Source organism: Kogia breviceps, chromosome 12 (assembly GCF_026419965.1).
Source record: "Kogia breviceps isolate mKogBre1 chromosome 12, mKogBre1 haplotype 1, whole genome shotgun sequence".
Classification (NCBI taxonomy): Eukaryota; Metazoa; Chordata; class Mammalia; order Artiodactyla; family Physeteridae; genus Kogia; species Kogia breviceps.
Window position 1 is genome coordinate 83532360 of NC_081321.1, and position 216349 is coordinate 83748708.

General features: G+C 39.5%; 3 protein-coding genes across 10 annotated transcripts; 2 read left to right on the forward strand and 1 right to left on the reverse strand.

The window, feature by feature from the left end:
* Nucleotides 1–51444: 51444 nt before the first annotated feature.
* UTP20 (UTP20 small subunit processome component) lies at nt 51445–148238 on the forward strand. The gene is made up of 62 exons (XM_059081891.2): nt 51445–51659; nt 52556–52636; nt 54624–54690; nt 54806–54938; nt 55398–55586; nt 59059–59140; nt 59808–59945; nt 60786–60941; nt 61498–61644; nt 61729–61863; nt 63649–63726; nt 65650–65828; nt 70929–71084; nt 71230–71318; nt 73254–73359; nt 76718–76868; nt 77531–77593; nt 78701–78859; nt 79974–80050; nt 80802–80881; nt 81344–81587; nt 88737–88922; nt 92220–92310; nt 93392–93477; nt 94060–94185; nt 98715–98881; nt 100556–100764; nt 105505–105648; nt 106252–106331; nt 109229–109446; nt 109961–110105; nt 111324–111411; nt 112509–112652; nt 112853–112903; nt 113008–113160; nt 114481–114636; nt 114972–115112; nt 115697–115834; nt 119554–119693; nt 119950–120032; nt 122895–123184; nt 124648–124787; nt 124999–125155; nt 128843–128941; nt 129893–130060; nt 131598–131764; nt 132462–132603; nt 133410–133526; nt 134792–134962; nt 135198–135329; nt 135748–135858; nt 137674–137753; nt 138186–138255; nt 138390–138572; nt 139288–139419; nt 140124–140256; nt 141838–142025; nt 142785–142856; nt 145645–145908; nt 146111–146237; nt 147488–147633; nt 147913–148238. The coding sequence occupies exons 1-62, from the start codon at nt 51615–51617 to the stop codon at nt 148066–148068; spliced, it is 8346 nt and encodes a 2781-aa protein (XP_058937874.1). The 5' UTR covers nt 51445–51614; the 3' UTR covers nt 148069–148238.
* A 1637-nt stretch (nt 148239–149875) lies between these two features.
* On the reverse strand, nt 149876–162752 carry ARL1 (ADP ribosylation factor like GTPase 1). 2 transcript variants are annotated; one of them, XM_059081987.2, is made up of 6 exons: nt 162180–162752; nt 160423–160560; nt 158412–158493; nt 157262–157373; nt 153684–153862; nt 149876–152346 (listed from the first exon to the last, which is right to left on the reverse strand). In XM_059081987.2, the coding sequence occupies exons 1-6, from the start codon at nt 162181–162183 to the stop codon at nt 152316–152318; spliced, it is 546 nt and encodes a 181-aa protein (XP_058937970.1). In that variant the 5' UTR covers nt 162184–162752; the 3' UTR covers nt 149876–152315. The 2 variants fall into 2 exon arrangements, with proteins under 2 accessions (XP_058937970.1, XP_066866075.1); XM_067009974.1 differs by having other exon boundaries at nt 161951–162400.
* On the forward strand, nt 161949–214819 carry SPIC (Spi-C transcription factor). Of its 7 annotated transcripts, XM_067009969.1 has the most exons (10): nt 161955–162037; nt 164264–164433; nt 168102–168295; nt 192237–192339; nt 199509–199762; nt 203586–203611; nt 204195–204288; nt 206038–206150; nt 207647–207755; nt 213174–214819. In XM_067009969.1, the coding sequence occupies exons 6-10, from the start codon at nt 203609–203611 to the stop codon at nt 213599–213601; spliced, it is 747 nt and encodes a 248-aa protein (XP_066866070.1). In that variant the 5' UTR covers nt 161955–162037; nt 164264–164433; nt 168102–168295; nt 192237–192339; nt 199509–199762; nt 203586–203608; the 3' UTR covers nt 213602–214819. The 7 variants fall into 7 exon arrangements, 5 of the variants coding, with proteins under 5 accessions (XP_066866073.1, XP_066866070.1, XP_066866072.1 ...); XM_067009972.1 differs by lacking the exon at nt 164264–164433 and having other exon boundaries at nt 161949–162037; XM_067009971.1 differs by lacking the exons at nt 161955–162037; nt 168102–168295; nt 199509–199762 and adding an exon at nt 162672–162949.
* Nucleotides 214820–216349: the final 1530 nt, after the last annotated feature.

Genomic DNA, 216349 nt, shown 5'->3' on the forward strand with positions numbered 1-216349 from the left:
TCATCCCAGCTTACCCTTCCCCCTCCCCGTGTCCTCAGGTCCATTCTCTATGTCTGCGTCTTTATTCCTGTCCTGCCCCTAGGGTCTTCATAAGCATTTTTTTAAATTCCATATTTATGTGTTAGCATAAGGTATTTGTTTTTCTCTTTCTGACTTACTTCACCCTGTATGACAGACTCTAGGTCAAACAACCTCATAACAAATAACTCAATTTCGTTTATTTTTATGGCAGAGTAATATTCCATTGTATATGTGTGCCACATCTTCTTATCCATTCATCTGTCGATGGACACGTAGGTTGCTTCCATTCCTGGCTATTGTAAATACAGCTGCAGTGAACATTGTAGTAAATGACTCTTTTTGAATTATAGTTTTCTCAGGGTATATGCCCAGTAGTGGGATTGCTGGGTCAAATGGTAGTTCTATTTTTAGTTTTTTAAGGAGCCTCCATACTGTTCTCCATAGTGGCTGTATCAAATTGCATTCCCACCAACAGTGCAAGAGGATTCCCTTTTCTCCACACCCTCTCCAGCATTTATTGTTTGTAGATTTTTTGATTATGGCCATTCTGACTGGTGTGAGGTGGTACCTCATTGTAGTTTTGATTTGCATTTCTCTAATGATTAGCGATGTTGAGCATTCTTTCATATGTTTGTTGGCAATCTGTATATCTTCTTTGGAGAAATGTCTGTTTAGGACGTCTGCCCATTTATGGATTGTGTTTTTTGTGTTTTTGATATTGAGCTGCATCAGCTTCTTGTACTTTCTGGAGATTAATCCCTTCTCTGTTGCTTCGTTTGCAAATATTTTCTCCCATACTGAGGGTTGTCTTTTTGTCTTCTTTATGGTTTCCTTTGCTGTGCAACAGCTTTTAAGTTTCATTAGCTCCCATTTTTTTAGTTTTGTTTTTTATTTCCATTTCTCTAGAAGGTGGGTCAAAAAGGATCTTATTGTGATTTATGTCATAGAGTGTTCTGCCTATGTTTTCCTCTAAGAGTTTTATAGTGTCTGGCCTAACATTTAGGTCTTTAATCCATTTTAAGTTTATTTTTGTGCATGGTGTTAGGAAGTGTTCTAATTTCATTGTTTTACATGTAGCTGCCCAGATTTCCCAGCACCACTTACTGAAGAGAGGCTGTCTTTTCTCCATTGTATATTCTAGCCTCCTTTATCAAGGATAAGTGACCATAGGTGTGTGGGTTTATCTCTGGGCTTCCTACCCTGTTCCATTGATCTATGTTTCTGTTTTTATGCCAGTACCATACTGTCTTGATTACTGTGGCTTTGTAGTATAGTCTGAACTCAGGGAGCCTGATTCCTGCAGCTCCATTTTTCTGTCTCAAGATTGCTTTGGCTATTTGAGATCTTTTGTGTTTCCATACAAACTGTGAGATTTTTTGTTCTAGATCAGTGAAAAATGCCATTGGTAGTTTGATAGGGATTTCAATGAATCTGTACATTGCTTTGGGTAGTAAAGTCATTTTCACAATGTTGATTCCTCCAAACCAAGAACATGGTATCTCTCTCCATCTGTTTGTACCATCTTTAATTTCTTTCATCAGTGTCTTACAGTTTTCTGCATACCAGTCTTTGTCTCCTTAGGTAGTTTTATGCCTAGGTATTTTATTCTTTTTGTTGCAATGGTAAATGGGAGTGTTTCCTTAATTTCTCTTTCAGATTTTTCATTATTAGTGTATAGGAATGCAAGAGATTTCGGTGCATTAATTTTGTATTCTGCTACCTAACCAAATTCATTGATTAGCTCTAGTAGTTTTCTGGTAGCATCTTTAGGATTCTCTATGTATTGTGTCATGTCATCTGCAAACAGTGACAGTTTTACTTCTTTTCTGATTTGGATTCCTTTTATTTCTTTTTCTTCTCTGATTGCTGTGGCTAAAACTTCCAAAACTATGTTGAATAATAGTGGTGAGAGTGGGCAACCTTGTCTTGTTCCTGATCTTAGTGGAAATAGTTTCAGTTTTTCACCATTGAGAACAATATTGGCTATGGGTTTGTCATATATGGTCTTTATTATGTTGAGGTAAGTTCCCTCTATTCCTACTTTCTGGGGGTTTTTATCATAAATGGGTGTTAAATTTTGTCAAACGCTTTATCTGCATCAATTGAGATGATCATACGGTTTTTATCCTTCAATTTGTTAACATGGTGTATCACATTGATTGATTTGCGTCTATTGAAGAATCTTTGCATTCCTGGGATAAACCCCACTTGATCATGGTGTATGATCCTTTTAGTGTGCTGTTGGATTCTGTTTGCTAGTATTTTATTGAGGATTTTTGCGTCTATGTTTATCAGTGGTATTGGCCTGTGGGTTTTTTTTTGTGACATCTTTATCTGGTTTTGGTATCAGGGTGATGGTGGCCTCGTAGAATGAGTTTCAGAGTCTTGCTCCCTCTGCTATGTGTTGGAAGAGTTTGAGAAGGATAGGTGTTAGCTCTTCTCTAAATGTTTGATAGAATTCGCTTGTGAAGCCATCTGGTCCTGGGCTTTTGTTTGTTGGAAGATTTGTCATCAGTTTCAATTTCAGTGCTTGTGATTGGTCTGTTTATATCAGAAGGTTGTGCTTTTCTAAGAACTTGTTCCTTTCTTCCAGGTAGTCCATTTTATTGGCATATAGTTGCTTGTAGTAATCTCTCATGATCCTTTTTATTTCTGCAGTGTCAGTTGTTACTTCCTCTTTTTCATTTCTAATTCTGTTGATTTTAGTCTTCTTCCTTTTTTTCTTGATGAGTCTGGCTAATGGTTTATCAATTTTGTTTATCTTCTCAAAGAACCAGCTTTTAGTTTTACTGATCTTTGCTATCATTTCCCTCATCTCTTTTTCATTTATTTCTGATCTGATCTTTGTGATTTCCTTCCTTCTGCTAACTTGGGGGATCTTTTGTTCTTCTTTCTTTAATTGCTTTAGGTGTAAGATTAGGTTGTTTATTTGAGATTTTTCTTTTTTCTTAAGGTAGGATTGTATTGCTATAAACTTCCCTCTTCCCTGTTCATCCCACAGGCTTTGGGTCATCGTGTTTTCATTGTTCCTTGTTTCTAGGTATTTTTTCATTTCCTCTTTGATTTCTTCGGTGATCTCTTGGTTATTGAGTAGTGTATTGTTTAGCCTCCATGTGTCTGTATTTTTTAAAGATTTTTTTTCCATTAATTGATATCTAGTCTCATAGCATTGTGGTTGGAAAAGATACTTGATATGATTTCAATTTTCTTATATTTACCAAGGCTTGATTTGTGACCCAAGATATGATCTATCCTGGAGAATGTTCCATGAGAACTTTCAAGTGTAGAAGAACTTGTTCTTCTCAAGTTTTTCTCCACCTGAGAAGAAAGCGGATTCTGTTGTTTTTGGATGGAATGTCCTATAAATATCAATTAAGTCCATCTTGTTTAATATGTCACTTAAAGCCTGTGTTTCCTTATTTATTTTCATTTTGGATGATCTGTCCATTGATGAAAGTGGGGGGTTACAGTCCCCTAGTATGATTGTGTTACTGTCGATTTCTCCTTTTATGGCTGTTAGCATTTGCCTTATGTATTGAGGTGCTCCCATGTTGGGTGCATAAATATTTACAACTGTTAAATCTTCTTGGATTGATCCCTTGATCATTATGCAGTGTCCTTCTCTGTCTGTTGTAATAAAGTCTTTATTTTAAAGTCTATTTTGTCTGATATGAGAATTGCTATTCCAGTTTTCTTTTGATTTCCATTTGCATGGAATATCTTTTTCCATCCCCTCACTTTCAGTCTGTAAGTGTCCCTAAGTCTGAAGTGGATCTGTTGTAGACAGCATATATATGGGTCTTGGTTTTGTATCAGTTCAGCCAGTCTATGTCTTTTGGTTGGAGCATTTAATCCATTTACATTTAAAGTAATTATCGATATGTATGTTCCTATTACCACTTTCTTAATTGTTTTGGGTTTGTTTTGGTAGGTCATTCCCTTCTCTTGTGTTTCCTGCCTAGAAGTTCCTTTAGCATTTGTTGTAAAGCTGGTTTGGTGGTGCTGAATTCTCATAGCTTTTGCTTGTCTGGAAAGGTTTTAATTTCTCTATTGAATCTGAATGAGATCCTTACTGGGTAGAGTAATCTTGGTTGTACCTTTTTCGTTCTCATCACTTTAAATATGTCCTGCTACTCCCTTCTGGCTTGCAGAGTTTCTGCTCTAAGATCTGCTGCTAACCTTATGGGGATTCTCTTGTATGTTATTTGTTGCTTTTCCCTTGCTGCTTTTAATATTTTTTCTTTGTATTTAATTTTTTACAGTTTGATTAATATGTGTCTTCCGTGTTTCTCCTTGGATTTATCCTGTATGGGACTCTCTGTGCTTCCTGGACTTGATTGACTATTTCCTTTCCCATATTAGGGACGTTTTCAACTATAATCTCTTCAAATATTTTCTCAGTCCCCTTTTTTTCTCTTCTTCTTCTGGGACCCCTATAATTCAAATGTTGGTGCATTTAATGTTGTCCCAGAGGTCTGAGACTGTCCTCAATTCTTCTCATTCTTTTTCTTTATTCTGCTCTGTGGTAGTTATTTCCACTATTTTATCTCTCTGGTCACCTATCCGTTCTTCTATTTCAGTTATTCTGCTATTGATTCCTTCTAGAGAATTTTAAAATTTCATTTATTGTGCTGTTCATCATTGTTTGTTTGCTCTTTAGTTCTTCTAGGTCCTTATTAAACGTTTGTTGTACTTTCCCCATTCTATTTCCAAGATTTTGGATCATCTTTACTATCATTACTCTGAATTCTTTTTCAGGTAGACTACCTATTTCCTCTTCATTTGTTTGGTCTGGTGGGATTTTACCTTGCTCTTTCATATGCTGTGTACTTCTCTGTCTTCCTGTTTTGCTTAACTTACTGTGTTTGGGGTCTCCTTTTCACAGTCTGCAGGTTCGTAGTTCCCATTATTTTTGGTGTCTGCCCCCAGTGGATAAGGTTGGGTCAGTGTGTTGTGTAAGCTTCCTGGTAGAGGGGACTGGTGCCTGTGTTCTGGTGAATGAAGCTGGATGTTGTCTTTCTGCTGGGCAGGACCACATCTGGTGGTGTGTTTTGGGGTATCTGTGAACTTATCATGATTTTAGGAAGCCTCTCTGCTAATAGGTGGGGTTGTGTTCCTGTCTTGCTAGTTGTTTGGCATGGGTTGTCCAGCACTGGAGCTTGCTGGTCGTTGAGTGGAGAGGGGTCTTAGTGTTGAGACGGAGATCTATGGGAGAGGTCTTTCCGATTGTTATTAAGTGGGGTTGGGATGTCTCTGGTGGACCAATGTCCTGAACTTGGCTTTCCCAGCTTAGAGGCTCAGCATTGACACATGGCTGGAGCACCAAGACCCTATAGAGCTACACAGCTCTATAACTCTGTCCAGTGCATTTTTTGCTTTGATAATTCCTATCCACATGGAAAATGAATTATGTCCCATAGGATTCCACTGGAGGTGCCACTCGTTCCAGTCACAGGTAGAGAGACTTAATCAGTTTTATTTAATACCTCCACTTTAGCTTATGAGTCATTCTTCACATTTAGGAGGACGGATTTGGATTTCTGGGGTTTAGGAAGCTTCTGAGCACATTTAGCAGATGCACCCATGTATCATCCTTGCAGTCTTGAAAATGATGAGGGGTGCCCTAAGTTTCTCCTTTTAAAGGATGGACCTAGAGTCTGTCATACAGGGTGAAGTAAGTCAGAAAGAGAAAAATAAATACTGTATGCCAACACATATATATGGAATCTAAGAAAAAAAAAAAAAGGTCACGAAGAACCTAGGGGTAAGATGGGAATAAAGACACAGACCTACTAGAGAATGGACTTGAGGATATGGGGAGGGGGAAGGGTAAGCTGTGACAAAGTGAGAGAGTGTCATAGACATATATACACTACCAAACGTAAAATAGATAGCTAGTGGGAAGCAGCCGCATAGTACAAGGAGATCAGCTCAGTGGTTTGTGACCACCTGGTGGGGGGGATAGGGAGGGTGGGAGGGAGACACAAGAGAGAGGGGATATGGGGATACATGTCTATGTATAACTGATTCACTTTGTTATAAAGCAGAAACTAACACACCATTGTAAAGCAATTATACTCCAATAAAGATGTTAAAAGAAAAAGGACTCATGGAGGTATTCATTTTGTGCATCATTTCATCCACATTTTTAGTCTTTATTACTCATCTTTTCTTTTTTTGCATTAAACACATCTAATTACATAAACTCTGGGTATCACATGGATGCTTTGTGAACACAGACATAAGTTCTATGATATTTATTTATGAGATCCTTGTGTCTATTTTGATGGGTTTGGTGTTGTTTTTAACATAAAAGGGGGGCTCAAGAAAAAATGTTTTTCCTGTTGAAATTAATGTTAATTACATTTTCAGCCTATGAGAATTCACCCCACAATTCACCCCATTTCAGGAACAAATTATCATCATTGGTTGGGGAATGCAATACATTACTTGTTTATATTTTCTTTGTGCACCCCACTAAAATGTTAGTTCTGTGGCACAGGGACATTGTTTTATTTAGAACAGTACCAGGTGCATGTAGACATTCAATAAAGAAATAGGAATGAACAAAAAAATTACCGAAATTGTAAGAAAATGTTTTTTCTTTTGTTTTAAAAAATGGAAATATGTATGGTTAATGATTATGGTAATGTTAAACATATGAAAATAAAGACATATGGGAAGAAAATATACAGAAAGGATAATAGTTATTGGAAAGTTGTGATTATGGGTGATTTTTTTGTTGTTGCTAAAATTTCCAAGTTTTTTGAAATGTTTCATTGTTTTATTTAAAAAAGAAAAATAAATAAATAAAAAAGGAATATCCCTGGTGAAAGCACACTGAACCAGAAGTCCAGTGTGCTTTGGACTTCTAGATTCCAATAGTACTGACTATGCTGTGTGATCTTAGGTAAGTCCTTGAGTCTCTCTGTGCCTCTGTTTCCTCTTCGGGAAATGGAAGATCTTAAGACTTCTCAGCTCCAAAATTCCAATTCTCCTTTCTGTCAACATTAGTCACTCCCACTCCTTCCCTCTTTAGTGTCTGTTCTTCACTCTGGACCTGACGGCAGAAATGTCCTAGAATGTCAGGAGGCTGATCTACGGTAAATAAGTGTAATGGTTTTCAGTACTAGCACTCTTTATCATCATTATTTTCTTCAACATAATAAATTCTGTTGTACTGCAGTGACTGCAGTTTATGACAGTGATGGTCTGACCTGTTCTCCCAATACCATGAGTTCCAGGAACATATCAGGAAGTCCTGCATCCAGCTGGTGGCTGGTGGGAGGGAGAGGCACAGCACATTCCATGGCATTAGGCTCCTGATTTTCTGGTTTGGGTGGGGTGATGGGTTGGCCCTAGATTTGCATGGACTTCTCTTTGCTTTCATTATGCATGGTTTTTGCTTCCCTGGAAACACTAGAGAACTGTGGGTAGGGGAAACTAGCTTCCACTACCCATCTGATGGGGGAATTCTCAGGGCTAGAAGACCAACCTCAAAAACTCTGTATACTACAGGCTGTATTTTACTTTAAATAGAATCATTTTAAATGCATGTGTGATCAATCCATGCCTTATAAGATGAATTAGTCAGGGTGGTACTCGGAGAATTCTCATCTAGTGAGCCAGTCCTCTTTATGCCACAAGGCAGTGATGTGAGACCCAGTAGACTCTCAGTTTCAAAATCTCTACTCATAAAAAACAATTTCAGGACTTCCCAGGTGGTGCAGTGGTTAAGAATGTGCCTGCCAATGCAGGGGACATGGGTTCGATCCCTGGTCTGGGAAGATCCCACATGCCACGGAGCAAATAAGCCCGTGTGCCACAACTACTGAACCTGCGCTCTAGAGCCTACGAGTCACAACTACTGAGCCCATGCACCACAACTACTGAAGCCCATGTATCTAGAGCCCGTGCTCCACAACGAGAGAAGCCACCACAATGAGAAACCCACAGACAGCAACGAAGAGCAGTGCTCGCTCGCCACAAGTAGAAAAAGCCTGCGCACAACACAGCCAAAAATAACCAAAAAAAAAAACCACCAAAAACAGATTCTTAGTTCGTTTGCACCTCTACTTATAACATATAATGTGGTGATGAATAGGATTGTACAGGAAGTATGTTACTCTGCTTGCATAAAATCAGGAAATAACCCAGTTTTTGAGCACAGGATGTTTCTTAAGATGATGTTGAGATGGCTGTGATTAGCTGAATCATTTTTAGGATTAAATGAGCTAACATATTTAAAAAGCTTAAAGCAGTTCCTGACATACAGTAAGTGCTCAATAATTAGCTTTGATTATTTTTATTTATGTTTTATTATTATATTCAAATATATTTGAATTTGCCCATTTGCCCTCATAGGGGAAAGAATGTTGTTGAGGGCAGAGATTCTCACCCACCCCCAGTCATTGTAGAAAAATTAGAATATGCACAAAAGAAAAAAAAGACCTAATATACTCTTAATCTAAATCATATTTTTTTGATGGCTAATCCTCAATATTTTGTATAAATAAAAGAACGTATTTGTAAATGTCATTATCACCACACAGAATATGAGAATGAGAATTTAGTATGTGTAAGATCTAGGTCAGGAATTGAGATAAAAAGAAATGTGTCATGTAGTCCTTGACTTCAAGGATCTTATATTCTAGTTGTGGAGATAGGATTTATGAGGAAAGTTAACAAAGTATTATTTCTATAACAGCAGAAAATCATCCATAAAAATAGTTGAGGGCATTTTTTAATTTAGCATTTATACCCAGCCCTAGCACTACTGTGCTATACATGTCTGAAAAAGATATATTTTAAGTAGAATTTTAATCAGTCTAATAGCCCAAGTTCCATGGTGAAGCTTTTTATAAAGAGACCTATCTCAAAATAGATACCCATTCTCTAATTTACTAGGTAATTCAACTTTTGCATTTCAGGCTTAAGTGAAGATGTGCTTCTACTGTTCCTGAGACCTGGAAATGTCTAAGGGAAATGTCTTATGAATGTGGCACCAGAGAAACAAGGTTGTCCTTGACTCTCAAGCTCTACGTGGCATGGGCTGCTGTCACTGGAGATTCAGGCAAAGGTCCCAGTCCAGTCCTCTCTGTGATGGAACTAGCAGAGAACGATCCTTCTACTGCAGTGGATGGGCCCAGAGCTTCTAAGATGAGGAGAAGGGCCCATAGCAGAGAACAAACACACCAGAATTTCCCTTCTTGTAAAGGTAGAAGGGAAGGAGTGTCTCCCTACATTGCAAGAGCCCTGCTCACTGGCTCTGTGAGTGTCCCCTCTGCTCCTTTCTTCTCCTCAGGGCAGCCAACTGGATCAGGTGATATGTTGGAACTTTCTCTGACCAATGGGTGTTTGATGCCAAAGGATAACTGGCTCCTGGGGGAAGCCTGGCCCAGCACAAACATGAGAAATGTTCCCAGCTCAGCCCTGGCTGCTTTTCAAATTCTAGCAGTTGGAGGGATTTTGCTAGCCAAGTGGAAAGCACCTGCAACCTAACCTAAACCCAAGTATAAACCTAGTAGACTAAGAACTTTCTCTTTTCCACAGAGATTTGAAGTCTGATTGAACAATTCTGGAAGTTTGCAAAGTCCCACTAAGCTGAAGGTATTGTCGACTTTTTATTTTCCATGGCACCCCATTTGCTTAATCTGGAAAAACTCCTCCCCCTTAAGCATCATCACAAGTCCCTTTACCTCCTTGAAAAGAGCAAAAAAAGGAAGGAGGTTTGAGTTTCCCAGATCATTCTCAGATCCAAAAAGGGCCGTTGGGCCTCAAAAGTTCAGTCCCATGTTCACTTCTAGGAAAACTGAGTTTGATGGACCTAGAAACGTTAGCTTTGTTAAGGCTGGTGATTTGCAATCCTCCAAGAGGTAATACTGTTCACTCCCAACATGAAACAGGAAAGAATTGAACAAGGGGACAAGGTGGGGGAAGCCAGGCTGTATGTAGAACCTCCCAAGGCAGATCTCATACCATTGTTAGTCTGAAATGTAGAAAGGCCCATCCTTATAAACAGGTTATGTTCCTGAATCCTTATTTATTTGTGGAACTTATTTGAAACTAAGAATATATTCCATATCCTGCCCCCAAACAGTTATCTCCTCCTTTTGTTTTATTATTATTAAAAATTTTGATATTAGTTTAGTTTTAGGAGAGGTCCTTGATTTTATGAAAGTTTTAATTTTGTTAAGCTAATACGTGTACATGGGTAAAAAACTCAAATGGTATCAAAAGGCTTATCACCAAACCAGCAATACCCGCTCCCACAAGTGTCCTCACCCTTGATTCTCACTCTCCAGAAAAAACACTATGTTTTTTAGGCTGTTTGTTCTAGTATTGACCTCCAGATTTCTAAGTAGCTATGTACTATAACTATTTCCTGATGTTTTATAGTTTAAGTATGTTCTATTACCTTCCTGCCGGGGAAACTGAAGACTTAGTGCCCTTATCAAGTCCCTCCTTTCCCCACCTTCACACACATATACACACACATCTTGTCTCCAGTTTTCCTGGTAGAACTATATCATGATTTGTGTTAGAGAAAATTCAGCATGTATTTTGTATAAATATCATTCACAGCCAGGCACATAGTGTACTGAGAAGAAATTGACTTTCTTATGTAACCTGTTGCTTTTCTTAGAGTTAATAATTGTTTCCTTCTCTTTTCTTTTTCATTTGTTTTCTTTGAACCTCTTAGCAATTCTTTCATCTTTAACATCTCAGTTACTTTCTACCCTTAAGCCAAGACTCAGATTTGGCAAAGCAGTAACAATTCTCAACTTTCTTCCAACTTTAGGCATCTCACTTTGTAATAAGTAAGATACGATTGTTGAAAAACAGTAATTGGCTAATTAAAGAAAGTCTAAGTTTTTAAAAGACATTTCCTTTCGACAGAATGAGAAAAGATGCCTTATTGCCTTTCCTGATTTCTGGCCAAATTCTTCTACTGACTGCCTTCTACAGAAAAGTAACTTTTCGGGACTTCCCTGGCAGCACAGTGGTTAAGACTCTGCGCTCCCAATGCAGGGTTCAATCCCTGGTCAGAGAACTGGATCCCACATGCATGCCACAACTGAGAGTTTGCAGGTCACAACTAAGGAGCCCGTGAGCTGCAACTAAGGAGCCTGCCTGCCACAACTGAGGAGCCCATGTGCCTCAACTAAGAAGCTGGCAAGCCACAACTAGGGAGCCTCTGCAACTAAGACCTGGTGCAACCAAATAAATAAATATTCAAAAAAAGAAAAGTAACTTTTTGCTTTTAAAAACAAAACTGGAAACTACTGTAAGCACAAAGAAAATGATTCAAAGCAAATTCATGTTGAGTATAGAAGGTATACTATGTCAGGAAGCACTGACTATATTTTAATAAGCTTTATTAAAATACTTGAAAGTATACAAAACACCTGGCCATATGCCTCGTACCTCACAGCCTCAGACCTCTCATTTCTATAAGCTGGTGGTGTTTTACTGCTTGGGTTCTTAATGACAAGTTGCCATCACTAGATGATGGGTAAACAAAGGTATGAGTCACTGGGGTACTCCCTTAGACATTCTCATGCTTCTTCACCACTGAAGTTAGAGGAAACAGAGTTAAGACCAGGAACTGGTCAAACTTAAGGCCAATCTCTAATGCGGAATTCCCCTTTTCATTTGTTGTTACAGTAATATAACTTTTCTGTTTGTTTTATTCATTGTTCCCTAAGATACTTTAATAAAACTAGTTCATCTGACCAAACTCATTGAGTTGTATGCATTAAATATGTACAGCTTTTTACTTCCAATCTTACCTCAATAGAATGGTTTCTTTAAAAAAAAACAGTTGATCTGACTCATTAAACAAGCATAGGTTGATTTTAGAGAGGTTGCCAGGAAGTAGTTTGTTTTACAATATAAGAAATTGGACAAGGTATAATAAACAACGTATACTAATGAAATCCACATGCTTTTTGTAGCTTGTTACCTCCTAATGTGAGCTTTCTTGGCTATAATGTTATGAAGTCTAACAATAAGATAAGGTGAACCTTAAAAATAATCTCATAATCTAGATGTGTAAATGAGGATTATCCTCTTTAAGGTAGTTGCCTTCAGAGACTGTATTTTAGTCCTGTAATGCCACCACTACACAAAGCAGTTATAGAAACTCCTCTTCTAGAATTATCTTCAATACCTGGGTAGGGATGCCAACTAAAATACAGGTGCCCAGTTAAATCTGAATTTAGTATAAGCATGGTACATACTTATACTAAAAAAGTGTTCGTTATTTATTTGAAATCCAAATTTAACTGGGGATCCTGTATTCTTATTTGTTAACTCTGATAGCCCTACCCTGGGTATGTCTATGAAAACAACTAGTTGATGACAGTCTTCTGTGGAAGGTGGTTGTGATTTCGGACATGGTCTAAAGTCTTTCAAAGTGAAGTCTGATGCCAAGAAGGGTAATGTCACTTTTAGTTAAAATAACATCAATAAACAGACAGGTTTTCTGATAGGCCTTGTAAACTGGCTTTCACGGAAGTGCTTAGAGTTTTCCAAAATGGTTATTTTTTTTTTTGTGGCCACGCCACGCAGCATGTGGGATCTAAGTTCCCTGACCAGGGATCAAGCCTGTGCCCCCTGCATTGGAAGCACAGAGCCTTAACCACTGGATCACCAGGGAAGTCCCCCAAAATGGTTTTAATCAATGGCAAGCTTTGAAACAGTATTTTGTCTTCCAAAATAAAGAAATAGCTGAGCAGGAACTAACAAAACAGAGCCACAGATATGTACATAGTATCAAGTGTTAGTGTCAGATTAAAGATTTGCATTCAACTACTGAAAATTTTATGTATTTGGTTTTATAAGTCCTATATTACTTTTATCATTTGCATTTAACTCTATAAAGTCTTTTGCTGTTGGGAAGAGCTGTACAAAAAAAGAACATTTCTCCAGAGAAAATCAAATGAGTTTACTCCCTGGTGCATTAACTTTCTGCATTAAAAATTTCAATCATTTCTGATACTGTTCTGTCACTCGTGGTAGACAGTAAGCCTGAGATTCTATGTCGAGGATCCCACATGCCACTGAGCCTGCATGTCCAGAGCCTGCGCTCCGCAATGGGAGAGGCCACAACAGTGAGAGGCCTGCGTACCGAGAAAAACAAAAACAAAACATATGATCATCTCAATAGATGCAGAAAAAGCTTCGACCAAATTCAACACCCATTTTTGATAAAATCCCTCCAGAAAGTAGGCACAAAGGGAACTTACCTCAAAATAATAAAGGCCATATATGACAAACCCATAGCCAACATCGTTCTCAATGGTGAAAAACTGAAACTATTTCCACCAAGATCAGGAACAAGACAAGGTTGCCCACTCTCACCACTGTTATTCAACATAGTTTTGGAAGTTGTAGCCACAGCAATCAGAGAAGAAAAAGAAATAACAGTAATCCAAATCGGAATTTGGATTGTGATAGTATGCTACCTAGGGAAACAAAAGACCTGTATACAGAAAACTGTAAGACACTGATGAAAGAAATTAAAGTTGATACCAACAAATGGAGAGATATACCATGTTGTTGGATTGGAAGAATCAATATTGTGAAAATGACTATACTACCCAAAGCAATCTACAGATTCAATGTAATCCCTATCAAATTACCAATGGCATATTTTACAGAACTAGAACAAAAAATCTTAAAATCTGTATGGAGACACAAAAGACCCTGAATAGTCACAGCAGTCTTGAGAGAAATAAATGGAGCTGGAGGAATCAGACTCCCTGACTTCAGACTATACTACAAAGCTACAGTAATCAAGACAGTATGGTACTGGCACAAAAACAGAAATATAGATCAATGGAACAAGATAGAAAGCCCAGAGGTAAACCCACGCACCTATGGTCAACTAATCTATGACAAAGGAGGCAAGGATATACAATGGAGAAAGACAGTCTCTTCAATAAGTGGTGTTGGGAAAACTGGACAGCTACATGTTATAGAATGCAATTAGAAAACTCCCTCACACCATACACAAAAATAAACTCAAAATGGATTAAAACGTAAATGTAAGGCCAGACACTATAAAGCTCTTAGAGGAAAACATAGGCAGAACACTATGACATTTCTCCTAGAGAAATGGAAATAAAAACAAAACTAAACAAATGGGACCTAATGAAACTTAAAAGCTTTTGCACAGCAAAGTAAACCATAAACAAGATGAAAAGAAAACCCTCAGAAGGGGAGAAAATATTTGCAAACAAAGCAACAGACAAAGGATTAATCTCCAAAATTTACAAGCAGCTCATGCAGCTCAATATCAAAAAAAACAAACAACCCAAACCAAAAATGGGCCAAAGACCTAAATAGACATTTCTCCAAAGAAGATATACAGATTGCCAGCAAACACATGAAAGGATGCTCAACATCACTAATTATTAGAGAAATGCAAATCAAAACTACAATGTGGTATCACCTCACAACGGTCAGAATGGCCATATGAAAAAGTCTACAAACAATAAATGCTGGAGAGGGTGTGGAGAAAAGGGAACCCTCTGGCACTGTTGGTGGGAATGTAAATTGATACAGCCACTATGGAGAACAGTTTGAAGATTCCTCAAAAAACTAAAAATAGAGTTACAATACGACCCAGCAATGCCACTAGTGGGCATAATTCAAAAGGAGTCATGTACCACTATGTTCACTGCACCTCTATTTACAGTAGCCAGGACATGGAAGCAACCTAAGTGTCCAGCGACAGATGAATGGATAAAGAAGATGTGGCACATATATACAATGGAATATTTTACTTAGCCATAAAAAGAAATGAAATTGAGTTATTTCTAATGAGATGGATGGACCTAGAGTCTGTCATACAGAGTGAAGTAAGTCAGAAAGAGGAAAACAGATACCATATGCTAACACACATATATGGAATCTAAAAAAAAAAAAAAAAAATGGTTCTGAAGAACCTAGGGGCAGGACAGGAATAAAGATGCAGACATAGAGAATGGACTGGAGGACATGGGGAAGGGGAAGGGTATGCTGGGACGAAGTGAGAGAGTAGCACTGACATATATACACTACCAAATGTAAAATAGATAGCTAGTGGGTAGCAGCTGCATAGCACAGGGAGATTAGCTTGGTGCTTTGTGACCACCTAGAAGGGTGGGATAGGGAGGGTGGGAGGGAGACGGAAGAGGCAGGGGATATGGGGACATATGTATATGTATAGCTGATTCACTTTGTTGTACAGCAGAAACTAACACAACATTGTAAAGCAATTATACTCCAATAAAGATGTTAAAAAAAACAAAGATAAAATTTAAGAAATTAAAATGTCAAGAAAAAGAAAAAGAGGGAAATGTGAAAGACTTTAAAAAAAAATAAAACTATTCATCTTTATAAGTCAGCAGGGAATTACAAATTAAAGCCCTAATTTAACATTAGTACTCTCCCACCAGAATGGCTAAAATGAAAAAGATGGAAAATACCAAGGCTTGGAAAGGACGTGCAGCAACCAGAATCCACATACAACACTGGTGGGAGTGTAAATTGGTACAACCTCTTACAAAACTGTTGTACCAAACAAAAGCTGAACGTACGCAATCCCTAAGGTGCAGCAATTCTGTTCCTAGGTATATACCCAAGGGAAATGGATCCATGTGTTCACCAAAAGACATGCACTAGCATGTTTGTAGCAGCACGGCAAATAGTAGCCCCCAAATGGAAATGTCCCAAATACCCATCAACAGCAGAATGGATAAGTACATTGTGATATTTCACACAGTGAAATTCTATGCAGAAATGTGAATGAATAATTTACGACTGCAGCAATATGGATGAAACTTAGAAACATAATGTTGGGCAAAGAACCGAACAGAAAAAACAGTGTATAGTATTGTTCCCTTTATATAAAAGATTAAAATAGGCAAAACTAATCAATGTTGTTAGAAGTGAGGACAGTGGTTGTCTTTGACAGGGGGAGGGGAATAGGGACAATGACTGAAAGGGAGCATGCAGCAGGGCTTCTGTGGTGTTGGTAATGTTTCAGGATCTGGGTGCTGGGTATAAGGGTGCATTTAGTTTATGAAAATTCATCTATCTGTACTCTTATGATATGTGTATGTTATATATTATAGTTTGATCAAAATTCTCGCTGGAATTATAAAGAGATCCAATATTCCATATTTACCAGAATTTTCTTGGAAACCAAACCAAAAAGGGTCACTCAGATTCCTTTTTAGTAGCTCTGAGGTTGAGGGTGCTTGGTACACCCTTAGATTTTCAGGTATGTCAGCCAATAAATTCTATTTTTACATAAGCTAGTTAGAGTGGGTTCCTGTTACTTGCAGCCCAAAATGTCCTTTTGGAGGAAATTTTATATATATATAAAATTTCTATAATTATTATATTTATAATTTTTATATTTTATATAGTACATATAGTACATTATATATGATAGATAAATAGATAGGACACATTGTTTTCCTGTTAGTTTATAAATTCATTCTTTATCTCTACCTTACCTCCAGTTCAAATTTCACCCTTTTGAGATTATGGGAAGGAATGGAAGAAAAAGATTGCTGTATCTACAGTTGAGTGGTTTAGCACAAGGGAATTTGTGTCAGTCAAACACAGGGATAAAAAAATAAAACCCTGTTGGCTCATGTCCAATATAGCATGTCCAGTCAGTTCAATGCTGGCACACATTCCCAAATTCACAGGCAATTTCCAACTTATAAATAGGCAATGTTTCAAAAGCTCATTTGTAAGCATTCATTAGATGGTGCCTACTGTTATGATCAGAGGTACACATGACCTGTGATAAATATGGAACAATTCTGAAGAGATAGTTGTAACAGTTTTCTGTCACAGAGAAAGCCTGTATATGTTCTGGAAGGTCTGATAGCATGGAGATCTTGGCACTAGGTTCTAAATGCTGGGACTCATCAATAGTGAGACTTATGTGAAGTCCCAGTATCTCTGTGGAAACCTGTGCTTTGAGTCCTACGGTCATTCCATCTACTGAGACCCTAATAAGACCAGCATATAAAGGAACACTGGTAGCAAGGAGAAAGGGGGAAAATAAAGAACTGCAAAAATCCAGTGTCTCCATTCCCATCAAAGTATAAGTGAATGTCACCTTTGGGGCAGACCCTAAGTTCCCCACAGTTAGAAATATATGAAAAGTAACAGAATGAGGTCCCTTTTGCAGGAGACCTGTAATGAACATCTGTGGCTTTGCTTGCTCAGTGTCACCTCCTCACTCTTTTTTAAAAAAAATAGATCTTTATTGGAGTGCAGTTGCTTCACAATACTGTGCTAGTTTCTGTTGTACAACAAAGTGCATCAGTCATATGCATACATATGTCCCCATATCTCCTCCCTCTTGCATCTCCCTCCCATCCTCACTATCCCACCCCTCTAGGTGGTCACAAAGCACCGAGCTGATCTCCCTGTGCTATGCTGCTGCTTCCCACTAGCTGTTTATTTTACATTGCGTAGTGTATATATGTTGATGCTACTCTCACTTCGTCCCAGCTTGCCCCTCCCACCCGTGTCTTCAAGTCCGTTCTCTATGTCTACATCTTTATTCCTGCCCTGCAACTAGGTTCATCAGTACCAATTTTTTTTTGTTTTGTTTCCTGGGTATATATTCTCCCACACTCTCAGTCCATGCAGTTCAGGTAACTGACTACAACACGCCAGGATGTACAGATGAGTGACTCAGACCTAACAAATCAGAGTCACAGTGACTAGTTCATGGCTTGGAATGTGGGCACGTGACCCAACTTAGATCAATGAGTCGGCCCTGAGACTTTTGCCAAAACAATTCCAAAAGAGGCATTCACTTTGGGGCTTGTAAAAACGGTAGGATGTAGAACCAGCCTGAGAATTAAACTCTCCTGGGACAGGGTTGAAGCGATATTTGAGGAGCAAACCCCAGTGTTGTACAAAAATTACTGCCTGTAATGAATGAATGGCCTAGGCACTTCAACATTCTCCTCACTTAGGGTAGTGTCCTTTGGGTTCCCCCAAAGGCTGAGGATGACCTTCATCTCACCTTTGCTAAGGAGCTGGGCCTTACGTCCCTGGATCTAATCTCTACTTTCCAAAGTCCTTTTCAATATTTTTTCCGGATGGCCAGTTGTGTCTTTGTACTCCAGAATTCCTGATAACCTGCCTTGATATTGCCATTGTTCAGAGAAACAAACTTAGCGTAGTGAAATCCACTATCTAAGAAACAATTTCCAACAGAGCTCCCCAAAATGCAATGGGATGTCTCATAAAGTTCACATCACTAGAGATGTTCTGATGTTCTGTTTCACTAAACTCAAAAAGGCTAAGTAAGTTGCCCAAGATCCACAAGTAGTAAGTGGTAAAGCTAAATAATAAGCAATCACCTCTGAAGGAGATAGAAGGAGGATGAGACATTGTGGCCAACGTACTTTTAACTGGAAAATTTCTACCAGACACATTAAATTGAAACATCTAAACCTCTACATGGAAGACTACTTCTTCCATTTTTCATGACTGGTGTTTCTAACAAAAAAACTTGTGTATATGCAGCAAACGTCAAAATTGTGAGAAGTTTCTTCTGTGATAAAACGTTTTGCAATGTGTGGGATGATGTATATTACTGGAGATAATTTTAGGTATGGCTCAGATAGGCATTAAAATTTTTAATTAAGTTAAAATTTAATTTAACTTAATTAAATTAAGTTATTCCTTTCAAAATTCTCCTCATTCCTTCTGATTACTTCCAGGGTAAACTCTCAGCTTGCTGCTGGCCTTTTAGCAGCTCTCTAAATAAGGGGCAAGCCTCGGGCTTAGAGAACAGGAAAGACAGGTTTAGTTAGAATTTTTTCTAACGTTTTGTTTTCATTAGATTTAATTTTATAGTTACATTCAATTTTCAGCAAGTGATGCCTGTCTTCAATTTAATGGTAACAATATGAAGTCCCCTTTCCAAAAAAAATTTAATTTTAAGTGAGTTGATTTAAAAATCAAATCAATACACATACAGGTAATAGAAAGGTATAGCAAATGTGAATTTAGTCATCCTGCAGTGCAGAATGACTAAACTTTGGGAATCAATCACTGACCTAATATATTTAAAGTATTATAAGACATAAAGAATTCCCAGAATGATGTCTCCAATTAGTTCATCTTAATTCTAAATTGTGACTGAAATATCTAAGAAGTGTAGGGAGGGGTGAAAGCTGAGCCTATTTGCTCCCTCCTGTGACTCCACTTTCTCTCTCCCTCCCCATTCAACTTTCCAATATGAATCCTTCATCTTCAACTGCTCTTAATGCCAAAATTTCACCGTAAGAAGACTGGAGAGTCCTGTTTTATGCATAATGAAACTAAGGTCAATGTAACCATTTTTAATTAAAAAGTAATAGTTTCGTCAAACCCACAGATGTATTCAATTTACACTTCTGAAAACATCTTCAGGTTCAAAAGACTATAATAATAAGTTAATTAGCTCTGCAGTTACATGAAATTCAGTATAAAATCAACTATTGCATAAAGAAATAATGGGAGGGTCTTCAACTCAGACCGAAGTGCAAACTAAAGAATGTCGCTCGCCATCTCGTTCTAAAAGAATGAAGCCACCAGCCACTGCAGTTGCTGACCTTCAACGCACCCTGAAAGGAGTTCAGGGCAGAGATCAGGAATGAGGCCCTCTGTGCTTTGGGAAAGACGACAGAACAGGGCTTCAGAGAGTTAGATATTTTCAGGAGAAAATTTCATGAATCCAATTTCTTGCATCTTCGCATTCCCAGAAAGGCACTAAAATCATTAATGGAGACGTCTGCTCCTTGTGACTAGCAGCAACCTTCTACCAAGACGTATGCTTGATTGCATAGACCCACTTCACCAAAGTCATCTATACATACTGACCTCCCCCTCTCCAGACCTCTTTGTGCAGCAGTTCCCAGAACTATCTGCGAGGCTGTCTCTCGGGCTATATTCCTCAGTAAGCCCCAAATAAAACGGAACTCACAGCTCTTGTTGTGCACCTTTTCTTCAGTTGACAAAGGTCAATGTAATTTTAAATGACCTGAGCTTTGGCAAAGATTAGATAGACAGATAGCTAGATAGGCAGATAGACAGACAGACAGACATGGGTGCATAACATATACATATACATATATTCATTTCATTCAATAACATGAGACACCTGCTACAGATAAGGCACTGTGCTAGCAGATAAGTAAGGCATGGCCCCTGGCCTTGCAGACCTCAGTCGAGTCTAGGTTCCCCAAAAGACAACATATATAAACTTCCTGGCATAGAGCAAGTGCTAAAATAAATGCTAGTTCTCTTACCCACTCTCCTCTTTCTACATTCTCATCCTTAATGCAAAGTGAAAGGGCCCCATGAATTCCTCTTAAATAAAATTAAAAGAAATGCACTGCTGAGAGAGTGGCATGGACTTATATATACTACCAAATGTAAAATAGATAGCTAGTGGGAAGCAGCCACATAGCACAGGGAGATCAGCTCCTGTTTTGTGACCACCTAGAGGGGTGAGATAGGGAGAGTGGGAGGGAGATGCAAGAAGGAGGGGATATGGGGATATATGTATACATACAGCTGATTCACTTTGTTATACAGCAGAAACTAACACACCACTGTAAAGTAATTATACTCCAATAAAGATGTTTAAAAAATTAAAACATAAAAACTGTTCTAAAAAAAACAAATGCACTGCTAGAGTCCCTTGGCTCTCCTAATAATGCAAATCATTTAACATGTACTAAAGATTTAACTGTAAGAGAGTCAGAATTTTCAGAGTAAATAATTTGTAGCCTCATTATCCCAGCTTTAGACTAGCTGGAGGAGAGTTTTGGGAAAGTAGGACAGAGGCCACCTCATGGGAGGCCAACAGGGCAAATTCCAGGAACTGTGTGTCCTGTCCCCACACACCAAGCCCCAACATGATGTCGCCACATACTGCCGGCGTGGGCAGCTCGGGCTGCGGCAGGGCTGGTACAGATGCAGATTTAGGAGGAGCTGGCATTGGGCAATCCCAATACAATCCCCACATGACCGATTCCTGCTAAATGACAGAGTTCTCTGCAGGTGAGCCACAGAGCATGGTCACATTCCCAGGATTCCCACTCTAGTTACAGGGAATTCCTAGACACAAAGGCTCTTGAGAAAACGGGAAGGGTCAGCTTTTCTTTTTTAAGGAAATGGAATATGGGCATTTTCTAGCTGCCCAGGGCCTATCGTAGTACCTGACATATCTAGCAGAAGCCCTTCTTACAAAGAGACACTTGAACATATGTATGGCCATGTGTGTTTCAGTAAACACACACCCACATCCCTGTGAAGGTGGCAGAGTCTGAAATCCTCAACTCTCTTCAATCCAGTGAGGGTTGCAGAACTTACAAATATATAGTCTCTTTCAACTGGATTAGGAAGAAAAACCTCACAGTCCAAACTAAGTAATAGTTTGCAAACACACACCTTTGCATACTAACCACACACTGAAATTCACGAACCAGACTTTGGTTTGAGATCCTACTGTGAAGAATAATCATATATTTAACTTACGGAAGCCCCCAGACTGCCTTCCTGAGTGCAGTCGTTAGCTCCAAACAGGTCAGGGCTGATAACAGAGCCACACAGAAAGAAGTCCGGGTTACTACAATACATAGTGAAGCTCCCGACAGTATAAAAAAGTAAAGAAATGCAAACACATGGTTACCTGATGTGGAGGTTTTCTTAAATATTTATAAGTTAATAAGTTAACACGTTAATTTTTAAACAGAACATAATATGGAGTACAAATGGTGCTATTTAAAAGGTAGTTAGGGGACTTCCCTGGTGGTCCAGTGACTAAGAATCCGCCTTCCAATGCAGGGGACTCGGTTCGATCCCTGCTCGGGGAACTAGGATCCCACATGCCGCAGGGCAACTAAGCCCACGTGCTGCAACTACTGAGCCCACGTGCTCTGGAGCCAGAGCACCACAGCTAGAGAAAGCCCGCACACCACAGCTAGAGAAGCCCGCACGCCGCAACAAAGAAGAAAATGAAGACCCAGTACAGCCAAAAAAAAGAAAAAAAAAGAAAGTAGTTGCAGTTTATAAAAACATTAATTCAAAATATACTACAGAAGATGTGACTTGGTAACGAGGCACAGTTTAAAGTTGCTGGTAAATGCAGTCTTTGTGAATGGGCATAAAAATCTCATTTGGAGGTAGAATTCTGAGACCCTTTTTGAATGTCATGCCCTGAGCCAAATGGCCTTCCTAGTACCACGTAGTAGACCCTGCTGGAATCTACGCATGGCTCTTTCTTCCTGCCTTCTATTCATTTAACATTTCAAAGAGATTATATATCATTATGTGTTCACCTGAACAAAAAATTTAAAAGTCTAAAAATCATTACAGTCAAAATTCTCTCTCCCTCATCCAGCCAGCTCCCACCTTCCCCCAATAAATACCACTCTCATTAGTTCCCTGAATAACATTCCAGAGATTGTTTTTCTATATATACAAGTGAATACCAATATGTATCTCCCCTCCTTTATACCTAAATTCACAACATACTATAGACATCCCTCTATACCTTGCTTTCTTCACTTAATATGTCTCTGAGTTTCCTCCATGTCAGTACATAAAAAGCTTCCTCATTGAACAGCTGGAAAGTATTCCATTGTATGCTTGTTGGAAAATATATTTGGCCAGTGCCCTATTGATGAATATTTGTCTATCCCATAATTTTCTTATTTCCTACAATGTTACAACGTACAAACATGCCAATCATCATTTTACTTGTGTAAGGAAACCTTATGGAAGAATATTAGTGGCTAATAGACAAAGACCTCCATTCAAAAAAAGAATTATATTTGATAACGCATAGGAAACATACTGAAAGAACTTTGTGATTCAAGTACCCGTCTAGAATGGCCTTATCTTTCTCTACCTTCCTTTCTGTTCAACTCCCCCCAAGGCTGAGGGTCTACTGCCATCTGTTTCTTAAAATGTGCTCTGTGGCTTATCTCTATCAGAATCTCATGGGGGTAAGGATAACAAAATGTGGCTTGCTGGAGCCCATTCCAGGCCTGATGAATCAAAATATGCAGGAATGGGGCCTTGGAACCTGCATTCCAGACAAGTGCCTCCCACTCAAGTCATAATTCATATGCACACAAAGTGCCCACTGTGGCTAGTCCCGCCTGTATCCTTGAAGCCCCTTTGAGGGCATGAGCTCCCTCCTCTGGATCCCTGAAAGGTAGTTATTTTCCATCGATTCACTTAGAGCACTGCCTTACCTCTCACTATTTTGCTGTGACTTAGAAGTGAAATACAGATCTGAACTCTGAGCCATATTCCATAAGTCTTAGGATGTGGCATTTACTAAAGGTTTTAATTTCACATTAACTGATTTACAATTTGGCCAGTTTCCAAGTTCCAAGTTAATGTATGAGGACTAGCTCACAAATGATCATTGGATAAATAAATGACCAACTTACCTTCAAAATGTTACTGGTTTTGTTTTCCTCAATTTCACATTGGTTTCAATTTATGTTCTTTATTCTTATCCACCTCTTGTGGTTCTGAGAGCAACACTTGTTGCTCTAAGCCTTTGGCTAAATAAAGTTCATACCGATTAACCCTCGTTCTTAAAAAACATCAGTATCAATCAATGACAATCACCACTGATTGGGATGCCTAATATTTTGCCACAAGCATTTCTATTAATAATGGTTTCTGAGGCCCTTTACGCTGTTAAAAAAAGAAAAGCCAATTTTTGTTGAGTGTCTATTATTGCAAGGTGTTTATTATGAGAGGTGGTGTAACATAGTTAAGGGTATAGACCAGAGATAGACTACCTGAGTTCATATCCTGGATCTGCCACTTTGGAGCCCTGTGAGCATAGCAAGTTACTTAAATTCTCTGTGCTTCAGTTTTCCCTTCTATAAAATGGAGGTAATAAAACCATCTTGTAGACTGTAAAGATGGCCACGAATTCTTCCCCTTCCTCCATCTATGTATGCCTTTACACAGATGTGGAACCTGTTTCTCCACGCCTCAAGTCTAGGTTGGCTTTGTGACTTACTTTGGCCAATGCAACAAAGGCAAACGTGACACAACATCAAACGTGACAGATGATTGTAAAGCACTTGCAGAATTAAAGCAGCTGACTGCAGCTGACTGCAGATGCAATAAGCCCAGGTGAGGCCAGGAAAAGCACCACCCCACAGAACCCAGTGCAAATTGCTGACTCTTGACTCATTTACTTCCTAACCATGTCTGTTTCCTTGCTGGATTCCTTCCACTCTTCACCTTTAAATATTGGTCTTCCACGGGGTTTTATTTTCTTTTACTACTATTGTTTCTCTTTAGGAAGTCCCAACTACTTTCATATCTCAACTACTACCCACATGATTATAGCTCTGAATTTACATCTTCAGCTCCTACCTCTTTACTGAGCATCACATATCCAACCATCTAAAGGACATCCCAAACCCAGCATGTCTAAGTACAAAGCTACTACTTTCCCCTTTCCTCCTGTATTCTTATTTCAGTCACTGGTTTTATTTGATAGCCCAGGTTGTAAAACTAGAGTCATTCAAACAGATACCAAATACTTCTGCATGCTATCAGCCCTCAAATCCATCCCTCTCCTCTTCTATGTTTTTGCTTTAGTTCAGTCTCTGGTCATCTTTCACCTGACTTTCAACCTTCTAACTGGCCTCCAACTCCAGAATAGGTGTTACAAACTGAAATGCCTACAGGCGCCAGGCACATAACTAAATGAAATAGGTCAGGTGTAGATATTTCAGTGTGGTGGTAAACTGGAGAACACATGCCTCATCTAAAGAACTTCCAGATCTTTAAGACAGATGCAGGAGCTTGGGTTGCCAGATTTAGCAAATAAAAATTCAGGACATCATGCAATATTTAGGAAATACACTACAAATTTATTGTTTATCTGAAATTCAAATTTAAACACGTGTCCTATATTTTATCTGACAATCCTATCCAGACATTTCTTCCAAGATAAGAAGGAGGAAGGTAGAGGTGACTGACAACACATAACAGACAGTGGAGTTATGAAAAGTTAGGCTGCTGACTCACGAAGGTCCCTGGTGAATCTCAGGAGGTAGAAAAGTCGAAGCAGGAAGAGAACTAGTAAAATTGTTAGAAGTTTGTGTAGTGGATGCTGACAGGTTGTGGGTTGAATTGTGTCCTACCCACCTCCCACCTCCCGCAAAAGATATGCTCAAGTCCTAAGCCTCAGAACCTGTGAATGTGACCTTATTAGGAAATAGGGTTTTTGCAGATGTAACCAAGTTAAGATTAAGTGATACTGGATTAGGGTAAACCCTAATCCAATGACTGGTATCCTTATAAGGAGAAGGAAATTTGAACACAGAGACACAGAGGAGAATGCCACGTAAAGATATAGGCAAAGATTAGAGTGCTGCAGCTACAAGGCAAAGAATGCCAGGATTGCTGGCCACCAGCAGAAGCTAGGAAAAGGTAATGAAGGATTCTTCTCTAGAACATTCAGAGGGAGCATGGCCCTGCGGACACCTTGATCTTGGACTTCTAGCCTCCAGAACTGTGAAAGAATAAATTTCTGTTTGTGATCATTTGTTACAGCAGCCCTAGGAAATTACACCATAGTAAACTAATTGGCCTAACTCTTTCCCTCCATGATCTATACATGGTTACAGAGGATGCTTTCTGGAGAGATGCTGGTATATGATTGCCCTGAGGCAGGGACACCAGGAGTAAAGCCAGCAATGGCAGCTGAGCCAATGTCCCTTCCCCCAGTTTGTTTTGGTCATTTGCAAGTAACTGGACCTCAACTATGTAAACTTGGGAACCTGTCTGTCCTACTATAAGGTCTGGAGACTCAAAGCCAGTCCATCTGCAGAGATATGACCAGCTCTGATAGTAAATGAGTCCCTGGTTCCAATTTGGCCCTGGTTGAGGCCCAGCCCATACCTTTGCCCTTGGGTTTCTAAGATGACCATCTGCCATTACAACAGACTCCCACTTTTCACTTAAGTTCTATTACCTGCTACCAGAAGACCCCTCCCATACAGTCTATAATTGCCTCTGTGGGGACTAGGAAAGTCCGTCTAGGTAGGTATACTAGTTTGTTACGGCTGCTGTAACAAAGTACCACAAACCGGGTGAAGCTAGCAGTCCAAAATCAAAATGTTGGCAGGGACGGTCCTTCTGAGGGCTGTGAGGGAAGATCTGTTCCAGGTCTCTCTCCTTGGCTTGTAGATGGCCATTTTCATGTGCATTTGGTGTTCTCTCTGTATACATGTCTGTCTCCAAATCTCCGAACTTTATACAAGGACATCAGTCATATTGGATTAGGGTCCACCTTAATGACCTCACTTTGACATGATCCCCTCTGTAAAGACCCGATCTCCATATGAGGTCACATTCTGAGACACTGAGGATTAGAACTTCAACACATTCAACAGAGACATTTTTAGGGGGACACAATTCAACCTATAACAGTAGGAGGCCCATCTGAGACTAGAAGTCCTGTGACTTCTAAAATCTATTAAGTTACCTTATATGCAACGGTCAAACAAAGGGCAGGTTATTTTTGGCAATGTCCCCCACCTTGTTTTCAGAATATAGCTGGGACTCAGGGCCAAAGAAAACTGTGCCGACTCTAATTTCATTAAAGAGCTAAGCACAGAAACTTGGTTTAAACCTCCCTGCTTCTCTCAACCCACTGAAACATCAGTGGTCTTCAAATACCCCCTCAGACCTCCGAGGCTCCATTTCTAAATTCACAAAGTTTCACTTTGTTTAGGTCACCATCTTTGATTTTACAACTATTTTAGATATCAATTATTTTAAAACTATTGAATATTATCAATGAAGGAGAGGCTGCTTGTTGTTCAGGCAGGACTTTGGCAGTTACTTTAGGGCCAGGGGTAGAAGGGGGTCCTTAGTCTAGGATCTACTTTGCAGGGGTTGAAATAACAAAACTTGCAACCTCAGATTTTTGCATATTCATTTAAAATTTTCTCTGCAGATAACTACGTTTCTAAGAAATTTCTATTGCTCAGGAAATGCCAAATTTCTAAAGAGACAGTTGAATGGAGAGCCTTTCCAAGGGCTTCTAAATACCTTGGCAGGCTCTCTAAGATTCCAGTCTTGTCCTTCATTAATTTTAGGTTCAGAAATCTACCTAGACAAAACTCATGCTCACCAAGCTAGTGAAAACTGATGTATAAACCGGAATGTCGAGCTCTTTACCCATGTTGGTGTACAGACCTTTTAGGACAGACTGTGCTCACATTTGCTACTCAGGAGAACCCCTTTATACGAAGCAGGTGAATCCAAACACAAAGCAGCCAGGTGTGGACGATGATAGACACGGCATGCCCCAGTCAATCTCAGGACTGAAGCACACATTCCCTCAGCTGTGGAGGCCAAGATGCCCAGCAGCTCACACTGTCCTCAGCTGAAGAGAGCCTCTTTATCAAAGATCATGCCCCCTTCTCAGGGGCAGCCTGCATGTTTTGACTGATTGATACTGTGGTGAAAAGGCTTGGTCCTTTGCTCCAATTCGAGACAACTCAGAACCACTCTGCAGGGCCTTTCTTGTTCCAAAGGGATTAGCTTAGGCATTCGTTGTGGCACCTTGTAGCCCAACTTTTTCCTCTGCCACATCTTGCTTCATTCATTACTCTAGAGGTGTTGATCCAGACAGCCCTCCCCAGGAAATTTCTTACACACAAAACTCCATCTCAGAGCTGGCTTCCCAGGGAACTCAATCTGCAAATATGCATAGTTGGAGGTGCTTCTACTATCATTTTGGACCAAAGATAAGAGGGGTAATAAAAACCAAAATCATAACAGCTACTATTTGTTAGGCAGGGCCTGGACTAGATCCTGGAGATAAAAGACGAATAAGACCATTCCTCCAGTTCAAGGAGCCTAACATACTCACACAGTCATAGGGCAGGGATGTCTTATGGAAGCTCAAGGTAGGGTCAGGGAAGGTTTTCTGGAGATGATGTCCCATCTGACTTTAGAGGGATTAGTAAGAGCTCACCAAGAAAAGAAGGATAAGAAAACACTCCAGGTAAAGGAAAGCATGTGCAGGGCAGTCATAATTATTACCAAATGTACCAGAACATGGCACTGGCTAGAAGTCTTATGCCACTAAATTCAGCTCATTCAGTAACCCAATCACAGTTACAGAAGCTGTAGGCAGGTGGGTGGTGTGGCACCCTAGCATTCTCAGTGCTTAGGTCTTAAACCTTTAAGAAGGGAGATGAGAGTGGAGAGGGAGGGGGTTAGTAGTACCATCCACCTCTTCACCGGGTTCTTCACTTGGGGTACTCTCCACCGAGCAGGCACAGAGGTCTTCCCTTGAGCCATCTATTAGCCCACACCACATCCTTGTGAACCGGGATCAGGGAATCCCTTCCTTCTGGACGCCTTCTCTCCTCCTTCTCCCAAAGTCTCATCAATGTGTCTGTCCCTCTGTTCTACTTCAAGGCCTCACTTTCTAGACTATGACTGAGGCGAATAGTAAATTGGAGCCATCCAGTTTCCCTCTGGCAGAGCCAGGGGCAGTCTTCGGGTGAGGAAGAAAAGGGGCTTCAAGACCTCTGCTTAGGGCTTCCCTGGTGGCGCAGTGGTTGAGAATCCGCCTGCCGATGCAGGGGACACGGGTTCGTGCCCCAGTCCGGGAAGATCCCACATGCCGCGGAGCGGCTGGGCCCGTGAGCCATGGCCGCTGAGCCTGCGCGTCCGGAGCCTGTGCTCCGCAAAGGGAGAGGCCACAACAGTGAGAGGCCCGCGTACCGAAAAAAAAAAAAAAAAAAAAAGACCTCTGCTTAGGTGATGAGGATGAAGGAAACATCCCCAGCCTCAGAGAGAAACATTCACAAACAAATCAATTGCCTGCTCATATTGGCCTACTCAGTTGCTCTGGTATGCAAATGGTCTTAATTTTTTTTCCTCTTCTTTTTTTTTTTAAATTTTTATTTTTATTTTTATTTTTTATTTTTGGTGGTACGTGGGCCTCTCACTGTTGTGGCCTCTCCCGTTGCAGAGCACAGGCTCCGGACGCGCAGGCTCAGCGGCCATGGCTCACGGGCCCAGCCGCTCTGCTGCACGTGGGATCTTCCCGGACGGGGGCACGAACCTGTGTCCCCTGCATCGGCAGGCGGACTCTCAACCACTGCGCCACCAGGGAAGCCCTTCTCCTCTTCTTAACAACAACTTGCTTGCTCGCTCACTCTCTCTGTCCCTCCTCCCTCTTCTAAATCCTAGAGGTAGGAACCAGAACCCTAAAAGAAGTGTGGATAGGCACCCTATCCCAGGAAAGGACATCCTCATACATAAAATGAGGCTTGGAGATGCTCCAACAAATAAGTGATAAGCCAGTGTTCAAACCCTTGTCTGTCTGACTCCAAGCCTGTGGATGGATGTTTCTTATCACTGTCGTGAGGAACGAGGGCAGTGACTCTAACACGCGTGGAGCATTTTCTAAGTGCTCACTAAGTGTTAGGCATCTCACATGCTCTCAACAACTCGATGAAGGAGATAAACGCTGAAGAGCAATTCTTCTCAAGCAATTCCACCAAAATGCCGTTAACGTGCAGAGGAGAGCCAGCTCTCAACCCTGTGTGATCGGGGCTGTAGGTGTGAGCAGATGCTGCAAAGCAGAAATATTCGTGCAGCTTCATGTTTCCTCTATAATTTCGTTAAAAATGTAGGCTTCAACTTCACAAAATGTTTAAGGTTCGTTTTCATTTTAAAAAGTGATGTTCTTTCCCCTTTAAATTCTCAAGTGAAATTGACATTCTGATGCATCACCAAGTGGAAGTCTTAGAGTCATCAGCAATAAGTTTATAGATGTTTTTTATGGTGGCTTACGTCAGCAAACAGCAGGATATAAGTTGCATGGGAAGACAAACCCTGCCTGTCTTGTTTTTTTTTTTTTATTCCTTTGGCCACGTGGCGTGGCACGTGGGACCTTAGTTCCCTGACCAGAGATCAAACCCATGCCCCCTGCAGTGGAAGCGCCCAGTCTTAACCACGGGACCACCAGGGAAGTCCTGTCTTGTTTACCATAGTACCCCTAGCACAGAAAACAGTGCCTTGAACACAGTAGGAGCTCAAACAATATTTGTTGAATGATAGTAAGAGGTAATACCTGGAGTAGGCCTTTTATAAATAGTTGGATCTGTCTCTTAATCCCCAACTCCATCTGACAAATTGAGAAACAATGTATACAACTGCATACTCTGCAAATATTATATTGTATCTATTGTTATAGAAAGAGGGTCTGGATTAGTCTAAGGCTTGCCCAAATTAGGGATATAGCCCCTCTCTTAGCAAGATTTTATTCTGACTCTTGTTTTCTTTAATAAGAAAGATATTGAGGATACAAGAGATAGTAGGTGGACCACTAGGCACCCTTCTACCTTGGTTCCCTACAAAATGCTTCTCTAGTACACAGATGTAACCTGTACTGCTTCTATCTCTCAGACAGGGGTGAGATTCCTCAACCATCTAAATAGTAGCCTGGTTGCCTGTTCAATTATTTTTTCCAACAAGATGGATCATGGAAGGTAGTGGTATCTTGCCCCCTTTTATTATCTTTTCTAGGGCAGACATTATGGGCCTGTAACAATATTTGTTATGGTCTGAATGTTTCTACCCTCCCTCCATTATTCACATGTTGAAGGTGGCCTTGGGAGGTAATTAAGTTTAGATGAGGTCATGAGGCTAGAGCCTCATGATAGATTAATGTCCTTATAAGTAGAATAGACCAGAGCTCACTCTCTCTCCACCATGTAGGGACACAGCTGTAAGATAGCCAGCCATCTGCAAGCCAGGAATGGCGTTCTCACCAGGAACCAAATCTGCTGGTACCCTGAACTCAGACCTCCATCCTCCAGAACTGTGAGAAAATAAGTGTCTGTTGTTTAAATCTCCTAGTCCATGGTATTTTCTTATAGAAGCTCAATCTAAGACAACATCCAATCACAAATCTCTTTTTGCCTTGTTTTGAATACAAAGGGATGTTTCTTTCTAGTTTTTATAAAACTTTTAAAAGAAAACAAACATGATTTCTAAACAAAGGAGCTTCAAAAATGGTATCTGTAACTGTCATTTGTTTTTCTTTCTTTATAGCAGCTATCTGGCCTTTCTCTGGGAAAAAGTCACTGAAGTTTTGGTATAACTTATTTAATAACAATAGACAATTGTAACAGTGTGTTAATCTCAACTGCTTCCCATGACAAGGAAGAGTTGTTGCCTGGCTTGTCAGGAAAGAGATTTTTTCCCAAGGGTTCCTATAAATAAGATCTACTGTCTTTTTAAAAAGCAGGTTATAAAATAATATGTATCATATAATTATATTTTAATAATAAAAGTATTTATAAAAAAATGTTCTGGAAGGATACCTCCAAGGGTTTTAACATAAGCTATAACTACATATTGGAATTATGTGTAATCTTTTTAGTTTTTTTCTTTTTGCTTATCTAAATATTCTAATTCTTGTGCTACAAAAATACATTGCTTTTGTGGGACTTCCCGGGTGGTGCAGTGGTTAAGAATCCTCCTGCCAATGCAGGGGACACAGGTTTGAGCCCTGATCTGGGAAGATCCCACATGCCAGGCAGCAACTAAGCCCGTGCGCCACAACTACTGAGGCTGTGCTCTAGAGCCCGTGAGCCACAACTACTGAAGCCCACATGTCGCAATTACTGAAGCCCGTGTGCCTAAAGCCTGTGCTACACAATAAGAGAAGCCCCCACAATGAGAAGTCCGTGCACTGCAACGAAGAGTAGCCCCCGCTCGCCACAACTACAGAAAGCCCACACACAGCAAGGAAAACCGAGTGCAGCCAAAAATAAATAAATAAATTTATTTTTTAAAATATTGCTTTTGTAATAAGACAAAATGTTTCAACTACTAAAATAACGCAAGATTCAGAAAAGCTACATAAACAGTTTCTAAGAATACCAGAATTGCACTTGGATTCTATGCTTTCAGAATATCTAAGAAAATGAACACATATTACGTACGTGCTATGTTTCTGCAATCCTGCAGGTGAGTGGTATTATTCCCATTTTATAGATGAGGACACGTGAGGATCAGAGGTTGCATAAATAGTCTAAGTCATATACCAGTACAAAGCAGAGCCGCGATTAAATCAGATTCATCTGATCCCAATGGCCTTACTGCTTCCACCTGACTGGACAGCTTCCAGCATTGCGTAATAGAAAGCACCAGAGATGCTATGTGACCGCCTAGAGGGGTGGGATAGGGAGGGTGGGAGGGAGACGCAAGAGGGAGGGGCTATGGGGATATATGTATATGTACAGCTGATTTACTTTGTTATACAGCAGAAACGAACACAACATTATAAAGCAATTATACTCCAATAAAGATGTTTAAAAAATGAAAAATAAATAAAAAGAAAGCACCAGAGAAATGGTTTAACTCATCACCACTCAGGGTGCCTTGTATACAACATTCTGTCAGTGAGGGCTGCACCCAAGCTGCATCTGAGTCAGGTCTTTTCCTACAGCTCAGGGAAGGAGTGCACGTCAGGCTCCCAGGTATGCCATTCACTCCCTTAACTCACCCTGAGTAAAGACGAATGGCTCTGAAATTCTTGTTACCACTTCAGTGCCAAGTGCACTAAATGTGGCTTACATTCCCTCTGTCTGTGGTAAAAACCCATCATTAGGGTGACTTAGAGCCTTTTGATAATTCTGAGATACATACGCTCTTAAGGGAAGTATCTCTACATCATGGTTGACGGACAATTGGCCTTTTCTTTTGACAACTGGCAAAGCATCACATTGTTGCCTCAACTGCCCTTTGTTTTCCTGCCCTGTTGGATGTTTTGTTAAGTGTTAACATGACTTTGATTCCCCGTCACACCAAGGAGCTTAGGGCAATTTATTTACAGTCTCTCCTTGCTGTCACATCACAAGGAGATGAAGAACATAATTGCTATACACTGTTTTCCCATCATGAAAATCAAGGCAGTGAGGCACTGCATGCTGCACCCCTTGGAATAAATTTGGCCAAGTGGCAAGTGATTGGCAAGAAGCCAGTGTGGTAGGTGGAGGAGAAGCAAACTATGAACAGAGCATGGACAAGTGCTGACACTTAGGGAGTGGAGGAAAATGATGTGGGACCTGTGGTGAGGGAGGGAAATTACCTGCATTACAACAGGTAATTTGTTATTTATGAAGCTCTTACAATGGGCCAGACCCTGGACTAAGCGTTTTGCACGTGTTATATGATTCATTCCCGCAAGCAGGAGCTGATCCAAGTTGTCTGAGTCTCTGAAGATTGTGGTGGGGGTGAGGGGTGAAGTTTAGATTATAAGATTAGAAACGAAACATGCCTAAGCACCCCCACCAGGAGGGGCTCATACAAGTGAGGTGCCTTAATGCTTAAATTTCCTTAGCTTCTGGTTAAACCCAGAAGTTAAACTCAAGTAGGTATTATTCAGTCTACATATAAGGAAGCTCAGTGAGGTTAGGTAACTTGCCCAGTGACAGAGCTATCAAGTGACACAGCAAGGATTCCAACCAGGCTTCCAAAATCCTTCCAGAATTGCCCAAAGTCCCCAGAGAGGCAATTCATGAGGACAAACTCCCTTGAAACAGCAGCGTGACATCTTGATGTGGTTCTGAGAGCTTCTGGGCAGGGCCCAGCCCCTGGTAGAACCTGCAGGACTTCGAGGTGTGTAATCCTGCCAAAGATCTCTACAGATATTTACATCTTTCAGATTCATAGAATCTGTAAAGAAAACCTCTGTGGAGGGAGAGAGAAAGACAGGTTTTAATGACTGATTGTTGTGTCCACAATCCAAAAAGCAGGGGAGGAAAAAAAAATTCTTTTTAAGACACACATACTTAATTTAGCCACAGTCCTGGATAAGAAGCTACCAGTGATCAAATCTGGATGTAGTAATGGGCTGGAAACCAGCTCTGGCGGTAGAGGGAGCCCCAATTTCAGCATTTTCCAATTTCTATGGTGTCAGTGCTCTTCCCAAGGCTGGTTTCAGGCTACCAATGGTTGTTTGGCTTGCAAAATTCCTGAATATTTAGAAATCAGCTCTCACAAGCAGGCACAAGGCAGTCTAGCACACCACTGGCTGTCATGTCATGGCTTCAAGTTCTTCAGTTTTTATGAAGATCTTTCTTAAAAGTTAAAGGCAAATCTTCTTGGCCCTGAAATCTTGTCTAGTTGGTACTATGGATACATTTCCTGATAATACCTTTAAATGATACTATATCTTCCAGATTAATTTTGTAGCAACATCAGGAAAGTGATAATTTGGCTATTTGGGGCCCTGACTCATTTCCTCTGCCTCTGCGTTTTTTAGTTTTCTAGAGCTGGAAACACTCATCACTGCACAGGGAAGCTCAGAGCTTCCCAATTCAAAGACCAACAGAAGGCAGAGCCTGAGACAGGGGTTTGCGTGGAAGTAGGTAGGGAAAGGCAATCCTGGTGTGTTATTAAGCTCTGGGCATCTGGGACTTGACCCCCACTGGAACCTCATGAGAAGTCTTGTAAAATGCCTTTCAGAATTTAGGGGCTTCCTGCAATGTGGGACTCTCGGCGTAAAAACCAGGAAAGCCCCAGGAAAACCAGGATGGGTTGGTCACCCTAGCAGAATCATCTACCCAAGAGCTGGATAAAAGGAACTTTTATCCACTAACTCCTGTCCTTCACTGGTTCAGCTTCCCCAGAAGATGCCAACTCCTTGCACTCTCGTGTTTGCATATGTGAAAGTCAAAACACATTTCTGCAGGTGTCCAAAGAAGTGGAGTGAGAGCAGCCCCAGGACAGAATGAGATGCGGGCACCTGAGGTAAGGGGCCATAGGCGCACACCTCTGGCAGCCAGAGGCTGCAGCAATGGCTGGAGTAAAGCTAGGCTGAGAGGATGTGAGGCGGTGCACAAGGGCAGCCAATGCAGGGTGTGAAGGGCATGCAAACAGCCTGGGCCCCTGAGCTGGGAGGAGCTCAGACCCTCTGGGAGCTGGGCTATGGTGATGACTGAAGCCACTATGCAGTTTCCCAGGTGGCCCTTTCATGAATCTACCCATGACAAGATGTTGACCCTTACATGGTTTTCCTTCCTCCCTCCCTCCCTCCTTTCTTCCTTCCTTCCTTCCTCCATAGACTTTTTTTTTTTTTTTAATGACACGCAGAACTTCCCCGACCAGGGATCGAACCCATGCCCCCTGCATTGGAAGTGCGGAGTCTTAACCACTGGACCACCAGGGAAGTCCCCTTCTTTCCTCCATAACTATGCTAGGCACTTGAGATACAAAAATAATTAAACGCACTCCTTGCCCTCAAGTAGCATGAAGAAGAGGGACCAATCATACAACAGTTATAATACAATATAACTGTGGGAGAGAAATGGGCAGAAGGGGAAAGGGAGAACCGAGGCTTTACGTAGGAAGTAATCCTTAAGCTGAGTCTCTAAGGATGATGATGATGTAATGATAATAACAACAACAGATAACTTTGATGGTTATGGATGGATGCTGATTATGTGCCAGGCCATGTTCTAAGGTTGGTTTATAGTACAGTACATTTAATCTTTATAACAGCCCTAAGGAGATGCTATTATTATCCTTAATTTACAAGTGACAAAGCTAAACTGTTGCATAATTAAGTTTTCCAAGGTTTAAGGCACAACGGCACAGACTGATATTCACCAAAACCCATTTTTTTCCTTCCTCCTGGGCACATAGCTAGACTACATTTCCCAACCTCCTTTGCAGTTAGATGTAGCCGCGTGACTGAATTCTAGCTAATGGAATGGGAGCAGAAAAGACATTTCTAGGCCTGACCCATAAAAACCCTCTATGTATATCCCCCATATGCTTTTCCCCTCCTGGATGCCTGGAAAGGTGACCTTGGAAAGCACATGTTGAAAACGGTTGGGTCTCCATCAATCTGGGTCCCTAAAAAGAGGAGGGCTTGCCCCATTGATTATTCACCTGTCCAGCACTGTTCTTTGAGCAAGAAATAAACTTTGATTGTGTTTGAGCCACCATAGATTTTGGGGTTTTTTGTTACAGCAACATTTCCACCTTTTTTATTTATCAAGGCAGTTAGTTTACTGTAATTAGTACAGTAACATATGAGGAAGTGGCAGAAAATTAGGTTGAAAAGGTAAATAAAAGGTGTCATGTACCACATGAAAACATCTTATCTTCTTTTTTTTCTAGAAGTACAGAAGAATTCTTTTAAGATGGAGCAGAAGGAAACTAAAAGGGTAGCTATAGCTCCAGTTGGGTAGAGAGGATAGCTGAGGGAGGTCATACCCGCGTATTCTTTTTTCTGAGCAATAAGAAGCAGAGTCGTCTTCCTAGGGGCATGCTGGGTGTGTGGGCATGTGGGTGGGCTGTGGGGGAGCAGGCTGGGAGCATAAGAAAAGTGGTGAAGGTTAATAATGTGAGAGACAGTAGTTAAGAGAGCAGACTTTGACGTGTGTATCAGTCAGATTCCTATAAGGAAAACAGATATCACTCTAGGTATTTCAGGTAGAAGGGTATTTAATACAGGAAATGAGGTGCTCACAGAACTGGTACAAAGACCTGAGAAGCAAAATTCAGGGCGACCCCCACTAGATTTCAGCTTCATTGCCTCTGAGCCAGAGATCTGCTGCCATCCAACTCAGAAGTGTGCAAGAAACCAATGCCAACTTCAGAGGCCTCCACAGTCCAAGGCAGGTGAAACGCAGTGGCTACCGAAAAACACTCATGTTTGGGAAGTCCAGTCCATTTTTAAGAATGTAACTACAAATTCTTTGAAATTCTTTCTACCAAGGCATGTGATCCCTTCCCTTGAGTCTAGGTAAGCTTCTGACTGCTTCAACCAAAGGAGCATGGCAAAATGAAGCTATGTGACTTCTAAGGTTAGCTCATAAATGGTCTTGAAGATTCTGTCTTGCTTGCTGAGAACACTCATCTAGGAGCTCGGAGCCGCCATGTAAGAACTCCGTCTACTCTAGGCTACCATGCTGTATGGAAGCACAAGCCACATGGAGAGATCTGAAGGGGAGGCAGGAGGTTCAGAGAAGGCAATGAGACAATGGAAGCAGAGGGACAGAAGGAGATGTGATGATAGAAGCAGAGGGTGGAGTGGTGCAGCCCACGAGCCAAGGAATGCTGGGAGCCTCATGAAACTGGAAAAGGCAAGGAAACAGATTGTCCCTAGAGCCTCCAGAAAGAATGCAGCCTGGAGGTCCTTGTGATCTCCAGGACTGAACTGTTTTACCATACTGCTTTAAGGCACTACGTTTGTGGTAATATGTTGCAGCAATAGCAAATGAATACAATGCCTGACTCTGAGTACACCCTCAGGAAATGTTTGTTAGTAAATAAGCAGATGAACTAGGCTACAAGCATCTCTTCTTATAAGAAAATGTGGAATTGTAATCTAGTATAATTTTAAAAGATTAATTTACTCCCTGATATCTAAATATTAGGAGTTGTGATAAGTTCAGTTCCCCTAAACTCCTAAACCCAGACTAAACGTAGACAGGAGTAAGCCAAATAGAAAAATGCTGTGTTTTAAGAAACAATGACAGGCAAAATTTATTGAACACTTACTATGTGCTTTATTTACCTTCTCTCATTGAACCCTCACAACAAACCTATGTGATAAGTGCTACTGTCATCATCCAGAGAGGGGTTAAATAATTTGTCCAAAGTCTCATAGCTCATAAGTGATAAGGCCTGGACTAGAACCCAGGCTGACTGACTCCAAAGTTCAAGCATGTACTGCCTTGGCATGGGAAGGGAACAGCACAAGATGATGGAAAGCCTGCTGTCACCAGGTAAGGGTCCAGATCCACCTCTGCATGGCCCTGGGAAAGTTCCCTAACTTTGGAGTCTGGTCTCTTCTTCTGAAAAATGTGGCAGTTGGGCCAGATGACCTTCAAAGTCTCTTTTTGGAACAGTTTCTATAACTCTTTCCAACTTAAAAAATCACAAATGTCAAATGGGTGAAATAAGGACAGGTAAGCATCATATCCTGCACTGAAGGAATGCTACCTTTGGTAAGCAACTGGCAATTTCCAGTATCCATTTGCTTATTTTAACTCTTTACCACCACTGTTTTATAAATGTAACAAGGAGGAGTGTGGTGGACTGATTACAAAATGGTTCTAATTCTCCACTCCTCCCTGTAGCTATGCCCTTTGCAACGAGAACTTGCAGCTCTTCCCATCAAGAGATGGAGACCATTTCCCCACCCACTGAATACGGGCTATTCTTGTAACTTGCTTTGCCAAATAGAATAAGGTCAAAGTGGTGTGTGACAGTCCTGAGCCTAGATCTTGCACTCTTCCAGGCTGTCTCAGGCCTCTACCTGTCCATGAGAAAAGCGCAGGCTAGCTTGCTGGATGATGAGAGACCACACAAAGCAGAGCTATGTAGCCAAGTAATCCAAGCTAAGGCCATGCTAGATTAGCTAGCCCCCAACCACTTGGTCAGCAAACCACAGATGCCAGCAAGCCCAGCCAAGATCAACCAAGACAAACCCAGAACATCAGAACCACCCAGCCATAGACTCGTTGCATGTCACTGTGGTTGTTTTTTATGCAGCTTTATTGTGGTGATAACTGATACAGTTCACTATCAGGCAAAGCAGAAAGTCTGGCATATGAATTATGCCTGTATTAATCAGAACAATTAATTAATCAATCAGGAAAATTAATCTAGGTTGCAAGCAACAGAAATCTGACTCAGATTTGCTTAAATACACAAGGGAATTTATTGGTTCATATTATTGAAAAGTCCAAGGGTAGACACAGCTAGATTTAGATGCTCCAAATTTTTCATTAGGAACCTGATTCTATCTCTTCATTCTATTTTTATCTGTCTTAGCTTCATTCTAATGCAAATATTCCCTCACAGGTCAAGATAGCCACCAGTAGCCTCCAGTTTACCTCTACTGTATTTAACCATTACATAGAAAGAGGGTTTCTGTTTCCCAACAGTTCAAGTAAAAGTCCTAGGGACAACATTCACTGGACTGACTAGGATCACAGACCTATCCCCAAACCAATCACTTTGTTTTTTCAGGCAGATACACTGGGCCTGGGTCTGGATCATGCATCCAACCCTGGAGATAGGAGATGGGTTGGAATTAAAACCACATGCACTGAGAATAAATAAAGAGGGGATTCCCTAAAAGAAAATAAAAGTAGTGCTACCAAAAGAATATATGGAAACTATGCATGTCTTCTATACTCCTCCATATTACTAATGAATTAAAGAAAAAGAGAGTGACGCAATGACTTCTCAGCATTGATTCTTCTGAAGAACAGTAGGCCGTTCACTGTTACCTGTAAAAACTTTTCAACATTCATGCCAAAGTAACTATTGTTATACACAATTTTCTTCCACCCCACCCAGATGAATGTCTAAAAATCAAATCTTGATCACATCTCTGTATCATGTAAGTAGATAATATCAAGTGGCCATACACATTAAGGTAGGTCTTAGGATAGTCATTAGAACTATGAGGCATCTGAACTCGATCTCAAATACTCTTGATGTGTGCCCATGAATCGTAAAATTGCTTGCAAGTCCTAACTGGAAAGGTAGCATAGTGCAGTGGCCAAAAGCACAGGTTCTGGATACAGTCTATGTATATTTGGGTTCCAGCTCTGACTGCTTTATGAAACTATGTGACTTTGGGTAACTTTGTCTCAGTTTTCCCATCAGTAAATGGGGATAATAATAGAATTTACCTTGTAGAAAGAGTAAATGAGTCATAATATGCAAAGTGCTTAGAACAGTATCTGGTACACAGTAAGAACTATAAAGTGTCAGCTATTAATCATCTGGGCAGACACGTGTGGCAACAAGTCTTTTGAACCTGGAGTAAGAAAGTCTAGCACCATCAATCAAAGATGCATGACCTCAGCGGAGTCGCTTCTTGCCTCTGGGATTACTTTATTTCATCTATAATGTGACAGAAATTATATCTACCCCGCTTACCTTGCAGGGATGCCATAAGGATCAGAGGAGTTGATGGATGCTAAATTCTTTAGAAATTTCCAAGTCCTTTATAAATAAAAGGCCTTATTAACACTAATTACCTCCATCTAGGTGATCTGACTGTGTGCAACCAACGCAGTTTTTCATCCCACACTGCTTTGCGCAAAGAGTCATTAGGGAAAAAAACCTGCTGCTGACAAATAATGGATACCCCAACCAAACCCAGTGCAAATGTCCTAAGGGATTGTTTTGTGACTTAATATTCACCATCACCTTTTATACCTAGCTTGAAGTAAAGTTAATTGTAATGGAAAGGGTATTAAATTGGTGGTCAGGACACCTGGATTCTAGTTCCCAATTCTGCTGTTAACTTACTGTGCCATCTCAAGTGAGTCATTTGATTTCTCTGGGTTTCCCTAGTCTGTAAAATGGGGAATACTTATAACGTTGTGAGTGCACAGCTCTTGTGACAGAGATGTTCCTGGGCATAGGGATGTGGTCATTCTTGGTGGAGGATTACTCATAACTTAGGTGAAATCCCCACTGAAATTCTGGAAAACACATCTGCCCAGACAGTATTTTATTACAAACACAGTATTTGCTTAAGAGAATACATCCAAGAGTATATGTTGAAATCACAATGTCTTTGTCTCTAGAATTTCCCATGAATATAAGCAAAAATCATCTTACAGATGACCAAGAGAGGATAGCAATCTTCCTTCCTCTGGTCCCACAAGGCATCTGGTGATGTCCTCTTCCATGGACCTTCTTCCACTATCCTTGCCTTGGGACCACAGCAGCTCTTTCTAAGAGGCTGTTTCAGCAATTTCCTAGTATGGTCTATTAAGCCCTATGTGATCTGCTCCCCAACCCTCTGACTTCCCCTCCTACTTGCTGTGTTCCTGATATGCTGGGCTCCTGGCTATTCCTGGACCAGACTGAAGCTCAATCCTGTCGCAGGGCCTTTGCACTTGCTGTTCTTCTACCTGGAATTACCTTCATCTCCAGAGGTCCCTCCCTCCCTTCCTTCATGTTTCTGCTTCCCTGATTATCTTATATAACATAGCAAACCCTTCTCACTTTGCTCTGGTGCTCCCTGAATTAAGTACCAGCTAAGCTGCAATAATAAAGAAATCCAAACCCAAAGTGGCTTATATTAGATAGACGTTTATTTCCCTCTTGTGTGACTGTCAAGAATTGAGCAGTCCAAAGCTGGGGGCTCTGCCGTCTTCCACACTTGGCTTTCAAGGATGCTCCAGTCAATGCCATCTCTTAGCGAGTTGGAAGGAGAAAGAAAGGGTATAAAGCAAGTGGCTTTATCCTTCAGCTAATGACCTGACTGAAAGTTACACAAAACATTTCCACTCATATCCCCTTGGCCTGAACTTGGTCACAACACTATATCCAGGTGCAAAATGGAGGGTCGGGGGGAAATGTAGTCTCTAATGCATGGTCATGTTACCAGCTAAAAGTTGAGATAGGAGTTCTTTTTTAAAAAATTTTTTACACAATTTTTAAAGGTTACACTCCATTTACAGTTATTACAAAATATTGGCTATATTCCCTGTGTTGTACAATACATCCTTGTAACCTATATTACACCCAAGTGTTTGTACCTACCACTCTCCCTCCTATATTACCTCTCCCTGCCTCTCCTCACTGGTAGCCACTAGTCTGTTCGCTGTATTTGTGACTCTGCTTCTTTTTTGTTATATTTGCTAGTTTGTTGTATTTTTTATTAAGTGATATGATCATTATTTGTCTTTCTGTGTCTGACTTATTTCACTTAGCATAATGCCCCCCAAGTCCATCCATATTGCTGCAAATGGCAAAATTTCATTCTTTTTTATGGCTGAGTAGTATTCCACTGTGTGTGTGTGTGTGTGTGTGTGTGTGTGTGTGTGTGTGTACACACACACACACAGTGGAATACTATTACACTACATATGTGTGTATGTATAGATACATACACGTACACGTATATATATCACATCTTCTTTATCCATTAGTCTGTTGATGGATACTTAGGTTGCTTCCATATTTTAGCAACTGTAAATAATGCTGCTATGAACACTGGGATGCATGTATCTTTTCAAATTAGTGCTTTTGGTTTTTATTGGTTATATACCCAGGAGTGGGATTGCTGGGTCATATGGTAGTTCTATTTTTTGTTTTTTGAGCAACCTCCATACTGTTTTCCATAGTGACTGCACCAATTTACATACCCACCAACAGTGTACGAGGGTTCCCTTTTCTCCATATCCTCACAAACATGTTTTATTTGTGTTCTTTTTGTTGATCGCTATTCTGACAGGAGTTGGGTGATATCTCATTGGGGTCTTGATTTGTGTTTTCCTGAAGCTGAGCATCTTTTCATGTGCCTGTTGGCCACCTGCATTTCCACTTTGGAAAAATGTCTTTTCAGTTCTTCTGCCAAGTTTTTGATTGGGTTGTTTATTTTTTTGATGTTGACTTGTATAAGCAGTTGAGATATGGGTTCTTTTTCTAAAAAATGAAAAGGGGAATGAATTCTGTGGAATAATTAAGTTTCTGTCACACTCTCTATCTACCTGCTGTATTTATCTCCATAGCACTTATTGCCATCTGATGGTCTACTAGAGATTTACATATTTATTTTTTGTTTCCCCACACTGGAATATGAGCCCCAAGAAGGCAGGGAATTCATTTGTTTACTGTTGTCTCTTAAGCCTTTAGAGCAGTGCCTGACACATAGTAGGCACTCAATAAAAATTCATTAAGTATGTAAATAAATCTTCTTTTTTCCTAGCTGGTGTTTTGAGTCACTCACTTCTCTTTCTGATTCACTCTGAATCACACAGATCCAAATTTTCTTGGTTTCTAGTGTTAATGAGATTCTGGTCCTACTTCCTCTTGGAGCTCCCAGGATTCAAGAGCAGGGTGTTGTCTTTCTAGATCCCATCTCAAGTAGCCATGATGTTCTCCAAAGAACTTTTGGGTTTAAAAGGAGAAGGAGTTAGGAGGAGATGTAATTTTTAAAAATTAATAGGCTTTATTTTTGGAGCAGTTTTAAGTTTACAGAAGAATTGAACAGAAAGTATAGTGAATTCCTGTATACCCCCTTCCCCTTCCCATACCATTTCCCTCATTATTAATATCTTGCATTACTGTGGTATACTTGTTACAATGGATGGACCAATGTTGATACAGTATTACTAACTAAAGTCTGTGTTTAAATTATGGTTTACTCTTTGTGTTGTACTGTTTTATAAGTACTGACAAACGCATAAAATCATGTATCCACCATTACACAAACTATCACACAGAATAGTTTCACTGCCCTAAAAACCCCCTGTGCTTTACCTATTTGTCCCCTCCTCCCAGCCCCTGGCCACCACTGATCTTTTTGTTGTCTCTACAGTTTTGCCTCTTCCAAAATGTCATAAAGTTGGAGTCTACAGTATGTAGCTTTTTCAGATGGGCTTCTTTCACTTAGTGATATGCATTTAAGCTTCTTCTATGTTTTTCTGAAACTTGATAGCTCATTTCACTTTTTTTAATTTAATTTTTATTTTATATTGGGATATAGTTGATTTACAATATTGTGTTAGTTTCAGGTGTACAGCAAGGTGGTTCAGTTATACATATACATACATCCATTTCTTTTTCAGATTCATTTCATTTTATCAATGAATAATATTCTATTGTATGGATGTACCACAGTTTATCCATTCACCTATTGAAGGACATCCTGGTTGCTTCCAAGTTTTGGCAATTATGAGTAAAGCTGTTATAAACATCCATGTGCAGGTTTTTGTGTGGACATAAGTTTTCAATTCATTTAGATAAATACCTAGGAGAGTGACGGGCGGCTCATATGATAAGCCAATGTTTCGCTTTATGAGAAATAGGTAACTGTCTTCCAAAGTGGCTGTACCATTTTGCATTCCCACCAGCAATGAATGAGAGTTTCTGTTGTTCCACACCCTCTCCAGCATTTAGTGTTGTCAGTATTTTAGAGCTTAGTCATTCTAACATGTATGTAGTGGTATCTTAATGTTTTTCAATTTGCAACTCTCTAATGACATACAATGTTGAGCATCTCATATTCTCATTTGCCATCTGTATATCCTCTTTGGTGAGGTGTCTGTTCAGATCTTTTGCCCTTTTTAAACTGAGTTCTTTTTATTGTTGAATTTTAAGAGTTCTTCACACGTTTTGGATACACACCTTTTATCAGATATGTGTTTTGCAAGTATCTTTTCCAGTCTGTGGCTTCTTTCCATTCTCTTAAGATGTATTTTTAAAAATAAATTTATTTATTTATTTATTTATTTTTTTGGCTGCATTGGGTCTTCATTGCTGCGTGCAGGCTTTCTCTAGTTGCGGCGAGTGGGGGCTACTCTTCGTTGCAGTGCACGGGCTTCTCATTGCGGTGGCTTCTCTTGTTGCAGAGCACGAGCTGTAGGCGCATGGACTTCAGTAGTTGTGGCTCATGGGCTCTAGAGGGCAGGCTCAGTAGTTGTGGCGTATGGGCTTAGTTGCTCTGTGGCATGTGGGATCTTTCCGGACCAGGGCTCGAACCCATGTCCCCTGCATTGGCAGGTGGATTCTTAACCACCGCGCCATGAGGGAAGCCCTTACAATGCATTTTTAAGTGTATCTTTAAAGGTATTCTATCACCCAGATCAAAGAGTGATATATAAGAAACTGAGAAGCATCCCCTTCTCGGCCTCCCCAGCTGATACTGAAAACATACCATTGTATATACATAAGAAGTTTTGGGAGCAACTCATAACTACGTGACTTCACATAATGCAATATTCAAAGCATATATGTATACATTACTTCTTTCGGTGCAGGGTTAATTTTACAAAGTCACACAGCTGAGTGAACCTCCTAGGATTAGAACCCAGGTTTTATAACTCCTGGTCTGGTATTCTTTCCAATCCATCACATTGACTCCTATTATCAAGATTTTGTCTTTGATTCTTTTGACTCTTAATCACCATATAAATGTTTATGTTGAGAGGAAGGCTTAAGTTTCCAGTCTTGTTTATTAGCAACACAAAAATTTTATTTTATTTTTTTATAAATTTATTTATTTTTAATTTTATTTATTTTTGGCTGCGTTGGGTCTTCATTGCTGTGCATGGGCTTTCTCTAGTTGCGGCAAGCAGGGGCTACTCTTCGTTGCGGTGAGCAGACTTCTCATTGAGGTGGCTTCTCTTGTTGCAGAGCGTGGGCTCTAGGCGCACGGGCTTCAGTAGTTGTGGCACATGGGCTTCAGTAGTTGTGATTCGCGGGTTCTAGAGTGCAGGCTCAGTAGTTGTGGTGCACAGGCCCAGCTGCTCCATGGCATATGGATCTTCCTGGACCAGGGCTCAAACCCATATCCCCTGCATTGGCAGGCAGATTCTTAACCACTGTGCCACTAGGAAAGCTCCAACACAAAAATTTTAAGTCAGCTGTATAAGTATTATTTTGGATGAAAGTGACAGAACCCAATTAAAATTGGCTTAAGCATACAAAAGTGGAATTAGTGAACTAAGGTAACTGAAAAGTCCAAGGACTGGGTGGATGGATCCATTGATTCACATAAGCTCATCTCATTCAATCTCTCTCCCTCCCTGTCTCTCATCTACTTTACACAGAGTTCATTCTCAGGCACACCTCTCCATGAAGTGACACAATGAACACCAACAGCTTCAGGCTCCTATCATCTTGCAAAAATTCAAGAAAAAGAAACACCTCTTTCCCAATAGCTCTCACAAAACTTCCAGATAGGGTCCCTGGCCCAGCTTGGGACACATGCTTACCTCTGAGCCAGTTAGTTGGCCAAAGAAATACAACTTAGGACACGGGCCCTCCTAGGTGTCTAGTCTGAACTTCAGACACTAAGAATGAGGGAAGAGTGATTCCTCAAAGGAAAATAAGGATGCTGCTTCCAGAGGAAGAGAGAACACACAATGTCAAGAAATCAACAAATGTCTACCATAACATCAAGCATGTATTTCTCTAAACCTGTCCCTTCTAGTTCACACTCTTAAGCTGTGGGGTGGCAAAAAGGCAAACTGAAATTAGAAGACCTGAATTCAAGTCCTTCCACCACTTAGAAGTTCTCCGAATTTCAGATCCCTCATCTTTAAAGTGAGGATAATACAACCTACCTTGCAGATGTGGATAGGAGAACAAAATAATGATAATAGCAAATACTTATAAAAGACTAAACAGTAATAATAGTAAACACATTCTATAGCACATGGGATGTGCCAGATAACGTTCTAACTGCTTTAACATACAGGAGGTCAGTGATTCCCAAACTGGAGCCTGCAGCGGAATCACCTGGAAGGCTTGTGAAAGTACAGATTACGGGGCCCCATCCCCAGAGTTTCTGATTCAACAGGCTTGGGGTGCAGCCTGAGAATTCACATGTCTAACAAGTTCCCATCGGGTGCTGCTGCTGCTGCTTGGGGACCACACTTTGATAACCAAAGTATTAGGTTAGTGACTCTTTGGAACAGCTCCATGAGGGGCACCAGTATTACCCCTAATTTGGGGGTGAGTAAACTGATGTTCACACAGCAGTGACAAGGGTGTGAGCCTGGGACACCTGGCAGCAGGGTCCAAGCTCTCCTCTCCTTCAAAGAAGCAACTAAGATATAATAGGACAAAAGCCAATTCGGATGCAAAGATATAACCAAGGGGAGGGTGGGAAAATGGAGAAGGGGAGATAAATCCAAACTGTGAGACCCTTATCCTTCCTACAGAAGATGTCAAGTTGAGGATAAAAATAAAGAGTAGAAATCGTGAAAGTGGGTACGTAAAAATGTGTAGGTGTTTAAATTGCTCAAAAAGCAGGTTAATTTAGGTTATCCTCTGACATCTCTTAAAAGAAAATAAGGAATGTAAAGTTCACGACAGAAAGGCCAATGGAGTGAAAGTGGGGAAGGAAAACAAGCTGAACACAGAAGGCAGTAGCGTGTGTGCATGTCTGTATGTGTGTTTCAGGAGGTGGGGAAGGGTGTTCCAAATATTTTAACACCAACGGAAAAACTGCACCAGCTCCCTTGTAAAATGCCGAGTCACTCACTGTAATAAATAGTAAAAATGGCAGCAGCGTCAATGATCTGCTCTCTGGAAGAGACATCTTTAAAACCGAAGACAACAACAGCCTTCTTCTTGAGCAGATGCTGCAAAATGAAATGCCTAAGGGGGCCAGGTGGGTACCTCAGACACAAACCAGCGAGGGGGTCAGGGCTTGGACTACAGGGAGTGATTGCTGCTCTTCCAAGTGTGGGCCCAGTGTTGTGGATTTTTAAAATTTTTCAAGAGAAGCTAGAAATCTGGATTTTCACTTGAAATCTCCAGATTTTTTACAAATTAAAATATTTCAAGAAATTTTTGGTAAGCAAAATATATCTGGGTGCTACACTGGGCTGGTGAAGCCTACCACTTTGCCATTGCTGGTCTCTGATGTCTCTGATGCCTGAGGCATAAACCAGGAAAGGAGACTAGAAGCTCAATGGTCTCAGTGCTAAAAAGCGATAGATCGGATGGTTGAAAAAGAAACAATGAAAATAAGAAAGACTGTTCATATAGGCATGTATAAGTTACAAGAGACTTTGATCTGCTTTATGTCAAAGGATCTCCTTACTAACCAGCAAGTAAAAAGGCAGACTTGGTTATTACTTAAAGGTGAGGAAACAGGCTCAGAGATTAAGTCACTGGTCCAATTATCAGCTAATACATGGAAAATCCTAGAATTGGGATCCAAATGTTCATCTGAATCCAAACTCCATGCCCTCGCTGCCTCCTGATTTATACACAACAGTGAACATGGTTCTCACGAGAAGGGAACGATCTTTGGGTCAGCCTCTCTTAACTACCGTAATTAAGAGTTACTAAAATATCTTCCTTGGCCACACTTTCTTCTCTTCCCTTCACTCCCCTCTATTGGTTTGAGATCTCACTTCCTTGGTCCCTTGTTCTGAGTCAGAATCATTTCCCGTTTGATATATTGCATCTTTTGAGCCCTGCCACGCAGACCTGCCCCCTTCCTGACATCACATACAATATCTTACTCATCTTTCAAGAGCCTTGGATTACTGTTGTCCCCTCTTTACAGTTAAGGAAACGGAGGCTCTCCCTACCTCTGAGTTTCACCCTGTTCTTTGTTTTACTTTTTATTAGCCCAAGGATACTAAGGGTGTTACCAATGTCCAGTGCTAACTTGAGAGGATGTGGCTTTGGATTAAGAGCTAAAAATAACCAAATTTGTACTCAACTACTTTGAACCCTTGCATATACTGCTCCTTCCCTTGTTCCCTCTACCTAGATAACACCATTTGTGTCCATGCTCCTCCCTTGCCTGGTTTTCTTCTATCCATCTTCCAGATCTCAGCTTAGGTGTCACCTCCAGCTAGAAGCCTTCCAAGTCTAGGCTAGGCAAACTTCTCATATGTTCTTGTAGTCCCTTGGGCTTTAAGTTAGAGTGTGCACTAAGGAAACAAAGATGAAAAAGCAAAACTTCCCAATCAAGCTTAAGAAGGAAGGAATGAAAGAATTATGTGTCTAAGTGAACTAGCTGTAATGGATGGGGCAGGCAGAACCACTGCAGTAAAAAGAAACAGAGGATTGCTAGGGGTATTTAAGGCCTTGGCATGGAGGGCAAAAGCTGGGGGGGGGGTAAAGATTCATAAGTAAACAGTGGTGTTTTTCATGGCTACTTTGGATATTCCACAGAACCTCAGAAACAGCTTTGGGAGAAACTTTAAAAATCCTGTGGCACAACCTGCATCCAGTGCAGGAGTTACATTAGTCTTGAGTTTGTCAGGGTTAAACAAAGTACTGTATGCTTTGTTAATTCAACAAACATTCATTAAACTCTTAAGTTCACGGGATACACTGGTGATACAAAGTTGAAAAAGTACATGGTTTCTTCCCTTAAGGAACTTGTCAGGTAGCCAGACAGTCGACCACTTATCCATTCAGCAAACATCTCTGTGTGCCAATACAATTCCTTGAAATGCTGGTATTATTATCACTTCCTTTTAATAGATCAGGAAGTTGGGTCTCAGAAAGGTTAGGTAACTTGTCAAAGGTGCAGTTATGGTACCTGGCACCTTTCATCCATTAGCTTCTTTACTCTGCACAACAACGCCCTATAAGGTAGGTGCTTTCATTAGCTCCATTTTGCATAAAAGGAATTGAGGCTCAGAGAGGGTAAGTAACTTCCCCAAGACTACACCAGTAATAAATGGCAGAGGTAGGATTCAAACCCAGGCAATCTGGTTCTAGCATCTATGCTCTTAACCACCATGTTGTATTGATAAATTGTTCAACCAGAGCTGTCAATATTATAAGGATCATATAATGAGTAACAATGCAATATATAACTTGTGTCAGTTTTTTGATTTTCATGTTTCTCTCTACACTTTATTGTCCCATTAACTCCATTACCAAAAATAAATAACAGAGAAGCAAAAGGACACAATTATCTGGGGGTAATTTTAGCAATAGGTTGGGAACATTGCTTAGAGTAGGGGCTCTTACCCTCAGGTAACTGCAGACTTCTCTTTGAAATCATCTATACATTTTAGTGTGAATGAGCTTATTAATATTTTTCTGAAGAGAAGGTCTACAGCTTTCTTAGACTCCTTGAAGGCTCTGTGACCCAACAAGGTGAAGAACCACCTAAAGAAAAAAAAAAAGCCAATTAGCTTACTGGAAGCCAGTCAAATATTGGGCACTTCTATATTTTATTATTAAAAAATAAAATCCATAAATGCTATGAATCCATTAAAAATATATACAGCAACCCTGTGACAACATAAAAAGGTGATGTTGATGTTGTAATGCCAATAACAATATGAAAGTGTTTTATCTACTTTACTTCTTCTCCTGATTCCCTCCTCAATCCACACATATTTCGCTTCCTTTCCTCTGCGCCGGACCATACTTGTCAAGGTCATCAGTGACCATCACCTTGACAGGTTCAGCAGCTACTTCTCTCTCCTCAGTTTTCACTATAGTTGGCCACTGGCTCTGCTTCCAGGCCAGGACTAGTCTGTTTCTACCTCACTGGCTCTCTTTCCCAGTCACCTTTCTGGTCACTGCTAAATGCTGGAGTATTCCAACGTTCAACTTGGGTCCTCTTCTCTTCTTTGTCCTCCTTTTCATCACTCTCTCCCTAAAACATCTCATCCAGTTCCATGGCTTTAAATAAGTTCACACTTTCTGTAAAGTGTATTTAAGTCACACCTCCAGCCCTGACCTCTACACTGAGCTCTAGGCAGGAATATATTCAATTTGTCTACTGAATATCTCTTCTTGGCTATCTAAGATGTAAGCACCTCAGACTAAACATTTCCAAACAAAATTCTGATTAATATTATTAGTCTCTTTTTCAGCTCACAGAACAGAGCATGGCCCATAGCAGACTGTCAAGAAATATTTGTTGAATGAGTTAAGCGAAAAAACATATATACACACACACCTGTTTGTATAATTACGTTTAACAACAGGACATAAGAATGGTAGGAAAATACCAAAACGTTAACTGGTTGTGCATGAAACCATGAGTTTTCTTTAAAAGTCCTTTCCAATTTTTTTTTTTTTTTTTTTTTTTGTGGTACACGGGCTTCTCACTTTTGAGGCCTCTCCCGTTGCGGAGCACAGGCTCCGGACGCGCAGGCTCAGCGGCCACGGCTCACGGGCCCAGCCGCTCCGCGGCATGTGGGATCCTCCCGGACCGGAGCACGAACCCGTGTCGCCTGCATTGGCAGGCGGATTCTCAACCACTGCGCCACCAGGAAGCCCAAGTCTTTTCCAATTTTAAATGGAAAAATAGTGGTTAAGAATATCAGACATTGCAGGGGTGGGATAGGGAGGGTGGGAGGGAGGGAGACGCAAGAGGGAAGAGATATGGAAACATATGTATATGTATAACTGATTCACTTTGTTATAAAGCAGAAACTAACACACCATTGTAAAGCAATTATACTCCAATAAAGATGTTTAAAAAAAAAAAGAATATCAGACATTGGAACTCGGTGACCTCTGCCAAACTGCCACTTACCGGCTGCACATCCTTACTTTCTCCGTATGCCAAAGGGACTTAGAAATATATACCTCAACTGTAGTCATGCAACGTTCACAATGCGCTTTACTGTGAAATTATGAATGTAAAGAGCTTTGACTGGTGCAGTATACATAGTGACAGGTAGTAGTCGTTGGCTGTTAACGATGACAGGCATGTTTTCTTTTATGATAAAAATACACATTTTTCTCATAAACCTTTACTGAAGAGACTTGAAAACACTCCGTACCCACACACCCACTCAGCCAGAGCCTCCCAATCTCCAGCCGGCTGCAGGGGGCGGGCGCGCCTGCTCCGTCCGCTTCTTCCGCCCACGTGATCCGCTCAGCCGGCTACCCGTCTTCAACATGGCGGCGCCCAGGGGCTCAAGCTGCACGTGAGAAAGAGTCTGCGTACGTGGGAGTGCAAGTGTGGGACCCAGTTTCCCTTGTCTACAGTCAGTAGCATCCCTTCAACCTTTTCCGAGATCCTCGCGGGCCGCCGCCCCTCTGCAGCCATGAAGGCAAAGCCAGTTTCCCACAAGATCGAGAACACTTACCGGGTGAGTGAAGAAACTTGGCCGTGGGACTAGTTCTGAGCGGGATTCCCGGGGCTACAGTGCTCCGGGCCGAGCGGAAGTCGTTTGTCCGGAGGCTCTAGCAAAAGAGCCTCTCTCTCTCCGGGTGTAGTAAATATGGGATGGGGAAGGAAGCTTCAACTGAAGATTTCGCCCATGTTTTGTGGCTTCTGGCCTGGCTACTTCTCTTCAGGCCAGGGTTAAATTCAGTGTCACAAACTAACTGCTTAGGAATTCTTTCCTGCTCTTTCATCCTTGAAGACCGAATGGGGGGCGGGCCGGTGGGAGGAGGTAAGTGATTTCCACCTACTGGCTACTACACCACTTTCCCGGTTTGCTCCGTGAGGGTGTATTTGTTACTCTACAGCCGTAGGTATGTATATGTTTAAAAACACTGTTGTTGCCACGACTTAGCCAGATCCTGTACTTGCAGCAGGGTATGAAACCTAGCAGTAGATCTGGCGAGGCCACGTTGCTAACTTTTACCCAGGTCAGTCCACCAGTCTAGCATGGAAATTTTGTTTGAAATGACATTTTGCAAATACATCCATAGAAATATTTCATTATCTCCGTACAGTAGTGCAGTGCATTTGTCTTTCAGTTTGTTTTTAAAGTTATCGTTTGTGATTTATCAGTGATGTCTACTTCTAGTTGTAAAACTCAGTTATACATTTTATGATTGAAAATACAACTCTGAAATTGAAAGCGAAGCATAACATTATTTCTAATGATAGAATGTAAGGAGGCACATTGAACCTTTAAACTTTATACTTTCACAAGGAAAGTTTCCACATATGATTGTTATACAGCACTCAAACAGATATTCAAGATATGATAAGTATAAAATGTGGATGTATTGTAAATATACTTCTCCCCCTCAGTTTCTTACGTTTGCTGAACGATTGGGAAATGTGAATATCGATATTATTCACCGGATTGATAGAACTGCAAGCTATGATGAGGTAAGAGAATGTTAAATGAGCTGATCTTCAAGTGTTCATAGTTGGTTTTTTAGATTCTCTTTGAAGTGAATTGTTTCTCAAGCCATTCTTTTATGAACATGAAATGCATTAGACTTGTGCTGTCTCAAACAGTAGCCACACATAACAAATTAGATTTAAAGTAAAGTAAATTAAAAATTCTAATGCTCAGTAGCCATATGTGGCTAGTTGCTACCATACTGACCAAGTGCAGATATGGAACATTTTCCATCATTGCTGAAAGTTCTATTGGGTGATGTGGTGTTAGAAAATTTACTTGATTCTCAGGTGGCTTCTGATTCCAGCCACTGCCTTACCATGCGTATTCCGAGTACTGCTACAAATCCATATTTCTGAAACTACAATTTTAAAGAGGTTTTGAGCAAGTCACTTTGCTGGGGCTCAGTTTCCTCCTTTATTAAAAAACATGGAGGAGCTAAACCACATAATTTTTTCTAGTTCTATCCATGCTGTAACTCAGTCACACCTCTACTCAAAAATCTTGATTTTCACTGCATCAAGTCATTATTTCTCTGCCAGCCTTTTAAGGTTCTGTATAACGTGCCTTTCAATTAGGGATTCAACGTCAGTTTTGACTAGTTTTCACTTGACTCTAGTCAGACTCCACTCACTATCTCTTTGAATGCCTTGTCTCCAATATTTGAATTCAGTGTGTTAATGATGTTATCTAGGTAGGCACATAATGCTTTGGGAACTCACCGTGAAGGGATCCTAACCTAGATTCTGTGAGGGTGTAAGGTGAGGTGTCAAAAAAGGTGAAGTAGACAAGGTGATACCTGAATTGAGTCTTGTTTGTATAGGTTTTAGCATGGTAAGGAACAGGAAAGGCTGTTTCAGGCTGAGGAAGAAGCCTTTATAAAGGAACAGAGGCTAAAGAAATCATGTCACATTCAAGAATCTCCAGAGCATTTCAGTATGCTTATAAGTGCATGTGGGATGTTTGTTTATGTTGATGGAGACTGCAGATGGGCGAAGGGGGTAGCTGGTGAGAGATAAAGCTGAAGAGATAATCAAGGACCATGAAGGGCTTCGTATGTCAAGCTAAGTTTGGATTCATCTGAAGCTATGGGAAGTCATTCTGGGATTATAAGGCAGGGGGATGTGTGACATGATCAGTTGTAAATTTTAGATCTCTCTGGCTTTAATGTGGAGGAAAGAACAACCAGTTGCGCTGGAGTCAGGGTAACCAGTTGTGATGATTTGGTAGTCATCTAAGTAAGAACTTTTCTATCATATAAATATGTGCAAACACTTACAGAGGTCTTTTTTTTTTTTTTTTAAGAAAAATTGGTTCCTACCATATACTTCACTATGAAACTTGCTTTTCTCACTTTGAAAGTATACTATCAACATTCTTCTAATTTAATAATAGATATAATTCTTTTTAATAGCCACATAATATACCTTATTATGTACAAACCATAGTATGTATACCAACCATTTTCCTTTTGTTGGATATTTAGGCTTTTTTATGTTCCCCCCCCCCACTACAATAAAGCTGAATGAATGTCTTTATACTTGTATATTTACAAATTTTAGAAGAAATATCTCCAAAAAGGGAATTGCTGGATCAAAGGACATACTTGTTTTTAATTTTAATAGAAATGCCAGATTACTTCTCTATAAGGTTGTAGCAATTCATATTTCCAAAAGCAGAATGAAAGAACTGTAAGAGTCAACATTTTTCTTGGCCTAAAATTGTGAAAAACAGAAAAAAAAGTTTTTTAGTGTGACTATTACATAGTTTTAAATGTTCTGCCCATATTTTACACCTGATTGCTTTTTTAGGTATGTTAGTTAATGCCCTGTTTAAAAAAAAACTAAGAGGAATTTTTCAGCTCTTGACTATCATCACTGTTTTAAGGTATTAATGTATCATTATTCTTATTTACTTTGATTATAGTTTTCTTTGAGTTGTCTGATTAATGGACTGCTTTAATCTTGGCAGGAAGTTGAAACCTACTTTTTTGAGGGTCTACTGAAGTGGAGAGAACTGAACCTTACGGAGCACTTTGGTATTTTTGTTTCTATTTTATTCACCCATCATTTGTACTGTATATGGTCAAAACAGCTAAATATTGGTATTATGGAAAAGCAGAACTTATTCTTTTTTTTTTTTTCCCCATCCAGGGAAATTTTACAAAGAAGTTATTGACAAATGCCAGTCTTTCAATCAGCTAGTCTATCATCAAAATGAGATAGTTCAGAGTTTGAAGACTCACCTGCAAGTCAAGAACAGTTATGCCTATCAACCCCTTTTGGAGTAAGTAGCATGTTGAAAGAAAGGCAACGACATTTATCTGAATTTTAAGAAAGGTTGTTTTATAGCTACATATGCTTTAGATGTGGTGTTTGTAATTTAGAAACAAGAATTTACCTTTTTTTGTTAGATGAAAATATCAGTACATTACTGTAAAGCAGAATCTTAGGGGTATACTTTTTTGCTTTTTATCCTTTTATAAAAAGAACCTGATTTTTCTTTGACACTATAGGGATGATTGACTATAACTTGTGATGGAAGGTACAAGCTCTAGCCTGATTTCTTTGCTCAACTCTTAAAACGTGAAAAATTTTATACCTCTCTTGAGACTTCGTTTAGTAGCTTTAATTAATCCTTTCATCATAGGCGATAGGTTATCATTTGTGAAACAGATCTGTAGTATTTGGTTTTTGATCTACGTGTATCAGAATCAGTTACCTCTCCTTATTTTCTTTCATCCAGTTTAGTTGTACAGTTGGCACGAGATCTGCAGACGGACTTCTATCCCCATTTTCAGGATTTTTTCCTGACTATCACTTCAATCCTGGAGACTCAGGACACGGAATTGTTAGAATGGGCTTTCACCTCGCTGTCCTATCTGTACAAGTACCTGTGGAGACTAATGGTGAAGGACATGTCCAGTATATACAGGTGACCTTTTCTCTCTCACACATGGGTTTTTCTTTTCTTCTTTTTTTTTTTTTTTTGTGCTTTAAAATTTTATTTTATTTTATATATGATTCAGTGCTGTTTAGTAAATTTATAAAGTTATGCAACCATCACCACAATCCAATTTAAGAACATTTCCATCATCTCCAAGACATTTCTCATGCCCATTTGCAGTCACTTCTGCTCCCCATCTGCATCAGTTGTGAAAGCCAAAGCAATATACATATGTCAAATAGTCAAGATTGCCTCTGTGGAAATAACTGTGTGCTTGAAGCCCCTAAGTAGAATGATCCTCTTCTACAGTGATATTTTTTAGCATTTAAGGTTTTAACTTTTAATTTTTTGGTCAAGGGCAGTTTTTATTGACACTGACAACCAGCAGAGACTTTCTGACTCCCATCTGTATTTAATGAAAACATGCATAATACCTGTCACTTGCACCTGCTAACATGGCTACCTAACTTTAATATGTTCTTTAATTGCCTTTTCCCTGTCTTCAGTTGGATGCCAAACTTCCTTTCCAGCTCAGTCTCTAATTACTTTCTTATAAAAAGTTGGTTCTCCAGCCAAAGTGGTCCATAGTCTGTTCCATCAGTCCGCATTGACCTGACCTTCTCTTATGCCCAGCTATCGAAATCAAAGCCCCCACCATCAAAGCCTGACTTGAATCCATAGCTTCCACATACATACCCAGGCACCTTGTCCAGAAATCAGAGCTTTGTACTCCGAACACGTCTGGCATTCTATACCACTTATGTCACACTACTTCTGTTATAATCGTTTGTTCTAATGTAATGGTGGTCTCTACAAACCTATAAACTCTTCAACAACCCCATCTTAAATATTTGCATTTTCTTAGCCCCTAAAATACTGATTAAGCCAAAAGAGACACTCAGTATTTGTAAGTGTGGACAGGGAAAGAGAATGAATTCTGTACCAGCTTTTTGTTTAAAGCAAGGCAAAGATTGTTTGTAATCTATTTCAATCTGGGACTTAATGGAATTTTCTACTTGGTGTCCTGATTACTTCTACATACTTCATTTGGCACAGGAACTCGTACAATTAACCTTTTACCCCAACCCAGTATAAGTATGGATATGGGATAGGACTGTCGATTTTGTTTTTGTACCACCTCCCTTCACTCTACCCTCCTTTGAACACGGAATGAGGAAGAAATATTTTTCTGACCTTCACTAGTTCTCTATGAAGATTTTGGTAAAACGTATTAGAAACTGAGATTACTTCATTAAAGACCAGCAAGATCTTGGGGGATATATAGTCTACTTGGTTTCGTGACTTCTGCTGTTACTTTTATATCTCCTGAGTCAGGCTCTCCAGTTATAAATTTATTTGCTTTCAGTATGACATCTTCAACAGCCCGGATAGTTTCACTTGACTGTTGTTGAAATCAGAGTCTACACATTCCTGTTCAAGCCAGCTCTTCTCATTCATTCGTGTGTTCAGTAAATATGTACTCAATGCCAGGCCTTGTTTGGTCGTCCAGTTTCTAACGGTGATACCATCTTTCTTCCCATCACTGAGATTTGGCCACTTAGAGGCATCTTTGACCCAGTTGTCTTCAAGGACTTCACATCTTCTTGATTCTGCTATTCACGTACACAATCCAGTGACTATTTAATGTACACTGTGTATCAGGCTTGAGATGCACTCACAAACAAACCAGATAAAAATCCCTCTTCTCATGAAGTTCACAGTTTATCAGGGGGAGAACATCTTGGGCCTGGGGCTGGCATGAGCGAGGAACAGTGAGGAAGCCTGGGTGGTGCAGCAGCATGTATAGGGGGAGAGTAATCAGGCGATGGCGGAGATGTGGTGGTAGGGGGCCTGACCCTTAAGGGCCTTGTGGATACTGTAAGGTCTTTGTTTCATTGCAGGGACTCTTGAAATGTCTCTTGGGTTCATCCATTGCCATTTCCCTCTGCCACTGGCCCTCTTTCGTGCCCTTGTTTGCCCAAGCTTTTTTTTTTTTTTTTTTTTTTTTTTTTTCTGTACGCGGGCCTCTCATTGCTGTGGCCTTTCCCGCTGCGGAGCACAGGCTCCGGACGCGCAGGCCCAGCGGCCATGGCTCATGGGCCCAGCCGCTCCGCGGCACGAACCCGCGTCTCCTGTATCGGCAGGCGGACTCTCAACCACTGCGCCACCACGGAAGCCCTGCCCAAGCTTTTATGACTTGAATAACTTACTAGTTGGACTGCCAGCCTCTTCTTTCTTCCTTTATATCATCCTATACTGGTGCCCAGTTTCTCTTTCTGAAATTATTCATTTCTTATTCAGCCAACACTTGTTTGTACCTGCTATGACCAAGGAACAATTAGGTGCTGGGGATATGGCAGAAATAGGAGAGATATATTCCATGCTCTTCTTTCATTTGGGAGACCAGTTTAAACAGTGTGATTATAGGAGTCATCATTTAGTTATAGCTGCATGGCTGTATGACTTTGAGTCTGTTGCGTAGCCTTTCTGCCCCTATTTCGTTATCTATAGGATGGGGATAATAGTTCCTACCCCACAGAGTCGTTGTGCTGATTAGATGAAGTAACGTAGTAAGTGCTTACTTAAATGTAAGCTAGAGTCCCCACTCCTTTGCTTAGTGTTCAAAGCCACCTGTTGACTTGAGCAGCTTTATGTGGAGCTGCCTTCCCCACCCATATCATCCTTCTTCCTTTAGACAGACCAGCCTCTCTGATATCTCTCTCTTTTTTAAAAAAAAATTTATTTATTTATTTATTTTTTTTTTGGCTGTGTTGGGTCTTCGTTGCCATGCACGAGCTTTCTTAGTTGCAGCGGGCGGGGGCTACTCTTCATTGTGGTGCCTGGGCTTCTCCTTGCGGTGCTTCTCTTGTTGCAGAGCACGGGCTCCAGGCGCGGGTCTGAGTAGTTGTGGCACTTGGGCTCAGTAGTTGTGGCTCGCGGGCTCTAGAGTGCAGGCTCAGTAGTTGTGGTGCACGGGCTTAGTTGCTCCGTGGCACGTGGGATCTTCCCGGACCGGGGCTCGAACCCATGTCCCCTGCATTGGCAGGTGGATTCTTAACCACTGCGCTACCAGGGAAGTCCCTCTCTGTTATCCCTTGACTGTGATCACTTCTGCTCACCCCGTGTTGTCTCTTGCTCTGATCTCTGGTAATATGCCCTCCAGTCCCCACCTGGATTCTTCCTGTCTTTCAGGGATCACTACAAGTTTCAACTTTTCATAGTCTTTCCTATAAGACCAGTGCCACCAATCCTAGGATTCTTAATGTCTGTGACCTTCAGTCTTCTGTTTGACATGTGGGTGTCGTGGTAATCGAATGAGATTTTAAACTGCTTATGTTATTATACCTGCTACGTCTTTCTTGCATACCTTGCACAGTGTTAAGCATATAGTTAACATGCAGTACATCTTTATTAAAATGATTAATGATTAATTGAACATGTCTTATTTTTTCATTTATAGCATGTATAGTACACTCCTGGCTCATAGAAAACTACATATAAGAAATTTTGCTGCTGAAAGCTTTACTTTTTTGATGAGAAAGGTTAGTTTGATCATTTATGTGTTTATTGCTCATTAATCCTCAAGAATCTGATGAATGGAAGCAGATATCTTTTATAATATAGTTATTATGGACTAATATTTTTTATATAAAGAGAAACCTGTTACTGTTTTGAGTTTATCTCACCATAAGGTGGTTTTTGCTCACTAATGTGAAATAATTGGGGTCACTCTTTTATTCTTACTTAGTGTATATACATATTCTCTAATTCAAGTCAGTCTATGCATGAACAGTGAGATAAACAGAAATTTTTATAAAAATTTCCTGGAAGGAACTGATTGTATAGTGTCATTTGTGTTTGTTTTTAATAGCATTTTTGTAATAAAACAAAAACATTGCTATTAAATTTCTTTTATACCGTAAAATATAAGCATACTATTTACTTTAAAAGATAGAATGTTGCCTTATGTAGTTTTTCTTGGTACATACCTTCATATTATACCAATGAATTAATCACTCTTTTGTGTGATATTACAAGTGATAATATACTCTTGCAGCAGTTTGAAATCATTGCAAGTGTCACTATTCCTTTCAGAATTTTTATCCTAATTATGTTTAAATATGAATCTTTAGAATAGCAAATAATAATTATTCATTAGTATATGTTTATGTTGTAAATACAGTTTTCCATTTGCATTTTGTGTTTTAGGTTTCTGATAAAAATGCACTTTTCAATTTAATGTTTCTTGATCTTGATGAACATCCGGAAAAAGTAGAAGGAGTTGGACAGTTGCTCTTTGAAATGTGCAAAGGAGTTAGAAATATGTTTCACTCCTGTACAGAGACGGTAAATAACTGGGAGGAGTTCCTTGAATCGATGTGAAAGGGATTAAAAGAAAATAAATAAGATTTACACAGACGACTTGGAGAGAGGATTGCCTAGAATAAATAGAAAACATTCAATGGGGCGTGTTAGGGCTTTAAAAACAATGCTTACCTACTGTAGGCCCTGGGTTATTAGGTAAAAAAATCACTGCTCAGGACTTCCCTGGTGGTCCAGTGGTTAAGACTCTGCCCTTGGACTTCCCTGGTGGCGCAGTGGTTGAGAGTCCACCTGCCGATGCAGGGGATACGCGTTCGTGTCCCGGTCCGGGAAGATCCCACATGCTGTGGAGCGGCTGGGCCCGTGAGCCATGGCCGCTGGGCCTGCGCGTCTGGAGCCTGTGCTCCGCAGCGGAAGAGGCCACAGCAGTGAGAGGCCCCCGTACAGCACAAAAAAAAAAAAAAAAAAAAAAAGACTGCACTTCCACTGCAGGGGGCATGGGTTTAATCCCTGGTTGGGGAACTAAGATCTCACGTGCCGTGCAGCACAGCCAAAAAATCAGTCAGTCAATCAAAAAATTTTTTAAATCACTGCTCTCTTCTTCATCCTGGATGCTAGAAGGTGACATAAATTGATCGATGGGGGGCAGGGGTGGGGTACTGTGTGATAAAATTCCCCGTCCTAGTTTGGAAAGTCTTTTGGGACACGTAGTTAACCACCAGAGCTGCCATATCCTTGATTATCCTGGGTCAGATTTTAAGGTAGCTTGAGCAGAGTGGGGAATAATCGGAGAGGGAAATACCAATGTAATACTTGAGAGTAAGAGTGTGCATGTGCATTTTCTCGATTCTTGCATTCCCACAGGCAGTGAAGCTAATTTTGCAAAAGCTAGGACCAGTTACTGAAACAGAAACTCAACTTCCATGGATTTTAGTTGGAGAAACACTCAAAAACATGGTCAAATCCACAGCGTTCTATGTCTACAAGGAACATTTTGGTATATTTTTTGAATGTTTGCAAGTGAGTTCTGATTTTTAAGTATTTGTGTGTAATTAGGAGTCTAAGAGTTGATTGTTGTTCTTAATTTAGCAGATCACTCCTGGAGATTGTATTTTATAATCGTTGTCATCATATTTTTATACATTTACTAGGATTCTCCTTCCCTCTATCCCCTGTACTATTTTTACGTGCTTTGATATCCTGAGATGTAGTAGAGCATAGTGGCTAAGAGCACAGGCTTTGGAGCCAGAGGCCTCTGAATCCTGGCTTTGTCACTTACTGCTAGTGTGACTTGGGAAAATTTAAGTCTCTGGTCCTCAGTTTTTTCATCTGGGAAATGGGGATAATAGTATTCCCTGCCAGTGACAATTATGAGGGAATACTTGTAAAGAACTTAAAACAGTGCATTCAGAAATGTTAGCGGTTATCATTACTGACTCCCAGTAAATGTGTCTTTTTCTTTCACAGAAAAAGAATGTGAAAATTTGAACTGCTTCACACAATATTTTCACTATTAAATTAACAGATGAGTTTGATCTTTGGTAGTTATTCTTTCTTATAAATTCTTCATTTGCAGGAATCACTCCTGGATCTACACACAAAAGTAACCAAGACTAACTGTGGGGAAAGTTCTGAACAGTTTAAAAGGTTGTTAGAAACATATCTGATACTTGTAAAACATGGAAATGGATCAAAGATAACCAAACCCGTTGACGTTTGTAAAGTGAGTTCCCAACTTAATTTGCTTAGAGCCTATTCATTAGAAGCTGATTGCTAAGTGTGCATTGTTTTTCCTTTTATTTTACAGGTATTGTCTCAAACATTACAAATAGCCCATCTCTCCACATCTTGCCGGGAGACCCTCTTGGATGTAATTTCTGCTTTGATCCTAGGTGAAAATGTTTCCTTGCCAGAGACCCTCATCAAAGAAACCATAGAAAAAGTAATTTACTTTTGCAAATATTAACTGAGTAGTTAACTGAGTAGTTAGCTTTGAGTAAGCCTTCTGGGGAATAAGAATGAAGCTTGTCAAAGGCTCTGTCTTCAGGGAATTTATAATCTTGTTGAGGAGATGTGAATCACGTGCCCTAATGGAAATAAGCAAAACGAAATGTGATAAAAGCTAAATCTGTTCAGCAGATATTCACCAAACAAATATTTACTTAACCAAGTTCAGGCTATGGACTAGATATTGTAGAGTGGACACTTTTATTTATTTATTTACTTATTTATTTATTTATTGCCTGTGAGTGTTTTTTTAATTTATTTATTTATTTTTATTTTTGGCTGTGTTGGGTCTTTGTTGTGGCGTGCAGGCTTTCTCTAGTTATGGCGAGCGGGGACTGCTCTTCATTGCGGTGCGGTGGCTTCCCGTCGCGGAGCATGGGTTCTAGGCACGTGGGCTTCAGTAGTTGTGGCTCACGGGCTCTAGAGCACAGGCTCAGTAGTAGTTGTGGTGCACGGGCTTAGTTGCTCTGCGGCACGTGGGATCTTCCCAGACCAGGGCTCGAACCCATGTCCCCTGCATTGGCAGGTGGATTCTTAACCACTACACCACCAGGGAAGCCCTGCCTGTGATTTTTTATTGTTAGGGAAGTGGGGCCCTGGGAGTATGTAGTTAAAATCTGTTGAATCAATCTATTTATGTCACGTCGAAACATAAAGTGAATTCTGTCTGGGGTTGAGGGACAGAGAAAGCTTTTCAAAGGACTAATATTTTGGATAGTCCTTGAAGGTTGAAGAGCAGTCTGCCAGTCAGAGAAGGTGTTGAAAACTCTAGGAGAGATATTGGCAAAAATGTGTTCAAAAATCTATGCTGCTGGGCACATGGACACCTGAAGTGTGATGTATATTATCAAGGCTTTGCTTGGCTTTGAAAAGTTCGGTTGGATTTTATCCACCAAGTAGTGGAGGGCCCTGGAAAAATGTTAAGCAGGGAAATGATTTAATGAGATTGGCATTCTAGTGCGTTTAGAAGATGAATTGGGGCTTCCCTGGTGGCGCAGTGGTTGAGAGTCCGCCTGCCGATGCAGGGGACGTGGGTTCGTGCCCTGCTCCGGGAAGATCCCACATGCCGCGGAGCGGCTGGGCCCGTGAGCCATGGCCGCTGAGCCTGCACGTCCGGAGCCTGTGCTCCGCAACGGGAGAGGCCCCAACAGTGAGAGGCCCGCGTACCACAAAAAAAAATAAAAATAAAAATAAAAATAGAAGATGAATTGGAGGGAAGTGGAATTGAAAATAGATCAGTTAGGTTCTTCCTAGCTTCATGTAGTGCAACAGTATAAAGTTTAGAGGAAGGTGTAAAGTTGTGCTACTTGCCCTTTTGTAATTCTCTGTAGCTGGGAAAGAACGGAGCAGCTCTTAGGCAAAGCCCTGGGTAATCACTAGAATCACAGTACCCTTTGCATTCATAAGTCCCTTTGGAGAAGGCTGAGCACTTAGAATACTGGTTGAAGTGCGCCCACCATACCTTTACTCTAGTAGCTTCTTTCCCGAGGAGGAAGGCCCGGTGCCTGTGTCTCGCACCTGGTGTGTCCATCTGCACAGTGGCAAATTCAACAATCCAGTTCTTTTTGCCTTCCATGACTATTTTAACTTGTATCCAGCCTCCCACACTTCCTGCTTTTGCAAGTTAGAGGACCTTGGAGGTTTCGGATGTTTTTATTTTCAGGAATGGGAAAGTACTCTCTTTGTATTTACATTACTATTCTTTGCCTGTGGTCCACAGATTTTTGAGAGCAGATTTGAAAGATGCTTAATTTTGGGATTTTCGGAAGTCATGTTTGCTATGAAGCAGTTTGAGCAGGTGAGTGAGATATTAAGTCTTGGATTTGTTTTGTTTTAAATCTGTCAGGATAAAATAATCAGTTTAAAAATCCTGTGAGTTTGGGCTTCCCTGGTGGCGCAGTGGTTGAGAATCCGCCTGCCGATGCAGGGGACGCGGGTTCGTGCCCCGGTCCGGGAAGATCCCACATACCACGGAGCGGCTGGGCCCGCGAGCCATGGCCGCTGAGCCTGCACATCTGGAGCCTGTGCTCCGCAATGGGAGAGGCCACAACAGTGAGAGGCCCGCATACAGGAAAAAAAAAAAAAAAAAAATCCTGTGATTTTGTTTGTTTTTTGAAAGGAACAGAATAAGTATTTGATGTTTTAGTTCATGTATTTTTTTTTACAGCAATTATATTCCAGTTCTAGGTCATATGTGAAACTGTATTCCACATGCTAAGCACTTTAAATGATACTAGGTAACCAATTTGTTTTTTTTAAATAATCTTTTTGGAAGTTATAGAACCATGTGATAAATTTGGGGAAAAAATGGTTTAAGGAACTTAAACTGAATTTGAAGCATAGAAAATAGTTTCTGAAACAGTTTGCATAGGAGGAGGGTTATGAATTCATTTCATTGCTACAGAATGAATTGCTACCTGATAGAATGAGGTAGAAATCTTTCTCATCAAATCCTGAGTTTATTCTATCCTTGCCCCTCACCCTCCTCAAAACATTTGCCAATCCTTCTAACTGGTGATTCTACAATATACTTCATGGAAATCTCTGTATCTCTTCTCTCATTTTCCACTTTAGTCTTTAATAATATATATTTTCATTTGTCTCAGAAAAACACTTCTTTATACATGTCCTAGCCCTGTTGCTTCCTGCCCAGTGAGGGCTCTTTATTTCTCTCTGGTTTTCTTAGCAGCTGCATCTTTGCTGTCTCCCCTGTTCCCTGTGGTCTTTTTTAAAAATACTTGTTTTTCTCAGAGTACTCTATGTATGTTGTTTAAAAGGTTGCACAGGGCTAAAAGGCACTCCCTTGATTCCGACTCCCATCTTCCTCACCAGGAACAAGCACATCTAATGATTTTTAGCTATTTTTTTCTAGTATTTACTTTTATATTTTTAAATCATCTGAACATACAGCTTTTCCTTGACTCATTAGTTTTAGTCCTCATCTGTAGGCTTCCTCCTGGGTAGGTGGATTTCTAGTTCTTTTACGCTTCTCATCTTCTCAACAGAGTTACATCATAAATTTTGGTTGAATTCATATTCATCAAATACTTAATCTCTGTAATCAAGGAGTATTTTATAATTACATTTCCTTTTTTGTATACCCTTTCATTTTTCCTGAAGTTACCAATTGCCTCATTCTTTAAAAACTTGAAATTGCTGGTGAGTCTGCCAACAGCCTCATAGAATGTCTTTCACGTGGCAAGCTGGCAGATCATTTGGCAGCTCTTTGTTTTTCTTTTTTCTTTTTTGGAGACATTCCTCCTAGAGCCATTCAAGTCTGAACAGGTTGCTTTCTCTGCCCACTGCACAGATGTCATACTAGGACTTGGCCTCTCTCCTGTTTCCTGGGTCCCGTGTCTTTCTCTTATTATAGTTTCCTCTCTTATTTTGATGAAACACATTCTCCAGAGGTTCCTGAGAAAGGGTGAATGGAAGTAAAATTTTGAGATTTAGTGCATCTGTAAGTGTGTTTATTCTCTCCTCAAACTACATCACCAGTACCCTGGGTACAGCATTCTAGATTCTGTCATTTTTCAGGCATTGCTCCATTGTCTTCTGGCCTCCACTGTTCCTTTGCAGAGGTCTGATGTCATTACGATTCCTGAGCCTTTATTTATGACATCTTTTTCTTCTCTGTGGAAGTGTTAGAATCTTCTCTTCATTAGGTGTTCTGAAATTTATATCTGTTGTTAATAAGTGTGATTTTCTTTCTTATTTTTAGCTTTTTCTACCCAGCTTTCTCTTGTATATTGAGAATTGCTTCTTGACTGATGACACTGCGGTCAAAGATGAAGCTCTGGCCATCTTGGCCAAACTCATTCTGAACAAAGCAGCACCTCCCACCACTGGCTCCATGGCGATTGAGAAGTACCCTCTGTTTTTCTCAGAACAGACAGTGGGGTAAGTTCTAAGTCTTTATTCCCTGTATTCTTGGTAGGATTACCCATTTAAAAATAATGCATTCAGAATACTGTAAAAACTGAAGATCTACATGTATTAACTGGAAAGATGTCCGTGATAACATTGTTATGTAAAAAAAGCAAGTTGTAGGACTTCCCTGGTGGCACAGTGGTTAAGAATCCGCCTGCCAATGCAGGGGACATGGGTTCAAGCCCTGGTCCGGGAAGATCCCACATGCCGCAGAACAACTAAGCCCGTGCACTACAACTACTGAGCCTGCTCTCTAGAGCCCACGAGCTACAACTACTGAGCCCGCAAGCCACAACTACCGAAGCCCGCGTGCCTAGAGCCCGTGCTCCACAACAAGAGAAGCCTGCGCACTGCAACGAAGAGTAGCCCCCGCTTGCCGCAGCTAGAGGAAGCCCACGCACGGCAACAAAGACCCAGTGCAGCCAAAATTAGATAGATAAATAAATTTTGAAAAATAAATAAACCAAGTTGTAGAAGAGTACACGATCCCATTTTGCAAAGTTAAAACCAAAAGTATATATAAGCATAGGAACACGTGTGGAAGGATACAGAAACAGGTTATTTAACTTCAAGAGGGTGGTAAGTGAAAGAGGTCACTATTAATTTTCTTAACCTTTTATTTTAAAATAATTGTATATTCATGTGTGGTTATAAGAAATAGGACAGAGAGTTTCCATATACCTTTCACTTAATTTCCCCCGGTGACAACATCTTTTTTGGCCAACCCAATACACAAGCTTAGTGCAATATCACAACCAGAAAATTGACATTGGTACAATCCACCAACCTTATTCAGATTTACCAGTTTTACATCACTCATCTCTGTGTTTGTATGTATATGGATATACGGTTCTGTGCAATTTTATCTCATGTCTATTCACAACTACCACCAAAGTCAAGATACAGAGCTATACTGTCGCTGCAAGGATCTCTTGTGCTGCTTTTTTTTTTTTTTTTGTGGTATGCGGGCCTCTCACTGCTGTGGCCTCTCCCCTTGCGGAGCACAGGCTCCGGACGCGCAGGCTCAGCAGCCATGGCTCACGGGCTTAGTTGCTCCGCGGCATGTGGGATCTTCCCGGACCAGGGCACGAACCCGTGACCCCTGCATCGGCAGGCGGATTCTCAACCACTGCGCCACCAGGGAAGCCCTCTTGTGCTGCTTTTTAATAGCCACACTTACCCTGCCACTCCGCACTCCATCCCTAACTCCTGGCAACCACTCATCTTATTCTCCATTTTTACAATTTTGTCATTTCAAGAATATTATATAAATTGTGCAGTACAGCTTTTGAGATTGGCCTTTTCACTCAACACAATTCCCTTGAGACCCATGTAAGTTGTTGTGTGCACCAGTAATCCATTCCTTTTTACGTTGAGCATCTTTGTGTGCTTTTCCTGAGTAGTATTCCATGGTAATGGATGTAGCAGTCTGTTTAAACATTCACTTGTTGAAAGGAATAACTAGGTCATTCCTAGTTTTTGGCTATCATGAATAAAGCTGTTATAAACATTCATGTGCATAGCTTTCCATTTCTCTGAGCTAAATGCCCCAAAGTGGACTTACTGGGTTATAGGGTAAGGGCATGTTCAGTTTTGGGGGTTTGGTTTTTGTTTCTCGTTTTTTTGTTGTTGTTGTTGTTGTAGTTTTGTCTGTTGCTTCGTTTTATTTTTCATGTTCAGTTTTATAAGAAACTGCCAGATGGTTTTCCAGAGTGACTGTGCCATTTTACATTCCCAGCAGCAGCATGAGTGATCCAGTTTCTCTGCATCCTCACCAGCATTTGTTACTTTCACTGTTTTTTGTTTTTGCCAGTCTGATAGGATATAGTGATATCTATCTCACTGTGGTTTTAATTTGCATTTCCCTAATGGCTAAGGATGTTGAACATCTTTTCACGTGTTTATTTGCCATCTGCATATCATCTTTAGTGAAATATCTGTTCATTTCCTTGGCCCATTTTCTAATTTGATTGTTTCTTTGCTGTTGAGTTTTGAGAGTGCTTTATATATTCTAATACAAGTCCTTTTGTCTGCTTCATGATGGTGCAAATATTTTCTCCCAGTCTGTAGCTTGTCTTCCGTTGCTTAACAAGATTTTTCACTGATCAGTTTTAAATTTTGATGAGGTCCAATGTATCAACTTTTCCTTTTATGGATAATGCTTTTGATGTCAAGTCTAAGAACTATTTGCCTAACTACAGGTCCCAAGTATTTTCTCCTATTTTTTGAAGTTTTATTATTTTATGTTTTATATTTAAGTCCATGATCCATTTTGAGTTAATTTTTATGTAAGGTGTGAAGTTTAGGTCAAGCTTCCTTTTTTGCCTCTGAATGTCCACTGCTCCAGCAACATTTGTTGAAAAGGCTGTTCTTCTTCATTGAACTGCTTTTGCTTTTGTGTCAAAAAACAGCTGGGCATAAATATGTGGGACTGTTTCTGGCTCTCTATTCTGTTTTCATTGATCTATGTGTCTGTCCTCCTCTAATGCCACAATCTTGTTACTATAGCATAAAATAAATCTGGAAATCTTAAAAAAAAATCCTTTCACTGTATTCTTTTTCAAGATTGTTTCATCTATTCCTGGTCCTTTGCCCTTTTGTATAAATTTTAGAAGAAACTTGTCTATGTCTACCAAAAAAAAAAAACCTTTCTGGGATTTTGTTTTGAATTGCATTAAATCTATAGGTCAATTTGGGGAGAATTGACAACTCCCTAAAGAGACACAAAACTGTTACCTTTGTTTATGACAAGAGGTTGGTAAAGAGAAGAAAGAAGTGACTATTAGCGTTTAGATTATAAACCTTTGCATTGTTTGAATTGTTAAAAGGTCTATGGATTACTTTCTCAATTTCATTAAAAACAGTACATACTCTTTGGAAGTCGAAACAAAGTTTATGTAAATGTTTGAGAGGATTCTGCTTACTATTTTTCAAGTAGTTGAGTGGGTATGCCTCTAGAAATTATAGATCAGGAAACCAGTTCCCTTATCATTCCTAATAAATGTAAGCATATTAACTTAAGGCGAGTGCCACAGGTTCTGTGTTTCTTTCTCTAAGAAAACTTCCATCACCCCGTAGAATAATACGTGAATGGTCACCTTTGTCTGAATATTCCTGATCACACTCCATCCACTCATCTCACAGATTTATTGTGAGAATAAAAGGAGATAATAGATGTGAAAAGACTCTTGAGAAGATAAATTTATTCTGTCATTTGACAGATATTTATTGTATCAGACACTGTTCTAGGCACTGGGTTATAATAATGAAAAAGAAAAAGGTTTCTTCTTTGGGGGAGATGACAGAATTGGGGGACAGGCATGTGAGGCAGATAAACAGACAAGTTAATTTTAGATAGTGATAAAAAGAAAACTAAAACAGGGCTTTGAGACAGAGTAGATAGAGAGGCAGCACTACTCCTGTCTAGAAAGGGGACCTTTGGTCCGACTGTAATGGTGGAAGGATCCCACCTGGCAAAGAAAGGCTGGGTGAAAGGCTTTCCAGGCAGAGTGAAGCATTCTTGCAAAGGCTCTGGGGTGGGAATAAGCCCAGTATGTTCGAGGAACAAAAGGAAAGCCTGTGTGGTTAAAGAGCATTGAGTAAGGAGGAGAGTGGAATGAGAGGAAGGGAGTGAAGGAGGAGAGGGTCAGATCACCCAAGGCCTTACAGGTTGAGGTGAGTATGGATTTTATTGGAGGAGCTCATTGGCAGCTGTGACGAAGCAGTGGGATGACATGGCAACTAATGACTCATCTTTATAAAGCATCTCAATATTTTATTTGTAAGATTTTTGCCGATTATTGAGTCATGGTTAATACTAGAAAGACTGTATATCAAGGTATAGTGACTTTTAGAAATGACCAGTAAAATTAACTTAGTCATCTCTCATAATTTCCAAGCCTTCAGTATCCTGGTAAGTATGAAACAAAAGAGAATGCAACTTTTTTGGTTAACTTTAATGATAAAGAGGTATAGGAATAAAAACCTGATATTCTACTTCTATTCCATAATAAGTTAATCAAACTGGACATAGAGGATTAATTATAAAAACAGATCAGTTTACTTATTGTTTCTATCACTTTTCTTTCCAATGGATTTCTGTCTTTTAAATAGGACTGAGGCGTGGTTCACTGGCAAAAATAGAGGCAAACAAGAATACCGCCAGAGTAACAGATACCTAAAACTGAATGTCATATTAGAAAGTAGTGTTTTTTGTTTGTTTTTTTGCGGTACGCGGGCCTCTCACTGCTGTGGCCTCTCCCGTTGCGGAGCACAGGCTCCGGACGCGCAGGCTCAGCGGCCATGGCTCAAAGGCCCAGCCGCTCCGCGGCATGTGGGATCTTCGCGGACCGGGGCACGAACCCGTGTCCCCTGCATCGGCAGGCAGACTCACAACCACTGCGCCACCAGGGAAGCCCTAGAAAGTATTGTTGAGTAACCACTTATCAGATTAAAGCCTCAGAGAAAGTTGCTTCTTGCTTTTTTTTTGGCTGCATGGCATGCGGGATCTTAGTTCCCCAACGAGGGATCGAACCCACGCTCCCTACAGTGGAAGAGTGGAGTCTTAACCACTGGACTGCCAGGGAAGTCCAAAAGTTACTTCTAAGTCATAATCATTTTAGCGACATTTGTCAAATTCACTGTGATTCCTCTGCAACATCATTCTACACATTTGTGAAGCAGTAAAATTCATGTCAGAAAGGAAAGGGGGGATGGAGGAAGTCAGTTCATGCCAATAAATTACTTCTCCAGTTCTTAAACACATGTCCATCAGCACAGAATTCAGAAATAATACCTAAAACTGGAAGAGAGTTGCTTTAAGTTATGAAGCAAATTAAAATAGAAAATAAAAGAAAGTAGAACCAGTGGGGTTGAAAAAGTCTGTCACTGAAAAATCAGTAAAGGAGTCACTTTTGTTTAGTTATTTGTATTCAGCTGTCACTGCCAGTTGCTTCCTTCCCGCTAATGCTCCATGCATGGAAAGGAACCAATTTTATTTCAAACTTCAGAGGGCAAGAGCGATTATATCCTCTCTTATTTTAAATATTTGTTTATCTTTTCTTTCTTCAGATCCAATATAAGGCAGAAGAAGACCAGATCCAAGGGAGGAAAGGAACCGATCTCAGTGTTAGATCACCTTTTATCTATAATTCAGTTACCCCCAAATAAAGAGACTACTTACCTTTCATGGTCTTGGGCGGCCCTTGTCGTGTTACCTCATATTAGGTGAGAAAATCAACTGTGTTTAATTGTGTAAAGGTGCTTTAGCAAGCTGATGAAAAGATTTTATTAGCCATTTTTTGCCATTTCATGAAAAAGCCATTGAATGCTAGTTTGAGCATTTCCCTTTTTCTCCCCACTTCTTGGACAGACCCCTGGAGAAAGAGAAAGTGATACCCCTAGTCACCTGCTTCATAGAGTCACTCTTCATGACTATTGACAGAGGGAGCTTTGGAAAAGGTCAGTTACAATCACCATTTGTTCTCTTGTCTGTCTTTTCTGGCAAACACATGGATACCAGAGAATAGTACTGCCATTGTGTTCTGGCAGAACCCCCTGTATGTAAACAGGGAAAAAAGAGACTGAGCTGGAGGCGTTACCCTTGTACCTCATAATGTGGTGACAAAGTCAGGACAGCTTGAACATTTGCTGAGTCCAAAGGTGAAGTAGTCGAAGGGTGCCATGGTCAAGGAAATCAGACTCAACTTCAAGTCCCAGCTTGTGTCTTGTTCCTGTCTTCCACGCCCAGTCTAGTCCTGGTATACACTTGTGCTCCAGGCATTTGCTTACCTAGAGCAAGACACTTTCTTGTATGTCCCCCTGGCTACCATTGCACATGTGTCGCTTCTGCCTGGAGTCCTTTCTAGGTCTTTCATCATTTGGTGAACTCATACTTAGCTTTCAAAACTCAGCTCAGGGCTTCCCTGGTGGCGCAGTGGTTAAGAATCAGCCTGCCAACGCAGGGGACACGGGTTCGAGCCTTGATCCGGGAAGATCCCACACGCCGCGGAGCAAATAAGCCCATGCACCACAACTACTGAGCCTGTGCTCTAGAGCCCACGAGCCACAACTACTGAAGGCTGCGTGCCTAGAGCCCATGCTCCGTGACAAGAGAAGCCACTGCAATGAGAAGCCCGCGCACTGCAACAGAGAGTAGCCCCCACTCGCTGCAACTAGAGAAAGCCTGCGCGCAGCAACAAAGACCCAAGGCAGCCAAAAATAAATAAATAAAATTAAAAAAGAAAAAAAACTCGGCTCAAACCCAGTACCTCTAGAAAGGTCTTCATGACTCATCCAAGCAGAATTAGACTGCCCTGCCCCAAACACCATTTCCTGTTGTATACTTGTCCATCTCCCCCAACTAGCTGAGAACAGCAATTTAAAAGTAGGTATTTTGATCAAAATAAGATTAAAAAAATTGTGCTACAGAAATAAACAAATAATAGTAGGTATTTTGTTTTATTCTAGCATGGTATTTTTTTTTCCGAATACGTGTATAGTAGTCGTTCATTTAAATATTAATTGCTAGGTTCTCTGTTAGATACTAAGCAGACATGTTAGAGAATAAAGTAGACCTGCCGCATTTCCAGTGCTCAGTAACCACACGTGGTTAGTGGCTACCGTACTGGATTGTGAGTACATTTGGCAGAAGTATAGAGCCTTTCTACCACTGCAGAAAGGAAGTTCTGTTGGATAGCCCTTCTCTAACTAGAGCAGGTGTTGGCAAAATATTTGTGTGAAGGACAATACAGTAAATATTTTAGCTTTTGTGGGCCACATTCAGTCTTCAGTCTTTGTGGCATATTCTGTTTGTTTGTTTTTTGTTTTAAACAACCCTTTAAAAATGTGAAAAGCATTCTTAGTTTGCCGGCCATATAAAAACAGGCTACCCGCAAGATTTGACTCGTGGGCCATAGTTTGCCAACCTCTGGCCTAGGATTAAATGATTATCTAATTCATATAAATTGAGTCAATTATAGGTAGTAGCCATTGGATATGTGATTTCTTATAAATTGGAGTCATAAAATCAACATGAGTTTTACACAAAGATAATTTCTTAGCTTTTGAAAAGTCTAAGTCTATTCTCAAAAGTTCTAATTTTGATAATACCAGTTGGTAGAACCATTGAATTTTCTCCTCATCTCAGTTGAAGGGAGCATACATTTTTATTCTCTATTTCTAAATATATTTTTCTCTTACGAAAGTTAAAATATAAGACTTGGAACCTCTTTTCAGTTCCTTTCTGTTATATTCTGACATTTGACAGATAATCCTTTAGAAGGCACAGATTCCCTTTAAGTACTCTGTATAAATACCAAGTGGTAGATAAAATGAGATGTCTGTAGTTATTGTGTCAAAGAAATAATGTGGTTTCTCCTGTTTTTCTGCCTTAAGGAAACTTATTTGTTCTTTGTCAAGCTGTAAATACTCTGCTAAGTTTGGAAGACTCTTCTGAACTTCTTCATCTGGTTTCTGTGGAGCGTGTGAAGAATTTAGTATTGTGAGTACACATATCTTACATTCAGCTTAATAATGAATGAAATATAAAGGCTTCTGTGATGGCAAAATCTTGGATCTATTTTTTACCTGAGTTGTATTCCTGTAGGAAATTTATTATTGATTTAAATCCTCCAGTTAAAATAAGAACATTTTTGGATACAGTCTTTAAATACAGATTCATCTTTGTGAAAGGGTATTTTACTGTGTATGTAAATTAGTGTTGCAGAGTGAAGTGGGTGTATAATGCTGGTCATATGACATTGCACCGTGGCTCCAACAGACACGTTTCTGCTTCTTTCACAGTGTTTCTCAGCTTGGCACACTTAGCACTTCAGAAAACTTTCCTGTGGTCCTTTTACTACATACCAAAACAATCCAGTTTCTGGTTTTTTTTAAGTTTCTTTTGATTTGGGTCATAGCACAGGGCTGTTACTGGGAGCCGTTCATTGCTCGGCATAGGACCCTTTCTAAAGATCAGGCGTTTTAAAAATCTTGTAAAGTAGTTTGCCTTCTGTTTCTGGAGTCTAGTCTGTTTTATTTACATGCTTTTAACAACAGATTTGCTCATTTACTTCATTCAATAAGTATTCATTGCTTTTCTCATGTACCAGGCCCTATTCTTGGCACTGGGAGACACAGTAAATGAAACACACAATTCCCTGCCTTCGTGGAGCTAACACGCTAGCAAGAAGATAAACTAAAGAAAATAAACAAGTAAAATATATGGCATGTTAGACAGTAGTAAAGTCGGGACAGGGAGAGTCTGGAGGCTGGGGACAAATAGGAGTTTTAACTAGGGAAGGCCTCACCAAGGAGATATTTGAGCAGAAACCCAGAAGCAGCAAGGGAGTAAGCCCTGGGGATGGGATATCTGGGACCTGGGGCACTCTGTCCCAAGCCCAGGGAAGATATGAGCGCCGCGGCTCTGTGTGGGTGCCTTGCTTGAGCAGCAAGGAACTATTGTAGCTGAGTAGAGCGAGGAGAGGGTAGTAGGAGAGGAGGACATAGGGGGCATGGTGGCAGGCAGTATTTGACCTTTGGCCATTGTAGGGCCTTGGCTTTTACTGTGAGTGAAAGGGGAAGCCACAGGAGGTGTTTTGGGCAGGAGCGTGACGTAGGCCAAAGTAGGATCACTCAAGCTGCTATATAGAGAAGAGACTGAAGGAGGATAAAGGAGACCAGTTAGGAGACTTAGTGCAGTAATCCAGAATCTCTGTACATTCCCCAATCTGGGCAAGGCTACTGTCTTTCTATCGTTAATTGAATTGCTTTAAATTTTTTTAAGGAGGAGTTTTTCTTTGTTGTCATCCTACTTACCGTATTCCGTATGTTCCCTTTTTTTTTTTTTTTTTAAAGTCATTCTGTTTAAACGTCTCACACTGTATTCTTTTGTGGGAACAATTTAAGGCATCTGTGGAGGTTTTAAAACAGAAAAGCATGCATAAAAGAGTGGGATTTGTCTGTCTGTGGAAGGCCAGTTGGCCTCCCGGGCAGGTGCTTTTAACCTAGGAGGCCCAGAAACCTCTAATAGGAGCGAATCGGCTTGGAGGGTGGCAGTGCACATTTTCATTTGTGAAAGTTGTAGATGGAGGCCTGGCGGCCTCAGCGCTGGGTGCTGCACTAGCTACTGGTTACGCCAGAGGTTTCACAGCCAAGACAACCTGGATTTGAACCTTGTCTTCATCACTTAGTAGCTAGATAGCCTCGAGTAAGTTAGTTACTCTCAACTTTCTTCTCTCTCAAAAGGGAGAAGCAGTACTTCCCTCGTGGAGATTGAATTAGACTGTGCGTGCAGTAGTAACAATACACAAATGCATTTATTGTGTTTTTATTATGTGCCGGTCACTCTTCTGAGTACTCTCCGTACATTATTATTACATTATTATTGTAATCCTCACAGCAACTCCCTGAGGCATAGGTACTGTTAACATTGTAGAAGGGGGAACTCGAGTTCTTAAATAAATCCAGAACCCCAGCTGTGCTCAGCACCCGCCGCCACCCTGGTCTCAACCTCCATCTGTCATCCGGATGACTGCAGTAGCCTCCTAACGAGTTTCCTTGCCTCCATCCTTGCCCCGCTGCTGTCTGTTTTGTACCCAACAACAAGGATGATTCTCTGCCGTGAAAGAGAACATGTCACTCTTTTGCCAACAACCCTCGGAGATAGTGATTTTCAACCACGGGCCATTCTGGAGACATTTTTGGTCATCACAGCCGGGGGCTGCTACTGGAGTGCGGTGGGTAAGGAGCGCCCTGCTGTGCACTGGACAGCCTCAGAGCAGAGTCACCTGGCCCGCGTGAGCAGAGCCGCTGCTGAGACGCCCTGCTCTCGTGGCACCCAGCCTACTCGGGATAAAGCCCGCGGGTCCTCATCGTGTCCCTCGGGGCTCTGTGTGATCTAGGCCCTGGCTTCTGGCCTCATCCCCAGCCACTCCTCCTTGTTCACCCGGTTCCAGCTGCACTGGTCTCCTCGATTCTCCTCACATCGACAAGCACACCTGTCTGGGACTTGGCATTGCGGCCCGCTCTGCCAGGAATGCTTTTCCTCCAGGTGCCTTTGGGCTCACCGCTTGACTTCCTTCAGTCTCTGCCTTCCGTGACCACCCCCATATCCAACAGCACTCCTCTTCACCCCTTCGCCCCCCTCCCCCCTCCCCCACGCACCAGTCTCTCAGTCCAGCCTCCTTTTCCTGATTCACTTCTCTCCTTTGTCCTCGTCACTGTCATACTTGTTATTTATGGTTTATTTGTGGGTGACGTTCCCCTATTAGAATATAAGCTCCAGGAGGATAGGGACTTTTTCCTTGGTTTCCTGCTATAGCCAGTATCTAGAAAAGTCACTGGCACATGGTAGATACGCAGTAAATATTTGTTGGAGGACAGCACATAGTGGTTAAGTGGCTTGTCCAGGGTTACATGGATGACGGGGGTGATGGGCTGGCTTCAAGCCTGGGCTGCCCTACCCCAGAGCTGATGTGCTGGCCCCCTGCTCTGTACTGCTTCCCTCATAGCTCAGTACCGGGCACGTGGAAAGCACTCAGTGAATATTATATATCCCCCCTTATGTCACTGTCACTTATGAGTATGCAGATTGAAAAGACAGCATTTGACTTCAGTCAAAATACCATATTATAATCCTGCCCCTGCCTCTGGCTGTGTGTCTGTCCTTGAGTATGTGGCCCACTGTTGGTGGACCTCAGATTCTTCATGTCTCAAGTGATGCTGAATGTCCATGTAAAACTTTCACCTGTTCCCTCTTACACTTCCTTCATCAGTGATAATTTTCTGTGGTTTCTGGTATAGCCTAAGTTCTCTGTGGTGTATGGTACAGTTTGGGTCTAATAAATATCTCATTGCAGAGCATTTCCTTTGGAGCCGTCTGTGCTGCTGTTGGCTGATCTCTACTATCAGAGATTATCCTTATGTGGCTGCAGGGGGCCGCTTTCAGAGGAAGCTTTAATGGAATTATTTCCCAGGTTACGAGCAAACATTTCAACTGGCATATCCAAGGTACTAGGGTTTTGTGGTGTGTTCTCTGCCTCTCATCTTTTGTTTTATACGTGTATTGCCAGAGGTTCTCAGAGCTCCTTAATCAGAAAATGCTGCTTTGGGGTGGTTTCTATTTAAAGCAGTGATTCCGAAACACTGACCTCCAAACTGATTGCAGCAGGATTAATTGGGGCGCTTACTGTAAATAGAAATTCTGGGCCCCCACACCCCCCAATTCTGATTCTGCAGGCATAGGGTGGGAGTGACGCATCTGCGTGAGTTTTCAAAGCTCTGTAGGTGGTTCTGCTGCTCATTCAGGTGTATAGAAATACCTGGACATGTTACTTAGAAATAAAATCATTCCTCTCAGTGGAATTGTAAGCTTAATCAGATTCTTTGCGCGCATGTACAGAGATGCTTATAGTGTCATAGCTCAAAGAAGCAACACCATTTTATGAGCAACCTTATCTTCTCAGTCTGGTCGGGTCATTAATTGTTCCAAGGACCATTTGAATAAGGTGTTGGTTGGTGTTGAATGTGAAATAAGGAATAGAATAAACATGGATTGCTCTGACAAGTGGTATATCTTTCATAATTCCATGAAACTTAGGTCTCATTGACTCTTGATCAGTTTCTTATGTTTAAACGTTGGGAGTTTGAAACATGCCTTTTAATTTCTCTAGATTCGGCTTTTGACAATAAGGATCCTAAACCACTTTGAGGTTCGGCTTCCGGAATTAATGGAGGTATTTGAACTGTTCCTTTTGGATAAGTTTTTTAAAATGTAACTTGACATATTGTTTTCCAAAATGATAATTCTGCAGAAAATTCAAATACCGTGTAAATATCTATCACAAAGTTGGAAAAAACCTTTTTGCAATTTTTATCCCCATGCCCTCGGCAAGGCCACCACTGAAAATCCACAGTTAGTTGGTGACTATTCTTTCAGACTTTTTCTATATACACACATAATTTAAACAAATGGTGTCAGGCAAGTTTTTCCATATCCGTACCTCTAGCCCTACCTCATTTCTTTTGAAGTTTAAATAGTGCCCCACAGTTTAAAATATTGTATTTAACCACTTCCCTCTTGATGGATGCTTAGGTAGGTTGTTGGTAGTTTTTCAGCATTTCTAATAATACTGCCATGAACATCTTTACACAGATATCTTTGTTCAGGGAAACATTTCAATAATGCAAATGACTACTTCCAGAAGTAGAAATAACTTCTACTTAGAAGTAGAGTTGTACAATGAAAGTATATATACATTTTCTTTATTTCAAGAAATATTGCCAATCAGCTTGAGTGATTTTGAGAATTACTTTCCTGTTTTTTACTTGTCATGTCTATGCTAGACACTAAACCTAAATTATCTACCAAAAAGTAAATGATGTGAGGAAGAATGAATCATTTACTCAAAAAATGTGTTGCTTATTGGGCTTTCCTGGTAGCGCAGTGGTTGAGAGTCTGCCTGCCAATGCAGGGGACACGGGTTCGAGCCCTGGTCTGGGGAGATCGCACATGCCGCGGAGCAACTGGGCCCGTGAGCCACAGCTACTGAGCCTGTGCGTCTGGAGCCTGTGCTCTGCAACAAGAGAGGCCGCGACAGTGAGAGGCCCGCGCACCGCGATGAAGAGTGGCCCCCGCTCTCCGCAACTAGAGAAAGCCCTCGCACAGAAATGAAGACCCAACACAGCCCCAAAAATTAATTAACTAATTTTTAAAAAACGTGTTGCTTATTTAAAACATTAATATATGCCAGTTTTTCTTTTTTAGACTTCTGTTCACATTTAATATTCTTTTTGGAAAATCAAAATACTGACCTGCCTCCTGGTTTCCTCTGGTTGTTCAGGATGACGGGCTCTCAGAGCGTCAGTCTGTCTTTGCTATATTACGCCAGGCAGAACTTGTGCCAGCAACTGTGAATGATTACAGAGAGAAGCTTCTTCATTTGAGAAAACTAAGGCATGATGTGGTACAGACTGCAGTCCCTGATGGGCCGTTACAGGAGGTAAAAACAGTGTTTTTTGTTTTTTTTTTTTAAACTCAGTTTATACTTTAAGATCTATTTAGCTGGCATTTGAAAAAAGAGAAGCATACTAAATAGTCACCAAAAAAAAGAGAGAGAGAGAGAAAGAATTTTTAAAAGCAAGAATTATAAAAAAAAATCTAAAACTAAGTAAGTACCCAGTTCTGTTCAATGCTTTGAGTTAAATGGCTCTAAAGCCTTTTCAACAGTAGAAATAATTTACTATCCTCCCTTCTCCTGAGTATGTGTGTAGTATGTGAGGGTAGGTAGTAGGTGGCAGCAGGAGGAACAAGGTCAAGTTGACAGCCTGATACTCTTCTCCATATTTGTTCACTGCTGCAGGACGTCAGCCCTCCACTTTTTGTATCAGAGATTTTCCGTCCGTGACCCTTGAGGATACATCACTGTCCCCTTGGGAAGAAGGCCAAGTGGAGGCATTCCCTTTTCAAGCAGAGCAGTTCTGTTCTTGACCTGTTCTGTATATTAGCGTCCTGTGTTATGTTTCATTTGGAAAAGGGCTCTGCTGCTAAAGTAGACACAAGCACCCCACCCCCCAATAATAATAGAACTACAACTTTACAGGATGTTTCCTGAGCGCCCGGCGATGCTAGTAACAGTGACTGTCCTTTCAAAAGGCGACTGTGAAAACTTCAGACCCTCTGAACTGAACTCTTTTAATGCCTAGTTTTGAGAACTCACACATCTGCTTATAAAGCCTCAGCTGCCATTCACATAGTGCTTTGCTGGGTTCTTTGGCACCTGTGCTTTACTGATTACCGTTCAAGTTTTGTCTTGTCAGGTAGTGGCAGTATTTGTTAGGAGTGAATTTAATCATGAGTCAAATCTGTTTATTCAAATACATCCTTTATTCGTGAACATCTGGAGTGAGTTTGAATACTATGTTTTCTTAAGTGATTCTTCTCTGTTAAATAGCGAGTGACATTTTGGGGAGAGGAGGAAAATTACTGTACCTGAATTTTGGATTGACACCTGCAAGTTTTTTCTTAAAGCAGAAGCTTCTTTCCAAACCTCAGGTTGTCCGAGTCAGGTTCCTTGCATTTTGGTGCTGATCTAAACTAATTTCCTATGCTTGCAGATGCCACTTCGTTATCTCTTAGGCATGTTATATGTTAACTTCAGTGCTCTCTGGGATCCTGTTATTGAACTCATAAGGTAAGCGTGGGTGAAATGGATGAAGCTGTTGTGCTTTCACTACTGCAGAATGATGATGGAGCCAGTATTATACTCTGGGGTGTGATGTAAGTGAATGGGTGTGTATGGTATTTAGAGCTACCTTAAAGCCTTTGTGGGACAAGGTGAAGAAAAAGTAAACATTAATTATTCTATCTGATGCCAAGTTTTTGACAATTCAGGTGTTTTATATATGTTTCTGTGTACTTTGAAGTAACTTTGGAGAACTTTCTCTTTTTACTTTATATTATACACCTGTATTATTGAATTTTTTACAGTAATAAATACTGTATAATAATCGTATAATTTTATTTATATATATTGAGCTAAACTTTAATTTAAAAATTAAAAATTTAATTCAAAAATTTAAAACCCTTGCTGTCTAGTATCCAAAACCCTTTAGCTCTAAAAAGGACCTTCATAATCACATAAGAAATACATATGTTGTACCTCATTTATAGAAATCTGTCCTTCTGCAGGCATTTGTCTTCAGAGGGCCTACTCTGGCTTTTTGTCAGATTGGAAATATATTATGTGTGGCCTCTCAAAACCCTAAATATTAGACCTTAGCAGAACAGGCATTTTGAAAAATAAAGTACAAAAGTTGTTTATGACCCCACATTCAAGGATAACTTAATTAGTATTTTAGTTATATCCTTTCACTTTTTTTTGTATGAGATATCTCAAAATAAGGTCCATACGACATGTTTTGTTTTATGATCTTTACTCTTAGTTCTCATGCACATGAAATGGAAAATAAGCAATTTTGGAAAGTCTACTATGAACATCTAGAAAAAGCAGCTACACATGCTGGTATGTAAAGGGATATGAAGGAGGGGGCTGTGGGGGAAAATGGTTGTTTAACTATTTAATTTCTGTTGCTTAATTACACATGAAATTGGGAAACGGAAATGAGAAATGTATTATCTTTTTTTTTTTTTTTTTTTTTTTTTTTTTTTTTGTGGTACGCGGGCCTCTCACTGTTGTGGCCTCTCCCGTTGCGGAGCAGAGGCTCCGGACGCGCAGGCCCAGCCACTCCGCGGCATGTGGGATCTTCCCAGACCGGGTCACGAACCCGTGTCCCCTGCATCGGCAGGCGGACTCTCAACTACTGCGCCACCAGGGAAGCCCTGAGAAATGTATTATCTTTGATAACCTTTGGATACTGTTATCGTTTGCTTGTATTACTAGAGAAAGGAATGCTGTTACTGGCAGAAACACATAGGGTGGTTGTTAACACTTCTCTAGTGGTTACAATGAACTTTTTTCTTTCAGAGAAAGAACTGCAAAATGACACAAGAGATGAGGAGAGGTCCATTGGAGATGCAAGTTGGGAGCAGACTCAGGAAGGAAACGTTGGAACTCTTTATCATGAGCAGTTCGCATTGAAAACTGACCTTCAGGAAAGACTGGACCATACCAATTTTCGGTTTTTGCTCTGGCGAGCTCTGGCAAAATTCCCAGACAGGGTAGAGCCACGGTCCAGGGAACTTTCCCCGCTTTTCTTGAGATTTATCAAGTAAGTGTTCTTGCCTAGGAATATGTCTCTGGTAGGGTGTGAGGAAGAGAAAGTGAAAAGTATTAAATTCCCAGATCGGCTGAGTTCTTTTCTTACATCTGTCATCTTTTCAAATCACTGGCACCTCTCTAAAGCACTGGCTCCATCAGATAACAACTAAACTACTTTTGTTTACCACTTAATCTTACGTGAATCAAAATTTAACCAGCCCGCAAATGCTGTTAATAAAAAATTGCAGGTTTCAAAGTAAGAAAGGCTGTACTGAGTTAGATCAGTGGACAGTGGCCTTGTTATTTCTTTCCCTATTGTTGTTTTCTTGCCTGCCTGGGGCTTTAAAGTACTTTCCAGTAACTCAACCTCAGCCACTCTGTTTTGAACCTCTTGACTGTTTCCCATGATGCCGAGGAATATGCTCTCAAAGAATAACAAGAACTTTCTGGAGCGCTGTTTTATTTTGACTAGGTATGCTGTGTGAGAGTCAGATTGCTTTAAAACTCTGAAGGTAAGGGATGCGGTATATAGAAGAGTACTAGTCAATCAATAAAAGTTATGTTTTCTGGAATCATTTCATTACATGGGAAAATGCTGTAGGGTTAGGTTAGGCAGGGTACAGACCACAGCCTGCCAGGCTTGTTCAAGGAACAACTAGGGAGTCTCGTGGCTACAGCAGGGTGATCCAGGAAGAAAGTAGTTGGAGGTGAGGGCAAAAAATTAACAGGAGACTGAATATGTGTAGGGCCTTTAAGTGATAGTGAGGACTTTGGTTTTTACTGTCGGTGAAATGGAAAGCCATTGGGAGGTTTAAGCAGAAGAATGACATGACTTAAGTTTTCTTTAGGATTTTTCTGCCTGCCATGTTGAGAATGGACTGTGGGACAGCAGTGGTGAGAGCAGAGGGACTGCAGAGTAGTGTTGGGAGGAGATTGCAAAAATCTGGGCAAGACGTGATGGTGACCAAGGTGGAAATAGTGTAGATGATGAGAGATAGTTGAATCCTGGACACCTTTTGAAGGATTTAAATTCAAAAAGATATATTTTTGAAGAATTGCAACTAGATTTGCCTGTGGGACTTGCTAACAGATCACTCGTGGGATGGGGGTTTGGGGGGTGCACGAAGGAGAAAGGGGAGGAATCAAAGATGTCAGTAAGGTTTTGGCCTGAGCAACTGGAAGAACAGAGTTACCATTTACTGAGATTGGCAGAAATGCAGAAGTTTGCTGACTTGTGAGGAAGATCAAGAGTTCATTTTTTAAAGACACGTTAAGTTTGGGATACTGAATACACATCTAAGCAGAGATCTCAAGTAGGCGGTTGAATGTAGAGTTTAAAGTTCAGGGGAAAGGTTTGGTTTAAAGATAGTAAATTTGAGACTCATCAATATATGGATGGTTTTGAAAATTATGAGACAGGGAGTGAAATCACACCTGGGGGTGTAAATGTAGGGAGGAAAAATTTCCAAGGACTGACAGCAATATTCAGAGGTTGGAAGACAAGGAATGAGCCAAGGAGGCCAGGAAAGAGTGATAGAAGAACCAAGACCACTTAATATCCATTGAAGGAAGTATTTCAAGGAGGGAGTAATCAGTGGAATCAAATGTGTCTGAGACATCAGTCAGATGAAGAATAAGAACTGACCAACACAGAAAGATAGACAAGATGAAAAGGCACAGGGCTATGTACCAGATGAAGGAACAAGGTGAAACCCCAGAAAAACAACTAAATGAAGTGGAGATAGGCAACTTTCCAGAAAAAGAATTCAGAATACTGATAGTGAAGATGATCTAGGACCTCAGAAAAACAATGGAGGCAAAGATCAAGAAGATGCAATATGTTTAACAAAGACCTAGAAGAATTAAAGAAAAACAAAGATGACCAGTACAAAAATTGAAATGATGAAAACTACACTAGAAGGAATCAATAGCAGAATAACTGAGGCAGAAGAACAGATAAGTGACCTGGAAGACAGAATGGTGGAATTCACTGCTGTGGAACAGAATAAAGAAAAAAGAATGGAAAGAAATGAAGACAGGGCTTCCCTGGTGGCACAGTGGTTGAGAATCTGCTAGCCAATGCAGGGGACACGGGTTCGAGCCCTGGTCTGGGGAGATCCCACATGCCGCGGAGCAACTGGGCCCCTGAGCCACAGCTACTGAGCCTGCGCGTCTGGAACCTGTTCTCCGCAACAAGAGAGGCCACGACAGTAAGAGGCTCGCGCACCGCCATGAAGAGTGGTCCCCACTCGCCGCAACTAGAGAAAGCCCTCGCACAGAAATGAAGACCCAACACAGCCAAAATGAATAAATAAATAAATTTATTTATTTTTTTTAAAAAAAGAAAGAAATGAAGACAGCCTAAGAGACCTCTGGGACAACATTAAACACAACAACATTGTCACTGTACAAGTCCCAGAAGGAGAAGAGAGAGAGAAGTTTTGGAAGTCCTAGCTTTGACATTCAGAGAAGAAAAAAAAATAAAAGGAATCCAAATCAGAAAAGAAGACGTAAAACTGTCACTGTTTGCAGATGACATGATACTATACATAAAGAATCCTAAAGATGCCACCAGAATACTACTAGAGCTCATCAATGAATTAGGTAAAGTTGCAGGATACAAAATTAATGCACAGAAACCTCTTGCATTCCTAAACACTAATGATGAAAAATCTGAAAGTGAAATTAAGGAAACACTCCCATTTACCATTGCAACAAAAAGAATAAAATACCCAGGAATAAACCTACCAAGGGAGACAAAAGACCTGTATGCAGAAAACTATAAGACACTGATGAAAGAAATTAAAGATGATACCAACAGATGGAGAGATATACCATGTTGTTGGATTGGAAGAATCAATATTGTGAAAATGACTATACTACCCAAAGCGATCTACAGATTCAATGCAATCCCTATCAAATTACCAATGGCATTTTTTACAGAACTAGAACAAATCATCTTAAAATTTGTATGGAGACACAAAGACACCGAATAGCCAAAGCAGTCTTGAGGGAAAAAAACGGAGCTGGAGGAATCAGACTCTCTGACTTCAGAGTCTACTACAAAGCTACTGTAATCAAGACAATATCGTACTGGCACAAAAACAGAAACATACATCAATGGAACAAGATAGAAAGCCCAGAGGTGAACTCACGCACCTATGATCAACTAATCTATGACAAAGGAGGCAAGGATATAGAATGGAGAAAAGATGGTCTCTTCAATAAGTGGTGCTGGGAAAACTGGGCAGCTACATGTAAAAGAATGAAATTAGAACCCTCCCTAACACCATACACAAGAATAAATTCAAAATGGATTTGCGACCTAAATGTAAGACTGGACACTGTAGAACTCTTAGAGGAAAACATAGGAAGAACACTCTTTGACATAAATCACAGCAAGGTCTTTTTTGATCCACCTCCTAGAGTAATGGAAATAAATACAAAAATAAACAAATGGGACCTAATGAAACTTCAAAGCTTTTGCACAGCAAAGGAAACCGTAAACAAGACGAAAAGACAAGCCTCAGAATGGGAGAAAATATTTGCAAATGAATCAACGGACAAAGGATTAATCTCCAAAGTATATAAACAGCTCATGCAGCTCAATATTTAAAAAACAAACAACCCAATCCAAAATGGGCTGAAGACCTAAATAGACATTTCTCCGAAGAAGACATACGGATGGCCAAGAAGCACATGAAAAGCTGCTTAACGTCACTAAGTATTAGAGAAATGCAAATCAAAACTACCATGAGGTATCACCTCACACCAGTTAGAATGGGCTTCATCAAAATCTACAAACAACAAATGCTGGAAAGGGTTTGGAGAAAAGGGAACCCTCTTGCACTGTTGGTGAGAATGTAAATTGATACAGCCACTATGGAGAACAGTATGGAGGTTCCTTAAAAAACTAAAAATAAAATTACAGTATGATCCAGCAATCCCACTGCTGGGCATATACCCAGAGAAAACCATAATTCAAAAAGATACATGCACCCCAATGTTCATTGCAGCACTATTTACAATAGCCAGGTCATGGAAGCAACCTAAATGCCCAACGACAGACAAATGGATAAAGAAGATGTGGTACATATATACAATGGACTATTACTCAGCCATAATAAGGAATGAAATTGGGTTACTTGTTGAGACGTGGATGGATCTAGACACTGTCATACAGAGTGAAGTAAGTCAGAAAGAGAAAAACAAATATTGTATATTAACGCATATAAGTGGAACCTAGAAAAATGCTACAGATGAACCAGTTTGCAGGGCAGAAATTGAGACACAGATGTAGGGAACAAACGTATGGACACCAAGGGGGGAAAGCCGCAGGGGGGTGGGAGTGGTGATGTGATGAATTGGGCCATTGGGATTGACATGTATACACTAATGTGTATAAAATTGGTGACTAATAAGAACCTACTGTATAAAAAAAATGGTTATCATTAATTTGCGAGAACATTTTCACATTACTTTCCTGTACCTAATAAGTTAATTGTATGCTTTTTTCTTCTTTATTCTCTTAATGTAACTAACTATACTGATTGACTTTAGAAAGTTAAACCTTTCTTGTATCGTTGGAATAAACCTCACTTGCCATGATAGATTTAAAAAAAAAAAAAAAAAAAGAATTGACCATTGGCTTTGGAAGTGACCTTAACAAGAGTTGTTTTGGTTGACCTGATAGGGATGAAATTCTGATTAAAATGGCTTAAGAGAAAATGGAGAAGAAAAATGGAAACAGCAAGTATGGGCAGTTCTTGAAAAATGGAAGTAGACATAGGTGGAAGGAGGTGTGGGAGCAGAAGGGGAGCCGTTGTGGTCTGGGTTGACGTTGAGCTTAAACAGCCTGTGTGTAGGCGATGCTAGCATGAATGATCCAGAAGGGAGGGGAAATGGGTAATGCAAGAGAAGGGATAAAATCACGAGAGCCCTGCCTTTGAATAGGCAGGAGGAGACAGGATTCCGTGCATAAGTGAAGAGGTTTGCATGGATAATTCATTCTGGGAAAGGTTACAAGCAAAGATGGGCACAGGTCAGTAGATACGGTGGTGGAAGAGTAATGATTTTCTCTTTTCTTCACATAGCTCTTCGGGCTTTATGTCTAAACAAGAGCAGTGACGTTCAGCTTCCTTGCCTTGTTTTGAAGATCATGTAGTGTTTATCAGTTGTTTTGTGAATTGCAAGGGGCTGTACATATGCAAGCCGGTATTAAAGGTGTTAGTAGGATATGAAGTTCCTATCATGTTAATTTTTCAAGTGTTTCCCCAAAGAAATAAATTACTCCTTAGCTTGATGTAAAGACCTTCCTCTAGTAGCACAAGGTGCTGTGAGGTGGAGGTGGAGAGTGGAGCCTGTAACAGGAAGTGAGTCTCTGAGTTTAAGAAAACTTAAAGACTGTAAAGACACAATTTTTAAAAAATGTTGAAGATTAATTGGCATTGATTACCTATAACTAATACTTTTGTAAATGATCCAAACTAATGAAAAACCCAAAGGTCACCTTTAATTCTGACTTTGAAATATATTATGGGCTTTTCATTTGGGGGGTTATAAATTTATACTTCTAAATATGTTTCAAATAATTTGATATTAAGACTAATTGTGAATCCCTTGTAGACATTCTCTGAGAAGAATCAAACCAGAAGCAGAAATGAATGACTAACAATAGCAATAGTATTTCAATGATAGGTGACATTTAATGAGCACTTGCTGTGTGTTAGACACTCTTATAAGTGCTTTGTATGAATTATGTAATAAATGAATGAGTGAACATGCTGTGCATGGAGGTAAAGGTTAATATGTCATGTGGTTAATTGAGGGCTGAGAGTATCGTACACACGTTTTTAAATGGATAATGGTGCCATTTGTAAAGGACAACTTTGCTCATTTCATTCATTCATTTATTTTTTATTTATTAAGGGTAAGATCCTGCTAGCTAAGAGTACAGCATTGAGTATGGTAGTGTCTCAGCCCTCTAGGTGTAGTGTTGTGTATTAACCTATAGTGTATTTCTTCCAGGTGTGCTGGTAGGATGCTATCCTCAAATATGTATTGTATCAGTGTATTTATTTATTTATTCATTTATTTATTTATTTATGGCTCTGTTGGGTCTTAGTTGCTGCGTGCGGGCTTTAGTTGTGGTGAGCGGGGGCTCTTCTTTGTTGTGGTGCACAGGCTTCTCATTGCGGTGGCTTCTCGTCGTGGAGCACGGGCTCCAGGCACGCAGGCTTCAGTAGTTGTAGCACGACGGCTCAGTTGTTGTGGCTCACGAGCTCTAGAGTGCAGGCTCAGTAGTTGTGGCACACGGGCTTAGTTGCTCCGCGGCATGTGGGAACTTCCCGGCCCAGGGTTCGAACCCATGTCCCCTGCATTGGCAGGCGGATTCTTAACCACTGTGCCACCAGGCAAGTCCCTATCAGTGTATTTTTGAGTGAGGACTTTAAAGTCTATTTGATCGGTTTCCTTATATCTATAGCCCAGTGTCATGCACAAAACAGACAACAAAGTAATAATTGTTGGACGAATGAACCAAAGTGACACAAAACTAATGCACTGAATGATAGCCTTCAAAATAACAAGTTACCTACAAGCCTTCAAGATAATTAGTTACCTACAGCAATGGACCAAAAGTAAAAGGATGCAATTCAGTAAGAACAAATGTGAATACCAACTGCCCAAGCTCAGTTTAGAGGAGCCAAAACATAAAGCCTTACTGATCTTCATTGCCTGGACATTTAGTCTGAGTCTGTGTCATGTTGTGACTTCCCTCAAAAGCAATGAATTGATAGTCCCACCTGTCTTACCAAGTCACACCTGGAGGACTGACTACTATAATATAATCCACCTCGAGTCCGTCCTCCCCAAGTTGTGGTTCCAGAGCCAGGGAGGCTGATATCAGCTTAGTCCAAAGTAGACATTTCACGTATTTTCAACAGTGTAACAATGAAGTGGCTGTCTTCTGCAGTTAGTGATTGACGTGTCAAATTAGGTACTTAAGAGGGGCTGAGTTTAAGTGTTGTAGAAGATGCTTGACTAAGGTGCCTCTGATGTCTCTTCTGTGTGTGAGTCTGTGAACCGGGGACATACGTCTGTCATAAACATTTAGGGTATTTACCTTCATCTGTTTCATAGCACTCTCTTTCCACTGTAGCAATGAGTATTACCCAGCAGACCTCCAAGTTGCACCAACCCAGGATCTGCGAAGAAAAGGCAGAGGGCTGGGGGCAGAGGAAATGGAAGAGGAACCTGTTGCCAGAGAGGATGAAGAGCTGGGGGAAGAGCTGGCACCCCAAGATGAACCCTCACAAAAGAAAAAGACAAGAAGAGCTGCGGCCAAGTAAGTTCAGCGTTGCTGAAAGATTACAGATCCAGGGATCCAGGAGGAGTGGGAAGAGACCTTTTGTGACCTCCTGTGAAATAGTCTGGGACAAGATGAATTACTCAGATAATTATTTACCAAAGTGCTGAATCTTCCTGAGATTTTCTTTTACAACCTGGAGAAAACTGCCAGTGTTCTGAGTTTTTTTCTTCGCTTGTTTATTATTTATTTTTTCTTGTTTAGCCACAGAATGTTAGAGTTTGGGGACTTTGGAGTCATCTATCTGATCGTAGCGCCTTTTTATAGATGAGAGCACTGGGGCCTGGAGCAGTTAAATGCCCTTGACCTTTGTCGTTCACTTTCATAGCATTGGGACATTATGTTCGTGTGCTGGGGCAACACAGAATGGAACATCTTTTCCCTTATAAATAAGCGCATCAGCACTCTTAACTTTGCCTTTTGACTTCTTTCCTGGTTACTTTTGGCTTTCTTTTTTTCCATGCTGTTACATTCTCTTTCTGACTCTCTGGATTATTCATTTACCTGAATTGTTAGAAACGTTAGAAAAAAGAAGTGACTCTGCTTTCAGAAGGTGCTCCAGCTTACTTGAATATTGTCTGAATTGGGGTGTCAGAGATCCACCAGACTGGCGCTGCAGTGTTATTTTAACACTTCAAATCTCAATCTGATATGCACATTTGTTGAGTCTTTCCCATGAGCCATTTGTTAGCTCATCATTCAGCAACTGTATCGAGGTCCTTTTGCTGAGTGCTGGGCAACAGAGATGAATGGTACCTAGCTTCTGCAGAGCTAGAAGCTCAGTCTAATGCCTGGTGAAATATTTTAACGGAAGTATTTTTAAAGGAGTTACAGGAGCACAGTAAAAAAAAAAAAATGACTTAATTTTATCACAAAGGGAAGACTTTTACAAAGGGGAGGGCACCTTTGAAGCTGCAAGACAAAAGTTTGCCAAGCACAGAAGGGCTTGCCAGCTAATGGAAATAGTGTATAAAGCACAGGAGTTTATGTACTAAGATCATGGCTGAGCTTCATGGAACCATAGTTCCTTCTCTGCTCCTACCTTCTCACAACTCTGAGCCTTCTATCCCCTACTACTTCCTCTAAGACAGAGAGTGCTGTTTTCGTCTTTGTATCCTTCAGCATAACAGCTATCCAGAGGTTTGTCCTTGTGTTTATTTGTTGAATAAACGAATAAGCTATTCATGCATTCATACCTCTTCCATTCTCACCCCTGGACCTTTGCTATGTCCTTCTTTCTGGACCTTTCCCTTGCCTCATTGCTGCCAAGTGAAATTCTGGTCATACTTCAAGGCACAGTTCTCATTCTGCTTCTTCACTGAAGCTCTTCCTGTCTTTTAAACTAGAAGTTATCTTACCCACCTTCAAACTTTGATAACAACTGTTCATACCTCTAATCAGGTGCTGCTCCTTGCCTTGGGTACTAATTTTTTTATAAATCATCAATGTAAATTAAAAACTCTTTAAAAATAACTTCCATGTCTTAATTAATGTTCCTGCCCCCTGTAGCCAAACCTAGAATGTTGCTAGCGTTCCCCATCATTGAAAATGTAAGTAAATGGAGAATCACATTCTTAGGGCCATCTCAGTATATTCATAGCCCAGTTTTATAATCCATGGAACACGTTCCTCACTAGCGAGTATTTAATGAGAACGTGAAAATTAGCTCCTGTTCTCTTTGTCCCCTGAAGGCTACATGGCACATAAAAATTAATAAATGTTGAGGGAAGGAGTGTATGTTTCAATAGAAGATTTTAAAAATTTATTTGTAAAACTGCAAAGGCTCAGTGATAAGTAATTACAGAGACACTGTATCAGTCAGAGCTTTCCAGAGAAACAGAACCAGTAGAATAGAGCTATATATGGGTGTGTGTGTTTGTGTGTGTGTGTGTGTGTGTGTGTGTAGAGATTTGTTTTAAGGAATTGGCTCACGTGATTATAGGAGCCAGCAAGTCCAGAATTTGTTGGGCAGATAGCAGGTTGGAAACTCAGGCAGGATTTGATGCTTGTAGTCTTGAATGTGAAGTTCGAAGGGTAGTATTTCTGTGTGACAGTCTTACGGCAGAATTCCTTTTCTGAGAAACATCAGTTTTTGTCTTATAGCTTTCAATTGATTGGATGAGGCCCATCCACATTATTGAGGATAAGCTCCTTTATTTAAAGTCCACTAGTTGTAGATGTTAACGACATGTACAAAATATTTTCATTGCAACACCTAGATTAGGGTTTTACATAACTGGGTACTGCAACTTAGGTTGACACATAAGACTAATCATCACAGGCATTTAAGCTAAATATAAATAATAGTGCCTCCCTTACCCCTATTTCTCTACAATATCTTAAAGGTCATAATTTCCAACCATTTTTCTCTATATTAACTAGTAGGGCTTTCACAGTTTTGCTTTCTTGTGCCTAAAACAGAGAAATGCGTTGTTTGCTAAACCCTTAGGAGCTGAAGCACCACAACTTGTGGTCTTTCATTCATTCCTCGCAGAAAATCTGGGAGGTCTTGTCTTTGTCGAGATGAGGAACCTGAGACTCTGAGACATTCAGTGACTTCCCAAAGAGTCAGCAGCTCAGAATGGCAGAACCACACATGCAGCTTGGTTTCCACCTCTCTTCACTTCTCCCTGCTTAAGTATTTTTAAAGCCTTGTAGAGTCCATGGATTAGAAAGTTGAGCGTGTAAATGCAGTAGAAGCGCTCTTCTCGTTCTGTCTTGGTAGATGCTGTGGTTTGTTCGAGGCAACCCCATCTTGAGATTTAACTTTTACCACAGAACATTGCTCTTTCTTCCTCTTTCTTGGTAAGCAAGAGCCATGGTTACCCAAACTTGGACCTCTGTTGCCTGACATCAGTTTTTATGTTTATGAAAGTGAGGAACTGTATTATTTTTCCACTTTCCTGTCTACTGCATAGGAACTAGATAAGGAATGGTTCCAAAAATTGTCTGTGTTTAATTTTGGAATGTATTACCATTTTGATTACTTTCTTTCTACATATGGTTTAAATTATGGTTTATTCTGAGGACATCCTGAATGATTTTTCTGGGATGGGGAGCTTGGATTTCAGGGGAGGACCTGCCTGAGATTTGGAATTCCTGGAGAATGATTTCCTAAATGCAAATAATTAAAACTTGTCTGTGTAATTAACAGTGAAACTATAGTCAAGGTGTTCAGAGTACCTGTCAGAGACTAAAATTAGTGGGTACTATCATCTCAAGAAAATAACGTCTGTTCTTTAATTCTGGTTTTCTCGGGGTTTTTTTGTTTTTTAGGCAGTTAATTGCTCATTTGCAAGTTTTCTCTAAGTTTTCGAATCCACGAGCCTTATATCTGGAATCCAAATTATATGAGCTGTATCTTCAGGTAAGTAAAATAAATGCTTGCCACTACAGTTACTTGTGAACTTTCCTCTCCCTTTTTCTTTGCCAAGATAACTTTTAGGTTTCCGATAATTGTTGGAATAGGGCCCATATCTACACTTTAAGTCTAATTTTTTTTTTAATTAACAGATATTTTCTGTATCTTGAGAAACAGTTTTAGACAGTACTAACTTAGCGGATTTTTAAAGAAATTTGGGGTGACTAAACATTGATTGGCTGTATTAACAGTGAGTATAACAAAGCGTTAGTTGTCTTGTGAGAATTCGTTTTTAGAAGGGAGTGAGGGTTTGTGCTGAGAGAGCTGCTACTTTTCACTGCTAGGCAAGTTAGCCTTATGGAGCGCCAGGGTTTCAGGATCTTTTCGACTGAATGAAAAAAGATAGAATAATGGTCCGTGGAAATCACAATATATGACCTTGAATTCCAAAAAACGTTGCAGAAAAAAATTAACGTCAGAAGCAGAGTAAGCATTGGATGTCATTCTAAACCATCTGGGGAAACGAGATTTTTCTCTTTGCATTTGGATGTTTTTTAAATGAAACATATTATTTCATCAGAATTTGTCCTTGTTTTGCCCGTAATTCAGATGTAACTTGTTTATAGAGCCAGAGCTCAAAACTCTCAGTTGTCCACAGGAAACAAAATTCTAAACTGACTGATCAGCGAGGCTTCAGAGCCAGGTCTTCTATCCTGGCATCTTCCTGACTGCTCTTACCTTCACAGTATTAGAAGAGCTCTGTCTCATCACAGGACCAGCCCAGTTGGTGTAAACCTAGATTCATGTAGGGAATTGGTCTTGGCCAAAAGACAGATAGACCTGAGAATCTGGCATGTGGGAGGCAGGTGTCAGAGTTGTGTTTCTGTTTTGTTCTTTGCATATATTCTGTTCATCTTCCTTTACCTTCAGGAAAATGTAAAGCTATTATCAGGAATCATCCTTAACCCACGTCTAAGAATTTAGATTCTAAGTATTTTAATTGAGCAAATTAGTACAAGTAAATTATGACCCCATGGTATGTGTATATCTGACTTCATTAATTTATTCTATAAAATATCATTCCTAGTTGTTGCTACACCAAGATCAAATGGTGCAAAAAATAACACTGGATTGCATAATGACATATAAACATCCACATATCCTCCCTTACAGGTAAGTTATTTGAAGCTAAAGAAATATTTGGGGGGCTGATTTTTAATCTTTCTACCAAACATCATCTTATAAAGTAATTTTATAAAGGCCTAGGAAATTTCCCTCTTTTCTACGGTGATCATAATGCTATTTTCAGGTAAGAAATGAAAACTAGAAGTATATTTGTTTGTTAAGAGTGCTTCTCCATAGATAATAAGATAGGAGAGAGAATATGAATTGAAAAGTATGTGTTGAGGTGGCTATATCATTTCTTCTTGCTTATACAATGTCATAAAATCTTGGTGATTACTTAGGGAGTCATCATAATCACACCCTAAGAACTGAAGAAAGCTTTCATATTATGCTTTTTTAAACAGCTGAATTATTGACTAACCCCTTATAATCCCTTTTACCTTTTAAAATTTGAAAACTTGCCATTTTGGAAGGTATTTGTGTGAAGACTTTCCTTTATGGATGTCAAGTACAGTATAAACTATTCTTAATACCTATTTCATTTATATATGTATAGTACTCTATTAATTATATATTTTTTAAAAGTATTATTGATTAAGTGATGATTTGTGCTGAATTCTATTCTTAAAGGGAAAACTTACAAAGATTGCTTGAAGACAGAAGCTTTAAGGAAGAGATAGTGCATTTTAGCATTTCTGAAGATAATACAGTAGTGAAAGCTGCCCACCGAGCAGATCTGTTTCCTATTCTGATGAGGTATTTATACACTTTCAACACTGGTTTTTTAAAAGTTGATCACAGAAACAATTGTGAGTATCGTATTATGATTCTTTCAGCAATTGTAATGGAATATTTCATTTTGAATTTTATTTAATTACTTTTAAAATTGGTCTTTTGGGGAAGTCAAATTGTTATAGAGACTTATTTTAAATATTTTGTCCCTAACAATGAGGAAGGATCTTGCCATGGTGTTATTTTAATGATACTGTTAAAATTAAATCCAGTATTTCTCTAAGGTTTGCTATTGAGAAATAGTATAAATAATTCATTCGTTTGGTATGTAACTAATTATGAGATATAAAAACTATTGATGGGGCTTCCCTGGTGGCTCAGTGGTTGAGAGTCCGCCTGCCGATGCAGGGGACACGGGTTCGTGCCCCGGTCCGGGAAGATCCCACGTGCCGCGGAGCGGCTGGGCCCGTGAGCCATGGCCTCTGAGCCTGCGCGTCCGGAGCCTGTGCTCCGCAACGGGAGAGGCCACCGCAGTGAGAGGCCCGCGTACCGCAAAAAAAAACTGTTCGAATCTGCTCTTTGGAACTCACGGAAGGTCATGGAGGCTGGAGTCTTGCCTACAAGGAATGGGGGACAAGGGCTTCCCTGGTGGCGCAGTGGTTGAGAGTCCGCCTGCCGATGCAGGGGACACAGGTTCGTGCCCCGGTCCGGGAAGATCCCACGTGCCGTGGAGTGGCTGGGCCCGTGAGCCATGGCCGCTGAGCCTGCGCGTCCGGAGCCTGTGCTCCGCAACGGAAGAGGCCACAACAGTGAGAGGCCCGCGTACCGCAGAAAAAAAATAACTATTGATTTGTGTTATTTAACCATCCATGTTACAAAACTTTATTACTAGTTGTCATAGTTTTCATTGGATTTTCTGGTCAAAAAATAATAGTGAATAACAGTCATCGGTCAGGTTGTTAGTGCCCTGTTTCAAAACTCTTTGAGACCCCATTTTACTGAGAGTAGCAAAGGGAATCCTTACTACACCTTTAAGGGCCTGGTATGACCTAGGCCAGAACCAGCTCTCTAATGACATCTCTTTCATTTACCACCCCACTCAGAGCCCGTTGCACAACCTTGCTTCACAATACTTAGTCATCCAGCATAGCCCCTTTTCTTATTGTGTATCTCCCCTGCTAGAAGGCAAACTCCGTGGCTCTTAGTAAATAGTGGTCAAATGAATTTTGTGTTCTCTTTTATGATATAAATCCCTCTTTTTCCGTTTTTTAATTTACGTATTCCTTACAGAGCCTAGAAGAATTAACTGTGGTAGTAGTGGTTGTGGTTATCCTTATCTTGCTGCTGGTTTTAACAGTAATGTTTCTAAAGCAGTCGTTCTTAAAGTGTGGTCTGCTCCTTCTTGGTGGAGGCTGTCCCAGAGATGTTCTCAGGAGGTCCACGAGGTTAAAACTTTTTTCATGATACTACTAAGACATTACCTTTTCCATTGTGCTAACCTTTGTTGCTCACCAGGCAAAAGCAATGATGCGTAAAACTCCGGGTGCCTTCGCATGAATCAGGACAGTGGCTCCTGACTGTGCTAGCCATTCTTCATTGCCACAGACCTGGAGTTAAAAAAAATAAAATAAAAAGCTGCTTTCATTCAGTGCCCTTAGACGAATCTTGAGCCTTGAGTACTTGTCTTGTTATTATTCTATGTGCAAAAATGGGAGGAATGCATCAGACACTTATGCTGCTCACTTGTTCCCATGGAGTTTTTTTCATGTTTTCCAAGTAACTGATGCGTGTTACAGGATCATTCATGGGTAAAGATCTGTTCAAAGTGCAAGATAGACAGATGGATTTTTTTTTTTTTTTTGCGGTACACGGGCCTCTCACCATTGTGGCCTCTCCCGTTGCAGAGCACAGGCTCTGGACGCGCAGGGTCAGCGGCCATGGCTCACGGGCCCAGCCGCTCCGGGGCGTGTGGGATCTTCCCGGACCGGGGCATGAACCCGCGTCCCCTGCATCGGCAGGCGGACTCTCAACCACTGTGCCACCAGGGAAACCTGACAGATGGATTTTAATGTAACAGAGTTCACAAAGTTCACTGATATGGCTTCAGATTCCACCTTGCAACCAGCCTTTAAGAAACTGCTTCCTGTTGAGGTTTGGTGTAGTATCAAAGTGGAATATCCACAATTATCTGAAACTTTACAAAACATTTTTCCCTTCTCCAACTACATATCTGTGTAAGGCTGGATTTTCTTCACAATATATTGCAACAGATTGAATGTGGAAGCATATATGAGAAGTCATTTATCTTCTAATAAGCCAGGCAGTAAAGAAATTCGGAGGAAAAAAAAAGTGAAACAATGCCTCTAGTCTCACTAATTTTAGGAGGGACAGGTTTGGAATATATAAGTAATTTTTATTAGAAATGTTACTTTTGCTAACTTGTTTTAACCTGTGCTGTGATAAATATCAATAGATAAAACTCACGTATACAAAAGCTCTCCAATAATTTTTAAGATTGAAAAGGGATCCTAATATTGAAGAGTTTGAAAACCATTGTCTTTAAATTTTGAATGTTAAGTCAGTAGTTTTTCATGCTAAGAAAGTAGCTTTTATTACTATGTTATTTAGTATTTCTGCTAAATGGATGTTGAATTTTATTAGAATGACTATTAACCATGTATTAAAATGATCATATTAACTTTCTTCTATGAGCTATTGATCTGTATGAATCTAATAGATTTTACTAATGATTCTTTCTTGCATTCCTGGGATAATCCTTATTCAGCTTTAATATCGTTTTAATGCAGCACTGGGTACTGTTTTCAGAAATGTCGTGGGGTTTTTTTCCCCCAGTTATTTATTTATTTATTATTACTGAAGTATTTGTAATATTGTGTTAGTTTCAGATGTACAGCAAAGTGATTCAGTTATATAGTTTCCTGTGCTATATAGTAAATCCTTGTTGCTTATCTATTTTATGTATAGTGGTTTGTATCTGTTAATCCCCAACTCCTAATTTATCCTCCTCCCCCTCCCTTTCCCCTTTGGTAATCATAAGTTTGTTTTCTATGCCTGTGAGTCTGTTTGTTTTGTATATAGATTCATTTATATTATTTTTTAGATTCCACATATAAGTGATATCATTTAATATTTGTCTTTGTCTGTCTTTACTTCGCTTGGTATGATAATCTCTAGGTCCATCCATGTTGCTGCCAGTGGTATTATTTCATTCATTTTTATGGCTGAGTAATATTCATATACACACACACACACACACACACACACTATATATATATATATGTATATATATATATATATATATATACACACACACACACCACATTTTCTTAAACCAGTCATCTGTCACTGGACACTTAGGTTTCTTCCATGCCTTGGCTCCTGTAAATAGTGCTGCTATCAACATTGGGGTGCATGTGTATTTTCAGAAAAACTAGAGTTTTCTCCGGATATATGCCCAGGAGTAGGATTGCTGAATCATAAGTTAGCTCTATTTTTAGTTTTTAAGGAACCTCCATACTGTTCTCCACAGTGGCTGCACCAATCTACATTCCTACCAACAGTGTAGGAGGGTTCCCTGTTCTCTACACCATCTCCAGAATTGATTATTTGTAGACCCTTTGATGATAGTCATTCTAACAGGTGTGAGGTGATACCTCATTGTGGTTTTGATGTGCTAGAAATGTTGTGTTTTTTGTTTTTAGGCAATATTGGTATGTAGTTTATTTCTCTTCCTTACTCTGTCTTGATATCACAACTATACCACCTTCATAAATGAAAAAGGACTGTTTCCTTCTTTCTGCTATGAAAGTATATCACAGGGATTGTTTTTCCTTGAAAGTTTTAAAAATTCATCTGTAAAACTATGTGAGCTCCAAGTTTTACTGATTCATTCAGGGCTTCTTAAGTTCCTTTTGCTTATTTATATGTGTTTTTTTTCCAGAAAATTACCCATTTAATTGAAATCTTTCCAGTTTCCTTATTTTACTTATAGTTATGCTCTTATTTTACTTCCTTTTACGCTATATATTCTTTTTTTTTTTAACATCTTTATTGGAGTATAATTGTTTTACAATAGTGTGTTAGTTTTTCCTTTACAACAAACTGAATCAGTTATACATATACATATGTTCCCATATCTCTTCCCTCTTGCATCACCCTCTCTCCCACCCTCCCTATCCCACCCCTAAGCTATATATTCTTGTTTTCACTTTTCCTTGATTAGACTTACCCCTGGCTGGCCAATTTTATTGCTGCTTTTCTCTTCCAAAGACCCACCTTCTGGCCGTTGTCTTTACTTCCTTCTTCCTGCTTCCCCTAGCCTTGTGTTTGTTGTTGTTATTTTAAAATTTCCATATTAAATATCTAATTTTTATTTTCATTCTTCCTTGTTTTAGAATGTATCCCTTTAAATCTGCTGAGTTACTATTCTAGCCTTTTAGGAAAACGCAACAACTGTGTTTTAGGGTTCACGTGCGGATAAATAATGTTTTAGGATGAACGTGCAAACCAATAACGTTCTTTGGACTTTTTAGAATTTTGTACGGCCGGATGAAGAATAAGACTGGGAGTAAAACTCAGGGGAAGTCCGCTTCTGGCACCCGCATGTCCATCATTCTGAGGTTCCTTGCGGGGACCCAGCCTGAAGAGATCCAGATATTCTTAGACCTGCTATTCGAGCCTGTGAAGCACTTCAAGAATGGTAGCTATCAACTAGCTGCTGCTCTGCATGCATATGTTGTCTGCTCAGACCTCTGCTGTCTCAGGCTCTTGCCCTCGCTCTTGGGCATCTTTCTAAGGGGGTCAATTCTTCCTAATCTCGAAGGTGCTCTTTTTGCTGGCATGCAGTTTATTTTAAACTTTGATTGAATTAGGTGGAGCTCACAACTGATCCTGGGGATTATCAGCATCCCTGTGCTAATAATAAGCCCCGGATTAGAAAATGTGTATTTTTTTGTTGTTATTGTACATTTAGGCCATTTGAAAAATGATACTTATCCATATACGATGAATACGTTTCTCCTTAGAAACTTAAAGCATGCTGCAAAATTACTCTCAGTTGTCTTGGCGCGTATTCACTCACTGAGTCGTTCATCTGTTGCGTAATGATTTGTTGAATACCTCCTGCACCCCAGACACTCTGTTGAATATAGAATAATGAGCGTTTATAATCTCTGCTCACAACCTCACGGTCTAAACAGAGTGGATTAGTAAGTGTATACGGTGAGCTGTGATGCTCTGTGGCATGTTCTCCAGTATGTGATGTTAGTAATTAATAGTAATAATAACGGCTCACATTTACTGAGTTCCTACTTCATGCCAGACATCATGACAGGCCGTTTACGTATAACTCAGTTGACTGTTAAAAGAGCCACATTAGGTTTCAATATTTGATTGTCCCCATTTTGTGCATAAGGGAACTGAGGCTTAGAGAGGTGTTTCGCCCGTGGTGAACCTGGTATTTGAACACACATCTTCCTGACCATAGTACTTCTGCTCCAGTCTTAAAATTGCTTTGTTTCGGGTAAACATAGATATTTATGTATAGGGTACTGTGTTGCTTTCCCCACCCCCCGAGGGGGGTGGGGGAGGGGAGGGGATAATAGATATAGCTGTTAAAAGGTTTTCATTCATTGTAATATGGTCCCGTGAAGGAAGCTGGCTGTAATGAATAGAAGAGTTTTTGTTCAGTGTAATAGCCTCTGTTGTAAGAGGGTAGCTATTAATGGTACCCTTATGGATAGACTGTTTTGGTGTATGAATCAGTAAGCTCATGATCTCATACCAGTTGGTTTGAAGTAAAGCTCAAGCAATAACAAGTCAGGTCTTTTAAATAAATTATGAAATCAGTATGGTACCTGTTTATAAAGGACCATTGTTTTATTTATTTATCAGGGGCTGCAAGAGAAATAAAACACTTGATTCTCAGCCTTAAAGGAGCTTATAATGTAACAAGACATTTTCCTTGAAACTGCTGAAGATAGCATATAGTCCATGAAAGCCGAGAGGGAGAAAATGTGTGGAAAGTTGATAGATGGAATAAAATGGAATTCCTTAGGTTTTGAGGAATAGTATGAATAGGGTGAGAAGTGGGCTTAGAGGCTCAGTTCTGTCACAAGTTTCTTACTTTCCTTTACTCCTCAGTTTCCTCATCTATAAAATGATAGTAGTAAAAGCTATCACACCTAGTTCATTGAATGTTGGGTAAGAATCAAAAGGAGAAAAATACAAGTAAAGTACATTATCATCTGTCAATCATTAGAACAGTAGAAAATGCTGTGTTATTGAGGGAAAGTGAAAGGAAGCTATAAATATAAATAGTAACAAACTAACATTTCCCTTCACATGCTGTCTCTGCTCCTCTCTGTTTCACTAGGAGAATGCCATTCTGCTGTCATTCAGGCAGTAGAAGATTTGGATTTGTCGACAGTTCTTCCTTTGGGTCGTCAGCACGGTATCTTAAATAGCCTTGAGATAGTATTAAAGAACATTAGTCATCTGATCAGTGCATACTTACCAAAGATTTTGCAGATACTGCTCTGCATGACCGCAACTGTATCCCACATCCTTGATCAACGAGAAAAGGTGAGAGAGATCCGCTTTACATGCTTTCTTCTTGGGTAAAAGTCTGTGTCTTAACTTGGGAAATTGTTTGGGGCCCGAATATCTAACATCCTTCGAGGTTAATTCTTTCTTATGTAAAGTATCTCTTTATTTATTTAGTACTCTTTATTTAGTATTCTTCTTTCTTTCTTTCTTTTAATTTTATTTATTTATTTGTTTGTTTTTGGCTGTGTTGGGTCCTTGTTGCTGCACATGGGCTTTCTCCAGTTGCGGCGAGAGGGGGCTACTCTTCATTGCAGTGCGTGGGCTTCTCACTGCAGTGGTTTCTCTTGCTGCGGAGCACGGGCTCTAGACGCGTGGGCTTCAGTAGTTGTGGTGCGTGGGCTCAGTAGTTGTGACTCGTGGGCTCGAGAGCGCAGGCTCAGTAGTTGTGGCTCACGGGCTTAGTTGCTCTGCGGCATATGGGATCTTCCCAGACCAGGGCTCGAACCTGTATTCCCCTGCATTGGCAGGCGGATTCTTAACCACTGCACCACCAAGGAAGCCCAAGCATCTCTTTAAAATGGCCTTCCCTACAATGGGAATCTTCACTGTTACAAATATTTATGAATAGCTAGAAAATGCAGATTATAGCAAGCATCTATTTAAAAAGAAGGTGAAATGGTAGGGAGGGAGTTAGTTCTGTATACATCTCAGAACAAAGTCAGAGGTAGTTGAGCTGATGTTTCTTAGATCTTAATTTCAGGAACCTAAAAGTGTAGGACATCTTCTAACTCTCATTTAATTCAAAGTGGTTGGAGAATGAATAGAATACTGTTAGCACTGTCCTTGTTATTTTGAGACAGAGTTTCCCAGACCTCTTTTAAAGGTAAATGCTTGCCTATTATAAGTGCAATGTCTTTAATAAAGGTAAGTAGCAAGGTCGGGCAAGACAAGTCGGCTAGCTACCTGCCGGGAGGCTTCGTGAGTTGGTGCTTAGGAAATGTTTTCTGAATTATATTCAAGACAACATATTTATGTTTTGTTGAAACGGGTATGTGGACATAAGTATACTCATTGGAGTTTAGGGAAACTTAAATGTTTGTATGGACTGACTGAAGGCTTGTTGGAGAAAATGGGACTTGAAGTGAAAACCCAGACTCAGATGTCTGCTGTTGATTCTCAATTAATGACAAATAGGCACAGTTTAAATTTGGCTAAAATTCATTTCATTTGTTTTAGGGGTATGCCTGATGAACTGCCTCTCAAATACAGTCATAACTAAAAATTGACAGCCAAAGTATTACACTGCTTTTTCAGGCTATGCATGGATATAAATCTGCTTTAGTAATTAAATAATATTCTCTGGTTAACAAGATCTACAGATTTAGAATATACCTTCCATTTTGGTAGGCGCTATTTTATTTTCACCATTCTTTCATTCATTCCTTCAACAAATGTTACTTGAGGCCCTACTGTTTGTCAGCCACTATACTAAGCATTGAGATGAAGCAGCAAACAAAAGTTCCCGTCCATTTAATTGTACAGTAAATACTTATTTCACACCTACTATCTGCCAGACATTGTTGTAGGTGGATAACGAGATGGTAAGGACTCCGTATCTTGGGGAGAATATTATAGATAAATACAAAAATAATCAGAATAATGCCCGATGGTAAGTTCTAAGAGGAAAATAAACTCAGGAGGCTCCTCTGCAAATCTCTTAAAATCCTTCTCTGTGTCGCTGTCTCTTCTCCAGCACTCTGCCCTGTGACTTCCAGCCACCTTGGCCTCCCCAAGTCGCACAGCTGTCTCCTTATTTTAAGAAGATTGTTGGATTCTCCCTGGGCTCTTCCTTTCCACACCAAGGCCTGAAACTCTGCAGGCAGGAAGCCGGGGAATGTGTAGGATTCATCTCATCTGTTTCCCCTCTCTCAGGGATTACTGTCCTCTGTTGCCTGCTGTCCAGTGTCCAGAAATCATTGTTTCGTATTTTCTGTTCAGCTTTTTAGTGTCTTGAGAGGGGAGGATAAAATCTGGCCCCTGTCACCCCATCTTGACTAGAAGCAGGAAAACCATGCGAAAGGAGCAGGCAGAACAGTCCTCTGACTAACACAGGGCTGGGAACAGCTCATGTTCCCAACAGCCAGAGCAGAAACCTCATGAGACCTGGGGCATCAGGGAGAGTCCTTGGAAGGAGATTGCCTCAGTAGTGGAGCCAGATTAGCCCAAGCATAAAGGCTGCTATGACACCAGCTAACAAAGCTTAAGAAGATCAAACCTTTTCCTAATAAATTAACTGCATCCCTGTTCAGAAACTTTTAGATGATTTAAATGAAACTAGAATTCACAGTGTCTGACATCCAGTCAGGTATTACCAGGCATGCAAAAAAAAAAGGAAGATTTTGCCCATAATGAAGAGAAAAACCAATGGATAGAAGCAGACCCAGAAATGACACAGGTAGTAGAATCAGACAAGGACATTAAAACAGCTGTTAGAAATACACTCCATACATTCACAAAAGTAGAGGAAAGCATGAGCATGTTAGGGAAAGACATGAAGATGTAAAGAATTTAAAATAAAATGAGGGAATGTGGTAGGAAGTGAGCCGTCTGGAGGTGGATGGGTGCTGCTTTTACCAGGGTGTTCAGGGCCATCTCTAAAGAGGTGATATTTGAGCTTACACCTCCCCAGCCACTGGAAGACCATTTCAGGCAGAGAAAATGACTAGTAGTACAGAGTCCTGAGGTGGAACATTCTTGACGCATCCTGAGAAGAGACAGAAGGCTGAGGTGGCTGGAGCACAAGGAGCAAGATGTGTAAGATGAGGTCAGGAGGTGGGCAGGGCCTTGTAGGCTGTGCCGAGGAGGTGGATTTACTATGAAGTGTACTCGGAGACCTCTGAGAGGTCTGAAAGCAAGGGAATGATAAGATCAGTCTGACGTTCCAAAACTATTGCTTTGCTTGCTGGAAAGAGGCTGTGTAGGGCCAGGAGTAGAAGCTGAAAAGGGGTCTTAGAAGTTTTTTTGTCTGTGTTACATGAGAGCCTCAGGGCCATAGGGAGAACTGTGTGAGAATTTTAGTTTTTACCTTATAGTGAGGGATAGTGACTACCTATACATGGCTATGTTAAGTCATGAAACGTTACAGGTTGTATATAAACCCTCTGTAAGTCCTCTGACTTTCTGGTTAACTTAGAAGACATTACTCAGGAATGCAGCCTTTCTCCTGAGTCAACAATCAGTAACTCAAAGGATCATTTATGCAATTTCACTGTTCATTAGACAGTGAGGTGCTAGCCTTCCAGACACGTAGGAGCTTTCTTTTCTGTTCTGTTCTTTTTTTTTTTTTTTAATTCTTGGACAAGTCCAAGGAATTCCTTGAAGTTCTGTAATGAATTATTGCAGGGTAATATGCTCAAGTGAGTTAAAGTTTTACATTTGTGTGTTTGAGCTAAGTTACACATTTACATTTTTGTATCTTTCAGATCCTCCAGGGCATTGACTGACACTGAAATAGGTGTCTTGAGGGTTCTTGAGGGTCGTTTTGGTTTGGGTTGGTTTCTGTTTTGTTTTGTTCTTGTACATTTAAGCAATTAAGTAATTGGTAAATGTCCATAAACTCAGTCATATGGACTGTTCCTCTAGGAATTAAAAGTCTCCAGTTGCTCATTTTCAGGATTTTTCTCCAGTTTACTCAGCAATTACTGGGAAGTCTGGGCAGCCGATTACAAAAGAGAAGAGTACATGCAGATCCTACTTGATTGGATGGGAATAGGGGAAAGGGAGGGGTCTGATTTGGTGTCATGTTTGCCAAGGTTAGTTTCTTACTACTCTGGGGGATCATGATACCATGCTTTTTCAAATATCAGCAATAGTTTCTATTTTTCACCAAACATGATCTAGCAGAGAATGAAAATATTGCCAGTAGAACTGAAGCAGAACAGAATGACTTGTAATTGTGTCACCTTCTTATGCTTGCCTGTCATCTCCTCTCTGTAACTTGTATAATGAGATAATTAGCAAAAAGTGAATGGTAGAGGGCTTCCCTGGTGGCGCAGTGGTTGAGAGTCCGCCTGCCGATGCAGGGGACACGGGTTCGTGGCCCGGTCCGGGAAGATCCCACATAGTGCCGAGCGGCTGGGCCCGTGAGCCATGGCCGCTGAGCCTGCACGTCCGGAGCCTGTGCTCTGAGCCTGCGCGTCCCGAGCCTGTGCTGTGAGCCTGCGCGTCCGGAGCCTGTGCTCTGAGCCTGCGCGTGCGGAGCCTGTGCTCTGAGCCTGCGCGTCCGGAGCCTGTGCTCTGCAGAGGGAGAGGCCGCAACAGTGAGAGGCCCGCGTACTGGAATAAAAAAAAAAAAAGTGAATGGTAGAAACTTGATGGGTATGTGAACTATCATGATTCCTCAGAGTTTTGCATAGCAAAGTAATGGCATCCTTGTTCATATTTTCTTGAATTTAGAATGTACAGTTTCAGAAAAGTAAAACAATGTAGAATACAAAACAGCTGTTCCCACTGAGATTTTGCTTTTCCCTAAGGACACAGTGTGATTTTACTGGGCCTGATAATAGAACACATCTCACCACTTGGTTTTTTTTGAGAATGCTTTCCCCTCTTGTTCAATGAGAAAAGCAATATGACTTATTCAGTTGGTGTTTCCGTGTGGATCAGAGCTTCGTAACAGGATCCCAGCTTGATTCTTCACCATCTGAGCAGGAGTGCCTCCCTGAGGAGTCAGGAATAAAAGTGATATCTTTTTAATAGAAGATCTTTATTTTACAGATACAGCTGAGGTTTATTAACCCACTGAAAAATTTAAGACGTCTTGGAATCAAAATGTTAACTGATATCTTTTTGGATTGGGAGTCCTATCAGTTCAGAACAGAAGAAATTGATGCTGTATTTCATGGTGCAGTTTGGCCCCAGGTAAAGCTTGATTTCTGTGTTCTGCCTGGATACCTTCTGCTTTTTCCTTTAATACTGCTTCACCAGCACAGTCTGCACCCAGCCACGAATGCTAATCCGGGTCTTTTCTTTCACATCAAGCCTTTCTTTGCTTCTGCAAGTTTTAGAACACTTTTCTTTGCCTCCACTACCACCTAAAGCTCCAGAGCTAGTTTCTCCAATACCATAGCATTTATACTTAAGGCTAATTTGAATATGACTGCTGTCTCTTAAGCAAATGTAACCTAACTTTTGTAGCACCTCACATTGTATGCCTCTGGGTTTTGACAAGCGTGAGGGAAAATACACAGGGTTTTTTGTTACTTATTTCCTTGTTTGATATCTCCGGTTGTCCCCACTTGGTGGTGATAACTGGTGTAGTTATAGCTAAGACTGTAGGAGAGACTTGATTTTAGGAAAGATTTCTCACTACTCTCACTACTCACTACCTTTAAATGTTTAGCTCTTGGCTCTTTTATCCTCTGGTGTGATTTTTGTTCTTGTTCTGCTTTTTAGTTGTTTAGTTTTTTTCTACAATTTTGTGTATGTTCTTATTTTGTATTCTGTTTTTATTTTGTGTCCTAGATCAGCAGGCTTGGATCTGAGAGTCAGTATTCTCCTACTCCTCTGCTGAAACTAATTAGTATCTGGTGCAGAAATGCAAGGTATAGTCTTTTTTTTTTTTTTTTTTTTGCCTTTAAAAAGGGCAGTGTTTTAGACTAACTGGTCAAGGAAACTAATAATGTAATTTATGCTCTTTCCACACAGTGACCTACTTTCAGTGCAGTTAAAAAGAATAAGGCAGTTGAATCTCAAAATACATAGTTTGAAGAAAAATATAGGTTGCTGAATAATAGGTGTAGTGTGTTCTAGGAAAAATGCTTTTATATGTGTATGTATGTTTGTATAAATACAAAATGAAATAGAAAATGGATCAAGGCTACATGAGAAACAATGTCACCATAGCATGTGGAGGTTTGGTGAGCTGGCGTAGGGAAGGGAGACTTTTCATGATATATCTTTGGAGTGTTTGAATTACTTATAACAATTTAAAAAAAGGAAAAAATAGATAAAACAACATTTTGCAATTTAATATAAATTAAAATTGTAGAGTGTATATTATATCAAGACTTATACATTTTTTGCTATTTTTACAATTTCATTAAAACTTGAAAATTAGGGATTTCCCTGGCGGTCCAATGGTTAGGACTCTGTGCTTCCACTACAGCGGGCCCAGGTTCCATCCCTGGTTGGGGAACTAAGATCCCTCAAGCTGTGTGGCATGGCTACAAAAAAAAAATTGAAAATTGAAAATCAGTAGTATTGGGGGGCTTCCCTGGTGGTGCAGTGGTTAAGAATCCACCTGCCAAAGCAGGGGACACAGGTTCAATCTCTGGTCCTGGAAGATCCCACATGCTGCAGAGCAGCTGGGCCCATGCGCCACAACTACTGAGCCTGCGCTCTAGAGCCTGTAAGCCACAACTACTGAGCCAATGCGCTGCAGCTACTGAAGCCTGTGCGCCTAGAGCCCGTGCTCCTTAACGAGAAGCCACTGCAGTGAGAAGCCCGCACACTGCAACAAAGAGTAGCCCCCGCTCGCCGCAACTAGAGAAAGCCCTCATGCAGCAACAAAGACCCAGAGCAGCCAAAACTAAATAAATTTTTTAAAAAAGAAGAAAATTAGTAGTATTAGGATTGATATGGCTGTTCTTCCAATGTGTAGCAATTGTATCAGCAGTTTGATTTGACCTGGCAAAGGGAAAAACAGATGTGAAGCACACTAGGTAGTTATATCATCACCCAAATATTACAATTTTGCATGTATGCTTAAAAGCTGATTTGTAATTCTCATTCTGTCTTTTTCCCGGTTCCCACTTAAAAATTTCACAAGCTCTCTGGATTTTCTAGGTCATTGTTTTCTATTCTTTGTAAAACTCCATCTAAATATGCATACAGCGCTCATGGTCACAAATCAGCATCCTTTTGTGGACATTATGAGCCATTTACAGAACCTTCATCTACTGCTGGTTCAGAGATGCCGCGTTACAGACCAAATGCATATTTACTGAAGAATGTGGGAACTTTCAGTAAAGTGGGAATGTGAGAAACCTATGTTGTTTTTCTCAGTGATGGAAACAGACTTAAGTTTGCCCTGATCTATTTTGAAGAATGAAAGATAGAATAAAAGAAAATGTGTTTATTATTGATTCAATGATGTTAAAATCTTGACGTCAGTTTTTACAAAATTGGGATCATACCTTATAGCTAGCTTTTGATTTTGTTTTTTTTTTTTTCATGTAAATTATGTCATGAACGTTTCCCCGTGTCATTAAATAGTCTTCGAAAACAATACCTTGCCATTGTCTTCCTCAGGAAAGCCTGTTTTATTTTTACTGTCATAAGGGCTCTTTTCATTTATTTCCCAATTTGAGAAGCAATTTCATATCTTGTTTTTTCATTGGACATTTATAAGCAGCACTTCATAGGCATACTTGAGAAATGTTTTATAGTTGTGTCATTGTTATACAAATAAGCCATGAAGGACTTTCATCCAAGAAGACTTTACAGTAGTGACTTGGTTTATATATTAGTTGGGTCCTTACTCAAGTGTAGATCCACATGATTGGATGCCACCTCATTCTCTTCTACAATTTCTCTCTCGTTGACAATGGAGATATAACATGTAAAGTATCTTGCTTGGTGCCTGCGCATACTATCCCCAGTATCTGTTGGACAAAGATGTATGAGTATAACCTCTTAGAACTTTTCTTTCAGTCTGTCAGGACTAAGTATGTTAAAGTGCTTGAGCTCTTTTTCTAGTGATGATGAATTGGTAAAGCCAAACTATTTGAACTTTTTCAGTTTGGCCTTCCTACTGATTGTCAGGATTGCATCTCTGGCTGTAAAACAATTGCTAGTTTGCCCGTGGCTGGAAAGCTTTTGTGTTCTTTACCTTTTTGGGTATCCTTCGTGTGAGTCTTTCATTCCTGGGGATGGATTCATCTCCCTCCCTTGACAAATGATCCTAACCTGAATGTTGCATATCCTAATTCAGCAAATATTTGTTTGGTCTGTGGTCTGTACTCCTAATTTTCATGTTGTAGTACATGGTTTTTATGTGAGCATGTAAACATTCATATTCTAGAAGGCTTATAATTGAAAAATGGCCTCCTTTAATACATTTCTTTTAGAACTAGGGCTTAGACTGCGGTTCACAGCTGAGCTCTATGACTTACTAGCTCATTGGCTTTAGAGAATTCTCAACTTCTTCATCTGTAATGTGGAGATAAGGATACCACCTTAACACAGAGATGTTGTGAGGATTAAATGAGAAATATACATAAAGTGTGTAGATAATATAATGTTTGTATGGTGCCTAGAATTATTATCCATCAAATTTTAGATTTTAAAGTAATTTCCCTTCTGAGTAATCTTATTAACATTCATATGCACACATACACATATATAATTCATTAAACTGTATGACAGTTCATATGGAACATGTTTTTAGAATTAGACGTATTAAAAAAGAAGATGACTATTTTAGTGTTTTTTCTTGCAGATATTTCCCTTTCCTGGCTAAACAGAAACCTGGGCACCCGGAATGTGATATCCTGACCAATGTTTTTGCGATTCTCTCAGCAAAGAACCTCTCTGAAGCCACAGCTAGTATTGTGATGGAAATAGCTGATGACCTTCTTAGCCTTCCAGATTTTGAACCCACAGAAACAGTTTTGAGCTTACCGGTGACAGGATGTGTATACACAGAAAGTGCAGATGGTATGTAAGCTGTACAGAGCAAACGATTCTTATACTTCTGAGGTATCATTTGTGCCCTCAGAATGGAAAAGTTGATAGAATCTGACTCTTTTTATAACTTACGCTATTAAAAGAGTTTCTTTTCTCTAGGAGTTAATTCCAATTTATATAAGCTGAATTTGCTCTGCAGTAGGTAGAAATTCGGATTATTTATGCTCCAGAAAGCTCAGCTATCCTTCAGGACATTAGCAGATGATCTCAACTGTCATTTCTCTGAATTCTTACCATATTATCCTAACAGTTCTCTTACTACTACCCAAAATGGTTTAAATACTCAAGGGTCTCATATAAAATTTTAATTTAGCTAATGATATAGATGTTTGACTAAGAAGAAAGTTATTTAATATTTAGGGTTGAAATTTATTAAATTATCATGGTAATTGAGTGCTTTCCTTTTCTGTCATTAGGAAGATATTGTACAGTTATCTTTTAAGAGCGTAGTTAATTAAAATCAGTACATTTATCACTATTTCAGAGTCTATCACGACAGGAGGACGATTAATTCTACCTCGTGTACCTGCAATTCTCCAGTATCTCAGCAAAACCACAATAAGTGCAGAAAAGGTGAAAAAGAAGAAGAATAGAGCACAAGTCAGTAAGGAACTGGGCATTCTTTCAAAGTAAGTGATACATTGGTCCTCAAAAGATAACATTACCACCTGTAGTTTTAATTTTTTTTAATTATGCTTGGTTTTTCATTTGTTTTAACAAGGTAATAAGCTAAAAAAGTTTTCAGTATTTTAAATGCCCTCCATTTTTAAGTTAATGTAGAATTCTCTTTTTCTGCTGGAATAAACCTTTTATGACATTTGCCTTTATTTAATTATAAAAGATAACAGACTTCAAAATTCTAAGGTAAACTAATAGATTTGCTTGTTTATTAGCCTTTACATATTTTGTTCAATTAAAATTTTGAGTTATGTGAGATCACATAGTTGTCATTTTATTTTTAAAGTGTGATTGATAAAAATAATTTAAAAGAGCAGGTTGCTGTATTTGTTCTTTTAAGAATCAAGAAGATCTTGCAAGGGTTTTTCAAGATTCTCTACATACTACTAGACCTGGTAATATACAATTGTGATTTCTATAAAGTGCCTTGTTAGTAAATCTGAGTGCACAAAATGATTCTATCTTAAAATCTAAATTGTTACAGGACTTAGTTGTTGAAAGTTTATTTTTTCTGTTACTTTCAGCAACAATAAAAAATGATATATTAGAACCTTCCAGGAACTTCTTTTAAATGTTTTATTTATACTAGTGTATTTCTAAGTTTTACAGAACGGGAAACCATGGGAAATATACTTAACTAAATTTTATCATAGGCTACGTGACAGTGAGAAGATGATGAGTGATTAGGCACCAGAAAGACTAGGTTTGAAAGACCTGCTCTACCACTTCCTTGCTGTGGGACATCAACTTCTCTGAGCCACAGTTTTCTCTGGGCAAAGTGGGGTTAATAATTCCTACATTATAGGGCTGTTTTGGGAGTTATATGGAAACGTTGTATATAAAGCCTAAAACAAGTCTCAGCACTTAAAATGTTGTTTCCTTGCAAAATAACTAATTATCAATTATTAATTATAGGATTGGAGTTTACTATAACCCACCTACACAATCAGATGTTACAAAAGCAATAGAATAGTAGCCACCAACCTGAAGTTGGAGGGAAATAAGAGTGGGCACTGCTAAATAACTGAGTTAAGCTTTTTACACATACAGACATACTTAAAAGCCACCTGGGTCTTTCGTCACTGATGTTTTTTTACAAAAAGTTTAACTTCTTGGAAAAATGCTCTTATATATCTTCCTTACATATCGCATTTTTTTTCCTTCTCCAGGATCAGCAAGTTTATGAAAGAAAAAGAACAGAGTTCTCTGCTGATTACGCTGCTCCTGCCTTTCCTCCACCGCGGCAATATTGCTCAGGCATGAATTCACAGCACATTTGTCTGTCTTTGAAGTGGCACTTTATTATTAGGTTTATTTGTAAACAATAATTTTATTGGTTAGATTCTGTGATGTATTTATACCAGAGTATTTGTTGAAAGACTTCATACAGAAACATAAAATTGAAAACAGAGGAGAAAAACTGGGACAGAAAGAGGAATGGGGGCAGGCGAGAAGGTGGAGACCTCATCATCTACCATTACAGTCAAAGTCTTAAACCCTTTATTTTCCTTTGTTTAGCTTCTAGTCCATTTCAGGATTTTTTTTTCCCCTCTCTGACTTTGATCAATAACAAATCTGCAACCTGAGACATGCATTGATCTTAAATATGGTGACAGTGGCAAACTGAATGAAAAGTCAGACTGTTTTAATATTCAGGCATAGTTTTAGAGTTTCTGATACGATTTTCAAACCGTAGTTCAGTCTTGATTAAAAGAGTCTTCCCATTTTACACACTCATTTATAAGGCCTTAGGAGTTATACTGAATGACTCCTACTCTATAGTAATTCAGTTTAGAAGACCACAGATTTGTGAACAGCCAGAAGTGTGTCTTTTTCCTCAGCAAGTTCATTTTTCTTGGCTCTTTAACTAGAAAATAGAAGAAATTGTTTTTCAAAACCATGCATATTTCCTATTAGAATTAAAGGAAGAAACTGTTAATGGACACTATTATAGGTTTTTGGTTAAGTTAAAATGCTAAGAACTTTTAAAAGACAGGGCCTCCCTGGTGGCGCAGTGATTGGGAGTCCGCCTGCCGATGCAGGGGACACGGGTTTGTGCCCCGGTCTGGGAGGATCCCACATGCCACGGAGCGGCTGGGCCCGTGAGCCATGGCCGCTGAGCCTTTGCATCCGGAGCCTGTGCTCCGCAACGGGAGAGGCCACGACAGTGAGAGGCCTGTGTACAGCAAAAAAAAAAAAAAAAAAAAAAAAAAAGACTGTGAAATAACTTTTCTAAGTACTACTTTTACTTCTTATTTATACTTATTTGTTTTCTGTGCTGTAATATATTAAAGCCAATTTGACCAGTCTTATAAATTACTGAAATATGATTTCTCTCAATATTTTTTCTTAAGGATACAGAGGTTGATATTCTGGTGACAGTACAAAACCTGTTGAAACATTGTCTGGAGCCTACGAGCTTCCTCAAGCCTCTAGCAAAACTCTTCTCAGTTATTAAGAACAAGTTGTCAAGACAGTTGCTTTGTACAGTTTTCCAGGTCTGTAATATTCATTTTTACCCCCAAATCACCCCTTTTTCAAAAGATAACTGTGATGTGGAATATGCATATTAGCAGCTCGCTTGGTGCTGATATGATGCTTCCATGTATATATTGGAGTGCGGCAGGTAGTCAGAGGGAGGCGGGCAGACAAGTTAAGGTTTTACTCACCAGTAATATACTGCTCTCATTCCTTTTAGACTCTTTCTGATTTTGATAGTGGATTAAAATATATTACTGATGTTGTCAAGGTAAGAAAGAAAATCTTATGTCTCTTTTGCTTCCAAAGTATTATTATTCCTTATTTAAGATTTATATACCTTCATTTATATGGTTTCAATGGCATTTCTCGTAGCTTAACGCCTTTGATCAAAGACATCTTGATGATATCAACTTTGATGTTCGCTTCTCAGCATTCCAGACCATCACCTCTTATATTAAAGAGATGCAAACCATGGACGTTAACTACCTAATTCCTGTTATGCATAATTGTTTCTATAACATGGAGGTAGGTTTTTATAGCAAAAATGTATGAATTTTTTTATTGTTTTGATAATATGACTAAACGACCTAATTTCTTAATTTGGCTTGGAGGGGGATGGGATTTTTAATATAAAATTTCTTTTAGTTGTAGAATATTTTGCTTGGCAGAGACCATACTGTTATGCTCATGATTTGAAAGGCAGATATTTTGAATAAAATAATATATGTGGAAGCACTTTGAAAAGTCAAAAAGCTGTGTATTAGAACAGGAAAATCCGCAAAGACAGAAAGTAAATTGGTTACCAGGAGCTGTGAGGGGCAGGAGGAACGGGGAGAGTGACTTCTAATGGATTTCCTTTGGGGGTGATGAAAATGTTCTGAAATTAGATAGTGGTGACAGTTGTAAAGCCTTCTGAATATACTGAAAACCATTGACTTGTACAATAAAAGGGTGAATTTCATGGTGTATCAGTTAAATATCAACTTTTTAAGTTATGTAACTATATTATTTAACAGTTTGCCCTCTTTTATTGATATAGTAGAAATAAAAGGGGTTTGCAACTATATTAAGTGCCATGTTGCTAAAATGAATTAAAACTCAAAAATGTGGAAAATGAAACCCTTGGTTAATAGTTAACTATGTAGTGGCATCAGTAATCTTTCTGTGGCATTTTATAGTTGTTCACCTGATATTAAGGATTAAGTAATATAGGAAAAAGTAATCTCCCCATTTGGGCTCATTCTTCATATATCTTATCAAATTTCAACATGAGGGATCCAGAATCACTGCCTGGTTGGCTGAGTTGGGAATACTTTCTCTACACTCACAACCTACATTCCTTAAACCAGGAACTCTGAAGCAGCTAACCAGAATTATACCAGCCAACTGTGTCGTTGTAAGTGATCACCTGATTTTGAACACTGAAAACGGGCTTTATTGAACCTCTTGTTCTGTTTGCTTTGAGAAATAAAGCTATTTAAAAAGTACATCGCTACATCAACTATACTTCAATAAAAAAATGAAAAATGAAAAAAAAATCCATGACGGATAAAATACCAAATTTCTAAATAAAGGCAAAATCAGTAATAAAAAAAATAGTACATCTCATAGTATTTTCTGAAATAACTGACACTTCTCAGTAAGCATGACTTTTCAAAGTCGCTTACTGTATTCCTTACAACCCTATGGTTTGTTCTTCCTTAAGTATGAAGTACCTGTGGGACATTTCTTAGTAGAGAGTTTTATACAGAACAGTGGCTAAATATTATAAACTCTTTCATTGGAAAATAATATTCAACATTAGAGCTATTATACAGAATAATTTGGGTTTTTTCCTGTGTCCAGCTAGGAGACATGTCTTTAAGTGATAATGCAAGCATGTGCTTGATGAATATCATCAAAAAGCTTGCTGCTTTGAATGTCACAGAGAAAGAATATAGAGAAGTCATTCATCGTTCACTTCTGGAGAAATTGAGGAAAGGATTGAAGAGCCAGACAGAGGTATTGGGGTTTGCAATTAAGTACTACTATCTGTGGGTTTTGTTTTTGTTTTTGTTTTTCCCTACTTCTGCTATAGTTGTGTAGAAAAGCAGTCAGGCTTAGTACACTTAATTAAAATACTTGATTGTATAAATATTCAGCAAACTTTTAACAGGGGAGTAGGAACAGAGAAGAGGGCAGTCACTTCTGATTTTATATAGTTTGTTGTTTCAGTGGGAATGTTTTACTTTTTAAAAAATTGTAATGACTTTTTTGATGTTTCTTTGTATTACCTAAAAAGCAAATTCTTTTTAAAATTTAAAAAAAAATTTTTTTTCTCAACTCAATGTTTGCAGAGTATTCAACAAGATTATACCACGCTGCTTTCCTGTTTAATTCAAACCTTTCCAGATCAACCAGAATTTAAAGACTTGGTACAGCTAACTGATTGCCATGATCCAGAAATGGACTTCTTTGAGAATATGAAGCACATTCAGGTAGAAGACAATTCTGCTTTTTTTTTTCTTGTCTATAAACAAGTGTTTCAAACCGTTCTGTCTCATTTTAAAAGATATATTTTAGGGAATTCCCCAGCTGTCCGGTGGTTAGGACTCCACGCTTTCACCACCAAGGGCCCGGTTCAATCCCTGTTCTGGGATCTAAGACTCCACAAGCCGCACGGTGTGGCCAAAGAACAAAAGGAAAAAAAAGAAAAAGATATATTTTAATTTTCCAGAAAGTTCTGAGCTTCTCATTCCTTGGTCTTTGTGATCATCAAATTTGCATAGGAGATGATTGTTTCCTGGGGTCTGATTTCCTTGGTGGTATCAGAAACCACAATAATAGTGTCACCTTTCCCTGCCATTTCCTAAGCAGTTTAAATGCTCTAGGATCCATTGGTAAAGAAATACTATGGATTATGTCTCTGAAAGCAAATCAAGGCACAAGTGTTTGCTCATGTAACACATGGACTGTATTTCACTCTTTTAGTCTTTTCATGGAAGAGGAACTTGATACTGAAATGGAGCTGGTTGTAGGTGAGATTATTCAATAACTAATTCATATTTTATCTGACTCATAGATCCACAGAAGAGCAAGAGCCTTGAAGAAATTGGCAAAACAACTAATGGAAGGCAAAATTGTGCTGTCTTCTAAATCTCTTCAGAATTACATCATGCCTTATGCCATGGCTCCAATTTTTGATGAGAAAATGATCAAGGTAGGGCATTAGATCTAAAAACCAGTAAGCTTCTCCTTGTACCATGACACACTCTTCCAAAATGTAAATGGGGTTGGTGGCATCCATACTGATGTTGTCACCATAATTACAGGCCTAGAATAGTTCTAAAGCCCTTAAAATTGTGCCTGGCACTTGCTCTAAATATGGTGGCTATTGTTTTATTTTCGCTATTATTAGCTCATAAAGGCCAACCACAAAATATTTCCTCACTTAGAAATGATCACATTACTAAGATGGCATACTATTATTTTTGTATCATAGGCCTTAATTCTCATTGTTTTCCCAAATGGCTCATAAGAAATGAAATAAAACAACAGCTGCCTTTTCTTTAGCTCTATACCAGGTACAGACACAATACTAAGTACTTTAATAATGTAATCTGATTTTATCCTCACAACAACACAACCCTATGGGGTAGGGACTTATCATTGTTTTATAGGGGAGTAAACTGAGAATATGTGAGGTTATAGAACTTTCTCATAAACATACAGAGTCAGAACTGGTATTTGAACTCAGAATGTCTTCACTTTTATACCTCATAGTGTGTAAGAACAGTGCCTGGCACATGGTAAAGACTTGATAAATATTTAAGTCTAACTGAGATAATATCAGGATTTGTGACTTGAATTTATACTGTTGATTATATGATCTTGTTCAAGGATAGGTTTCCTCTATTATTTCAGGATATTCAAAAAATTTTTAAGAATTTCTTAAGTGGATAAAAGAATGCATCCCTAAATTCCAGTTTGAAGAGCCAGTAAGCAGCTCAGAGTTAGATGTCAGTAAAATAGGAAAGAGGTGTAGATGAAAAAAATTAATTATATTTAGCTTTTGTTGGTGTTGTTATGGTATACCTTTCTACAGTCTTTTATTTTTAACCTATTTGTGATTTTACTTTTAAAGTTTGTTTCTTGTAGGTAGCATATAGCTGAATCTTGCTAGTTTTCATCCAATCTGACAGTTTCTGCCTTTTAATTGGTTTTAGACCATTTGCATTTAATACGATTATTAATATGGTTGGGTTTAAATCTATGATCTTGTTATTTATTTTGCATTTTTTCTGTTGTTTTCCCTCTTTCCTCCTTTTCTTCTTCTATTGGATTAATTGGATATCCTTTAATGATTTTATTTTATCTCTGTTGGCTTATTAGTTATCCTTGTACTATTATTTTTCGTAAGTTTTACCTGTATGTTAGTTTTAAACCACACAATACACTGTTGTTGTTTTTGCTTCAAACCATCAATTATCTTTTAAAGAGATCCTTAAAACTAAAGAAAAGATCTTTTGTATTTGCTTCCATGTTATATCAGTAATTTCCAGTGCTCTGCATTCCTTTGTGTAGATGCAAATACTCATCCTGTATCATTTTACTTTTGACAGGAAGACTTTCTTTAAATTTTTTGGAGTGCAGGTCTACTGGTAATGGACCCCTTCAGCTTTTGTTTGTCCTTTCTCATCTTTGTTTTTGAAAGATAATACTTCTAGGTATGGAATTCTAATTTCACAGGTTTTAAGTTTTTTCCCAGTACTTTAAAGATACTACTCTACTGATTTCTGGTTTATATTGTTTCTAAAGGAAGTCATTCTTTGTTCCTCTCAGCAGAATATATCTTTTTTTTTTTTCCTGGCTGGCTTTAAAATTTTCTCTTTATCACTGACTTTAAGCCATTAAATTATGATGTGCCTTAGTGTCTTGTGCTTGAGGTTTGTTGAGCTTCTTGGATCTATAGATTTATAGTGTTTGTCAAACTTTGAAATTTTTGGCCATTACTTCTTCAAAGATATTTTTGGTTCCCATTCTTGCCTTTGGAGATTCCACTGTATTCCATTCCAAGTTGTCCCATAACTCACTGACACTTTTTTTTTTTTTTTAATAGTCTTTTTTTTTCCCCTTCTGGGTTTCATTTTGTTTCATTTTTCTATTACCATGTCTTCAACTTCACTAATCTTTTCTTCTGTTCTGTCTAATCTACTGTTAATCCCATCCAGTGTATCTTCCTTCAGAATTGTCTCTTCCATCTCTAAAAGTTCAATTTGGGCCTTTTTCTTACATGTCTCTCCTTAACATGCCCATGCTTTCCTTTCCCTTCTTGATCAAATGGAATATATCAATAATTATGTCAATTGTTTTAATATCTATATCTACTGTTAAGTCTGTGTTATCTGTGTCATTTCTGTGTCCATTTCAATGGGTTGATTTTTCTTCTCATTAGAGTTATTTTCTGCTTCTTTGTATGCCTTGTAGCTCTCTTTCAAATGCCAGACATTGTGAATGTGACTTTGCTGGGTGCTGGATGTTTTTGTATCTAAGTGTTCCTGAGAATTTTTTTCAGATGCAGTTGGGCTACTTGTGAGTAGTCTGGTCCTTTCACTTTTTAAAATTTATTTATTTATTTTTGGCTGTGTTGGGTCTTCCTTGCTGCACGCGGGCTTTCTCTAGTTGTGGTGAGCGGGGGCTACTCTTTGTTGTGGTGTGCTGGCTTCTGATTATGGTGGCTTTTCTTGTTGCAGAGCATGGGCTCTAGGCAAGGGGACTTCAGTAGTTGTGGCATGTGGGCTCAGTAGTTGTGGCTCACAGGCTCTAGAGCGCAGGCTCAGTAGTTGTGGTGCACAGGCTTAGTTGCTCCACAGCATGTGGGATCTTCCTGGACCAGGACTCGAACCATGTCCCCTGCATTGGCAGGCGGATTCTTAATCGCTGTGCCATGAGGGAAGTCCAGTCTGGCCCTTTTGAGGCTCGCTTTTAAGCTCCGTTAGGCATTAGCAGCCTTTAGTCTGGTGCTTATTTGAACCCACCACCGAGGCATTAACTTTCTGAGTACCTGAATACCTAATGCTTCATGTATTATGAGGTTTTTTTACTCTGGCTGATAGGAACATGATCTCTTCTCATCCCTGTGTGGTCTTAGATGAGTGTTTCATCTTTTCCTTTTTGGTGGTTCTTTCCCTGTCTCTTCCTTACTCGTGTGTACTGATCAGTTCTCAGCTGAAGCTTAAGGAGCTCTTTCTCTGGGCAGCTTTTCTCTGTGTAGCTCTCTTCTGTCTGGTTCTCTGCCCTGAGGACTCTAGCTCCACAGCCTCAACTCTGCCCCCTTAACTCAGGGAGACATGGGGCCCTTTTTGGGTTTCTTCTCATGTGCTATGACCTGACAGTTATCCCCACATAATGAATTGGGGTAACTATATGGCTCATTTCATTTGTTTCCTTTCTCTCAGGAGTCACTGTCCTGTACTCTTTGATGTCCAAAGTCTGAAAACTGTTTCATATATTTTTGTCTACTTTTCTGGTTTAATGTGTGAGGGTAAATCCAGCTCCTGTTCTCCATTGTGCTCTGAAAGAGCTATCTCCGTTGCATCGTACTTACGAATGCTCAGCGGTGCAATCTGTAGTTGATTCTGACATTTGTCAACTTTTACACATTGGATTTACTTCATTCAGTCTGTAGGCTTGAACCAGTCAGGGAGGTCTGAGTGGAATAGAAAACAAAATGTGTTAATATCCTTTAATAAGAGGATGATGTCATTCCTTTCATTGACAGCATCTTTTCCTAGAGCTAGGGGAAAACAATGGAGTATAGTTGGGCATTCTTTCCTTTCTATAATTGTTGATCACCTACTGTCTAAGCTTTTTAATGCACCAAGTTAGCTGTGTACTTTATTTGCAAATACTTATTGATGCTCTTGATTTGTTTTACAGCATGAAAATATAACCATTGCTGCCACAGAGGTTATTGGAGCTATTTGCAAACATTTCTCTTGGTCGGCATATATATATTACTTGAAACATTTCATTCATGTCTTACAGGCGGGACAGATCAATCAAAAGTTGGGTGTTAGGTATGGTCAAACTGCTTATTTCTATTTTGTTTTTAAAATGTAACTTTTGGATTATTTTCTGAAACAGCCTTTGTACAATCTCAGTTTACTTTTACCTTGTATCAATGAGGTGATACTAAGACTTGTTAAACTGAAAAAATACCTAAAACTGGTAAAAATAATTTTAATGTTTATAAGTCTTTAACTTTCCTCTCTTTTTAATAGTCAAGTGATATTATTAATCAAATGAACATTTCTGTGAAAATTTTTTTAACAGTTTGCTAGTGATAGTGTTAGAAGCATTCCACTTCGACCACAAAACTCTGGAAGAACGAATGAGAAAACTTCAAAGTGAAGAGAGTAAGTTTTTTAAACTTTCTTAAAGTAGATTTCCTTCCTATCCTTGGATACTTTATGATCATGAATTAAAGATAGCAAAATTCAATTTACTCCCTTTTTCTGCTCTTGTAGCAGTGACCAGTGAATGAGTCAGGAGGAAGTTAAAATGAATGGTTTGAGTATTTTTGTAAAAAAGTTATTTAACAGTACAGAAGTCCAGACTAAATTGTATGGGCGAAAAAATCTGACCTGTAGATTATTTACACAGAAATTCAATTATATCACTTTAATGTGTGGAAAGCACGTTAAGCAGTGAATGCAAAGAAAGTCGAAGAATTAAAAATTAGAGCAACAGTTAATGAAATATAAAGTAGATACAACAGAAAGGATCGTCAAAAATAAAAATCAGTCTTTGAAAAGATCATAAATTGGCAAACCTCTGACAAGATTGACCAATGACGATAGAAGGCATAATAAATATTAGGAATTTTAAAAGATCACAATTAAATGAAAAAGGTAAAATAACATTTGTGATCTTTGCACTTACAAATTTGATACTTGGGTGAAATGTTCAAATTCTTAGAAAAATAAAATACAAAAACTGATTTTAGAAGAAATAGAAAATCTGAATAGATCTCTAATGATTAAAGAAATTGAATCTGTAGTTAAAAATTTCCTTCTGATGAAAATGCCAGGTCTAGACTGTTTTATAGGCAAGTTTTACAAACACTCAAGGAATAGATCATTTCAACCTTATATCAGCTATTTCAGGTGACTGCAAAAGAGGAAGCCCCCACTAACTCATGAAGTTGGTGACTGGTTAATGGAACTTAACATTAGCAAACAAAAAAATGTGATCATCTGTATAGACACAGGGGGAACATTTGATTAAATTCAATATCCATTCATAATAAAAGCAATTATCAAACAAGGAATAGATAGAAATTTCCTTAACCTATTAAAAGATGTGTTTTTAAAACCTAATGATGGGGGACTTCCCCAGTGGTCCAGTGGTAAAGAATCCACCTTCCAACGCAGGTTGCGCAGGTTTGATCCCTGGTCGGGGAACTAGGATCTCATATGCCACGGGGCAACTAAGCCCATGTGCCACACCTACTGAGCTTGTGTGCCTCAACAAGAGAGCTTGTGTGCCACAAACTGCAGAGCCCACGCGCTCTGGAGCCCATGCCACAACTAGAGAGAGAAAAAACCCGTGCACCACACTAGAGAGAAGCCCACGCCACAACTAGAGAGAGGAAAAAACCCGCATACCACAACTAGAGAGAAGCCCGCACGCCACAACTAAAGATCCCACGTGTCACAACTAAGACCTATCTATAGATAGATAGACCTATCTATCTATAAATAGATAGATAGATAGACCTATCAATAGATAGATAGATAGATAGATAGATAGATAGATAACCAACCAACCAAATAAATGATGGCACTTCCCTGGTGGTCCAATGGTTAAGACTCCATGCTTCCACTGCAGGGGGCGCCAGTTCCATCCCTGGTCAGGGAACTAAGATCTTGCGTGCCGTGTGGCGTGGCCAAAAAAAAAAACCTAGTGAAACATCATACTCAGTGGTAAAACATTAAAAGCCTTTGCTTTAAAACCAGAATGAGGTAAGGATACCTACCACTACTGCTTATATTGAACATCAGACTCTAAAGGATTTAGCCATCACAGAAAAATAAGGAAAAGAATAAACACTTAAGCAGGCCAAGGTATTTATTCTAATTGTTTTGGCTAAAGACACTGAAATATCTTGGCCCTTAGTTTGCATTACTGCAGTATTCCTACTGAAAATTTTCTGATTCTTTGATTCATTATCAAATCACTCTAGAGCCACACTGATGAAGAGAAAAACTGTTCTGAATTTGTAGAAACCATTTGTGTTTTAAATAATTAATGTACTAAAGCCCCTTAGTTTATCTTCAGTCAATTGAATCTGCATTTTGAAATTTTGCATAAACAGAAACATTAAAAAATTAAAATATTAATTCACTTCACTGTTTTCTTCTTAGGTATGAATGAAGTTTGAAACAGTTAGTGAGCGTCTACTATGAAATGTGTTTTTATAGACATTATCTCATTTGTCCTCATAAGAACCTTACAAGAACCTTAGGTGTTAGTTACTGCATATTTTTGATACAAGAAATTGAGATTCAGAAGTAAAGTAACTTTCCCAAAGCTACATGGCCAGTAAAAAAAAAAAAATGAAGACTAATAGCTATCATTTTTTTGAAAGTCAATGAAGTGTCAGAAATATACTTTAGGCACAGTATAGACTTTGTCACATTTAATCCTAACAATAGCCTTGCAAGTAGGTGCCATCTACAGTTTACTGGTGAAGAATCCAAAGCCCACGAGGGTTAAGGTAATTGACTATAGTCACATGGCTTGTTAGCAGAGCCAAGTCTGGACTTTCTCTACAATACTGCCCAGTTTTCTTTAATAAATTGAATCCTATAATAAGGTACGTTTCTGCATGAGACTTGTTGGCTGCCATTTTCATGTTCATGCATGTAGGTTTTTGCTTTTGGAAACCTCCATCCACAGTACTTTGGAAGCTTTCTTTTGGTTAAGAGCCCTCCTCCCCCCAGCCTCTCCATGTGATCCCAAAGTACCCTGTACTTGCTTACTATTCCACACTTTTTAAAAATAATTATCAGTTTACTTGTCTCTATTCCTCATTAGGCTAACTGTAAGAAAATGAAGGACCATAACACTCTCATTTACTGCTGTTTCCTCAGCCCTCATCTTGCCCTTATAGTCAGTGATATTTTTTATTAGATGTTAGTAGAAAAGACTACTTAACACAACTGTGTTGTTTCCTTATTTAATCTAAAGTGATTTTTGTTGTTTACTAAACATAGACACCATAGAAGAGGTTGAGTTGCCAGAGCAGGAAGCCATGGAATTAGAGCACATGGATGGGGATGAGAAGGAAGATGGATGTAAGACTTTGTCAGACAAGAAAGAAGAGCTCGAAGACCCTGACCCAGATGATTGTGAAGGGACAGCAGCTAAGGAATCCGAGTGTATCACAAAGTCCATCTCTTTCCTTCCTTGGAATAAGGAAGAATTGGAGAAAACAATTAAAAATATCCAAGGAACCATAACTGGGGACATCCTACCCAGGCTCCATAAATGTCTGGCATCTACGGTAATCATTCTGTTTGGGGCCCAGCAGGTCTGTGTGACCCTGTGGGGTGTCCGTGGGGCCCTGTCACACTGAGGCTCCTAACTATGTGGATTGACATCAGCTTTTGGATTTTCTTTTATCTCTGCATTTCACAGTTCACCTTCCTTCTCTTATCTCATCATCTTCAGGTTCATCTCATACAGCTAAGGTAGTAATGTTTCTTCTTCATTATGATTTTGATACTGGTAGATATATGCTTTTCTATCTCCAAAGTAGATATTAAGATGACTCCCGTTTCCAAAAAAGGTTATTAAAAATTAGAGTATGTTTCCCTTTTCTACTTCTTAGCCACTTCTCTGCTATTCAAAAATACATCTTTTTCAGTACTTCCCTGGCAGTCCAGTGGTTAAGACTCTATGCTTCCAGTTCAGGGGGCATGGGTTCGATCCCTGGTCGGGGAACTAAGATTCCCACATGCCACGCAGCATGACCAAAAAGTTTTTAAAAAGAAAAAAAAGGAAGAAAACAAAAATACATCTTTTTCTTGTTTAATAGGGGTAACATTTTAGGAGTGCATTCTCATGAAGCCAGAGCCTTTCCTTCTCGTTGTAGAACTTGAGCTGGTAAACTGTGGCCCATGGGCTGAATCTAGCTTGCAGCCTGTTTTTGTAAATAAAGTTTTTTTGGAACACAGTTACACCCCATTCATTTACATATTGTCTAATACTGCTTTTGCCTTACAATAGCAAAATTGAGTAGCTTCAATAGTGGCCATAAAGTCAAAATTACTTACTATCTGACCCTTTACAGAAAGTTTTCCAACCCCTGATGTAAAATACTGACTTCATCATTTTGTATATTTGTAAATAAAGTTTATTGGGGGCACCATATTTTTTTATGTACCAACGATGTCACTTAAACACCTAAAAGTCCCAATTAACACAAATTTTATGTGACTTTTTATTTTTTTTATTTTTTATTTATTTATTTTTTTTGTGGTACGCGGGCCTCTCACTGTTGTGGCCTCTCCTGTTGCAGAGCAGAGGCTCCGAACGCGCAGGCTCAGTGGCCACGGCTCACGGGCCCAGCCGCTCCGCGGCATGTGAGATCTTCCCAGACCGGGGCACGAACCCGTGTCCCCTGCATCGGCAGGCGGATTCTCAACCACTGCGCCACCAGGGAAGCCCTATGTGACTTTTTAAATATTACACAGCAGTCTTAACCCCACATCAGGGAATACTTGGTTTTATTTAGTTATTGATTGGTTGATTGCTCCTTTGAAAAGAATATTCTCATTCATATTATTTTTATAATTTTTGGAAGGTTATCAAATTGCATAATTGAGTTTGTTTTTTAAGACATTAAATTTAGAAATGGATATAAGATATATCAAAAGAGCTTATCTTTCAACTGCAAGGTTGTAGTGTTGGTAGGCCCCTAATCCATTTATTTTTGTTTTAGTTTAATCTAAATTTTTCTTACAGAGTAAAAGAGAAGAAGAACACAAACTCATAAAATCAAAGATTGTGAATGATGAGGAAGTAGTTCGAGTTCCTTTAGCTTTTGCCATGGTTAAACTAATGCAGTCCCTTCCACAGGAAGTTATGGAAGCTAACCTGCCAAGGTATGTTGTGTGACAAATCAGGAAAGTTCAGTGAAACTCAAAAGTTGGTTCTATCTTCTCTTTTGTCAGGAAGAGAAGTACTGTCACAATTTGCTGTAATTTGGAATCCTAATTGGCATAATTTGGGTTATGAGTAATTCAGAAACAAGGATATTTATATTTTTATTTGGTTCTGGTAATTTAATTAGTCAATTAATTTCTCATGTTCTAGTATTTTGCTGAAAGTGTGTGCCCTCCTCAAGAACAGAGCTCAGGAAATCAGAGACATTGCTCGCAGCACTCTCGCAAAAATAATAGAGGATCTGGGTGTGCATTACCTACAATATATTTTAAAAGAATTACAGACTACCCTTGTGCGTGGCTATCAGGTAAATTGCATCATGTACTTTATATTCAAATTGGGTTGGACTTCAAATAGTTGCACTTTAAACACTAAGTCATGATACTTTGGGTCTATCTTTTGTAAAATTGATCTACTGAGAGAGCAAGCAAGAATATTTTAAAAATTTTAATCAGTATTTTTAAAAATCTGTTTTTTAAAAAGCCCTTATATTTAATTTTTTAAAAGATCCTTATAGACCTGCATTTCGTAACCTGTGTTTTTCTCTCAAATCACTTGATGTCAAGTTTTGTATTCTCTGAGTTCTTAATAAAATTCTTATTGAATGTATAGCCACACATGTGAACAATAAAGAACATAGACATTTGTTTAAGAGTTGAAATGTATGACACGTCATAAAATTAATAAGAGAACCAGGTGGAATACAGAGCTCTTTGAGTAGTTACCTGGCTGTCTTGCTACTCCAAGTGTGGGCCCCGGACAAGTGGCATCAGCAGCACCTGGGAGACTGTTAGAAGTATGATTAGGACCCTACACCTGACCTACAGAATCTGCGTCTTAATAAGATCCCTGAGTGATCTAAAGTTTGAGAAACACTGCAACTTGTTTTTCTCAACTACCCAGCCAAGACTCCTGGTAGTTAGCTGGACCGTCCAAGTCCTAATTTGTTCATAGGTATGTTCCTGTTCTATAGGTTATAAGTAACACACTAAAAATATCAGTATTCATTGTCACTGTCTCTCTTTATATAGTGTTTTAGTGGTTGCTCCAGGTTACCATATCCATACTTAATTTTTAATAATCTATTTAGAATCAGTATTTTACCACTTCAAGTGGAATGTAAAAACCTTATTGCCGGGCTTCCCTGGTGGCGCAGTGATTGAGAGTCCGCCTGCCGATGCAGGGGACGCGGGTTCGTGCCCCGGTCCGGGAAGATCCCACATGCCGCGGAGCGGCTGGGCCCGTGAGCCATGGCCGCTGAGCCTGCGCTTCCGGAGCCTGTGCTCCGCAAAGGGAGAGGCCACAACAGTGAGAGGCCCGCGTACCACAAAAAAAAAAAAAAAAAAAAAAAAAAACCTTATTGCCCTATAGATCCCTTCACCCTTCCTTTGTTTAAAAGTTGTTTATGTATTACTTTGCTGAAAACTTCTTTGTTGAAAACTTACCAAGCAGCGTTAGAGTTTTTGCTTTTAATCCTCAAATATGCCCAGACAGGGCTTCCCTGGTGGCGCAGTGGTTGAGAGTTTGCCTGCCGATGCAGGGGACACGGGTTCGTGCCCCGGTCCGGGAAGATCCCACATGCCGCGGAGCGGCTGGGCCCATGAGCCATGGCTGCTGAGCCTGCGCGTCCGGAGCCTGTGCTCCGCAACGGGAGAGGCCACAACAGTGACATGCCCGCATACCACAAAAATAAATACATATATATGCCCAGATATTTATCATTTCTACTGCTCTTCCTTCATTTCTGAATTTCCAGATTTCTTCCTGGTATCATTTCCCTTTGGTCTAGGCAAGTCATAGAGCAAGTGTGGTGGCAACGGATGCTCTTCGTTTTCCTTCCCCTGTGAATGTCTTTGTTTCACCTTTATTCCTGAAGGATGTTGTCACTGGATATATACTTTTGCATTGACAGTTATTTCTTTTCTTTCAGCACTGTAAAATTGTCATGTGACTTCCTCTGGCCTTTCTGATGAATAATTAAATTATTTTTCCCCTCTAAGTAATGCATTATTTTTCTCTGGCAGCTTTAAAGACTTTGTCTTTATTTTTCAGCAGTTAGATTATGAATGTGGATTTCTTTGGGTTTTACCCTGTTTGAGGTTTGTTGAGCTTCTTAACCACATTGGGTAGTTTTCAGCCATTATTTCTTCAAATACTTTTTCTGCACTGCACTCTCTCTCTTCTCCTGGGACTCCTGTTCTACGTTTTTTTTTGGGGGGGTCCCATCCATCCCTGAGGCTCCATTTTTATTTTCTATTTCAGTCTCCTTCCTTCCTGTTTAGATAGCATAATTTTTATTGATTCACCTTCAAGTTCACTGACCCCTTCCTCTTCAATCTCCATTCTGCTATTGGACCCATCTAGTAAATTTTCTTATTTCAATTATTGGTCTGTTTGGTTTTTTTCAGTTGTAAAGTTTCCATTTAGTCCCTTATATCTTCTGATTCTTTGCTAACACATTCTTTTCACACTTATTTCACACCTCCAACTGGAAAGCTGGGGCTTTATTTATCCCACTTTGCCATACACTTCTCACAGCTGTACCCACACAGAGGCTAAGTGGTGGCAAGACAGAGAAGGAGAAAAGCAGCTAGTTGGCCGTCCTCTCAGAACTGCAGTCCCAATGGGAAAGGAAGGTCTCCCAGCAGAGTTGTGGCTGCTGCCGTCCCCACGTCTATAACTGTATAGAAAACAGGGGTAAACGCACTGGGAGTTTGGTGGTACTTGCACTCTGGTGTTCTTCCCCAGTTGAAGCTCCGTGGATCGTGTCTGGGGCTTATAGCTGCACTCAGTGGTAGAGACAGGATAGAGTGTGCTTTCTCCATCTTACCTGGAACCGGAGCCCCTGTCAGTGTCCATGTTTATTCTTTCACCCAGCCTGTATTTCATGGCTGCTTTGTGTGAGGTGCTCTTGGGCACTGAGCCTACCAGGATGGATACAGTACAGCTGTCTTTGAGGAGTCATTCACACATTTAATTGAGCATCTGAGGTATTTAAACAAGTAGCCCTTTTTTCTTTAACCACCTGTTCTTCCAGTCTGTCTCATTATTCGTTAAAGTAAGTAAAATGAGGACGAGAGAACAGCAGTTTGGGTATTAGTATTAATCATGTAGACAGAACCAAAATTGTACTCTTCGAGTTTCATTCTTCACCCCCCCAAAAGGATTTTTAAAAATTATATATAAAGTCCTCAGCAAATATTTTATATATGTAAAAGTATTTAAAGATCATAAGTAGATACATATGAAATTATGCCTTTAAAATCCATTCTGTATATTGACAGCCAGGTATGTTTTCTTAGTGTATGATCATTATCTGATGTTTACCTTGATAATTTACAGAACCGGAAGCAGTATACAGAATACACCCTTTTGTGTACTCTGTATACTCTGGCATCATCTGGTTTCAAATCCTGACTCCACCATTTCCTATTCACGTAACCTTGGGCAAGTTTGATTGACCTTTTTGTGCCTCAGCTTCTTCATCTGAAAATGCTGGTAATGTAGCACCTACGCCATAGATAGAGTGGGTGAGGATTAAATGATTCAGTACATGTGAGGTATTAATACAGTGCCTAGCCCATAGTAAGCTCTAAGGAACGTTAGCTGTGATCACTGTGAAGGGCAAAAACTTGTTTCCTTCATAACACTTTTTGTACCAGGTTTGACTGCATTCAACGTTGGCAGGCTCCTTAATTCACAGATTGGTTTTTAAAAGTTCAAGACTTGTTCTCTTCTTTATAAATCATTGGCCTGATTTAGTCACAATAATAGAACCTAAGCATGGTGATGTTTCTGAGCATCTTTTCTACAAAGGGACCATCTGGTTAAAGGATTTTAGGCAGTGATATAAGTATGTGTCATTTGTCAAAGCTTCTCCCTGCAACAATTACAGGTATATAATCTGAGTGCGCCCCTGCCGTACTTCTGAATCTTGTTTTTTCTACTGTGGTGTTCTTAGCTATCCATATTCTTATTATACATTTTGTTTTAGGTCCATGTGCTAACTTTCACTGTTTACATGTTGCTGCAAGGCCTCACCAACAAGCTGCAAGTTGGGAATTTGGACTCTTGTTTGGATATAATGATTGAGGTAAGATTTAGAGAAAGGAATTCTAATTTTTTTTTAAGAGGTCAAATAACACAAATCAGTTCACAAAATAAGAAATAATAGCCTATAAGTATGAAAATAATGTACTATCTCATCTCTTAGGCTAGCAGAGGTTTAAAAAGCTGAGACTCAAGTGATGTGAGATGGGCACTCTGCTGTTGCTAGTAGGTTTTGAGTTGGTAAAATCAGAGGTGTGGTCTGGGGTTTGTACAAAAGTATATTCATTAGAGCTTTATTTAGAATAGTGAAAAATTAATAACAATTTAAAATCAGTATGATAATTTGGGGGGTAGGATTAGAAAGACACTAAATTTGGCACAGTCATTTGTTTATTCATTAAAAATGTAGACACTACATTTTTAATTAAATGCATTAATTTTGATAATTAAGTTACAAATATGAGGGCTTCCCTGGTGGCGCAGTGGTTGAGAGTCCGCCTGCTGATGCAGGGGACATAGGTTCGTGCCCCGGTCCGGGAGGATCCCACATGCCGCAGAGCGGCTGGGCCCGTGAACCGTGGCTGCTGAGCCTGCGCGTCCGGAGCCTGTGCTCCGCAACAGGAGAGGCCACAACAGTGAGAGGCCCGCGTACCACAAAAAAAAAAGTTGCAAATATGAGAATTTCTTAAAGAGAAATTAAGCTACTCTTTGATAATATCAAAGAAGTGCCTGTTTATATATTATACAATTATATATGTAAATCTACCTGGTATTTTTCTTTTGTTTTCCATTGGTGTAAACCTTGAAGTGTTTCTGTATTTGTTTTTTAGTAATTGGTCCCTAAACTACATTGAAAAAAGTGAAATCTAATAGAAATTCCTATTGTCTAATTTTAATCCCTGACTTGGACGTACCACGCATTTTCAAAGCCTGCTTATGTTGGCATGAATTGCTGAGTGCACATAATTGCCATGTGGCTTTTTTTCTTTGAAAGATTTTTAACCATGAGTTGTTTGGTGCCATTGCTGAAGAGAAGGAAGTAAAGCAGATCCTCTCCAAGGTCATGGAGGCACGAAGAAGCAAGAGTTATGATTCTTATGAAATCTTGGGCAAGTTTGTAGGAAAAGATCAGGTTACAAAACTTATCCTTCCACTAAAAGAGGTAAGGACGGGGCTTCCCTGGTGGCGCAGTGGTTGAGAATCTGCCTGCCGATGCAGGGGACATGGGTTCGTGTCCCGGTCCGGGAAGATCCCACATGCCGCGGAGCGGCTGGGCCCGTGAGCCATGGCCGCTGAGCTCGCGCGTCTGGAGCCTGTGCTCTGCAATGTGAGAGGCCCGCGTATCGCAAAAAAAAAAAAAAAAAAAAAAAAAAAGAGGTAAGGACTTGAATGTAATAAAGGGGATCCCCACCTTACAGTGTCATGAGTTCTTGAAAAGAGCCTTGAGCATCATGATTTGCTTTGGTGGGAAGGGCACCAGTACCATGTGGCTGGCAGCTCAGCGGATTCTGATTCCGCTGATTCTGATTCTTGGATTCTGATCCAAGAATCAGAGTCCCTGACATAAACCATGAGATGCAGAAGCAAAGGCAACAAGAATTGAACTACAGGTGAATTATACAGCCGGGTCCCGTCAGCGGCTAAGAACATAATATAGCTTTGGAGTCAGACTGCTGCTCCCCAATTGCCAGGAGGAAGAGAACTGGCAATTATTGAACAGATACCCATGTTCTTAGCACTGTGCTTCATTATCTCTTCTAATCTGCACAACCGTCCCCTGAGATTGACAGTACTTCCGTCTTACAGATGAGAAAATTCAGGCTTAGAAAGATAGAAAGGAACATGGCTAAGGAGAAAAGTCAGGATTTCATTCCAGATCTTTCTGATCCAAATCTCACATTCTTTCCACCATTTTCATTCTGCCTTTCCTATTGGGCAGGGACTGTCATTTACCTACCTTCATAGTGTTCTCTGTGCTAATTCCACATGTTCGGTGCTAGATTAACTCCCTAATTGTTCCTAGAATGCATTTAGCTTATCTGAGGCTGATCTAAGAATGTTGGATATGTTTTGAGGATGAAAGAAGAGTTGACAGAGCACACATATTTTCCATGTAAATTATCAAGTCCCTCCAACGTAATCAAAGTTACTAATCCATGTCCTGTGCAGGGGAATTGCTATGACATGCTGAGGGCTGTACTGGGGTTGATGGTGCTGGGGTCCCATCAAGTTCCTCTGATTTGGCCCAATAACTAATATCCAACCCTGAGGCCTGGCCGTCACACCACTTCCTTAGCATGGTTTTCTGTGAGTAGTGAACGCATTTTGTTGATGTTGTGTTACGTGTATGTGCTTGCCTATAAACCACCCCGTTTAATGCACTTGGGAGGCTGACATCTTCAAGTGTCACATCCTATCTCCAGCCCTGTGCCCAGACCTCATCAACAAAGAGAGTGCCAAGGACGCACAGGAAATCCAGTGGCATACACAACTGGCAGTGGTTATCTCTGGGGCTGAGGTCATGGGTATATTTGACTTTATATGTTATATCTATGTTTGAAATTTTATTAAGAATGTGTTTCTCTTTTAATTAGCAAAAAGCATATTTTAAAAAGTAAATATATAAAAGAAAACTACTATTATAACAAATCAAAATGCAGTTCTGTGTTACCTCAGCATGCATTTATGTCTGCCTTTAGATCTTGCAAAACACCACGAGTTTAAAACTGGCCCGGAAAGTTCATGAAACCTTACGTCGAATCATAGCAGGATTACTTGTAAACCCGGAAATGACAGCAGAATCCATTCTGTTGCTTAGTTATGGTTTGGTCAGCGAAAATCTACCCCTGTTAACAGAGAAGGAAAAGTAAGTTTGAAAAGAAAACAACTCTCCTTTTGGTTCATACTTCTAATAAGCCATTCAGTACTCAGTTACTCTGAAGTGGGTTCATTTAATAATTTGCTTTAGTAGGGAAAAAAAAGGTATATTTATCTGAGTTGTAAGACGGTACTACTTTGTGGTGTTTGGGCTGAGGTCCTTCCAAGTAATACATGTCAACACAAGATTGTTTCTGCTGAATGTGGTAGCTGTGAAGGCAACCAATTATTTTGACGTTTACTTAATACCACTTTTGTTTTAGATATTTATGGAATCAAAGTTGGGATAGACTTAAAATATATACTTCTTGTTCTGATCGGAGATTTAGACCTCCAAAGATTTTATATACTTTATTTGTAAGCTGCCTTTGAATTTTGCTTCTGTATTCTGAAAGGGACTCCTTGGCATTGGTTTTCAGAAATCAAAGGAAGGGAGTGTCCCCTTGCTGTTCATCTTCATTTAAATGTGTGCTCACCCCTCTGATCTCTGTTTCTGGGGTTCTAGAAACTGTGATCAACAACGTAATCATCTCTTCGGTGTCTTGTGGTTAAGGGGGGAAAAAAACCCACAGCAAAGAACACATTATTTGGTACTGGACTCACCTCACCAGAAGGGGCCATAGTAGCTACCGGGGATGCAGCGTACAGCGTGCTTTCTACTAGCTTTCATTCCACTTGATTGACAGGAATCCAGCAGCGCCTGCGCCAGATCCGCGTCTGCCACCCCCGAGTTGTCTTCTGCTCCCCCCAGCTCCAGTTCGAGGCGGGCAGAAAGCTGCTGTGAGCAAGAAAACCAGCATGCACATATTTATTGAGTCTGGACTTCGGGTAAGAATTTAACCTTGAAGTGAGGCTGGCTGCACACAGTGAGTCTGTGCCTTTTAATCCTCTCCTGAATTTCCAGTACTGCTCATTTCCGCTGAAGATGCTGGCACTTACTTTGATGATATAACTTTCTCAGAATTAATGATTCTGACCTAATATTTACAGTGCTTTCACTGTTGCTTTGCCTATGAGTGTGCACCTCTGAACAACTCTAAATTTTCTGAAAACAAATTTGATCGTTTTATTGTATATATTTTTTACATCCTTCATTGGCTCCCTTTTTTCCCAGGAGAGAGCCCTGTCCTTCCTTTGGGCCACAAGGGCATAGCCTCATCCTGTACACGTGGCTTCCCTTCAGTTCTCTAAAGTCACCATACTTTTCCCACCCCAGGACCTCACCGTCTACTCCTCCCTATCTACCCAGGTCCCCATAGAACTCTCAGAGCACCCTGATTTATAGCGAATTATTCCCTAGAGTCTGTCTTCCTGGCTAAGATCCATGAGGGCAGTGACCCCTGCTGGTCTTGGTTATTGCCGTGTCCTTCACGCCACACCAGTACCTGGAATCAAAGCAAATGCTGAGTAATAACCATTTGGTAAATGAACTTGGAATCTCAGCTGCACAGTGAGCTCCCACCTTCTTCACTTACTGAGACTCTCCCAGGTGGTTCCCCTTTCTTCACACTTTGTATAATTTCAAATAGAAGCATCTTGACATTTCACATTGGTCTCTTAAAATCATTTCACCTTTACCTCACTCATTTGCTCTTAGAGGCAACTGATGGGAAGTATCTCTTTAAATCTTCTAGCTGTTGCATCTTAGTCTGAAGACTTCCAAGATCAAGTCTTCAAGTGAACATGTTCTGGAAATGTTGGATCCTTTTATGTCTCTCCTCATAGACTGCCTGGGTTCCATGGATGTGAAGGTGAGCATCTTGTTCCTTCACGGGAGCTGTGTTGTGCAGTATACCTAGAACTTGTTTCTAGGCTCGTGCTTCACAAGGTGATTGAGTTTTTAAAGAGATTTACAACGTCATGAACCACCTCTGTTCTCTGCATTAAACTGCTCCCTTAACAGCAATTTAATGATAATAGATAGCGCTTAACAGTTGTAAAAGCCCTTCATTTGACCCTCACAGCAACCTCATGAGGGTGAGTGGCGCTGTCCCCGTGGCAGTAATCACCACCTCATCATCATCCTGTTGCTACCGCCCACTGCTGTGAGTCCTCATAACAACCCATGAAGCACATATTATTATGTGTCTCTTCCACAGGTGAGAAGTCCAGGCCTTAGGCTAAGTGACTTGCCCCGTATCACAGATCTAGGATGTAAGCCTCAGTCTGTCAGACTCTGAAGCCCACACCTTTCCCACTTTCTCAGATTGCCTGTTTTGCAGCAAAGGTGCCAAGAGGTTAAGTATTTAACACCTCTGTGGCCAAACAGGTGATAAGCTGCAGGGCTGGGTTTTAAGCCCTGGTCTTTTTGACTCCTGAGTCTTTGCTTTATCTTCGTCTAATCCAGCCCAATACGGCCATCCCAGCAACCGGAGTGTAGGGGTCTATTAGGTAGAGCTGAACCAGCTGATCTAGGTAATCTAGAAGGTTTGGCCTGGAGGTTCAGGGATTCTTTTGTAGTCACTTGGTCTCAACACATTTTTTCATACCTTTGGCACTGCACTTAACTATATTAAATTACAGGTCACAGTGCCCATGCTTAATTTCAGCTATCTGCTCCTTAAATGCGGAAAGGCATCCTTTTTATCATCGTATTTCTAACACTATGTAGAGTGCCTTGTGTACATAATGCAAGCTTAATAAGAATGGATTAAATTGAAGTACCATTCTAGAAAATTGGAAAGGCATTTATAATGTGTTTTTCAGGAAAAAAAAAATGCTAAAATTGGCCAGCCCATCTAATCATGTACCCATAATAGGTTAAGAATATGAGCACCTTTTCTCACTTGCTTGGGATATACCTTCACTTGCTATGGAGAAGCAGTAAGTTCTACAACAGGGAAGAGGAAACTTCCCTATTTTCTTACACTTTTAGCACAGTTCTTCCCGAGTGGACTGGCGGAGCGCTTCATTCCTTCAACTCGGTTGCTCGGAGTCTCTACACAGCCTTAGGTGCTGGATTGTTGAGTTCGGTCACTTCATCAGTTGATTGGTTTTGTCTGTCTTTGTTTTTCAGGTGATTACAGGTGCTTTACAATGCCTGATCTGGATCTTGAGGTTCCCCCTGCCTTCCACAGAAACAAAAGCGGAACAGCTAATGAAACACCTTTTCCTTCTGCTGAAGGACTATGCAAAACTCGGGGCTGCCAGGGGACAGAATTTCCACCTGGTGGTAAATTGTTTCAAGGTGAGGTGTTTTCACTTGCACTTAGAAAAAGCCAGGACTGGGATTAACATCAAAGTTACTTTTCCTCATCATCTTTTGTGGTCGTGGTCAAAATTTCTTCCAGATTAATTTGCTAAGGCCAGAGTGTTGGTATCCTGTGTGAAAAAACGTTGCTGTAGTATTGAGTCCTTATCATTCCACTGTATGCTGATTTGTGGGATGTCCTGGCTGTTAACCTCACTGTTATAACTTGCAGTGTGTGACCATACTTGTGAAGAAAGTGAAGTCTTACCAGATAACTGAAAAGCAGCTTCAAGTTCTACTAGCATATGCTGAGGAGGACATTTATGATATTACAAGACAAGCCACTGCATTTGGTCTTCTGAAGGTACGGTGTCACCAGAATGTTGGACTGTGCAGTGAATGAGCCTCATGTCAGATATTTAGAATAACATGGAACATCGTGTTCTGACTAGCTATAGATAGTTCTGAAATTAATTTATAAAGATTATTATGATTTGGTTGATTAATTATAAGCTAACATGTCTGCTTATTAAAGTGTTTGAACACGAGCTCTACATTAAACTTCCAGGGAATTCTATACAAATGCATGTAGTCTGCTTGTATGTATCCTAAAGTTGACCATTTTAACCGTTCTTTAAGTGTATGTTCTTTTTCTTGTGGAGATACTTTAATTACGTTTGAAAACTGCCTGTGACTGCTTTTAACATCAGGTCAGCTTAGTAAACAACAGGCCATCTGCAGTAAAACATGAAATAAGTATGTCTTTTCCTTTTGTATTTTAGGCCATTTTATCAAGAAAGTTGTTGGTTCCAGAAATCGATGATGTCATGCGCAAAGTGTCCAAGCTGGCAATTTCTGCACAAAACGAACCTGTCAGAGTCCAGTGCAGACAGGTTTGTAGAGAGAGCTTATTCCCATGGCAAGGATTGGGCCCTGCCTTCTCTGTTTGGTTTTTAGGTAGAGAGATGTCAGTACTGAATTCTGAAGACTTTGTGTCATACTGTTGCTTTATTCTAAGACTCAGGAGCCCATTCACATACCAAGTGTAAGGCCATTTTTCAGTATAAAGAGCATTTTGAATGTAGCCCATATGTGGCATGTTTCAGATGGATGAAGAAATACATTTTCCTCCTGCAGCAAAGATTTCCACCCAGTGGCCCAGTCATTGACCACTTAATGTGTATCACTGTGTACCTGGTATTGCTGGAAGAGTGGTTAACAAAATTTTTATAGTCCCTGTCTATCCTATAGCAGAGATGTGCAAAGCAGAAATCCCACAAGTAGTTATGTAATTACAGACACCCTAAGTGCCAGGAGGAAGAAAGTACTGTTGTATTTCATCACTTACAAGACACACCATTACTTACATACCTCAAAGGAAGGAAAAAAAACTATGACAGTGGTAAGATGGCATCAATTGTAAGACATCCCAATTTCAGATTTGTTAAAATGTGGAAAACTGTGCTTCTTAAAATTGACAAAGTATGGAAGAGCATATGATAAGAGCATATGACATGGTGGAGGACCCCCCTAGTGTGATAGCAGGGGAAAGCTTTCCTGAGGATTGGCATATAAGCAAAGGTTGGAGGAAGAATAAGGCTTAGCCTTGCAGGCTAAGGAAGATAAGCCTTGAAGTGGGTAAGAGATTAGCTTGTTGAGGGTGAATGACAGGGGAGGGGGCCAGATCAGGCAAGACCTTGTGATCTTGTTAAAGATTTAGGGCTTTGTTCTAAGAATAACAAAGAGCCAGTGAAATCAGTAGACAGAGGAGTGACACTAGCAGATTTGTGTTCATAAATTTGTCCTGATCTTATGAGTGTATATCATCCCGGAAAATGGAAGGGTCTGAATTGGAAATATGAACTCGGAGTTAAAGGAGGGCTTGGGCTGCGGAGGCCATCTTTAGAAAAAGTTAACTCATTTAGGAAGAAGGAGTGTCAGCTGCTATTTATTAAGCAGTAGCTGCATGCCCAGCACTTTACATACATGACTTCTATTTGTAACTATCCTTCAAAAGAAACAGTACCACCGTTTTATGGTTGGGGGAAAAACAGGCCTTGGTAAGTTAAATGATGTGCTTCGTTCTCACAGTTTATTAATAAAGGAAGCTGAATAATACAGTAGTTTGCAAGCAGAGCCTCTGGATGCAGATAGGCTAGGCATGGGATTCTGGCAGTGTCACCTGAGCAAGTCGCTTACCTTCTGTGCCAACTCCATTCTCTTCCTCTGTAAAATGGGATCATATTACCGACCTCCTAAGGAAGTAATGAAAATCAACCAAGAAACACTTAACCCGGTGCTTAACACAAAGAAGTTATTTAGTAAATGCAGAAGTTAGTAGTATTATCACTATTATTGTTATTCTTACTTCAGGGGAAATACAGGGTTGAACCACAGTCCATACTCAGTTCACCACAGCCTCCTATCAGAGAGATGAGCTGCCAGTGTGTGAGCTGAGATTTGGAGCCCTAAACAACCATGCTAATGGTGGGCCAGGACTTGACGCTTAATCAGGCAAGACCTGAGGAAGTGAAGTGGGAGGAGAGAGGAGGGGCACAGTTATTGACTCAAGAGGTGGACTTCACCTAACTGATCAACCATCTGAAAGGTCTTTGTAGCCTACCAGTGTGTCCCAGAAAGCAGCTTAGGAAAGAGCAATCCTGGAGAGACAGGATCCAAATAATCTCTTCTGTGACTTCTGCTCCTAGGTTTTTCTGAAATATATTCTTGACTATCCCCTGGGTGACAAATTGCGACCAAACTTGGAATTCATGCTCGCTCAACTGAAGTAAGTTGAAGCCATAAACTACACAAGACAGTGGGGTAGGTTCTTCTCTCCTTTTAATGCGTGGACTGTCTTGAAAAGAACAAAGCCGAAGTGTAATGGCACATTCTTTGAGGATGCTATCCTGTGAATCACTGACTTGATTGTCAGGCATTGTGCATGGCTTCATACAGCAGCTCTGCAAGCTGCTTTTCAGTTCACTCTGACCATCGATTGTCATTAGAGTCCACTTAGGAGAACAGTAAAAATCTAACAGAATTACATTGACAACTGCATAGTAGCATGGTAAGTACATGTTTTAAAATTGGGAAAATGGAGGTTTTTTTTCCACTTTTTAAGAAATAGACTGGCACCTTGAGACATTTTAAATTCTTAAAAATAATTATAGGTAAATTTTAAAGTTACTAACAAGTCCTTCTAATGTTTTTACCCTAGTTATGAACATGAGACCGGGAGAGAGTCTGCCTTGGAAATGATCGCTTATCTCTTTGACACATTCCCTCAGGTACCGTGAATCACAAAGACAAACTCTGTGTTTGTTAACAAGCTGTGGCTCCCGGGAGCCCAGGGTCCTCTGTTTGTAGGACGTCTGTGAGAATTCCAGTCTAAGTGTGCTCATAAGTGTCTGTTTTCTTTCAGGGACTGCTCCACGAGAACTGTGGAATGTTCTTTATTCCTCTTTGTCTAATGATGGTGAACGATGACTCTGCCATGTGTAAAAAGATGGCATCCATGGCAATCAAATCCTTACTCAGTAAAATCAGCCTTGAGAAAAAAGATTGGCTCTTCGATATGGTTACCACCTGGTTTGGGGCGAAGAAGGTTATGGTTGCTTTTAGTCATATTGCAAGGAAAAGTCTGAGCTTTTGGTGTTCATACTTTAAATAAGAATACATATCATACACTGTTGAATTAATTTTTCCCAAATAGTTTTATTGTTTTTACTTGATTATGGTAATAATATATTCTTACAGTAAAATTTCAGAAAATATAAGAAGTTACAGAGTAACAAAAATCACCTGTATTCCCACTACAAGGTCAATGTCACCCAGTTACTCTACATGAATGTATTATAATTTACTTAACCAATCCCCATTGATGAATATCTTTGTTTCCAGTTTTGCTTTTACAATTTATAGGATGTAACTTTTGCCAATAATTATAACCACTTGCTGACTCTACCCTCATCACACTGGCCCATCTTTGTGGAATAAACACATGTCATAACTTAATATTGGCTTTAAGTATTAAAATCAGAATGGGGTTGGGGGGCTGAAACTTCTTCCTTTTTTAAAAAAAAAATAAAAATGAGAAAAAATGTATTATTCGGTGGATACCACTTTTTTTTAATGTTGTCCTGGGTGGTGAAGATTTCTCTATATTTTTCATCTTAGCCACCAAAAATCCACATTCTATTGATTTCTGGTATCACAAAGAACTACTGAGGACAGAGTCATGCCCACCTTCATTTTACAATTTTGGAAACAGCTTCCCAAGTTGTGCTGATATTGTCTTGTGATGGTTTTCTTTTCGGTAGAGCTTAAATAGACAGCTAGCTGCCCTGATCTGTGGCTTGTTTGTGGAAAGTGAAGGAGTCACTTTTGAGAGAAGACTTGGAACCGTTCTCCGTGTGATTGAAAAGGAAATTGATCCTGAAAACTTTACAAATGTAAGTTATTTGCCAGGGAGTAAAACTCTTGCTTATTTTAATAGTTTTACTTGAGGTGGTATAGCTAATAGATTAAATATTATTTGTGTTCAAAAATTTTTTTATTAATAAAAGCAAGAACTCAGTGTAGTTCTATCTTTTTAAAGTGAAGATTAAAGTAAGTTATCTTCCATAGTATATGACGATCAAAGTTTCTTAAGCCCCCCGGGAGACAGCAATGTCTGGAGGCATTTTTGGTTGTCACAACTGGAGGGTAGGGCTTCCCTGGTGGCGCAGTGGTTAAGAGTCCGCCTGCTGATGCAGGGGACGGGGGTTCATGCCCCGGTCCAGGAAGATCCCACATGCCACGAAGCAGCTAGGCCCGTGAGGCATGGCCGCTGAACCTGCGCGTCCGGAGCCTGTGCTCCGCAACAGGAGAGGCCACAACAGTGAGAGGCCCGCATACCGCAAAAAAACAAAACAAAACAAAAACAACTGGAGGGTACAGGGATGCTACTGTCATCTAGTGGGTAGAGGCCAGGAATGTTGCTAAACATCCTCTAGTGCACAGGGTCGCCTGCCAAAGCAAAGAATTATTTGACCCAAAATGTCAGCAGTGTTTAGGTTGAGAAACCCTGGTATAGATGTACATCCTGGAGTAAAAATGTCCATCAAATACTTTGCAATTATTGTCTTAATTGATTTAACATCCCTCCTAATTTTAGATCATGGAAGAGACTGAAGAAAAAGCTGCAGATCGCCTTCTGTTTAGTTTTCTTACACTGTTAAGTAAACTCATCAAGGGATGTAATATTATTCAGTTTATCAAGCCCTCTGAGACTCTGCGTAAAATCTGGAGTAAGTATTTCCTTTTTATTTAAATCTAGAAATAAACACTTTAGAAATATATAATATCAAGGGGAAAGTCCATGAGAAAAAGATTTAAAAGGCCCTTGCAGATTGATTACAGTGAAAATACTTCTTTCTGGGGGAAAAAACAAACAAATAATATATGTATATATATATGTATCCTCATAAATAATATATTTCATTTATAAATAAGAAAGAATATTAATTATGGAGGAGTAAAAGAAAGGAAAAAATTTCCCAAAGTCCTTCTTGCTACTTGATGATTATTTGTTGTACATTTCCATCCAGTCTTCCTTTTGTCAAATAACCATAGGTTTTGGGTTTTTTTTGAGGTTACATAATTCCATGTAAACTTTTATATCCTGTTTATACCTAAGTAGTCATATTATAGTACTATAACATACTTAGTAGCTATCCTTTTAAATGGCTATAAATAATCCATCATATAAATGTGCCATAATTTACTAAACCGTTTCACTTCTGTGGGAATATTTAAGTTATATATTATTTAAATGAAATAAAATAAAATGAAATAAAATTCATTTCTTTAAATGAAAAATAAGATTCTGGAATTTTTAATTTAACGTTTTAGTTTTGATTAATCAGTAGGAAATAGACATTGCAATGAATGTTTTAAATACCCACTTGTTTTAAGAGAACTCATATGATTTTATGAGAAATAATCCAGTTACTAAGTTACTACATGGCCTACTCTGGTATGACCCCACTGAGATAATTACAAAGGTTCATATAGAACCTCTAGTCATATAGAATAAAAAGTAAAACCATCTTCATGAAATAAAGCAGCAGAGACTAAAACTCAGATATGAAACGGCTCATTTAGAATTTCAGTCTGTTACCACAAGGCTTTTCTACTGTACTTTCCAAGTGTGGTATCGTGGAGAATGGCCCTGTAGCGTAAGAGTACGATCTTTAATGGCTCATCCTTAAGATAGTTTAAGGGGTCATGTTTAAGGATATGAGCTCTGGGGCCAGATTAAGCTGGGGCCCAGGCTTGGTTCTGCCTGTTGCAGCTTGGCACGTTAGTTAGCTCCCTCTGGAACTATAAAATGGGAACGACAGTTCCAACCTCACAGAACTGTTGTGAGGTCTAAATCAGGTAGTATGAGTAACACGTTTAGCCTACGCCTGGCACATAGAACACCTCAATAAATGATACCTTTCCAGTCAGCTACTTGGAGCCACTGATTTCAATAGTTATGAGAAAAGAGTATGTACCCATGTATATATTTACCTTAATTTTAGTTTAGAAATTGTAGTTGTTAATGCTACCTTATCTCCTTGAGTCTTCAGCTAGTTCTTATGGAACTGGTCTGTTTTCAGGCTGACTCGAAGCTCTCTCGTATCATTTACCGTGGTAGAATTGGTTCTCTAGTTGCTTCCAGTCTCTCCATGTCACTTCCGGGAAGCAGGGGCTGTTTTGTTCATCTTTGATTCCTAAATCCAAGCACGTAATAGATACTCAAGAAACGCCTGAATTAGTCACGCTCACCACCACAGAGTCAGGAAAACCTTGACATCTGAGGATGCGCTTTGGCTCCCCCTTAGGTCACGTGCACTCTCATCTGAGACATCCGCACAACTGGGTGTGGCTCACCGCAGCCCAGATTTTTGGATTGCTCTTTGCCTCTTGCCAACCTGAGGAACTTATCAGAAAACGGAATGTCAAAAAAACTAAAAAGAAACTCTCAGAACCTGTAGCAATCAGCTTCCTAACAAGTGACCTTGACGAAAAGGTAAGTTTTCTCTAAGACTCTTTCCTTCCCTCATCTACATGAGATGTTCATTCTGGTTCCTGTAACTGTCTTGGGGTTGGCCTTGGGATAAACTCTTCCAGTCAGCAACTTGATGCACATAACTTGGATCCATAGGAGTGTTAGTAACTAGAGAGGGGTCACCCTCAAGGCCAAGATTTTTCAAAGATAATTTTTAGACCATTGGTCTAGTCAGACTTTTGATTTGCTTATTTAGCATATTTATCTTCCATTATATATTTAAGTTATTTATCAATACTGGCAAATAAGATACTGTCTGTCCTGCCTCCTTCTGTCCTGCCTCCATAACCTTGTTGATGACTTAATGAGATCATGTTCCTGAAAATGTTAGGTAGGGACCATGTGTTATCTGTCTCCGATTTCGTAGGGCCTAGCACAACGCCTGCCTTATAGTGGGATCTCCAGAAACATTGGATGAGCAGAGAATGGAAGGGAAGAAAACGGGGGGGAAAGTATTTGAATGTTGTAAAGTTGTCTGCCAATAATCTAAAGGATCATGATCTATATCTCCCCGTGTCCTTGAGCTAAAATTCTTATGGCAAATAGAAGGGAACATTTACACAGTTTCTGGTCATGAAGCTTCCCTCTCCAGGTCTACACAGGTGGTCATTCAGAGCAAAACCTCCTACCTTAGTTGTATCATTATAGTTACTTGGAGTTTTTAAAAACAGTCAGAAATACCCTGCACTGTGACTGTCAATGTCCGTTTTCTTTTCACAGATGAAAAGTATCTCCCTAGCCTCTTGCCATCAGTTGCACTCCAAATTCTTGGATCAGTCTCTAGGAGAGCAGGTAAGTATTGTAATCCTCCCGGTTAAATAGAAGGGACCTATTCTACCAACAGTATAGGAATAAGCTTACATTTGGTTTTGGGTTTGGTTTGGTTTGGTTTTCCCTAGTTAAATCTTGGGGAATTAAGTGAAATATAAACAAACACTTAAATACCTGTTCAATTAGGCATATGTATCTAATTGACTCTGGTGTCCATACTGGGATTACTCCTGGCTCCGTTTAAAATTCCCAATAAAGATGATGCAGTGGGAGGCTGGCTGTTTATCTTTTTCATCTTCAGTTTTAACATATCTACTCCACGTTGCAACTGAAGCTTTGAAGGACAGTGATTGATTTGGGTTTTTTTTTTTTAATTAATTAATCTATTTTATTTCTGGCTGCATTGGGTCTTCTTGCTCTGTACGGGCTTTCTCTAGTTGCAGCGAGTGGGGGCTACTCTTCGTTGTGGCGCGTGGGCTTCTCATTGTGGTGTCTTGTCTTTGTTGCAGAGCACAGGCTCTAGGTATGCGGGCTCACTCAGTAGTTGTGGCGTGCGGGCTCTAGAGCACAGGCTCTGTAGTTGTGGCTCATGGGCTTAGTTGCTCCGCAGCATGTGGGATCTTCCTGAACGAGGGCTCGAACCCATATCCCCTGCATTGGCAGGGGGGTTCTTAACCACTGTGCCGCCAGGGAAGTCCCTGATTGATTGTTTTTATATTAAACTGTAATATTGAATTTCCTTCCCTTATCCCTGGAAGCGAAAGAGAAAGCAATAATGTTCATGCTACAGTGTGGTCTGAGAATTGTCTGTTCTTAACAGAAGGCAGATAAATGATTGCATCACTAAAAAGCTTTATGTAGTTTCATATAAAATTAATTCTAAGTAAAATATGGAGAAGAAAGCATTTGTGCAGTAAATGTAAATTGCTTTTGAATAGTTGGTCTACTGCTCCATTTTATTTTTTCCTCTTGATAGAACAGTTGGGCTGATAGATGATGAAGTGACATGGATGTGGTATCTAGATATAAGCAAAGCACTTGACCACATCCCGTGTGAGCCATTATGAACAACAGAGCAATGTAGATTAAGGGACGGGGCACTAGAAACTAGGTGAATGTTATATCTGAAGAGTGATCTCAGGTGGCATGCCATGAACACTGATAATTCTCTCACTTTTTTAAATGGCAGGGTTGGGGAGGGAATGGATAGCTATTCAATGGATAGCAAAGTGAGGCCAAAGAAATCATGCCAGGGTGGACAGTGGGTGGGGTCTTACACAATATGAGTTGGGGTTTTTTTTTTGTTTTTTTTTTTCTGTACGCAGGCCTCTCACTGTTGTGGCCTCTCCCGTTGCAGAGCACAGGCTCCAGACGTGCAGGCTCAGCGGCCATGGCTCACGGGCCCAGCCGCTCCGCGGCATGTGGGATCTTCCCAGACCGGGGCACGAACCCATGTCTCCTGCAGCGGTAGGCAGACTCTCAACCACTGCGCCACCAGGGAAGCCCACAATATGAGTTTTTTTTTTTTTTTTTTTTCACAATATGAGTTTTAATAGAGGATGACAAACCCTTCAAACTCGGGACAGGTAGGAAGAGATTTCCTAGTACCAGCCGAGGTTGAAAGAAATTATGGATTTTACTTCACCTTAATTTTAGAGTGAGTTAACAGTGTGAAGTGGCTCCCACAAGGAGAAAAGGCCTCCAAATCTGGTACTGTCCTCATGCAGGCCCAGCTTCCAGAAGGAAATGATAATCTTGGCATTAACTCTTGATGGCCAGGCTAGCCTTGGACAGTGTGTGGTATTCTGAGTACCACATTTGGGGGAACTTTGGTTACACAGCTCCTCTAGCAGAGTTGCCAGGAAGGTGAAGGAAATCAAATTCAACTTGGTTTCCTCCTTCACATAACGGGTGTGAAATACCCACGTCAGAGATTTCATGGATGTCGTAGAGTTAGGACTCAATAAATGGGTCCATTATTATAAGACTAAAAAATCACCCCTGGGCAATTGGATCAGATGGTATATGCGGGAAAGAGGAGTTCAGTGTTTAAGAACTTGGGCTGGAATTCTAAAGACCTTTGAGGGCTTCCCTGGTGGCGCAGTGGTTGAGAGTCCGCCTACCGATGCAGGGAACACGGGTTCGTGCCCCGGTCTGGGAGGATCCCACATGCCACGGAGCGGCTGGGCCCGTGAGCCATGGCCGCTGAGCCTGCGCATCTGGAGCCTGTGCTTTGCAGCGGGAGAGGCCACAACAGTGAGAGGCCCACGTACCGCAAATAAATAAATAAATAAATAAATAAATAAAATAAAGACCTTTGAATCCTGACTGACCACTCACTTTGTCTTTGGCTGAGACTTAACATCTCTGAGCCTTGGTTTTCTCTCCTGATAATAGTACCTAATAGGGATATTTTAAAGTTGAATTGGAACGCTGTATACAAGGCAACTAGTCAGTGCTCAGTAAATGGATCAATAAAGGGAAACTGTTATTTCGGTGAAGAATGGATGAAGGAATTTAATGGAATGAGGATCAAAGCTCTCTTGAAAAATGTAAATGGATGGTCCAGAATGAAATTATTTACTCAGTGGAACCTTAAAGAATAGAAGTAGGCCAAATGGATAAAAGTTACATGGAAATAGGTTTGGACACACTGTAAGGTAAACCGAAGAATAATCCAAAAAAAGGCTCAGTCATCAGTTTAACAGTGCAATACCCAGTTTTCTGTTTTCTAATTGTAGGATACCTATGTTAGCTTCTGCAAAATCAGAATCCAATTCTTACCCTTCCCCTCTCCCCCTTTTTTAAGGTTGTTAAGAATTTGTTGTTCGTAGCCAAAGTCTTATATTTACTGGAACCTGATTCTGGGGATAAGCAAGGTAACATAAAAGAAGCCATGGAAGAAGAGGAAGTTTTAGGTGATGGCATGGCCAGAGAGGATGTAGAAGAACACAAGGCATGTGCAGATGAGAAGGAAGAGCAGAGCAAGCCAGCCACACTGCTGTGGTTGATACAGAAGTTGTCCCGGATCGCAAAACTGGAAGCTGCTTATTCACCTAGAAACCCCTTAAAGGTGCGATGCATGTGCAGAATGACTGAAAGTAGTCTTTTTTTTTTTTTTTTAAGTAGTTTAATGATTTTAATTATCCTCCTAAGTCCCTAGGAACTTTTGAACCCAGAACTGCAGCAATAACATCTGCCCCCCAATAGACCTTGTTTTCTAAATTAACTCTGTGTAGCTGCACGTATAAAAGAAAAATGATCTGTACTTTCAGAGAACATGCATCTTTAAGTTTCTCGGAGCTGTAGCAATGGATCTTGGAATAGACAAGGTGAAGCCATACCTCCCAGTGATCATAGCTCCTTTGTTCCGAGAACTGAACAGCACCTATTCGGACCAGGGTAATTCTGCGGCCTCTCTTCTGAATACTTGCATGTTAGGATTCCTGTCTTCTCTCCTGAATGCTTCCTTCTTCCTTTCTGTCCTCCCTCTCTGCCAGAGTTTAAGAAAGAAAACTTGCTAGGTATCAAGACAAGTAATAGCAAGCAAATAAGGCATATTTGTGTTATTTTTGACTGTCTTCTCCTATATGCTTTCTTGTGTCTAAGAGTGAATGTTTCTCTCCTAAAAGATGATGTTTTACTCCTAAGCATAGATTAAATATTCAAAGAAAAATAATTTGGGATGGTTCTAAACTTCACAGTGCTGTGAAAAGTAATGAACAAATGTCATTATATTCTCAAAAATTACAAGGCAAAAATATGAAAGTTTTTAGTTCAAATATTTTAAATTTTCCAATTTTTTTTTCTTGCTTGGTACACTTGGTACATTTCCCTCACTGATCCTAAGTTATCTCTTTTGATATTAGGAAAAGTGGGAATTAGGGGTTGGAAAGAGAGGCAGTAAAGTGGATGTTAAGAATTTTAAAATAAAACAAAAATGAAGTGAATGTCAAAACAGAAGCTGTTTTAGTCCTACAGCCTGGAGAGTTTCCTTCTTAGAGGTCAGGTTGACTTTGGTTCTCAGCCAACATTTATTGAGTACCTAAATAAGGGTTCAGCGGTGGAAAAGGCCCAATCCTCATCTTCAAGAAACTTGCAATCTACAGTAGGTGTCATGAGCTTTCCTGAAATGGAATGCAGAAATCCTGGAGTATTTGCATTTGGGAGAGAGGAGGCAGGGAAGGGTGGGAGAATATGGTTTTTTGTCAGCTTCTCAAAGGAGTCTTTGATCCAAAAAAAGAGGTTACAGCCAGAGCCAAGCCTCTATGACCCGGGAATTAGAGAAACACAATTACCTTTCTTTGCCCCCATCTGCACAGAGCTGAGCAGGTTAATAAAGGTAACCCAAAACATTTGTCGAGTTCTCAAATTACTTTGATGTCTTCTGAGCTGGGATTCCCTTGGGAAGTTGCTTCATGGTCTCTGATCTCTTGCTGCATCCTGGATGAGGTGTGGCTCAGTGCTGTGTCCGGCACTTCTGCTTGCTCTCCCATCTCAGAAGCAAAGAGGCTAGTTTTAGATCAGTGTTTAATGTTGAAGTGATAAAAGTGATAAAGCCTCAGGAGTTTAAATTTTGTGTGTTGTTAATTTTGTACATATTCAAATGTGTCCTTTCCTATGTATTTGATTATTATTGTGTGTGTGATTAGATCCTTCGCTGAAGAATCTATCCCAGGAAATCATAGAATTACTGAAAAAGCTGGTTGGGCTCGAGAGCTTCTCCTTAGCCTTTGCCTCTGTACAGAAACAGGCTACTGAGAAAAGGGCACTCCGGAAAAAGAGGAAGGCTTTGGAGGTAGGCCTGCTCTTTGAAAAGATGGCATGTTCATTAGGCTTAACTATTTTTAACCAGGGGTGTGTGCATGCGTGTGTGTCAAACTTACCGAGGGAGGAAAGAGGAATTGGATGTCTTTGAGAAGTGGGACTTTATAACTGGGGCTCCAGATTTTCTTTAATGGGCGTGTATTGCATTTGTGATGTTTAAGGTGAACAAAATGGTCCATTTTTGCATTTGATTTTTATTGGTTTAACATTTACTTTAAAAGTAGTATAACATTTCTATTCTTTTTTCAAGTTTGTAACTAATCCTGATATCGCTGCCAAGAAAAAGCTGAAGAAACACAAAAATAAAAGTGAAGCAAAGAAGAGAAAGATCGAGTTCCTGCGTCCAGGCTATAAGGCCAAGAGACAAAAGAGCCACAGCCTGAAGGATTTAGCAATGGTAGAGTAAAGTGCTCCCTGTGCTAATAGTGTCCCAACTTACCCCGAAATATGAACTTTCTAGTGTATCTGCTGGTCCAAAATCATAGGTTTTATTATTTAATTTAAACTTTGTCACAGGTTGTATATTATACAGTTTAATATAATTCATGCTTATTTTTAATTAAAATATTTCATACCACTACTGTATCTTCACTGTCTAAAAAGCATTTGACACTAGTGATAAAGAGCTTAAAATGTATTTTTCTTTTTAAAAATACACATTAAAATAGCAAGACAACATGGAGAAGTTAGGAATAAATCAAACAAATGATTTGCAATACCTTTACGGAGGAAATTATAAAACTTTATCAAAAGGCATTAAGAAAGATCTGCACAAATGGAGAAGTATAACCATGTTCATGAGTAGGAAGATTCAGTATCATAAGTTGCTAGTTCATCCCCAGTTGGATCCCACTGGGTAAATGCATATCTGAGCAAAATCCCAAAGGAGTTCTTCATATTATCCCAACAAGCTGATTCTAAAATTTATATGGAAGATAGTAAATCGAGAATAGCCATGATGCTTTTAAAAAAGGAGAATAGGGTGAGGGGCTTGCCCTCTCAGATATGAAAAATAAGACCAAAAGTGCTGTCTGTGGAGGGACGATGTGATAAATTCTACTTCATTAAAATTAAGACCGTCTACTTACAAAAAGATATAACTGGGACATAGTATGTACCATATACTGATAAAGGATTAGTAGCACCCAGGCTATATAATGAATAACTATGAATCAACAAAGATAATACAGTAGGAAAAGTGGCAAAAGAGAGAAATAGATATTGCAGAGGAAATATAAATGGCCCTTAAACCTCAACATTTAGCAAATATGGCTATACCAATATTAAATATTAAAGTACTTATGTACTGGTTAGTAAGTAGTCACTATCTTGAGACCCCCAAGTGCCACCCTGGCTATATGAGTCCCTAGACTCCATGTCTCCCCACACCAGAAATTAAAGGACTAATACCTGGACTAGTAGGGGTCCTCCTGCATCAGCTATGTCTAGTTGTTAAATACTTCTTTGAGTCACTCCTCCTGTATTTAGCCTCAATAATTAGGAAAATGCAGATTAACATCAGAATGAAATTCCATTTTGAACCCTTCAGATTTATAAGGCTGACAATACCAGATGTTGGCAAGCATGGTGGAGGAAAGGGCATTCTTATAAACCACTTTGGAAAACAATTTGGCGTTATCTTGTTCAACCATATCTTTTGCCTCTCTACACACTTGACGTAGAAGCAATATTCTTTAGTGCCCAATACATTTGGAAGGGAGGGGGGAGAAAGAATCTATCCTATGCTTTACATTTTATTTAATTCTCATAGTCTTCCTGAGCTTCCTAAAACGCATTATTTTACAGATGAGGAATCTCATCTCAGATTAAATAATCTACCTAAGGGTGACACAGGTTGTAGGTGGCAGAGTTAAGATTCAAACCCAGGATTGAAAGCCCATGCTCTTTTTAATTTGTAATTATGGGATTAGAAATATTATAGCATAAGGCATAGGAATCAAATGTTCAAACATTCATGAACTTCAGAATTTGTGTTTTGATGTTGTTTATATCTCAAACAAGCGTTCTCACACTTCTAAGGTGTCTGTAATGTGCCAAAAGGATAAACATAGGGCATCTTGGAAGGCAGACTCAATTCTAAGTGATTTAAAGTGCATGTATTGCTTTTATAAAAATTTTTTAATCAGAAAACGAAAGTCAATACTAAAGCAAAAATCAGGAAGAATAAATATCTCAAGTATATTGAGCACAGCTTTGTTGTAATCAGTAAATATTTATTGAGTGCCTAGTACGTGCCAAGTGCACCATACTAGATGCAAGGGATTCTAACAGTAAATGATGTATGGTCCCTGCCCTCAAGGAGCTTACATTTCCACAATTTAAAGTGCATCAGGTATTCTGGTAATAGAATTCCACCTCAATTTCTCATTTTAAAAAATTTAATCACATGACACAGCACAACTACCAACCAGAATTATAGAATGTTAGAGCTAAAAGAAAACTTTGATGATATTTGTTCAAAAAGAAAAACCAAACAAACAAAAACTGATGGAGTGTGGCCCTTTGTGCCTAGAACTCATGTGTTCTGATTTCAAGTTTGGTGGTTTTTTCATTTTCAGGCTTCTCACAAAAAACCATTCGGTACATTTTTATAAATGAGAACTTTCAAACTCCTGTAACATACCTGTACAGTTGTTTCCTGCTAGCTAAGGACCTTATAATTCATACCATATTAAAATAAGTGCATGCTCTATTTATCCCATCCTATTCTTTGTGACGAACCAGAGGGATCAGGACCATCCAAGTGCTAGCCTTTGCTACCAGGGCTGTCGTCAGGCAGCATTTGCCTGCCAGGGCCGCACCTCCACTTACTTCTACTTTCACAGTGTTCCTGAACCACTGGGGAGTATTTAGCCATTTGGGTACAAGCCCAGCACTAGATATGTGCCACTGACCAGACCCAAGTATAAACTGCAGATGTACTATTTCCTAGCTGACAAATATAAAAGCTTACTATTTGAACCACGAACATATTCTGAGGTGCCATAATGTGCCAAGCACCATACTGGATGCTAGGGATACAAACATGAAAAAGACAGTCTGCCCATCAGGAGTGCCTTGGAAACTATGAAACAATGTTTGTTAGTTATATGCTCAGTTAGTAATATTAGGTGCACTGGAAATACCTGTCCCGGGAAGAAGGTCTCCAAAAGATTTCCAAGAAATCAAATTAGGAATGGGTGCTAGAGAATAAGAAAAGTCCCATAGATTAGAAAAGAAAGTCACATTCATGTGAGCTGAATGACCACTAGCTTTCCTGAGACCTGAGGGGCACAACGGTATTAAGTTCTCTTTACTGGCATCTACTTTTTTTAATGCTGCTTGTCCAACTTAAAAATGGAAAAAATTGCTCCCAATTTTAGTAATTACTAAGGACTCTTATTTACTTCTGTCATACTGTAGACTGGGTTGTTTGAAAAGTTCCTTTAAAAAGTCCCTTAGAATATAATTGTTTTTGACAGCCTAGCAGCAGTAAGCCTAATTTTTAAAGGAATAGTTAATTTCTCCCTGTAGAATCAATAAGATTTTGACTTTTCAGCAATCAAATTCACATGTTCAATTACAGGTAGATAAAAGCAAAGGCAGCAAAAACATCTTTTACAATGCTTCTTAAAATAGATCTTTTTAAAAACTTTCATGTGAAATTTTCTTTAATGTGTTGTGAATTCCAACAAATATAACCATTTAGGATTGTTTTTACTACCTCTACTAGTAAGGACAAATTTATAGATATTATTTTGATTGTAATGTGTCTACTTCAATTAGCTTAATTTTATATAAGGAGGTAAGCTGTGTTGTCAATGTTGGCATTTTCAGGAATTTATGGTATAGTTTATGGGACAAGCTTCTGACCCTGTGAGGTCTCACTTTAAGCCCTCTTCCCACCTCCCTAGCAGGTGACACTGGTCAAGCCAGTCTATCAGAATTTGGGGTCCATGTCCATAAAAATGAAGATATAAAAATGATGTCCCAGCTACCTCACAGGGTTCCTGTACAAACTGACTAGGAAGGCCCAAATCTGTAAAAATTTTCCAACAGCCATAAATACTATAAAATGATAATTACAGATAAGTCAGTGAGGATAGCCACCAAAATAATTATTTCAACTTCATGCCTATACCCAAAAGCTTTTAAATGAAACAGCTTAAAGTGGTCATTAAGCAAATGAAGACTATAATTAACCCACGCTAGGTTCCTAGCCTACTCTATTGAACCTAATCTTTGGAAAAACTTAATTCATTTTAGGGGGGGAAAAAATCTGAGTTAAGATGTTTTTTAGTGTTAATACAAACAAGCTGCAACCACTAATTTAAAATTAGAGGGCTTTTTCCTCAATAAGAGTGCATTCTTTAATAGGACTGTATCTGAATAAGAATTCCATACAAATAGAATATATACCTTAACACAAGATAACAAGGAAGGAATATTTTACATTATACAGAACAGACATTCAGTTGATTCAATCACGATGAGTTACCCTTCCAACCAAATACTTATTTTTAATACTTATTACAAATGCTGCAGTCAGTTTGGTATATGCTGACAATCATTTAGTAGTGTGAAGCACACTTTAACTGTTTCCAAAGGGATATGTGATGTGGTCTTCGTTTCAAAGGAGCAGAAGTGACTGAATTACTGTCTGCTCTTTAATGTTTCAACTAACCTGTGAAGAGAAAATGAACAGTTTCATAAGATTAACTTCAAACTTTCAGGTATAGATCATTTATTATATAAATTTTATTTTATTTTATTATTTTTAAATATCTGTATTGGAGTATAATTGCTTTACAATGGTGTGTTTCTTTATAACAAAGTGAATCAGTTATACATATACGTATGTTCCCAAATCTCTTCCCTCTTGCGTCTCCCTCCCTCCCTCCCACCCTCCCGATCCCACCCCTCTAGGTGGTCACAAACCACAGAGCTGATCTCCATGAGGCTGCTTCCCACTAGCTATTTTATGTTTGATTCCAAAGCACTTTAAATGATGAAGGCTAAGAAAGTTTATATTAAAAGAATGAGGTTATGGACTCAATTTCCATGAGGGTCTGTTAGCTTTCACTTTCTCTATGGTTTGAATGAATAATCAAAAAAGACCAGGGACTTCCCTGGTGGGGCAGTGGGTAAGAATGTGCCTGCCAGTGCAGGGGACACGGGTTCAATCCCTGGTCCAGGAAGATCCCACATGCCACAGAGCAACTAAGCCCGTGAGCCACAACTACTGAGCCTGCGCTCTAGAGCCCACATGCCGCAACAACTGACCCCACGCACTGCAACTACTGAGCCCATGTGCTGCAACTACTGAAGCCTGTGCGCCTAGACCCTGTGCTCCACAGAAAGCCACTGCAAATGAGAAGCCCATGTACTACAACAAACAGTAGCCCCTGCTCGCCACAACTAGAGAAAGCCCACGTGCAGCAATGAAGACATAATGCAGCCAAAAATAAATAAATAAATAATTTTTAAAATAATAAATAAATAATCAAAAACCACCAAATATCCACTTTCCAGGCTGCTACTACTATAGCCAGGCCAGATGTGGGTAATTCAGAGATGAAAACTAGTCTCAGTCCTCGAGATGAAAATTTAATGAGCAGATGCACAAACCAACTATAAGACAGTGTAACAAGTACTATTATATCACTGACCTGTGACAAGGACCTCTATGTGTGTGGTAAGGCAGTGGGCATGAAGTTATGTCAGGGAAGGCTCTTGAGAAACACAGAGCCTTAACCTAAGTCCTGAATGATAAGGAATTGGAGGGTGTGGTGAGGTAGGGGAAAAAGCTAGAGAGCTGGCTTATCTAACTATAATTAGTAGGTGTGGTTGAAATAAAAGCAGATGTACATGAAGACCAGTGGAAGACAAGGGTGGAGGAACAATATGATAAACTGATAAATAATCTGAATTTCATCCTTAAGACCAAAGGGAAATTACACATGTATGTACACAGCTGCATACACACACAAATGCACAAATGGCTTCTGGAAACATACTTACCATTCCATTGCCTCATCAAGGCCAGTGCCTTTGGTTGCTGAAGTTTTGAATATTTGCCATTTTCGGTCCTTCAAGGCAGGTAACCCAAGTGAATTTGCCATCTCCGAGGGAGTCATGGCCTGTTCCATGTCCTGCTTATTTGCAAACACCACTAAAATGGCTTTTCTCAGCTCTTCCTCCTAAATAACATAGAAAAGGTTTGATTTCTTCTAATCAATTTGCTCCCTTGAGTTTAGGAAGAAATGCCAAAAAAAATCCATTATTTTAAAAGCGTATTTCCTAATTATTAATATATAATGTTCATTATAAATTATTTGAAATTATAGAGAAGTATGAAGAAAAGAAACTTCACCCATAATTCTATCTCCTAAACATAATCACTCTTTAACATTTTGGGTATTTTCTACTGCTTTGTAATTCAGATACTTATAGTTTATTTAGTATAATATATACATTTAAGATCACATTTAAATACAGTTCCATACCCTGCTTTAAAAAATAAACTAAACATTAAATTGTGGATGTTTTTCCAAACTATCCCCCCCAAAATTTTTTTAATTAATTAATTTTATTAATTTATTCTTGGCTGCATTGGGACTTCATTGCTGTGCGTGGCCTTTCTCTAGTTGCAGCGAGCAGGGGCTACTCCTCGTTGTGGTGCCCGGGCTTCTCATTGCAGTGGCTTCTCTTGTTGTGGAGCACGGGCCCTAGGCACACAGGCTTCAGCAGTTGTGGCACACGGACTCAGTAGTTGTGGCTCACAGGCTGTAGAGAGCAGGCTCTGTATTTGTGCTGCACGGACTTAGTTGCTCCGCGGCATGTGGGATCTTCCCGGACCAGGGCTTGAACCCATGTCCCCTGCATTAGCAGGCAGATTCTTAACCACTGCGCCACCAGGGAAGTCCCTCAAAAAATTTTTTTAAACATTAATGATTATACTCTACACTAAGAATTCATGCACCATAAACTATGTAACTGTTTTCCAGTATTAGATTCTTCCTAGATTTTCAATCAACTATTAGAGAAACCAAAGTGACAGAATCGTAATACAGAAATCTGTGTGTGAATCTCTATTTCCTTAACACAATTCTGTAAGAATGGAATCAAAGTATGAAATTTTTTTCAGGCTCTTGTTACATGTATTAATAAACTGCTGTGCAGAGAGGCTGTAACAATTTCAACTCCACGAACAGTGTATGACAGTGCCCATCTCCAATGCAGCTTTGGTAGAATTGAAACTATATATTTTTCCAAACACAGCATGTCATTATATGCTTATTTATTATTAGGGTATTAAAAATACAAATGTTATTAGCAATAAATTCTTCTCCTATAAATTGTAGGTTCATGCCTATTGCTCACTTTTCTATTGATTTGCAAAAGGTATTGATAGGATTAGTGATTAACATCACTAATCCTTAGTCACTGGCTGTAAAACTGTGTCTTGGTTCCCCGTTTTACCCTAACTTGTATTGTTTGGCATCTGAGCTTTGTGGATTTTTTGTTTGTTTGTATAATATTAATATAATTAAATCTATCTTTTCTTCTATAATTCCAATTCTTGGATTTAGAAGGACCTTCTCAATCCAGAAATTTTAAACATATTCCCTTATAATGACTTCCATTTTACATAATTCTTTATTCCATTTAGAATTTTCGTATACAAAAGTAAAACAAATTGATTTTGTGTCTGTAAGTTTTAATATAATAGTCCTGACTCATATTCCACATGTACTATATATCACTAATACATAAATATTAATTGATTGCATCAATTAAAAGTTACTTCCTAAAGAATGAATACAATTTTTAGTTCTTTCTCCGTAAGATTATACAAGTCAAATCCTAATACCACAAATAACCTAACAACAATCCAGTACAATTTGAGAATTGTGAACTTAAGTAAATAATCTATTTCTTGGGCTTCCCTGGTGGCGCAGTGGTTGAGAGTCCACCTGCCGATGCAGGGGACACGGGTTCCTGCCCCAGTCCGGGAAGATCCCACATGCCACGGAGCGGCTAGGCCCGTGAGCCATGGCCACTGAGCCTGCACGCCCAGAGCCTGTGCTTCACAACGGGAGAGGCCACAACAGTGGGAGGCCCGCATATGGCAAAAAAAATAAAAATAAAAAATAATCCATTTCTTTTATGCCATACTTTATATGATAAAAATCGATTATAACATGTGAATTACATCTAAATCAAGCTTTTATTTTAAAAATCTGTTATACCCAAGGCAATTAACCAGTCCCTTAAAATTCCTTACACTCTGAATTTGGTCTAAGAAGCTCTTATGATAAATATGATGCTACGTTGTAAAAAAAAAAAAAAAAAAAATTTAGGCAAAACTTTAAAACTTTAGGTCTGCAATTTATAACTCAGAAGCTACTAAGAAGTTAGTTGTCCAAGAACTCTATTCTAGCATTCTAAGAATGCTTCTAACTAGGTAATCAAGTGGCCTAGAACTTATATTTAAACATTCAACGATCGGATAATTCAGAATCATAGTTTTGGTGGGAAAAGGAAACCTATGCATCTAATTTTCTCAAGCAAAGGCAATTTCATTATTAATTAATCATTAGTACATCTGAGAAGCTTATTTAACAAATGGAGATATTAAAAACTTTTAGTTGATTACTTAACGCATCCTCTGAATTGAGTCAGTTAGCCAATAAATTATCTTACAAACCTCAGTGAATATAATGTATTGAGTTCTTAATTAACAGCTATACACTGTTCCACACATCAGGGGTACAGGGTAAACTCAAAGAACTTTACACTTTTGGGTGGGAGGCATATATAAGTAAACAAACATGTTTAAAATAATGGAAAGAAACAGTAAGTGGTTACAAAGAATAAAGTAGGATAAAGGGTTAGAAGATAGCTGAGACCCCCTCTCTGAGGAAGAAACATGTGAGATAAAACATGTCAAGAAGGTAGCCACACAAAGATTTGGGGAAAGAGCATTCCAAGCAGGAGGAGCAAGTGCAAAACCCTAAGCCAGGTGTCAGCTATGCAAGCTGGGTGTGAAAAGAACAGAAAAGTCAGTGTGACTGAGGCACTGTAAACACGGGAAAAGTAAAGAATGTGAAAGCTGGGAGAGGCAAACAGGGGCCAGAATTGTGCCAGAAATCCAGAAAGATGTATTTCTCTGAACTTTACATTTCTAAAACAAACAAATATACTTTCTTACTATTTACATATTTATACTATCTATATAAGCCTGCTTCCATAAGCTAATTTATAAAACTGGAATAAAGACATTTTAAAACAATCACTTCATAGGAGTGACTTAGAATAGTAACTTCAGTTTAGAAAGAGTTTAGCTCAGAACTTCCTGGAAATCAAGGAATCTAGTTTAAAGGAAGTTACAAGACTGGAGTTTTTTTTTGTCTCCAACTCTCTCCCCAACAGTATTTTTGGGATACAAAGTAATTTGCATAAAAGAAAATGATACTGAAGGCATAGGGGGAAAAGACCCCTGTTTTCCTTTTAATTATTCCTGCAAATGACAATAAACAATAAAAACAGCAAGCAAATATAAATGATTTACCCACATTTTAATAAAGTCTTCTTACCTCCAACATGGCAACTAACTCTGATTTGGAAATGCCAATTCGGTCTCGGTCACAACTGTCTACTACATAAATGACTGCATCTGTGTTTGAATAATAACATCTCCAGTATGGCCTGAAGAAAATTCAGAAAGGGAGAATATATTATTATTTGAAAGAAGAAGAAACTGGTATGTTAATTCATATGCTAGGACTTGGCAATGATGGGGTGCGGGGTCTTACCTGCCAATCCTTCCCCATCCATGCCAGAATCAATGCCATAATGATTCATTGTTTCTGATGGACATATATCATATCCCTCAGATGGGATGGGGTGGAAAGAATATTGATAAACAAATCACAGGGACAAGGAGCTTCAGAATGAGTTCAGACTTTAGGCTGAGAGAATTTATTTATAATCTATAATATCACTAAATGTACCGATAAAAAAAGTTCCACACAGACCTGATTGTTACATCTTAACTAGAAACTCCTTAAGAGGAATGAGTTCTTTAAAAAAAAATTTTAATATGATTTTATCTAACAGACATTAAACTGATCACTGAAGACAAGAAGTAGAAATGGCTAAAATAAGAAACTGACTCAAAAGTGGTTCAAGAAATAAAATGAGTTACAGGGCAGCAGGGTGTCTGGGGAAAGCACTACTGATCTTTTAAGATGGTAAGTACCCTAGTGAGTGAGCACTGACAGTCACTAAACATTCACAGTTGCCATGTCAAGCACAGAATGCTGGGCAGGAGACTTGAATTCCAGAGGGCATTTATGTTCACATAAGTCCTAAATGGTGGGCCCAAAATGTATTTTTATGAAATCCAAAACAGTCTGTCTCACAGAGGAAGGGACTGACAAGAACTAACTAGAGGACCCTTTTTATTTAAAACTACTGAAGTAATTAGGTCTTGAGATTTTCATGAAAAGATTTTTCATTGACGTGATATCTGAGAAACTGGCTTCCTTAGATTTTAATTCTTTAGTTAAAATCTTTAATTCTCATATTTTAATTGAGAGAATAAGGCCATTTTACCTCATTTTAAACTAGGTGTCTCCCATTAAATTACAAAAGAAGACATATCTTGGTTTACTCCTGTTAACTCTAAAAGAGCCAATAAAGAAAGATTCAATACCACAAAATGATCTGGCCTTTGCACCATACCTGATACTTGTCTGTCCTCCTAAATCCCAGACTTGGAATTTTAGGTTCTTGTATGTTACCGTCTCAACATTAAATCCAATGGCTGGAAAAGAAATCAAATTAGCAGTATATGTAGACTAATACATTCTGTCTTCAAAGTATCCAATCTGAGTTTCAGCAATTAATAGTAATTGCTGAATCACATTGTTAGTTCAAGTATCATCCCATTTAAGATAAGACAGTATGCTGTGCTACACATGCACACATACGCACACCAATTAGCAAGATCAACACCACTTTCAGGGTATATAACAACCCCCAGCTACCTCTGCAATTATGTAATTCTTAGCTCAATGGTAACCCTATTATGTTAAACTCCCTTCAAAATACAGTACTGGCATACAAAAGTGTTCGGAAAGTTATATTTAGAAAGGACAGTTGTAGATGTATTACAAAAAAATGGAATTTTGGTAGGTTGCAAATAAACAGGGAACAAAACCAAGAAGGCCTAGATAGACTCCAAACTTCAGTAGGTAAGGGCACAGCAGTGGCTGTATACCTCTTTATGGAAGCCGAGTTCTCTAAGGCCGGCAATCTCACAGACCCTCTGACGACTTCCTCAAAAGCTCATTTGTAATAAGGTCATAGCTAGATGGTCAAAGGGGAAGAGTCCCATCCCTTTTCCCTGCCATCCTTCTTAGCTGGAGCTCTCGCATCACATGCCTAAGGCAAGATATTACTATTTTCCATTGAAAGGAATCTGAAGGAGGAGGAGGGGCTACTGAAAAAAACTTAGGAGCTACATACACAAATATTACTAAGATTTCACAAACTTAAAAAAAATATCAAAGTAAAAAATGACTTACAGCTATAATTGGACAACTAATTTTTTAGACTTAAGTTTATACTGGTAAATGATGATTATGAGTATATGGCAAGTATAAAAAAATTACTATAGCAAACCTGAGTGACAAACTAAAAAGCAAGTTCATGATGTCTCCCTTAGAATTAAGTAGCAGGGTAATCACTGTCTTCAACCTCAGTTAGGAATGTTGTTTATTTGCAAAGGACAAGGGCGCAGTACAACCACATTTGCTGAAATGCAATCCACTGGGCTATGTGTATTGCAGGGGCCACCGTGACTCACCTGTACCAGATTGAGTTGGGTGATTTTTTGAGAAGCAAAAACCAAGGAAACTGAAATTTACTGAAGGTGGCATAAAGAAGTAACAGATGACACAGGGTTTGAAAAGTTCTTTCATAAAAGCTACACATTTTTTAAAATCTGGAAATTTAAATAGTACTAAATATGGAAATACCTTGAGTGACAGAGTAACTTTAAAGGCATAATTTAAATATTCTTGAGCAAACTCTATTAGTTTACATGTACTAATCTTACTAATCTAAGTAAATTCAGGGCAACAAATGAAATTAGCATAAGTAACAGAACAATCTTCTTATGTAGTAAATTAAGACTATTGGAGAATATTCTAAGATATCAATTGATTTAAAGTCAAGGTGTTTCTTTTCTTGATATTTTTAAGTACCAGATTCAACACTCAGTCTCTTCAACTCAGATCTTTAAAAATAATCAATAGAATTACTAAAGAGAAACTAATCTTAATCAAATAGTAACAAATACAGAAAAAAACCCACTTCACATGTAATAATATCACTTCATATCTATATAATTCTTTACACAGGTTTACAAAGTATTTTATATACTAGATTTATTTTCCCCTCAAAGCCAATGTATATTTATTATCTTCATTTTATCAACAAAGATACTGGCTCTCAATGAGATTAGGTGGCTTAACTCTACCCAACTTTTAAAACAGCAGAACCCAGCCATGCACAGGGGTTCATAAATTACACCAAATTGTCTGTAAATTTATGAAAAAAAGTGTTATAAATATTATGCTCATAGAAATTTACAAACCTTATCAATTACATTATATATTTATTCAGAAATAAAGTTATGTTTGATGGAAACAGAAAGCCCCTATAATTAGTTTATCATACCAACACTTACTAGGAATAGTAGTAACGACTTCTCCAACCTGTAATCTGTACAAAATTGTAGTTTTTCCTGCTCCATCTAACCCCAAAATTAAAATCCTCATTTCCCGGGTTCCAAACAGACTGGAAAAAATGCTTGAGAAAAAGCCACCTTAAAAAATAACAAAGATGTATTTCAATATCATTTCATGAACTAGGTCCACAAAACATTTAATCTTACCCTTTGAAAGGTACAGTAAATTAAATAATACTGTAATATTTTCCTCGATTCATAGGTGCATATTTTTGCTTCCAATGAAATACATTATTCAACATCAAACTAGTAATTACTGATTGTTACCATATCATGGATACTGTGTCAGGCAGGCACAGAAAATACACTCAAAAATAAGAGAAACAGGACTACTGCCCTCATGGAGCTAACTTTCTAATTGACAGAACATGGATATCTTAGCATGATCTCCTCACTACCCCCCAGAAACCACAGGGCAAATCAGAATGACAGTGGGACAATGAGGTCCTTGAACATGAAAAGCAATTACTGTTGTACAGCAGCAGTACCATCATAAGTACCTGCAATCACCGATGCCACACACAATACCTGGTTATTTTACCAAGAAATGGCAAAATTAAGAGCTGCAAGTCTGGAAAAATGAATCCACCATGGGTTAGAGAACCTTGAACATTTGTAACACAAGGGGTGTGACTTGACAAAATCCTTTCTACCTTTTACAGGTTAAAAAGAAGCAGAAGAAAAAAACTGAAGGGATGGGCTTCCCTGGTGGCGCAGTGTTTGAGAGTCCGCCTGCCGATGCAGGGGACACGGGTTCGTGCCCCGGTCCGGGAGGATCCCACATGCCGCGGAGCGGCTGGGCCCGTGAGCCTTGGCCGCTGAGCCTGCGCGTCCGGAGCCTGTGCTCCGCAACGGGAGGCGCCACAACAGTGAGAGGCCCGCGTACCGCAAAAACAAACAAACAAACAAACAAAAAACTGAAGGGGTTATGCAAAAAGACAAGAAAGCGCTTCTGACGTTCCAGACCAAGAAGTAAACTCCCCAGAAAATCGCTGAGGTATTTAAATAACGCAAAGAATTTGCATCATTTGGAGGGTGTAAACAAGTTAAAAGAAATTTGCACCTTCATTTGGGCTCTAGCGGGAGGGAAGCTCTACCCGATGCTTGTGATGACAATGTAGTTCCCTCAATTAGCACTCCAAAAATTGAAATTAAAATGTCATCGCTGACCAGTAATACACTCCCTGCCCATTTCCTCCTCCACCTTATCTACAGGAAAAGCTACAGGTAAGCAGACAAATGCCAAGTTGGCCATAAAACATTACGAGCACCATCTTCTTTTGGAGTTTAAACTGACGCAGTCCCAGCGACCAGGGAGGGAGAATCCAGAAGCTCATCCTTCACCCAAGAAACCTGAGCGAACCTGCAACTGACACGCTGCGAAGCTTCGCAAGACCAGCTCCATCCAGCAAGCGGCGCTGGGTCCAAGGGGATGAGGGAAAAGTTCACCGACCCACGCTGCCCTCACCTCTGACCCCGCCGGGAGAAAGGAGAACGGGATAAGACGGGGGCGAAGGTTCGAGGCAGGGTCCACGCACACAGGTGAAGAGCTAAGGTGAGTTCCGTCCTCAGCAGTCAGCGCCCTAAGACGCTGGCTACTCTGGGCTTTCAAGGCCGGCCCCTCTCCTCCTCCTCCCGACCCCAGCCCTCGGCCTCGGCCTCTCAGCGCGCCCAGGCTCCCTTCTCAGATCCCTCACCCATGATGAACTGCCTGTCCTCCCTCGTCGACCGGCTGAGACTGGGCCCGGCCTCGGCAGCGACTCCTAATCGAGCCTCGGCGCCGCCACCTCCCCTCGCCTAGGCCTGCGCTCCGGCTCGGCCTCGGGCTTCGGTTCCCACGGGCTTTCCCTGGAAGCCTGGTCAGCCGGCAACTTCCACGTCGGACCTCCCGGCGGGGGCGGGAGCGAGGCCGCCGCGACTGCGCGCCGGAACGGCGGTCTGAGCGTCCGCGCCGTCACTTTCGACGCAAGTCCCCGGCGCTCAGGGTGTAAATACTGCGGAAGGCGCAAGGAAAAAAAAAAAAATTCAAGGACTCCAAGTCTCCCCTGCTTCTGTTTTCTTGGATAGGAAAGGCTTCCGAAACAGGGAAGTTCGAATTTTCATTTTAAATTCTGACACTAAGAAGTGGTGAATCCGCCAACCGGAAATGCGCGTCGGGCCTCGATGCGGCAGCCTGACTGGAAGCGGTCGCAGCTTGTGGCATCGCAGAAATTGCTGGTCCTGAAGCGCCCTGTGGGCGTTGACCCGACTTTCCCCTGGCTCCTTCCTCCGACTAGGAAAGAGGGCTACCTTATAATAATAGGAAGAGCCCCGCGCCACCAATGCGGAGCCGCCTTACACTGAGGCCGCCAACGAGATTTTTGGCGTCGCAGTGGCCTGCAGGGTCAGCGTTAGCGTCCCTCCCTCCTTTCTTCTACCTGTAGCTTCTCCGATGCTAGCTAAAGGCAGTCATTACTCTATAGGAAAGGTATGTATCTTGAGGGCAACATAATTTTTAAAAATGCAGTCATTCCTTTTACTAATGACCTGGTTTTACAGTTCCTGCTTACTAAAAAGAAATGTTTGAGGAAACAGAAGTATAGCAGCGTGCTAGAATTAAGATAAACATTTAGTTTATAAGTCTGTGGAATTTTATTTTTCAGACAAGCATTTGGAATTGACCTCACCTCTTTAAAGTCTTTGCTCAAATGTTATTAATATTTAAAATTGCAACCTACTCTATATCCCCCTTATCCTGATTTTTTAGAAGTTACCACTAAACATAATTTACTTATTGTTATGCTTATTTATTGTCTACTGCCTCTCGCTAGAACGTAACGTCTATGAATGCAAGTATTTTTGTTTATTTTGTTCACTGTTTTGTTCTTGTACTTGGGCACTAAACAAATATTTGAGAGAATGTGTTGAATTATACGTTTTTAAGGCCAATAACATAAACATTAGTTAACTTAAACATATATTATGCAATAATATTAAACTTGTTTCCTAAACTAGGCATATCTGAACCACCTGTCCTACTTGATAGGAGAGGCGAAGCTCTCTTCTTCAAAAAGTTGTTATATTTGAAGAGAAACCGCCAGATGGTGGTATTGCTTCAGGCTAATTCTCAGCAGAACGAGATCAGTTGGTCTAATTGATTAAAAGTGGAGTAGACAATTTAATCCTTTTCGAATCTTACGGTCCAGTAATAATTTATTAAATTTTAAAACGTGAATGTTTAAATGCAGTCCAAGCAAGTAAAACAATTTCAAAATTCTTTTGACTATAAAGCCACAATATGATCAAATAAGTTTAAAATTTTAAAGCTGGAAGGACCCTCAATTCCAAACATCTCAATTGCACACGAAGAAGTAGAAACAAGCTAAGTGATAGAGCCAGGACAGCAACTCTGATCATTTGACTTACAGGCCTGGAGTAGTTACTCAGTTACAGAAGGCATTATGATGCCTTCTGGAACTGAGCCGTGATCTATACATTTGATAAATTGATTTGCAAACACATGACCATACTGTAGTTTCCTAAGTTAGAAACTTAAATATTTCTGTGCGTTACATTACCTAGTGGACGTTACTTTCTTTTGCTCAGATTTTATTCCATGAAGCAGAAACCTATGAAATATAATAAGTATAAATATATAAGTATAATAAATATAAGCTTCAGAAAGACTTAATGCTGTGTATTTATAATTGTCTTTTAAACTAAAGAATGTGGTTTTTTGGGGTTTTTTTTTTTTTTTTTGCGGGCCTCTCACTGTTGTGGCCTCTCCCGTTGCGGAGCACAGGCTCGGGACACGCAGGCCTAGCAGCCATGGCTCACGGGCCCAGCCGCTCCGCGGCATGTGGGACCTTCCCGGACTGGGGCACGAACCCGTGTCTCCTGCATCAGCAGGCGGATTCTCAACCACTGCGCCACCAGGGAAGCCCCTAAGGAATGTTTTGAAATCATAACTAGGTGTGTGATTTTTCTTTTTTTTAATACATCTTTATTGGAGTATATTTGCCTTACAATGTTGTTTTAGTTTCTGCTGTACAACAAAGTGAATCAGCCATATGCATACATATATCCCCTCCCTCTTGTATGTTCCTCCCCCCCTCCCTATCCCACCCCTCTAGGTGGACACAGAGCACAGAGCTTATCTCCGTGTGCTATGTGGCTGCTTCCCACTAGCTATCTATTTTACATTTGGTAGTGTATATATGTCAATGCTACTCTCTCACTACGAGGTGTGTGATTTTCACAAATTATGTATTGTATTTCAAATGTTTCCTTTCAATAACATGTACTTTGTCGTCAAAGGATTTCTCTTTAGACTAAGGGGTCTTTTTTTAATTAAGAAATAATTTGCATACAATAATATAATTTTTAAATGTACAATTCATTGGTTTTTAGTGTATCCACAAGGTTTGCAGCAGTCACCACTGTCTAATTCCAGAATGTTTTCATCACCCCAAACAGAAACTCTATACCCATTAAACAGTAACTCCCTACTGCTCCCCTCCTAGCTGCTGATAACCTTTCTGTAGCTATGAATTTGCCTATTTTAGATATTTCATATAAGTGAAATCATACACTATTTGTCCTTTAGTGTCTAGCTTATTTCACCTACCATAATGTTTTCAAGGTTAATCCATGCTGTGGCATGTATGAAATACTTCATTCCTTTTTACTGCTAAGTAATATTCTGTTGTATGGATATACCATGTTTTGTTTATCCATTCATCAGTTGATGGATATTTGAGTTCCCATTTTTTGGCTATTTGAATAATGATGCTACAAACATTTGTGTACATGTTTTTGTGGAAATACATGTCTTCAGTTCTCTTAGTTATATACCTAGGAGTGGAATCGCCGGGTCATATGGTAACTCCACAACTAGAGAAAGGCCACATGCAGCAACAGAGACTCAACGCAGCCAAAATTAAAATAAATAAATAAATAAATAAATTTTTTAATTGTCTTGGCTATTCTGGATCCGTTGCATTTCCATATTGAATTTTAGGATCAGCTTGTTTGTTTATGCAAAGAAAGGCAGTTGGAATTTTGATAAGGATTATACTGACTCCATAGATTAATTTGAGGAGTATTGCCATTGTAATAGTGAGTCTTCCCATTCATGAATGTGGGATGTTTTTCCATTTATTATGGTCATCTTTACTTGTTTTCAACATTTTCTAGTTTTCAGTGTACAGGTCTTGTACCTTTAGTTAAACTAATTCCTGAATATTTAGAGCTTTTTTGAGATTAAGGGTTCTTAACCCTTAGTCAGCACTTCCATCGTATTCTCATTTGATATACAATTTCAAATTTTCATAATATTCTTTTGAGAGAATAGTTAACAATGAACACCCATGTACCTAACACCCATCTGTAATAATCATCAGTTTATGGCCATACTTCATAGCCACTCTTGTTTCATAATTATCCCTACCATTTGCACCCACTCACTAAATTCTTTGTAATCAGGTGCCCACACTTGGACCAGTCAGCTGTGGCTAGGGGAACAGTGTCCACTGGAGGATCATATTTGCTTTCATATGCACCATATGCATGAATAAGGCTGCAGGAGGGGGAAGTTACAGTAGCTGGACACACTAGGTATTCACAGTTATTTTCTAATACCAGTATTTGTCCCCTTGGGGTGGATGTGGCTGGCATTAAGTACAGTATTAATGGCTCTTCCTAAACTATGTCTTGCTGTGATTGTCTTCTGCGCTGGAGAGCTGAGGAAGCAGGACCTCATTCACTAAGGAGGACATAACACACGCCACAGTAGCCCAATGTCTGTGGTCTCAGATCTTTTATAGGCCACCCTCTTGACCAACCCAACCCCTTCCTCCCACCTTCCTCTTTTTCCTGAGGGCATGACTGGCTTGTCTCTCTATCGAAGTTATTATACCAGAAGTGAGAGTTTCTCTCTCATTGCTTTATTTCCTCTCAAATCATTATAGAAAGGTGGGTGCATTTCTTATTTTGAAATTCTTGCCAGCTGGAGAAACCTGGGATAAGGAACCGTTTTATTTTCTAACCCAGGAAGCCTGGGCTCTCTGTATCTCTTCCAAATTCTTCTTACAAACTGAACAGTTCTCTAGTGTCTTTCTCTCTTCCCATAGCTTATACTCAGCTCTAAGAAGCCAAATGACACTCAATATTCTGCCTGGAAATATCTCAGCCAGCTAGGCAAGTTCATTGACTATATTATCTATATTTCAAGTTACTACAGGCAACATTTTTATCCACTGTTCCACAACTGTTTACCCTAAAAGATTTTTGCCAGTCCTTCAGCTCTAACAGCCTCTTCATTTTCCCAGCCTCCACCCACAGTATGGTTCCAGAGTCAATGCCATGTATTTTAAATTTCTATGTACCCCATCTCTAGTACCAATTTCTATATGTCAGTTGTTCATTGCCGTGTAACAAACTGCTTCAAAATATAGGGACTTAAACCAGCAGTAATTATCATTTATCACAATCATATGGATTGGCCAGGCAGTTCTTTTTCTGATCTTGCTGGAGGTTATTCACACAGCTATATTCAGCTGGTACATTGGCTGACTTGGTTGGTCTCTCTCTCCATGTGGTCTTTCATCCTCACAAAAGCTAGACTGCTCTTGACATGGCTATGGCAGTGCCATACTCCTAGGTATAGACGTAACAGAAATGCATGCACATGTGTACCAAGAGACGTGTATAAAAATATTTACATAGCATTATTCATAAAAGTAAAAAGCTGTAAACAACCCAAATATCTGTCAATAGTAGAATGGATTCATAAATTGCAATGTATTTACATGATGGACATCTATATAACAAGGCAAATGAAAGAACTACAGTTGTATACTGGAGAAATATCATAAACATATAATTGAACAAAAGAAGCAGACACCAAAGAAAGCATACTATGTATGATTCCGTGCATATAAGTTCAAAATCAGGCAAAACTGAACTATAATGTTAATTTTTGGAAAGGAGAAAGTGGGTAGGAGGAAGCATGAGGAAAGTTTCTGGAGTGTTCTGATATTCTGTTTCTTGACCTGACTTGTTTGCTTCTTTGATAATTCATTGAATAGTACATTTATATTTTGTGTGTTTTTCTGTCTATGTGTTATATTTTTAAAAACATTTGAAGAAACCACATTGGGATGACATTTCTACCTATCTAACTGGTAAATTTTTTAAGAAGTGGCACGTGGGAAAATTGTCACTCTCATCCACTGTGCAATCTTTTGGATGACCATTAGGCAGCATCTACATACAAAATTTTAAATGCACATACCCCCGACAAAAATGTCGCTTACAGGAATTGACATAGATATGCTAGCACATTTACACAGCCGCATTTGTATTATGCTGTGCATATGCATGAAATTCTGAACGCAGATCTGAAGTGCAGGGAGACACTTTTTCTTGTATACCCTTTGTACTGTTTGAATTTTATACCATGGATTACTCTTAATAAAAGTAAACTAGTTGGCTTTTTTTGCTTATTTGTTTCTACTTACCCAAGGCCATCTGGTTAAAAGTGACAGAGCCTGGATTTGAGCCCTAGTCTAACACCAAAGCCCGTAACATCAACCATAACTCTGAATTTTCTCTTGTGGAGTCTCTGTTTTCTCTCCTAGAAAGTGAATGTATTTGTCTGGATTGCAAGGGTCTCTGGAGACCAACATAGACGCTCTGTTATATAAACTGAGCCAACACTGCAGATATGTAGGAGAGATCTACCACTGAGAAATGGCATTAGTGCCCAGGTATCACCCCTGGACACTCCATCCACCAAGTCTACCACAGCAAGATTCATCCAGTCCCCTACCAGGTGAGAGATAATGCCACACGTGGATATGCCAGATAGAGGAGCTTACAGAACCTAGTAGTTTGAATAGTCAGTAAATCTTGCCAGGAACTGGGGGAGAGCAAGAGCATAATAGGTAAATATAGCACAAAATCTGCATGTTAAAATTAAATCACACAATTAACTTTTGAGGAATTTAAACCACTCAGCTATGTACTGATTATAATAACCATTTATACGGTTGTTCAAATTTTGTATGATACAAGATAGCTGTGGTTTTTGAAGTTAACCAATACATACATTTATTTATTTATTTATTTATTTATTTATGTCTGCGTTGGGTCTTCCTTGCTGCACGGGCTTTCTCTAGCTGCGGCAAGCGGGGGCTACTCTTCGTTGTGGTGCGTGGGCTTCTTGTTGCGGTGGCTTCTGTTGTTGCGGAGCATGGGCTACGGCTTCTGAAGCACGGGCTTCAGTAGTTGTGGCTCGTGGGCTCTAGAGCGCAGGCTCAGTAGTTGTGGTACACGGGCTTAGTTGCTCCGCGGCATGTGGGACCTTCCTGGACCAGGGCTCAAACCCGTGTCCCCTGCATTGGCAGGTGGATGCTTAACCACTGTGCCACCAGGGAGGTCCCAGCCAATACATTTTAAAAATGAAAAAAAAAAAAAATGAACACACAGACAAAATGTACTAGAGTAGGACTTTGAAAATGGAATTAAAAAAAAACAAACTTAGTTATTGTCATTTTTTGCTGTTACTGTTGCACTAACAGGAAAAGGAAATAAAGTCGTATTAGTGAACATAATAGTCATGACTGAGATCACTAAACTTGCTTGTGTTGTTCGCAGCTAAGAAAGCAAAGGTTTGGAGCTTTATTTAAAAATAAACAAAATGTAATTAACCATCAGTGGACAACTTCAAACTGCACAATCAATCCTGTTTACTTTCCAGTGATTCAAATGGGTTGTTAGGAGGAAAAAGCATCTGATCAATCATTGCTTCAGCTCTGCTTTTCTCTTAAGCTCCAGTCCTGAACCTCCTCTTCCTTACTAGAGGGTTCTCTATGAACGTGCATTCAAGATCCACATATCTAAAATTGAACATATCTCTCCCCCAACTAAAAAGTAAAACAAACAAAACCCCCCAAATATGGTTCACTCTCTCAACTTCCCTATTTCTCTGCTCAATGATCCAAATTCTACTTTACCTTACCACTTATGGGTTAATGCAGACTTGCTTCTTTCTCTGGCCTTCCATTGAATTCACAGTGACCAAACGCTATTTATTCTTCCTTTACTTCCTACTCTTAGATGGTAGCCACTTAACTGATCCATCTCTGCTTCTCCCCAACCCCAAATACCCTTGAACACCACCATTTTGCATGTACTAAATATTCAATAAATGTTAACAGAATAAATCATGTTTATTTCTCAATAATAACGCTTTAAAACTCATTTGCACAAAGATATTTATAATTGTTGGTTACTTACTTTTCCATAAGATTCTGAGCTCCTTAAGGGCAGGACTTAAGGATGGCTTATTTTTCTCTGTATCCCCAGTGCTACCACAATGGAGTTCAATAAATGTTTATTGAATTCATGAGTGGATGAGGCCTGAGCTACTTAACTCAGCAATCAAATACTTCCACGATCATATCCACCTACCTACTGTCTCCAGATTAGGCAAACATTGTGGAATTGGGGGGAAAACTCACTATTTCCGGGAATGTCTAGATTTTGGTTCTAGAGTGAAGTTTGCATTTTCATTGGGGAAGACATCCAATCTTCAAAGCACCCAAAGACCTTGAATATGTGGAATTCGTGTCTGGTTCTGCATATCTGCAAGTTCCCAGGGGATGCTAATGCTACCTGTCCACAGGCCCCTTCAGTAATTAAAAAGTTCTATGCTCTGTGACCTATTTCTTCAATATTCAAGACTTGCCTTCTGCCTGACTAATACTATAACGTTTTATATATGGCTTCTCCTCCCTGGGATGTTTTCTCCATTTATTTCCCCCTATTCGAATACAACCCATCTTTTCAGGCTCTTTCTCCCCCGGGCAAAGCCTTCCCTGGCTATTCTAGTGCTCCTACTCCAGAATTTTTTTTATTTTTTTACTCTATTAAAGTATCCACTGTTGGTGCTTAGAGTTTGACCCATCTACAATTATTGGTTATCATTGTGTATATGCAGGTACCCAGTTATATACTTCTTTTTCTTTCCTGTGAGGCTTAGCACAATAGTAAATACTCAATAAATTGTTGAATAAATGAATAAATGAATGACTCACTTCAGCATTATTATTCCAAAGAGAAATCAAATGCTTTACTGTTCTATACTGTCATTTTCCAGAACATGGAGGAAAGAGGCAATATGGAATTTCCCCAGTCTACTCAAATGAGGCAGTCCAATCTAAACAACAATCTATTCAAAAATTAATGCTATTAAAATACCAAAAATGAGTTTATATTAAAATTCAAAATTTTCTCTTCAGTATCTGAAACAATGAAATTTGCTACTGCTGTTTCTGTCCCAACTTCCAAAACCAAATAATATAGTTTGCATGAGAACTTTGGCATTATAGAGAATAAAAGGTTGGTCCTATAGCATGAATTGGTATTAAAGCGCAATTTCAATAGCCTGGCTAAACAACACGCTTTATACCAAATACCATGTTGCATATCAAATATTGAAGTGACCTCCCTGCCTGGTGAAAAACAAAGAATCTTTATTATTGATATAGAGAAGTTGTTTTAAATTTTAAAGTTAAAATAAGGAAGTTCTTTGAATATTGCCTAACTCACTATTGTGGGAAGAAAGCTAGAAGCATTCCAGAACATACCACCCTATTTTGCATTTCTATTGAACAGTTTTTTATTTTTTTTACCAACTTGCAATATTTGCTTTATAAAATAATTCTAACTCAAATATCAATTTATCATTTTAACAAGAGAATAGAGCTATATTGTATATTATCAAATTCCTGACTAGATAGACCTTTCGGTTGTAAATTATTAAACTACAAAATCTCTTGGTAAACTATGAAACACCAGCTCCACAAATGTAAAGCACTTTAATCGTTGTTATACTTAAGGTATAACATTTCTGCAAAATGCTGGAAAATATGAACTAAATGAGTACACCTATTAAAAGTACTGTATCAATTGAATGGGAGACATAAAGCAAAATGAATCTTATTCTTAGTAAATTTTAGTAATTTAAATCTGTTTCTTTTATTTACACTCCGAAAGATTGTCATTCTTAATTTAGTTTAGCCACCTCTGATGGAAACTTCTGTTCACAAAATGAATAACAAAGTGAAATTCTCAGAATACAGACATTAATACTGATTTTTAATTATCTTTTATTTAGCTCTCTAGCTTCGGATAAAATATTTATGGAGGAGGTTATTTTTAGCTCAGGCTTTGCAAAGCTCTCTTGTCACCTCGCAATCTGAGTTCATCAGAATGGAGCAACACAGGATATAGACTCAATAGAGACCAGAAGGGCTAAGCAGGCATGGCATTTTTGTAGAATTGTTAGATCTGGAAGAAACTCGGTCATCATCTGGGCCAGTCTCCCTATTTTGCAGGTAGGGGCAATATGGCCCTGAGGTCACCCAGCTCATTAGTTATAGAGTCAGGCTTAAATTATTTTCTTTCTCTTCAGTCCATGGTTCTTTCCACCTTGTTAAGTGACACATGGGGAAGCTAAGAACAGTAAGAGCATCCAGAAAGACAAGTAGATAACATAGGTAACAGAGTCTCTTCTAAACTGACTGGGAAACTCTGCCATTTTATCCACACCCCATTCAACTCTCAAAGGTCTGCCATCACTGAGAGACCTAAACTTCAACCAGTGATTGGAAATTACTAGATTGTTAATTACACAAATGGAACATCTCTAAATGTGTTTTATTATCCATATTTGTCACTGGCTGTCCACATTTTTCAAAAAGGAAAACAAATATTGGCTTCCCATGAATCCTCACTGTTGTGTGCCCTTTATTTTCATCATATGCATTTTCTAATAATATTTATCAAGTGCTTACCATGGGTCAGCCAGTATGGTAATCGCTTCAACTGCGCTACTTCATTCACTCTTCATAAATAACCCTAAAAAGTAGATACTATTATTCTCCCACATTTTAAAGGCAATGAAATTGAAGTTTAGACAGGTTAAGTTACCCAAGACATATAGCTAGTAAGTGGCAGAGCTAAGATTGGATCCCAAGCTGTTTGACATCAGAACCAGACCTCTTAAGCACTATTGCTGTGTTCTGCTTCTGGGAAAGAAAGCAGCCTACCCCAAATAAGGAACTTCCTTATTAATATATATATATTTCATATATATATATGAAAATATTTCTCTCATATAATATATATATTGCATATGTATATTTTATATATATGAAAATATTTCTCATATATATGAAAACTGAAAATATTTACATATTTTCTAAATGGTATGTCCTTTTCATTTTATTTGGGATAGATAGTAATAGTCAATATGAGAAAATTCAGACTTAGTCATTTTCAATTTAAATTTTATTTTTTGCAATGCATAGTTTTTAAAAAGTTACATATATGTGATATGTAATAACATATATATGTAGATATGTCCAAAAAAAGAAATTCAAATAATACAAAAGAGTAAATAATGAAAAGTCTCTCTTGCCCCAGATTTCCACACCCAGTCACCTTCTCAGAATTAATCACTATAAATGGCCTTGTGTATCCTTCCAATATTTTCCATGCATATATATGTATAATTCCTTTATTTTCAATGGAAGTATAATATTTACATTGTTCTGTATGTTTTTACAATTAACAATAATATATCTTAGCGAATATTCTGTATCAATACACATAGATTTACCTCATTCTTTTTAACATTGGCAAAATGTTCTGCTGGGGAGGCATGGGGGAAGAAAATGAAATGCAAAGGTGGAAATTGATTGACACTAATAAAGAGCATTTCTTAGGTTCTGTCTTCTAGATGTGACTAGAAGATCCTTAGCCCCCCTACAAAGCCCACAGATATGTCATCTCAGCCTCCAAGTAATGGGGACAGATACAGGTGGACATTTTGGTGCCATCACACAGGGAGGTTCACACTGTGCTAGCGTAAGCAGCTTTTGGCAGGAAGAGATGCAGGAGGCCATTTTGTGTTGTCACTAACGTTAAACCAGGCACCCTATGCTCTACTCATCTCCAGCCCTGGCACACCTTTCAGATCTTTCATCCACACAATACCTTGCTTAATCTGTTGATTCTTTCTGTAGATCAAAGAAGTAGAAATGGAGAACAAGTGATTAACAGATGACCAGATCTCTTCCCTAGCTCCCCCTTCAGTAACCTCATAAACGAACTGTGTGAACAAGATAGCATCTAAAGAAAAATCACAAGTTGACAAGCCCTCACACAAGCCAGCACACAGTGGGGGCACACAGCGATGACTCTGACCCCCTATCTCAATGATTAACTGAGATTACTTCCCTTTTTCCCTTTAAAAACCTTCATGGCTGAGCAGAATCTTTGGAAATGGTTTTTGGGGAACACTGAGTCCACCGTCTCTCCAGATTGCCAGCATTCTGCCTAAAAGCAATTTCCTTTCTGCCTACATTTGTCTCTCTCTCTCTCTCTGTATTGATTTTTGAGCAGCGAGCAGCCAGACCTGATTTGGTAACACTATCACTGGCACTACAGAGAACACCAGGACATTCCTTCCCCTACCATGTCCTACTAAAACTTTAGTGTCCAAACAGCTTGTCCAGTTCTTGGTTTTGACACGATGCACAAGTTCTTCAAATCTGAGTGATAAACAACACACAACACTCAAAATTGGCTCTCTCCTCCAGTAACTAATTCCCTTGGAATAAGAGCCTTTTTAGGAAGCTCCTGAATCTTTCATGCAAACTGGTAGACCCTCTCCAGCTAAAGTCCAAATATTCCCAGTTGGGTCTCAATCCATTTCATGACTCTCTATTCATTGGCTCAAGATGAGTCATCCCACCCGCTCCCTACCTCCCATGCCCTAAGCACACACGATGAGGCACTGCTATAGAGTCCCCTTAACCTCATGTGAACCCTATTGGTATACATGGAAAAAAGGGGGTTTTATTAATGGACATCAAAATTGATGTTATTGTTCTCCTTTACAGCTGAGGAAAGTGAGGTTAAGTACCACAGATGGAAAGAAGCAGGTCTGGGATGTTCAAACGGGACTGATATTAATTGATATTAAAGTCTTCTGTCCCTCCAACTCAAAATATACTTCTCAAATGAAAATGAATTCACTTTGCTTTGACAAGTACTAAAATGTATCTTAAGGCTGTTACCTGGCCGATTACTATTATTGAAAATAATACTCTAAATAGGTTCCATTATTACACTATTTTTAAATTTATTTTTTCTCTTAGTGACGTATACTTGCTGTACAATATTATATAAGTTACAGGTGTACAATATAGTGATTCACAATTTTTAAAGGTTATACTCCATTTATAGTTATAAAATATTGGCTATATTTCCCGTGTTGTACAATATATCCTTGTAGCTTATTTTATACCTAATAGTTTGTATCTCTTAAGCCCCTAGCCCTATGTTGCCCCTCCCCTCTTCTCTCTTCCCACTGGAAACCACTACTTTGTTCTCTATATCTGTGAGTCTGCTTCTTTTTTGTAATATTCACTAGTTTATTGTATTTTTTAGATTCCACATATAAGCGATATAAGTGATACAGTATTTGTCTTTCTCTGTCTATTTCACTTAGCATAATGCCCTCTGATCCATCCATGTTGCTACAAGTGACAAAATTCCATCTTTTTTATGGCTGAGTAGTATTCTATTGTATTTATGTATACCACAACTTTTTTTATCCATTTATCTGTTGATAGATACTTAGGTTTTATTTATTTTTATAAATGTTCGAATATGTATTATAAGTGATGATCTCTATTTGATATTGACTGAGGCAGCATAATATATTTCTTCAACAAATCTTTCTGCCAGATACTTTGATGGACTCTGGTGATAAAGTAGTGAAGCAAAGTTTATTTGAAATGAATACTGGATTGAGTTTGGGTTGGGGTCCTCAGTCCCCTCTCCCACCAGGGCGACTTTCATGTGTTTTATATATTGACATTCCTCGTGAGAGTCTTAACATAGAAACGAGTTCCACTGATTAAAAAAGAAAAAGCTGTGAAAATCACTGGGTCCCCAAAGTCCCCTCAGAATCCTAGATATGTGTATCATCATGGAGAAATGTGGGGTTTTTTTTCTTTTTTCCTTGGAAGAGTTACTTACAAGCTATATGTGGACATAATGTTTGAGACAACTCAACAATAATATGAAGTAAAGTAAATTACTTTGCTTGAATGAATGACAAAAACATATTTACTTTTAACAAAATATAGCATTTTCCCTCAAGGATACAGAACGTTAAAATTCCTTGCCTTCTCAAAAAAAAAAAACCCTCATATTTTATTGTTTCTGATATCTTAAACTTGCCTTGTCCTATCAGCATTTTTAAAGAACAGTCTAAATGCATTTTAATTGACTTCTCTCCTTTCAAAATGTCTGACAATCTTTTAAGCAATAAAGGAAGGAAATACCAAACTGGCAAGATGTGGGATGTGAAAATAATTCTATGGGCATGAGAAAACTGCTCCTATTATGTTAGCAAGTTTCGAGTCCTTTACAAAAAGAAGAACTGGCCTTTTAATACCAGCTTTGCTTAGTCATGTAATTTTCCTTAAAGTTATTTTGCAGTTATGTATTGGCTTTTTCGCTGGCATCAACGTGGGAATCGAAGTCACATGAATTGAAGCTTGTGCTAATTTTTTTGTCGTTTGCCTCTTTGACACCTATCTAGGGTATACAAGTGTTATGAAACTCATAGCAAAGACCTCCAGTCATTACGGGGGGGGGGGGGGGGGGGAGGGGTTATACCCTTACTTTTCTGACTTAAAATACTTTGTTTCTTTCTTTAGAATATATAAGACCACTATTTCACATTATTATAGTGTTTGGTACAAGGTAGTGAACTTCTTTGGTAATAAACATGCCAGGTACTCATTGTTGGCCCTTGGCAACATTGTGAGGTAGAGTTGTTATATCCCTGGATCCTTCATTGTGGGTGGTCTCTTCAGCCTGGCAGCCAGGGCCTTCCTAGAGCACAATACCTCTTCACACAGACTCACATCTGCATTTTCTGGCCACGTCCCTCAGGCTCCAGATCTTTCTGAGTTCTTTCCCTTCCTTATCCCTCAGTGACTTCCAGCTACCATAAGACATTCACACTGAAGCATTAGAAAAAAAGAACAGTGTTGTTCTCAAGTAAAAACTTTCATTGTTGTTCTAGGATTTTCTGAAGTTACAAATAATATGGGAATTCAGGTAGCTGGAGGGGGAAATATTTCCACCACCCTCAGATTTCTTCAGGGGTTTTTCAAATTCTACCCCTGGAGAGGGTCATCTTTGCTAAATGGATGTAAGCCTCCTGCCTTTGTCACTCAATGAAACTTGCTTACTCATATCTCACAAAGTTCCCCTGAAGATAATTGGTAAGCATTATTCCAAAGTTTCAGCAAAAACATTGAGGGAGGCTGACTAACACTACTGGATTTAAATTAGCAGTAAGAAAAGAAGTCACATTGCCTCATGTGCTAGCCAATGTTTCTGCTAAATTAGTTTTTTTTTTTCAATTAAAAAATGCTCACACAAACAAGGAAAAAAGAGGAATCCACACAAAAATATGGACTATGAGAGCTGGAAGGGACCTTCAGGATCAGTTAGGCCAATGTACCCATTTTACAGGGAAACTACTAGGCTATTAAGCCAAGTTTCCCAAGATCCCATTGCTAGTGGTAGATCTATTTCTCACTTTCAGACTTTCATAGCACTGTGGTCCTCTCCCTTCTTCATAGCCTAAGACTGGTTACACTTCTGCATTTGCCTGTGCCATTGTTTGATTATGGCCTGTCTCCCTGACTAGACTATTACCTTCATGAATACAGGAACTCTGCCTGGTTTTGCTTGCCACTGGCCAGGACAATCAGGCATGCAGTTAGTGCTCAAGAAATATTTGTTGAATGAGTATCAGTAAAAACACAGAATTAACTTTCATTAAAGATAGAATCAACAGTATATTTTAGTCTTTTGCATAATTATCAAATCGTTGTTTACACATTATGTGGACATGCTACTTTAATCAAGGAAATGTTAGATTCTACTATAGTAAAATATAACATCCATGGCTTAAGACAGAAAGATTTACTTTTTTTTTTTTTTACCATCTTAACCACTTTTATTTATTTATTTTTAACATCTTTATTTGAGTATAACTGTTTTACAATAGTGTGTTAGTTTCTCCTTTACAACAAAGTGAATCAGTTATACAGGCTTACTTCTTATTTATTTAAATTCAGTTTTCCACCTATGTGTTTCTTCCCTGTGAGTCTCCTTTACTATTCACACAACACTTAGGACACTTCTGGTCACCAAGAGGTTTTTTTCCCACACCAATTTAAATAGGCAGCCTATCTCCACCTTGTAGCTACTCCATCTGGAACATGCAGCCTTCAAGGTCACTGTGGCAGGGGAAGAGCACCAGCTTGTAAGGTCCTCAGCCCAGAAGTGGCACATGGCACTTTTACCTACAGTCCTGTGGCCAGAATTGATCACATGGCCCCTTCCCAATGGCAAAAGAAGTCAAGAAGTTTTTAGGGAGAGCTAGCTGTCTCCGCTTGCCATTGTATGGGTTAATTAAAATAATAACAATTACTAATTTTTTTGAGCACGTATTTTGTGCCAAGCCAAGAGCTAAGTGCTTTATTACATTTACTGCTTCCTTGAATCCTCATTACAGATGAACAAACTGCATACACTCTCATTATCAGTTTCCAAATGAGGAAACTAAGGGGTCTATTTGTTCAAGGTCACGATTGCTAAGTGGAATCAGGGATTTGAACCAATGTGTCAGGTACTGAAGCCTGTGCTCTCAGCCACTCTGACTAAATCCCACCTATGGGATTCACCAGAGTAAGATTTTGAAGAACAGAATGGTTTTTTTTTTTTTTTTTTTTTTTTTTTTTTTTTTTTTTTTTTTTGCGGTATGCGGGCCTCTCTCTGTTGTGGCCTCTCCCGTTGCGGAGCACAGGCTCCGGACGCGCAGGCCCAGCGGCCATGGCTCACGGGCTCAGCCGCTCCGCGGCATGTGGGATCTTCCCGGACCGGGGCACGAACCCGTATCCCCTGCATCGGCAGGCGGATTCTCAACCACTGCGCCACCAGGGAAGCCCCAGAATGGTTTTTAATAATACAAATAGAGGGGCTTCCCTGGTGGCGCAGCGGTTGAGAATCCGCCTGCTTATGCAGGGCACACGGGTTCGTGCCCCGGTCCGGGAAGATCCCACATGCAGCAGAGCGGCTGGGCCCGTGAGCCATGGCCGCTGAGCCTGTGCATCCGGAGCCTGTGCTCTGCAACGGGAGAGGCCACAACAGTGAGAGGCCCGCGTACCGCAAAAAATAATAATAATAATAATAATAATAATACAAATAGAGGATAAGAAAGAATTATAAAATCCATGTATATGATTATGTGTCCTCAATTTACGTACTCAAGAAGCATGTATTGTTAATATTGCCAATAGTGGAGAAAACTGAGGTCATTTGCATCCTGATAGGACACACTGAGAACACAATATGTGTAGCATTTCTGCCCAAAGTGCATGATCTGAATCTAATTGTGAGGAAACCAAATTAAGGGACAGTCTATGAAACAATTGGCCTTCAAAATGTCAATGCCATGAAGGACAAAGAAAATCTGAGGAATTTCTGCAGATTTAAAAGCTATGAAAGGGGACTTCCCTGGTGGCACAGTGGTTAACTATCGGCCTGCCAATGCAAGGGACACGGTTTTGAGCCCTGCTCCAGGAAGACCCCACATGCCGCGGGGCAACTAAGCCCGTGTGCCACAACTACTGAGCCTGTGCTCTAGAGCCCGCAAGCCACAACTACTGAGCCTGCGTACCACAACTACTGAAGCCCGTGCGCCTAGAGCCCGTGCTCCGCAACAAGAGAAGCCACCGCGATGAGAAACGTGTGCACTGCAATGAAGAGTAGCCCCCGCTCGCCACAGCTAGAGAAATCCTGCACACAGCAACGAAGACGCAATGCAGCCAAATAAATAAAATAAATTTAAATAAATAAATAAGTAAATAAAAGCTATGAAAACTAAAGAGAATTCTCACTAAAATGGAGTCAGGCGACCAGAAGGGGGACGTCTCTTGCACGTACCACTCCACATCAATACAGATTCCAATAGGAAGAGACACAACTTACATCTCTGTCAGGAAGTGACTACTTTACTACCACCAGCAGAAGGAAGAAAGATTTTCTCGTTGCCTGGCAAGAGCTCAGCCAATGAGAGACTATCATAACTCAGCCAATGAAAAGCCACTATACTTCTAACTCCCAGTTTCTTCCAGTGAACATGTTGTTTATAAAAGCCCCTCCCAACTTCCCCTTCTCCTCTACAAAATAGCTTCCCCTTCTTTGCTTTACCTAACTTGTATGTGGGTTCACCACAGATGCATGTCCAGAATTGCAATTCTTTGTTGTTCCTGAATAAACTCATTTTGCTGGTAAAATAACTGGCCGTTGTATCGTTTTAAGTTAACAGAGGACTAAGGAGAACAACCACAAAGTGCAATGTGTGATCTTGAATTGGATCCTGGAAGAGGGGGTCAAAATTGCTATAAGATATTCCGGGGGCAATTGATGAAATTCTAATATAAACAATATGTTAGGTGAGTATTACAGCTATAATACATTTCCCAAACCTTATAATTACACCATGGTTATTAAAAAGGAAAAAACTAAGTTTTCCACCTGTGTGTTTCTTCCCTGTGAGTCTCCTTTACTACTCACAAAAAACACTTCACTTCTGATGCTTCTGGTCACCAAGAGATTTTTTTCCCCCACACCAAGCAATTCTCTGTGACACCAGCTGGGTGTCCTGTAATTTAACTCAATTCTGAAACTGTTTATCTGGAGGTAACATCAGATTCCACAGGTTAAGGGTGCAGTTCCACAAGACTGCCCCCCACGCCCTGACCTGACATACTCACTCCGGACACCAGTTGCAAGCCCAGCTTACCATCTGTACTTCTGACCAACTGGCTGTAGCTGGGAGGTCCCAATGACCCCCTCCTTGGGTTCAATTAATTTGCAAGAGTGGCTCATAGAACTCAGGGAAAAATTACTTGTGTTTATTAGTTTATTAAAGGATATGATAATGGATAAAGATGAACAGCCAAATGAAGAACATAGAACAAAGCTCCGGGAGGATCCTGAATGTGGGAGCTACTGGCCCCATGGAGTTGGGGTGCGTCACCCTCCCAGTGTGGATGAGTTCACCTACGTGGAAGCTCTCCAAACCCCACACTATTGGGATTTTTTTTTTTTACTTTAAAAAATATATCATTTATTTATTTATTTTTGTCTGTGTTGGGTCTTAGCTGCAGCACACGGGATCTTTCATTGTGGTGTGCAGGCTTCTCTCTAGCTGTGGCACGGCTCAGTAGTTGCAGCACATGGACTTAGTTGCCCTGCGGCATGTGGGATCTTAGGTCCCCCAGGGATCGAACCTGCATACCCTGCCTTGGAAGGCGGATTCTTAACCACTGGACCACCAGGGAAGTCCCGCTGTTGGGATTTTATGGAGGCTTCCTCCCGGAGGCATGATCAATTATTAACTTCGTTTCTAATCCCTCTCCTTTTTCTGCAGGATGGAGAGTGCGGCTGAAAATTCCAAGCTTCTAATCGCGGCTTGGTCTTTCTTGTGACCAGCCTGCGTCTAGGAGCCATCCGGGAGCCCACCCAGAGTCACCTCAGTAGAACAAAAGATGTGCCTAGTGCCCTCTCTCATCACTTAGGAATTTACAAAAGTTGGCTCTGTATCAGGAACTGGGGGCAGAGACCAATATATGTTTTCTGTTATTTCACAGCTATATCAGAGTGTCCTTGTTTAAAGGACATAGATACTGAACTATTTAGACATAAGAGAGCATGATGTTTGTGGATTCATTAAAAATTTATGTATAGATAAAAAATAGAAAGATAAGCAAATGTAGCAAATCATTAACAATTGCTGAAGCTGTACTATTCTTGAAGCTCTTTAAAGTTTAAAATTATTTTAAAATACAAAGTTTTTAAAAAAGAAGCATTTATTGGTAGGTGCCAGGCACTGCTCTGGACACAGGACAGTACATTTTCGGCAAGGATGTGTACAGAATGCTATAAATATAATTTACTGTTGATGATATTGACTGGTAGAATCCAAGCTGTGACTGCCTTCCCTTACCATAAAGGTTTTTGATTCACTGGGCTTGATTTTCCAAGGAAAGTTATGGTTTCTCCCTCCTTAGAAGTTTTGAAGGAGGAAAAAAAATGAAGTTTCTGACTGAGGTGGTTGGCAGGGGACCTGAATTTTTTTGACTGTTTGTCCTATGGCCACATAAAAATTGAGGAGAAATGGAAATCCCATTTGAAAGTCAGGGCATTCTGGCAACAGAAATCCAAGGATCTGGTGGATGGTTGAGAATTAGGAAAAAATGCCCCTTCCATTCAAATCCATTCTCCCTCAGAGCATTAGTGCTCTAAGTCAATCTTTCAACAAAGACCACAGATGCTGGTGGTTTCTCATTCTCCCCTAAAGCATGGGGGGCATATAAACTGCCTGATAAAAACTTTAAGAACAAGCAAACAATCAACAACATTTCCAAAGCTCCTTTACACCAAGATCACAAGTTTCTAAATCACCAAGAACACTTCCATAGAAGACCTTTGGGAGAATGAAATTGTGTTTAAAAGGGACACAGATAGGTTATAAATCAGAATATTGCAAAAGCAGTGATTAGTTGTGAGAAAACAAAATCACTTATATACTAGGAGAAATTGAAGCATCAATATATGTTCCATTCCCCATGGACTTATTTTATCCAACTAGCCATCACCGATTTTGAAAGAGGATGAAAAGCTAACTTTCAAATTTCTCTTCTTCTGCAGGCATGTATATGACTAATACAAGAAATAAGGATTAAATGATTTAACATAGGCAAGGTGCTCAGAACAATGCCAGATGCATAGTACATTCTCAACTAATGATAATTTTTTAAAAGAGATAAAAATATTAGCTAAGCAGTGTTGAAATTGAGTCCCATTTAAACCATAGTTGCCTGGGAACAAGTAAGAACCCATTGCAAACTGTCCTAAGGACCTAGAACTTCATCCATTGCAGGAGGAATTTTGCCCTAGAGAGTCATGGATTTGGGAGTCTAGAAATGCTGGGATCAAACTAAAAGACATTTTTAATGCTTTGGTTCTCAGGTCTGACCCTTCCCATTTTCCTGGGGGATCCAAGATCCTCAGCAGCTGGCTATTTTGATGTTTGCCCAGAATAGAACAATGGTGGAAAAGGTCAACCCTAGCAGGGCAATGTCTGGGTTTGGTTCCAACATTTCCCGGAAGCATGACCTTGAGAATTTGTGTGCCTTGATTTCCTTCATTACATAATGGAGCTAATGATAGTATTCAAATGGGGGTGAGGTTATTGGGAGAATTAAATGAGCAAACATGTGGAAAATTCCTAGAACAGTGTGCATCTAACACATTACAAGTAATCAACAGATGTTAGCAAGCATTGTTATAGTTTACTTCTGCAGCAGCGACTAACTCTTCCAGTTTGCCCAGGGTTGCTTTGACCCTTCAGTTTCAAAATTGAAAGTCCCACATCCTGGGAGACCCTTCAGTCCCAGGCAAACAGGGACAGCTGGTCACCCTATGTACACCAGACTAGCTTTACCAACCCACTTTGGAAGGGCTGCTACAAAAATTGTGTTAGCAGACGTTGGCAGAGTCCGTTGGTTCAAAATGATTCTGAAGAGTGTGTTTTAAGGCTGCCTTTCCAATATTCCTCCTCTTTGTGGCTTTTCCTGATTCATTCCAGGCCCTCACCCCACATCCATGCTTAAAACTAAGCTCCCCGAACTTTTTTCCTGTGTCTCTTTCTCATGCATAACTAGTTGGACTGTTTCCTCATTCACCTCCTCTTGAGACTGTCAGGGTCCAAAGGGCAGAAGTCTTGTCCTGTTTCTACACATACAATCAACACTGGTGGGTTGAATGTAATTTTGCTTTCCCGGATTTGAATGGGAGGGTCTGGATTAATTTGCCTCTGCATAGTATTTCCATAAAGGTGAGGCTTTTTCCAGGTAGATAGTGCTATGTGACCTTGGCCAAGTTACTTAACCCCTCTGGGCCATATAATAAATAATGTCAGTGATGTTGTCATTGTTATTGTTATTCATATTAGGCATAGGAAAAATTGACTTTGGAAAATGGCAGAGCGAGGATTTCAACCCAAGGAGTCTGTCCCCAACCTTAAGGGTCTGAGCTCTGGACTTCCCTGGTGGCGCAGTGGATGAGAATCCGCCTGCCAATGCAGGGGACACGCGTTCAAGCCCTGGTCTGCAAAGATCCCACATGCCGCGGAGCAACTAAGCCCATGTGCCACAACCACTGAAGCCCGCTCGCCTAGAGCCCTTGCTCCACAACCAGAGAAGCCACCGCAATGAGAAGCACGCGCACCTCAACGAAGAGCAGCCCCCACTCACCGCAACTAGAGAAAGCCCGCACAGAGAAACAAAGACCCAATGCAGCCAAAAATAAATAATTTTTTTTTTTTTAAAGTCTGAGCTCTTAATGATTTTTCTTGATTTCTTAAGTTGAGAAAAAAGAAAGAGCAAAAATAGATGAGAAGACATACAGGAGGAAATGTAGTATGTTAATGACTTTGAATGAGTGCAGATACACAGAAGCAAGGTCAATAATTCACAGATTCAATTTTAGCTTTATCTTTTTTTAAGCATAAGAAAAATAGGGGAGGTATAATTTCTTTAATAGGTTTCTGTTTAAAGGAAGCAAAAATTCAGTCCAGAGACCTGCCTTTCTCTGTTACCCACTACCAGATGTTCATAAAGACATATTAAGTAAGATTTGATTTTCTACCAAAGCCAAACTGGGAATTGCAAAGACAGGATGAAAGAAAAAAAATTCTTTGAGACTGTTCTTCCTATCATAATTTTAAAATATCTTGGGTATATACTTATTTTCACACTGAGTTATATATGTCCTTAATATATTTAATCATTTGTTTTTCTTTTGTGCTTTTATAATTAATTTTTTTTTTGCTTTTGTAGTTAATTTGAACCATACATGTCTCCAGGTTTGTGGTAAACAAATATAGAAATATAGCTGAATTTTTTCTGAAAGTGATATAGTATTCATTGATAAAGTTCCTAAGAAAATGGAGGGATAGGGAGTTCCCTAGTGGTCTAGTGTGTAGGATACGGCACTTTCACTGCCATGGCCTGGGTTCAATCCCTGGTCAGGGAACTGAGATCCCACAAGCTGTGCAGTGTGGCCAAAAAAACAAAAATGAAAAAAAATGGAGGGATAAATATGGTTTCAACATATTAGCTCAAAACAAACAAAACAGCAACAACAAAAAAAGTCCTAATTGTACCCTCTTCACACTTCTGACATGTATGACGCTGGTTTGTTTGCCAGTATTAGCTTCTTTTTCACAAATGTACTTAGTTTAGAAAAACCCTCCTATTGATGTCACCTCAGTAAGTTGTGCTATTCAAAGAATTTGCCCATTTCATATAAATTTTAAATTATGGACATAAAGTTGTTCATTATATCTTCTGATTATTATTGGTTCAAATGTATACAGTTATGTAACCATCACCACAATCACAATATAGAACATTTCCATAATCCCCCTCCCCTCAAATTTTCCTTGTGCTCCTTTGCAGCCAGTCCCTTCGCCCAGTCTCCCCAACCCTAGACAGTTTTTGATCTGGACTCTGACACTGTCGTTTTGCCTGTTCTGGAATTTCATATAAATTGAATCTTAAAGTTTGTAGTTTTGGTGTCTGGATTCTTTCACTTAGCATAAAGCTTTTGAGATTTATCCATGGTGAACGTGTGTGTATCAATAATTTGTTCCTTTTTCTCCTGAGTAAAATTCCACTGGATGGCTCTACAGCAATTTGTTTATTCATTCATGAGTGATAGAAATTTGGGTTATTTCCAATTTGGGGCTATTATGAATAAAGCTGCAATGATCATTTTCATACAAGTGTTTGTGTCAACATGTTCTCATTTCTGTCAGGCAAATATCTAGGAGTGGAATGGTTGGATCATAACAGGAGGTGCATGTTCAACTTTATAAGAAACTAACAAATTACTTTCCAAATGGCTATACCATTTTACATTCCCATCAGCAATGTATGAGAGTTCCGATTGCCGCATATCCTTGCTAACATTTGGTAATTTTCAATCTTTTAAATTATAGCCATTCTAGTATACGTGTAGATGTAGCTCATTGTGGTTTTTAATTTGCATTTCTCCAATGACAGTGATGCTGATGAGCATGAGTTCAGGTTTATCGTTCATATATTTTCTTTAGTGAAACGTGTGTTCAAAAATTTTGTCCGCTTTTTAAACTTGGATTTTAGTCCTATTGTTGACTTTTAGAATTTTTTAATGTTCTAGCTACAAGACTTTTATCAGAAACAAGTTTTGCATATACATTCTCCCAGTTTGTGGCTTGGCTTTTAATTTTCTTCATGGGACTGTTTGAAGAGCCAAGGTTTAAATTTTGATGAAGTTCAATTTATCAATTCTTATTCTTTTAGGTTTTGTGTGTTTTGTGTCCTATTTTAGAAATTTTGGGACTTCCCTTGTGGTTCAGTGGTTAAGACTCCGTGCTTCCACTGCAGAGGGTGTGGGTTTGATCCCTGGTTAGGGAAGATCCCGCATGCCACACAGCACAGCCAAAAAAAAAAAAAAATTTGTTTTGCCTAACACAAGGGCATTAAATTTTTCTCTTATGCTTTCTTATTGAAGTTTTATAGTTTTACCTCTTCAAGTCTTTGAATCAACTAATCAACTAATTTCTGTATATGTTATGAGACAAAGATCAGGATTCACTTTTTTCCCATCTGGATATCAAATTGTTCCAGCTTCATTAAAAAAAAAATAATCGGGCTTCCCTGGTGGCGCAGTGGTTGAGTGTCCGCCTGCCGATGCAGGGGACATGGGTTCGAGCCCTGGTCCGGGAGGATCCCACGTGCCGCGGAGCGGCTGGGCCCGTGAGCCGTGGCCGCTGAGCCTGCGCGTCTGGAGCCTGTGCTCCTCAACAAGAGAGGCCGCGATAGTGAGAGGCCTGCGCACCGCGATGAAGAGTGGCCCCCGCTTGCCACACTGGAGAAAGCCCTAGCACAGAAACGAAGACCCAACACAGCCAAAAATAAATAAATAAATAAAAAATTTAAAAAAAAAAAAAAAAAAAAAAAAAAAAATAATCAACCATACAAGTGTAAGTCTGGTTTTGGACTCTCTATTCTGTTCCATTGATCTATACCTACTCTTATGCCAATATCACACTATGCTATTGATTACTGTAGTTTAATGATGCCTCTAACAAAAGTTCTTCTTTTGAAAAATTGTTTTCTTTTAGATTTTTTGGACTTCCATATAAATTATATAATCAGCTTGTCAATTTCTACAAGTCATGTGCTGAAATTTGGATTAGCATTGTCTAGACTCTATAATTAAATTTGAGAGATTTGATACCTTAACAATATTGTCTTCTAATCGATGAACCTTGTATAACTCTCCACTTATTTAGGTCCTCTTTAATTTCTCTCAAGAATGTCTTCAGTATTCAGGTCTTACACGTATTTACCCTTAAGTATTTTATGTTTTTAAAATGCTATTATAAATGATATAGTTTTTTATTATAAATCTATTTATTTATTTATTTTGGCTGCGTTGGGTCTTTGTTGCCATGCACAAGCTTTCTCTAGTTGAGGCGAGCGGGGACTATTCTTTGTTGTGGCGTGCGGTCTTCTCATTGCAGTAGCTTCTCTTGTTGTGGAGCAAGGCTCTAGAGCACAGTCTCAGTAGTTGTGGTGCACGGGCTTAGTTGCTCCATGGCATGTGGGATCTTCGTGGACCAGGGCTCAAACCCGTGTCCCCTGCACTGGCAGGCAGATTCTTAACTGCTGCGCCACCAGGGAAGTCCCTATAAATGATATTTTAAAATTTTTCATGTCCAATAGTTTCTTGTCAATATATAGAAATACAATTGATTTTGGTATATTAATCTCATATTCTGCAGCCTTGCTAAATTCATTTCCTAGTACCAGCAGTTTTTTAGTGGATTTCTTAAAATTGTATAAATAGCTGATCATATCATCACTTTTTTTTGGCCAAGATGCACAGCTTGTGGGATCATCATATTTCCTTCTGTGTGACATCATACCAAGGGAAGAGAGAGAAAACCAACACTTGTTCAATACTCCATCTCTGGGATGTGTGTTCTCAGTTGATCCAGAACAGCCAAGGAGACAGGTAGTTTGATAAACTTTACAGATGAGAAAACAAACCAATAGGTAAACCATTATTCAAATTCCCATAGCTATTACATGGTAAAGGACTTCCAAAGTTTATGCTCTTGCCCTACCCTCTGCTGCTTCTTTCACAATGCTTTTGAAGTTTAACTTTTCTAACTCATATTAAGTTCTATGACTCTTCGACTTTTTCTGCTAGATTTTAACTTTTGTCAACTTAACTGTTTAAAAGAGCTAAACTCTTCTGGAATATGAACAATATACTTGGGACAAGAGTAGTTCTGTTAAAAATATAACTTTTGAGCTTCCCTGGTGGCGCAGTGGTTGAGAGTCCGCCTGCTGATGCAAGGGACACGGGTTCGTGCCCTGGTGCGGAGTGGCTGGGCCCGTGAGCCATGGCTGCTGAGCCTGTGCATCCGGAGCCTGTGCTCCGCAGCGGGAGAGGCCACAACAGTGAGAGGCTCACGTACTGCAAAAAAAAAAAAAAAAAAATATATATATATATATATATATATATATATATATATATATAACTTTTAAAGGCAACTAACAGCCAGTTTTTAAAGGCAGACTTAAGGGTTTTTTTGTTTTTCTTTTGTTTTGTCAACATCTAAGAGGGTTTCTTTATTCGGTTGAGACTAGGTGTTAATGAAATAGTCTTACCTGTTTTCACAGTAACTTTTATTCCTAATTGTGAAAATTTTCTTATGGACAAGGGAAGAAAGTATATATTAAAAAGTGTTATATGATAAAATGCCAGCCTATAATTTTTAAGAGCTTTTATACTTTTTAAACTAGGTAATACAAATTGTAAAAAAGAAATTCAGAATACCAAAAAGTATATAGTGAAAAGTAAGTCTCCCATCTTTGGTACCCAAACTCTAGTTTTCCCCAGAGATGCTCATTTTTAACAATTTCCTATATATCCTTCCAGGATATTCCATGCATATGTAATAATATTTAATATATCCTTTAAAATATAAATTGAATTATCATATATACACTAGCATCTTGTACTTCTTATTTTATAATGTATCTTAGAGTTCCATATTGATATTTTAAAAATACCTCATTGTAATGGGTACACACATTCCATTAAAGAATATACCACAGAAGGGAATTCCCTGGCAGTCCAGTGGTTAGGACCCAGCACTTTCACAACTGTGGGCCTGGGGTTAGATCCTTGGTCGGGGAACTAAGATTCCCACAAGCCGCTCGGTGTGGCCAAAAAAAAAAAAAAAAAAAGGATATGCCGCAGAAACTATACATTGTTTTGCAAAGCCCAAAATATTTACTACCTGGCCTTTTACAGAGAAAGTTTGCTGGGTTCTGTTTTTGTTACTAAGTTTTAATTCAACAGTGAGTGATTAGAGAACATGGTCTCAGGGTTAAAAATTAATAACAGAAAATATATTGAAAGGACTTCCTTGGTGGTGCAGTGGTTAAGAATCCACCTGCCAATGCAGGGGACATGGGTATGATCCCCAGTCCAGGAAGATCCCACATGCCGTGGAGCAACTAAGCCCGCGTGCTGCAACTACTGAGCCCATGTGCCACAACTACTGAAGCCCATGTGCCTAAAGTCAGTGCTCAGCAACAAGTAAAGCCACCACAATGAGAAGCCAGTAGACCACAACAAAGAGTAGCCCCCACTCACTGCAACTAGAGAAAGCCCGCGTGCAGCAATGAAGACCCAACACAGCCAAAAATAAATAAATTTATTTTTTTAAAAAAATTAAAAGCCCTTGAGATATTGTATTTAGAAATTAAAAACATTAACTCCAGGGTATAAAAGAAATAATAATGAAAAGTTAATAAATAATTGGAACAGAATGATAGTAAAAGCCCTCTGCATCAAAACTTGTATAATAGAAAAAAAATGAAACAAAAGAAAAAATAATACTTGTGGGATAGAGCAAAAGTGCTACTTTTAGCCTTATGTGTTCATATTAGTTTAAAAAAAAAACACAAACAAACAAAAATTAAAGATATGTATCTCAAATAAGAGATTAGGAAAGGAACACCGAATAAATCCAAAGAGAATGAAAGAAAGGAGATAATATAGATGAGGATGAATAGAAGAAAAGAAGCATACAATAGAATCAACAAAGTCAAAATTTTTTGAAAAGGTCAACAGAATTATTTTGGTTTGTTGTATTTTATAGAATATAGAAGACATGAATGGATGTATTGAGTTCTTATTCTAGGTTATTGCATTTTTCAGTTCTAGAATTTCTATTTGGTTTTTCTTCACATCTGCCATGCCCCTAACCTCTGCTATTAACAAAAATAATAATTTCCAGTTCTCTGCTGAGATTTTCAATCTTGTGTTTTATCTCTTTAAACACTATCAAACATAATTATTTTAAAGCCTGTGGCTGACAACCCCAATATCAGAAGCCCGGGGGTGTGGCTACCTCTATTTTCTGTTGTTACTATTTATTTCCCTTCAAGTTACCTAATCTCCTTATGGGCTTAATGACTTTTTAATACCTGTGGGCATGATATTCGAAACACTGTAGAAGTAACCATGTAGAAGCCATTGTGTTATCTTCTATCTAAAAGTGCCACAGGGCATTTGCAACTTGGATTCCCTAAATCCAATTTTGGGGATTAAAATGATAGCTACAAACTGGGCTAAAATTCCAAGCAGGGTCATTTCACTTCCAGTTTTGACTTAATTGCAGTGTAGAGGCTTATGAGCTCTCAATCCAAAGATAGAGGGAAAACTTATGCCTGCCTCCGCCACCACAGCAAGCCACTCTGAATGTTTAATGGCATCAGAAGAGAAAGAAACAAGTGGGCAGCCTCAGTAGGCATATCAATTTTGTGCACACTCAAATCAATATCCCCGAAATAGTAATGTGACATTTAAGGCATTTAGAAGTGAGTTCTGAGTGCAAGAAAGGTGGAATAAAGATGACTTTCTTCTGGCCCCAAGCAACCAATATAATCCCAGTAATTAACTGTGACTCTCCTTCCTTCAAGAAGCTCTTGGCCCTAACCTGTCTTTCAGCCCTTGACCTGCTGTCTCACTGGCTGCTGAGCGGTTCACTTCCTCACCTTCTTCCAGTCTTTACACAAATGCTACCATCGTAATATGGCATAGCTGATGAGCCTATTTAAAAGGGGAACCTCTCCCCTTCCTGCTTCTCCTTACTCTACTTAGCTTTCTTTTTTACATAAACTACTTATTACCTACTATGCTATGTAATTTACTTAGTCATCGTGCCCTTGTTTATTATCTGTCTGCCCCTGCAGAAATGCTACAAAGACAGGAATCTTTGCTTTGTCCACTGATATATCCTGGCATCTAGAACAGCATCTATTTGAAGGAATAAATGAAGGCAGTTCTGAGACCACCATGGATACAAGAGGGAGTGTCTCAGAGGTCTCACTTCTCACCTCTAGCCCACATTTTATTAAACCTTTTTTCCCAACTACTTACAATCCTGTCCTCAAGAAGACCAGCAGCTTCTGGGAAGAACAACTGTCAGAAGTAAACACAATCTGAAACACACTAGGTAGTTACTAGCAAGTGTGCAAAGAAAAAGTGTTTAGGGAGTTCCCTGGTGGTCCAGTGGTTAGGACTCTGTGCTTTCACTGCTGGGGGCCCCGGTTCAATCTCTGGTTGAGGAACTGAGATCCTGCAAGCTGCGCAGCGAGGCCCCCCCCAAAAACCAAAAAACATGTCTACATTTGAGTAAAATTTCGACACAGATAATATTCAGTGATTGGAATACAGTAAACGGCAGACATTTCAAACACACCCGAAGTCTTTTTACTCATTAAGTTTCTTGTTAAAGAATCACTGAGGTGCGTGATTTCTATTCATATTGAGTGCTCTACGTTTACAAAGGTACCTGGCTCCCTGTGTTCATGTGATGTAGTTGGGGAACAGGAGGTAAATAAAAGATCTTGCTGAAAACCAGAAAAACAAACAAAACCAAAAACATTTCCCTTACCTCTGTGTATTTGTGGTCTTATTTTAGATTTAGATATTGTAGGTTGTCGTTCTTGGATCCTGCCTGCCTGGCTCACCCTTAATCTGGCTCTGCACTCACAATAAAGATGGTCTTAGAGATTCCTGCAGTATTCTAATACTCATGCGCTACCACGCCCTGCATCTATCACCACAATATCCATTCTTTTGCCCAGAAGCGGATTACCTCTCCTTCTGGATACATCTTGGATTGTTCTAGAATAGGCTGTACCTTCAGTAGCAGCCCTCTCGTCTGAATGACTCATTCTCCTTTTGAATATTCCTCCTTGCCCTTCTCTTTCAGGAGACTTTGAGGTTGGTTTTATTCTTGCTGTTTCACCTAATGGGAGCAAGATTTTCCCTTTTCCAAGTTCCTGGAGACTGTCACTTGGACCTCAACTGATAATGATCCTCTCAAATTCATGAACATTCTGGCACAGTAGCATCAGTACTGCAGATCTGACAGCTGAATCTTAACTTCCTCTTTTTCACAGAAACCTTGGGAATTCACACCATGAATGCAAAAGAAAAATAACCGAGCTCTTTGGTTTCTCATTAAACAAAATAAGATGCCTTACCAAATGTATTTAAAATCAGGTGGGTCTGCTTTTATATTTTTCCAAAGTAGCATGCCAAGAAACATGAATCTGGGGTTCATATGTGAGGTATTGTGTTATCTGATGGCAAAATTATTCCCATTTGAGTTTAGGGCTTCAAGTAAGAAATAACGCTAGGAATTGATTGGAGGCTGAGGTGAGGGGGACAGAACTGGTTTTCTAAATTTTATACATCTTTATTACTGCCATACATCTTTATTTCTGTCATAAATTTATAGATTATATTTAAATCATTCGGGAGTTTTAATAGAATTAAAAATGTAATTTGGGGAAATTCCCTGGTGGTCCAGTGGTTAAGACTCCACGCTTCCAATGCAGGGGGCACAGATTCGATCCCTGGTAAGGGAACTAAGATCCCACAAGCCACACAGCACGGCCAAAAAACTTTAAAAATTATAAAGCATTTTTTAAATTAAAAAAATAAAAATGTAATTTTATAACACCGACTGATGCGTGTTTTCATTGCCTAAAGCAAAATTGTTTCCTTAGGGTTTTCTTTTTTGGAATTTCATTTGCTTTGTTAGATAACCCCTTGTTCCCTTTGTCTATTGTTCACTATTTTAGTATGTTATTTGAAACACATAAAAGCATATATATGCTTTTACTTTAATGAAATGAACACCTATAAAACCATCCCCTGGTCCAAAAACTAAAACATTTTAAATAAATGGTGTGTTACTCCCTAGACCATCTCCCTGCTTGCCCCATCCTGGGAGTATTCACTGTCCTTAAGTTTATATTTATTATTCCTGGAAGTATTCACTGTCTTTAAGTTTATATTTATTATTCCTGGAAGTATTCACTGTCTTTAAGTTTGTGTTTATTATTCACTTGGTTTACACACACACCATATAAAGATAGATACATAGATACATAGGTGATAAATAGAAATAAAGGGAAGAAAAGCTGATTAAAAAGATATTGTTTAGTTGTTTATTTTTGAAACTTGTAAAAAATCCTGTCATATTTTAAGTGCTTTTCTGGGTTTTACTTTTTTCACTGAACTTTATGTGTTCAAGATTCTTCCGTGTTATTGCATTTTCACTTTTGTATAGTATTCCATTATGTGAACACACCTCAATTTATTCATTCTCTTGTCAGTGTGTATATATGTATATATCTATGTATTATTTATCTATCCTGTGTGTGTGTATATATATATATATATGTATATAGATTGAAAGAGAAAGAGAGAGATGAGTTGTTTGCAGAGCTTTTCCATTATTAACACGGCTGCTAACATCTTTCTACGTATATCCTGGCATTCATGTACAAAAGTATCTCTTGTGTATACTCCTAGTAACTAGTTATTTTCCTAAATGATTGTCCCAGTTTTTTGTTTTTTTTTTTTTGCGGTATGCGGGCCTCTCACTGTTGTGGCCTCTCCCGTTGCGGAGCACAGGCTCCGGACGCGCAGGCCTAGCGGCCATGGCTCACGGGCTTAGTTGCTCCGCGGCATGTGGGATCTTCCCGGGCCAGGGCACGAACCCGTGTCTCCTACATCGGCAGGCGGATTCTCAACCACTGCGCCACCAGGGAAGCCCGATTGTCCCAGTTTAGACTCCTACCAGTAATGTGAAGAATTCCCACTGATTCACATCTTCTTCATTAGTTGGTATTGTCAGACTTCTTAATTTTTGTTAATCTCAACCACAGCATTAAAAACAGAACAAAACCTTCTGTCAAAGTTGATGGATTTGCCGTGCTTCCCTGGTGGCCCAGTGGTTGAGAATCCGCCCGCCAATGCAGGGGACATGGGTTTGAGCCCTGGTCCGGGAAGATCCCACATGCCACGGAGCAACTAAGCCCGCGAGCCACAATTACTGAAGTCCACGCGCCTAGAGCCAGTGCTCTGCAACAAGAGAAGCCACCACAGTGAGAAGCCCGTGCACCACATCGAAGAGTAGCCCCCTCTTGCCGCAACTAGAGAAAGCCCAGCCGCGAAGACCTGATGCAGCCCCAAAAAAAAAAAAAAAAATTGACGGATCTGTTTCCAAACTGAAAGTCTTATAACATCTGGCCATGAGAAACTGGTTGTCCATATGGCAGCTCCCAATTACCCCCATGTCACCAGGTGGGAAGTAGCTGTCACAGCCCCTGCTACTCTTACTGGCAGCATCTTATTTGGTATACAGCATAATGTATACCAGTTAATACTTCAAAGTGACCTCAGCTATATCCGATCTGGGCGTTAGAGTCTCATGATATTTTGATAACACATGCACTTTTTTTCTTCCTTTATTTTCAAATAGATTTTTTTTAAAAAAACCCCAACAACAAAAATTTGACATGGAAAAGCAGTTGTGTAATGCTTTTCTGGTGTTTTTTAAAAACATTTTTTTCTTATTAAAAATAAACCTAGTTTTACATATTAGAACTATTTAAATTTGTATTTGTCCTCTGCTTGGCATATTAGCTTCCTAAGAAAATACAAACTTAAAAGTCACTTGGTGGGGACTCCCTGGCGGTCCATTGATTACGGGCCTCCTCACTTCCAGTGCAGGGGGCGCAGGTTCAATCCTTGGCTGGAGAACTAAGATCCCACATGCCACCCGGCGTGGCCAAAAAAAATTTTTTTGTGTGCATTAAAAGTTAGCTGGTATCTGCCAATATTCCCCAGAGACGATGTCTGAAAAGCTGAATTGAGAACAAGGAGATCCCAATTCTAAACCTAACACTCCCTCACTACTCACTCACTGAGTGACTCTGATCTCCCCGGGCATCAGTTTCCTCACTGGCCAAATGGGGATGACACCTGCCCTGCCAGCCTTACGGGCTGTTGTGAGAGTTCAGTGATCCAATGTACTCATTCACCCATCCAGCCTCCACTGAAGCCCTATGTTGTGTTATAGTGTTTTACCACCTGCTTTGGGAAAGCAAAAGACATGTAAGAACTGCTCCCTCCACCTGCCCTCCAAAGTTGGCAAAGTACTATAGCAAGAGATAACGCTGGAAATGATGGAATCTTATGAAAGTATAAGGTTATATGATCGTGGTGGTTATAATGAAGATAATAGGAGAGTTGTAAAAAACGAGCAAAAGGGCTTCCCTGGTGGCGCAGTGGCTGAGAGTCCGCCTGCCGATGCAGGGGACGCGGGTTCGTGGCCCGGTCCGGGAGGATCCCACGTGCCGCGGAGCGGCTGGGCCCGTGAGCCGTGGCCGCTGAGCCTGCGCGTCCGGAACATGTGCTCCGCAACCGGAGAGGCCACAACAGGGAGAGGCCCGCATATTGCAAAAAAAACAAAAAAACGAGCAAAACAGTACTGAGAACCCCTTGAAGAAAGTCTTTGAAAGGTTTCTCTCTTTTCTAACCATACCAAAGGCACTCTACAGATTTCTTTTAATGAGTATTTTCATTGCTAATTGTAGCTATCTGATAAAAGTTAAATACAGAGAAACTGTAAATGTCATGATGATTAGTAACTGGAACCAGAAACATCCCGGCTGTTATAGGCACACAGCTGTGACTGGGAATTCCATTAATGTGTCAGTTTCTCAAACTATTCTGAGCTCAGAGAATCCCCTCCCCACCCCGTCCCTATCAGTTCCCTACCCAGTTAACTTCTGTAGGAATGGGATGCCGCTTCTCTATAATGAAAGATATCTGCCCTGCTAACCGATTTTGTTAAAACATAGGGAATTGCCACTCACAAATCGCTAGGAGAAAAAAAAAATCCTAGCCAAAAGGGCCTGGAGATGAAGCAGAATCACTTGCAAGACTGTCTTCTTAGTGAACTAGAAAGTGAAAATATGCATGATGACCCCAGTAAGAGGGAGGAGACATTCCTCTTCCCTTTCCCAGGCCAGTGAATGGTTTAGGTTCAGAAGCGTCTGAGGCTGGAAGGGCTGAAGTGGAGAGGCGTACTTGCTCTTGGGGTTCCAGATAAAGATGTATAAAAATTTCACAATGGGTTAGCTCACCTCTGCCTGCCTAGAATGCAGTCAGGTACACCAGTAGGTTGTCAGAACTTAGCTATTTTAGGACTAGAGACAGCCCTTGCACAGGCTCTGTCATAGCTCTGAACACAGGACTAACACACCAGCACTCCTTCAGCGCCTCCACAGAAACCTAGGAGAGTAAATCTGTTGCCTCCCCACCTCTCTGTGGATCTGGGTGGCCTTTTTTTTTTTTTTTTTGCGGTACGCGGACCTCTCACTGTTGTGGCCTCTCCCTTTGCGGAGCACAGGCTCCAGACGCGCAGGCTCAGCGGCCATGGCTCATGGGCCCAGCCGCTCCGCGGCATGTGGGAGCTTCCCGGACCGGGGCACGAACCCGTGTCCCCTGAATCGGCAGGCGGACTCAACCACTGCGCCACCAGGGAAGCCCTGGGTGGCTTTTTTTTAACCAGTCCTGTGTCAGAGGAGTTTCCTCCATTGCTGTGAACACTGGTGGGAGCTATTACAGTAATTACAGTAAGTACTAGAGCCTATGGAGAATTCTTTTTCTTGCCTTTGCCTTTTTTTTTTTAATTTTCAAAAAAATTTTATTGAAAAAAATTTTATTGGAGTATAGTTGATTTACCACGTTGTTGTGGAGAATTTTTACACAACCTAGTTGTTGGAAAGAGGCACCAGATATGGCAGGAAAGACCTGGGTTTGAGTCCTGGCTCTGCCACTTGCAAGGTGGCTGCAGGTCCCAGGTGTGGTGAAGGTCCCAGGTGTGGTAAATAGGAGCAGTTTTGTGATTAATAGCTACCATCGGGTGTGTTTACTACTATGTTCCTATGCTATCTCAGTAAAACCTCTCAAGAGCCCTTTGACATAAGGCCATTAGCAAATTCTTGTTCTTGTTCTCAGTCTTACTCCACAGATAAGGAAGCAAATTCTGGTTGAATTGTTAAAAGGCTTTGGTTGGAGTCAGGTAGAACTGGTTTGAAAGCCTTCATTTCTATCACTCACTGTGTGATCTTAAGTTATTTAACTTCCCTTGAGGCTTTGTTACTTCATCTGTAATACGGGGATAATTATAAAGCAGGACCTAACATTTGTTCAACATTTATTAAATGCTTGGACTGTCCAAAGTACATGACATGAATTCACTCAGATTTTCACAATAACTATATGTGGTAAGTAAAATCATTATCTACATTTTATAGAGGAAACTGGGAGGTTAAATAACTTGTCCAAGTTTATACGGATGGATACTACGGAGCCACAGTTGGAACCCAGGGCATTATTGTGAGGGTTAAATAATCTATCATGCTGGCCTATGTAGAAGTAAATATGTGACAGGAGTAGCACAAAGGATGGGAGGGGATGTAAATGGAATTATACTGTGGTAAGTTTCTTATATTATGAAGTGGTATAACAGTTTCTTATACATGAAGTGGTATAATGGTGGTAGACTTGATAAATTAAGAATGCATATTGTAACCACTAGAGATAAATTACAGCAGTATGTCATACCGTTATTTTACCATGACATTATAAAGAGCTAATGAAGGAAATATAATGAAATAATAAAATATTTAATCCAAAAGAAAGCAGGGAAGGAAGAACAAAGGAACAAAAAATAAACAGAACAAATAGAAAACAAATAGCAAGATGGTAGATTTAATCCTAACTATATCAGTAATTACTAAATTGGACTAAACACTAAAAAGGCGGAGATCATCAAACTAGGTAAAAAAGCAACACCCAAATATATGCTGCTTTAAAGAGACATACTTTAAATATAGACACAGATAAATTGAACATGTTGAAAGTGACAAGGATAAGAAAGCTAGCGTGGTTAATATCAAAGGAGACTTCAAGGATTACCAGAAAGGATTACAAAAAGGAAAGAGAGAAATTTTATAATGATAAAAGGCTCAATTCATTAGGAACACATAACAGTTCTAAATGAGTCTACATTTAATAATAGAGCTTCAAAATACATAAAATCAAAAATTGACAGAATTAAAGGTAGAAATAGCCAAATCCACAATTATAGTTTGACATTCCTCTTTGCAATCTCTGTAATCTTTGTAACTGATAGAAAATGCAGAGAAAAAATTCAGTAAGGATATGGAGGATTTGAATAACATTATCAACTAACTTGATCTAATTGACATTTATCCAGCGCTACATATAATAACTATAAAACGCACATTCTTGCAAGTGCAAATGGAACAAGATAGGCCCTATATTGGGCCACAAAACAAGTCTCAATAAATTTCAAAGAATAATCTAGTACAAGTTATTATTAAAGTGAGGGTGAGGATTAGCTATTTGTCTCATAACCTATGGTTCTATGAATTTTACTGAGACATAACAAATTTTCTAGCACCTTCTTCCCGGTCTTGCAAAATTATTTGTTTATTAGGTTTTCAGAGGTCTTACTAAGATTAAGACCCACTTCTTAAGTCCCCTAAAGAATCGAATTATTTAAATAGAAACTGCAAAGAAAGATAAGAGCTTGAATTTAGTCTCCCTTTTCTTGGGTTCTGAAGTTCTCTATTCTCAGAAAAAGCAATTTTCCACCTGAAGCTTGGCACCATAGGATTTAGACTCCACCACATCTGTTGCTTACAATTTTCTAAAATAATATCAGTTGCCACTGAGGACAACGAACTTCTGCAAAAGAGAATCTGTTGATCAGGGATCCTCTCTGTAGAGCTCTTGTTACTCAGCTCATTTCTAGAGTGAACAGAAACACTGATGACCACCCCTAAAAAGATGCTTTGTGTGTGTATTGGGTACAAATGTCTCAAGAAGCAGTCCCTAGATAAGAAGGCTTTGAAAATATTTACAAAATAGTAGGAATTCCTAAACTGGGTTCTATTGGCCTGACTGGGAGAGTTTGCCTGAAAATGTGCTGATGGCATTTTCCTGGAGAAATAGCTCATCATAGCTTTCATCAGGTTCTCAAGGAATAGGAGCCTTACTCTCTAGAATGCTAAAACGACAGTGTATCATTTCTTTTTTAAGTTGCTGAAAGCATTTTCATACTTTATCTTTACAAAGGATTCAAAACTGCATTTCTATTTTTCATCTGTAATATAGAATTGTGCCCCCAAAACATCATGTGCTCATTGGTTTTGCTCAACTCTTTCTCAGGGTCCATTTATTTACATCTTGCAGAAAAAAACTTTGGAGACACCTGTTGGGGAAAATGTTGGCTTAGAAAATTGACTTGTTTTTTCCATTCATTTCAAATATATAACAAGCCTGTACTACTATGAGAATCTGCTGGGTGCTATGAAGTCTGCCATCAGGACTAAGAACCCTAGTCCAATGGAACCTAATCTGCGGACACAGGGCTCCAACATGGCGGTTGAGAGCCTGTGCATGAAGTCATTTGGGCCTAAATCTGGACCCAGCCCAGCCCATTTCTCACTAGCAATTGGACCTTAGAAAAAAAATCATGAAATGTCTTTGATCCTCGGTTTAGATTCTTCATCTGTGAAATGGAGTAAAGCAGGTAACTACTATCATATGTGATTTTTAGATTCTTTTGAAAATTTTTTATATTATTTTTTGGCTTGATGTGTGGATTGATCTGGATCCTTCCTCCTTCCTCTCTAACTTTGCCTCTTGGACCCCAGACTCATTTTGCTCCAGCCCCACTGGCTTTCTTTTTTGTGCCTTGAATAAACCAAACTTACTTACACCTAAGGCTCTTGGTGTCTGTTGTTTCTTCTGACTAGAGGTGCTTCGCTGCGTTTCTGCTTTTCTTTTTTTTTTTTTTTTTTTTTTTTTTTTTGCGGTACGCGGGCCTCTCACTGTTGTGGCCTCTCGCGTCGCGGAGCACAGGCTCCGGACGCGCAGGCTCAGCGGCCACGGCTCACGGGCCCAGCCGCTCCGCGGCATGTGGGATCTTCCCGGACCGGGGCACGAACCCGCATCCCCTGCATCGGCAGGCGGACTCTCAACCACTGCGCCACCAGGGAAGCCCTAGTTTGCTTTTTTAAAAAATCATTTTTCCTCACCAGAACTTGTTCAGGGCTGTGGTCCCTGGACTCAGGACAGTGTCCAGCAAAGAGCTCATTTATATATATTTGTTGACTAAATGAACCAAACAAAATAAAGTGGCACGGAAAGGGCGTAGACTGGCGATGGTACAGATTAAAAACTCATCAACATTAGCGATTTGGTTTTATACACTTGTTACTTAAACATCTACATTTCAGAAGAGGGGATGTGTGTTTACATTTGCATAATAAAACTCGGTCAAAAAAGTAATTGGTGTAGAACAATAGTCCCATATCAAAGGTGAGCTCAGATTCCAACTATGCAAAACAGAAAATCTCTCTCCCCACCCATAACGTTTACAAAAAATTCTTAGGTGGTTTTCCCCCTGGCTAAATGTGACATCTATTAAAATGACAGAAGGTTAGTTTCTTAAGGGTGTTGTCGACCTGCGCTTCAGAGGGGAAAGTTATTTCCACCTGGACTATACCTAAATGTTAGATTGGCCTCTGATGGACAGGTAAGATAAAATGGGTAAATGGGCAGATGGATGGGCTGGGAAGGAAGCATAATAGGTGGAGGAAGACCCCTATAATTTCCATCAGAGCCACCAAAAACCATCCCAAATAAACCTTCAAGCTAAATAAGAGAACTGGACCTGGTCTATAAATGCGGCAGCTTCAAGCATGTCCTATCCAATCACTACCCAGAAGCTTCTCCTGTTTTGGAGTTGTTACTGGATCCAGGTAAGGAGGGAAGACCATAGCATGGATTCATTTCCTCCTCTTAAATGCATGGTGGTAAATGAGGTTAAGGCTGGAATGAGGAGCCTCGAATGCCAGGGCAAGGGTCTGCGCCTTTAAGATCTCCTAAGTAGGGCGATCAGTGAATGACATTATAAGTAAAATGGTTTGAGAGGAAAGAGACCAGAGTGAATTCAGGCTGTTAATAGTTCAGGCAAGAAAAGCAACGTAGGCACCAGAATCGGGGAGAAATAATAGGAGTAATAAAAAAAAGAAAGATGGACAAGGGTTGTACAGGTCAGAGGTGCCCAGTGGAGCTGTGTAGGCCGGAGGAGCCACACATTATGCTGGGTGGCAGGCGGGTTTCATGGGATTTGTTCTAATGCTTTTGGCCCATAGGATACAAATATTCTGTACCTCTTCAAAATAATAGCCTCTGGTGTCCACTGGCCATATCATGAAATAGAAATAATGAAGGCACTGTATCTTTTAAAAAAAATCCCCTTTTGTAGCACTTCCTTAAAAACAGCTACTTAATGAAACTCTGCCAGTGAGCTCTTGACAGTTCTGTCTTATTTCTGATATTAATGAAACAACTTGGTAAAGGGCTGAGTGTCTTCCTGGTAAGTGTTTAGTTTATGCTTTTCAAAATTCTTTGTAATAAGTGTTAATTTTCTGCTTTGGCCTAATGAGTGTTTCTCATTGACTGCCTGGTCCAGTACTAGAAATATTAAGCAATTGAAGTGATCGATAATGTTTTCAAGCTTTTTTCTTCCCTTTGGGTTTGCTACTTTTAAGAGTCGTGATAGTTTTGTGGGGTATTTTAGTAAAAGGGAGTAGTCTCATTTAAGTATTTAATTCAAAGTACAACACTCACCTGTGTATGTATTTGCTTCGGTGCTTATGAGCTGAGGCATAGTTAATTGAAAATTATTGACATGGCCTTTTAAAAACATATGTACTGATAATATTCATTAGGGACTATAGCCCAAAATGTGATTTATGGATTTTCTTCTTTTTTTAAAAGTTTTTGCTAAATTCTTCAACATCTCCCACATTGAGAAGCTGTATTTTTTTTCAGCTTTATTGAGATATAATTGACATATAACATTGTGTAAGTTTAAGGTGTACAACATGATGATTTGACATACATATACACTGGGAAAGGATTACCACAGTAAAATTAGTTAACACATTCATCACCTCCCATAGTTACCTTTTTTTATGTTTTTTCTTCTCATATTCTCTTTTAAATGACATAGTGATTTCAAAGAGCAGAATAGAATTTCAATGTTTGACATATTGTATTGCTACGTTATGGATATGTATAATAATAGCATTAGATTATATCATATCATATTATGCAGTGTTAAATATTAAAGAGTAAGCCATTGTGTTTGCAGGATAAATGCTAAAAACTTGTATAAACAGAGTTGCTTCATGGGCTAAATGACATGATAAGCAATGTGGACCCACCACCCACTCTTTCTGGTTATGTGGATTTGTTTGTTTTGTGTAGTTCTATAGAACATAAAGTTTGAAAACAGTTAATGTGGGTCAGTGTGATAATTGTTTATTTAAAACAAAATCTACATTACTTACAGAGATAAGAATGTAGATAATGTAAAATTATAGACCAGGGTTATTAACCTAGGATTTTAGAAAGTCCACGGACAGTTTTCAGAGTACATTTTATTTGTAATGTAAATTCACATTTCATGAGAGAAAAAGCATGTCTTTCACCAGATTCTCAGAAGTCCATATGAAACCAGAAACTTAAAAAAAAAAAAAAATCACTGTTATAAATGGAGAGCCATGCTAAGGTAAAAAAGATTTTGATTTCCAGAACTTTATAATACTTTAATATTTAAAAGAATTTTAAAATACTTAAACATACTCGAATTATTTCTATATTTTTATATCAATATAAATAGTTTGCATAATTAACTCTAGCTATTTTATTTATTTTTTAATCTTTTTTTATTGAAGTATAGTTAATTTACAATGTTGTGTTAGTTTCAAGTGTATAGCAAAGTGATTCAGTTATACATATGTAGCTATTTAACATTTAAGAAGTTTTGTAGGACTTCCCTGGTGGCACAGTGGTTAAGAATCTGCCTGCCAATGCAGGGGACATGGGTCCGAGCCCTGGTCCAGGAAGATCCCACATGCTGCGGAGCAACTAAACCCGTGTGCCACAACTACGGAAGCCTGTGCTCCTAGAGCCCATGCTCTGCAACAAGAGAAGCCATTGCAACGAGAAGCCCGTGCACCACAACGAAGAGTAGCCCCCGTTCGCTGCGACTAGAGAAAACCCAAGCACAGCAGCGAAGACCCAATGCAGCCAAAATAAATAAATAAATTAATTAATTAATAAAAGAAAAGGTTTTGTAATGACAGAAAAGCAAAAATAAATTTCTGTAGGAAATTTTTGTAGAAAGAAAATTTGTACTCATCAAAGAGAATTCAGATGGTACTTTTGGTTTATATAAGGTATATTCAGAAAATATTTTAAGTAAAGTCTTTTAATTCAGAGGCAAATTAAATAGAAACACTATTTAATTTTGTTTTTTAAATATTAATCTTTTTCAGAATTGTCAATTTATTAATGAAGCATGGTAAGTTGGCATTTAAAAATCTTTACTCTTCCTCCATTTTGAAAATAAAATATATGGGCTAGATTAATAAGGGTATGAAAATGTTTGCAAAACAGTTCAATTTTAGGTCTTGGAGGCATGCTTTTGAAATTAAGAGCATTTCATTTTAAAATAATGATTCAGATTCTGTTTGATTAAAGATATTTCCTTGATCCCTTTTTCCAAATCAGTCTCCTGCTATATAACTCCTTGCTAAAAATTTATAAAATGTTGAATACTATACTATAGAATGAGGTTGCTCTCTAAATACTATGTTATAGAGCAATGGATCTCAGCCAGGGTTGATGTTGTTCCCCAGGGTATATTTGGCTATGTCTGAGACATTTTTTGTCTGTCACAGCTGTGGGAGTGCTACTGGCATCTAGTGGGTAGAGACCAGGGATGCTGTTTAGCACCCTGCAATGCACGGGGCAACCCCCCTGCAAGAGTCTTCGTCAATCTAAAATGTCAATAGTGCTGTGGTTGAGAAACCCTCCTTTATATCGGGAAAACTAAGTTCTACTGGTAATTTCCTAACTCCAGAGTTCTGCAATTGTTCTAACAGGCTTGTGTTGAACAAGACAAGCTGGGTCAAGCATTTGAAGATGCTTTTGAAGTACTGAGGCAACATTCAACTGGTGATCTTCAGTACTCCTCAGGTAAAGATGTCAGTCCCCTCCTGCTGGTAGTTTGTATTTGTTTACCCCATACTGCTAAATTGTCCCTCTCTGCTTTCCTCTCCCCTTCTGTAGCCCCAAGTGTGTTTTGTTTTGTTTAAATTTATTTATTTTATTTATTTTTGGCTGCGTTGGGTCTTCGTTGCTGCACGTGGGCATTCTCTAGTTGCAGCGAGCAGGGGCTACTCTTGGTTGTGGTGCACAGGCTTCTCATGGCGGTGGCTTCTCTTCTTGTGGAGCATGGGCTCTAGGCGCACGGGCTTCAGTAGTTGCGGCACACAGGCTCAGTAGTTGTGGCACAGGCTCAGTAGTTGTGGCACACGGACTTAGTTGCTCTGCGGCATGTGGGATCTTCCCAGACCAGGGCTCGAACCCGTGTCCCCTGCATTGGCGGGCAGATTCTTAACCACTGTGCCACCAGGGAAGTGCCCCCAAGTCTGTTTTCTATATCTGAGGGTCTGTTTCCGTTTGTATTATTATTATTATTTTTTTTTTTTAATTTTTTTTTTTTTTTTTTTTTTGTGGTAGGCGGGCCTCTCACTGCTGTGGCGTCTCCCTCCGCGGAGCACAGGCTCCGGACGCGCAGGCTCAGCAGCCATGGCTCACGGGCCCAGCCGCTCCGCGGCACGCGGGATCCTCCTGGACCGGGCACGAACCCGTGTCCCCCGCATCGGCAGGCGGACTCCCAACCACTGCGCCACCAGGGAAGCCCTGTATTATTTTTTAGATTCCACATATAAGTGATATCATACAGCACTTGTCTTTGTCTGACATTCTCTCAGTACATCCATGTTGCCACAAATTGCAGAATTTCATTCTTTTTTAAAATATAGCTGAGTAATATTCCATTGTGTATATATATATATATATATATATATATATATATACACACATACCACATCCTCTTTATCCATTTGTCTTGTTGATTGGGCACTTGGGTTGCTTCCATGTCTTGGCTACTGTAAATAGTGCTACTCTGAACATTGGGATGCATGTATCTTTTTGAATTAGTTTTCATTTTCTTCAGGTATATTGAATATATCCAGGAGTGGAATTGCTGAATCATATGGTAGTTGTTTTTTTGAGGACCCTTCATACTGTTTTCCATAGTGGCTGTGCCGATTTACATTCCCACTAATAGTGTACAAGGGTTCCCTTTTCTCCACATCCTCGCCAGAACTTATTATTTGTAGACTTTTTGATGATAGCCATTTTGACCTGTGTGAGGTGATATCTCATTGTTGTTTTGATTTGCATTTCTCTAATAATTAGTAATGTTGAGAATCTTTTCATGTGCTTATTAGCCATCTGTATGTCTTCTTTGGAGAAATGTCTATTCAGATCTTCTGTACATTTTTTGATTGGGTTGTTTATTTTTTTGATATTGAGTTGTATGAGCTCTTTATATCTTTTGGATATTAACCCCTTGTGAGTCACATCATTTGCAAATATTTTCTCCCATCGTGTAGGTTGTCTTTGTTTTATCAATGGTTTCCTTTGCTGTGCAAAGTCTTTTAAGTTTAATTAGGCCCATTTGTTTACTTTTGCTTTTATTTCTTTTGCATTAGGAGACAGATCTGCCTATGTTCTTTATCCTAAATAAATTTAACATCTCAATATAAAAATGCCAAGAGCAATCACATATATAAGCACATAAACATGTATAAGCATCATACACACACACAAATATAAACTTTGACTTTGTCAGTTTCTTTCTCTGTTTTTAAATAGATTACAAAAATTACCTGGCTTTCATCAACCACTGTTCTCATGTCAGAGGAAATTCCAACAGCTATGGTGTGCTGCCCACAGAGGAACCGGTCTACAATTGGAGAACAGTAATAGTGAGTACTTTTACCAGGGGACCAGCATCCCTCAGTAACAGGCAAATTTCCTATTTGTGCCAGACTTCCCCGTGGTGAATTTGACGGTCAGTGTGGGGGACCATCAGTGCTGTCAAGAAGGAAACTGCGCTTTATCATTGTTCTTCATCTGACTTCAGATGGGTTTGAATGATTTCTATAGAGGAGGTATTTTAGGGTTCTCATATCAATGCTTCTCCTCAGTCCATCCGGAAAACTGCAGGAAAGTTATGGATCCCCTAAAACGTTCCCTGCACTGGCTTTACCCACAATCTTGTATTAACCTGCTCTATTTCCCCTCCCAAGCTCAGACCTAGCTATGTGTATTGGACCAATTCATTTCTATTTTTAGTAGCCTTCTGCGAATGGGAGTGTCCCCACCATCTACCTCTCCTTCCATGTGTTCTTTTATATTGTTTACTTTCTTTCTTTCTTCTCCTTATTTTTATTTATCTATTTATTTATTTTGGCCATGTTGTGGCATGTGGGATCTTAGTTCCCTGACCAGGGATGGAACCCATGCCCCCTGCAGTGGACGCACTGAGTTCTAACCACTTGACTGCCAGGGAATTACCTGCATTGTTTCCTTGCTGTGTCCCTTTTATCAAGCAGCCTTCATGTGGTAGAGTATAAATATTTTTAAAAAGTTTTTTTTTTCAGTTATTACCTTCAACCATACTATGTCAAATGTCCTTTTTCTGTCCCTGTAAATTATACTGTCAGGGCCTCTCCAACAAGACATTTCTTTAAAGAGGGAGTTTTGGCTTTACCTGAACCTCTCTCACCTCCCCTTAGGGTTGCCAGGTAAAATATAGGATGCCTAATATTTTTATTTGCTAGATCTGGCTACCCTATTTCCACTGCAGCTTCCATCCCCAGCATACACTGCACAGCCTCTTGCGGTGGGGACTCCTTGCTTGCTGGGCAGCCCTCCTGGATAGGGAGGGCTCAAGTCCACCCCCTTCCACCACCATGTCTAGTTAACCCATGGAGGCCCACATCTCCTTGCCGTATGTAATGGTAGGAACTCAGGCTGCTTCTCCCTGCCTCTCTTGGCTCTGCTCTCCCTCAGCTGCCATTTTTCCTCTCTTATCTTCTCTTGCCAGATGGGTATCCAGTTCAGGAATGGAAGCCCATCTTCCCTTTTTGCTGGCACCTCAGTTTCTACTAATGATTCTTTTGGATCTTTCTTGCTGGGCATTTTTAGGGGAAAGGAGGGAAGCAACCCACTCTCCTCTCTCATAGGGAGGGGAAGATACAGAACTCCTCACAAAGCCTCCGATTACCCTCTGTCCCTTGGCCCTCTCCATATATGGGTTTGATGCTAGCTCTGCCCTGGGAGACAGCAGTTGAAGGTAGTGATTTTCAGAATTTGAGAGATGCTGAACACTCTTTTTGCCCTCAGCTTTTGACTTTGGCCACCAACTGGGGGCCACACGGGAAGTCCCACTTAACATCCTGATACATTATTTATATAGAACAGTGCTGCAGACCTCTATTTTGAAGGAAATATTCATCAGTCTCTGCAGAACATCCCTGAAAACCAGCTGGTGCAACCTACTCTTCTCCAGCAAAAGGGAGGAAAAGGTATGTGGATCCGTTACTCCTTGCATAGGTAAGAGAGTCAAATCTTCATCAAAGCAGCTTTAAGGGAATTTCATATCTGAGTTTGGAATTGATTTGCAAAATATTCTCTTCTCACAATTGAGAGTAATTTAACTCTGACAGACAAACTACTCCAAGCTGTTTATCTTGGGTGAGCTTTCCTATAGCTTCATAGAGAGGTTGTAAAGGTGCAAAGTGTCACTTCACTCAAATAAATCTGTATTCAAGAATAAGATGTAAGATATGGAGAACAAACTAGCGGTTACCATTGCGGGGAGGGGCAGTACAGGAGTAGGGGATTAAGAGGTATTATGTATATAATAAGCTACAAGGCTATATTCTACAACACAGAGAATATAGCCATTACTTTAGAATAGCTTTAAATGGCATATAACCTTTAAAAATTGTGAATCGTTATATTGTAAACCTGTAACTTATATAATATTGTACATCAACTATAATTCAATAAAAAAGGAATAAGGTATATAAATTTTAGGTATAGAAGGGGGAACTTTTCCATAAATTATTTTAGCAATCTTATCTCAACTGTGAAGCCCTCAGGATAGAAATCATCTCTATTAAGTTCTCCACAAACTTAATCGTCTCTAGTAAGTTTTCCAAGTTCCATAATAACTTTACTTCATAAATTTGAAATCCTGATTTCATAAATGAAGATGATCTCATCTAACAGGTAGGCAAAAGTGTTAAAGCAGGATAATAGCCTCTGTTGGCTAAGATGTGGGCCACACACATTCACGTGCATTATTAAAGAGAGTATACATTTTTACAAATTTTTGTAAGGCAATTTAGCAATACCTACCAAAATTTTAAATGTTCATATCTTTTGACTCTTAGTGACTATATAACTCAGTTAGTGGTTGAGTGTGAACTCTGGGTTGATTATGTGAGCCTGGCCAAATCACGTACTTAACCTTCTGTACCACAGTCTCCTTATTCAAAAAAAACCAAATAATAATAATTGTACAGACATTGTAAGATTGCTATAAAAATTAAGTGAGAAGATCCACATAAAGCATTATGCTCATAGTCTGGCACTATGGATATTTCCCCAAATACCTTAAATGCATGTGTGTGCGTATACATGTATTAGGATGTTCCTTGCAATGTTGTTTGTGATAGTAAATTACTTCCGATATACAAAGACATATAAAATGCATCCCAATTTTATAGTGTAATTTTTTTTTTTTTTTTTTTTTTTTTTTTTTTTTTTTTTGGTGTTACGCGGGCCTCTCACTGTTGTGGCCTCTCCCGTTGCGGGGCACAGGCTCCGGACGCGCAGGCTCAGCGGCCATGGTTCACGGGCCCAGCCGCTCCGCGGCATGTGGGATCTTCCCGTACCGGGGCACGAACCCGTATCCCCTGCATCGGCAGGCGGATTCTCAACCACTGCGCCACCAGGGAAGCCCCCTATAGTGTAATTTTAAAAACAATACCTTGTCATAGCTACTTAAAATTATTATTTTTTTAAATTTTTATTTTATATTTTAATTGAGGTATAGTTGATTTATATTATTAGTTCCAGGTTTACAACATAGTGATTCAAAATTTTTATAGCTTGTACTGCATTTTTATTATAAAATATTGTCTATATTTCCTGTGCTGCGTAATATATCCTTGTAACTTATTTCTTTTATACATAGTAGTTTGCCCCCAATCTTGCTCCTTAATTTTCTACCCCAATCTTGCTCTTAATTTTCTACCCCAATTTTGCGCCTCCCTCCTTCTCTCTCCCCACTGGTAACCACTAGTTTGTTCTCTATATCTGTGAGTCTGTTTCTATTCTGTTACATTCATTTGTTAATTTGTTAATTTTTTTTGTTTATTTTTTAGATTCCACATATAAGAGATAACATACAGTATTTGTCTTTCTCTTTCTGACTTACCTCACTTAGCACAATACCTTCTAGGCCCATCCACTTTGTTGTAAGTGGCAAGATTTTATTCTTTGTTTAATGGATAATATTCCATTGTATGTATATATACATCTTCCTTATCCATTCATCTGTTTATGGACACTTAGGTTGCATCCATATCTTGGCTATTATAAATAATGCTGCTATGAACATTGGAAAGCATGTAACTTTTCAAATTAGTGTTTTCATTTTCTTTGGATATGTACCCAAGAGTGGAATTGCTGGGTCATATGGTAGTTCTTTTTTGTTTTTTTTGGCCGTGCCATGTGGCACGTGGGATCTTAGCTCCCCCACAAGGGATTGAACCCGAGCCCCCTGCACTGGAAACGCAGAGTCTTAACCACTGGATCGCCAGGGAGGTCCCTGGTAGCTCTATTTTTAGTTTTTTGAGGAATCTCCCCACTAATTTCCACAGTGGCTCTATCAATTTATATTCCTACCAACAGTGTACAAGGGCTCCTTTTTCTCCACATCCTTGCCAACATTTGTTATTTGTGATTTTTAAAAAAATTATAGCCATTCTGACAGGTGTGAGGTGATATCTCATTGTGGTTTTGATTTGCATTTCTGAATCTTTAGCGATGTTGAGCATAAACATCACACAGATTTGCATGTGCCTGTTGGTCACCTGTACGTCTTTGGGAAAATGTCTATTCAGGTCTTCTGCCAATTTTTTAATTGGGTTGTTTGTTTTTTGATATTGAGTTGCATGAGCTATTTACATATTTTTGACATTAACCATTTATTGGTCATATCATTTGCAAATATTTTCTCCCATTCAGTAGGTTGCCCTTTTGTTTTGTTGATGGTTTCCTTTGCTGTGCAAAAGCTTTTAAGTTTAATTAGGTCCCATTTGTTTATTTTTGCTCTTGTTTCCTTTGCCTTAGGAGACAGATCAAAAGAAATATTGCTACAATTTTTGTCAAAAAGGTTCTGCCTAGTGGTTTGTTTCCTTCTAGGAGTTTTATGGTTTCTGGTCTTACATTTAGGTCTTTAGTCCATTTTGAGTTTATTTTTGTAAATGTGTGGAAAAATCTTCTTATTTCATTCTTTTACATGTAGCTGTCCATACTTAAAATTATTTTAAATGAGTATTTTTTGAGATAACTAGTTTTGTTCTCATAAAACAGTATACTGTATCCTAGAATTATAAAAGTCTAACTATGCAGTAATATTCTAATCCAGCAAGGAATAATGTATAAAATCACATAAGTAAAGTAAATCTACTGAATATTACTATTGAATATTAAATAATGGTAGTAATTTAATGTGAGGACAATAACACTTCTACCTCTGTCACCTATTTTTTTTTTTAAACAAACAAACCAACTAGCTACTAAATCCAGGGTGTGACGCCTATATCTTTTCACTGATGTTTTCGGCTGTGGATCTTTGCCATTAGGGAATGTATCATTTACCATTTTCTGTTTTTATAGCTTAGTCTTCCACCTGAAATAGTGATACATTTAAAACAATGAAATTTCAGAATACTTCGGGAATTCATTATTGAGAGAAAAATAGTACATGCATAAAAATAGAACATATATAGTTATTAAAGAGCAAAAGGCATACTTTAAGTATTGAAACAGAAAGAGTTCTAAATACATTTTGGATTTGTTTTAATTCTTTTAAATCCCATAATTCAAAAGTAATAATGCTCATTATTAAGAATTCAACTCGGAGCTTCCCTGGTGGCGCAGTGGTTGAGAGTCCGCCTGCCGATGCAGGGGACACGGGTTCGTGCCCCGGTCCGGGAAGATCCCACATGCCGCGGAGTGGCTGGGCCCGTGAGCTATGGCCGCTGAGCCTGCGCGTCTGGAGCCTGTGCTCCGCAACGGGAGAGGCCACAACAGTGAGAGGCCTGCGTACCGCAAAAAAAAAAAAAAAAAAAAGAATTCAACTGATTCAGAAGTATGTAAAGAATAAGTGAAAAAATGTTCTTCCTTCCCATGCTATGCCCCACAAGTAACCTTTGTCAACAGTTTAGTATTTCTTCTATCTACAGCTAATCTCTATAGTGTTCTATGATTTATTTAAGATATATTATTCACTGGAAAAAGTACAAAATACTGATACTATTTTTAATTTTTAAAGGATATGCATATGTTTATATATGCAAAACATAAATTATTTTCTAGAAATATGTAGGATAGATTGGAGTTTTTACGTTTGTGCTTGTTTGAATTTTTTATCATATAATACTTTTCATTTCAAAAAGTAAAAATTTAAACATTTTTTTTCAAAATTGAAAAACAAACTTTTAAAGATGAGGATCCATTATAATTGATTTGACCACTGGGTGAGAGCCAGAGAACTTCTTTAAGGCTGTGACTTTAATTCATGATGTATTTTTTGGTAAGTCCCTTTCATTTCTCAATTCATAAACTCAAGATAATAAAACGCAAAAGATAATCTTTGTAAAAACCTTTGAGGTTTTTGGATGAATGATGACAGATGCATGAGTATTACACCCCAGAGACAGTTTAAAGCAGTTTGAGAATCCACTATTCTACTTTCTCAAGGGGAAAATGGAATTTGGCTGTGGAGCTTTTAGCTACTGACAGATCTGGTGGGACATGGTATTTACAGGCCAATTCAGAAGTCACAAAACCGGTTGTCACCTTTGTTCTCCAATCCACCGTACAAGCAAAAACCATAGCAACAAATCTTCCCAAAGTTTCCTTTCTAGTTATTCTGAAATATAAAGGGCTGTGCTCCTAAAAGAGATGAAAAACTCTGGCAGTACCATTTTATTTCACAGCAATGAAAAAATACCACAATGCTCACTGTCATTCCTCACTAAGAATGTCAAAATGTCATGAAGATATTTTGGCATTTTGACTCTGGTTTTTTTCTATTCTTTATTTTTTCAAGTAGTTATGCAGAACCAGAGTTAGCATTTTTACATGTCTGTCACTGATTTCATTTGTATTTGCACACTGTCTTACGTTTTGCAAAATACCTTCACCTTCCTTACCTCGTTTGACTTAACTTATTTGAATAAAGCCCCTTCAAATGAGTTGCCTTTTGGAAATGGCTTTTGAGACTTCTCTTTAAAACCACTAAACTTTGCAGTCCATTTTGCTCAGTCTTGTTGTTCTGTAGACAGTTTAACATACAACATAAAATTAGAAGTCAAGATTTAACTGTGACAAAAGACCACTTGACAAATGGGAGACTCGAGTAGAGAGGCGCCATGCTTCCCTTCTCCAGTGAAGGACGGTACAAAATTTGGGACAACTTCCCTAACAAAGAGAGGTTCAGTTGAAACTGCAGTCGGCCAAATAGATCCTCGATTTTCAAGTCCCCAAAAATGATACCATAAATGCATTCTAAGGGGTGAGTAGGAAGAAAACCACCAGTCCCAATGCAACTTTGAATTCTGTAGTCACTCAACAAACCCTTCCTGAGGATGTTCCTTGTGTAGAGCCATGGTGAAGTATGACATATTTTTCCTTTATTTTAGGCAGGAAGAAGCTCCGACTGTTTGAATACCTTCATGAATCCCTGTGTAATCCCGAGATGGCATCTTGTATTCAATGGATAGATCAAACGAAAGGCATCTTTCAGTTTGTGTCAAAAAACAAAGAAAAACTTGCCCAACTTTGGGGGAAAAGAAAAGGCAATCGGAAGACCATGACTTACCAGAAAATGGCCAGAGCGCTGAGGAATTATGGAAGAACTGGGGAAGTCATCAAAATCCGAAGAAAGTTAACTTACCAATTCAGTGAGGCCATTCTCCAAAGACTGTCTCCATCTTATTTCTTGGAAAAAGAGATCTTCTACTCACAGTGTGTTCAACCAGATCAAGGATATCTCAGTTTAAATAACTGGAATGCAAATTATAATTATACATATGCCACTTACCATGATCTAAGTCACCCTGATGGCTAAATATACTCTTACATATCAAAATTTTCTGGCATCAGAAATCCCTACAAGTTTTAGGATTTTTCTCTGAAAGCAAATACTGAAAAACGGAACAAAAACCCAAACTTCATTACTGCTATCTTTTATGAAGTAGCATATAATCTATACTAACTTGGTGAAAAATTTTGCCAGTGAACTTTAAAATGATCAAGTCCTATTTGAAAATATAGACTAAATGTCCTTCCTTTTATATTGTCTATGTAACACTTCCTTCTAGATTAATAACGCTAGTGGAGATGCTTTGATTTATGTATTGATTTAAACATTATTTTCCTGTCATATACACTCAGCCAAAAAATAAATCACTCTTACATGTATCCAACAGCTTTAGCAACAAAACAAAAAATGATTGCCTGTAATAGTGTTCCTGTTAAATTACATTCATGGCTTTAAAAATTTCAGTGACTAAAACTAGAACTACCATATGTTCCAGCAATTCCACTCCTGGGTATTGTACATCCAAAGAAAATGAGAACACTAATTTGAAAAGATATATGCACCCCAATGTTCACAGCTGCATTTTTTTTTTTTGGCCACACTGCACAGCTTGCGGGATCTCAGTTCCCCAACCAGGGATTGAACCCAGGCCTCTGCAGTGAAAGTGCAGAATCCTAACCACTAGACTACCAGGGAACTCCCACAGCAGCATTATTTATAATAGTCAAGATATGGAAGCAACCTAAGTGTCCACCAACAGATGAATGGATAAAGAAGACGTGGTATATATACACAATTGAGTACTATGCAGCCATAAAAAAAGTGAAATTTTGTCATTTGCAACAACATGGATGGACCTGGAGGGTATTATGCTTAGTGAAATAAGTCAGGGAGAGAAAGACAAATACTGTATGTTATCATTTATATGTGGAATCTAAAAATTGAAATGAATATAACAAAATAGAAACAGACTTAAAGATATAGAGAACAAATTAGTTATCAGTGGCAAGAAGGAAGCAGGGAGGAGGCAAGATAGGGGTGGAGTTTTAAAAGGTACAGACTACTATGTATAAAATAAATAAGATACAAGGATATAATGTACAGCACAGGGAATATAGACAATATTTTATAATAACTTTGAAGAGAGTATAATCTAGAAAAATATTGAATCACTATGTACTACACCTAAAACTAATATAATATTGTACATCTGAAACTGATATTGTAAATCAACTGTATTTCTATAAAATAAATAAAAATTAAAAAGTAAAAACTTTAGTGGCTATTCCGAACCTATCTTTTTTCTGCACTTCAGACCTCATGGTCTGTAACCCTGCGGTGCTAAAGACACGATGGTCTAGGGAAAACGCCACTTATAAACTCCAAAGTTACACTTCCCACAAATTTGCTTGCATTTCTCTCTTGCTTTGGGTAGATCCAGGAGCTAAAGTTTCTTGCTCTCCTGACACTCAGCCACAGGGAGGTGCTCTTGCACAGTTACTTCTCTGGCCCAAACTTGGGCCATGATCTCTCTCTTCCTTCTTTCCTTGAACTAGCCCAGCTAAACCAGATTGGAACAGTTGGAGGAAAAAAAGAAAAGAAAAGAAAGACTTTGATAAAAGATGGAGGCTAGCAAATAATAAGCCCTAGAGAGGAGGCAGGATTTAGGCAGTCTTTCTTGGAAGCTATGGTTTATCCTCAACATTCCATAAGAAACCCTGGGAAGAAACCTTTTGTCTCTTACTTGCTGCTTGGCAGGTTTATGCATATGCCATCTGTATTACCATGAAACAAGAGAGCTTCCTAGACTATATGGGCCATCTTCAGTCCAGACCAAGAGGGCCTGGCCAGCAGGTCAAGAGCTCCTTGGAGCTTGCCCTATTAGATTTTCAGCACTGGGACTTCCCTGGTGGTGTAGTGGTTAAGAATCCACCTGCCAATGCAGGGTACAAGGGTTCAAGACCTGGTCCAGGAAGATCCCACGTGCCGTGGAGCAACTAAGCCCGTGTGCTGCAACTACTGAGCCCGCGAGCCACAGCTACTGAGTTTGTGAGCCGAAACTACTGAAGCCCGTGCGCCTAGAGCCAGTGCTCCTAGAGCCCATGCTCCACAAGAGAAGCCACCGCAAGGAGGAGCCCATGCACCTCAAAGAAGTATAGCCCCTGTTTGCCACAACTAGGGGAAGCCCGAGAGCAACAACAGAGACCCAACACAGCCAAAAATAAAATTAATTAATTAATTAATTTAAAAACGATTCGCAGCACTGCCATGATCCTATAGTGGTTAGTACTCTGCATTGTGTCCAGCATTCCCAGTGTCCCCTTTTCTTTTGTGCCCTCCTGGTGCCCTTCCTTCCCCAGGGACTCTTAAGAAGGAATATGGTAGACCCAGGGTGACTAAATGGAGGCTAGCTCAATATTGGCCATATCCACGTGTAGTCTGAGTTTGTTATAGGCAACCTTTGTGTCCTCCCAAAATTCATGTTGAAACCTAGTCCCCGGTGTGATGTTATTTGGTGGTGGGGTTTTGGAGAGGTGATTAGGTCATGAAGGTAGATCCCTAATGAATGGGTTTAGTGTCCTCATAAAAGAGATCACAGAGAGCTCCCTTTCCCCTTCCACCATATAAGGGTACGAGAAGATGGTTGTATGAACCAGGAAGTGGGCCCTCAGCAGATACTGAATCTGCCAGCACCTTGATCTTGGACTTCCCAGCTCCCCGAACTGTGAGAAATAAATTTCTGTTGTTTATAAGCCACTTGGTCCATGGTATTCT

Coding starts and splice junctions, on each gene's coding strand:
- UTP20 (XM_059081891.2), top strand. CDS start 51,615: ATGAAGGCAAAGCCAGTTTCCCACAAGATCGAGAACACTTACCGG. Junction 73,360..76,717: donor CGTGTGAAGAATTTAGTATT/GTGAGTACACAT, acceptor ATCTCATTGCAG/AGCATTTCCTTTGGAGCCGT. Junction 123,185..124,647: donor ATAAATGTCTGGCATCTACG/GTAATCATTCTG, acceptor TTTTTCTTACAG/AGTAAAAGAGAAGAAGAACA.
- ARL1 (XM_059081987.2), bottom strand. Junction 158,494..160,422: donor AGTCGTTACTACTATTCCTA/GTAAGTGTTGGT, acceptor TTTCTTTTCCAG/CCATTGGATTTAATGTTGAG. Junction 152,347..153,683: donor CTTGATGAGGCAATGGAATG/GTAAGTATGTTT, acceptor TTCTCTTCACAG/GTTAGTTGAAACATTAAAGA.
- SPIC (XM_067009972.1), top strand. Junction 204,289..206,037: donor TGATCTTCAGTACTCCTCAG/GTAAAGATGTCA, acceptor GTTTTTAAATAG/ATTACAAAAATTACCTGGCT. Junction 206,151..207,646: donor ACAATTGGAGAACAGTAATA/GTGAGTACTTTT, acceptor TTATTTATATAG/AACAGTGCTGCAGACCTCTA.